General features: G+C 35.8%; 8 protein-coding genes and 1 long non-coding RNA gene across 31 annotated transcripts; 6 read left to right on the forward strand and 3 right to left on the reverse strand.

Annotated features, from left to right (window-relative positions):
• Window positions 1-42,672: 42,672 nt before the first annotated feature.
• On the forward strand, window positions 42,673-52,136 carry LOC110384171 (protein lin-28 homolog). Of its 2 annotated transcripts, none has more exons than XM_021345318.3 (5): window positions 42,673-43,135; window positions 48,660-48,790; window positions 49,502-49,659; window positions 51,083-51,203; window positions 51,415-52,136. In XM_021345318.3, the coding sequence occupies exons 1-5, from the start codon at window positions 43,096-43,098 to the stop codon at window positions 51,493-51,495; spliced, it is 531 nt and encodes a 176-aa protein (XP_021200993.1). In that variant the 5' UTR covers window positions 42,673-43,095; the 3' UTR covers window positions 51,496-52,136. The 2 variants fall into 2 exon arrangements, with proteins under 2 accessions (XP_021200993.1, XP_021200992.1); XM_021345317.3 differs by having other exon boundaries at window positions 42,676-43,135; window positions 49,502-49,674.
• Window positions 52,137-54,893: 2,757 nt separating this feature from the next.
• On the forward strand, window positions 54,894-135,338 carry Sif (still life). 19 transcript variants are annotated; one of them, XM_064034125.1, is made up of 45 exons: window positions 54,894-55,028; window positions 55,494-55,652; window positions 67,524-67,760; window positions 70,208-70,319; window positions 71,676-71,823; window positions 73,465-73,649; window positions 74,946-75,064; window positions 75,336-75,466; window positions 75,657-75,739; window positions 76,195-76,359; window positions 76,690-76,820; window positions 77,001-77,189; window positions 77,343-77,466; window positions 77,796-78,000; window positions 78,238-78,445; window positions 78,809-78,992; window positions 79,728-79,784; window positions 79,985-80,050; window positions 81,590-81,701; window positions 82,993-83,064; window positions 84,944-84,994; window positions 90,366-90,566; window positions 92,060-92,192; window positions 107,859-108,007; window positions 112,096-112,375; window positions 112,467-112,598; window positions 114,074-114,256; window positions 115,013-115,213; window positions 117,071-117,295; window positions 119,083-119,269; window positions 119,673-119,787; window positions 120,925-121,079; window positions 123,648-123,757; window positions 124,385-124,558; window positions 125,905-126,099; window positions 126,177-126,285; window positions 126,368-126,547; window positions 126,637-126,774; window positions 126,854-127,011; window positions 127,091-127,278; window positions 127,637-127,784; window positions 128,042-128,128; window positions 128,375-128,486; window positions 128,820-128,964; window positions 129,166-131,874. In XM_064034125.1, the coding sequence occupies exons 5-45, from the start codon at window positions 71,714-71,716 to the stop codon at window positions 129,947-129,949; spliced, it is 6,681 nt and encodes a 2,226-aa protein (XP_063890195.1). In that variant the 5' UTR covers window positions 54,894-55,028; window positions 55,494-55,652; window positions 67,524-67,760; window positions 70,208-70,319; window positions 71,676-71,713; the 3' UTR covers window positions 129,950-131,874. The 19 variants fall into 19 exon arrangements, with proteins under 19 accessions (XP_063890195.1, XP_063890193.1, XP_063890199.1 ...); XM_064034123.1 differs by having other exon boundaries at window positions 54,895-55,045; XM_064034129.1 differs by lacking the exon at window positions 67,524-67,760 and having other exon boundaries at window positions 54,895-55,045.
• On the forward strand, window positions 110,483-111,162 carry LOC135116701 (uncharacterized). Its single transcript, XR_010276384.1, has 2 exons — window positions 110,483-110,637; window positions 110,754-111,162. It is a non-coding gene; the product is annotated as an uncharacterized LOC135116701 (long non-coding RNA).
• Window positions 135,339-135,486: 148 nt separating the features above from the next.
• Window positions 135,487-147,675, reverse strand: LOC110384157 (uncharacterized). Of its 2 annotated transcripts, none has more exons than XM_021345290.3 (5): window positions 147,004-147,675; window positions 143,643-143,746; window positions 139,679-139,750; window positions 139,367-139,483; window positions 135,487-139,154 (listed from the first exon to the last, which is right to left on the reverse strand). In XM_021345290.3, exons 1-5 carry the CDS (start codon window positions 147,203-147,205, stop codon window positions 138,708-138,710), a joined length of 942 nt encoding a protein of 313 aa, XP_021200965.3. In that variant the 5' UTR covers window positions 147,206-147,675; the 3' UTR covers window positions 135,487-138,707. The 2 variants fall into 2 exon arrangements, with proteins under 2 accessions (XP_021200965.3, XP_021200964.3); XM_021345289.3 differs by having other exon boundaries at window positions 139,367-139,486; window positions 147,004-147,674.
• Window positions 147,676-152,545: 4,870 nt separating this feature from the next.
• On the reverse strand, window positions 152,546-157,586 carry LOC110384113 (protein abrupt). The gene is made up of 6 exons (XM_021345220.3): window positions 157,422-157,586; window positions 157,122-157,324; window positions 156,685-156,861; window positions 156,059-156,403; window positions 155,016-155,169; window positions 152,546-154,823 (listed from the first exon to the last, which is right to left on the reverse strand). Exons 2-6 carry the CDS (start codon window positions 157,299-157,301, stop codon window positions 154,246-154,248), a joined length of 1,434 nt encoding a protein of 477 aa, XP_021200895.3. The 5' UTR covers window positions 157,302-157,324; window positions 157,422-157,586; the 3' UTR covers window positions 152,546-154,245.
• Window positions 157,587-158,306: 720 nt separating this feature from the next.
• LOC110384072 (nuclear migration protein nudC) lies at window positions 158,307-183,628 on the forward strand. Of its 2 annotated transcripts, none has more exons than XM_021345160.3 (8): window positions 158,307-158,540; window positions 159,180-159,257; window positions 159,335-159,554; window positions 160,166-160,317; window positions 180,826-181,014; window positions 182,333-182,405; window positions 182,763-182,892; window positions 183,209-183,628. In XM_021345160.3, exons 1-8 carry the CDS (start codon window positions 158,466-158,468, stop codon window positions 183,258-183,260), a joined length of 969 nt encoding a protein of 322 aa, XP_021200835.1. In that variant the 5' UTR covers window positions 158,307-158,465; the 3' UTR covers window positions 183,261-183,628. The 2 variants fall into 2 exon arrangements, with proteins under 2 accessions (XP_021200835.1, XP_021200834.1); XM_021345159.3 differs by having other exon boundaries at window positions 158,309-158,540; window positions 160,160-160,317.
• LOC110384073 (uncharacterized) lies at window positions 160,751-174,640 on the reverse strand. The gene is made up of 4 exons (XM_021345161.3): window positions 174,378-174,640; window positions 163,405-163,536; window positions 161,605-162,004; window positions 160,751-161,462 (listed from the first exon to the last, which is right to left on the reverse strand). Exons 1-4 carry the CDS (start codon window positions 174,393-174,395, stop codon window positions 161,422-161,424), a joined length of 591 nt encoding a protein of 196 aa, XP_021200836.3. The 5' UTR covers window positions 174,396-174,640; the 3' UTR covers window positions 160,751-161,421.
• Window positions 183,629-185,121: 1,493 nt separating the features above from the next.
• LOC110384161 (protein odr-4 homolog) lies at window positions 185,122-195,572 on the forward strand. 2 transcript variants are annotated; one of them, XR_010276385.1, is made up of 8 exons: window positions 185,122-185,391; window positions 185,590-185,782; window positions 185,877-186,229; window positions 186,693-186,872; window positions 187,078-187,285; window positions 187,589-187,765; window positions 188,054-188,326; window positions 195,436-195,572. XR_010276385.1 is itself a non-coding variant. In XM_021345295.3 (7 exons), the coding sequence occupies exons 1-7, from the start codon at window positions 185,296-185,298 to the stop codon at window positions 188,248-188,250; spliced, it is 1,404 nt and encodes a 467-aa protein (XP_021200970.1). In that variant the 5' UTR covers window positions 185,122-185,295; the 3' UTR covers window positions 188,251-195,382. The 2 variants fall into 2 exon arrangements, 1 of the variants encoding a protein (XP_021200970.1); XM_021345295.3 differs by lacking the exon at window positions 195,436-195,572 and having other exon boundaries at window positions 188,054-195,382.
• A 620-nt stretch (window positions 195,573-196,192) lies between these two features.
• LOC110384119 (uncharacterized) lies at window positions 196,193-212,490 on the forward strand. Its single transcript, XM_021345224.3, has 4 exons — window positions 196,193-196,671; window positions 201,733-202,236; window positions 204,334-204,472; window positions 211,957-212,490. Exons 1-4 carry the CDS (start codon window positions 196,468-196,470, stop codon window positions 212,262-212,264), a joined length of 1,155 nt encoding a protein of 384 aa, XP_021200899.1. The 5' UTR covers window positions 196,193-196,467; the 3' UTR covers window positions 212,265-212,490.
• The last annotated feature ends 28,832 nt before the right edge of the window (window positions 212,491-241,322 follow it).

A 241,322-nucleotide genomic window follows, 5' to 3' on the forward strand; every position in this document is an offset into this window, starting at 1 on the left:
TTATGCACTGAAGAACTTAGACAAGGACTTAAAAGACTTAGAATTTGAGATCACCATGGACTAAACATCCGCCATAGTACATGTGCAGTTCAGTGATGGATGATACTGACTGTCATTTAGTAACGATTGAATAAACTAAATGTATTTAATTCTGTGATATTAAACTCCATGTTTGACTTTCACCTCTCCAAGATATGCTGTATTATATTTGTAGTTTATTGTGCTCATGGCCAAGTCAATATTATTGTAATATGAACAAAACTATTTAATTGATATAGTCACAAAATTTTGATTTATTCTTACAATTAAAGTTGAACAGGACTTGGCTTCTATGCGATCTCAAAACTTTTTACGGTGGAGGAACTGCGTAGAGGATTGGTTTTTTAACCCCCGACGCAAAAACGACGGGGTGTTATAAGTTTGACGTGTCTGTGTGTGTGTGTGTGTGTGTGTGTGTGTGTGTATGTGGCATCGTAGCTCCCGAACGGATGATCCGATTGTAATGCGGTTTTTTTTGTTTAAAAGGTATGTTAGTCGGGAGTGTTCTTAGCTATGTTTGGTGGAAATCGGTTCAGGTCTTCAAGGTCATCAGCTCGTTTGATAGGTGTGATAGGAATGTTACACGCTCAGTTTACTTGCAAGTATATGTGGGATCTGAAATTTGAAACACTAATGTCTTTTGGAACCACTGAGCTGGTCTGCTGTTAGGGCACGAAGGTAGGAGACGTAACCCTGAACTGCCTTTTAGTAAACCCATCGAGTTTGGGCTCGTTGAATTTGTCTTGACGAGTTCTCTTCATGTTTCTGATTGACGAGAAACTGATGCTGGAAATAGGATGTGGCGGATGAAACCCTGGAATGCCGGAATGAAACGGATAAACCGATTTACATTTTGCTGAAAATCTAGAATGTCCAAAGGTTAATCTTTATTGTTTCTCAATCTGTGCAATTCTCCCAGAGCCAGTTTGTCATGAGGATTGTTAAACAGCTTCCTTTGGCCGAGATCGCATATAGCGACCCCATCTTAAGATAAAATAAATTATATGAAAGAAGGAAAAATTAAGGAGCTCCTTTAAAAAGCATGAAATAAAATTAAATTATAAATTTAAAAAAACCCCCGACCCAAAAAAAGTACGCAATAATTATGACAAAAGGTTGAAAACGCTAAACCCTATAAAAAGCAAAAAATAACTTTTAACACTACGTAAACTAAATTTTGACGTGTCGGGGGACCGCTTTTTACCTTCATAAATACTTACATAAATCTAATGATACCTACCTAATTACAACATTCGTTTAAAAAAAAAAACACGTATCTAAAGTAATGAATTAGAGCGGTCCCCCGACACGACAAAATTTAGTTTACGTAGTGTTAAAAGTTATTTTTTGCTTTTTATAGGGTTTAGCGTTTTCAACCTTTTGTCATAATTATTGCGTACTTTTTTTGGGTCGGGGGTTTTTTTAAATTTATAATTTATTTTACATTTAATGTTTTTGATGGGATTTATATATTTCTTGTAGTCTTTGATACTTGATAACGCATTAATTCAGCAATCTGCATATAATAATATCATAAAAACGTATTTTAATGTTAGTTTGTTAGTACTCTAAAGACTTGGGAACTACTGAACGAATTTGAAAAATCTATGCACAAGCTACGCTCTTCCCGAGTAACATAAGTTTCATTTATCCCAATATGGGCAGAAGATTTCCTGGGATGCGAGTCAAACCGCGTGAAAACGGCTAGTGTAAATATAAAAAGGCCACTACTATTACTTGATAGGATTCTATGACTCTTCAAGTGATGCAATTTCGAATAAATTAACCGTCTGAGTAATACCTAGATCTGGGGTTTTAAAACCTGCAGGAAATGGTGAATACCAGCTTAACTTCTAGAAAATGAATCACATGGATTTCAGTAGAAAGAGGCTGCGGACTTTTTACTTTTTCTGTGGTTACTTACTTATATGTCATGATTTCGTCATATTACATGTAATTGGAGTTTAGAGTTGAAAGCAATACCTTGCACAACTTTCAAGGCTCTATTAAGCAAGCCGAGTCATATCGTCCAAACATGACATATAGACGTCCTCCCGCGGTTTCACTCGTCCTGTAGAAACCACTGCCCGTACGGGGATAAAATATAGTTCATGTTACTCGAGAAGAGTAGCTTTAATGTAGCTTTTCAAATTGAAAGAATTTTGAAATCGATCCAGTAGTTTCGGAGCCTTTAGGGTACAAACCAACAAAAACAGGTTTCTTCTTTATTATATGAGTTTATATTTCGTAGCATTACTTATAAATAGGGGTGTTAATATACAAGCTGTTGATTTGCATCCGTGCCATAGTCAAGGAGGTTAAAATTAAATACGTAAATAATCGATTTGAATTACGGTAGGTGGGAAAAAGCTAATATGCGCTGCTTTTTTTGATGTTGTAATTTCATGGTATTTCAGAATTTAGCCCACGGTTAAACACAAATCGTAACAGAATTCCCCCGCGGCCACAGTGTGTGCGTGATGGCAGCTATGTGTGCGTAGACAGAGAAAACTAATGTTTACGTGTGTGCGTGAGTGTCGATGTGTGAGTGTCTTATCTACGACATGACAGCGCGAGCGCGCGAGCGAGCGAGACCGAGTGATACGCGATAGCAATCATTTTACCTAAAGTTTCGAAAATGACCTTCATTATTGTCATTAACTTCGTTTTACTTTACTTACTAATTTTTGAGCATAAATTTAACACAGATATCTTATTAACTACAGTAATAAGCAGTACGCAATACTAGTGCGCGAAAGAAAGTTCACTAACATGTTAACAGCTGATTGATAAAATGTTCGTTTTGCTTTATCTTTCAGCATAAAGTTTTCGCAGTGATTTAGTTTTTATTTTTGAATTAAATTGGTTAATAACTAGAAATTTTGCTTCCTTCTTAACGGTCTTAGGACCTTGGAACACGGAAATCTTATCAATGACGTAATACTAGTGCGCTAAAGGAAAGTTCACTGACCTGTTAACAGCTGATTGATAACATTTTCGGTTTGCTTTAACATTCAGCGTAAAGATTTCGTAGTAATTTTGTTTTTACTTTTCGATTAAATTGGTGAAAGATGTGTTAGTTAAGTGTAGGCACGAGGTGATTCTTTCGGCTCGTAGGTATTATTGGCGTGGTTAAGAAATCAACTTATTTACACTAATAAAATTGATTAAGCTGACTACGTATTTACAAAATGTACAAATAAATAAATTACCTAGTTTAGTTACCCGGAGGTACTGTTCAAAGCTGTCACCTTCACACTCTTGGCACAATCGAGCACGACGAAGTAGCTGGTTGTCCTTCAGCTAACATAACACTATCACATTCGTTTTTAATGTGTCGAAAGCACTAAGTTAACGGTCCTAGCACATAAGTCTGTCACATGACCAGCATGACCCTCCGTGATGAGAGTTCCCGGTCGGTAAACATTTCCCGGAACATAGGTATGTACTTCTGTCATTGCACATCCTTGGCAGTCGTAACGGGTAGTCAGAAGCCAGTAAGTCTGACACCAGTCTAACCAAGGGGTATCGGGTTGCCCGGGTAACTGGGTTGAGGAGGTCAGATAGGCAGTCGCTTCTTGTAAAGCACTGGTACTCAGCTGAATCCGGTTAGACTGGAAGCCGACCCCAACATGATTGGGAAAAGGCTCGGAGGATGGATGGCTGTTAGTACACTGTTGTCACTGATGGCATACAGGCGGACCATCGCCACCAACTCGTGTTCGTGTAGTTTTCCGTCATCTCGCACTTTGTACCTACACGTCGCGGAATTCAAAGCGCACGTACGCAGCAGCGGCGGCGACATCAAACACACTGCTTGCCGACGGCGCTTGTTTGTTCCGGCTTCAAGGGCGCGCGGGGAGCGGCGAGGCGAGTGTGTGGGAGTACTCGCACTGTGATTGGGTGAATTTGGGTAGGCTGGATGATCTACGATTTTTATTGAACGATCGTTGCGTATGCTTTGTGCATGTAGTATCGTTTGCGTTTGTGTGAGTGCGCAGCGCGGTAGTAAGGCTAGTAACACACGCGCCGAATTAAAGTACGGCTGGGTTACACTGACGGATATACGTAAATAAGAAAAAAACATGAAAAAATTACCTACCCATTTTTTCGTTGATTTGGGTCGAGAATCATTAGCATATTTACGTCCTTGACTATGGCACGGATGCAAATCAACAGCTTGTATACCAAACAGAACCTAGCACTATTTAAACATAATACATTCATTGCTAAAGGCCATATGCAACATAATTTTGATGACCATTCATTGTTCGCTTCACTGTTTACTAATACTACCCTAATCAGGGCTTAGGTTTATAACCATAGTATAGCAGGATAAAATAGTGACAAATCACGAGCTGGTAAAAGCCTGGTCGTTTATTTCCCTTTACTGAGCAAAGCTGTTAGCAGCAACCGCCTGGCGTGACTCCAAGCCACGTGTTATAGTTACTGTTGGGTACAGATTAACTGTTAGTTGTACAGACATATAGCTAATCTACTAACACCACAACAGATTTTGTAAAATAGTATTTATTTTGAGGCTAGAAATGACGTTACTTGTGAGATGACGGCAGACAAAAGTGTATGGAAGAAGAAAACATGATGATTATCATGATGAGTATATTCTGAGGCTTTTCAGCCATGATTGTAACCTGTGCCTTTAGTCAACGAAGAATTGATTGTACACTTGGCTTCACTTTGCAGCGTTAGCGGGACAAATAATATGAGAAAAAGTCAGAAAAATTGAAATATGCTGCTTTTATCCGCTTGCATGAAGTAGTTCCTTCAGGGTGCGGAACGGTTACACATTTTTAAGATAACGAAAAATTGATTTTTCACTGGCTTACTATCAAATATGTAGTACAATACTTCATGATTGTTGATAATATTCTTATCTATGTGCTATGCTTATATTCCTTACAACGTCAACGCAGACAATTTATTTTCCAATCAATTTTCGCTTCAGGTCTTGATCTAAGATAACATTGAAATATTTTACACATAATCTTATTCCCAGTGTTAGTAGCAATTTATGCCATATTGGTTCTTGCCTGAGCCATAACATATTGTAGCCATAAACCTACAAACCTTGTTAGCTTTACTTTATACTGGTGAAAATTTTTCTTAGGTTTCTCGCAAGCTTATATTGTGTTCGAAACGTAGATGCAATCAAAGCTTACAACTAACTAACAAAAGATACAGTTACTCATGTTATACGCAATACCAATAAACAGTTGCACATGTCTTCCGCTGCAAACTTATCAGTCACAATCAAAGAAACGACAAAGAGGTAAAAATATTTGTGTAAAATGGGTTTTTACAGTTACGTAAGGTCCATTACAGAAATTCGGAACATCTGAACAATAAAAAAAACTTACATTATATATGCTCAATCGCAGCGTTAATCGCAGGCTTCGATCAAAAGATTTGCTCTACCTGCCGAACCCTTAACTTTTTTTAAGGGTGCCGTTATAATGGCGGAGTAAAAAAATCTAACGGTCCCTTTCCACCCAAACACACATTGCAATGACAAAAACACAATGACATAGAAACTTTTATATTTCCTGCGACAAAAATACTTGCAATTTGAGAAATGTAAAAAATTGTTACAAAAAAACTTCACTGTTTTACTCATTTAAAAAAAAGGAACGGAGATTCTGTTTGTTTCTAGAAATTTTGAAAGTGATTGATTGGTGTCCTTCATTTTGCAATTGCAAAAAAAGCCCATTGTATTGGTAAGTAAAAATATTACCGCTATTACAGTTTGCGGCTCTAAATAAACATTTTCAGTTGAGTTTAAAAGTAGCTTAAAGTTAATAATCTGGGTTTAGATAAGGATCCGCGGCTCTTCATGAGCTAGATTAATTTAAGCTCTATTGAGGAAAGGATTAAACATAGAATTAAGTGTATAAATATTTGTAGTTTCACCCGCATCTTCATTTGTTATTTACGAAAAAAGTTCAAGAAAGAGTTTTATTGCTCAGTAGCCGCTTGTAAAAGAAAGGGGTGCGCTCGCGATCCGCGCCTTTGTTTAGCTACCGGCCACCCTGAGGGCGGAGAATGTAGTTGTAAAATTGTCAGATGACTTTCTCATTGATTTATTACGCCAGTAGCCGTTCTAAACAAAAGTCTTTCCTCTTCTAATGCGTCTAATTGTTACAGTTTTTGTGTTGTTATGTTTAAACTTGTGAAGAGAAGTCATTCACACAATAGATTTTTGTATAAAACTCGAATAAAATTTGCATTTCTATTCTTTGTCTGGACAAGAACTTGATAAACATCTAGGAACGTAATTAAAATTCCGAATCGCGTTTAAGTTTAACGAACACCGAGCTATACTAATCCTGGTGGTTATGTAAAAACCTGACTCAAGTACCTAACATTGTGTATAATAGACGGTATTAGGAAAAAAAGAAGTGAACGCCCAAACTGGCCAGTTGGAGGCTCCCCTCCACCGGGCGGCAGGACGCGATCAGCGATTTGGGAGCAATGTCCTCGACCTTGAAAATAGATGAACTTATGTAACCGCCGCCGCCCGAGGGCACAGAGCCTCCTCCACCGAATATTCCTTAAGTTTTTGCATGTCCCGACAGATTATAACAACCTATGCATAAAAACTCTTCGCTTCTTATTATTTCCTCATTTATAGTTTGCCAGCACGCTAGATAAAGGTTTATAATTTCAAGTTACGATTCTATGATTGGGTTTTTGGGACTGTTCCCTGTTATTAACATATTCATGTTTATTGGACCAGTCGTTTCCGTATGGAATAGTCAAAATTGTAATAGTTTTGTTGGTAAAATTCATGGAAATGAATTCATGTTGGGTGTTTATGTTGTAGCAGGAGCCACGTGGTTCTGCCGCGTGAGCTTGTAGGAAGCTGGAATCAGGCGGAGAATATTTTAATTAGACTTTAATATTAATGCTAGAATAGATGCAAGAATAAGAGTTTGTAAACTTGTGATATTATTCTTACCCTGAATAATTTGTATTACTTTTTTACTTCTTAAGCATTGACCATCCCGACCGATTGTGTAATTCTTGAATAGGCACAATACTGATCGATTGTGAAGAAAACTAAAGTTCCTATGTTGTAATACCAAACACAAGTATAGAGTTAAAATTATCTTCTCACCATCAGCATAAAAATTTTGGTTGCTATGGAGCATGACGTAATCTTTCCTCGCCTCGGTGTAAAGTTTCTTTTTAATGGTTGTAGATGAAATCAGTGAAGCCAAGTACTATTTGGCCCATCGCTAGCTACGAACATGCGACGAACAATTTGATGTAATAGAAATACTGTGAAGGTTTAAAATGAATCCATACCTATTATGCTAGTTATCTGTCCACTTGCTTAATAGAGTGAAAATGTGAAAATTCTATCTCTACTAACGAAATTCATAAATAAGCGAATAGTTGAAATTCGCTGTTAATACAATTATTTCCAAGCCACGTTATAGATAGTGTTACCTCTCCTATAATAATCTTGATACTTAGTCACCTTAAACAAATACAAAAGCATTTTTTAAACCAACTATTTAGAGCGGTACTGCAACCATTTCAAACGAGTCCCTATTCTTATTTCGTCTTTGGTTTCGACATTCGTTTTTTGAAATTGTGTAACCATAACCAAGGATAAATAAAGAACAATGAGTAATAACATAATGAACGTTTTACAGCCAGTCTTAACTGTTATTATTTTATGTCTATGTCATTAGACTATAGGTAGAGAAGATTAATTTTGTTCCTAGATTTTTGGATATTAAGAGTATTAACAATATTTTATTATATGTAACTTTTTTTTAAAGGCTTTTAATTAGACTTTTGTCTTAATTGCTCTTTTATTGGGTAAAAATAAGTTAAGCAGTATCACGTGTTGAAAATGCTCTCCTTTAATAATGACATATGTAAAAAAATATGCAAGCTTTATCAATGCATATTATTAATTCGACTTAATAAAATACTTGTACTTATGTATTTCAAGTTTGTAAATATTAGTCACTACACCATACTGTGTAAGTTCTTCAAACTATAAAGAGAATCAATTACATTATATTATGTTGAAGGCTGTACAAACAGTCTTATTACTACATATAGCACATCATCATAGCTTATACCTAAAGTAGCATCAAGTTGTTGGCCGGGTGATGTCATAACCAAAAGCAAGAATGCACAAAAAAGCCATTGTGTAAAGAGTCGTGAGACTAGCTAGCTCAAGTCCACGAGCGTTGAACTCTTTTGAGTGCCGAACAGAGTCAATGCCTGCTATTAGCCAATTTATATGACGAACTAACTACGTTTGAATAGCTCCAACAAACTCCACATAACATCCTACAGTATGAACTTACGCGGGTATTTGACAACTCACTCGTTCTCAAAAACGAAGGACTTGTAGGAACACAAAGACTTTGAGTTATTTTCCACAGTTGAAGCCAATCTGTTATGTATTGTTTGAAGATAACGTGCATGTAACCCGCATAAGTAGAGGTTTTTGACACTCGCGACAAAGACCGTGAAAAATAATGGCATGTTTAAATACAAATAAATGTGTAAACGATGTGGAAATTAGTATTGATTTTTCAGTGAGCACAGTTGCTACATTATGTACATACATATGTCATTGTCTTTTTGGAAAGACATTCATTTTATTTTAACAGCTTTTTCAGTCACAGTGCTATTTTATTGAAAATCAATAAATCGATTAAATAATTAAATAATTGAATGACGCATTCGTTTGTAGCTTTATATAAATTCAATATTTTCCTTGTAACGTGTTGCTATGATATAATAAGAATATACGGTCGATATAATTCTTCTTCTGCTGACTTCTTATAGTGCTTCACTATAAGAAGTCAGCAGAAGAACAGTCAGGCATTTGAAACCTATTGATATAGGTCCGTCAATTAGTACTTATATTAATAGGTTATTATCTAACCGATACATATTAAATCTGAGGAATGCTTAGATTGCAAATTTCGTTATACATTTTACTTGTTTGTGACTACTGTTACTATTTACACTGACTAAGTGGCAAAACTATTTATTAGTACTCAAACCGTCATGTTGAAACCTAGCAGAACATACAATCATTTTTCTCAGTCAATATCGAACCATAAAGACAAGTTGCAGTGATAGAAGTTGTGTGTCATAGATAGGTTTGAGGTTGGATTGCGATTTAATTGGCAATTTAAATTGATTGTTTGGTCTTACGTTACTACTAATACCATACACCTGTTTTTTTTGTAATATGATTTTAGAACATTTTCCGTTATCCCTAAGTTATATAGTTCTAAGCTACAGAATATTGTATCTTATAAACTTTTAGAGCATTATCTTAAATTTATTAGTTTTAAATTAACTTTGATACTCATTACTCATTCACCTTAAAGCGTACACAACTTATTAACATGAACTGAATCCTCACTAGTCTTGTCCATATTTCCATACAACAGTTCCGAATTTTCTAGAAAACGCTCCTTCGAAAGATATTTTGTATGACTGTCTAAATGACTTAGCACTACGAATGCTTGTTTGACCTACAAATAGATATGTAAATAGAATAGTTTACAAAACTGTAGCAGATTGTAGATTACGGTTTGAAGAACGGGCGCGGCTTCAATGTTAACCGAGATAAGGACACTTGCGAAACCGGGATAAGTGATATTACGTAGGATATTAAGTTTTTTGTACCTTAATAATATTATATTGGATACTAGCCGCCTGTAGTGTATCAGTATAACGAAGATAAAGCTCATTGAAATAACTTCTACAGTTTAATGATTATGACACTTATTAATTTTTATAAGGCGAAGAAAATACAAATATTTACCGCCCATAATATTGTGTATTTGTCTAATGAATCATCTATGTAAAAGTAAAAAAGCAATAATGAAAGCCTATTAAGAATCAACTCAATCATCGTTTTTTTTGTGCAAAATCTGTTATTAGCTTGTTTCTTGCAATATAAAATATTACCCGCAATTATACTAAATTGCCTGAACTATTAGGCAAGGTCGTTGACCTGCGTTTAAACACAGATCAAGGTAAATAAGTGTGCGCAATAGGAGATACTTACCAATGGTTTACTTATTTGTTCTATAATATATAAATAGTCTTGTTCATTTACATATTGTATGAACATGGTAGTCAAAAAAGAAGAAAGTATGTGTTATGTGACTGGTGGCTATTGCGACCGCACGTCGAGGCTCGAGGTCAACGCTTTTCGACTCAAGATTAATGTTTTGATAAGAACCGAGTGGATCAAACAGCGCTACGTAATTGTCTTATTATGTTGCAATTGCGAAATGAGACTGAAGATGTTTGCGTTAGAAGTTTAAACCTCTTTATTTTGTTACAGATTTGATCTCAAGGCAAACTGCGCCATAACATGAGTGCTTCATATGTCCGAGGATGCAGTTCTGAGGTAACTTGCTTTTGTTTTTATTCGCTTTAGATATAACAAAGAATTACATCTCGTCACGTCTTTTCGTCTCACGTCAATTATGTGTCGCTTTTGGTGTAGCGACTTTTTGTTTGGCTGTGTATCTGGTGATCTTAAGTGTGCTAATACTTATGCTGGTAGTCTTTTATGAGGAGAAGAATAATCCGAATAAAACGTCTGCCGTGTTTCCTTTTATGTGATCCAGAAATGGTTTTATAGAGCAAGTACTAAGTAAATATGAGAAGAGAATATTAAATGTTGTTCAAAGTAAATCTGATGTCATAGAGTGTTCTCGGTATCTGGTTAAACTAACTGTAGACGGTGCAGTATTGGTCGTACGATTTTCGCATACAATTAAGCTCCGACCCCCTTTGTATATTTTTCAATAAAAAATCTAGAGTGTGTCGAATCATCAAGTGCATGTGACTATTGACGCATAAGATAAAAGTAAGTAATGATGATCAATGAATACTTCTCAAATGGGGATGAAAAGAAAACTAATTTCTGACCCTTGATTTGCTGAATGTAATGTTATTTGGTGATATTGAAAGAAAGACTGTAAAATAGTGCGTCATAGTTTTGATATCGCATTTATTTAAATATTTGATACATCTGAATGACAGCTGCTTTATCAGCGTTACCACGTAAGACAGCTGCAATGATGGTTAACTTAGAATGATAGCAAGAAAATGTCGGGCGAGGTATTGCCTAGTTTTCTATGCGTCGAAGTTGAACGCACGGCTTTGCCGGCGGTGGCGGCGGCAGCGGCGGTGTGCGTCGAGTCAAGGTAAGTGTGCCGACGGCCGGGTATGACCTAGTGCGGCTCCCCCACCCTGCAGCTCAGTTCTGCACTCGCGAAAGTTCAACGAACCTCCAGCAGAATTCTTACAGGCATACGCGGCGGTTACATTACCGGAAAGCAGTTGCAATCACCTACATGCCCGCAGCATCGGCCGCTCTGCACAATAGGGTTTGGCTCGATCTTTGACGGTAAGGAATCGTGGACATTTTCGCTAGGTGTGGTTTTAGTATTCAGAGGCTGGTTAGTTAGCATAATATAAGTAAAATTAACTTATTAAATAATATGATGTTCATGATCTTGAATTCAATTACATTTTCTGCTTTCACTAGTATTTTTTCTCTAATTTGCCCTGTAATCCGAATTACTTTGAAGTTTAGCTTATTTAAAAAATATTGCAATTCCTTGCACCAAAAATTATAAACTCACACAGATACCTACATAATACATAATCCTAAACATATTGTCCTAACTTAACATAAATAGTTGTTACCCGCAAAATGATCAGTCTAGGCAATAAATTTATTATAGCGCGCTGCCTACACAATAAGCGTACAAGATTGACCTTTGCTTAGAGCTTGCACTTGGCAAATAGAACACTGCTAGAACAAGTTTCCTTAAGTCAGATAAAGCAACGATTTGCGCGGTAAACAGTATGAGTAAGAGTGAAGGAAAGGCTTTAGCAGAATTCGCAGCAGAAATATGTTAATTTGGTTTCTTATGTCACCGAGCGGCCAAGTTTCGTGAATCATGCGCTCACGCACGACACGTATTATACATACACCGTTATTACTTTCTACGAAGCTGATGAATTTTCCTAATTTCCTGTTTTGATGCTCGAGTTTTATGATCAATATTTATTCAGGTTTAAAGCATCATCGGGTTTAAAATGTAAAATTTGCTGATGTAATTTCTTCACCTCACAATTTTCTTTACAGCTGACGAGATTTTCCAGAAAATTCATTTCAATTGTAAGCCAAATCAATTTCATATCTGAGCGAAAATCTAAGAGGGAAAAGTCTTATCTATAGTTGCAATAGGCATATACCTATGTGTAGTTATACATTTTTATATGATGTTAGTATGAGGCTTGCAGTGGAGAGTGTCGTGGACGGTCCGGCAGTCGGCGCTGTAACGGCGCGATCGGGGCCGATGAACGCCGCTGGCCTTATTCCGACAAACTATCGCAAGCGAGAAACGCGACGTGTACTTTCATTGTCACCTCGCTGTACGCACACAACCAACACATCAACCAGCCTCTATCAGTCAAGGCTGCACTGATAAAAGGACCATTTACTTGCACAGGATAAAATTCATTAATATACAAATTAAGACGTGATTATTGTAATACCAGTCTAGCAGCGAAACGATTTCGATTAATTGTTAAGTAACTGGTGTTTAACCAGCTCTGGTTCTACCTAGATAGATAGCTTTCTTAATGTCAGTTCGTGCATAATCTGTAGCCACTGTGGCATGAGTCGGTACACGGTAGGTAGGTTTGAATACAATCATGTTATCGGAGCAGAGGATCTGTCTGGAGAGGTCAGCTACGGTATACGATTGTGTTTCGGCGGCGTCGGCGCGAGGTAACAATGGCGCAACAGTCGCGGCTACGTCACTCAGTGTCAAGTGCATCGGCTCAGATAACGCTGTGAGCTTGATCTTGAATATCAGTTCCTGAAAATTATACATATGAGCATATAGATATGTTATTCATGGCTATGTTACTAGTCGATTCTTAGACAATTTGTGCTCATGCATTTTCCTGAATGATTTACATTAATCAAATACCGTATCGTACCTACAGAGTGTTGATGTGCATTTTTAGTCTTTCATTAATTATTATATAATCTTCATATGGCTACTAATAATTTCAGCAATTTGCACGGTGGAGAAGAAGACGTCGGTTAGGGGAGAACCTTCTATGCTGAGAAGAGCACACTTCATTCTCTTGTTTTTAGCTTACTGTAATTTGTAATCTTGTGTAATCAAAATCAAATAAACACTAACAACCTGATTAGCCAAACCCGCAGGCAAAAGCCAGTATTGACGTAAATGGACGAAACATTATGAGTATCTGTAAAGTGGTTCATTCGCTAACGTAGGTATTGGAGTTACGCTGATAATGACCTGCTCTACATTTTGTATCGATTTCAGCGTTGTTGATGTTTACATTTTGGCGACAGCTATCTTGTGCTGTTTTATGTATTCGTATCATCTGATTGACAAGAGTTGGATGTGTCAAGAGCAATCAATATGGCGCAGGTTAGGAGGTTATTTTACAAAAGCCTACATTAATTTATTGCTTTGAATGCCTGATGTAAAAAAAAAATGAGTGTCAGATTTTCTTAAAACAACTGTTTACTTGGAAAATCGTGAAAATTCTCTGTATGTTGCTGATGAAAATGGCCATGTTAGTTTTAAGCGAACACTCATAATGTACTTTTTTTGAAAATATTTTCAAAAGTACTCTACATTTCAAAGGTATATTAGAGGAGAAAAACAGTGCCATATAGCTGTACTATTTGTCAAAGCTGGCTGGCTCGCTTCCAGTTTGTACCATCAGCTAGGCTCAGGTATATCAGCTATCCAATGAGTGAATTCAATTTATGTTCTTCGGCTTTTAGTCGTACTATAGTAGGCAGTGTAGTAAGTGTTTTGGATAGTAATCTTATGTAAAACATTTCATAGGACAAGATTTTTCTACACTACATTATTTCCGCTTTCTACTTTCTTCTTTTTTAAGTTTATGCTTGATCTGCGAATATAAGAAAAATGCAGTGTATGTGGGAAATGGGCTAATGGCGTGATCGTTAGTAGTAGGTTAATTATTTTTGAGAATGTTAAAGTCTCTTATTATTGGCTTTATTTTCAGGAGAGATTGATGATTCAGGAGACAATGAAAACCACTACACAAAAGTATTTTTTATAATTTTGTAAAACCAGTTATACTATTTGCATTTATAAATAATATTAATTGCCGAAAAATATATATTTTTCGTAATTAAATGGTATGACTATATATTTTTTTTTGAGTAAGTATAGTTATTTAAGTCAAATCAGTAAGCTTTGCATAGTAACTGCATGGTTTAGTGCCTACAAGTTATCATTATAATCGTATAATCTGCTTAAAGCGTGGCCTTGTTTCTCTCAAGCCTATATAAAATTAACACGTTTTTCCATTTCTCTTTAAGTTCGTGTTGGTGAGTGAAAACCGCATGGCCGCGCGGACGTCATTCCACTTTTCCGAGGCGTCGTCGGTGATTTATAAGGCAACCGGTGTTATTTGAGCTCCGTCATTGAAGCGAGTTTTCCTTTTGTTATGTGACTGTGAGGGAGCGTGGGGGACCGCGGCGGGTCTAATGACGCTGGTTAGTCTAGACGTATCCGCAGAAGCGACGACGCGCCGCCGATGCATTTCGCCGCTGCAGTGTGCAGTAGGTAAGTGTGTCAATGCACTCTAATCCCCCCCATCCTTCTCTCTGCAATCACTCATGACAAGTTCAACTCGTCTAGTCTCCCCGAGCCCTATGTGGAACAAACTTACTTCGCAAAAACGCCGGGTACTTAGTAGTGATAATGCACTAATGATTGATAATAGGCATTTATCTCCACATGCAGTAGTTAAGACTTAAGAGCTCGACCGGTACTTAATGTCTAGGAAAATGTTTTAAGTTGCCGTCATAAGTAAGGCATAGAAAAGCGATTTTTATTTTGCAAAAGGTAGTCGTTATCATACTTTTCAATGTTTTTCATCTCTCATTACTGTAATACATTTTCAACATTTAAGATTTCGTACTATTTCGTTTATAAGAATATCATTAAAAAGTGAGAAAGAAAATAGGCAGTCTGCAGTTTACCACAAGTCTTGAACCGCAAAAAGTGTTTCATGGAAAGTCGGAAAACTGACCGAAACACGTTTACGGTCTCGTGCTTATAGATATAAAATTGATTGTTGGCCATATAACTAAAAGAGAAAATCTGTTGGTAATACGTTGATGAGCTGATAGGTGCTAGACATTGGGAGATGCAACAAACGGGTTCGTTAGCCTGTCTCGTTTTCATTAGCGTGCGCCGAGGCGGCTCTGGTTACGACTGAAAAACTTTCATGTTACATCGCACACGTCTTTATCAGCCATCCGAAGAATGTATTCTTGGGATGCGAACAATGTTTTAGAAATTATGGGGATTGTGTTTCAAATGTGCACTATAATTTCAGTACCTACGCATTTGCGAATTTTGGTAAGTAACAAATATTGTCATGCACAAGTTTGTAGATCAAGCTTGTGGCTTGAAATTGACTATCCTTGTAAAATCTAGTATTCATTGATAGCTGGATTTCATTGATAGACTTTTGTTGAATGCTCAATATTTTATTAAAACAGCATGAAAGTGGTACATGTCTATCTATCTAATTATATGACGCTAAGGTATTTCTTTTGTTTCCACATAATGTTGTAAATCATGGTGTTGAGGGTTACACGGACAGGTGGGTGCGCGAGCGCAGTGCGCCGAGTTTCCTATCCGTATCTAGGCGAGTGACAGTAGCGGCTTGCGAAAGTGCACATAATTGGATCGGCGCTTTAGAAAGGGGGTTATGAGTTTGTAAGTGCAACGAACTCGCGTGCATTTCATCGGGAAGAGGCAGTTCAGTCAGCGTGCGTGGAAAGCGCGCGCTTCCAGGAATCAGCGACACATCGACACGGCGGCGAGCGACGCTCTCGGCGCTCGCGCACCGCTCTATAAGGCGAAAAGTGAAAATAATTATACTAAACACCAACACCTCATCACACACGTTAATCGTACTCTCTTTGCATTCTCCACTTCTTATGTTGTAATTCCATTTATCTACCGAAACTGAAATAAAAAAATATGTAGGTAAGCGTTATCTGAGTCTACGCCAAATAAGTAGAACACATTGCGGACCTTTTGGAAAAAACATATCACCTGGCGCATATTGTTATTCGTCGTCGGTTACTGTTAAAAACGTCAGCTATTATGATCATTATGCAACTGTTAAACAAACGCGATATAACGGGGCCAAAGGGTTACGGGACCATATGGCCCGAGACCCCGGTGCCGGATATGGGTTAAGTAATCACAGGAGTTTTTTGCATCCTCTCTATTAAACCCCTTTCTTTTGTTAATGCCATAACAGTACAGTTTACATAAAAAGTCGCCGCTTGCACGTATGGGCGGTATGTTAATTGAATCGGTTAGAATCGATGCCATCCTAGTTTGGTCCGCCTTGCTAATGTCATTTTTTGCTCATCTCTAGATCAACAGATGTTTTTTTCGTTAATTATATTTTCTCTCCTGAGCAACGGTTACTTATGTATTTGCATCTGCTGCGTTTCCTTTTCGTGTACCCCGGTGATTGAAAATATTAAAAATTCTAATGAAAGATTTTATTAGCACACGGTGGGTTCATTAGTTTTGTAGCTGGGTTTATGGGACCTAGTTATGAAAGTTATGTTTTGGTGAAGGGAAAGAAAACTTAGATTTTGCATTTCCCTTTAAAAATATTTTTTAAAGATAATGTTGGTAACCTCAATCAATCAGAGCTTTGTAGTGCTTAATAAATAATTCTCATGTTAGGCCACGTTATCAAAAAACCAAGATATTACAATTAATGTTATTTTTTTTAATATAATCTATATAGTATAAAGTAATATGTTTTCCAGTTTTAAGTATCAAAGTTAGTAAATTCATAGTCAATACATCCACATTAGATTTCGGATTCAAAAATACTCCGAAAAACCTTTTTACTTAGATGCCGAATTATAGAGGTTGCATACAGTTGTTCTGTCGATGGTGACGACCTATAGCTTCTGTCTATATCTAGAATCACTACAAACATTTCCGATATGTACAACATCCATTGGATTTCATTAAAAAGTAGAGGTAATTAGTATAACAAATGTAGGTAATAAAAGTTAAAATTCAAAAGTAACAGTTCCTTGGCAAAACCACCATATTCTATTATTAAAAATTATAAACAATATTTTATATCTCGTTAACCACAACTACCTGAGTGTCAAACATAAACAAAAAGTGGACGTGCTCCGAAGATAATATGGTATTTAAACCTCAAATTGGTCACAGACCGGAGAAAAATGACCAGTCATATATCTTTCTAATCTTTTGTACTTAAGGGTCCGTTCGTTCTGAGAAACAGCTATTACTATAGATCCCGGTTTACAAGAGGAACTGTTACAAAGTAACAGTCGCTGCATGACGGCAAAAGTGCATTTTTGTTGAAAATCCTGGGTGTGACGTCACAGAGAGTACGTCACACGCGGACGACAGGCTCCCGTTACTCGCACAAAGGGCGTCGTAAACAAAGGACCTCTAGTTTGACCACAAAGTAGCTGCTCACTGCACATTGTTTTGAACGTAAAGCTATAAATCAATCGGTAACGGGAAATATTGTTTGTTTGTTAACAGCCATATGTAACAGACTGGTTTTGTAATTTGTATTGGCGTTAAATAATTGTGTACATTTTTTGTACGTTATATCATAAAACAAAGGTTTAGTATAGATACCAACTACATTAAATACATTCCAATATAACAATAATTTACGCAATGTATTAACTGTAACTGTTTAGTGAATAGGTGTTTTGACACATATATTTCAAGACTGAATTCACCTACATATAAAAGCATCAATCCTTATACTAATTACAAAAACAATTGAAAGTACAACCAAATCACGCTCGTAGAAAAAAATGAAAATTCATAATTAGAATGAACCGAAAAAATGTCAGAGAGGCGTCATTAAAAGTGAACGCATGCCGCTGGCCCGAGATTGAAAAAAGTAAAAAGAAGGTAGGAGTCCCGTTAGGGGCCGGTATCCCGCGGCATGCGGCAGTGAATGCACATGCATCGATAGATAGGTCGGAGCCCGATGCGCTTTAAGTTATTACCTGATCGGTTACCTCCCATTACGTAATGAAAGATACGGTAATATGATGACGTGGGTCCGTATTTAGATTTTGTTGTTCATTTATTTAATTATGTGTGTATCGTTCAGTTTATATTCAGCATTTTCACAAAATATTCCAAGAACTGCTCTGGAACATGTAACATGATACAAACAGGATAATGAACTCCTCGAAAAGAAAACACTAAAGTGTGTATTATAGGAATTTCTTTAAGCTGTGTATGAAAATTGACATCCACAAACCAAGAGTTATGACAGATTCTGGTCACCAATCATTTTGTTGCTAATCGAGCCTAAAATCAGGCTTACTTAAAAAACATGATGTACAGTTTCTGCCATTTAATCTGATCTAAAAAGTTAACTGATTTATTCGCTATATTTTAAAGATTTTATCATAGTCCTAAAATCTCATGTGACGTAAATATATTGCCCATTCGTTATCTAACTGTTTACATTACACTATGACTTATTTAATCTTAACTTTACCACATACGTATATATAATTGATTGGAAATGTATAATGTTTTTTTTATATTTACGAATCAGAAAATGCTTATCCTTCAGAGTAATAAGTAGTAAAAAACAGTGCAATTTCAAGATTTGATCAGACATTTCAACCAACGTTTGAAGCCTGTGAATGAGTATTAAAAGCCTTACAACCTTCATTGCTTATAAAGTGCAGCCTAAATGGAGTTTTGAAGTATATAAGGTTCATTAAATTCCAATTTGAGTAGAGGGACTAAGTGGTTGGGTGGCAACGAACCGTTGATGTGGGATACCAATGACGCGTTTCCTGGACAACATTCGATTATACTCAAGAAGGCTTCGTCAACCACCATAAAGGTATAAAGGATTAACATATTCTGATTTTGAGTATAATGTATAATTTCAATTCAATTTCAGGGGACTGTTAATGACTAATGTGATTAGGAATTCGGATAAAACTATTCATTTTTGTCTTGCAATAGAGTGATTAGGATGAAATTAAAATGTATTCTTAACCTGCTTCTAAAAGAAAAATAAAGGAAAGGAAACACAAATAAGTAATTCAAGAAAATGAAAACTTCCAGAAAGTTCAATAAGTTGTGCATCATTCGGGAAGTTAAGCTATACAACAAAACAATTATGATTGCTATTTTCATAATAGTTATTAAAACCACTTGAAAATCAATGATATATGTAAAGTAGCCCCAATCTGTGACGCGGCATTGAGCTTGAAGTTGACGTATTTCTTCCAAATAGAATAGTCTGGTTTTTACGCAGCGTGAGGTAACAGTTTCTAGGTTACCGGCTTATAGTCTGAATTCTTATAGGTCTAATAAGTTTCGTTGCCACTGGCCTGACCAAACAACACAAGAAATGGATCAGCTCAATGCTTTCACCTGACAGATATTTTCAGTCATCAGCAATTAATAGTGTGCGATGCAATGTAAAGAAAAGTCATAGACGTAGTATAAATTAATTATTTTTCTAGAAAAGTGGCGCACAATAATTCTCGTGGGCGGCGTGCGCGACGCGCGGCGCTGGCGTCGCTGCGCGAGCGCATTGCTAGTAGGAAAGTTGTTTATGACGTCGGAAAGTGTCACGTTGAACCATGGTGAACCGCGACCGGTGTCTTCCGCGGTACCTGGCCTACTCACCAAATTGTCATTCTATCAATCCGTCACCATGACTTTATCTTCGCCATCTGAAGGGTACCTACATTTGCACAGCTCCAAGACGTGTCGCGCTCTTGCCGGAGTTCGACATGAACCATCACATTCACCGTAACACTCTTCTTTGTTCCAATGAGATTTGGCAAACGTACTGGCACTCTTTGGTGACTGTGTTTTAAGTCGTGCTGCTTAATCTTATGCCACTGATTACAACATCTAGATAATACTGCAATAAAATTTAGCAGCTTAATGTCAGTGTCAATCAGACTTTTAACTGTAACTTTTCTATCTAAACGCGTTTATTCATTCAGATTAATAAAAAGCTAACTTTTTATTTGTCTGAAATATTAAAGTTACTTTCGTGCTTATTTAGACAAACCAGTCGCTTATTAACAACATCCTTAAAAGCTAAATAATATATTCGAGCTCAGTCATAATGCTATAAAGCGATGATGGCCGTGATAGTTTAGTTGTAAGTGTTAGTTTGGTCGCGCTGCCGTAGCAGGCGTGACGCGAATCATCGACCTCTCTCGCCATTTGTAATGTTCGGTGGCGAAATAGAGGTCATTGACAAGGCCTAGCTCGCACCATTATTCCATTTGAATCAACAATGCTTATTCAACGCTCTGTTCCCACTACACAAGTTTTCTTTCTAATGAAGAGTAATGGAAAGATAATACGTGTTAATGAAATCCTTCATCTGAGGTTTTTGCTGCACATCCGGCTTTTGCAAAAATATGATTACACCATCTATTGTCATAATTTTAGGATCATGCTATATTTGAGAAGGGTTTTCGTATCCTGTATTTCTTTATTTGATTAATATTTTGATCGCACGTTGATCTATTAATTGATGTTGTCTAAGAAACACGATTTGAGCTGTCATGTTGTCGAGGCATTGAATTTTTGTATGTGTGTATGAACAATGGCTTGCATAGCTAGTCGTGATCTAAGTTGGCGGAATGGGGGGCTTCGCTCGCCGGGGTTGGGAGGGGGGAGGAGGGGCGGCACGCACACTACGCCAACGAAACGAAAATTTGTGAGGTGAACGAACGCAAGTGGCCGCGCAACCAAACGTCAGGTTGATTCACTTTTCATCTACGCTCACTCTGTTATGGATATTGTTAACTTCTTTATTTTTGATATAATGAAAACTCACTTTTTACATTTTAGACGACGTTCTCATTTGTTTTTTTGACGCAATGCTGCAGTTTAGCACTGACTGAAGTAGTTACAGCTTAACTGCGATACTGAGAATTTACTATGGCTTTGTGAGAATAGTATTAAATATACACATTTTCAAGTTCCGTTTTATTTAATCACTCTATTGTAACATTTGAAGTATTAGGCTAACGATCACTATAAGTTACAACAGGGTCTTGTAGGGGCATATGCAATTGCGATCTATATTTATATTTTACTTTAGAAGGAGGAAAGTTAATTTCTTGTAGACTCGTATGTGATCTCCAATTTTTACGGTAGCAATTTAAGAGTAAAGTCTCTCATTTTGAATCCTCAAAATTGTTGAAACTTTAAACAACCTGAAAAGACAGGAAGACATATGTAAGTAAATTCGAGTCCACAATAATTAATCGTACACATTGCATCCTGCAGCGTCCACTAGCGCTGTACATTTAACATTTTGTAATAACGCGCAAAGTATGAGTTTTTACTTTTATCGAGCATGTGAGTGGCGGTCATCAACCCCGCGGTGTCCGCATTTGGCGGGAATCCACAGTTCGCGAGCGCGCACTTTTCTGATACGCCACGTGACCAAACTTGATGACGACTACAATCAGGACTTTCTGGGTTTTTACTTCTTGTGAGTTTACGTATGTATGTGATTCATTACTTAAAACTATGACGGGGAAATTTCTCTGAAAAATAACCATGACTGTTGCAGAACTTTCATGTAGGCTACACTTATCTCCAATCTCCAGATAATACCCTTTAATTTAATTAAATATTGTATATCTAATTTTTGATTATAATATTTATGTAATGATTAACTTGTTGAACATTATCCAATCAATGATTAAAAAATATAATTTCGTTAAATAATAACTATACAAATCTGAAACAAATATAAAGCTAGATGAACAACACATAGAAAATAAGACACATAGTTAAAAATCATCTAAGCAGGTACCAGTTCTCGACGTAGTGAAGTCAATGACTGCAGAATCACAGAATGAGTAGGGAAGTGGCGTATATTAATACACTTATTAATGATGACTGATCGTACATTTAGCCTGCGCGTTCACTACATACTTTTAGTCGGCTGACTGGCGGCCCGTTTGGTTTGAAATAGGCATGTATATTTTTTTGAATATCGCGAATTCAATCACAGTTTTTAATCGGTCTGATACCGGAAAAGTACCTGAAAGTTGTTAAGTGTGTACTTCCATTCATCTTCAAACTGATTTATGAGCCTAATGCCCATTTTCACCAACAAATACCTAAATTTAGGGATCCCCTAAGAGCATTTAGGGAACACTTAATACGAATTTCGTTTTCAATTCAAATGTCGATTATAACCTTTATTATTGGGTGAGTTCTAGATTCTAAGTGACACTTAGTTACGGTTATACCAACTATCGGCCGACTAAAAGTTTGTAGTGTGCGCGCTTTTACTGTTTACTGTTCACAGTTGAGGCAATCAGGCGCAGTGCGCACGTTGATGTCGTTTGTTCTAGCGTTGCTCCGGCGCCTATTGTGTGCACTAGGCTTTGTTTCCAACCATTTTTCATGTTACTCATAGCTTGTTATAACAGTGAAATGCTGTGATAAGTAGTAGTAAATGGTTTTGACAAATAATTTGCTATGAGAGTAATCATGAAACAGTTTTAGCTTATTAACTATGGAATCTGTTGCGACTTCATAATTGAGTCTTTAAATTAAAATCTTTCTCCTAATGTTTGCTTGCCACTATTGTCCCTGTAGTAATTCAAAGTACTTGAGACAAATGGATTTTTATTTAAATATAAATAAATACGTTAAATCAATCCTTACTAATATTATAAATCGGAAAGTGAGTTTGTTTGTTTGTTTGTTTGTTTGTTTGTTCCGCTTTCACGCCGTAACTACTGAACCGATTGCTTTGAAATTTTGCAGACATAATGTTAGAAGTCCGGATTAAATAATAGGGTACTTTTTATCCCGAAAAAAATAGATATTCCCGAGGGAAAACAAAAATATTGTTTGCTTGATGGATGGATTGTAGATGGCGCTGTGTGTCGTTTAAAACAACCACAAACATGCGAGTGCGATTATTCAATGACATTCAATCGGGTAATTACGCGGAAACATTGTTAAAAATCGGTGATGGGAAAATGACAGCAGATGCAGAGGGAATGATAACTTTAACGGAAGAGTTTTGTAATGTTGTGGGCAGCGAATCGGAGTTGGTAGCAAAAGTTTATACTGACTTACACACTCATATAAATGATGATCAATGGCTCTGCGAACGCGCAATATTAGCACCAAAAAATGAAACGGTCACTAAAATAAATGAAAATATTTTGAACTAGCTTCTGCCCGCGACTTCGTACGCGGATCCTGTCCCTTATGCCAGCGACTACCGGGTCAGCAAAATCAAAGATCTGAATAGTCGCAATAGACGTGACCATAGGGATAAAAGTAGTGATTCTAATTAGTCCGCATTTAAGTTGTGTGAGGCAAAAATATTACACGTATTATTACGTAAAAAAACATTAAATAGATGACAAAGTCGTGGTGACTTAGTAGAGTGTGAGTTAGTAGAGAACCAATCTCTCAAGTATGAGCGTGCGTCTTTGAATTCAGGTCTGGCAAGTGCCTGCCAATGCAACTTTTCTAAGTTCGTATGTATTGTACTTTCTACGTATATTTTGGATACCAATGACCGTTATTTGGAGGGGATGTTAAACTGTAGGTTCCGACTGTCATTGAACATTCTTGGCAGTCGTTATTGGTAGTCAGAAGCCAGTAAGTCTTACCAAGGGGTGTTGGGTTGAGCGGGTAACCGGGTTGTGGAGGTCAGATAAGCAGTCGCTCCTTGTAAAACACTGGTACTCAGTTGCATCGTGACTGGATGTCGACCCTAACATAATTGGGACAAAGGCTCTTGAGATAATAACGACAATAATAATGAGATATAGGCACCGCAGGACATCTGAGGCTGATGACGGGGAGTAGCGAGTTCTCCAGGGATTGTATACTGTCCCCCATCTCCGGCCGGTCGGAGTGAACCATGACGAGGGTAGGTCTCACGCCTCTGGCTTGGCTTGGCCGTCCAGAGTGGAGTCGCTAGAGCAGGATTAGTAGCCCTGCTCGGAGGGTAGGTGCCTCATGGTAAGCACAGGGAGCGCATAATCTGCGTTTAAAGTCCGCCGAGGTATCCTCACCCTTCAGCCGCTCATGTCCCTGTTGCCCTCTTGTTGCTATTCAGTGACTGGTTCCCGGGGGCCCAGTAAGTGAGGTGGCGAGTCTCCACCTGCCATTTTTACATGTACCTAATACATTGTCATCCACTAACATCCCATCACAATAGCCCAAGTAGTTTTCGTCCATAGTTAGCAATAGTTTAGCACAGAACCGGGGATTGTCTTTTTTTTAACGACGTCCACCGGGGATTGTCCTTGGGTTCATTTCTATAGTATATAAAGGGATAATCGTCGGTTTTGTGTCACCATTTCATTAAAGTTGTCTCAAAAGGGCTTCAGCGTGTTGGCTTCGGCCCCACGTTTGCTAAAACGTCATATCTTCATATGCTTCATATAGTCTAGCAGGGCTCCTGGAGTTCCACATCAGGTATTTTACATCTTCAATTTTTATAAGTCAACAGAGAATGCTTATCAGATTGAACAACTTTTGCTAAAACGTCATACCTCTATATGCTATAGTCTAGCTGGGCCCCTGGAGTTCCACATCAGGTGTTTTAGATCTTCAATTTGTATTATTCAATAGAAAGTGCTTATCAAATTGAACAACTTTTGCTAAAACGTCATACCTGTATATGGTACAGAGAAGCTGGGCTCTTGGGGTTCCACACCAGGTGTTCCAGATCTTAAAATTTATTATCTCAGCTGAAAATGCTCATCAAATGAAACAATTTTTGCCAAGGCACCATATTTGTATCTCTTATAGTTTTATTGGTCTGTTGGAGTTCTGCACCAGGTCTTCAAGTTTCGAAGATAAATTAGCCTATATGTTGACCAGGCTTAGTACTGATACAACAAAGAAAAAATCATTGAAATCCGTCCAGTAGTTCCGAAGATTAGCGTGTACAAACAAACAGACATACAGACAAACAGACAGAATTTTTTTTTTGGATTTGTGCTCCATTACTGATTCTAAACCCCACCCAATTATTATTTTTTTAATATATTCAATGTACAGACACAGTTTTTTTACAGATTTATTATATGTATAGATGAAGTTATGGGAGAAAATACTGAATATTTATCTGTAGACACAGTGATAGAAACAAAACATAGTGCCTCATATCCTGTGGAGTTTTTAAATTCTTTGGAATTATCTGGGGTGCCTTCTCATAAATTAAAACTAAAAGTAGGTGTTCCGGTGATGCTCATGCGTAATCTCGATGCCCCTAGACTGCGTAATGGTACCAGGCTGCGTGTCAGCTTGGGCGGAACATTATTACAGCCACTATTGAAAGTGTACTCATTCCTCGGATTCCGATTATTCCAACAGACCTCCCATTTCAATTTAAAAGACTACAATTTCCTATAAGGGTTTCATTTGCAATGACCATTAATAAAGAGCAAGGCCAAACTCTAAGGGTTGCTGGAGTACACTTAGAAAAACATTGTTTTTCGCATGGTCAGCTCTATGTAGCGTGTTCCCGGGTTTCCAGTGCCCAAAATCTGCATGTTTTTGCTCCACAAGGGAAAACGTATAATATAGTGTACCATTCAGTTTTGGTTTAACAACTAATCGTATCCAGCGTTACATCGTGCTTCTTAGATTTTTCCGTGGGAATGAGAAGTTTTCTTATAGTTGTGATTTATACCGCAATATAACCGAATTCCACGCGGGCGAAGCCGCGGGCGGAAAGCTAGTTCTTAATAATCTTCAATTAACATTAACAAATAAGTACTTAAGAACTTTTCTATTCATAAGCAGGTAATCCAATACGGGAAGTCTTAAATATAATCTAACTATGAACTTACTTTACAATCTCTTACATTTTAACAGAAGTGCAAGCACTAAACAACATTTTATAAAACAATAAAACCAGCTGCAATAAAGTAGTATTAAGCATAATGCGATACACGCACTTATAACGTCAGTATCGTGATCAAATCCTCGATAATATGTTAGTAAATATACATTAGCAGTCTTGCAGGTAATGACAGTAAACGCTTATCAGTGGCCAGAGTGGATATAGTACCGTTTATAATTACAATGAAGGGCTCGTCTAAGTCAAAGCAGATCGATCAATCATAAGGTTGAGTTCTTCTGATTTTCGGAAGGCACGATTATTTGGTAGATCCTGGCTTTCGTTTGAACATCTTTAGCAGTCGTTACGGGTAGTCAGAAGCCAGAAAATCTGACAATTAATCCTATCAGGGGGAATCAGGTTGCCCGGATAACTTGATGGAGGAGGTGGGCAGTCGATCTATGTAAAACACTCAGCTGCACCCGTTTATCAGATCATGATAAACTACAGTGCCTCTTAGCGACAGTTCAAACATATTATGTAGTGGGATGAAGCCATAAATAAAATTAATTTACAAGTGACTATGTAAGATTGATACCTTCATCTGTTATGTACTCGACTATAAATTATATTCAGTTTGTTGAATGAGAATGAAAGAACATTGGTAGGCATAAGAACATTGACCTGTGTGGTCCCTCATAATTTTAGTAATATTTATTTTTGAGATTCTAATGTGGCTAGTAACTAACAGGCACTTCTGCAATGAAACTTTTCTCTGATAAAGTTATAAATGCAATATTTATATTAAGTTGCTGCCCAAGAAGTGTTAATTCATATATATGTAAGTAAAAATAGTACGTTACTTCTCATGGTACCAATGTAAATTATACATATTTGAAGTGCAGGAACATAGAATAGAAAAGTTTTACCACAACCACAAGCAAATTAGGTATACAAATTTACAATAGTACCCGATATGATACATTGAGATTTTACAGAAAAACCTTTTTACACAAAAAATAAGTAATACAGTAAGGTTCTTTACAAAACTTTCTTCTTCACAAACAATTGATTAACAAATGCAATATGACGTTATGGGCGTTTTTATTTTAATTGATATCTGCAGTGTTGCGGCGGTGTGCGCCTGGGCAAAAAGCTGAGTTTCCGCATTGCGCGCGCAGATCGGCGCCCGCGCCGCCGCTGCAGCTCGCGGGGAACATTTCCGCGCCCGTTGTCGAGCCGCCTGCAACACGACAAGAGGGAAACCTCAACCATTTTGTTACTAATAAGATTTTTATTTTGACTTTTATTAGAAAAAAGATATGATACTTATAAGATTTGTTTAATCATGCCCCCCAATAGTATCATTTTCATCAATCAATTCCAAGATAAAAATCAAAAACATGGATTGGGAAATCTAACGTGTATTTTTATTTTAATCTTTTTATAGAGCAATAAGAGGCGGTGTGCTGTGAAAAAAATCATTTTTCATTTCGATTTATACTGAGCGTACGTTCTAATCAAATCAGCGTCTAATAATTGTCGACTATTTTTAAACAATGTTTTCGTTTCATTTCATGTTTCTGTAAATGAATTACTGTAGCTTAAGCGTAATTACATGCAACACGAACACATGATAAAGAGTAATGAGCTGAAACGGCGATGAAATAGCGGTACATCACATATTGAAAAGTCAATTTTCAAAACTCGTTTGCAACCACAGGATCGTTTTAGTTCTCGGTAGACCTATAAATAGCGTTCGATTTTACGACATGTGTGGTTGACGGTGAATAACAATAAAGTGCATTGCGTGGTCCCGCAGGTTGACGACGCCTGTCGCCATCGGCGGCTAGCGGTTCGCAAGGTTTAGGTTCACTCGGGTTCATTGCCATAGTTTTGTAACCCTTCTTGTGTAACTCGCTCTCGGCCCTTCTCGCACACCTCTCACTTGGACTCATTATTGCACTTATTTACTTTTCTCGAAATGCCCATTCCATATCTCATGGCGTGGCGCTTCGTCATTGGACGCAGGTACGTCTCTATCTCAGTGTTTAAATAATGTAATTAGCAGCTCGAGTGAGACGTGTGATAGAACAATTCAATCTGTAGGCAGCCGTGACGTGGGTGTTTGATTAATCGCGTAGGTTCGGTCACCATTCCTTTAATTATAGGCCTTCGTTTGTTGTCAGCTATAACTCATATTTTGCAACATTAATTTTATTTATATACAGTTACGACAACATTACGGAATACACAGACAAATTGTCTTTGCATGAAAGTATATCTAATGAAATAACGGGTTACGGCTGTTGGTCATAAATTATCTTCGAGGTTGTTACATATTTATACAATATACATTATAATACAGGGTAATATTGACATTGAACAGTTTATGTAAATAAAACATAATTCCTTGCATTTATTAGCCGGTCTTTGACCTATGTATTGAATTTATTTAAGTGGTTGGAAGTGTAAGAATGTCGATATGGTAAATGTGTGATGTATTATTACATATCATATATCAATAAGAGTGTTCGAATGTGATGATGTTCCATGGTGTGGGTATGGGTATAATGTACATGCGGAATGTTTAATTGAGCAGTCGTGTAGGCTGCGGTTCCGCGTCTAGCGGCCGTCGACCCCGCAGCCTTTCGAGAGTATCGAACCGCATGGATTACGTCACCGCGCAAGCCTCCCCCCCATGCTGGCCTGATCACCGCGCCGCGACGCCTAGTGCCAACTGACGAACGAGCTATGGAATATTCCTATACTTCACTATTGCCCAAAAAAATGTTCGTTAAACTTTTTGCTGAAGGACTCAAGTTCAAAAACGATAGCTCAAATTCAAGGTTGATTTTTTTAACCCATAGAGATTTAAAACTATCATGTATTTTTTGCGTTTAGAAATTAATAAGAATCAATGTAGTTTTTTTTGGAGCAGTTTTTGTTGGCTACCGCAATTAAGCTTTAGCCATGTAATCGTAGCAATGTAATAAACGTGCTACGCCGTAGTCGTTCAAACTCACGCAATAACGTGTAGCGCTCTCAAAAATTTTGGGCACAAAGTTTGGCGCTGGACTTTCGTTGGTTACGCTCACTCAGTCGATAAGGTAAACATCATCCAGTCAGCGGCAGTCATCGACCCGCGCCGCTCGCAAGGCCACTCGCTTACACAACTCGCCACTAAATTTTTATTGACTTACTTCTTTTGGACCCCTTTAATTTGTTTAACTTTACCAATCTAATCGAACTTTATGCGCATTGCGTAAGATAGTTGACTTTACAAGATCGTGTAAACCGACCCATGATAAATAATGCAAATGATGTTGAAAGATATAACTGTATGAGTAACTGAACTTAACATTCTCCTTAGCCATTTTATTTTGAAAAGCTCTTTGTTTTGAGCGAAGTCATACTAAACAACGACGTTGTTCTCAATACGGTGAACTCGAGCGATCGGCTGTGTAAGCGAGCAGTGTGGCGCGAGCAACCAACAAAAGTACTTTCGGCCGAGTAACGGGACCGCGCGGAGAAATGCTCTACGAAATCGAAACACGCGGTCCCGTTACACGGCCCTCGCCCTAAGAGCCTGCCGGGATAATCTTGGTAAATCACAGCCGACGATCCGCCGTTACCTCGTATTAGTGCTCGTAATTTCCGCTGTACTGGTTTACTGCATAGTTTCGCAGTTGCCTGTAATTTTGTTGAGCAGTTAAACTCAGTTTTAGATCTGTTTAATTTGTTTAAGGAACTATACCCACTTTGCGGTACACGAGAGGCTAGCTGCTAGTTACGATGTTGATTACTTCAACGGTTCCTATCAGACCACAAAACATTTATATATACAGTTAAGTTTTATAAGAGACATCGAAGAACCTGAAATGTATTGTCATCCCAAACCATTTCTACATGCGTTTCGTCGACACGCATCTCTTTATAGTAATAAGTTAATAAGTTCTGCCTGACATAATTGGTACAATCAACTTCAATTAAAGCATGTTACAAGGAAGCATTCTAACATCATTGAAAAAAACTTAAGTAACTTTCATCGAGAACTACAAACTTTTCACAACAGAATCGCTGACGTCGCCATCTAGTGACACTTATAAGTATCACTTCGCTTTCCCCCGTATAAAGCTGTGATTATGTGAATAGAAGTAGAACTGCTCTACATTAAAGAGTAGCTCCGCAGTTTATATAAAATTCACGAGAGGGCAGCACCTTCAACTTTCATATTAGAATCCAAAATTGTTATAAGAATATCGTCGTAACTTCATTTCATTTTATAAATTTTTTTGAGACAGAAATGTTAAAAAAAGTCTTTGTTGAAATTACTTTCGTACTATAAGGAAAAAATAATAATTTCCTATATGTAGATAAAATTGAGCTTGTTTTCTTCATTTTTCTTGGAAAACACGAAGTTCACTGTACCCATTACATTATTTGTTTTGAACAATAGTCAGCATAGTTCGTGAATCTTTGGTTTTCAAATTGCAACTGTAAATTATTTGGACAAATATACAGTTGTTAGGTTGCACCATGATTCATAAGTTTTGGGCGATCGATTATATTATTGTGTTATGTTGATAACGCGTCCTACATATTCTTAATCGGCCAGTTCTGTAGATATTAAAACATGCAGTTGTTATGAGTCAGCTGTTACCGGAATTGTTTTTTCCTGTAACTGCATTTGGTTGGTAAAATTTTAATTTTATCTTAGGGAAATTGTTGAAAAGATGGATAAGATGTGTATTGATTTTAATTTTAATACTTAGTGCCAGAATGGGAAAATGAGTAAAATAAGAAGATATGATGTTTTTCTACACTAATATTATAAAAAGGAATACTTTGTTTGTTTGTTTGGTCGTAATGGATAAACTCGTAAACTACTGGACCGATTTTAAATATTCTTTCACCATTAGAAAGCTATATTATCTGCGAGTAACATAGGCTATATTTTATCTCGATGCGGGCAGTAGCTCCCACGGGACGTGGGTGAAACCGCGGGAAAACGGCTAGTCCTAAATATTTTTATTGGATTTCATGGAGTTTTAAGCACTTATTTATGTCCCTGGACGTACTGTCTTCTTATAACGTATTTACGTAATAGTACAGAGATCACTATCCGCATATTTTTTTACAGAGAACCGTTCAAATGTAATAGGACATACTTATTGTGGTTTTTACCCGACTGTGTGAGTAATCTTTTTTATTACCGAGCTTCCCGAGGTTGTTTATGTTTTTTTTTTTTAATTCAATTTGTATGTGGGCCAAAGTTCAGGTCACGTAGTTCAGCTAAAGTGTGATTGAGGGAAAAATATTCAAATACATATTTAAATATCAAAATCACAGATATATGTATCTAGAACTCACTACTTATTCTGTGTAGTTTACCTGCACAAAGAGATGACCCTAGGCTACGTTAAAAAAAAACATTGACGCTAAGTTTATGTTGTTCAATTTTATAAAAAATAATGTACCCATTAATATATTAATAAAAAACGCAAGCCCACAATGTCAAAGGTCACATACATTTCCCGCACGCAACAGACCCGCAACTACCGCTCATACCATCAATCATGTAACATTACATAAGGGTACATACAAGTGGTTCGTAAAACGCGTACGTTTTTTATCATTTTTGTTCTTTATTTAAAAAATAAGCGAATTGATTGGCTGCGCGGGTCTCGGAGCGAGCTCGCGCCGCGCGCAGCGTCCCTCCGCGAACCGACCAATAGGAGCAAGGGTCCCTGTGAGGGTGCTCGCCCTTTAACATTATACACAAAAAACATTTTGTTCTCCAATGCCAAAATTTGGTAACGCAGCAAATTGACAGATAAATCGATATACTGTTTGCAATTTTGCAATATTTTCTTGTTTCACAGGAAAGCAAATATTCAAGTTGTTAGCTTAGAGGTCAATAAATAGAGCGCGAGTCTTTACACGTAGCCGTATTTTACTTAAAAACCTGAAAACTGTTGAAGAATCTATACTATTTTAAAATGGTGAAGAATTATTGAAAAACAAGTACGTATATATACAATAGCAATGAGTAGTATTCTTTACATCAACTCTAGTAAATTATATTACGTTATTTGGATTAGATTTAATCTGTATCATGAGAAATTCAGTAGCTCCGAAATAGTTAAGGTAGGTATCCTTGGATATCATGTGTTAGCAACCTGGGCCGTACATGTAGATACTATAGTAATGCTCGTCTGTACCTCAGAAACGAAGCGCCAGTTCTTTGATTCAATGGTACTTATGTTAAGCTACCTTTATGACCAACTTGAATCTACCCATCCCTTGTTATCCGTTCTTTGTGACTTAAAAGAAAAAAAGCTACTGTTTATATTTGTGTAGTTGAATGTTTTGAGCATTTCCTACAAAACACTTTCCTCACTTACTTTTTTGCGTTCACTACTTTTTATGAAAAATCTATCTTTAAATAAAATTTATTTGTCATCATCATTTGTTGATTAATTTATTCAACAGCCGACTCTAGCCACTTTAACATATCTATTGAAACACCCCAAGTATTATCAAATATTAGTGCTAAACCTACCAATAAACAAACTCACCGTGACTTCAACATGTCACATTTTGATTCCGTCATTGTTCGGAACAGTTTGTTTCGCGAATATGTAGGTAAACTGTGGACGTGACGCGATGATTGAGTGACGGAGCTGTATTGTGTGTGGGCTGGTGAGCTCCTCGATGTGTGGGCACAGAGTTGTTAGGCCGAGGGTGCACTCCCCCGCGGCTTGAGCTTGAAGTGCTCGCGAATGAGCCGCGATGAGATGATGACTTCACAGAAAATGTTATGTAAAAAATATGTGTATGAGCAGAATTATATAGCTGAATGCTTGCTTTAATAAATAGTCAGTTCTTATTTATTTGTTTCCAGCTATTCGTATCCCATTGGATTTCTTATTTATGAAATAAAATAATTATAAATGGTGCTATGTTAAGTGCCTAAAAATTTTAAATGCTCCCAAATATGGTTTTTGCATTATGTTTGTCAAATAAAAACAATATATGTAGATCCCATTCTGAAGTCGTACAATTATTAATATTCTGAACTAGAACCGTGAGGCAATTTCGTAGACAGAAACCATTGCTACGAGTATGATAAATTAATATTGTACCTGATTCTATGACCACAACACATGCAACTTATCTACACATTTACAAGAAGATGGGAGTTGAAGAATGGCATAATATACATACATAGAGATCAGAATTAGTTGATGCTGATCAATTTGTTTTTTCTAGCGATTCCATTTGAGCATAAAATCTTCTAGAGTTATTGTTGTACGCGGTTTCTCTTCAGGGTTTTTTTTTGAAAAAAGTGATAAACATAAATCAGTGGTAGAATCCGACGTGTGCTAATTTTAAAATATATCACTGTTTATTGGCACGAGGGGTGGCACGCGACTCAATCCCGAAGAATAGTCTTTCCTTCAATATGAGGGTTTATTCGGAATCCTCAATTTGGTTTTTTGGGACTATTGTGATTTTTTTTTCTAGCTTTTTTTGTATGGTCAATGAGGGGTCAGTTTTTTAGAAGCACCCCTGCCTCGTTGAGATTGATTGACAGGCAACGGTCACTCGCAAATTGCCATCTGCATTTACGTTAAAAGAAAAAATGTAGTTCGTTTTACCAGATTTGGGACTTTTTCTGTAATGTTGAAAAAGAATAATTAAATATCTATTGTTTAATAAAAAGAGCACTTCTCTTAATTTGCCAAAGGTACAGCAGATAGTAAGTTACTTATACCTTACTTGTACCAATCGTTAAAGTGTAAGGACTTGCGACATAATTTGCGAGTTCACATGCTAGCAAGCATGTTCAGAATTCGGTCTTGATTTGTCTTTAAACTAACTTATTCTAAAGCTTAGTCATTATAAAAGGCTAAAAAGAGCAAACGACTGTTGCCTACTTTTTTCTTGTTTTTTCCAAGGTTTTTTTACTGTATTATTATTTATTTTCCATTTCCAATATTCCGGTCTCATTATCGGACTAAGCGTGCCCATTGTCCGAGTATCGCGCGACCCATCACAGTTTTTGTCACATTCACTTTTTCACAGCTAATATTTCTGCATTAATGGATAAAAAACCTCCCCTATTTACAAATAACAGGGACCTTTAATCCGAACGCTTATTAAATATAAATATTTCATGAAATATTATTGTGACTGATTTTTATGGCTGTTTTAGTGTTTTGTGAATCAATTATCGTATTCGAATAAAAAACTGATTGTGTGACGTATGTTCTATACATATGATATTAAAGGTAAACACAGCGACATGCAAATACACGAAACTTTAAGTGCATTGCTAACTGTATATGTAGTTATAAGATTGCCTGTATTCTAACTTATTTAACGTCACGTAGATAAAAGGAGAATAAAGCGAAGAATATAAAATGGGTTAGATGAGTATTAATAATCTTTTTAAGGTACAGTTTATCAACACCACGATTTATGATAGAAGAAGCGACTATAAGAAAATAAATAGAAGGTATATGACAGAGTATATGACATGGTTTATTAATGAATCAAACATCGAGGTTAGTGTTAGTTATATGAATTGCAGGCTACTTATAATGTAGATAAGTAATAGCTCTTAACAAATTAATATATAATTTGAGTGATGTCTAATTCTGTTTTTCTATTATATTAGCTTTAGAAATCAAACTTTATACCCAATATTGACTAGTTGAAATGTGCAAATGTTCAAAATGTGCATATCAAATCGCATAACATTGATTTTGAGAAAAAAAAAATGGAGCATTAACGTACGCGCGCCTAGCGTCGCATGGGTCAGGTAATTGTACTGCTTCCATGATTTCATAAATTTTGGGACAATCCTGTGTAAGCTTGATTCGGATAAATTCATAAAATGCTTTAGCTTTAATTTTTTTAGCTTACATTTACAATGGAACATTTCTGCTGAAAATGTAAGCTCAACTTTTGGAAATACATAATTTAATATGATGTATTTAACAGTGCAAAGAAAATGCGTTAAGTAATATTAAACCCACTTAAAACAGTATGTTTTTCATACCAACAGTTTCAAGTACAAAAGACTTAAACGCATTGCTTGTAAAACAACCTCGACATTTATCGATTATAATCGATTAATTAATAATAATCGAATAAGGGTCTCGGATATGTTTAAGCATGGTGACCATAGTCGGCATTGTGTCCACGAGCTGACCAGCAGATGTGCGGCCGGCTGTTTGTATTCAGTCGTTGCTCTGCGCATGCGTGCCCTCCACGAACTTTCGCAAATATGGCCGCCGACCAACTCACTTATTTGGCTTTATTTTAATTCTCAAAATTTTATTAGGTTTTTATATCAGATTAATTTTGATTTGTAGCTCTGAAAGAGCGAAAGAAAAATACAAATAGGCACTTGAATTATTGTATTTGCCATGTAGCCACAAATTAAGATATTTAATTTTAGATGTAAATTATTTGAGTGATTAGTTAGGTTTTTTACATAGATTAAAATACTTGAATATCATTGTCGATAGAATAAAATGTTCAAAGTTGAGAGAGACAATATGAAACAAGAGATTAGAATACTTAACGAAACATCACAGAGAACAGGCACGCGCCTAAACTTGGATTATAATATCAAAACAGAAATCAATTATATGATTTTCTTAAATTATGTTGTTGTATATTTTCTTATAGGTATTTTGTCCAGTTAAAAGTTACGGATATTATCTTGAGGTGAGTTAGCTTTCGCAAACTTTGCAAAGGGCGAAACGCATTTGTATCTAACCTTTTCTAGCGTTCATTAATTAACAGCATATTTGTATTATTGTAAAAGGAAGGTATCAAAATGAAGAGAGACACAATGTCACATATTTATAACAATAACTATTTTATTAATGAGGTTATTGTTTACTCACGTTTGTTTTGCGGCTGGCTGGCGATCGAATTCTTTAGGCAGAAAAGCTTTTTAAACTGAAATAACCTATAAGTAGTTCCATATTTAAAAATTCCAATAGCAATTTATTCGTCTCATATCAACAAACTGTTACTATTGTATTTACTTTTAGTAAATGTAGGCAGCATCCCCCGTCCATGCGCGTCACCCCAAATCAAAACGCACTACGCAGTCCTTCGGTAATCGCCACGCGCGACGCACTAGCATGTATACCACTCTCATTTTATACTTACGACACAATAAAAAACCTTATAAATATTCCTTAAAATCAATCAATCAATAGAACCTAAAGAAACCGGCGCGCTTTGTAAACCGATTCGGGTTTCGTCACTAAGTAACGAGTGCGGTGTTATTGTGTATATTTTTTTGTAACACAAATTATGTTGGACGATATAAAAAAGCTATGTATGAATGTTTTTAAGTAGCCGTGCTTATGTGATTCGGTCGTTGGGGTTTCTCTTTGAAGGGGCGGCTCGCGGCGTACATGAAGGGTGAGATGTTTTTATGTACCTACTGCTTGAGAACGATCAATTTGTCGAATGAAGAATCATTGAAATTGAACGTAATATCACTGTGAAATGGACACATACATTCTTATTGGTTTGGTTAAGAAAAAAATCAAATCCGTCTAACTACTTTCTGCGAAATTAAATGTCATGTAAACAAATGCCGTTATAACCTAATTATTATTTAACCCCGAAAAAAAATTACATAAATGCATATGCGATAACCTACAAAGTGCATCACTGTTCTATTAACCTATAAAAAGTTGTCAATTTTGTAGTTTGGCGCAATAACCTACATGCGTTGCATCCGTTGACCCCAAACTCAATAGATAAAAAAATACTAATACTATATAGTTCACTTATCTCTAATGTTAAAACGCATCGTAAATTATAAAATATATTATACAATTTGAAGAAAAAAAATGGAAATTATTTGCAATAATGGTGTCGAAATTGTATTTTTTGGAGTCACTGCTTCGGAATAAAAAATGCATTTCCTAAGCATATAAATACTTATATTATACATATACTTTATATCATACATAGTACTGATTTAATATAATACAGCCTTATTCTACAATGCAATTAAACTCTTTAAAATCTTTATACCCTCGGTTTATCTTACTTTCAAAACAAAGTCCTATACTTTTAACTATGTATGATATTTTTTATATTCTTATTTGTTTCTTGCAAAATAGAAGATATTTATGTTCATGAGTTGGGCAAATTATCAAGTTTGAATATACACATGAATTAAAAGCTTTTTGAATTTTTATTTCTTTTATCTCAATAGTTTCATCAACCTTAAAATTCAAATTGCTTTTATAATATTATGTATTTCTAATAAGTGACTAGGTAGAATCAATTAATACGAAATTCGTAAAAATCTAAGCGCGTCAAATTAGCATGAAACTGAGTCACGTCTATGTTATTCGAGCATAGCGCAAAATAAATGGAATTGAAAGCTTTATTAGGGTAAATAATATCTAGTGATCTCTCAATAATTCATTATAGACTCTATCTAATCATTCGTAGAAATACATGAATGGAAAATTGGTTTTCTATAATAGTTTAATTGTGATGACTACATGTGTAGGTAAATTGACCATAATAAATTCAAAATAATGTAAAACAATTGAATTCTAGTTTTAATCATCCAATTAGATTTTTATAGTATCTCATTTTTGTTCCAATTAGAAGTAATAGCTGTAACTCTTGAAGGATATCCCGTTTTTTGTATAGATAGTCTAGGGCAGGTTACAGACAGTCCATCCTCGTGTAGGTATTTATTGGATATTCTCTTTATCCAAACAAAATGTTTATGTGAATGGTGATAACATAAAAACAAGTATTCAGCTCAGTTCTGTTGATAAACAAACATTTAAATATTCTAACATCTTAACCAGCAAACTTTCATATTTATAAATATAAGAAGGATACGTTGCCGTCTAATTAAAATAAAATATTGTTAAAAACCTTTTTTCATGATCATGGTAAGCCAGCAAGAAGCAGAAACTCAATCAGAAAAGAATAATGCGCAACTTAAATGGACATCAAATACATATCAAAACGAACTATAGGCACAATACACATTTTATATGTTAATATGATTTTAAAAAATATGTGAAGGGTACTCTTTTGACCCATTTAATACCAAGAGTGTTGAGGCAGCTATATCATGACTTTTTCAAAATTTAACTTTGTAATCTTTAATTATATACCTATAATTGGCTTTTTGTTTCTCTATTTATGTCTATAACATTGTTTTGTATAGCCGTTGGTTTTCCAATAAATAAATAAATATTATTAGTTAAATTGTAATTCAGATTTTTTTCTAAAAGGTAAACCCTCATTCCAGAGTGCAGCGTGTGCGCAGCGGCAGCAGCCGCCGCCGCAGCCGCAGCGGCCGCGGCCGCGTCGTGGGCAGCTAACCATGCCGCCGAGATCAGCAAGTCACCGCCGCCCATCGTCGTCGCCAACGGAACTCTCAAACAATTGCAGTATAATGGAAAATGTAAGAAAAATCAAGTTCATTTTAAATTGAAATTAGGCTTATTAAATAAGCACTTGTTCATGTCAAATCATATTGGACAGCACCTCCAAAAGAATTTTTTAACTTTAAATTACACTAGACAGTACCCCCAAAAACCTTTCACCGTTTCTTAGTGTTATGGCTGAGATGAAGAAACAGTAATGAACAAACTTCCCAGCAACACGGTTGTCTATTGTAATTAAATTATTTAATGACATTGATATATTATTATATACATCCAAAAATAGGTTAAAAATAGATTTATTATTATGAACGAGCAATTTTAAATTGACAAAATAATTATATAAATAAGGTTTACGCTGGAAGCTACTTGCGGTTCTTTAAAAATGCCATGGAATAGGGAAGCACTACTTTTTATAATAGCTAATTATATATTTATCATGCTCATATCCTATTGTTACGATGACTTACCTTCTTATAATATGACAAATTTACTTTTTCTGTCCTTATTTAAATGGCTTCCATCAAGAAGATTGGTATTCGTTTCCAATAAGAAAGTATGTTATCTACTTGCCATAAAGAACTTATAAGATTTTCTATAATGGAAACATAATAAACTATTTTTAATATGGTTTATTGTTAGTATGGAACTGTTTTGTTTAAATGTAATACATAAATTACCGGCCAGTGTTAGCAAAATATTACAACAATGTCGTAGCGGTGGCGTAGGCTTGGCGTAGCACAGTCATAAATATTAAAGAAGTCGATGTTTTAAATTCTTAGTTTCGACAGTTTAATTAGCAATCTTAAAAGTGATATTTTGAATCCAATTCATGAATCTTTGAAACATCGCTCATGGTTTATTCAATCAACAATGTCATTGCTTGATCTGATAAGACTCGATTTGTAATAAAATTTTGTCTATTGAATAAAATCATTTTGGAAAGGTTATCATAAATATATTGGAAAATGTCTAAACTAAATAGATTATCTTTTCCTGATTGTAATATTATTGAGAGATTATTTATAAAATATTAATCTCATTCTACATTCTTGGCACCAGCACCGTGGTGTTTTTCGTCTGTTCGTAGGAGCGTGTAAATAGTACTAAATATGGGACATAGCAACTCATTATCGAGTTATATTATATAATTCAAACTTAAATACATTATTACGTGTTTAATCTTAGAATAGTTTGAGATAGTCTTTTGTTTTAATAGACATATCTAGATAATCAAGTAAACGATTCGATATTCAAACCAGTCAAGATGAAAGTGTAGGCGATCGAATTTAACCCAAACTCGAAATGAGAACGAAAGTAAACCAGAACATACCTATTTTATAAATATTTTAGGGTGCCCGTAAGCACCACCCCTCGCTGGGAACGCCTTTTAAAGAGAATTAACATAATGCATTGGGGTCGCTTGTAGGATACTCGGTCCACACTGTACTCTATGGTCCCCGAGCCCAGCGTTTTAAAGTTCCGCTGTAATAATACAGATGGCGGTACGACTTAACTACGTCAATGCCATCTACAGTTAACTTAACAAACTAACAAATTGGAAAGCACACCACGGTTTATAATTGTATAAGCTTTAAACGCTAGAGGACACTTTCAAGCTGGTTTTAACCATCTTTACTTTCCCAACGAATATTTCAGCTTTTGGAAACGAAATTTTCAATTTGTTCAATTTTTTTCCATTATTTGTGCTCAAAGCTACTTTGTTGGTAAATCAAATTGATTTATTATAAGACGATAAGAGAGATATAATAAGACGTTTCGTTCAATATTTCGTACGGAGTCTACTCAAAAAGATAGGTTAGAGGACGTTACTGTCAACGTTTTCCAAATGTCGTTCATATACGACAATTTTCTCACTACATTTTTCTTCGTTTTAAATACAAGTGTGGGAAGTATGCGCCTACATAGTTTTAACTAAAAGTCTACGACTTGTTGGTTCGTACTTCTAGTAACAACATAAATTGCGCATTAGTTGATACCAGTAGGTACTGAATAGGAAAAACTGTCCCTACCAAATGTTAGAACATTTGAATTATTAATATTTCTTCCAAGTTTATACGTTGTATTTGATTGACCTCTATTGTGGACAGAATGCTTAGAAGTAGCTGTTTGGTAATAATCTTTTCAAGGTCAACTAAATAGATGTTTCTTCAAACCCTTATGATTTACGAATTTATTACTAATCGTGTTTGTTAAGTTTCTGTTACAATATGAGTCAGATTTCTAGGAAGGGAAGTAACAATCGATTAATCAGTCCGTTTTAATTTACATAGAGTATTAGAAATTAAAAACTTTAACTAGCTTTTAGCTGGGGTGAAAAGATCAGTGAAAGTGAATACGACAATTGGTAGAGTTTCATTATTTACAAAACTTGTTTTTCTTGTGAGATAGCCATTGTCGCATATTGTTGATGCATAATCATATGTGGATTAGATCAGTGACAATGGGTTCGGGCCAGGTCGTCAGCATGTGACGTGTCCAAAGGGGACTCCTTTAACGGTTGGGGAGGATCCGTCCAAATTTCGCCAAACCTGGGTTACAACCGAAATACAGAAAAGCAAACGTGAAATTGTCACACTAATAACAATGGACATGAGTCTTAGTAATGAATTAAATACAAATTCAGAGGGGATCAGTGATTTAAATAATCAAATGACTCATTCAATGATCTGTTTGTTCAACTTTTTGAGATCATGGGATTCTTAATTTTGAAATGAAAGTTATCTCGACTGGTTTGTATCCGTTTTTGGCATATCACAATCCCTTTATCCATTTTTTTCAGAACATCATAGAATCATTTCACATTTTAGAAAAGAGGAAAATGCCGCCGCCATAATCTTCTATTTACTTATTTTACACGGTTCTCACAGCCATTAGCAAACATGTTTTGGTTCAGAGTTGAATGTTTCTAGTAATATGCGTGGAAAGTCTATGAATGCGGTTATTCGTTTATGAGTATCTGAGTAATTTCTGTTGAAATAAACAAATGAACATACAAATAAAATAAACATATACAAAAATAGTGTTTCGATAGATTGCGTTTTTGAGACAAGATATACTTATTTAAAGATATTTTACAGCAGACGACACTATTTTCTGTGTCGTGCACGTCTGTAACTGATTTATTTACACAGGACTAATAATTGTAAATTTATATCTGCATAGGCAATTGTAAATAAGTTCTTGATGTGCTCTAAAAAAAAAAAAAGAAAAAAAATATTGACCAGTTTGAGAGAGATAGTTCATTCAATAAAACTGATTTCATTGAGTGTGTATCAGTTCGTCGTCGAGGTATCCGGAATAGATGCACACATGCCACGGACTCGGATGCGAACTCTGCATTCCGATCAAAGTTGTCTCCCAGAAGCTATGTTGACACACAAGTTTTGATACACGTTAGTTTTAACTATGCAGCTAGTTTAAAATTGTATGTGAACTTTGGTTTTACATAAACCATCGTATAGTTTAGACTCTGATTGAAATGAGTAAGTCGAATTTTTGGAAGAACACTATGTTTCTTTGGTAAAACTAAAGTACTCGTGTGTATGTACAGTAGACCGCACATCAGTGGTAACTGTCATGCACCTTAACGCAATAGTAATAAGTACGATTTTCCTATAAAACTGTTACCACTGACCTGAAGTTGACTGTACCTATTTGAAAAAATATTTGTTAGTTCTTAAATGGTATATTTCATTCCCATAGGCCACCGTGCATAAGGGTTTAGGAGCAATACGAAAATTTATTGATTCCGTAAAACATAGATGTGAAGTTACATTTTAAAAACTCCATTACGAAATATCTCTTTTCTAATTCTTAAAATTTCCTTCCATTGTAGATTATTTGAGAGAAGTCAGCAAACGATCAACGACTCATGTTTTTTCAGTCAATTAGTTTGCATACAGGAAGTCACAAGTAAAATGTTACGTAACGTTGTTTATTTTGGTTATAATTCTGAAAATACAATAACAAAAGCATTTATCGTTGAAGGATATAAACAAAAAAAAGGCTTGGAAAGTTGGTCATTCCCAAAAGATCCCTTCTGCGGTCGGTTGTTCGCGGCTGCTATTGAGTATATTTTTTGTGAGGCTTGGAGATGTTGGGTGTTGTGAGCATGTGAGGTAGGTAGTAGAAGCCGTTCACCCTGCAGCGCGCTCGCGTCGCAGGAACGCTCCACGCTGCGCTGCCCGCCGCCGCGCCAACAAGTGACACAATTTGGGTTGGGGTAAAGCGGCCGGCGCTTTCGGGCGGTGTACACGTTTCGTTAGCTTCTCTATTTTAAAAACTACTTGCTTGACGATATCCGGGAAGGGACCGACCGCATCACCGCGGCGTCGACTCCACACCACTGTCACTCATTTTCGATGCAGTCGACCTGCGTACGCGTCGTTGGTCGCTTCGCGCGCACGCGCGTCCGCCTTTATGCACTTAACACATTTTTATAGTTAAAAGTTTTAAACGTGCAGAGGTAAATGAACTTATTATAAACAAAGTGCCTTTTTCAACCAGAGGATGTATGTTACGAAGAGGTGATATTTGTGGTGCCAGTTGATAATTTATAGTTACCATGAGCGGGAGGGAAGGCGGAAATGCAGTTCCCTCTTCAAGTAAGTACACACTTAAGATTACTTTTCTTTAAGATTTAAATTATTTATCCTACATTGTGACTGTTTACACAGTTTTAAAATTATAATAGATAAAGGCGGAAAACACAACGAGGAAGCAATAAAGTCAAAAAGCTGTTTCATGTGTTGGAACTTGACATGGCCCTTATCGAACGGATGTATTGTACGCAATGCCCAGGGAGGCAATCACAAACAGTTCATCATTGAAATTATTCAAATTGAGGTTAATAGAGTCTCGTTTTACTGATGTCACACATATGTGTGCCATGTTTACTGGGTATAAAGTTGATCAACAACAAGATATACTAATTATAAATTCGTACTTCCTAATTAGAGAATGTCTTGTATGGTATGACGTCATTTTATACGCGATAATTATATTTTTGGTGAACCTGTATAATAATAATTCAAATTATTTAAAGGACTACAGAGTTAAAGAATTTAACTGTTAAGTTTAATTTGAAATGAATTAAAAACAAAGTGCGTATATTAATGAATGGACGTAGAGAAGTCCTTGTAAAACATGAGTATCAAGTATTGAATTGGAAACATGTGACGTGAACATTTTATCAAACAAGGTCTACGCATCGAGCAGTTAATTGTTTACTATTCCTACGATACCGTTTTAGTTGCTCGTATGCGTGCTGCCTGCGACTTGGCGCCGTTGCGCGCCGTTTTCGACTCTAACAACACTCTTATAAGCTATATACTACCAAAATACTTTCTATTTATATTTATCTGTGTGAGTGATAAAAGCTTGAATGTGTTTAGGTAAGCCGACTGCATTTTAGAAGGACCTTAATCTCGACCCCCACTCCTCTTGCACTACGTGTTTTTGTCGTCGACATACCAGAGTTCTAGTGAAGAACGCACTATCGATATTTTTATGCTGATTAGAAAATTGTTTACCTTATTACGCAACAATATTATACGGACCGAGGTGTTGTAGCACATCCTCAACATGCGCACCTACCGCTGATAGGTACCTTTTGGGCGCAACTTTACGTTGTGCGTCGTAGTTAATAGTAGGTACTAAACAGGAAATTGTTTGTTACTCTACAAAGGTTACATTTTTTTTCTCGATTTAAGAAATTGATTTGTTTGTACACATCGCACCTATACACAAACTCAGAGACAGCATTCTGACAAACAGGAATTATCGTAGAGAGTTATTGAAGTACCATCCGGAATTTTTAGAAAGTCGATGTAAAGTGAGGTGACGTCCCTACGGCAGGGTCCGAGTTCGTAACCAGTCAATTAAATCCGAATGGTGGTACATTCGGCTGTCTCTTTCTCTCCTAGTTCAAGATACCCAAGCACAAGCGCCACTTGACGATGATTCACGTTCAAATTCCATACCTACGATTGATAACAGCAAAAAGTGATGAATGGTACAATGTTTTAGGTCATTTCATTTGCTTGCTCGACATGCGTCCTACTATAATATCGGTATGCGTTTTGTTTACTACACGTGCGACTCATTCCATTCAAATAATGAATGAGCATTCGACATACATATGTATGCTACTTTTTTATATCCTAATGTTTAACCTATATAAACTTCGTTTTACGTTTCTAGAAAACCATAATATGAAATATTTAATATCAATTACAATAAAGTCTCTTATAAACAAAAAAATACTGATGGTCGTTCTAATAAAGCATTGCAACCTGAACTGTCATTAATAAAAAAAATACAACTAACCTAGAGGCGTTTAATTATCTAGAAAAAGATAATTTGTTTAAATTAAGCCATATTAATAAATAAATGAAGTGTCAGCATCGACCCACGCGTGTCAACAGGCATTGCATTTGATCACCGAGTGTCGATCTCAGCGTGTGATACTAATCGGCCCATTGGCCCGCATTGTGGGGCACAACACTATCAAAACATAACATTCACATCCTAATAGAAAACCCTTAAATGCGAGAAACTTTGAGAAACGCTTCAAACTAATCTTTCATTACAATCCAATTGTTAGAGATGCTACTGCATTTAGCACCAATATTTACATTTATCAAAAAGACAACACTGTTATACCTACTAATTTAGAAATACCATTGAGAAATATGACAGATACGTAATACTCATAAACTGAGACAACAGATGTGTAGATCAACACGTGTTCGTTTATTGACTACACTTTATTTTCATTCATAGAACTGTCCTTTACCTCAAGACGCTAAGAGAGGATAAAATAATAAAACATTATTTCTTAAATAGGTAGGTATGTTAAATAAGTTTTCAGATGTAAACAATCATTGGAAAACGTCATCTGGATAATAAGTATTGTTTGCAACAACTCTATGCGCACGTGCTTTAAGACAATAAATAGTTTTATTCATAGCTAGCTATTAAAATAAAAATGATTCCTGCAACGTTTCATAACAAATTCTTTGTATAGTGTACATAGTATTTACATGTTGTAAAGGTTCATAGGTATGTATAAAAGAAACTAGTCCTGAAAAAAAAATATGTATTGCTCTTGCGTAAAATTTTCGAATGCAAGACTTTTTCATTTGTATTACCTAAATATTTGAAAAATAAAAACTTAAAATGTCAGATCTGAGTTTCTCTTTCTATGATGTAGCATTAAATTATTTTTTATATGATATTCTATTTAATTTAATAAGTTTTTATTTATTTAAAAAAAGTATCTGGATGGGACATCTTGAAATTAGATCCTGCGATGTGTCATGTCTCAAGACTTTGACAATGAAAGGACTTTCCAAACCCTCTAGCCGTCAACGTAAATTATTGTAACAAGGCATGGGGTGCGCGCGAGCAGCAAATGTTCCACTTAAAATATGCGTAGAATTTCCCCTTCCTGCTTTTAAAATACCACGAGCTTAAATTTAAATTTCAGTTAAAAATAGTGCACCTAATCGCTTTAGGAACTGACAATAAACCAGTAACGTCACGATTTCTGTCCCGTGTTTTGTTATTAACGTCGAGCAGCTAAACATTTTTCGTTATATTTAGTTGAAAGTGGGACATTTTAATCAGTCCGTTGCACAACAGTCGTGGTAATTTGATACGAAGTAGAAGAGGCAGAGTAATGGTTAAATATTTGAAGAGGCGCGTCGGTGTTGCATTAGACGAAACAGTGTAATGCATCTGTTGCATAGAAATTCCGAGGCACGTTGAGGTGTAGCGTGGAATGTGCGTAGTTGTGGCGGGGCGAGGCGCGGGCGCGCGCACCATGCTGAGTAAACAAAACTACAAAACAGGCACATAGTACGCCAGTCGGATGCGCCCGAGTGCTACCTCACGCGGTACATATACGTATATAAATAACGTGCGGCTACCGTACGCGCACTAATACCATGTATTGTAATGCACACACCACACTGCAATTTAACATGATAACAACTTAATTTCATTGTAACAATCAATAGTAACTTGTTTTACTTTTCAAAATGAAAGCTTTTAAATATCGAAGCTTTCGGGCAAAAGCCATGTTTTGAATTATTGTAACTATTTGAAAACAGTTTTTCGAAACTTGTTAATAACAGCAGTAACGAAACCTAACTTACGAATTTTTGAATATATGAAAAAGCGCACTGGTAAATTACATATCGTTTAAAAGCAATGTGAACATAGCTCTTATTATTCTACTAAAGAAGAATTAATTTATAAAATAAAAGATTTTCATGTTTATTAGGATCTGACCTTTGCCCAGCAATACCAAACTTCAGTAATTCATGAACGAACATACTTACTTCTTTAAGAGTTACCCTGGTTATTAATTTAAAGCCTTTAAGAATTTATGTTTGTCATATAAACATTGACTTCACTTTAATAAATATTTAAATACTTTAAAAACAAGTCTCTACACAGAATAGAAAACATTATTTTGTAACGGCAAACAGTTTGGATACAAGTTGATTTTGGTTTGTATATTAAAAATAAGCCTCCGATTGAATTTTGTTAATATGTAGCATGTTCAAATGGATCCCACGTTATTAAAAAACAAGTCTAAAAGCTTTCTCATTAATGTGGGATAGGGAATAATAAATATTGAGTATGGTAAGCAAGGTGAGGTGGTGCGGCGGCGGCGAGGTGCAGTGTTACGGCAATGAATGAAAAAGGTACCAGAAACTTAACCTAAATACCGAACATTCTTCGAGTCCCCGCCGCCGTCGCCACGTGTGCTGCCACCACGCTTTTACCGCTGCCGCCGCCCGAAATAATATGCTTAGCTTACATACCAACACATGGAAATGTATATCGAATTAGCAAACCCACCAATAAATTCTCATATAACTAACATTTGAGTAAGCCTCCGCGATACTAACGCTCGATTGATGAGAGAGCGTCGTGAGAACTTTTAGCTTGTTTTATTTAAATGTTGGTTTGTTTGCCGGAGATTGGACCCATATTATACATATTTATAAAACTCTGCTACAAGTACATGCTTTAGGTAGGTCACGATTACACTATGTGTAGCTGTAATAAATTAATATTTCAGTATAAACAAAATATATAATCTTGACATTAAAAGAATTGATAGCCCCGTTTTTAATAGGTGATGAATAAAAAATCAACTTCGGTATTTGTACATAAGTCATTCACTACTGGGAATTAGAGAAAAAATAGTAGGTGCTAATCAGTGTGAGTATGAGAATCGTTGTTTGTCATCTGAAGTATTTCCGGATATTTTTAAAGTTATTAGTCACTACATATACTCGTATAGGTAGGTATATGGATTTTTTCATTAGAATCAGTGTAACATTAGGTACATTACTCATTGATGTTTTCTATGGAGACTTCACTTCCACTATTCAAAGATATTCTCCATTTTAATTTGCTTGAAACTTAATATGTTTAAACACACGTGGAATTAATAGGCATAGTGTAAAAGGAGTTGTCTTTTATTTCATTTGGTTCCCACGTTTTTATTTTGTTGTCTCGGTGCCCGATAAGGGGAACGTATACCCTTTCTTCGTCAAGTATACGATTGTAGGCCCTTATTTATTGCTTATAGATTTCCGAACGTTAGAATGTCTATGCATGCATTTTAAATGTAAGGTACAACCCGAACAACGACCCACATAATGCAATTTAATTATCGTCATTGGATTCTCTATGACCTTTTTATTAGAAAAATGTAAATGCTGTTTATTCTAGTATTTTTTATATTTTTGATAAAGCTAATAGATAAAATATTATGCTATCCGGAAATATGGCATCGCACAGTTTGGATAGGTAGATATTCATATTATACATGTTATGTTCGACAAATTTATTTTAAGCCCCCTTGAAATTACTACGTCTCTTACGAAAATTAATGCATAAAGCCTGTAATTTAAATCGAAGTCCTATAGAGCTTTATAAACTGCGTTTAAGACGCAAACTTAACAGTTTTTTTTTGTAAGGGACTTAGTAGGAAGTTGAAGAATTATTTGGTAGTTTTGATAACAGGTAAATGGGGAGCGGTGCGCGGGCGCAGGACAGAGTGGTGGTGGAGCGTTGCTAACAAAGTGAACTGTACATTGGTTGCAGGTGCAGCGGGCGCGAGCGGCAGCGGAGTCACAGGGGTGACGCGCCGCGGACGATGTAAGTGGTTCAACGTCGCGAAGGGCTGGGGGTTCATTACCCCTGACGATGGCGGACAAGATGTTTTTGTACACCAGGTGATTGTTATCATTTTATTCCTCGAAACGTGCACGCAACGCACATAATTTTAAACTTAGATGTGACGCAAATTCGAATCGTAGGTTGTACTGTTAATAAAGCCATTCCATTTACGATACGCTCTACGATAGTTAAAATAGTAAAATAAATCTATTCAGAAAAAATATTGTGGCGTATCTAGCGGTTGACCCGATAGTGCGCTTATTTGTTTGCTCGGCTTATCAAGGCCGGATGTTTTTTCTATACATTTGCGCCACCAAACTTGTACTTCGTTCGGCTGCAGCGACGCTAGCGGTAAAAACTTATATTAGGTCAAGTCTATGTTACTGGATGCCGATAACGTTGATTTTTTTCTCAAAAGCGATAAGTAAATTTATAGCCCATTGAAGGGACCCACAGTCAATAATAATAGTTAGCATAAAGTTGTTATTTTTATACCGAACTAGCGAGCCGCCTCGCAGCACCGCTGTCGCACGCACAAATATTATAACTTTGTGGCTTACACTATATCGACTTTATTTGCTTTTACAATTATCAATAACCTTTCAAAATTGTGCTTAAACATGAAAACAAATTACTACGTATAAGATCTGTTCGATATAATATATGAGCACATACACAAGCTTTTTCTGTGTACTGCTTTAGTTAACAATTTCATTTGTAAAATTCGAGAAACGTATGTGAAAAACTGTGTGTTCATTTATTTTCAGAGCGTGATCCAGATGCCAGGCTTTCGATCACTGGGCGACGAAGAAGAGGTTGAGTTCGAGTGCAAGGAGTCAGACAAGGGGCTGGAGGCGACACGTGTCTCCGGGCCCTCGTCCGTGGACTGCCAGGGATCACATCGACGCCCGCTCTCCAAGAAACGGTTCAGAAAGATACGGTAATCTTTGCTAAGTAGCGTAGAAGGAAGTACCCAACGCCTGTATGTATGAACGATACTTCCTTGCTTGCGGACATTGCTGACCAAATTATGGGCATGATGAATCTAACCACGTTAGTCACTGCAATTGTGGAAGAGGAATGATATAATATCCAATATTCATGCGCCAAGTTGGTAGGAATGAAATATTGCAGATAACTTGAATAAAAACTTTCTGCACTGAATTAGGTAGCAATAATGGCGCCCAAAGCCTATTCTGACTTGAGAAGATCAGCCATCATATAATATCTAAATCCTGAAACATCCGCAAAACCAACACATATGAATATGAAGTCTTGTAACATCTTTCATCTTGCATTTGATCCAGTAGGCTATGTATGTAGTGAGACACAGACTAGGTTTTAATAAGGCCACGTGGTATTTTCAGAAGATGTAATAGGATAGAAGTGGTTGGTCTAAAAGCAAAGTTATGATGTAATTCATAATGAAATAATACATTCAGATTATCCAAATAGGTAAAGGGCTATTTGGCCATTATTAACTGATGTCAAATGAAGGCAAACACTCAGTTATCAAGCCATTAAACTATTTCATGAAGTACCTAATAGTCAAACGATAACCTATTGAAATTAATATCGAACGATTACGAAATAATTTGACTATTTAAATGATGTTTGATATTTTGTTACTTGCTAGTTAACAACAGCCGTTATATAATGACTACCTATAGTGAAACATCCACGCGGAGTGAATCAGCAATAAGTACATTTGTAAGACAATTTATGAAACTCTCAGATTTCTTATAATTTCACAGAATATCTAAATGCTTACTGGTAAAAGTGTCAAATACTAAATCAGAGGGTTATCGTATTCTCACCATGGGAAATTGTCGAAGTTCAGAGCACATTCATATTCTGAGAAACCACATTGCATAGACAGAAACTAGATAAAATTCTATTTTGAGCAATGTGAAATAGATAAGGGTCGATCGTCATATTTTTTTAAGTAATTAAAACGACGTGTTTTTTACTTTTAGTTTTGATTTTTATGAACCTTATAAATTATAAATGTCGGTAGAATGACACATAATGATAGATACATCCCCCATATACCATGACATGTATTCAAATGAAGGTGATCAGATTTATTCCAAGAACTACTAGCGTAAAGATTCAATTTAATAAATATTCGACTGATGTCACCATGGAGTAAATAAAATTTATACCTAATAGGTATATTTTTTTTAAAAGCATGTAGTTTTCTGCAAGGGATAAAGACATCCCTGTATGCTATAAGGGTCATTTTTGGTTTTGCTTTCGTTTTTATAGCTAGCAACGCATGCACCTTTTGATTTTCAAATATAGAAGTTATCAAGCTTCAGTTTTAAAGAAAATGTTCGATATTACAGTTGCTACAACTGTGGCGAGTTCGCTAACCATATAGCTGCTAAGTGCAGCATCGGCCCACAACCAAAGAGATGTCACAACTGCAAGAGTGAGGATCACCTCATTGCCGATTGCCCAGTAAAGGTAACAACATTTTTATACAATGAAATACTTTAATAATCAGAATACATATGTACCTAATAACTAATAAGGTTCACGAAATTATTATTTGAAATAAACACCTTCAGAAGCCATAACTGCCATAAGTGGTTTGGGTACTTTAATGGCCTCTTCATCTGTGTGGTAAAACCGTTTGTTTTACTGTCATAAAATAATAATAATTTTCCAATTCTAGGTGGAAAAGAAGAAGGACGAAGGCAAGAGTAGTTCAAGCAGCTCCCAGGGCGGGCAGCAGGACAGTCCCCCGCACGCGTAACTCCATCACGTACTATATTCCAGCACCCGGCGAAACTTGGACACTTTCTAACGGCATTTCTTCGCTCTTACTTTAACTATGTTATGACGTTTCGACAACTTTAGACAAAGCTTATTTCCGTCTAGATATTCCATTCCAAATTGAAAGGACCTAATGGAATTACCAGGTTTTACTTCAAAATATTTTCAAGCGACCACCATCATCTGATGTTAACATTATAAGGACACATCTACCTCACTATAGTTACAGATAAACTATACAAATAAGTACAAGACTGATTGGTACAAATCCATAATTCTAGTACAAACTATACAATATTTACTTTTTAAATAATAATTTTAATGATAGTAATTTTACAATCTAAGTTTGCAAACGTAACGTAAGTACAAATTTTATGTGTTCGAGTGACCTTAATTCTTTTACGTATATATTGGTGTTTATCCAAAGTTAAGTGTGTGTTTATTTTATTATTACTTTGTTGCTTTATTATATTATGACCAACTTTATGTTAATTCTAGCTCATAATTAAGAAAACGACAAGTTAGAAGTATTACAACTGGCTATGAAATAACATAAAATTGTAAGGGTCTTACATACGCTTAACTCGGTGAAGAAGTAATAACTTGATACCTACTAAAATCCTAACAAATAGTACCATTTAAGTGTAAAATCCTGCATTGTAATCTAGAGTACAAAACCTTTAAGGTAAGAGTAGAGCCCGCATATACATACGCTGCAAAATAGAATTTAATGTAAGCCCTTAAATATTATATTAGATGGTTAGCTTAGGCGAGAAAATAAATATCATTTTGTTTGTATATTTTTTCAGATAAATACAATGTAAACGTTGAAGTTAATGTGCCAAAGTCAAATTAACATTGTTGCAATAATTGTAGAAATATTATAATTAAGTGTAGATTCAGTACGATTTTCTATTACTTGCCCTAAGCATACGAATTACGAATGCTATACTTTATACAACAGATAGTACAAACTACGATAATTATTTTAGATTAACTTTGCCATGTATAACATTTGCGACTTAGTTTGCTCAAGAGCCTAATCATAATTAAGTAGAAAATCGCGAGTATAGTGTGGGTACTTAAACGATCCTGCAATCAGAGTTTACCAAAAAAATCATTATTGGGTAAGAGTATTCAAACGCAGATTTGGATCGAATGATGTACGAGTAGTTTGACTCAAACATGATGAAGGCATTTTCATATGAAGCCAGTAGGGTTATTCATAATTAATGGAGTTATTTTGAAAATAAGAATTTGTCTGTACGGTAAAGCATCAGTAAGTTACTCGGGAAACTAATGCGGTTGATACAGAATGGAAATTGTAAGTTAAAATCTGTTACATTAAGGCATTCCTATCCAAAGAATTAAAGCGTTGTCCTATAACTGAGCTCTGAAGCACAAGCATTGTAATTAGAAACAATTATTTCAGTATCCTGTTCATAATGAATATTTTTGCTATTGCAGAATATCCTACCCATCGATGTTAATTGAAGACTTTGTTTTTTACACACAAAATCTTTTTAGGTAGGTTTAGATTCACAATAATAAGGAGTAATAATCTACCTCAATATTTATGAATATGTCTTAGTTATTGTAGTAAAGATATTTTACTGTATTTGTTTTTAGGTTATAAAACTGACTGTCGTAGCGCCAACGAGTTATTAAGATCACTTAACATAGGCCCACTGAAACTGTCTCTTGCACTTTTCTTATTAAATTCTATACATATGTACGAATACTTCGTCTACGGTAATTTTAAGGAGCAAACCACATACACAGGTAATGTACAATTTGTCTAGTTAAGGAATAATTAATGTGTAATGTCCGCCTGCGTTAGATACCAATGAATTTAAGATTTTGTTTTAAGATTTTACAATTTCGTAGAACAATGTTCGATAAACCATTTTTATCGTTGTTTTATTAATACTTATTAAAATAACATAATACTTGTGTAACACGACAAAAAAGGCTCAGTTTACAGTGGTGCCTCTGCATTTTGATTAACGGCAAAACAATGTTTGTATGTTAAAATACCAATGTTTACTTTTGGATAGAAATACAATTGAAATATTGAATTGTAGAGTCGTAAATAATTTTTAAATTAAAAATGTATGCTACATACTTCATGATTGTATGCACCGGGCACAGAAGTTGGAAAAATACTTAAAAGTTTTCAGATTACAATTTAACAAATTGTACAATAATTTTCTAGTAACTTACATGTTACATACTATATTAACAAATAACATCAAATTGTATGTCATTTATTTTTAAATTGCAGTTGAAAATGATCTGTGTTCGGTGACATGCGCATTAGACAAGAATTACAAAAATGAATTGTTCAACATTCAGTTTAAACACTAACATGCTTCTTAAACTTGACCTACATATTTCAATAACAACTGAAATCTTATCTTGTCTCTAAATAATTAATTAATGAAACACTTAAATAGTTAATGGTATGTAGTAATTGTAGTCGACATGACATCACGGTAGCGGCAGATCGGTTAATAGATATTATTCACTACGGGTCTTTTTGCATTTCATTTTATATAGCAGTAGTTATAATATAGTTTTAATTTATAAGATTTAATGAAAGACTATTTGCAAACATCTACCTCATAATTTAATTACGTTAAATAGAGTTTATTGATAAGTTAATTAACATTTATAAATTCTAGCAATTATTTTTTCCATAATTATATCTTTGCTGAATGCCGAATTTCTTTCTTAGAGTTTAAATTTTGTTTTTTATTATTATTCAAAGAAAAATAAATCTAAAAAAAATGTTGTTGTTTTCTTGAATTTCCAATTTTTATACCTTTTCATTTTAGTAATTGGACAGAATAATAACTCTTACAGCATAAAAAGTTATACTGTACATAATTTTACACAAAGCGCACACATTAGACATGATGGGCATTAATTCAAAATTAAAATCAACAAATGTCAAAGACAAAAAGTTAGTTCATGTCAAAGTTATTTAAAAAAACAAACTTGCACCGAACCGAACGTCGAACATACGTCAGTAATTTTTTACTCAAAAATTGATTTCCAAGTTATTTCACTTAATTGACTGATTTAAAATTGAATACCTTATTATAAGTAAATTAACTACTATAAATGTGACCGTACCCGTAATTGCATCTACGTAATGAGTTTCTACACAAAATGACCACGAGTGAGTGATGGTACGGTCCTTGGAGAGAGATGGAGCGGGGCGCGCGGGGAGCGGTCGGCGCGGAGCAGAGATGTCACGTTTTTCAGCGAAGCCGGGCGAAGATGGGCGCTCGGAGGATGCAGTAGTGCGGGGCTCCCTCCCCCCGGCCCTGCGCCCCGCGCTGACGTAACGCTGCCGTGTCCGCCGCCCGCCCTAGTGTGTGCCGCGCCGCGCTCCGACCGGGCCATCACGCACGCCGCGCCCTGCACGACATCAGTGCTAATCACTTGACGTTTCCCATTTTTGCGCTCTGGTTCTGAGCTTAAAAAGTGAATGAGGTGCATGATAAGGTTGTGCATACGTTTATGTACGTCCACTAGCTTTTACCCTGTTTTGTAATTGCCGTAAACACTCGACACCGCCCTTAAAGGCCGGATGCATCGGTGTCATTCTCAAATGAGTTATCGCGTTGCAAAATCTCGGTTCTTAAATTTTTCTAAGGCGTTGGTAGTTCATGTAATAGAAGATTGGGGGTCAATTTAAATGATAATTAACTAACATTTTGTGTTTCAGTAGAGGATAGGGGTTTTAAACAATTCCTTTTAATAAAGCGTAGTAGGGACCCAAAATGCACAGGAGTATTGATGTTATTTGTTGTATTGAGATCAGTACATGTTAGAGATTTTGAATCATTTGTAGTTATAGCAAAAACGTAGCATTGTTTACAGAAACAAAGTATCAAAATTAAGCAAAAAGATCAATTAAACTCGGACTTTTAGGGGCAAAAGAGATAACTACACGATATTTCCTTTTAGGTCTCATGATATCCGAAGTTGTGTAACATTAAACAACTAAACGGATAGTAAAATCTGATCGATTGTGTGTCAGCAGCGATGTGTATCAAATAGACCAGCAGTCAGCTCTATACACAGTATTGATAGTTGGATTATAGTTCCGATTGATATGATCCTACGGTAAGTTAGATGTGATCGATCCTGACAAGCGTATGTAGTGTAAACATTAAGCTTTTTAGTGATTAGAAGCATCATTTACTGCATTTTATATCTTCGAGCTTCCCAGAACGAGTCATCTGGTGACTGCCTCGTGCATACCATCATCCATCTTCATTGTAGTTTTATTTATTCCAGCATCGATGGCCTTGAATTAAGATGAATGTATTCGTTATTTTTACAAATGTATAAGCAGCTACAACTCAATCACTCGAACTGTTACTTCAAGTGGTATAGCTTGGGTATACAACATTTGTAGTTCAAATGCAGCGGTGAATACTTTGAGAGCATCGAGATAGCTAACATAATATCGATCTGTATATAATTAAAGCTAAATATTTAACTGTTTAGAGGGGAATAGGAACATCGGCTGTGATAATGGTATTGAACATCACGACTTGTTGCACTGGCTACTGTCACGTCAAGCGAATTGGGCTAATCGATAACTGGTTCATCATCTTTTATTCTCAAGTTAATTCACATTTATGTGAGTAACAAACAATCGTTGTTACTGTTGATATATATTTTAAATTGTGAAACCTACTGTTCATATTTATTTTAAACGTAACTATATTTATTTCTTTATAGTTATATCTTTTTATAACTGAATATAACTAATTTCTTTCTATTTTTTGTCGTATTTGCTAACGTATTCTAAATTAAGTTTGTCTATATACCTACCATAGTAGGTACCTTTAATGGCCACATAAGTTTTACATCGAATGACACATTGACGTTAAAACTTTTTGAAGGTAATAGAAAAGTTTTTCAAGTTAAACTTCCATTCCATTTACGAAATTGGTTGGCAAAGGTCTAGCTTTGGCTGCATTTCACTCTTGATAATTAGACTTAGGTGCACTATGCGGTGATGCAAAATTTGAGACCTTGTACCTTACTTGTAGAATATATAATTGTATTTTAAATACTTTCAGTTTTAAGTTTATCTTTACAATTGTATTTTTTTCTATGGATTAAGGTTCTCTGAGTACCCTGTACTCCTACCATGTTGATATATTTTGAATGCGCCATCTGCCCATTAACTGCGAAACTAAGGTAGTACAGTTTTGGTTTTTACGGATGTAGAGGTCGCTACGAGCAACTATTAATGGCTCGGTTGATCTGAATGATGAAAAGATGGTTTGGGTCTTGTTATGATTTGAAACTGATAAGTTTAATGACATCTATGTACATACGAATGAAATACAAATAAATTAATTTTCCCTAAAATTCCCTCAGTATTCTTTTAGGAATACAAATGTTTGAAATAGATCGATTCATAAATAAAAGCCTTAAAAGATTGACTGATTGCATCGAGTGCAATGTAGACAGGCTGAAGTATCCACTATTCTTCCGAGTAACTTATTTAATGCATAGAAATAGAAGTTTTCTTAGTCTTGCTGAGGAATTACTCGGTAACTGGGGTATATACTAGTTCGATGTAAGAATGATGGTCTTCCGTAGCACCTGGCTAGATGTTATTTTCGCGTATTCAGTATTATATTCCATTATATAGGTACTTATGTTTATTCCATATAAGTACATATGCTTGTAAACATTCTCATCCCTTTTGTTCATACCTTTTATGGGCCACTTCTTTGAACCACACAGAATAGTAGGTCTGACTTTGGTTTTATAGATTTTCCCCTTCGATGGGAGGATAATTAATTGACTACTTACCATGCCATTGACTACTTACCATGCCATTGACTACTTACCTGTGCACATTTCATTCAGTATGATACTCCTACAAAATCGATAAAATATTATTTTGTTTTATTATTTTTATAGGTAAAAACGATACGAAAATTATTAGAGTACTGTAGCGCGTAGCGCGCTATTGACCAGGACCTCGGAAATATTAAAAAAAAAATCATCAAGAACTTTAAACTTGGTTTATTTGGCTCGAAGGCAGAAGTGACAACTTTAATATAAACAGGAGTATTAGAAACTGTATGTTACTTATCACATTTAAATTTCTCTTTAAAAAATATAAGCAACTAAAAATATAATAAAGAGATCACAGGGCATCAGTTCCTCTTCATTATTTATAGAATAATGTATACAATAAAATATTGCATTTTTTAAAATTACTTTTTGTTAGGTCTAAAATATTAAAATGTCACATGCTTCTAAGTTCTAAAAATATTTAAAAAAAGAACTTGTGCTTCGATTCGATTCGTGTTAGATTTTGTGCTAAAACATAATTACTTCATCAAACCACATACATAAATATCATCCATTCCATTGAAATTGGTCCAAGGTAGAAGAAAAGCTAAATGTTACTTTCAGAATGATCTCGAAACGTCTCATTTTATTTAGCAAAAAGTTGCCAGTATGTTAATGTTAGTTCTATAAGCTTTAGTATCTGTCAAGTTACATTAAAAGTAATTTGATAGTTTTTGCATGAAAGAGAAACATTGATACATCCATCAACCATACATAAAAAAATTGCGTTTAATATGTTATATCAGTAGGATCCACTGAGGACCTAATATTCTACATAATCATAATAATATCAATACATATTATGTACATTGTACATTTGTACTTTTGATCGCTCTTTTTCGTTTTAGAAGTCGTAATAACTACTAGTGTGAAAGCTCACACTAGCGAATTTTCGCGCATATCAAAACCGAACGTAAACACGCGACCCACTACACGCGGAAAAAATCTCTTGCTCTGTTTTTTTTTTTGGCATGGCATCTCGCAGTTTAGCCTAGGAGGCCGTGTATTGCTTAACCGGACTTTTCCCTGTGGATGCCTAGCATGAAAAGCCTCCAGCCAGGGACTCTTTTGCTCTGTTTTAAACGTCACCTTTTATACCAGTGCTCTTCGATTGTTGGCTGTCAGTGGCAGTGCGAATCGAGCAATGTCGCTCGGAAAAACCGAAGGGAAAATCCGCTGGTGTGAAAAAGCTTTTCTTGTCTTTTGACATGCAAAATTATTAACGTTTTATACTTATTAAATAATATAGGTACTAGTAATTATATCAAGACATATTTATTATTCTATAAAACAATAAGACCGTTTAAACTTTTGGTTACTTAGAAAGATAGAAATTCAAGGAATATATATTTTTTCTTAGATAAAAGTACTTTCATGGCTTTCAATCAGTCGTAATTCACGTGATTAAGTTGCAATAACATATTTATCTTGCGCACGACCATTATTTCCAATCATGTAGTTGTTTACAACTGCATCGTTATTTCCTATACAATTTTGTAAAAGGAAGGTAGTTACAATATTATGTCGATATATTGCGTGCTCTCAAACGTCAATCTTACTTACTTTAAAAAGCCATAATTTTCAATCGTTTTGGATTTATTTACCGCTTTTGCTATTCACCTTTGCCATGAAGACTGAAACTTTAACGTAAAATTTAAAAGGGGTCGATAAGTTATGGTATTATTTGTAGTGAGAAAAAATGAAAACAAATTACAATACCTGACCTAAATTTAATAAACCTGAATAAACGCCTAAATTACATTGCATTATTTTGGAAACAAAAAATAGTGCTAGAGAAAAAACCCTGCAGTGTATATTGATGTTTTAGATGAGCACAGGAGTGAAATGATAGGGCATTTGGGCTTAGCCTTGCGGAAATCGATACTAGTAGCCAGACCTGCAACTCACACATATTTATATCTACTCGTATAAGCGAAGAAATTTGAAAGGCTGCCTCGTAAAATGTATCCACCTCTGTCTACGTAGGTATTCATAATATTCGGTCATATATTGCTGTATTGCCAATAAAATAAAGTAGTCGTATTTCAATAAGCGTTCATGCGACATTATTTGTTATGCCTAGAGATTTTAATTCGACTAAAAATATATTTGCTTCTTCTTAATAGTGCACTCAGTAAAATCTATTTTTACTCGACTGAAAATCATCCCATAAATAATTAACTTGATGAAACAGACGTGGGTGCATCACGATTAGCCAGTTAATTAATATATTCTTGGTAAAGTACTAACGCTCAATGTCAAACGTGATAAACCAAAAGCAGAAGATTTACCCATACATTCAACTCAGGTAAATTTTTACATTTTTCTTTTAATTAGTAACAAAATTAAAAATATTTTCAGCAACTGTTATTATAAAATAGGTTTGTTAAGGCATCTGCAGTCAAATAATTCAGTCTTCAATAGAAACAATAAATTCAATTCATACACCGCGTTAAAAATGTTGCTTTCCTCAACAACTTTTTGTTATGTTTTAAAGCAACGTCAGTTCGGACAAAATGTTATTAAAAATTAAGTACTGAGGACAACGTTGTGTGTTGACAAGGGACATAAGAACAGCTAATCCAATTCATTTGACGGCTTCCCTACACTACCCGGCTGTGCAGATTATGATAAAGTATTTATAAACTCCGTGGGAACACTGTGGTCGATACTTCGGTAGTTCACCTACAGTTAATAGTACAAACCTAGCTAATTATCCATGACAAGTTACAATGTTACGACTGTTGCCAAAACATTTTCAACCGCGTTCGATACTACTGATGTTGCGGGTTCATGGTTGACAAATTGGAATATCAAGTGATATGTTGCCAAGCCATCGCCTAACGACGTATTAATGTAATTATAAACCCTTAACTGTATGTGATTTAAATGATAATCAGCTGCGTTCTTCTTAGCAAACCAAAAAGCCTATGACAGATCATCATTGAGCTTCTTTTTGTTTGGATAAATTATCACTTCACACTATAAAACAAAATGTCTGTCGCTGTCCCAATATCCCTACGTATGCCAAAATTTTTTAAACTACGCAACGGATTTTGATGCGGTTTTTTTTAAATAGATAAATTGATTAAAGAGAAAGGTTTATATTTATAATTACCATTATATAGTGGAAGAATACTGTTATTTTTAATTTTAGCATTGCACACGTGCGGAGCCGGGGCGTATCTATGTATTATTTATTATCTATTTGTATGATTTGGTTTTGATTCAATGGCAATCTTTTGGATTCTTACACCCATATTAATTGCATAATATTGTAATTTTTTAAGGATGATTGATTCATTGCCAGTTGGAGTTCGGTTAACCATCCATTTAGTGTTACTGCTGTCCGATAAAGTTTGGATGAAATGAACTGATTGTTAGATGGTCGAAGCAAACGTTGCATATACGCTACCTTTGGATGCGATGCCTAATGGGAAAGTTTAAATTAAATTTTGCAGGCACAGCACCGTACTACATCAAGTTCAATTAACGCATTAGGTTTAATAACTAAATTATATGTAAACTTTTATCAACTGAATTTTTGATTGAAGAATGCATTTTTAAGAGGTTAGTATGTTTGGTATAACTTATATTCTATTGTTTATGTACCTAAAAATGTTATATTTAAATGGTTAATCTGCATTTCTTTCTGAGGAGATGGCCAAAAGCCACACAGAGTCAACAGAATTATTATTATGTGAGGATTTAAAAAATATTTCATATAATCTAAAAACCATGGGATTCTCTTTTTATAACGTTTTTTTCGATCATGATTTTAGTTAAAAAGAAAAATTACTTTAACTGTTTCATGTTCATTAGAAGTTGAATGCAGACTCGTGATTGGTCCGTTTCACATCGCTAAGTTATTACATAAGACAGTACATAAAAGAGTACATAGGAGAGAACATAAGAGAGTACATAAGAAGAGTACATAACAGGAGTATAAGAGGAGTGCATAAGGGGAGTACATAAGAGGAATACATAAGAGGAGTACATAAAGGGGAGTACATAAGGGGAGTACATAAGGGGAGTTAATAACAGGAGTACATAAAAGAGTACATAAGAGGAGTAAATAAGAAGAGTACATAAGATGAGTACATAAGAAGAGTATATAAGAGGAGTACATCAGAGAGTACATAATAGAGCACTTAAAAGAGTATATAGGAGAGTACATAAAAGAGTATATACTTAGGAGAGAACATAAGAGAGTACATTAGGGGAGTACATAAGAGTGTACATAAAAGAAGAACATAAGATGGCTTGTAGAGGCATAATGTTAGTGTACCTCGTGTTTATGTTCCTTGATGTAAATAATCTTTAAAATCAACATAAATTCAACATAACCTATTTTTGTGATAATATGATATAGCTTCTATACCCCATGGATTTCAGGCCGGTCTTCTTGGCACCATCAAAGGTCTATCATAATGAATCCATTGGGAAACATTTCATTGCTGTCGATTCTGTTTTTTTTTTTGTATGAAACCATCACCTTTATTTTGATCTAGAGGTAAATAGAATGTTAGTCCATTAATGTTTCATCAAACAAAACATAATGCATTGGAAACACTAAAATACAATACAACTATTTAATTCTGTCTTGGTATCTTCATTCAGCAAGATATTTTTAATTGTATCTATACAGTGATATAAACGTGGGAAGTCACTTTGTATTTTTTCTGAGACTGAAAATAATTATAATACATATATAGCTTTCAACAAAAACCTTAGTTTTATACGAGGAGAAAACACGTTAACATTAAAAACGAAATTCACAAATAATTTATTTTACTCTGCGCTTTTCTTCCAAGTATGTAATATGAAAATATTAAGAAAAACTAAATATTATTCTTTAACAGCCAGTTTCTGCATCAAAAGTTAAAGCCAAAGTAAAAGTCAAAGTAATGTCTAAAGTTAAAGTAACGGTCAAATCCAATTTTTCTATTAGTTTTGCTGTCACTTTAGCCTTGAAAAAACGAATTTGACCGTTACTTTTACTTTAGACATTACTTTAACTTTTGATGAAGAAACTGGCCGTTAATGACATGAAGTTTAGTTAGTAATTCAATTTAAAAAAGACATATCTTTAATACACGATTCTAGTCGATACACTATAAGCTTAATCCCATTGATTAAAATCATACACTTACTACTCAAAAAAATAGGTTATATAGTTATTAGTTTCGAAAAATTAAAATTACATAATGCGTTGTTGAATAACAAATTGCAGTCTTAGTCCAAATAGTAAAATCGATCATTGCAAAATTATTCGGATGCTATATACGAAATATAGATACGACATATAGATTTGTAATATTAAAGAGTGGCACGCATTCACGCGCGTACGTCTGCTACGGATAAGCGTGGCGTAGTAAATTGGGTCTACGAATTAGCAAAGTCGTAGCAAACGAGTGATGCGAATGTACTAGTAGTATGCTAATTAATCGTTTGATTATGATAACACGACAGTTCACAGTACAAATCGTTTATAAATGGCAAGAATATTAAAATTAATCTTGCTTTTAAATAAGGCATCCTTATGACGATATGTGCACATTGTAAAGACACACACAGTACAATACAATATTAACATAAAAAAAATATTATTTATTTTAACTAGATTTTTCATTTGTTTGCCCAATTGGTTAGAAAATCAATTAAAACTATGATGATGATGATGATGATGATGTCCTCCTAGCCGATTATCGGCTACGGCGGCTGTTCTCATTTAAGGAGATCAGCCAATTGCGCAGGACATATTATAGTGCACAAGCATTTGCGCAAAAACAGGTGCACTCCCTATTCCTTCACTCTCATAACCCGATGGGACGGCAATCCGACACGACCAGAGAGAGATCAGGCGCAGGACCGACATTTACGTGCTCTCCGATGCACGGGTGTATCAATCACCAATTTCCAGGCTCCGGGCTGCTTTGTGAAAGTCTTCTAAAACCCACAAAGCGATTTCGGCCCGACCCGGGAATCGAACCCGAGACCTCGTGCTCAGCAGCCGCACTTGCGACAGCTAGACCAACGAGGCAGTTAAAAATCAATTAAAACTATAGTAATATTTCGTCCTTACTGATTTTCTAAGAGCAGCATACCTACAACAGAACAATTCCTGTGTGTTCCAAGTAACATTGGCGTAGTGCAGACGTTATAAAACTACTTATCTAAGAGCCTCCTAGTATTCCGTGCAAGCAGTATTCCCAGCGGACTGAGAGAGATGACACACTCTGCCCGAATTTCATTGTCCATGTACTCTGGAACTACAGTGTTCGTATCTATGACCTTCCATTCGATAATGGATTTTCATAGATCTTGCTGTATCAGGAAAGCTTGTATAGTAAAAAAAAACTAATTTTAAACTATCAATAATTATCAATTAAATTATGCTTTCTTTTTGTTTCTACATAAATAATTAAATTTCACATTCAGTACTATCTACATTATGCATATTATTTTGCTGTTTATTACAAGGGTGGGATGAGCGATCTCAAGCTTGAGGCTTTGCTATTTTTGGCCTGTGATGCAGATGAACGACGATTTCATCAAAAGTTTGTTTCTCTATTTCAAAGTACGGTCAGTTTTAAGAGTTCTGTTTAATGAATAGTTATTGTAGGTCAGTCAAATCAAATCAAAATATCTTTATTCTCAGGCTGCGTTGCCTCAAAATCAAAACCTACGTATTTATTTTAAGTGTCCATCAATTGTTACCTTTAGGTATATGTGACATATTAATTTCCAATTTAAATCATTTTTTCTGTAGTGGTGAGGAAATTTTTACATTATAATTTCCAACTGGGCAGCCATATAAAACTTAGCAAAAAAGGAGGATATACATTATCTTGATACTTGAAGAGTCCATACGAACCACGGCCGTCTTGTGAGACAAATGACGTTTATACTGCTCATTTGCTACCCACGAGTTACTTGGCCAAGATAATACAAAGTTGTCTTACTGCTTTCAGTTATCATAGTTAATGTTTGACCTACTCGCGCCGACGTGTATGGGCCGAGTGGTTTGAGTGGTGCCTCACGATATCATGAAAACAATGGGGCATTCTGTTTTGAGTTTGATACAATTATCTCTCTACTAGATGCATAAATCTAGCAGATGATATATAATAGTGTATGTTAGATAATAGTTTTTGAAATTTTCTCAAAAATATTATTTACTTACGAAATACTTTTGCTACAGAGACTAGTTACAAGAGAAGACATAGGTTAAGGTTTCAAATTGATCCCACTTTTGTATTGTTGGTTGCCATTTACACTTTAAATTAAGGGAACCCCTAAAGGTGGTAGATTGTATTTCATTTTTTTAAAATTTCTTTTTTTATTGAATTCGGAGCCTATCGAAGTTGAAGTTGCAGTAATTTCTGACCACCGCAAAAGAGGTCCTGACTGCTTTGTGGAACTCCAGTCCAAACCTTTTATTCTCGAGTTGAATACTCTTGTTTTCACACCTTCTGCAATCAAAAAATAAAAAATCAAAATCCAAGCAAAGTGTTGCATAAAATCGTAGCTTTTTTTCATGCTCGTAGTGGCTAGTTTGGTTTTCGAACCAATTTATTATTTCAAAGTTGTCACAGCTTTCGAATTTCATGTTCCGAATTCGAATCCTGCTGTCAGTTTTTTTGCTAGTTGCATCAAACGACATTTACTTATCGATTTCCATATTTTCTCTTAACACTTTTACTGAATGAATTATGTATTAACCGTGCAGATTACATTCCTGGCACTGAAAACTAAGTAACTTTAACTAGTGTCAATGCAGTCACAAGCTGAGAAAATCTAATTCATTGAAATAACCAATTGTATCAAGAGCTTATGATAGTCTTGAATAAATAAGATATAACTAATTGTTTTTTCTCGGCTCACTACATGCAGTTTATTCTAGGTAAGATTACTGTAAAAAGGTTTACACGCAGTCTTTTCTAGGTTACTGCAAAAAGGTTCGGACTACATTTTTCACTGACTGGCCGATTAAACCATGCAGTGAAAGGACTTCCCACCAATGCCTTTGCCTTTCTGCACAAAAACCACACATCTCCTAAGATCAGGTGTTGGGGGTAATGACACTCATGTCTCGAGAGAGGCACTTAGAGGTTGGCTTGCCTTTATTGGTTAGGGTGAGTAAACCACCATAGCCAAATTTTAAGGAGGTCTTAATGAACCTTCACTTTGTTGCTAATAAGGAGCCAACCTGATTAATGAGTCTGATAACCTAAATATTCAGAAGTAAAAATAAAAATTGGCTAGTTTTGGTAAATAGTGTGTGTCAGCTGCACATTTGAGATGATGTTTTTTCATCATCATTCATCGTGTCGTGTCTCGGTTTATATTCGATCAAACAGGTGCTTATGTTTAATTTTTCACCACTTAGGAAATGTCAAATATTTAGAAGAAGTGGAAAAGTATTCTAGATTTACTTTCAATTTCTTCATAATCGACTGAAATTCGACGGTTTTAATAATTATTTCACCACTTTAGTAATTTACTCCTTGACGATTTATTACTGGTATGTTATTGCAATCCTTACCATTTTGATACTAATGCGTACCGATTTAAATGACAATATAAAATTGCTAATTTCATAGAAACGTGAAATAGAGCAGCCAGGTGAGAATATTTGATATGCCGACCTAAATTTCATGTTTAATTGAGCGTCTTAACAAAATAACCAGCTGTGCACTAGTCTGACCCAATTTTGCAAATTTTTGCTATTCTCGCGAAACCATCCCCAATTTCCGTACTTGTTCCTAACAGCTGACTATCAGAACTGCCATCAAATAGTTTTCTGCATGAAATATTTTATACCTTCAATATTAGCTGTTTTAGATACCCTACTTTTAACGTTAGGTCCTCTTATTTTGTTCTCAGTGTTACTGACTAGTATGAAACAATATGGATTTTTTGTGTGTATATGTGGTATATAAATATGACGTTGTGTTGTTCGTAATTAATGTTGGCTGAACAAGAGATTGCATTAATAATTCTATATCTTTCGCAATAATCGCTCTAAGTAAAAAACCAGCCAAACTGCGCATGATGAGCGTCAATATTTCATTGACCTCCAAACCATTCCTGTGACGGACATTATCTTATAATGACATTCTATAATAAAGCTGATGAACCAGTTTATGTGATTACTGACTTTATAGTACTGATGTTAATGTGACATGTCGTGAGCTTTAATGCATATATTAAGTGATAGGGGAAGATGTTTCATTGTTAATGATAGAAAGTATTATTTAATGTTTGTAATGTAATCCGTTCAAATGATTAAATAGTCGTGTTCTCGGTCGTAGTCTAGAATGAACTATTAAAGCCTTGGTTGGGCCACAGTAAGCATCCAACAGTCATGGACCAAAATCGAATGTTGTCTCGGGGAGAGTGCGCGCGCAACTCCCGCCCCACGCCGCACCGCTCCGAACGTCCATTGATGATCTTCTTAATCTCGATACATGTTATTAATACTATTTGTATGCAAACTCGTATAAAGCGCACATCTCCTCATTTTTTCTCTAAAGATTGATTTTATTGAGGAAGTGAGCTGGGATAAAGTTAAGAACATACGGGGGCGACACATCTCAGTGAGATGGAGGGCGCTGGCCACCGTATCGTTTGCTAGGTTTGGGCGTCGCTGCGTCTCGGCTTTCGGCGGGCGGCTGGTGCGCGGCGGCGGCCGGCGCGGCTGTGCGCACACAGCGCCGCCACGCACGCTTGTATCGCGACCCAGTCTGCTCTGACGTTTAGCCGAGCCGCCGGTGTCGCCCTGCCGCACCGTTCGCAAAAACGTATCACCGTACATTATATTCTGCGCACTTTGAGATATCGGGAGATAATCGAAAGTGTTAGGTGTCGGCGGTGGTAGTGAGGTCGTGCGTAGAGGCTAGGGCTCGGACGGTGCGGGCCGGAGTGCGAGGGTGCGGGCGAGCTGCCGGCCGCAGCGTGCGAGCGCCGCAGCAGCTGGCGGTGTTTACACGCGGCGCCTGCATCCGCCCGAGCGCCCCGAGCGCCTCGAGCGCCTCGGTGGCTGTGCGCCCGTGCGCCCCGTGCGCTGTGAGCTGCAACATACAACACCCCTCATTTACTATTCAGCGCTGTGAATTTTTAACTTTGCGAACGACCGAAGATAGAGGTATTTAAATGCTTATTAAACCTGACTCTCGCAGAGAGACCGGCCGTAGTGCACATTAGTGTCACGAGCTCAGAGCATACGCATCGAAACAGAATTGTCATAGTTCATTCGAGTGATTTCACAACTTCGTAAATATGGGTGCTAAAGAAAGCGTGGAGGCTGCTAAATTTTCTTCGCAAAATTGGAACAATTTCGAGGTTCGTAAATACCTTTAAATTGATTTGCACATGGAGTGTTTGTATTCCCCTACCTCCCTCGTGAATGTCTGTATTATGGGGCGTTTTTGCCATTAAATAATGATAAACTAACGTTATGTGAAATCATAATTAAAATTTCATGCACAGTAACTTTGTATCAAGCAATCAGTATATGCATGTTCACACGTTATGTTTAAAATATATCTAATATTAAAATGCAATAACAAGCTAAGCATATTTAAATTAAGTAAGTATTAATATTATATTGTGTATAAAAGTATATGTATTGAACATTTTCGCTATATAATATGTAGTATATTCCCATTTTACTATAAGTATGTTAGACGATCCTAAATATTTAATTAACGTGTAACACGTAATCCATACGTTGACGGCAGTACAGCGCACTTATATGCCAGCTGGGGTCACGCAGATACATCTGAACATCGCCTGGACAATTGACCTAACGTTTATTACCTGCCATTATGTTATATTATGTGCAGAGAGAGCATAAATTATATCAGTATTGCCCAGGGATGTATGTATATAATTGACACCGTTATATTGGTACCTTGCTGACTAACGCCTTCACGCGATATGATTGTCGCATACTATATCTGTGGCTAGACACTATACATAGCCGAGTAGCTAGCGCAGAGTGTACTATATCATATACACTTAAGTATTCAAACTCAATACTTTGAGTATATTTACTCTGAAACATGAATGATTTTCTATACACTAAGGTGTTTAAGTAGTCAACAATGTAGACTTGACACTATCAGTGAGCAGTTGACGTAATGTTTAATGAATACGAACAAGTTGTGTATGAGTAGGTTGTGTGTAGCCAGTTTTAAATAAGAAGCCAAACTAAGCTGACCCACATACAGTCGGTATAATCTAACATGATTGAAGGCACTGCCGTGGAGATCGAAATGCTGCGTTAGAATTTTAATTACCATTCGATAGCATAGAGTTGGACTGAGACATATCGATGGCCTAGATACCTTCAGATCGAATAAACACTGTCAATATTTTATTTTCACTAGTATCTGGATGATAATTTCTTAATTATACAAAACTAAATTGTTGGATGTTATGTGCCTGTATGAATTGTGAAATGCATACATATTATATGTACTTATACTCTTATGCACAAAAATATATACCTGGCTTAATTCATATTTATATTTTTACACAAAACCAAAATATTTTCATCAATAAGTGCTTTTCTAGTATGAGAAAGTTACTTGTTTCAATGTCAGCACATTACAAGAAAAAGCCGAAGAGTTTTATAAATATTATTTCAGTTTGTAGAAAAAAATAATTTAGAATATCCCCCAGCTAGAATTTTGGTGATCCCCGCAATACCACCTGATCCGTATCTAATGAAAGTCGGTTCATGAAACTTGCATCTTAGTGAAAAGAGAGTGACGATCTATATCAACGTAGAGGGTTAGAAACTTTTACCTTATGAATAAGAACAGCTATGGATACCTATATAAAAATATTGGCTACCGTATCTCAATATTAAATAGTACCTAAAGGTTAAAGGAATATTGCGCTTGAAATTAAAATGGGGCAGGATATTATAAGATGATGGCATACATGTTGATGTTGACTATAGTTAGCGAACTGATAAAGGCGTGTCAGCTGTAGGTGACTTAATAATATGAGTCACGTGTCCATGTATAGTACCTTGACTAAAACTTAGCTCACGGTGTTGATTCAATCGCAATTCGAATACCACGCTTTACAAAAAAACAAGCATCTAACGTCCTTTTCTGATCAGTAGAAAAAGTGAGAGACAAAGTCAAATTAACTATTGACCGGTGAAGCCGAAGAGTAAGTGAATTCACACTTTCGGAATCTCTGTGTACACATATAAAGTGACGACGCTAAATGATCCCACAAATATACCACAGAAATAAATAAAAGCTATGTTGTGACATTTTGTGGCCACATTTCAATATAAATTGTTATATATTTGTAGTTTTATATACCTTTTTGTTTTCATGCATGTTTTTCTACAACATTATTTTTAGCTATAGCTATATTTCAGAATCACTGTTCTTTTATAAATCTTTTCAATACTTTTATCTATTTTTATTCTTCCCTAAGCAGAAACAAAAATAATGTTGTAGCTATATCGCTTCACATCCTTTTCCTATCGATTGCTCTCATTTAAACACATATTTATAAAAACAACATCTATAAAACAAATCCGTTCTATCCTTAAATTCCTTAACTAAAATGGTTAAATAATAAAAATATGTTTTTTATTTCTCGACTTATAAACACACACTACTATGCCAGAGATATACACCAACTCAACATAAGAAGAAGGTTATAAAGAAATTCGAATTTTCGAATCAGCAAACCTGTGCTATGTTTACATTGAGTGGTAAGTTGTGTAAGGATGCAAGACGTTTGTGTTGTGGTTGCAGCATGCCGTTGTGAAACACCAGTACCGACACGGCACGCAGCGGTCGCAGAGCTTGAACCGCGGCCACTCGCTCTCGCGCACCGATGGGACCTGGTGACATCACGGGACCGCGGGTGAGTGCACACTCACTCGTGCAGCACTAGCCACGAGTATTTATTGAAGCGTGCTTCACGACACAACACTAGTTCTCTTCGATATCCAGTAGGGAAGTAACTGCGAATATTTATTAAAACGAACCAATCGCCCCAACACTAGTTCTCTTCGGTAGCCAGTATGGAAGTTACTGCGCATATATGGCACCTCAACTAGTTCTATCTATATGCAGATCATACAGCCTACACTATAAAACCAGATGTTCTATATGCAATGTAGTATTCTGCCAGTATGCGACTATTTGCTCTGCTAATGATCGTAGTCTGATATGACTAAGATCATTGGTGGATTACTCTTAGCTAGGTTAAGTTGTAAAGCAGCTTAGGTAATATAGAATGCTGGTTTGACTAATTAGGTCCATTAAATTAATTTTAATGCAAATTCATCTCATTTGATACTAAACCTTCGTGGGTACACCAAAAGTATAATTTCGATGATATAGTAGTTATTTTTTAGCTGGTTTTTACTACGCAGTCAAGGTGAACCTTTCAATGATGGCAAAACAGCTTCTGATATGTAAATATTGGTAATCTTCGGCTATTTGTATAAATATTTGTGTAGGCATCTGAATTTTCAACACACTGTTTGGGAAAATAGTTGTGTAGATTTAAAAATACCATCGAATTAGAATTGAATTTGAGAAAAATAATAGGGGTTTGAGGTATTAATATAGGGTGGAATATCAGCTTACGAGCTATAATTTGATACAAGTTATTGCTAAGGAAATAATTACATCATATTAAAAAATAATTAGGGAAACCTATGCAAATATTACAGCTTATTAAAATGAAAATATAAAATGCGGGGCAAAGGCTGAAAATTCTGAATAACAAGACGCGCATTAGAGTGTACATTGATATCTAGCTGAAATTAGGTTGCAGAGGTCAGGTGCTAGTCTGAGTGCAACTTTTATAAATATTTATATGCAATGGAAATGGCTAGTCGCAAAAAAATTTCTCGGAAAATTAGCAGCGAAATGCATGCTGCATCTTTGGAATAAAATTTAGACTTTATGTCAGATTGACAAGAAACACGCTTTGTTTATGCTTTACTAACTCAACAAACACAGGTGCACAGATGCGTCTTAACGATTAACTAATTCTCGTAGGTGCTTACGTGCAGTACATATTAAACTAACTAATAGCTTATATACGTTTTGCATTCCTGAGATCTAAACATGATTGAATGGCCATCTTAGGTAGGAATAAGTTACCAAGGTTCAATAGATTTCGTATGGAAAAGGCTCTTAGCATTAGTGATCGCATAATCATTACTAATTCAGTAGGGACATTGTGTTAATGATTATCGGTTTCCAGGCAGCATAGTGCAGTGCGCCGAGTGTGGCACGCGCACGATGGGCAACAAGCTATCGTCGTGCTCCTGCGCGCCCATCCTGCGCAAGGCGTACCGCTATGAAGACAGCCCGTGGCAGAACTCGCGACGAAGAGACGGACATTTGCTAAGGTAACTTACCGTCTATACCCTTAACAGAGAGCATGTAAATGTCGGTCCTGCGGCGGATTTCTCTCCGGTTGTGTCGGATTACTGTCTCATCGGGTTATGAGATTGAAGGAACAGTGAGTGCACTTACATATGTCTGCAAAAATGCTTGTGCAGTTGGCTAATCTCCTTACAGGAGAACAGTCACCGTAGCCGATAATCGGCTAGGAGGACATCATGATGTTTATTCAAACATTGAGTGTGAGAGAATTCTCAAATACTTCCAGCAGTTGGATAAATGTAGCCTATTTCCTCTAGCCTTAGAATATCTATGTATTAACGTTAATTTCAATGGATTCAGTAGTTCTGGTGTGATAGCATGAAAGTCAGAGTTACTTTCGCACTTATAATATCAGCAATAAAAGGACTGATGTCATTAAAGCTGAAGAAAATGAAGACAGGAGGTGTACTTACTTACAAACCTGTAATAAGTAATTCACATAACATATAGGTACATATCAAGCAATGACTTAGGTACCTAGTTTTAGACATGGCTCCGATAAAATCAGTACTAGATAGTCCAGAATTGAACTATCATTCTCTAATCTCTCTATCATCTCAATCAAGCTATATATTTGAAAGTAGGTATAGTTTACCTTGATTATAAAGGTCAACTTATCTTTTCTACCTGCGCAGGCTAAGAATAACTTTTAATGTGGTGAAAATATTACTAGCTAGCTAAATAGTTGTTGATATAAGTAGTTTCGAGGCCTATAAGGTACCTATAAGGTGATACTGTTTGTTCTTTTGGCTACACTAAAAAGACGATCATATACGAATTTTAATTCCTTCAAAAACGCACGGATGTTATAAAAGCGACTGCAATCCTAATTTTATTATAACAATCACTGACAATTAACAGACGCCGTTAATCTAATATCATGGAAAACAATACCAAAGTTTCCAAAGAACGCAGCTTCATTTACTCCATTGTATTTGTACCACAGTCCATCTGGACGTGCCTATAAATATTGTTAAAGTAAGCCAAACTAATGCAATATTTGTATCAACGACCTGACAAGAAGAAAGCAGTGTAAACAGAATACATCACGCTTAGCTACTTTATTTGTTGCATCAAAGCGACTCGGTCTAATTTTACTTACTAACATGTTTCTAAGTAAACTTTATGCATCCAAACGTACCAGTAGAACTTTTAACTACATTTTATGTGAATGCAGTGGCAGTAACATGTTTATTTAAAAGCTGATGTTTTCTGTTCGGTTAGCACCTTGGTACGTGTTCTTAATTTGGTTCATGGAATAAGCACACTTATGTGCATCATGCTATTAAATTATTAACTACTGTTATCATCCACTTAAAGTCAATACTTCACTAGTGTCAAAACAAACAAATATGGATGCAAATTAACACGTTTGCTGTTTTATTGAAAGAATGCCTATGCGGAAAGTATCCTTATTGAGAATTTATATACAGAGAGTTCTGTTAAAAAATAGTTACGGAACATTCTGAATTTAGCGCAATGTTAAAGTAATGTTGAACATAAGTAATTGATAAAATAAAAACCAATTCAAATACGTATTTGAGATCTTATGAGGTTGTATTGTAATTCATATCTAAGAATTCCTAACCTATTAATATTCGCAGACTATGGGCTGAGGTATTCCACGTGTCCGCGAGCGGCGCCGGCACGGTGAAGTGGCAGCAAGTCTCGGAGGACCTGGTACCCGTGAACATCACCTGCATCCAGGACTCGCCCGAGTGCGTGTTCCACATCACCGCCTACAACTCGCAGGTCGACAAGATCCTCGACGTTAGACTACTGCAGCCCGGTACGTTATACTTAAACTAGCGACCTGCTCCTGTTTCGCACGGGATAACAGTATTTCCCCACTATTCAATGGATGTTATTATTACATATATCCCTTCCTCTTTTATCACTCTATCTATCAAAAAAAAAAACGCATAAAAATCGGTTGCGTAGTTTTGATGATTTAAGCGTACAAAGGGACATAGGGATATAGGCACAGAAAAGTTACTTTGTGTCATACTATGTAGTGATATGTGTTGCACTAATAATCGTTTATACGAAATCGAGAGAAAAAGTCATCATCATTAGTTTTATATCGTCCCACTGCTGGGCACAGGCTTCCTCTTACGGAAGAAAGGAAAAGACAAAGTATAGTTTTAAAAAATATTATATTCTTACACTGGCATTGAAGACAACAACTAAAAACAATTCAATCATACAGTGATTGAAGAGAAAACGTTCAGTGATGCAATGTTTATAAAATATTTTCTAAACTGTTGCTGGCTGGTCTTCTTTGGTTATTTACAGGCGTCTAAAAATAGTCGTACTAATGTAATATCGACATAAATCTTTCTTATGTGTTAAATAGGCGGATGTATTACATTGTGGGCTACTAATAATAGCGGCTGATTCGACGTTTATCGGAACATCAGCAGTGAGAGATCAAAATATTAGTCCTACTAAGTTAGGTAGAGTGAATATCTAACTTATTTAGGGGTCTTTATAATGTTTTAGAAATAATATTCAGACTCTAGAAAGAATATACTTAAGTATTGTTGCATTGTTGATCGCAACAAAATTGATCTTGTGTAGATAGTAAAAATTGATCTATAACAATAACGAACTCCAGCATAAACCAATATAGCAGACAAGTATTTCAAAATTACCACACTGCTTCTATACCATAATTATGATTGACTTACAAAACATGCTTCTGGTGCGGACGTAAAATATTGTTCCCGAAATAAACACTTTTATAACAAACGTGGAGATCACTGACAGTGTAACTCCTACATTTTACTAGGGCAATTCGGCAGATACGACGCCAGCGGCTCTAACCTAGTTTTAAATTTACACTGGATAGCAAGACGAGTAATCGACCGAATTCACCAGTACCAGCGTCCGAGCATTATTTCCTTTACAAGCTTGCAGTATTAAAACTGTTGCTGAACTCATTTGGGTTCAGATATGAAAACAATTGAAGCTCGCTCATTGTCTGTCTGAATATCTGCTACCCGATCAAATATCTATATACTATACTTACTCTTGTTGTTGTTATATCAATATGTTCAAATATATGAATGACTAATGTTTTCAGGCACTCGAATCGGTCAAGCGTCTGAATGCTTCGTGTATTGGAAAGATCCCATGACTAACGACACATGGGGACTAAACTTCACTTCTCCCATTGATGCCAAACAATTTAGGGAATGTTGTGTAAGTATCTTAATATTAATTGTATTTCATTTGTAAATCCTTCACATTATACATTAACTAGAACCATTGCTGTATCTTCAAGTTTTTTTCGGAATGCACATAGCATTCTTAAGCCTAATCCTAAACTAAAAATAAGACCTAATAAATGTCAAATAAATCAAGCACTTTATGAATCTTGTTAATAAAACACAACAAATGAATATAAAAAAGCTATAAAACATCAAAGCATTTACGTTCACTTGTAGTGAATTAACAATTTTTATGATTATAGTCACCATCATTCAAATTCTCCCGCAAGGCTTCATCAAGCTACAGCCTGAAACTGGAGCCTCCTGGCAACAAGCAAAAGTTCAAGGCTAAGAGGAAGCCACTGTCTACACCTGCAAGCCCTAATCGATCCAGGTATTCATATTGTTTTCACTCTAAAATTACTGCCATTATATTTTCAATAGATTTGTCGTAGCAACTTTATGGCAACTTATTCCAAAATCAGGCATAAGCTTTCATAGCTTAAGTAATCGAGTTACAAAGTAATCGAGTAAACTTGTCTATAGTCATAAGGTTAGTGACTAATGAACATTTGTGATTGTAGTCTGACCTACGGCCGTGAGCCTCAATGCACATGCATGACGCAAGAACAATACGCACGACTGAGAGCCCAGGATCCACGTTATCGTGAGTATATTTGTTTATATAAGTAACTTGTACCATAAAATAAAATAAGACATCTTTAGCCAGTGCGGCAGAGGCTTCTAGTACTTTTTGTTACGTTCAGAATTTCGATAAATAATTCGAAAATACTTTAATTTTTCTGGAAGCTTTTCCACCATATCTGGAAAACATAATTTTACAAAAAGGTCAGGCTCCTGTTTCGTAAATTAATTACTGTTTCGTAATAAAACATTATTGCACAAGTACTCAAATAGAAATTGCACCTACAAATAAATACCAATTACAGGTACCAAATAATTCACTAGTGGTGCTAAAGAATGATTGTTCCAATGTATTGCAATACATAGGCTCGTCGACTCTGCCCTGCACTACAACCCGTGCGATCGAGACGGAGATAAATACCAAATAATTCCCTCGTGAATTGAAGAATGATTATTCTAATGTAATGAAATGCATAGGCTCGTCGACTCTGCCCCGCACTACAACCCGTGCGATCGAGACGGAGGCGGGCGCTGCGGGCGGGACTGCTGGCCGCTCCGATAAAGTAGCCGCTGCCACTTCATCCACGTCACTGTATGACAATGTGTCCAGCTCGCAGCCAGCACATCAGCCGCCACCTAAACGTCAGTATCGAAACGAGCAACAATCACAAAACAAAAAATACATCCAAATTGAGAACCTTATCCTTTTTGGGAAATTGGTTGATGAAACAAATACTAAATGAAGTAGATATTTTTTTTTACAATTACCCTCTCTTGTTACTCGTCGTGGTTCTGATTAAAAACCATTTAGTAACGACATACAACAAAAGCTAACCAGATAGAAGTTATTTGTAATAAGATACTTTGATCTCTTTTTGAAGAGTTTAGTCAAGTAGCATGATTAGGTAGATTGAACCAGACTTTTAGAACTTTCCCAATAAAACTATAACGATTTCATCTTTTTAATTCCAGCGGCATCTCGGCAGTCAGACACACAGCCTCCGACACGACCTCCGAAGTCACAAGAGACGTCGACTATGACTACGAATACTTCTACAGCTCCTAAGACTGTCACAGCTTCAGTGGGAACGCATGGCACTAACGTAAGACCCTAATTTACCAAATCATACATAAAAAAAGCCCCTCTTTTACATAGAAGCAATAGGTAAGAACATAACCGTAAGCTCGAATATGATACTAAAGATTCAACTTGCAAAATAACAGCATTCATTTTTGATCCGCCATAATGATGATGCCGCTAACCTCACGCTAATATTTATCAGACAAACGAAGAAACTCAAGCGGGCGGCGGTGGTGGTTCCTCTCAGCACACTCAAGACCTGAAGTCAGAAGGTGTGCAGGCTGGCGGCACCCTCACGTCTTCTAAGTCCTCGGCCACCTCGACGCGCTCCGGCAAGGAGCATCTGCAGCACATGCCTAAGAGTGTCGACTACGGAGACGGCAATGAATCAGTACGTGTAATCAATTTACTATAGCTTTAAAAAAATGGGATTAAAAAATCTATCCATCTAAAGCAGAAACAATCATCTCCCGAGCCTTTTCTTTCTTAAAGCAGAAACAATATTGAACACAGTAAAATTCTAACCTTTTTGGAAACTCAACAGGACTGTATGAATTTTCAGTCCCGTGAATCGGATAGACATGCGGCCCATCATCACAACGTGATCAACAATAATACTTCGGGATCGCGGCGCACTAAGTCCAAGAGCACTGAAGATATGAACATGGGTGAGGAATTCGTATTTCTTTCCTATAACACTAACCCCTACACGTTTAGTTACTCAATCAATAGATCAAGCTCATAAAGCAAACAGATTCACATTCTAATCACTCTTCCACTCAGCACTGGTGTGATTTTAAAGAAATGTAGATTATCATCTCAAGAGCCTTTTATAACAGCAAAGCTTTAATACAAAACATCCGTTTACACAGTAGTCTTACACAGTAGATTCTAATCCACCATTTTTCCCTCACTTGTCATTAAAACACTGAACAAAATAAATAACATGCTGCGAAAAAATCATTTCTAGAAGAAATGATTGACGTATTACTTTTAGACTCGAGCACTTTGAAGCGCATGCTGAAGCCGATGCCATCGACAGAGAGTCCGGTGACGTCACCGGAGATGGGACGGCGCCGGTACGGGGGTGCGGCGCCGTGCCCGCCGTCCTGCGGCTCGCACGGCCACAGGCATCCGCAGCACATGCACCACGGACACTACTCACATATCGTCAACAATAACAGTCGCCAGAGTTCGCAGCGGTACGTACAGGATGCACCAGACACATGCTTCCTTTTGCAAACCTTCATAATTGAATACCGCTATGAGAGCAACATATTTTTTAGGTGGCGTTAAAACAGACATGCATCGCAAAAAGACACATAATAAACTGGGAAGCAATCTTTACTATTTGTCTATAAATATTTTCCGAGTCAGCCATATCCTGCACTAATGAGAAATCTCTCCAACCTTTTTAAACTCGCCTCTTCTTTGTACAGTCGCGGCGTGGGAGTCGGTGCAGCACCTAGCGGCTATCCAGGCCGTGGCCTATATCTAGAGTTGGGTGGTGGAGAACGGGACATGTCGCCTCCGTCGGACAATGTGATGTTCGATAACCAGTGCTACGCGACCACGCCATCTTCTTCAAATGGCAACTCAGACCAAGAGCCATGTCAGCGCCGCGATTCGAGACAGCACCATCACGCGGTAAGTACAGCTTTACATGTAATTCTCTCAAGCTTCAAGATTCTGATCACAATTGGAGAAAATTCGTAGCAACAATCTGTTCTTTGGGTAGAGCTTGTTACGGATAGTTACAGATAATTTAAATTGAGGTTAAGCTGTTAATACTAGTTTATATAATAATCCTTGTTTCCAAATTATTTGTGAAAATGAATTTAAAATATTAACTGAAAGAATGCGTCCACCTTTCAGCAAGGTTTGTGACGTTAAGAAGAAACTAAAAGCCTAAAGATTGGGAGCTATTTCAAAACTATACTGTATAACAGTACATCTTATGTATAATATATAGTATAACGAAGCCCTTACATAATACAACTTGTCCCCCAGAAGCCATGTTTGTCCCGTCAAGCATCACAGTCGAGCGCCACTCCAGCCCCCGGGTCGCCCACCTCGCGTCTGCTGCTGGAATATGAGATGCATCTGAGAAATACTCTTGCCAAGGGCATGGATGCTGAGAGCTACAGTCTGCACACTTTCGAAGCTCTGCTAAGTCAAAGCATGGAAGATTTAGGTAAGAAACATTGTAATATTACTAAGTTTTACACTGTAACGAAATGAACTGAAAACGCTATCGATAATAATAGGCGATACTCGATTTCAAATTTTCATAACAAAAGTCAATAGATTAAATCTTCTATGGATAGTTTATGCATATCGATTTCTCCTACTTTAACTAGTAAAATGTACTTAACACTAAACAAACATGTCACATATTATTTAAAACTAGCTTTTGCCCGCAACTTCGTTCGCGTGGAATAGTGACTACCAGCAGATTTTTTAATTTGACCAATAGATGGCGCTATATGTCCGGAATAATTTTTTTTTTATTTTTTTTTTGTAATAAAAACTATCCTATGTCCTTTCTCAAGTTTCAAACTATGTCTGTACCAAATTTCACACAAATCGGTTCAGTAGTTTAGGCGTGAAGAAAAGACAGACAGACAGACAGAAAGACAGACAGACAGACAGACAGAGTTACTTTCGCATTTATAATATTAGTTTGGATTAAGTCTCATAGTTGTCCTCTCTGTACATTTATAAACAGTATCTAGTGTCACTCTTGTGCTATGTGATTTTGCATAGTAGTTGTAAATGTACATTCGTACCGTAAGTACAAGTATAGTTATTTCCCCTTTCAAAATTGAGTGTGATAATGCCCTTAGAGTTGACTACAATTGGTAACTTATGTTTAACGTGGTAGTTGTCAACGTGAAACGTGAAAACTAATAAAATTACATTTGTTTAGAATACAACGACAACGTGTCATCTTCCAATCAACGCAGTCCATATCCACCGAGACGACGTAAGTATCACAATAAGAGCTAAAGTAAAATCTTTGAAAAACTTTAAAGTTTGGCTTTTTGACACTTTTAAAATTTAATTATTAAATAGCATGTAGCCAACTTTGGTAAATCTAACTTTAATAATACATTTTTACAACATAAACTGCACACAATTCAACCTTGTTTAGATTTAATTTCAACCCTTCTTTGTTTTGTTGAGGACCGACCCAAGAATCAATTCTACAGTCTTTGAGACACCTTAAGGAGGCTGCGATAAGGGACCGAGGTGATAACAATTGATTATTTATTGTATGAATGGTATCATTGCATTACTGTGTATATCTATGCAATATATACCTATGTTGGAATGTTAATAATTATTATGTATTCTATTATCCTAACCTGTTATTATGTTATGTTTTCTTTATTTGTTTTCAACCATGAAGACTTTACGTTCTCGTAAGAAAGCATGACTCACATCTCTGTTTCTCACATTGTAATAACATAATATTCTTTGTCACCTATGAAGCAAAACAGACAAAATACACTATGATTATATTATTTACGTTTAGTAAATAGTAAGAACAAATTAACCATCAGGGGTGTTATTTCAAAAAACTTGCCGTTTGACTCGTGTTTAAGAAAATTTTGTAGGTACTACATTTTTTTCTAAACACTGGGCAAACGTCTCTTAAACTTTTTTTACCTAACCTCAAATGTTTTGCTCCATAATCTAAAAAACACACACTGTATCTTGTATCTCCTGTATGACATATTATCGTACTTATGTATTCACGTAGTTGTTGAAGTATTCAAGTTTTGTTTGATTTGTGTTTAAAGTAGGTACCTACATAATAGTAATATCTACAGGTCTATGTTTGTGTCACGAATTCGAAGTTGATATAGATATCTATTTAATGTACAAGTGTGCTACTTAGGTTTATATCATAAGAATTGAGATTATGGCGAAAGTGACGCAACTGAATCGCATAGGCCCTTCAGCATCTAATTTAATACGGCATAGCTTATAAAAAACACAAACCACCAGTATCTAAAACCCCTTTGCACTTTAAAAGTATAAAAAGCTACTAGATCAAATGGGGTATCAATATACGAAATGTGCACATTTATGCGCATAGTAGGATTATTTTTTGTGTACCTTCAGGTAAATGAAATACCTTCAGGAAATATATAATAGAAATCATGATAAATCCTATGTACGAAACCCTCGGTAGGCGTGGGCGTATCCGACTCAATCTTTTTCAGCAGGAAGCTAGGTGTGAGTGACCGCTGGTCCTGCTAGAGGCGAATGAAATGGAATATGTAAATATAATATGTAATTCTAACGCGTAAGTGTATTGAAAACGTCATTGCATAAATGTGATTTTACCAGATTGAAATGACAAACTTACCACACACTTGTATTCCAAGTAAGCAACAGTAAATTACTGTATGCTGTTAGTGCCAAATTGGGCATTTATTTAAAGATATGTTCATATCAATAAGGTTTTAATGGCGAATTTGAAAGGAAAATGTATAAACGTCATAACGTGTGGTCAACTTTGGTTATTAATAATGATATCTTACAGATTTGAAAGTAATTAAATATTAGGAATTTATCGTTAACTGACTTGAAAACTTTGATGCGAAAATGGCGTTATTGCTTCACTGATCGCCCACTCGTTGATTGTTGACTGCATGATTTCTGAAAAGGTTTACAAGCATCTAAAAACAAATAAGGTTCATTGGCCTAAACTGTGAATCCGATAAATTGTATTATAGCTAATAATATTGTACTAAAATATATTGATGTTTTGGTAAGAAGCAGCGTCCCAGTGCTCCGGGGGAGGCAGCCGATCTTCAACCTTGCCGCTGCCACACCGACTTGGCGTCGAAAGACAACATAGCGCAAGATCTGATCGCGATGGATATTACAGGTACATATTTGTATTACATTATTGCTAAGGCCGGTAAATAGGCAATTGAAAGTCGCTTAGGAAATTAAGTTTACGTCCTGGCCTGCACTTCTTTGATAATACACCTGTTTATTACATACTTCAATAAAATTAATATTTAAAGTGGTAAGTACATAACTCATACTGGTGCAATTATCTGCCAATTTGTCTTCTTATCGTAATTCTGGTAATTTTTATTAATGGCATATTTATTAATCCCCATTTAACTCTGTATACCTGCAGAACTCATTTTAATTATTTAATGTTATTTTAGTATAGAACAATATCATAAATAACAAATGAAGAATCGGCTGTGCCGCCAATTTTATATTTCAGTCGAAAGGCCAACACAATTACGGTTACACTGCCAGAGTTATAAAGGCGGTCCCAGAACTACAACAACACTGTGCAAGTTCAATATTACAATAATTATATTGTAAAAATTTAAATTTTGTGCAATATTCAATATTAAGGCTACACGTCAATTTTGAACAATTTCAAAATATTGCACAATTTAATAAAATTGATAGTCTGGGAAGCGCCTTATAATACCCTTATTTCAAGAATGAAAAAAGAGGTCAAATCAAAGAGTATTTAATAACCCGAGCACGCCTTTTTTTCCTAAAACATTGCTGGAGCGGTGTAATGTTCCAAATTCAAAAAATCGAAATGGATTTGATTTTCATTGTCCATAAATTCGATCATTTGTGATTCTCATTTTGAAAGTTGTGACAACAATTCCATGAATGTTTGAGAAAATATACTTAGATCCACTTTGAAAGCTGTTCATGATAGTAAAGCTAGTTTTAGATTGGTATGGTAATTTTAAGACATTGACCGTTGAAAGCGGGTACTAAAAGACAAGACAGTCTTTCGAGCAATAGTTTATATAAAGGCTGGTCCAAAAGGTGACGTTACAAATCTGCAATAAGATTCCTCATAGTTAGGGGCACACGAAGATACCCGGTGTATGTTCTGCGATTATTAGTGATCTCCAAGTTATAAATGTTAAGCTGTAGTTCTATTTTGTCCAAATTTATAGCTTTCTCGGTAACTCAGTCCTACATAGGTACATTATTTCATTAGAAGATTGGTACATGCAATAAAGGCGGTTACAAAACTCTTTGTATATCGAAACGAATACTGGCTGTTTGAAATTTTCACCTTCAAAAAAAGAATATAATTTTCCCGCCTTCCATAGTGCGTGTTTACTTCTGTAGTTTAATTTATTGTTTTGTTTTAGCCAAAATGTTTAACGTAGTTTTATTTTCAGTGATCGCAATGAACTGATGCGAGAACGCGAGAGGGATCGAGAGCGGGGCTATTTGAGTGATCACAACACCAGGTACGTTAATGCTATTAAAACCATAAAATTAAAAGTAATCAATAAGCTGTTTTATGCCTTTGATTATATATATGTCTAGATGTAGCGTCGAGTGCGCGCAAGCGTGGAAAAAAATGTCAATGTACTGTTCATCGACATGAGCTTTCCCGTCAATCAGAACAGATCGTGCCGCTTAACTGTCAAAACGTATTACGCGCGCTAACTAAAATACAAATTACAGAGGTAAAATGACGACATGTGCAATTAAAGTCTGCCGGAATTATAAAGAAAGGCTAAAAAGTGCCCATAACATCACCTATCATCGGCTAAGTGACCCAGAAAATTAATATTTGTTTTTTGTAATTATGTTTACTAAATCACGCCATATTGTATCAGTGTTGCCAGTTTCTGTTTTTCATTTTCCCAACTTCACGTGTTTATGTTATGTATAAAGGATATTTTTTTAAGCATTGTGAAAAAAAATAATAGGTATAATTTCTATTTTTATTGCTCGGATAGACATTTTCTGATTCTCCAAAATATTATCTACTATTATTTGATTAGTAAATTATGGTCATCAACGTTACATCATTTTTTTAGAATTCCAAGTAATCCTATTGTTAGGAGTCAGTGGATAGACCGCATTAAAAAAAGCCGCGGAGATGCGATGTGGACACCAACAAAAAATACCGTAGTGTGTTCCGATCACTTCCGCAGCAAGGACATGAGTACTGTCGACAAGATAGGTCGCAGAAGACTTACAAAAGGAGCAGTGCCAAGCAAGGTTCAATTTTCTATAAAGTTATAGTTAAACCGAATAACACTATGTATACAAACTTATTTAATTAGTCTATTTTTTTTTTCATTATTTATGGGAGAATCGTAGAAGCTGGTATCATTATTTACGTCAACGCGCAGTGTAAAATGACACCTACACGCACACATGCATAACAATTTTGTCTCTGCTTCTATGTTGGAATTGTATGGTGACACTCCATCTAGACATATATATGTATAATCAAAGTTTTATGCATATTGATTTCTGACATTCTGACACTAACTCGAATATAAGACATTTAAATAAAACTACTTTTACGAATTTAATCGCGGTTATATTAATATTATTTAATCCCGACATTTCGGATCCTTTACAGTTTGGAATCTGTCCGTGACTACCATATAACTGCGATAAAATCCGTAAAAGAAGTTTTATTTAAGATTAAATGCATTGTTATAACTATTAATAGCTTAGGGAAAGACGACTTGTAATGGAAAGTTACTGGGCATCACTAATTAAGCACGCGGTATTATTAATTAAATCACGAGCCTTTTGAAAACAAGTCTGAATATAAACATCTGAGATGTTTACAGTAAACAATTTTGAGTCAGCGTGACGAGGTCTTATCCGAAATAAAAAAAGCCACGAGTTTCAGTAAAAGAAAAAAAAACCGTTTTTGAATGTTTACATTTGGCGAGTTTTACTTTCTTTTATTTTTAAAAGTACATAGTCATAGCTACTGCAGTCATTGTTACAAATTCAGACTTTGTGTTGTTTACAGAGGCAAGATGCTATGTAGGTAATATTAAGTTTCCCGGGAATGCTAGAGTGCAAGCCTAAGCCCCGTTTTGTATTCATAGTCATAAGTCGCTTCTTGGCACATTGTAGCACAGGACAACGTTTTAAAAATTATATTTTTCAGTCATTGCGTATTGTTCTTTCTGAAACAGTCCGAAGATCACATCCTTGTTTTTTTTACAGGTTTTTTTGAACAGGTATTAACTGTCATAATACAAAAAAAAAAAACTATACACTATTGTATATTTTTTATCATTGTGCCTACAGCATACAGTTTTTATGGCTATGTGTGAGGTATGAGAACAATATTTTCGTTTGTTGCAGGGACAGAGTTCGAGATCGCGATCAAGGATATTTGAGCGATCATCAATCAAGGTCAGTATCAAAAATGATTGAAACAAAAATTACTTGGGTATCTAAGTAACAAATTATGTCTCAATCGATTCAGGAGGTTACATTAGGTATTTGTAGGTACAATTATAAATAGCACAAGCTTCTGCCCGTGGTTTTATCTGCTTTCCGGATGGTGTCAAGAATATTTATCCTTCTCCTGGGTCTAAGCTACCTCTCCTCTAATTTTCAGCTTAAACAGTTCAGCCATTCTTGAGTTATAAAATGTGTAACTAATAAAAATTTATTTTATGTATACAGATTTACTTTAGATTTTGAGTAGCTCCTTGATTGCTAAAAAAAATTGACATCAGAATCCGGAACCGCGTAATAGCGTACCTGTTCGCGGCTGTCAGTTTTGGACGGATCATCAGTTTTAGAGAGCGTTGAAATTACATTATGTAAAGCATCAAACGTGATCACAAATTGCAAGACGAGTTCTGTAAATAGGAGTTTTTGTATATCTACAATTAAAACCATTAAGAAAAGCCGAAATTGGACTACGTAAATGACGTACTCACGTGCTGCCGGTTCTGTAGGAAGGCTAGCGCCGAAATTAATGTCAAAATTGGGCAACTATTCCTCTAAATTTCTTAAAGTTGTTACCCTGTAATGCTGAAGTAATAAATCTCTTTTTTTCTGACTTCCATTCCTGGCAAACAAATCAGGGTGTGGCCAAAGCCAAACTGCAGGGAAAAGGCCAATAAGCAAATATCCACATAAAGAATTAAGTTAAATACTTACAGTAAATGGGTTTTCACTGTGATCGTTCAAATGAAATCTTAATTTCCTGATTCACCCGTACGAAACTGAAGTAACTGCTCTTAAATATTGTCAGAAGACAGAAATATTCGATGACAAGACATTGAGGAAGTAACAATACGTTTTTCCTCGTCGAAATTTTTTCAACATATATTTTTGCACCCAAGACGCAGCTATTATAACAGCGGCTAAGCTCTCTGTGCTAGCTGGAAATTTTATTATGATTTTAAGCAATTAAGCTGCACAAAATATATCTTATCAAAATGTTCAGTACCCACACTCAAGACACTTCGTGTTTAAATATGCAATTAGTTTGATGTGAATATGTAAATTGAGTCGCGATGCGCTGCATCTCTGCTGGATACTCTGATTTAGATATTGCAACTGCAAAATTATAATAATATGTAATCATACTACATAACATACATACTACATAAATGCTAAATTATAATAATATGCGATTTCACCCCACCATCCGGCTAGGGGAGCCGGATGGTGACAAAAACTATCCTAAAACCTTCTCCCGGGTCTAAGTTACCTCCCCTCTAATTTTCAGCCAAATCGATCAAGCCGTTTTCATGTTATGTCGTGACAACAGAAAGCGGGTTTCATTTTTATATAGATAGATGAAAGCTAGACAGACAGAACATAAAACTGGAATTCCGAAAATTGAGTTATAATAATTAATAATAATTGAACAGACCGTGAGGATAATTATTTTAACATTTTGGTAAAGCCTCGAAATTCGATAGCTCTCTACATTACCTACCGAAATTATCCATGAACTAAAGCTTAATTAAATGATGTTTCATCAACTGATGTTTTGATGACAGTCGCAGTGAATAAAACCGCAGCGTAGTAGTGTAAGTACTGTTTTCAATCGCAAATTGTATTGATTCGGTTCAACTCAATTATACGAATGTGGAACGTTAGTAAAACAATTTTCAACAAATGAAATGCCTACGTTACAAAAACAGTTAATAACCAAATTACAATTAATGATCGTAGATAAATAATTCAATTACATGGTTTGACTCATTGCAGATAAAGTATAATTAATTAGTGTTTAAAATAATTCAGATTATTTAACTCGTGGCTATTAATCTTCTGTTTTAATGCGTTGTGATCTGACTCAGCAACAAACATGCAATACATACACATTACAATTGTACGTAAGCAAATTTCAAAATTATGTAAAAATTGCTGTGGGTAATATTCACTGTCTTTTATTATTTAAATTATTCTTTCTTCTAATTAAAATATTTCCTTTTTGTCTTAATGCTTTGATCTTTATTAATAGGATAATTTTAATAGAAATCGCTATTTCCTGTTTATTAAAACGTTTGAAATTGGTTACCATTGTGATTTACTTATTTGTACTCCATTCAAGTCCTAAGATGAGCTAAGATAATTTACGCAATTTTCATATTAATATACAATCTTCAATCTCTGACTCTATAACACGAAACAGTATTTGGTTCCATGCTCTGGACTCTAAATTAAATGTATACAGCCCAACTAGAGAAGTATACCTAAATGTTTATGGTTACCCACCCCCATTAAAGGTGTGGAGAAGCATAAATTGCGCTATATACTTACGTTCTTTCTTGTGAAACAGCGGAAAGACACGCCTGATTTAGTAATCTAACCACTTTGGAAGATATATTTTCTTCGCGCTAACTATTGTTATTTTTCAAGTAAAGCCCTTCGCTAAGTAGTTGAACGAGGGTGGAATCGGAATTGCTATCTAACGTAACGTGGAGATAAGCAATGTACAATTTCAAGTCCCGGTTATGGGACTTCTTGCTATACATTATTGTTTTCGGAATAATTCTCCTTAATCCGTTAAGATACCACAATATGTATAGGTACAATAATACCTATGATTACTTAATCCCTTCGAATGGCTTTGTGTAGGCGTATAGGTAAGGCAATATCATAACGCCTGTATATTTTCCTAGATATTACGTCTTAAGTTTTACATCTACAACTTTCTACTGATTTCATGTAGGTATGTAGGTATATTTCAAGCTCGGACGGATTTCAGAAACATTTTCATACGTCGGCAATTCTGTTCGTGTGAATGATTAAAACCAATATATTTCTTTAATGACACGGAACGTGTTTGATTCGTACAACTTCACAATCATTCAATTTATTAGGTATCGATTGAATGTCAGATTGGAACCGCAAATATTGTATTGCGAGCGCGAATATAACATGCATAGGTATGTTCTGATTGTACGACCCTTAATTTTACCGATGTCGCTCGTATTTCGACAGTTATATGTGAGTTTTTAACAAGAGAAACGGCAGGTGTCGCGAAATATTATTTAATGTAATGGGTCATTTATTTAAAACAATAAATTCGGATTCTGTAAATTGAATATGGCAATCGGATATTTGTTGAAAAATCGAATTTTCTTTTTTTTCGTGTTCGTTTCCACAGAATTAGTAGGTTATCCATTCGTATAAACATTAAGTGACCTAATTTAATTGGTAGTATAGATACATATGGTTCAATCGAGCTTTACTTAATTACTCGAAATACTTTTCAACGTTTTGTAATTTGCTAATTAATTTAACCAGAGCAATACATGATATACTTAATATTTTTCACTATTCCAACGAATGGAAACTATAACCCGTAGTTATGGTAGATACTAACTATGTAAACCAATTATCTGGTATAAGTACCAACCACTACAAAGTTACATTGAACCGATTTGAAAAATTGTTAGACAGCCCATTGAGGAATACAAAAAAGTACTTTTTATCGGGGGCCTGAAGTAGTTTCCACCGGACGCGGGTAATACCTCTTGCGGAAGCTAGTTTACACATAAAATGCCACATGAAGACTGAATCGACTCTCAATGACGCAGCAGGACCAATCTTGTCTAATTTTAATTATTATGATAAATTGAGCTCTGGGATGTTAGACGTTTTATTTTCACACTAAACTACATGGCAATTATGTTTTCTTATACATGTATTTTATTTTTCAATAATGCTGTTCTTAGAAATTGTAATCCCATGTGATCGTCGAAAAAGTCAACTGTAATACTTTTATCAATTACATTATTGGTAACATATGTTATTTTGGTAAAGGAATGTTGATATTTCGTCCCCACAGGGCCCATTGTCGTGTAAGTAGGGTTAGGTATCGATCGTACGCCTCAGTTATTGTCGTAGTTATCGTTTTTCCTGAGTCACGTATGTTCCCGGGTACTCTTGGGACAGAATTAGCCATTCGCGAACCAAGCAATTTTTGTAATACTAAAGGGCCGACAATAATTTATGATGCTTTTGATATTATTACACAATTTCACAATCTATAATCCTGTTCCTCGAGGTCTATAAGGATATTAAGTCTGGCAGGTCGACTCTTATTAGATGATTGAATGATGGAAATGTTGAAGATACTCTACAGATTATATATGAAATAATTTTGCTTTTTTGTAAGAGATATTTAATACAGTACTGCCAACAGCTCGTTCCGTTCATTTTCTTTGAGTCTCAAGCGCAATGATTGATTATGTAAACAAAAGAATCCCCCGTGTTCACTGTACCTAAGTGAAAAAGGTATATCATTTTTACGTACTTGCTCGTTTCCGTATTTCTTACATAAATACCGAGGCCTTCAGCTTTAATAACTACGATACTTCAAAGAAAGTATTCATGATCCTGTTATTACCAATTTGTTTTCGTCGCAAGTACTCACATATTTTATTTCCTTACATAGGTAGGTTTGTCTTTTATATATTTTAAACGCTACATTGTACCATGACTTAAAATGTGACGATACGATTGATTAATTTAAAACCAAACGATTAAAAAGCTCAACATTTTCCAATGGAAAATAGCGTATCCGAATACGCATAAAATAAGTAAAAAACGAATGTGGTTACAAAAAACAGTCGGTAACTTAAAGTTTACAGATCTACTTTCTTTGTAAATAATTTCGAAAAGCACCGTAAAAGGTACTTAATTAAATAACAAAATGAAAACAAAGTGCCCGATTGCAAACAACCTGTTTACATTTATAATTTCCTTTTAACTGGACCTTAAAACAACTTTGATATTTTTTATCAACACCGTCTATTTAGAATAACATTCCCTCGTTAATCTGACACGGAACAATGGCGTCCAATCCCATTGGTGGGTCCATTCCAGTCTGGATACGTCCATTTTAAATTAGTTTAACTTTGGATAGCTTGTTTATTTTTCATTTATCTGAGGCATCAAAAACGGAACTTTTACTTGCCAGAGCTCCTTTGTTTCAACGTAATAATAATTATGTAAAAATAATAAAATAAGATGCTTTTTCTTAGATGTGAAAATTAAGTTTACAACGAATATTACATTGTTTAACGTTTTGTAAAGCATAAAAATAATTAAATTGTAACCGGAAAGAAAATTAAAGTCAGGCTTAAGGCAATACGTGTAATAACAGAAAGAATTGGAGATAATCATGTAGCCCGAATTATTAAAGGAAGGTGTCCTGATGTTATTTTTAAAATGAATGAAACACCGTGTGCATATTCACGTCTAGTATTAAAGGCAGCATGACAATTATAATGTACGTTATGCACAGTTTCGTGAGCGCATCCCGGTGCGCTTCATGCATCGGTGAGTCAGCCCGCGCGGCGTGGTACCGCCACTCAGACGGGTGGCGTGGTGCCCCTCCTCCCGGCCCCCGCCGCTCCCCCTGGGACTCCCTTCCCAGTCTCCGCCATGAAGGCAGCCTTAACGACTCGGGCTACAGGAGCAACAGGGCTGACAGCTTCGAACAAAGGTATGATCACTGATACAGATGTGGTTATAAAAAGTTTTTATCATAAAACTTTATACATGTACTTTACAACTTAATGCTAAAACTTCAAAACAATTTTACTAGCTCAGTTGTTTTTATGTATTTTCATAAATTTTTCATGGATTAACGCAGACGTTTTAAGAAATGAGGAATGATGTGCCTAGATATAACTGTCTCTTGTACGACGACGAACTATCATTAAAACAACATAAAACAAGATTTATGTATTCAAAATGTGTAGGTATTGAATACAATAAATACGTCGTCATTCGAAGCTCAATGTTCATTTTAACAAATGTCACCGAAGAAGATTGGCAGTGAAATCCGAGTCCAAATTAAGTTCTCATTACTGTCTGTCTATCGAAACTCGACCTGAAATGGAATGAACGGATTTTGATTCCCCTGACAGGTCAATTTTTAATAGGTATTTAATTCATTATGCAAAATGGAGAAACGAAAGTTTTCGATACGACTAAGTTTAATTTGTTCAGTAAGTAATATTAATTGGCCGATTCAGTACCTACTTACGTACCGACGTAATTTACAGAGACTTTTCTAACTTTTTTTCCTCGTCGAAATAAGTTATTGACCTTTACATCATTTTGAATCAGAATGTTACTTGTGAGATGACGGCAGATAGAATGGAAGATGGGTATGGAAGACGAAAGCATGCTGATAAGGCCAGTAGGATAAAGATGATGACGATAATGTTATTTTGTCCTTCACTGACGGCTGTTCTATTCTATCTATTAGTTTATTTGCTTACTAGAGATAGAATTTGGTTATTAGCATTAGCAAGTAATGTCAAATTGCTATCTATAGTGACCAACTCCACAGATGGATAGATAATTGGGAACAGCCGTAAGAGTTTGGTGTAGAAAAAGAAGTGATTTTGTTTTTATATCTCCACTCATTCAAATCTGTTTAAATCTCCAACAACCAAGAAACAAGTAAAATTATTTTGGAGGATTCAACTCAAATCTATAAACAACATTAACTTCATTCCCACAGGGGGTAAATTTTATTTATTTGAGGGTCGAGACCAAACTCAATTGAAAAAGTTTCTGGACACGGAAACATAAATATACTTACTAAATATAAAATATGAACATCTTTATTCTGTTAGAAACATATTTCTGACCTTACCAATATTTTCCTGTAAATATATTTTTAGAAGAGTAAAAAAATACTAAAGAAAAACGAAGGACTCTTGGAGCACTTCCCGTAGATGACATTTTATACGTACGGGTATTATTACTAAGCCGGGTATTATTCTGTTTAATCTATTTTTACTACGTATTTTCTTAATAAACATAGGTAAAGACGAGATATTTATTAAATTAAAATATTTCTATAGAATTGCCAATAAATTAGTTCCTTTATTTTCCATTGTAATTGGAAGCTCCGAGCCCAAGTCAAACACAAAATCGTAAATCAAAAGTTAAGAAAGGGTAAATATTGAGCTTCTGTTTCAGGGGTGTTTTCGACCGGCAAGACAGCGTTCGCTCGGAATATACAAGCGATCGGGAATCAACGCGCTATGGGATTGTTCAACAAGCTTCGATTGATAGCACCGACTCCAGAATCTGCTACTTGACATCGAGTGAGGTAAGTTATCCCTCGTGCTATTGTTTTCCTACTCGTAGCCAAACTTAGTTTCTCTTATTGCGGGAATTCTCAAGTTTGAACAAAATCACGTACCTTATTTACTTTTCTTCATTTCTCAGTTACAACTTTATACGTCTAAAAATGCTTCGTCATCGCCATCGACAGAAAGCATATTCTTTTTAGTTTATTACTCAACATATTACTTTTCTCTTAAGTATTCAAGTCTCTTAGTTTACATGACTTGAACCTTTAGAAATAATGTTTTAGTATTTCCATCTGATTATTTTCGAATCTGAAGTACGATGAGCTCGTGCTGCTCTATGCCTTATAAGTTGGATTTCAATTCTTTATAACAACGAAAAATATCAATATCATTTTAATGGTAATGTCATAATTCGTATTTTCTACCTAAGCTTGGTATATGTATATCATAGTCTCAGTTCTATCAAATAACCTTGCGCGGAACTGAGTATAGCAGCTCCAAATCATGAATACGAGTTAACAAGCGTAGTAAGTTGACCTCGCTCTTTGTCTGCATTCAACAACTCGGTCTTGCAGTAAGACAATAGCTAGCTTAGGCTAATTTCATAATACATACCTTCCTTTACACACCAAAGAATTATAATTGTTTAAACCCAATTAAGTACCAAAGTTAACAAAGTAACTGTTCAAGCATAATTTTTGCCTGACTGGAGTCAAGACTTTGAATCTCCACGGGCTGGTTAATAATACCTTTGTAAATAAATAACAGATAACTTTACCTCAACCACCTACAGTTCAAACATTGTGTAGCTAATTGAGTCGAACTCCACAAATTGTAATTCGTTCCAAACGAATCGAGATCTAATTGTGAATTCTACGAGTCACACTTACATCTGTCTTATGAAATTCACACACGTATTTTGATTTTGACTAACGGTTTGTTTCATGTAGGTGAGTAGTGTTTCGCAAAATACTACCAGACTTAATACAGTATTATGTCTTTGAAATTAGGTGGTCTAGGCACATTAAGTACCTATTTCTTATCCACTTCGCGATATTTGCAAAGACCGGAAAGATCCTATTGCGAAGAACTAAATACAAAACTTGAATCAAAGTTACTCGGCCCGAGTAGAAAAAAATAATAATGAAAATACTGTAAAAATGTAATATAATATTTCTATTCAGCCTTTAAATTCTAGCCTTAGTCCTATAAATCGTAGGATAAAGCACTTCTGAGCTTTATTAATCCCTCACCAGCTGGTAATCTATATGTAAAATACGTAGCCTACTGTTATTTGAATTAATTTTATGCCCTTTGTGCCATTTTATCGTACATAATGAAGCGGCAGGTACTAGCTCATTTACGTACGCCGCCTTGACCTGATTGACGGTCATCATAAATTAAATTAAAAAACAACGGAGAAGAAATTATGCTTCTAAAACACGAAAATAGCACTTGTTTTTTTTTTCGCTTCAACTCTGAAGCTAAATATGTATTAGGTACAAAGAAAGTATACCCAACGAATTTTGATAGAGCATCGTGTGTTAAATGGGTGTGTCAAAATTTCAAATTGTCTATATTATTATCTACGGAGTTGTGTTAAAACTTGCCGAATGTTATTAGTAGCAGGATTTATTAGAGTAGTAGCTATTTATGGCATTGTGAAGCCAAACGAATGAAAAGTAGTGTCGGTCGGCGATGGTCTGAGGGCGAGATCTGGGATGGTTCGCCTGTGTTCGGAAGCGATCGGCGGAGCCTGCGCGGCACGCGCGCTGCGCACTCAGCTCCTCCAATCGTATCCTGAACGTAGTATTAAAAATATTATTTTGAGGTTAACTTCTCTCACTTGTAACAAAATGAATAGAGGCTAATCGTGGGTTCTAAACAAGTAAATTTGTCACAAAATAGGCGTGTCGAATGTCGCGAAAGAGAACGTTGAACCGAAAATTGAGACGTTTCGTGTGTGTAAATACAAAGCTTTTACTATCAAGTGCACGGACAAAGAAGAGTTGCGTCGTCCTTGCTACGCTTAGCAGCGATACTCAGTTGTAATGTTCATGGTTGTCATAGTTGAATCATAAATCGAATGAAACTATTGTGAAAATACTTACGTAGTATTTATAAACATATCCTGCGCGTTGAAGTGAAGTCAATTCAAAGGCCTACGTATGAGTGAATTGTTGACATAAATAAATGTTCCATTTCCATTAACAATAAGAAGATATTTAATATAATTAAATATATTATATGTTACTACTTAAGTAGAGTTCCTGCCTGTATATCGCTTGATCCACCTGTGATAATTCGTCTTCGTAATGAATGTTAACCTGTGTTTAGGCGTTCTAAAGCTGCCAATTTTAAGTAAATAATTGATTAAAACTCATAGAGTCTTCGATGTTATTCTGTTAATATTGTAAAAATGTTCATAGTCTTTATATTAACACAGTTGTAGCAAGTAAATATTTACTATTGTTAGATGTAACCTAAATATAAACAAACAAATAGCAATCAAACTCCAGGACATTCACCAAGTGACATTGAAAATTAATTATGTTTGCATTATAACTTGCATGGGGGCCATCAAATCTAAGAATGCTGTATTCTTAAAGGTATTGTCATTTTAATAAGTAGCATATAAAATTATTATTAATTAATTAAAAGGAGTTTGAACACTTCAAACTCTAACATTCCCCATGGTTTGTATTATGAATTTAATTTCTCTCTGTGAGCATAGACAACTTCGACTATAAGAAGCTAATGAATATTCTTCATGTGTTCTTTCAATTCAGTGATATAAAATTGCAAAGGTTAAGAATTTACAATATTTTATTTATTTAAAACTGGCAATAATCCTCATAGACAATTATTGTTTGTCTTTAAAAAATGTGTCTATCCGGTCTCTAGGTTCCTTATAAATGCACCTGTATCCTTGCTTACAAGTACTTTCCTGTGCTAAAGGCAAGTTTATTTTAGCTTGTTTGTTCAGCGCCACCCTCTCTATTTCACCGTAATGGGATACTGAAGGCCTAATGTTTATTCTTGAACGCGGCCACGAAGGTACGGCCACTGTAAATTGTGTCAAGGTCGAGTTTCTATTGATCCCCTTCTTTCGTAGCGAGAGCCGACCCGTCCCATGTGTTTTCCGGTTTATACATTCTGATGTGTATAATTATTTCAAGACCCAAAGGACAAATTGAATAAAAAGGGTTGGATACTTGGAAGTGATTTTTATTGCATACCTACGATCTTTTATGTCACTTGACGTTTTTTATTCTGTGTAATTTACTTGAGTGTGATTTTGTTTTATCTCAGAACTGAATTTTGTTTTATTTATTTTCGACCAAAAACTAAATATTAATTTGTTATGTTAGAAATACAATACGAAAATGAAAAAATAAAATAAATCACGTAACCGCTTCTAGATACGAACATCATGTTAGGCATTAAAAGTCCATGAAATAATCTAACCTTTAGTTTCGCAGAATGCTAAAAATAGTCTACTTGAGTTACATTCATAATTAATGAATTATTTCAATTTCAATAAGATATCTTTGTAGAAAATACTGAAAAATTAACTTTTGAAAAATTAACACAAGTTAATTTTTTGAAAGGGCTTATGAAATTAAAAATAAATGTTTTTATTCGTTTGAGCCGCCATAAGATCTTCTTAATTCATTTTATCAATTATCTTGTTTGGTCATTCAGCAATTTCCTTCATTATAAATATTCCTTTTGGTCACTGAAATTCATAATGTTATAAATTGTTACCAAAATGGAAATAAATTAACGCTCATTCTGGCACGTACTTACTATTAATTTAGGCCTAAAGAAAAAACAGCAAATTATACTGCTACGCCTTAATTAACAAGTTTTATAATTAAGTGCTTTAAACGCACTAAGTAATGTTTTTAAGGTTAATATTTTCTTTTTATAATTATACAAAACAAATCTGCTCATTTTTTAAATTAATAAATCTATTAACTCTTACCCTACTATTGCATCACTTTCTAATTGTTTATATTTTTCTCAAGTAGCAAAATAGTTTTGTCTATGATATTATATCTAACTAACAAAACAAACGAAAAAATATATACAAGTTCCTTTCCCTTCAGGCTAGAATAAAACATTTTTCTCTAGTGACTAAATAAATGGCTAGGCAAACAACTCAACATGATGTATATCCGCAGGAAACGTGTTATACGCTGAAGACAGGTTATATATCGTAGGTAATGCTAACCCCATTTGTTACGAAAACATTTAGAGGCTATACACGAACAACATTTTCCTTTCAAAACTTATTCCAGTATAATGTTGATAGTAAATATATACTTATTTATGTATTAAATATACTTATTTATGTATTAACAATGTATTTTTTGTTGCAGGTAAGTCACTTTTGATAGCGCTTTTTAGTACTGAAAGTTGAGGGTAAGTACTTAGATTAACACCAATTTTAGATCTCTGGAAAATGACCGTACCAGGTACAATAAGTCAGCACTCATAAGTGAAACTAAGTAAGGTAAGGACATTAAATAAATTGGAAATGAGGAAAAAAGCGGACAAAAATGGTAAAAAAATAATGAGGCATTTACATTTTCTCGAAACCACTGGATGTCGAGTGATATTCATTGTTTTTTTAATTGCATAATTGGCTACCATGAGTTTTATAGGTTTCGTTTAAACAATCAATAGTTAAAACTAAAATCTATTAAATTGCGACCTTCGGCCGTCTAACAAAACGGAAAAGTATTATTTATAAACAAGACTGATTCGCTTTTAATATAATGAACGGAAAAGGAGCTATTCGGAAACTGAAACTTCGCTTAGGATCCGAATCTGTATAACTATAAATCGTAATGACTTTGATTGATTGTCGAGTAATACATAACATTCATTATGATATACCTAGTTAATAACCACGTACTTTCGCATAATCTTATAATTTTTTTAAACTAAAAACGAAAAATCTTAAATCTTAAAAATAGTATTACACCTTGCAAGCTGTTGCTACTCTCTGTCTGGATACTTTATCTGGATAAAAGTATACAAAAGCTTAGCAGTTTCATAGCAAATATTTGGCATTGACACATTAAGAATATTTTACGAAGAATCTGAATGATTTGCGCTCACATGTATGTTCATTTCGTTGAGAAGTAGTAGATGCGTTAGAAGTTACGGCCTGACCCATAGCATGACATTGTATTACGTCAAAGCAGGAATGTCACCCAGTTCAGCTATTAGAAAACAGGTCATCGTACAATTCACTTCTTATTGAAGCGTTTGTAATGGAAAGTCTAAAAAGGTTACTGAACAGACAAGCCCCAAGAATAGAAATTCCTATCTAACGAAGATCCTGAAATAGTACCGAGTAACTACGAAAATTTCCTGAATTACTTTCTCACTGTAATTGCAGTGATAGAAGAAAAAACCTTGCTACCTCTTTTTCCCAAATACGGTCCGTATAAAAATACATTTCAGACCCATTCCGCGAAAGTGGCTCGTCTGATATTGTTGCTATTTATTTTATACCTACCCCACGGCAACAACTGTGAAATACGTCTTCCCCTATTATGTTACAAGGCTAGCGAACAGCCTTGGTTTGAAGTTCTATTTTTAAACCTTCGCTACTTGATAGAACTGTGACGATGAGATCGGTGATAGGTGCGATAAAGATAGCTCAACGACATTTGACATCGTTTTGTACGTTTTCGTTTTTACGGATTTTATTTTCCTACAAAAGCTTTTGTTACTTTAAATTGTTGATTTAAGGTCAATTATCATTTTTCAATGTTGGCCGAATTAATAATTGGTAAATTGAAAATCTTTTACAATAGAACGAGACATCGCATCGATTCAAAAGGGCGTCGTTAATTCGTAAATCCTTCAGAAGCTCGGCCGAAAGTTAAGATTGAAATTAAAATGAGGACATGTCATTCGCTGGCCTTGTCGAGTCTTATTGCAGAGCGATAGCCGTCGGTCGGTCCGGTCGCTCGCATCGATGTCGCATCAAGCTCTGCTTCGCTTGATACGTGCATTGGCGTCAGTGGTGGCGGGCCGGGCGCGGGGCGGGCGCGTGACGTGCGGGGGACTGTAAAGCCTCACGCCTGCGCTCTACCCGCCAGCGCCATTTATCCTCTTGTAACATACTCTTGGTTCGTTTGCTAGGTCAATTATCTTTAACGTATTGAAGCATGGACGATACGTACTATAGTTTCAGGTTGCTTATAATCTTGATTTATCTACCTGCAAATAGTAGATAGCTTCTTGAGATTTGTAAGTTATACAATACTCATTTTATTGTAGCAATGAGCCTAAACGTAATCTGAATGATTATTTTATAATCAACGTTTTTTATTATAGCCCAATCATTTATAATAGCGTGCGATAAAATTTGAAAACGTAGTAGGTTCATTAAATCGATTGCGATGCTCAGCCAGAGAAGCAATCATAATTTATGATTAATTAACTTTGCTTGTTCACTGCGTGATTTTCCAACTTCCACGAGCACTGTTAGGAGATAGAATTGTTAACTACCAATTATTCTAACTGATTTAAACAATGAGTATTCAAGACGTTTCGTAATGGAAAAACAAACAAACACTGTTTAATCCACCAACTTTTTATATAGTATACCGACGCACGACGAGCTTTAATAATGGAAATGTAGTAGTTACGATATACTTGGATGAAATAACATTTTCTCCGGGATACTTGTGAAACACATTCAAAATAATAGGGTGTGAGGCCCGGCAGGCTTCGAACGGATGGCAGCTTGATGACATTTTGCCTGAAGATGATACATCAGCGAACAATTCTACTTGTTTTGTAGTAAACTTAACTTGAATACGAAGTTTGTATCATGTAATTGAATGATAAATCTTTGAAAGGAAAATCAAGAGTAACTTTAGTATGTAGGCACTTTCTCTCCTGTCAAATATACTCATATTTAACTTAATACACCTGTCACACTGCTGGAATGAACAAAGTATTTTATGACAATGCTAAAGTGAATATAGGTATCTCAAAATATAATTGACCGTTTGTTTGGATGAGTTGGCGTGAATATATCCCTACTATCCAATAGAAACGTAATATAATATTACAGGGAGAATAGAATACCTAATCAGTAGGATTATAGTACCCTTTTCAACCCAATACAGGTACAATGACTCTGAATATATGTATTAAAAGGTCGACCGTTTCCATGCCTCCCGTAAATAAAACAAAAAGAAATATTCAATAGGATTTCATGTAGGCTTGAATTTTATTTATTGTGTATGAAGGCTCCTACGCCGAATGTGAATGAAAGTGTGGGCCCGCCAATAGCTTCGTATGAAAAAAAAATCTAAATGTATTAGAAATCACACATAAAAGAGCTACGGAAACATTCAATTCCCAACTATTATAAAGAATGAAGGCTTCGAGTATAGCCGTATGAGTATTAGCTAAACAATGCCGCTGCCGATTGAGTTAGTTTTGAACAAAGCTTGACCTGAATCTCGATATTTTTTACTAGGCAGGAAGATAAAGGCTTAAAACTGTTTATTACACTCCAGCAACAAAACCCGTAAATTTTACAACAATTTGCCACCTTCTCAGCCGGGTTCATGAGCACTAAACTAATAAAAGTGTAGTCATAATCTTTGGAGGTAAGGCGGTTCGGTGATAACACTAAACTACCTTGCCGCAGATTATGACATTAACCATTCCTGCGTCCCCGGGGTCGTTAGTTCTGCCACTCTACGAGCAAGGGTGAACTTCGTACACTCAATGACTGACTCTTTACCGAGAATTATTTATGACAGTTCCGCCGATGTTTTATGGCACGATGGCATTTATGATGTTTTGGTGTCAGCTGGAATTTGAGGCATAAAATTGAAACTCGTGTAAAGAATGTTGTTCTGTTATGTTAGTCGTAGTATGACGGAATGTTCATAATTCAAACATACAAGTGACAAACAAAGATAATGCAAAGATTTTTACACTTGATGGTTACCTTTTATGGAAGTTTACCTACTTTTATTATTGATTGAGAAGGTGAGTGATTTTTCTTTAGAAAGCAATAAAGCACCATATTGAAAATTCTAAAGCGGGGTGGTTACCTCTCGGAAATAGTTATTTCAACGTACAACATACCACATTCTGCTCTACATGATAAGGGCATGTTCAATAAATGTTTCAGTGAAGTTTCTTGTAAGTCATATAAGATGTAAACAGTTTCAAAGAACATGAATAAATACTTAAAGTTGTGAATTAGGAAGGAGGCGCCGAGACACCCCGCGGTTCCCATCCCCAGACATATTATTATTTGCTTCAATACACAATCCGCCATCAAAACGTAAAAATTGCCTCGAGGTAACTTATTTTCGTAGTTTTACGCTCCGCTAACGAATATTAAAAATGATGGACGACTATCTATCACTACCGGTCCGGTCTCCGATGTTGATATTAACGAAATATACAGGCGACATCAAAGCGGGAAAAAATGATATCAATCAATAATATGCCATGGCGTGCCCTACTAATCTCACACAGAGTAAATAACCCCTGGAAGTGCATTCACCTCATGTAGCCGTAGATATAAAAGCGCACATTTTATGTCTTTTTACTTCTTCAGCGTAATACGAAGATGGTAAGAATATTTTCCGCGTGGGAAAACTCGGCAGCGAAGCGTGACAGGCGCGCGATAACGTTCTGCTATGTTGTACTCTAATTAGATTAAGCCGACACTGAGCAAAACTTCGTCTGCATTATACTATTTACTTAGTCTATTCAAATAAGGAAATCTTTATCTACAACGTAACTAATCCTTTACGTTACAAATTGCATTCTGATGCATTTATTAAAATTTAAGATGCTTTTATTTTAAACCTCTTTTCTAGTTTCACGAGGGTTAAAACTCATTACGTACATTCCGACGTAACAAGTTTTAGTTTATAAGATTTGATTTTAACTTACTTTGTTGTGTCTTTGTCTCTGCTGGCATGGCATTTTCAAGTAAATTCTGATCTACTAGTTGTAGTTTTAAAAGACTGATGACATTCGTTAACACCGTCGACACCCCTGATGAAGTTTTCCAAAAGTGACAAGAAAAGTTGACTATTTTTCAATTAAGAAAACGATTACAACACATTTTGCCAATTCTTATATGAAAAGAAGTTAACTAGTTTAAAGTAAGGACTTAAAGTTTCATGAGCCTTATTTACAGCTTATAGCTCTATGATAAAAGCATAAAATTATTTGCTATTTAAATATTTACTTGCATTCTTTTAGTCTTCAACTAATCAATAGACAGACATCCATATCAATGTCAGCATTATTTAGAAATATGCTTTAATTTGATCAGAAATAAATTGAAACAGCGAGTTGTTATAACGCGTGGTAGGCGGGCAGAGCGGGGCACACGGGCGCCGCCCGCCCGCAGGCGCGCTTGCTCCGAGAGCGCCCGAGGACTTACGATCGTTTCATTCCGAATCGTAACGAAGTTCGACGATCGCAACCACCCTCCGTTGACGCGTGCTGGATCCAGTCGCAGCGAGGGCCGCCAGGGCGTTGGAGCGGCTCTGTGTGTGCCTAGTGCTTGGTTATGTAACACAAAAAACTTATTTATTTATTAACTTAAACGAATGAACTCGTGACTTGACTATAGACGTGCCGATAAACAATGGTTAAATAAATAAATATTAATGTTCGTGTTCCCCGTTTACTTACTATGTGCAGAAGTGATGTGTACGCCTATCCTCGAAGCGATTGAAAGCCTGTACAGGTTTATCGTTTGCTTAAAAATATTCGATTGCATCTAGTGCATACACATGATTTACACAAAGATACTTGAAAAAGTGTAAATCATTATTCATATTTTTGAAGTGTGATTATAAAGGCAGTTGTTCTTAATTGTAGTTAAGAATAATATTGTTGTTTGAACAATTATTAAATTGGAACGTTATGTATCTACGGTACTAGAATATTGGATCGACGTAATTTATTGATGTATAACCAAGCAGGTAGCAGAAGTATAGACGGCAGGTCACGCTTGTCGTTGTTGTTCCAATTAAAAGAACAAATAGAATCAAACCAAACTGAATTTGGCGCAATGCAGGGCGCTTGGATGGAAACGTCCACGAGTTGCGGTGACTCATTCCGAATCCATAATTGCTTAGTAGATCTAACATTCAGTGCAATCTCAATCACAAATGCGTGTATTGTTACATTGTATTTATTTTAACTAGAATCACTCACACTTATGATAATACAGATTGATTTGTTTTGTTACATTAAAATGAAAACTTTTAGGATCCTATTGTTGCAAATATTCCCGTCGGACATGAATAAAGTAAAGCTGTAAGCGTTCACATATTTGAACAATATACAAACAAAGCCGCTTGTTACTTGTACATTATGTGTTTGATGTAGAAGAAATAGAAGATGCAATAAAACATGACATTTCCCATTTCCAACATTTCATATCGCGCTCGGGTTGAAAGGTAATGCAAGCGCTGGATACGATTTGCGGTATTGTCAATGCCGAGTTGGTATTTCGACTTCTAGTATTGTGGGCGACGTTTAATATTTATGTACTTTTCTATTTCTCGTGAAACTCTGTCTTTGAGAAACTTGATTTATGTTAATGCAATCTTTGAAGATGTTGGCAGTACGTATTCATTATCTTCCGTGAGAAATATTAGGCAATAATCGCTGTTTGAAACAATATTGTTCCCGGCAAAAGCTTTGTCTATCAATTATTCAAAAAGTTTTTGCCTTAATGGATTCCGCAATAACAAAAATAGCAAACAGAAGGTAACGGCTTAACGAGGGCAATTTATCAGATCCAATTGAAGATTAAATTCCATTACTTTATCGCTTTGCGTTATTTGCAAGCGGTTTGTTTCGATGGCTTTTATTACACAATTTCTACATAGGTACACACATACCTATACTAACCACCATTAAATAATGACTTGGACACCTACTTGTACAGTAATCGATACATATGTTTTGGTTAAATGTGATCATTAATATTACCAGTAGATACACAACACATTATCGCATTTGATAGCTTTATTTTTTTGTCATTCGAATCTCATAAATGGGTATTCTTCAGCAATAAGCAATTTTGATCTTATCTCGGTAACAACATATTTCATTCCGTCATTCAAATAATATCATACAATGCCGCTATATGGGTAGATGTATCATAACATCAGGCTTGTATTGAAATGAAAAAAAATCAATCCATTTCCGGACTGCAAATCAAAAATAACATCATATAGAGAACACCACATCAGATCGAGTGCAAATTAAAAATCAATGTTAACAGAGCACTAAGATCTGAGATATTGAGATATTGTTGCTATGAAAATGTTTACGCAAACAGTTTACTCAAATACTAGCCATTCGACGGTTTCAATTGGAAACAATTTTAATTTTATTGGCATGTTGCATTCGTACGTCATATTTTTATTATTCAATTTATGAACTAGTCCAGCAGCCCATCGCATCGCCCAAACGGGATGTCGCTTTGCTGTGGTGTGTCACGCCCTACTTCACTTGGAAAAGTTCGCGCCAGCTATTAGCGTAATTAAAACGCTACCAAACTACAAAAAGATTCATCACTAGCATGCCGTGAATACGTCCAACTTATATTTTGTTAAAAGAATAACTAACAGAAATGTTGCTTCTGAAAGATTTCATCTTGGTTACTTTGCAAGTTTTGTTTAAGTAGGGTTTAATTATTACACAACTTTGAAATATAGAATATGTAAAATACGTTTTATTGGACTGTTATCCTGAGTCTTATTGATATAAATCACCGCGAGATCGACTAAATAGTATAAAAATATCTGGTTAACAATTATTCTGACAGCTTGTTAACGTCTCTGCCGGGAACAAGCCACTTCAAACGCAGAACGTTTTATCGGATTTCTATTATAAACGCCTTCCTATTTATTTACTTATCATTCTATGCTTCGCTTTCCATATTGTTATAAAGTCTCTCGTACGTAATGATACCTATATTAACATAGTACCAAGATTTACTAAAATCCTGACAAATCATAAATTAGAGTTGCTCCAGCTATTTGTACTAGACTTTCAATGCTTGCAGACTTCAATCCCTCTTTTTGATATCCTGCTAAGACAATTCGCATTATTTATGAAAAGTTTGACACAACTTTATGAAAACTTATTAAATTGGCTCAGCTCTTGTATATACAATATTTTATGTGAAGGTGACAAATACAAAGTAACCGTGTTAGCCATCAAGAATTACTTAAAGTATCTGACATATAGAATAACTGACCTTCATATCACACTTCTTCTCATCAAGTCTTTTTCCAAAAAGTAGTTTGATAAACCAAAAATAACACCGATAATCTTAACATGAAGTGTATGAAAAAACTTTAATCTCTTATTTAAATTGCAATAAAAATTGTGACATAAAACCAGATTAAATAGTTACGTAATTACGCTTAATCTTGAAAATGACTCTAAAAATTATAACAGTGCATTAATGATGTTTCTTCGATAAGAAGTATTGAAATAGTGGAGTAGGCGGGCGTGGGCTATAGAGGGGTGTTGTAGACGCGTGATGAGGTGACGCTCGCGCACCGGCCGCTGACGCCGCTTCTTGCCAATGATGGTGGAGACGCACCGCGCGCCGCCGCCTCGATGTGCGCGCGCGCTCGAGCCTCGCACCAAGCCCGCCTCAGCTTCAGCGCCGCCCTCGCTGTCCGGCAGCGGAACTGTCATGCACCTGCGTCGTCGCCGACACAAGACTGTTCACTTCGGCGAAAATCTCTTGATGCAAGTTTGTGCTGACCGGGCACACTTAGCAGCGCTTGGAGCGAGGGTTCCCGATGTTTCGTTTTGCCATAAAGCACATACAGGACTGCGCAAAGGAGATGCCCGCTTCTGTTGTGTTGCACATCACTGCTGCCTAGCCGCAGGGGCTCTCGTAGCATTAACGTCCAGCGATCGACCAAAGCCGCGCCGAGAGCGTAGTGTTGACTCGCATTCAAGTGGTGGTGAAACTGGGGACAAAGGGGAGAGCAGCGGCGGCAGTTCAGTGGCAAAGGATCCCAAACGTAAATCTAAACATCATCATCATCATCACCATCACCATAAAATTCACAACTGTCCCTATCACGACGTTGCACCTCAGCCTGAAGATGAGCCCGATGAAAAGGCCATTGTTCCAAAAAAAACCGTTTCGCCTTATCTCTATATACCTAGTAAGTTAGAGCCTAATGTGCAACAGTTATTCAGCTTTATTGAGAGCGTACTGAGTGCCTGGGCAGCAGAAGAGGGTCTCACGAGTACCGGTGAATATTCAGAGCCTGATGAACGCATGGTACGTCGGCGTAAGCTAAACAAGTACAAGAAACGCACTGATGTGCTCAACATTCGACGTATTGTGTATGATGTATCGATTCTACGTGGAACTAGACTTCTTGGCAATGTGAGATTTCGTCACTACCATTGGAAGGGAACCGCACAAACCTGCAATGAAGCTTTTCTTAGAAAGGTGAGATATTGGATTCCTACGAAATAAAAATGTAACTTTTAAACAGATCATAAAACTTCAGAACTTAAAATAGACATATTGTTAAAATAACAACGGTGGAAGTAAGACGAAACAATAGAGTTGAGAAGAAAATACGCTGAAGATACCTAACATTTTGACCTTATTTTAGTTTCCTCTTAGTGGAAACTGCAATTTCCTTTTTGCTAATGAGGGCTTTTATTTTCTTTACTCTATTTGAGCCATAAGCAAGGCTTTGTGAGTTTTGTTTTCTTTTACATTAATTAGTGTTTTTTTATTCTTAGTATGCTCATAATTAATCATTTAAATTACGCAACTCACGCTCATACTCCCACATCCCATACTCTTAGATATTGCTCTTGGATATTTTATTTACTTGCCTACCTGTAGGAGGTATCTAAGTACAAAAAGTTTTGCGTGCGTACTAAGCACACACATACTGGCGTCTTAAAATCACGAGAAAACGTTTTCCTTAATTTTTGAGACACGGATTCAAGTACATTGCATTTGAGTAGACGGTAAACGTGCAATTTTTTTCTTGTGGTACTGGTGTATGCTAGATTCACTTGCCTATGTGATAAGAGCGCTTTCGCACTATCGGATGTTGTGATGCGTATAGGTTCGGTTTTTTAAGCGCGATACTTTCTGCACTTTTGTCGCGCACACGCGGTAATGCTCTCACACGATATACGCGTTACAGCGTGAAAGCACTGTAACAAGAAAGGGCGGATGGACGTATTATGAAACTATGTAGGTATTACGTTAAACTGTACCAAAGTTGAAGTTTGTTCCGGAGTTGCCATTCCCAGTAAACTAAGCGAGGTGCAATTAAAGTATTATATCTGTATAGCTACAGCGGCATTGCCAATTTGAAGCTTTGAGTTGCCAAAAAGGAATTCAAATTTAATGCAATTAATTTCATGCGATTTGCAATTCACAGTACCCAAGCTTCCCGTACATTTTCTCGCAGGAAGCATTCTCATATATTTGTATTTAAAATAATTATTTTTAGAACCTGCAACCGATGTCAACGAAAGCATGTATTCTTCAAAGGTGCATGACTCAATTATTGTAAATTTTATAAATATGTCGTGGCATATAGTCTTCTTTTCGTGAAAGGCGGAGGCAAGGGCGCTGTGCGGCGTCAAGAGCCATCGAGCCGAGAGCACGCCACCGCGGTCCGCATGCGCCTCAAAGCAACTCTTTTCTTGTATACTGTGTTGTGATCAAAAGCGCAAGATACAACATCATAACAACTGTTTTCCTTTAATATTATTATTGCAAAAAAATCATAAAATTCATTTAAAAAATCTGTAAAACGGTCAAATACACTGTAAACAAAACCACTTATTTACAAATAGATTTTATTCAAGCACAGACGCCACAAGTCACCAAAGACATATCTATAATATAGGAAGGGTGTAGTGCAGTCCAGGTAATTAAAAAATACAAGTAATTTAGTAAACCTACAACCTAAAAATAGCCTACATACAACTTAAGAACAGAAAATTCGTTTCACATACATATACTACTTGTACTTGCATGTATTCCTTATGACATCCGGTATCCGACCGGCAAATAAACATAGCACAACAATGTGGTGGATCAAAAAGCTTTTAAGAAGTAAATTAATTAATTAAATTCATCTAAAAGGAATCAATCTGACAAAAAGTTGATAGCGGAAAACATCGCTTTGATATTTTAATTACTTACTAGAAAATAAAATTCACCGTAAGGAATAATTTTGTGAAGAGTAATGAAAAAGTCTCGTTTAATACTCGTTCTTGTGCTTTGCACCACTATGCACCTAGCTTCGTACCTGAGAGGCGAAGTAACAATTTCAAAAGTGGAAACGAGGGTGGTCTGGGGGTGAAAACTACGTTATACTGTAAAATGTTCAAAGTGTCCAAGCTTGAACTTATGTTGTTTGAGCGAGATTTAAATGACGTCAGAGCAGATATTTTACATTTTGTTACCAAGTTTATTTTCCAGCGTTTTATACGGTTACTTGTGATCAACTATACTATAATTTTATATTAACTGTAAAGGTTTAGTAGATCAATAATAAAGACGAATTAAATATACCTCTAACGTTATCACCAAATATACTTTCTCGTTCTAACATAGTGCTATTTGTACGCAGATATCAGATGATGATCGCATGTCGCTAACGACGGCGGTTTCTGACGAAGAGGATCCGGGCGAGAGCGCGATGAATTCTCCCTATAAAGGCAAGCAGACTGGCGCCGCAGCCGCATCGTTCAACTGCACAGGAGCCGTCAGGAAAGCTGGGTAAGTCCTTCTCAGAAAATTCTCCACAAATTGTAACAGTACTCCCGCCTAAAGCTTATGCAAAAGAATAATATGTACCTTTACCAAGGAATACAGATATACATATTTAGTACCTCTATGATTCCAGAACATTTCAACCGTTAGCATTTAAGAAGACTTCGTACTGCTCTTTTTTGAAAAAATCTGGGTCTTTAATGTAAACCAACCATTATCAAGAAATATAAAACACTTTTTTCTTCTTTAAGTACTCAATAATTCAAATTCTTAAATGGAAACTTTTTGAGAAAGCATTCAAAATTTAATGACTTTGGTAATTTACCTTAGTTATAAGAATCTTTTATGTCCCATCCGGAATAGTAATTAATATTATAAGTTGCGATCCCACACAAAAATTACGTAACATATTCGATACTTCACTATTCCAAATAGAGTTTTTTTTTTATAAGTACTCAAGTAAATGAATACACACTCTTTATATTCTGTTACAAAATAATATGTTTTGATTAAATCGAACTCTATCAATATAAGAAAAACCGGGATAAGCAAAAATAAAAATGACATATAGGGGTGGACGGAAGAGTGAGAGGTAAAATATTGATCATGATAAATCATTACATTTAAAATATAACTTTGCTCTCCGTTATTCCTCCCTTTTTCCGTAGTTCTCTTTTCTTAAAGAAAATACCATGCTCAATATAACATACCTACATAACTTTGACGTCATATTATATTGATACAGAATTTACGTAAATCTATATAACATATGCGAGTGAAGATGTAGTTTTTGTGAGGCAATATTTCTAATCGGCTTCTGTGTTATTTGGTTAACTTAAACAAATGTGTTAGTTATGGTTTCGGATAACTTATAAACAACAATAATTTTCCATTAATGACATTAGGGTGAAACCGCGGCCCGAAAGCTAGTTCACAATAATAATAAGCGTTATATCTGTCCAACACTGACCTGACTCGCAGTGCTCCGAACCTCCGTCATGTCTCGAGCACAGGCTTTAAGTTTTGTAAGGTTTAGGTCATGGGGGTAGATCGATAAGGTTCTCGAAAGTTCCACTACGTACTCGAATGCATAAGACCTACATTCAATAATTTTATGTTCTGGGACATTTGAAAGTCTGATCTGTTTCTAGAAATTTATATATTACATATCGAGAATATTTTACTATAAACTACTAAGTGTTGGGAGCAACGAAATTCTGTCTTGTTGACATTATAAGGAAGCGTAGAAGAGATCTATTTACGACTTAATTTCTACGGCCGTACCCGTATTCAAAATGTTATGTTGAATTCAAATAATTTCGTAACTTACATTTTTGGTTAAGAAAAGAACTTGGTTAAGATCGTTAATCGAATAATATCGATATCTTTTAGAAAATATTCTTTATAAAGCTAACTTATTAAACATTTTTACAAATACTACCAAGAAAAAGAAATTAATATCAAAGATATCTGTTTGCAAGGGTTTCCCCCTACTCCCACGAGTCTAACAGCCTGATTATAAAGAAAGTATTGTTCTTGATTAGCATGACAACAGCCATAGTGCTATGTAACAATTATTTTTATTCATGTTCATGTTTTAATACATAAAAAATCGAACAGTAACATGATATTAATTAATAAAATCACTCTCACCGTGATATATGTTTCACATGTTTCATTGTTCGTATCGTGCGCTTACACCGACACTTCATTGTGCACTGTAGCGCTCGTAGCAACAAAACAAAGGCTTATGTATTTATTAATACCTGTCCTTTGTGCTGTTTCGAGAAGCCTTAATAAATGTAAGCGAGGAGGGAAGCTAAGGAAAGGAAAATGACGCCGTCCGTGTGTCGGCCGCCTTCTGTCGAGTGTCATAGTCTCTATTAGGAGAGCCTACGGCGTGCTTTATGTTCCTTGAGGCTACAATTCCTCTTCCATGAATTCCAAATGACCGCAGGGAAATCTTAGCCGTGACCTATTCAACATCGTGAACGTGTAAAGTGTAAGCAGAAGAGATGATGGTGTAAGCACTTTCTATCTACTATGCATCCTTACAAATCTAGCCAGGACATTGAGGCAGCTCATTTCTCTATTACCGCTTACACTATTCAATTTGGCTTTCAAAACTAGTTGGAAGTTAATTAAATCCAACTATTATCAAGTAATCATTAGAGGACTGCACAGTAGTTGCAGTGTGCTAGATCTGCATTTATCTACCTTTTAACGGACCGTACCTTGTGTGTTACCTACATGTTAAATCTATTTATATTGTAAACCGTGATGTAAGATATATTAGGTATTTTCTTCGTTATCTATCAAAATACAATGATTTATTTCTGAAACTCTACAATATAGATTAGTTTTTCTCTGGCATTGGTTAAAAGAGATAATAATTATTTCAAGATACCGCTCATTAGACTTATCAACAAACTTTTTTCGGCCATTATAGTAATAAGACTTATATAATTTTTCTTAGCTGCTCATGTATACGGAGGTGCATCTATCTAGATCCTACTTGATTCACCTAACCTCAGTTTTTTTTAAAAGCAATCTGTGGTGAAATTGACGTGATCAAAAATAATTGTCAAGTTTTGGCAACGCTGTGTGAAAATATTACTTACAATTTCATTTAAAATGTAAGTAGATGAAGCAATATAAATATTACATTCACTTAAAATAAAAAATGGGTCTCACCACGATATGGTCTATGTAATCCAGAGATCTAAGATCATGTCTACTGTTTTTTTTAAAGCTTACCATGAAGATAAGGGATTCCACTTCCACATTGTTTTGTGCACGGACAGACTCAAGACGCAAGACCAAGGCGCGAGTGAAAAAGATATGCCCAACACCAGTGAACGTAATTATTTGGGCTATGGAAATTCTCGGAAAGCGCTCAAAGGGTGTACCTTTAGATAAAATACGGACTCTCATCAAAAATCACTTCATTCTGCCATGCAAGAAGAAAGACATTGACAAAAAGATAGACATGACTGTTATGTTTGCTGTCTATTTTGGTATTCTTGAAGAAAATAATAATTTATTCTTCCTCAAGCGTCCAGATCATCTGTTCTAGCAATTTTAAATTACCTTAGTACAACAATATGTAGTAAAATGTGAGTTAATATAAATTACTAAATAAAAATACTGTAAAAAACTAATCCGTTTTATTTGTTCTAAAGCAAACAGTCTGCATCTACGCTACGCAGTGATTTGTATTTCAGTATGATATATTTTTATTACATGATTAACTTACTAATTACATCTGTTTATAACTAATATTAATATGCCTATTTGATGTATTTTGTGATACACCTTATACGAGTGCATTACAGACATCATACGTACACATTTTGCGTGTCCTGTTGGCTGTTTTACTGAAATAATTTTACACTTAATTGCATAAAGTCTGACATAGTATCGTCCACGACTGACAGACAGACGTGTCCTCTGCAGCACGCAGGCTTTTGATGGATTGTCCAGTTACAAAATGAGAATTCACATAATTTGGCAGATAAGACTTGTCAACCTGCTTACTGTGTAATTTGAAACACATTGGTGAATTGTATAGGCTAGTAATTTAGGCTTAAGTGACTTGAAGCCATTACGTCTATATTAATGAAGAACCTACAATAATTCAGATAATACTTTTTGGTAAACTGGTACACGCCAACTCGCCAAAACACAACGGTAATCAAACTTATTTGCAATCAATTTCCTCCCAAACTAGATAACTTCACGTTATTATAATAAGGTTTCATCAGATGCCTTAAAAACACGCCACTTTAACCAGTAAAACAATTTTGTCTACGTCGTTACGTGTAATTGCGTTGTCACCCGTTACTGGTAAACTTAATAACAAACTTACGAGGCGTAAGCCACGACTTAGCTACTGAAACGAAGCCGCGCTACCTGCTACTGATATCGAGATAATTCACGTTCCTCACATAAATTCACGTTTAATTATGTTGCTATCAGCTAATTCATAAATCAATGTGATTAAATAGACTATAAAATATGTCCTCGTGTGTTTTTAGTTCTGCACGTAGTTTGTAGTACAAACTTTTGACTTTTTCACTTTTCGTTTCGTTCAGGTTTTTGAGTGTGAAGAAGTGGCTGCTGCGTAAAAAGCATCAGATTGAATTGGCACGCAAACGTGGTTGGAAGGGGTACTGGGTGTGCTTGAAGGGCACTACACTGCTCTTCTACCCTTGTGATTCTCGCGAAGGCCGCTCCGTAGAAGCCGCTCCAAAACATTTGATCATAGTTGATGGAGCTATCATGCAGCCGATACCGGAGCACCCCAAGCGCGACTACATATTCTGTCTTAGCACTGCTTTTGGTGATGCATACTTATTCCAAGCACCGTGTCAGGTAAGAAAACAACTAACCTATTTATTGTAAAGATTTTAAATCATCATGAAAAATTAGGAATAGGTAAATTAACAAATACATTAACTCGTAGATTGAACTGGAAAACTGGGTGAATAGCATACATAGTGCATGTGCTGCTGCCTTCGCTCGTCACCGTGGAAAGACTGGGACCCTTCATTTACTTCAAGAAGAAATATATCGCCTTGAGAAGGCGATTGAATCTGTAAGTAAAAATAATACACATTAATCATGCTCATTGTCCTGCCATTAAATATTCAGGGTTGATGATATTTCTTCTTATCTTATACCTATATATTAGTTTTAATAATATTATTTCTAAAAATAGGATTTTACCACGATCATCAACCGTGGATTTCCATTTTATATTATGCAATAGTTATATTACAATAGCCATGAGATTCATTTATGAAACAGACACAAACTTGCAGATATCACGCGTGGGCTATTTTGCGTGCGTATTGAAATCCTCACGATATTAAAAACAGCCTTTATGATAAAGTGGAACACTAGGTTAATACCTATTGATCGCGACTAAACAAAATGAAAATGCACTATAGCACAAAGTGAATTCCCGGAGAAGTTATACACTGCTCAACCCAAACAGCGCATCGCATGACCTAAACCAACAGAGCATTGTTTGACTACCATGAATGTATTTTCGTCGAGCGATTTCTACACTCTGCTATGTCTACATAATCACAAAGAGCAATTTCATGGGGCGCCTACCTTCACGTTGTTAATCCTAGTTGAATAACAAATCTTGTGAATGCATCACGTCTACTTGAGCGAAACTGTGTTAAGACAAACTTTATATAACTTGTAAGTAATGCATTTCGATGCAAACGAGGTATCGATATTGTACTACTACATATTTTATACCAATTTAAGTAGTCCACATTAAAGGAAGATGGTACAAATCTACGCACAAACCTCTTCTCCGTTAGGTACTCTCAATGTTATGTATTTAACAGAACACATATGTGAGCTCCGAGCCGAGTCGGCGGCGTGCGGTTCGAAACGTTCCTCGTGTAAATCGCGCCAATTTCTGACCCGCACGGGGTGACCGCAGCACGCATCAAAGCCTTTGTGGCCACCTCACACTACTCCATATTTACCACATACGAATACGCTCTGTCAGACATGTATTTTCGATTAACTGTTACGGAAATGAAGCAAATACCATGCGATTGTCTGGTTGCATTGATGAGAATTGCATTGGCTAAGAGGGAAATAAAGGAGGTCACACAATTTAGATAGAAATGATTTTTTTACTTGAAATTATCTCAATAAACCAATTACCTTAATGATAATAAACCTTTTAAGGAACGGCGCTCAGACACCCTGTTATAATTTGCTATCTTAATTAGAAGCTACAAAACGTATGACTTTATGAATTTCAGATGACTTCTTGTGATGCAAAATATTCAAAATAGGTACCGTAATTAAGGTCGGAAACACATGGTTATAGTTAGAAACAATCTATTTTATCACCGTGATAGTTATCACAGGCAGGTGGAAGCACGCGCTTATTAATATTCATAGCACACGTCATACTCGGGCGCGAGTTAGACGACCGCGCTCGGACTATTCAAAATACGTTACATGCACTCTTAACGTAAGCCCAGTCGTCAGTAAGTAGCGCATTTTTTGCATAAGTAACGCTCTCGACAATTACAGGATCACAAGCTTAAACATATGGCAGATCTGCAACAGTCAGTAGTTTCTGATCCCGAGACTCGGGCACAACTGGCTGTCCAAATGCTGCAGTGGGAAGAAAACCTTGAACGTCTACACTGTGAGCAATTCCGATTGCGTTGTTATATGGCGAGCCTTCAGAGCGGCGAACTCCCCAATCCCAAGGTAAATGGTTAACGAAATCGAGTTTACTGCTCGCAAAAGTGACCTTACCTAATGAAGTAGTAAAATCTCCATAACTTTTTATTTGTCGTCGGCCCACAAAAACTTTGTCTGTGGCCTCAGCTTGGATTTATTCCGGTGATTCTCAACTATGCTACATGAAAAGTTTCGTCAAAATTTTCTTTTTATATTATATACTTTCAACGTTACTCATGTATACTCACCTCGGTCACCACGATGAATCATGTCACTTGAATTTTATTTACGTTGCTCACCAGTCGTTAATAAACCTGTGTACCAAATATTATTACGAAAACAACGCGCTGATCGTAATTTATCACCCGATAATAAGACAAGAGAGGGGTGTTGAAATTGTCAAGTGATTTCATCGAGGTGACAGAGAAAGGAAATTTGTTGGCTTCGCTATCAAATTGACAGTTCCGTTGACCGGGGGAACGGGGTTGGAATCTGTTACGCCGCGACCCATGTCACGGGACGTCATAATGGTCCCCAACATGCGAATAATAAAAGTTGCTTACAATTTTGCACAGAAATGGGTTTGATTAACGGATATATCAATATCCTTTGAGGATAGAAATACCTATGTGAATATTTTATGATCCTGCAAGACACACTGATGTCTGAAGCCAAAAATGTTAATATTTTCTTTACTGAGGATTTTCCTCTTTCGGTTCAGTGATTTTGATAGAAATTGCTGAAATAATAGGTTGATTACTGTAATAGAAATATTTGTAACAGTCGCTGCTAACTCACGTCTCCCGGGGCACAAAGAGCACGCTGAACAAGCTAGGAGTGTTCACGGTGTCATCTTTCCACGCGTTTATCTGCGCGCGGTCGCCGTCGCTGCTGAACAACTTGCTGGCCGGGCGCGGCGCCACCAAGAGGCGCGCGCCGCAACTGTCGCGTTCCAACTCTGGATCTAGCAGGCGTTCCATGCAGGCAAGTGTTTGTTATATTATCCTATAATATATTCTTTTGTGTTAAAATATGGATAACGTTTTACAGATGATTACGGATAAAATTAAGGTTAAAAATAACTTCTGTATTTTCTATATCTCTACGAAATAAGGAATCACCTTTTTCTTTCAAAATGGAAGAAATATTTTTAGCTTTTTGTATTTCAGAATACACATGGAGGCATACTTTTGCTAAGTCAAACTTCAAAGTAATATGTACTTGAAAAAGGACATTTTATTTAAGTGCCCACCTGACATTTTTCATTAAATGTTCCGTAGAATGTGCTACCGCTACGGTTGTGTAGTAGCTCTTCAACTCGCATAAACCCAAATGGCCGTAAATTAATATAAGTATTCTAATTCGTCCGCTACTTTGGATGGGGAATATTTTTTCGGAATCGTGAACTGCAAATCGAGCAACACCTCTCATCCATAGCTTATACACATAGGTTATTTAGGGATTTAAAATACAGGAACATCGAAACAGAATGAGAAGTAAGCCCACAAAACGTATTGTAAAAAAACTTATACCTTAATAAAGTTATAATTGTAAGTTGTTAGAAATAAATCCACCCCTACTTCGTTATAGACCTATAAAAGCAGTTGTATTACTGAATATGGCCGTAAGTAATATACGTGAGCGCTTTTCCCTCAGGTAGCGGAGTCATTTGGAAGTGTACAAACGTGCTTCATACAACCTCGCATATACTGAATGTGCTTTCGTAATCATTTACTCTATTTAATAGCTATAGAAGAGCACGAACAGAATGAAAACGAATGTAAATGTCGACCCGGACGTTTGGGTGTCATTTGGGAAACTGAAAGCTCCCAACAGAAATCAAGTAAAAAATCATACGTACAGCGGAAAATAAGAAGCTTGAAAAAGTACCGAACGTTTTTACATTATCTATGTGGACTAATAAAGTAAGATAAAAGCCACAACAAAGCTTCCGAATTGGAAATGCCGATGTGGCGTGTCCCCTAATCCTTGGCGAGGTCGTAATACAGAACGTCACGAAAAAAGACTATTACTCGAGACAAACCGCTCTCCGCTTACTGCCAGTCATTACTTAATGTTGTTGTTTCAGCAATCCTACCGTAATCACAAAATTATGTGTAAGCAGATTGGACTAAGTTATGAGTTATCTTCCGATCCAACATTTGTGCAAATTGTTACAAAGACAAGGATTATTATTTGCCTTATTCATGGTCTCTATCATATGTGGTGGATTTATTTACTTGTACACTATTATTGTGAGCAATTGAATATTTGCTTAGATTTTGAACTTATTCTGAACTCAAATTAGAAAATATTTTTCATAATTTGATCTTGGTTCGACAAAATTCGTGGTGGAATTATTTATTATAATAATAATATTATCTATTCACATAAGCAATATGTACTTACTTATGTTATAAATAAAACTCTTGTAGGTCCAATCCAAGCTCGTCTTGACACTTCTATTCAAATAGCCCTATTTGAATAGAACTGTCGGCACTAGTGAGCAGAGCTCGAGATTTGCTCTCCATGAGTCGCTATAATTTAATTTGAAATAGGGATTTGCTCTGAAGTGTTGATTTAGTTTAGCTATTTCGTTTGTTCTAAGTTGCGTCTTCGAATTTCATTTCATACCGAAACTATTTTCATCCTTCTAAGAACTTGTGATATTGAGAAGTTATTAATGGCTAAGGGCAGGCTTTAGCGATGAAATGCCGTTGTTAATTTTATCAAGATTCATTATCCTCGAGATTCAAAATATGTTATTATTCATTGTAAACAAGAAAAACGCGTATTCAATACAACACGTAGTACAATCCGATGTTGATATGCTGGAAGCAGATGTCCCGCGAGGACGGGGAGGCGGCCGTGCGCGTCTCGCTGCCGGAGGGCACCACGGCCACGGTGGGCGTGCGCGAGGGCATGTCCGTCGAGGAGTTCCTCGCCGCCGCCTGCGCACGACGCTCGCTCAACGCCCTCGAACACTTCGTCAGGGTCAAGAAGAGGCGGGACATGGAAGATCACAACTATTTCGTGCCACATCGCAGCGATCTCATTGAAACCTACGTAAGTAAAACTTTCTCTAACTCTTCTCCACTTCTTTCAGCATCTTGAAAATTCCAAAGTTTTCATAAGCAAAAAAAAACATTTTTCTAATAAGTTCTTGAAGTTTACGACACAATTTCAATAATAAAAATTTAAGAAGTATCAAACTTATAAAATTTCCAACGCAGGCAGTAACTAGCTTCGAACTAAGTTACCTACTTTTTATGTTAATAGTTTGGTAAAAAACTGAACATAACTTTTTTTTAAATGACGATCTTTTAAACTTACGTATAGAACAAAAAACAAACAGAAAAAACAAAATCGACTCCTCGCTTAGGCAAAAACTCGTTAACATAATTTGAATTCACAAACAAATATGAAAGATAGCCTTTTCATTAATTAGAATCACGATAGTGCTTGACACAAACGTGAGGCTACTGTAAAGTCAGAATAAATATGAGGTACACATTCGTGCAAGTGAAAATAAAAGTATAAAATGTTTTGTGACCGAGGTTGACATGAGTAGGGTCTGACAGAGCCCATTCCGTCACAGGCTTCACGCGACACAGCGTGGAAAGGTTATCAAAAAGTTATATTACTGTTACTTTAGGATCAACGAATGCGAAATGCATATGACGAAGTTAAATCCCATTTTGCTTGTTGTTTGAACGAATTCTATTTGTGAAGAGATCTCGTAATCCTTTGAGTAAACGGTAAAACTGAACACAACAAAATTTTGAGGGACGAAAATGATTTCAAACAAATAAATATTGATGCTTTGGGTTTTTGTATTGTTGTAAAAGCTTTTCGGGTTGTTTCTTCGTTTCTTCTTACGTATTGCATTTCTGCAAGTTCAAACTTAACGTTAACAAAAGATACAGAAAATAATTTCAGGCCTTGCTCAGTTTTAAGAAATTCATGTCACATATAATATTTAATCTTCAGAGTCGGTAGCTTAATCTCCTTAATTGTGTTTTAGAGCAAGGCGTTGTAGTTGTGCGGGGAAGGCTTACACTGATTGAGGTCCGACAGTACAAGGATTATATTCTACCTACCCCTTATCATGATTTTAAACAAAAAGCTATTCAAGTCTGTCACACTCGTAATAAAAAACATATTTAGTCTTTGTTAGGAGCGATAGTATTTAGGTACATTTAGTAGGTTATATTCTATAAAGATGTCTACATAATTATTTAATTACCGGCTCTTTATGAAAAGAACTCGACAATTTAATACTTTCACACGAATAAATTACAATACTTGGGTGGGTACGTGCTCCACAAACAAACAATGCAAAAGTCACAACTTCGGAAAAGTTATTTAAAGCAGGAAAATGTAAATTTTATAAAATGAATTTATACATTTTTCTTTTTGCTGTTCGAAAACAATAGTATTCAAAGTTATACCTTTTTCAGTCATATTCACATATATTGTTCAAGAATATCCTCCGGCTAATTATTTAGTGTGTCCCACAGGGCCGGGTAAGCCCATCATCAATTTTCCGACCGTGTTCCATGTGGACGGGTTGTCACTTTGTCTTCAAAATAAACAGACCTATGTCTCATATTTATAACTTCGGTGGTCGCTGTTTGTTTTGCCCATTTAAGGCACTAGAGAATGAAGCGTGTCGTTTTGCAAATCCTACTTGACACATGTTTTTGACCACGGTCGAGAAACCCGACCTTTTTAACAGTTCTGAATTTGAGCAAAACGGTAAATAATTTGAAATGGAACTGAGCTTTCCTTTACGCCTCGAATTAGCAAAACGCTAAACACACATAGTGATATTACTATTGATTGTTATATAGTTGCACACACATGAAGTTGTTGAAGTGTGCGCCAAGATCCTGTATCAAGTGGAATTACAACGCACGACGCTGGAGCAGATGTGGGGCTTCAGCGTAGAAGCCGAGCTCATTGAGAACGCCGAGCGACAAGACGAGCTCTGCTGCTACGTGAGCCGCGTCGAAGACAAGAGCGTCGCCATGCAAAATGGTAATTTATCGCCGCCTCACGTTATATTTCCATCTTTACCGCCTGCATTTCGCTGAAGTTTATAAGTAAAATACATCATAATATTTCTTGTGATAAAAGTTCTACGAAATCTGTAGCTTGCATAATATATTTTATGCAACGCGCCAGCTAGCCGCATTCTCTTTCATTTTATACTCTCATCGCTGCTTTTACTCTATATAACTGTCTCAAATCCATCTGCATTTTTAAATGACGTCCGGTCGTATTTCAGAGAAATACGAAACATTTGAATTGTATAGAGTAGTAGATATTGAACTTTTAATTTACGTTGCTCTGTAATATACTGTTCAACCCACGTTCAACCCATATTTGAAAAAAATATGAACAATCATTCCAAGTACAGTCTTTTTCATTTTTCTGTCAGGTATAATCAAAGGCGACGAAATAATGGTGATCAACGGAGCGATCGTATCTGACCTAGATATGATGTACCTGGAGAGCGTTTTGCAAGAGGAACTGTCCCTCGTCATGATGATGAGGTATTTATACCTATCGACGTGGTTTACTTTTATGGCCATTAAAAAAAATTTAACAATTTGCATCCTTAAAATATCAAAATTTCCTGAAATTGCATGAAACATCAATGAAACAGTTTGTGTTCATTAATCGAGAAGCACGGCGTCGAGAGGTCGTTAAAATACAATTATTCATAGCAGATACCGACGAGAATATTTCTTAATATAAAAGGTCGAACAGCGTTCCCATTTAGCGAGATTCGAAGTACCACTGACAAACAGGAAAGCGGGCGCCTAGCACCTAATAAAACGGAAGTTAAAGAGCGCGCAGCCGGGGCAGGGTGGAAGGCCTGTTCATCGGCATTTCCCGCCCTCATACACCTGACCTTTCGCGGCCGCGACAAGTTTACTGAAGCGCTCGCTGCGACCTACATAGTGCCCGCCTGCAGCTCTGCGCCGGCCTCCACCTGGCTCCGGCGCCCGCCACCGCGCACCAGCCATTGTGAACGACCGCAATTGAGCCTCTCGACGTTACCGCACCCGCGCCGCCTCAAATAATGCTTCCCAACAAATGTCATCTCGAAACAAGCACTCGCGACACGATATTATTATTGTTGTGAGTTGTTTCATCTTCCCGCTCGTATAAAGCCTTTCCGGCTTGAAGGCGCTCGGTTTTATTGTCTTGTTAAACCTGGTGAAGTTTATGCGTATAATTAAAGCATTACGTAACTTACATTACACACCGATGTAACCCTATATAGGCTCAAAGCTAACTGTGCCATCGTGAAACGTGAAACGGAAAAGGAAAAAGTGAAAGCAAAATAAAGTACACTTTTACTTAACGTATTTTCCAAACGTAATATCACCACATAAAAGTGGTGTTCAATTCCGTTTTCATTTCAAAGTTGCGATGTCGTTGTTGCCTTAATTGTTTTCGTTTTATTTTCATAATCGCAATGCTAGCGCTCGAAGCGAGTTATTGGTGCCCACAGTGTTATTTACTTTTGTGTGTTATATAACTTTCTACACAATAGCAAGGCATTCATATACAATCCAGAAAAAACACATCACGTGTTGTTTCTGTAAATCGAGTAATCCCGTTTTATGGTTGGGAAGAAGATTGTTATTTAGATATCGGTTTGAGCAGCGATTTATACCCAGGTCGTCGCGCACGGAGCCGCCGGAGCTGACGGGCGTGATGCGCGCCGCCACCGACGACATAATCGATTCCCTCGTGTGCCCGCCGCCTCCCAGCGAGCCGCCAGTCATCTCCGACGACATGATATCCGGCCTCATCGTGCCCGCGCCCGCCTGGAGTGAGTACTCGACCACATCCACCTCGCCCTTCACTTCACTACTCTCACCACCTACGCAAACATCTACCTTTTGTTTGACTTTGTCATCAATCGGCTGTCCTTAACTTTTACCTACTTTTGAAACTTTTATGTTGAACTTTGAATAATTAGAATATTGAAATTAATGTTATACCTACTACAGTACATGGTCTATGAACATTCATCATGTTTTCATGTGACCCGCCCACGGCCTCTATTTTTCACTTTAGATGACGACGCATTTTACTTAGCAAAACGTTTTTAGCTTACGTTTTGTATTATATTACCCCCTTTGGCTCGCTATTTGAAAGTAACCGCAACGTCATGGTGATTATTTCAGTAATGCAATATACCTTTTGAAAAACATTTATTTTCGAATACAACATTTCTGCTTCATGAAGCATTCACATTTATACACCTATAAATTATAAATCTTCAGCTTATAAATCGTCTTGTTTGTGTAAGCGATTAGGCACTCCACTACATTCTACACTAAGATAAATCATACGGAGACCGAATAATAATGTAATTAAGTAATAAAAGCAAATGACATAACTGTAATATATGTATTTTGTTATGCCATAATGCTTAGCATGCAACTCTTCAATAATATTTTCTTTTACGTAATAGTTGGCATCGCTACAGAATAGCCCTGAATCTTCATTTTGGAATTGTGGCTGTCAGCCAGTAATGCCTTGTGCATAACAACTACCTATCGCACGATGCGGATTATTTATCGATCATCGTTACCACGCCGGGATTCCGTTCATTGTCGTTATTTATACCTATGCTGGTTCAGCGAAAGCATTGTTTACCGTATACACAATCATCAGATGCTGTGAAAGCCACAATCAGAATGCGATACGATAGCAATGTACCTACTTGGCAAATACTGTTCCACCAGCCTTAGTATACAGAAGATATGCCAGTACGCTTATTGAACGCTGCGCTCGCTCGTCATGATTGTGTGTTATTAACTTTGTAACAATAGGTAGTTTACACAGCGCAACGTCTTCTGATAATATAGCCACACTTAGCTCTCTACTTTGCACTAAGAACCTAAACTAATTACAAGTAGTCATGTTTAGCACTACAGCTCTAAAGCTGACCTATTTAACGGACAAACATTTTTAATCCCCGAAAAAGCAGTTAAAATCTGTTTGGGTCATATTATAAATTTAATTCGTTCTGCGAAAGGCAGCCTGGTTTTCCTTATGAAAGAAGTAAATTGAGAATTATTATTTCCTTGCGAATTTTTTCCACTCCTTTTTCTTTCTTGTTTCTAGCTGGAGGCATTTCTGTTGGCGGGCCATTATTTAAAGTTACCGATCCAAATTGGTGCTCTATCTGAAGGTTTGCAGTAATTTATTTCACGGCTCGTGCTCCAGCCACATAAGAGGCAATTATAACCACGTATTGACTCGACGTGTAGTTGTTGTTTGTTTTATGACAGTTATAGGAGTATCGGAGTGCGGCTTGACGCGACCTGACTTCGAATCGCAGTTGGCCAACAATGGAAAGCTTTCACGCTAGCAAACACACTATTTATTACGACAAACATAGTGAACATATCATTCGTCTAATGGGTTTTCAGGAAAATGTCAGCTACAGTAGTAGAAATACTTATGGATATATGCATTTTAGAATGTTCGTTCATACGATTTTAGGTTTTGTTCCGATTAAGTGGTATTTCTTCATGACTTTCAAACACAATGAGTTAAAAATAGTAACTTTCGCTGCTGTGCTAATTCTGCAACAAAAATACCGGTACTCTAAATAAAGGCCACGACCTCGCCTAGGGCTATTTGCTTGTGCCCGATGTTGACTTACCGCGGCCAAAAACTCATTGTGTGACTTCTTGTCATAAAGCGGCCTTTACATGAAAGTTTCATCACGAACAGTGTAATTTCCTCTCATGTTATTGAAATCTGAGCATCTCTTTTCAAACCAGTTTTATTGAACATTTTGATTTCAGATTTCTTAATCTTTTCGTATTAAAAGAGGATTTGAGGAGAGATCGTTAGTATCATACTGAATGCTGCGTGAGCATGTGTGCCAAAAGACATATTTTTACAGCTTAAATCTATATCGAGTCGGTTCAAATATCAAAGAGATAAAGAATATGATTTGATATAGCAACGTTTTAAGTAAAAGGTAAAGGGAACACACAAAATGAGCCATTCAATTTTGATTTCGGGGAAACTCTTACCCACGTTTAAATTCCGGTTTAGAACATAATAAAACTCCGAGAGGCGTCTCTATATAAAGTCCTTCGTATTTATCATGCCGAGGTAATTTTACCTGTACATTGTGCCTACTGTTATCCATCTACTTGAATGATGGATATTCATAAAACTTTTGCAATTTCTTCGTTTCTTATAAATATAAACTGTGATTTACATACCTACTTGAAACAATATCGGTAATGAGTTTCACGGACCTACCAAGTACATACTTATTCGTAGTTTATATTTTCCACAAACTTAGCAACATCGTATTAGAAAAGTCGATATCTCTTTATCAAAAATTGACTTATAAAATGCAATACAGGTAAGGAGTTGTACAGCCCGGACCAAGACGGGCACGGCGACGCAGTCAGCACTGGTCCACCGAAAGTCAGCTCCCGAACTAACTCGTTCGAGATCGAAAATCTACTTAAGGTATTTTACAAAATAACAAAAAAATACATTACCACGCTCGTCACATGCACGCCTTTGCGACTTAATCCCCGATTCAATTATCTAGCTCTTCGAGAATATTCCCGTTTTATTTCGTTAGCGTACCCGCATGGTAATGTCTCTCTCGAAAATAATAATCGTCTCTGGAGATTCAGTCAGCGTCCCCTATTATATCCCTTCCTCTACCTTTACACATTTATGGATATCTATTGATTTTATCATTGCCGAAAATATCTCTTAGAATAGTGACTGAGATTATGTTGGCGTTATCTATCCCGTCCGTTTACGTAGATTATATTAATTGCTCCGGGGTACCTATTGTTTTAATTGGTGTCTCTTTCTTATTAATCTTCGCTTTTAGGTGTAATAAGTTTGTAATTCGGTATCTAAGAGCTTATATATTTATAGAATGTTAATAAGTTTAGGATACATTAATGTGATTGTTACTACAGAAAGTTACCTGTAGGTACGTACCAGGGACCGGTTTTACGTAGGGTAGGTAACGTGGCCTTACATACACTGAAATTAGGCTCTAACATAAAAATAAAAACCAGTATATTTTTGAGCCATATATTTCGGCGTGATACAATAACGTTTGTGGTGGGACAGAGTGCCGAGCAGGTGACGGGGTGGTGCCGCTCGCCGGCCGAGACGCGACGCGGCAGCCCCACCGGCAGCGTGGCCAGTGCCGCGGCCGGCACGCCCTCGCGACACCTCTCCGATGCCGATAAGCTCAAGAAGGTACTCCTGGAACTCGTCGACACTGAACGAGCTTATGTCAAGGTAAGAAACCACTCACGATTCACGACTTGCCACTATGTTCCTAGCTACATGAACTGTGTTCTTAGTGTGGAGATTACGTGTTTTACTTTTATTTTCAAAGAAGTGTATCGTTTGTCTGTCTCTTCTTACTTGCGAATAACGAATAAAATAAACAATTTCGAATGTACAAAGTATCCAATAAAATACATTTTACTCGTAGATAATGGGCACCATTTTATTTTTCAAAGAAACGATTGGAAGTAGGAAAATGGTAACGCAAATTCCAATTTAGGTACCTGATCAAATATTTTCCGCATTTCAGCTTTATTGTTAACTAGGTAAATAACATTTCAAATAAAAGTTAACTACGCTCACTCGCTAACTACGAGTAGTTATCCGTATAATATCTACAAACTAACAAGTTGGAGACACATTCGCGACTAGTTACTCCGACTTGATTCGGAACTCCTGATCTCCTGCGGGTAGGCTGCTCCCTAACTCAATAAACGGCTGTTATGATTGCTGAATCTGATTTCTACCGCACGATTCAATTTTCTGATTCAAACAGCTTTACTATTTGAAAGATAAAGTCGTTTCTTTCATATAAATATTCATCACGGACCCAAAGTTTTGATGGATTTATAAAACGTATTTTAAACTTTGTAAACCTAGTCGCACCTGCTCAACGATATAACTGCCTGCTCTCGATTAAAAAGTTACTTTTAAAATAAATCCTAAATGGGGTTAATTTAAAATTTAGAGCTACTTTGCGATATTCATAAAAAAAACTTTAACCGCAACCAAGATGTTTAATGGAGGCAAACGAGAAAGTAAAGCTATTAAACAATGTAATTTATTTTTATTTTCTTATAGAAATCTGGCTTACTATCGTCTGATAGCATCTTCCCATAGAGATAGAATAAAATGGTGATCGTTTTGTTATATCACCTCATGTAATGGCGTAGCAGTGTAATAAGGAAACCCTTTAAACAGTATCAAGTACCGGACAAGATCTCATTACACGCGAGAATACATCGAAATGCTGAAACATACATATACAGCTGTACATATACGGCTAACTTTTGTATCACTGGAATGTATTTATACATGGGCCTCTCACTAATTGCTGCACAATACAGGGTTCTACAATATCAAAGCACTCATTAATTGCTCTAGAAATGCTTCATGCAGTATAAGACTTAGAGCTACACAATGACATACCTACAGCTCCTACTTACGTCATATTTATAGATACACACACCCGTACAACAGCAGTGTTGAACACGTTTTAATCGAGTTTGAAACAAAAACTTTAAATGTTAATTCAGACACGCGTAGAATGTAACACGGAGCGTTATTGCTTCCAGCACCTGAACAACTTACTGGAAAACTACCTGGAGCCCCTCAAGAAGGAAACTTTTTTATCAAACGCCGAGATCAACGCTTTGTTCGGCAATATACAGGAGATAGTGACTTTCCAAAGACAATTCCTGCAAAACTTAGAGGAAGCGCTTGAGGCTGAACCTAACTTCCATCACTTTGAATTTTCAAACCAGTTCAAGGTACACAATAACCATTCTTTTGTTGTATTAGTGTGTAATACTTTTTCATTTTCTACAACGTTTATGCTTTCTTTCAGAACGTACTTTTTGCGGTTGGGAACGCTTTTCTGTATTACGTAAACCATTTCAAATTGTACAGTTCTTTCTGTGCTAGTCACAGCAAAGCTCAGAAAGTATTACATCCAAGTAAGTGTACATTTCTTTGGTCTGTTTTATTGCAGGTGTTGTTTGTGTGCGTGATTAGCAATATGTTATCGTTGTGTTGTAGATGAAGGTAATCAAGCTTTACAAGAGTTTCTTGCGGCTCGAAATCCAAAACAGCAACATTCATCAACGTTGGAGTCGTACTTAATAAAACCCATTCAGCGGATATTAAAATATCCGCTTTTACTTCAACAATTGAGAAATTTGACTGATGTAAATTCGGAGGAGCATCTCCATTTAGTGGGTAAGTACCTTGACATTTAGATATTGTTGTGTACTTTGCTTTGTTTGTTGTTCTACTAAAGTTATATCTTGTATTTAAAATAATTTCAGAGGCTCTGAAAGGCATGGAAAAAGTTGCAGAGCACATTAATGAAATGCAACGAATACATGAAGAATATGGTGCTATATTTGATCACTTGTTTAGGCAACATCAAAAGTCTTGCAAGCAACCTATAGATCTAAGTCCTGGTCTGTATTAAAAATGATTCGATATAGTATTAATATTTAATTCAAAGTTTTGTGTACTAATTGTATTTTAATCTTTCAGGCGATTTGTTATACTACGGTGGAGTAGAATGGTTAAATATTTCTGACTTTTTAGGAAAAATTAAAAAGGGATTGGAATTGCACGCAATGTGCTTTGTATTTAAATCGGCTGTTGTCTTCCTCTGCAAAGAAAGACTGAGGCAGAAGAAGAAACTTATGGTATGCAATCTTCACCTATACCTATTCAATGTCGCTTCGTTGCAGTAACATTGAATAATTCTTATTTGAAATATTTTAGGGAGTATCATCCAAAAATAGTTCCAACGAGGTAGAAATTATCAGGTACCAGGTACTGATACCAGTAACCGAGGTGCAAGTTCGGGCCTCCTCAGCCAAAGACATGGACAGCCATTTCCTGTGGGAGCTCATTCATTTGCGGAGCCAACTGCAGCGGCGCTCCGAGAAAGTTTACGTCCTGTCTAACAGGTGCGAGTTTGAAACTATGATTGATTCGATTACCATTCCGGTTGGACTTTAGTTTTCAAACTATTTAAATGATAATGGTGAATTGATGCTTTGTGTTGCTTAATCAATTTCAGTTAAAGTTTGACAGGATCTTTTATCCGTTCGACAGTAATAGAAATGTATTCGTGTTCAGTTCTTCTGTATGATAAATTACTTGTGTTAGAATCGTTTATAATACATATTTGGCCAACTGGAAGATTGACAATTTTACTCATTATGAGTTAGTAAATGGTATACCTATCTTAATTGATTTAAAAATTACACAACACCTACCAAATTATTGATTTCTAGAGAGTATATAAGCATCCTTTTTCTATAGTACGGCGGATTTCCGCAACGCGTTCCTCAAGACGATCCGGCAGATCATCCGCGAGTCCGTGCGGAACATGTCACTGCCGACGTCACGGCCTGCGCCGGCGCCGCCCCGAGCGCCGCACACTCTTGATAGAGACAGGCCCAAGCACCAGGTATTTATTTTATTCAGCCATTTATGTACATAGTAAACACGTGACATATTTTATTATTTATGTATTTACTGTCCGTTAGATGTTGTCTGCTCTTAGTGTAAACTAGTAATATTTTAATTAGTTCTAAACTTTTTCATACACTAAAAGACGATACCGAATTCAAAATAAATAAAACTATTTTCGTTTGGTCTAATCTCGTGTGGAAAAAAGCACTTATCTGGGTGTTTATTTTTTAAGATTTTATTTATTTTGCCTAGGTGCAAGTAATGCAGGGATCACAAACCCTCGGAAAAACAAAGAAGCCTAAAACTACTGGACAACGATTATCGGCAGGAAACATTGAGGTACGTCTATATTTATAACACCCAACTTTCTTACCTCATTATATTAAAATTGACTGATTTGTAAGGCTAATTCTCAGAAACTATTGGGCCGGTTCCATCAAAATCCATCCAAACACTGCATCTAAAGATACCATCATTACATACAAAGACGTGTATGCAAGGGTGGCTTCCTCTTCATATCCTCACAAACTTTCGCATTTATAAAATTAGTAGGATTAAAGGGTGGACTTTTGTATACTCTTGCAGGTAGGCGACTTGTCGCGCGAGAACTCTCAGGATGCTGACGAGCCGCCGCCAGAGCCTCCTCCCGAGGAACCCGCCTTCAGGCATCGCAGCAAGACTCTTGGTGATGCCACTGGTCAGTTCACACTATTACTTTAGCTTATATTAACTTCTCTATTAACATAAAAGGTACTGAAATGTTTTTTTTATTTAACTCTAACGAGTCTCTTTAAATACCTCATTAAATGTAAGCTTCCTTGTCTTGGCATATTATGTCTATTTGCCTTACTAACTCAAAAGTTGTGAAAAAGACAGTTTTTTTAAATGAAATAACTCTTTCTGTAAACTAACTACTAATTTAATTAAATCATTAACTTCATATACCGTTGTATCCTTGAGAATGTTTATTATGAAAACCATGCAGCATCAGCTTTACCCTAACACGTACTAACGCTCAACATTCTAACAGAGACCATAGTGAAACGCGCTCCTCCGCCGCCGCCGCCCGACGCCGATAAGTGCGACCCCGGCTGCAAGTCCGAGGGTGAAGACGAACAGCCTCCACCGCCCGCCAAGCGCGGCCTCGGCAGGACCCCCAACCATCTCACGCTTAGGTACGAGTCTACCCAGCTTCATGTGCTGCGAACGGCATGTTGAATTGGTTATAAGAAAAATATTGGTCATGTCCAAATAAATTATCCATCAATTTTGACAAAAAAATCAAGAGTAAGCTTGAGGTTGACTTTTGTTCAAACCGTCATGGTTTTGTACATCATGATTTATGTAAAAACTACAGTGAAATTTATTATCCACAGCACGACATCGACGCTCAGTGCAGGCAGTACTGGCAGTCAGGCCCGGCTCATCCAGTCGTCACATCAACCCACTCAGTATCAACCCACCATGGTAAAGGAACTAGGTAAGCAAGAATCTCAGTCTCTCAAATCATCTCCTGAAAGAAAGAGCACGACGGCACCGGAGAAAAGGATCAAAGTTATAAGATCCTGCAGTGGCAGTAGCATTAATAGGGATAGGTCCCCCAATCGCTCCGTAGACCACACGTCACCAGACCGAGATCGAGTCACTAAAGTCATTGTTTGCAAATCTCCTAATAAGTCCAGCCTAAAGCAAACCAAAACTTTGCATCGATCACCTAGAGGAAGCTTTGACCAGTCGAAATCACCGCGGGGATCCATCGACAAATCACGATCCCCGCAGCAGAGCTTTGATGGATCTAGATCACCACGGGGAAGTATCATGAAATCACGAGAAAATAGTGTAGATCGAGCACGATCACCAAAACCTGCACCAAAGAAAGGCATTATGCGAACCCCACAAGCCAGTTTTGATAAATCACCTTGCAAATCACCAAATTTAAGCCGAAGATCTTCTAAGTCAGGTGGAGAGAAATTAGCACGACTTGGAACAAATTCCTTAGATAGGATGACTCACTATTCACAACTGGCTAAGGCAGAAGATAAAGCGATAAAAATGGGCATCGTTGTCTCAAAGTCAACAGAATCGATTGCTAAGGCCATTGAACATCCAACTTGTGTTCAATGCTACCTCTCTGGGAAAAAGCAGAGTAAAACCTCCTAGCATAAGGGGAAGGGCAAGTCGCCCAAATCTCGACGAAAGTCAATGACTGCGCAATCGATTCTAACTTCATCGGACCGCAGTAGCGTCGAGACATTGGACGACATGCCCCAGGAGCGGGCTCGGTGCACGCCCACTCGCCATCACGAGAAGAACGAGTTTGATCAAATACATGTCTAAATAGAAATAAACTCTCAATACCCCCGGACCTTGACAACAACGGATTATACCTACCTATATTTATCGAAAGTAATTACCAACAACTCAATATAAAACAACATGTTAGCCTGTGAAATCAGGCATTCGATAATACTTATACAAAAAAACTCTGAGGAGCAGCATCACCAACTTTCTCCGTTCAAACATTTCAAATAATATGTTGAAAAAATATATACCCGTCTAAGACATACTTATTTTACAAGACTGTACCTACTACCGATTTATGACTGACCGATTACCAAAACGTGGAATCAATTAAATCATATAAGGCACACGACAAACCTCGAGCCAAAGACAAGATATAACAATTTAGACGTTCAAATAAATGTATACGTGAAAATTTTAAAATCATCGTAATTCAATGTCACAGAATAGGAAACTGTACTAGACATAGAGTTTAATTCCACGAATCTCGACGTAGATATAAATGTACCTCCCTAAAATATAAGTAGACACAATAATTAAAACCGTAATATTATAGCATATTAAAGTTAATCAAATCCTAATTCTAGATAAATCCAAGTGCTAAGTGTTACATAATAATGGCTGTGGTATCGTACTGATGTTAATCCTTTTATCATCTTCGTCATAGTATTCTTCTTGTTAATTTAATTTGTACTGTTATTATACATCCCGATAGATTTAATGTATTATTGTGTAGATGGCCATGGATTTGTATCGTTAATTAAGTCTTCCAATTCTAAGTATGTATAAGTATTGATATTAATTTATTTTATCTCTCGCATTTCTTCAGTACCTGCTCAATTTAGTATTAAACTTATCAATTCATTAATTATATTCCGTAAACTATTTTACAATCCAAACAATATTATATACATGCCATTGTACACTATACGTAATACATAATTAATTTAATTTATGGCATGACTAATGACTATTTCGTTATTAAATATATGTACTTATTTACACACATGTACCTATTAGGTAGGCAATTTCCAAATATTTGCACTAAATTTAAAAAAAAAATATTGTGGCGAACTTTAAAGCTTTATAGCATTTATAGGCTGGTTGTGTATTGTACTAACGAAACAAAGAATATCGTCAATATTATTACTGGTCATCTTACTCTATTAAAAAAATATTGAACCACTTTTATGGACAAATTACACACCTGCGAGCGGAATATAATAATGTTAGATACTTAAAGCCATTACCAAAAAAGTGTTTCAGTTTTTTATTGTATAATGAATTATTGTAATTCGTTACATTGGAAGTATTCGTCGGACTACATAATATTATATCCATTATTGATATATGTGAAACCATTATGCTAAACAATCTACTAATAAATAGGCTAGCTATATATCCAAAATATAATCTAACAAAATCAATGTAGGCAAATACGCTCTCTTCGTTCACGTAGTGCTTTACCTAACCTCTGTAGCTGTGCACTGGTTCTCTGTCGAGTTAGATGATGCACCCACAAGCAGTAATGAATGTCATCGTATATAAGTACCTATCAATAGTGAGTAAAGTAAATAATATAATCAATACATAAATAATCGATCGGTGCACCGTAGATTCTATCGTCACTGTGTGTATCTAGGCTACCGCTTAAGTTAAGTAAGTAGATGTTCTATCTAAACTAGTGGACGCCGCCCATGCTCAGCAACGCCCTACCGCTTGAATGTTCGATGACGACGCGACCGCGGCGGCGCGCCCCCGCCCCCCCCTCAACACTCATCAAACATTCAACTCTTTGCTCGCGCGCGAACACCCGGCGATCGGTCCCATCCGTCCAAATTCCGTCGGCGCCCTGCGCGCCCGCAGCCGTGAGATAATCTAAGCCTAGATCATGCGACACTTGTTTCGTTGATATTGCATGCGTGGTTGCCACAGTACAGTCTAATTTCTTTTAAATTATTAGTACGATTATAAATTAAAACAGCTTTCTAGTACACACGATACAAAATAAATTACATGGCACAGTGACTAAATCAAATGATACAATATGATTACCGAGTTTCAACAATTTTCCTGCAATCTGGTGGTGCAAAGTCATGACTGTACTGTGGCATTCCCGCATGCAAGCTGTGGAACAAGCGAGGTGTGACGTGGGCTTTATAAAGAGTTCGGTGTTTGGTGTGTTGTAGGATCGCCCGTGTGGAAACCGCGCGACATGTCGAGCAGTGCGGGCGGGGGCGGGGGCGGGGGCGGTGGCGCGGGCGGCGCGGCGCCCACCACGCTGCCGCGCTCCACGCGCGCGGCGCCGCGCCCGCACCACCTGTCGGCCAGCCGCAAGTCGCTGGCGCCCGACCACCGCCACTAGCCGCCACTAGCCGCCACTAGCCGCCACTAGCCGCCACTAGCCGCCGCGCCACGCTCCACCCGCGCCGCGGACGCACACCCCCACTTTTGTTGTCCGCCGACTACCGAACCTACAATACTCAAACCACTTCCGTGCGATGTTAACCTCCACCTTGGTTCTTCCCAGTTCCCCTTACTTTTTAAATATTTCTAATTTGCTCTGAACTTACGTTTTAAAGCTCAAAGATTTATCAACCTGTGTTCAAATCGTTCAAGCATTTGTTTATATTTTCTTTGAATGAGCTCAAAGTATCTTTGTGTTAGGTGCATAATCCACTGCTCGTAACGAATAAGACTGCGTGCGGCTATTTTGTGAGGTATAGTGTACCTATCTAATAATATTTAAAAATAATTTGACAATACCCTCGTTTAAACAACTCATAACATTGGGACATTTTTTTGTGAAATGAACGCATTGTAAAAAATCTAATTATGAATCCATGTCTGAAAATGTAAAAAACCGATAGCTCTACATATTGCACTGATGATTTCTTTATAATTAATAGGAAAAAGTAAATATATCGCGTTGCATTATTTGTTATGAGGTTTGAAAATGAAATGTTGACTCAACAAAACGCGCTACAGTACAGTAACGCATCGTGTTACCTTCCACATGGAACATAATTTGTTGTTTCAGTATATAAATATCTGTTGGATATGAAAATAAACCTCATATTAATAGAAAATAAGTTTTATTTAAAATCGACCTACATGAAGCGTTTATTTAGGTAGGTCTATTTTATAACTACAAATAAATGACAATATCAATAGAAAGTCAGGAAAATTATTGAGTCACATTACATAGTTTAATTTCAGTAATGAATTGTTATTGGACATGTTACTTTGACGTCGAAAAGGATTACAAACTTCGCATAGAACGGTATTCTCGTAATAACGCTCACACCATCGAAAAGTAATTTATTTACACGTCTTATCGTAGTCACAAAGCATGTCACCTCTATACAGAGATATCTATCCTCGTGAAGACTTTCTACTTTAGCTTTATTTAAGGCATTCCTTTACTACTTGTTTAAGCATGCGAATATCCTATAGATTCGTTTGTACGGACTGTTCTGTGCCAAATTAGGTACTCTCTACACCTCCTTGTGCTTGAATACTTATCGTGAAGATATTCCTGAATAAATAAATATATCGTGAGAGTAGTTAGCTGTAATGTATTTGCGTTTCATTTTCGTCACATTGGCAACTCACTACCCTATAGTTCAAATGCACTAACCCAAATGGAAATATACACTAGGTAGTTTTGATAATAATTTCTCTTCGTGATCAAATTCGAAAGTTCTATCATAGGCTAGGTGAATGATATAACATGTATCCACAATTTGAGTTCAACTATTAATTATTGAATGTATTATAATTATTGTGATTGTTTGTTTGCTGTAATATATTGTAAATGTGTTGACTGCAGTCACAGAAAACTTTTAACTGGATCGACGACACACTTCCAAACTGTGATATTTGCAGATACGACATCCGTGGTGTTTAATAATATATTACTGTCGGAACATTCTGTCACTCACAGGGAAAGCTGTTTATAAATTCTTGAAATTAAAATAATGAATGAGTTTACCATTAAGCAACGGAATTACAGAGTGTTTCCGACTTGCAGTAATATATTATGTATCGGATCGTGCCTGTCGATATCTCGACGGAAGTCGGGCAATGTCGAGTCTCGTAGCACTTGGTGGATATTTCTTGTCGAGACATATCATCGGTGGAGCTGCCTCATTCAGCTTACAAGTTTTCTCGTGATCTAGTTACTGTTTATTAATTTTAAATATGTTGCAGTAACCAGGAGTATGTATACACAGTATGCACTATGATGTTTAGATAATACCTGTGTAATATATATATGTATATTATCGTGACCACATTATACTTTGACTTATATTGTTTAAGTGTTTGTTTTGTGACTTATTGAAATAAAACCGTTTATTAATATACATATGTTAAAATATTCGAATTTAATAATTACGAACTTATACAATCAATTTATAGATTATTATTATACTAAGAAAATTATAATTAATAAAATGAATAAACAAATATGAGTGAAAAATTAAATGAAGGATGAGCTCATTAATTGCGATTGTATTTCATACTTCAATGACATTTGAAAGTAAAGTAGGAAAATGAATGAATATTTAGAAAGACTTATTGAAGTAAAATACGAAAGTAACTAATGTTATAATAAGTATTGAACTTTTATAATTTGTTGTTGATATGGTTTGCAGATTCTGTTGTTTTGTCATTACTTTATATCAATGTATTTATCGAGAGTAATCTCACCCGTATACAATGTTAGGTATGTATAACCGTTGGCAAACTGCTTTACACATTTCAGAAATGGTTCTTCGCAAGTCGATAAATTATTTGGTGCACTACTCATTATCTTTTTCTATAATGATTACCGGAACGTATTTCTTAATAATCTTTTATCTTCCAGAAACTGTATTTATAGTTCGTAGTCACCATCTCGTTTATATCTTTAGACTGACTATTTACTTACCCGCAACATCTCTGTGTTATCATTTTGTTGAATCGTCTAAATTTAAAGTGCCTTCACATGTTTTCACAAAAACGTGCCACGTGTGTTATAAGTTTCATAGATGAACCATATGAAAAATATAAAGTAGTAAGTCAACGCCTGCTAAATGGGAAACGGTATTAATTCTAGTATCCTTTAGTGGCTTCCAAAACAACTAGTCTAATTTACAATTTAAATGATGTATTATTGTTTTCATAAGTATTTGATATGTTAAATTTTGTGACACATATGGAAATTACTTTTTATTGCTTATGAATAAACATAAAATATGATATACATATTTCTACTCATTTAATAACCCTTATTTATTATCATCCTAATTTTTTTCAGTCTATTGAATGAGAATAATTGTTGTATATGGCCACGTGAGTGGCTACAAAGGAAAAGGTTTATACGAATAAGGCCAATGAATAAAACAGCGATATAATCGGTACAATGTGTTTATTAAATCGTACATCGACGTTCATAAATCAATCATTTCAGTGTTTCCGGATTCAAAACCTTACAATTTGCTAGTAAAACAGATTTTCTAAATTGATATGAGTGAAACATTCAAAATATAATTAGGTAATTATTTACAAGTTTAATAATAATTATAACTAGATAGTTACATAATATTTTTTCATTATATACTTTTGTTCAGTAATTTTAACTGCCTCAACAAATTTACATAAACTTACGCATCTAAATTTTGTTGGCCTAAAACTTCAACGAATCTTGAAGGAAACTTAAAGAACAATTCACTCATACCCGACCTCAACATTAGGTAAAAACTATGGAGGCCCATTAACTACAATATTTTAAATGATTTAAGTTCATTATACAGTCATGTTTATTATTTAATGTATAAAGAGTTTAGCTATTTGATTGTAAAAGTAAATTAAATATTTTTGAAAAACTACGTGACGAATGCTCTAGAATCTATGTGTGGCAAGAAGGTAAGATTGAAAAATATTATTCTTAGCAACGGTTTAGTTCTGAATCCTATTTAAATCCCATAAATGAGTGCTGTTAAAAATATAGGTATACACTTACGCAGACAAAGACATATAAGACAGATGAATGGGAACTACTAACAACAAATGAAACTATTAATTTGAAAAGCGATACGTCCAAGGGCTGACCAGGGTTAGTTTGCACGAAAACTTTCATGGTAAACAAAATTGTGATACACTCACTCGGGAAGCTCTATTTGTGAACACCTATTATAATGTATATCGTTATAACTTTATTTACGGTGTTTACATCTCTCTACAATAAAAATTATACTCCGTCCTAATACTTAAACAAATAACAATAGGGCTATCTAAGGAGATGTATATAATAATATACATAATATATGTGGCACTGGCTACATTTGTATTTTATTATATTTGTTATAATTGTAACCCGGATAGGCGGCTGTTTCCTCGGTATTGGCTCCTAAGAGTGCGTTCACTCATGTATATTGATTCCGCTTTAAATGCACGCCATGTAGGAATATCGTAAGTTCATCGCACCTTCTAAATAACATTTGAAGTTGGAAGATATGGTGTACACACTTATTACTCAAAGTCATACCTAAATTGATTGTTCTAAAACTAAATAAATACAATCGGATTAAGTATATTAATGTAATCTTAATAATAAACACTAGATTCTAAAATCATACTTCGTTTGATTCTATTAGTTTTAAGTAACAAAATATTTTCAAATGAATAAACTTTGCAATAAAATAATTTAGTGCACACCACAATTATTTAAATATATAGTAGATATTTTTAATATTACATGTAAAGATAATCATTAAATAACTCTTAATAAGTTCATTACAATATCTATCAATTAATGAAATACTCGATTTAAAAGAAGTTTTATTAAGCTATTATATTTTATTATGGTGTTTCATCAAATTATGCTAGAATAAAATTCATCCATCCTAATTTCATATCATATTAAATACGTAAGGCACTCCATTAATTTTGCTGTTTTTTTTTAATCGAAAAAGACCGAAAATACTGTCACACAAGTTTCCTCTATAAAAATGAAGACCACTGGAAGTTACTGTTATCATGCACCGCACATTATAAGTTAAATTTATTTAAATATTAAGCTCGAAACAAAGTAACTAACATCAACTTCAGTTTCTGCTAACAATTAAACAGATCTAATTCTAACAACAAAGTCGACGGGCTCATTACAAACGTATACCCATGTTCTGTTATTGCAATAACAGCTGGATTCGTTGTGGATTACAAACGGGTAAGAAATAATTCGGATGTTGGGTTCGTCTACTCTTACATTATTATCCTCATAGAGGTTCACGAAAGCTCGCCTGATAAATAAAAAAACCTCTTCAGATTGAATATATTGGTAAAAATGACACAATTTAACCAAAAATACCAATTTTAATATGAATGACAAAACTTACATAGCAATCTATTTAAAACATATTCATACACAAACAACTCTATCACAGACACTAATCATTTACAAAACTCAATATAATATTATACTCAGTTTCTAAACAAGAAACGACCGTGGTCGTTTGACACCAAACAACCATTGATAACTAAAGGTAACAACGGATATTGTGTTGAAATATTAATTCAGGTAGGTACTCTGTAATCGATGACCATATGACACACGATGTGATTCTGTCGTGGTTATGATTCTAAATGAGAATTTTCAATCACGACAAACACTTTACATCAACGTTGTTGGACCCTAAATATTTAATTAAAAAGCCATTTTATTCATAAGTAATCTCTTTAAAAATTTTATCAAATTTAACTACCTATTTATACCTACATACATGACTTGTTTCATTACTTCCTGAAAAATTTCGAATGTTTATAATAAGTCCGCGCGGCGTCTAATAGCCCCCTCAAATATTTATTTTATGAACATTATTGCAATAGAAACAGAGGTAAAATCATTTATATTACTAATCAACATCATTTGTCATATTTAATTTCAAAATAAAAAGTAATTTTGATTCAAGAGATTAGTTTATTAGCGTTGAAAGATGGAAAGGTAATTATTTTATTCGATTAATAATCTTACAAATATAAGCTTCTAATTTGTTTGATATTGTTTTCATTTTCATACTTTAAGTTATGGTTGTTATGTTTTTCTTTAAAATCCCAGAACATTCATAAAGTATTTCGTTGAGCTTATTGCGCATCGACTGCACGCCACCGGGTCGTGTATATTTGTCTAAACGTTGGTCCCTATAATTGCTATTGTAATGTTATGTCGTACATAGCAACGCAGAACGGGGCGGACGACACCGCGCGCGTAGCGGCCGGGCTCTCCGAATAAAGGCACATTGAGTCATGATTCATTTGTTATCCTATATGCAGTACCTAACCATCACTTTTACTCGTTATAATATTTCTCATTTTTGAAGATCGGCCTAGAACTAGTTAAAGGGAATAACTAATTAATAATCTACTTTATATATGAATTAAAAGTCACACCACTATTTTATCCGGTCTTTTTTCGTACACTTTAGCAATTTTGACATCCCATCATAATAGTCCTATAACATACAACTCCTCATCTCAATTCTACTCATTTTGGCAACATGGTGGTGGAACTACAATTTGTCTAATTTAACTAAAAGGCAAATTTGCCTAAAATTAGAACTAGGGCAAAGATCACTTAAAAGTTTTCTTCGCATTTGATCTCCCTCGAGGAGAGCTGCGAGGCAGGCTGTGACGACCATTGAGGCTCGACCGGGCCGTCCCATTCTGGAAACGACTCGTACATAAAATTATCAGCGGGGGTGTCGTCAACCGCTATCTCGGTCCGACTAAACGCCTCGGCGAATTTCCCAATCTCCGTCGAGCCGAATGCTTGCTGAAAAGCAGGCAACGGAACTACAGGCGGGGGGCGCTTCACCTCGGGAGGGGAGCGCCGTGCCTCGACGGGGAAACGATCGCGTACCGCGCGACTCGGGTCGTTCTGCGTCACGCCCGGGTTGAATTCTGGCGTATTTCTCTGCCTCGGACCACCGTCTCTGTTGAAAGGCGAATCTTCATAAACAGGATATGGTGTTGATCTTCCATCCTGTTGGCAGGGTTGGTTCTGGCTATGCAGATGAGCACCCTGAAAATTCAAAAGATTTATTACTGTTAGTATTTTTCTGCAGGCGACTGCATGGTGTGCGTACAGTTAATTTTATCATTAATTGACAACATCAAATCCTTTTTTTTTTATCGTGTAATTTGTAAAATGCACTTACATACTTAAAAAGATATGACGTATTTACTATGCAACATTTTTACAAAACAATATTAAAGAGTACATCAATTAATAACCTTCATTGGTCGGCATTCGGGAGGATACCGCATGTGGTCACGCGAACACGCGGAGCGTTGGGCCCACCCGTTAGCTGCGTTCGCGCCACTCCAACCACCGCCACCCATCGCACCCATCTGCTGAAAAACAATAATACAAGCCCATTAATATTAAACAAAAAATAAAAAATCTAATTTAGTAAGAAACAAACATAGTTGGGAAAAGGCTCGAAGGATGATGATGAATATTAAACAAAAACTAACTAACCTAACAAAACCAAAACAAGATAATTAGTATATTAATTAATTAAATAGGACACAAGTCGTAGTTACCTGATAATGTGGCCACATCTGCGGTTCGCAATACGCGGGACCCCGACCGTTCATTCCACATTCTAGCGGTGGCTGGAAATTAAAACAACCATTTTATTTCCTGCTTAATCTATAAGCACCTTTACATTTTTAAAAGGGGAATATTTAATACATTGAAATGACAAATTCAAGAATAATGTTAATGATATCGATAATTTTAATCGTGCTTTTAATATGTTTCGTACAAATATTGTGACTTAGACAGTACTCCAGTGCCTATGTATAAATATGTATCACTGGAGGTTGAACTGCTACTTTTATTTAGCAAAAACAAAAAAGAGTTGAGCGTCATTGATTACGGGGGACCGTCTGTCCCACGCGTACTTATCGATTCAGACAGCTCGCCTGACAGACAGCTCGCCTGACAGACAGCTTACAGCGAATTCCACACTGAAACTGCTTCCGATACTCTTTCACTCATTTTCGCACGCATTTTCAAACTTTAGATACGCAAAAAAGTAAATGCTTGCAGTATAAATATTAAGTGCCGAAAGATGATTGAAAATATATCTTTATTCGTTATCGTTATTGATCTTTACGTATTTATTACATGTCATTTAAAAGAAGTTTGTATGTATCGTATCCTGCCCAAGAATATGCCACGTATATTTCTAGCACTGAGTGTCGTTATTATAATATCCTGATTTTACATTATCCAGACAGTACCTATCCAGTCTCAAACAATTGGTGATAGTAATCATTATCAGCTAATCAATAAACTTTTTTTTACACGAGGCCTATATTCGTAAAATAAAATGTATGAACACCGAAGCTATAAATGTGAAACCCCAAGTGCTGAAATTCTTACCCAAGCTTCCAAAATCGCCGAATGCTAAGCTACCAAAGTACTAAAGGTGGTTTTCTTGAATGAGGGTTTTCCATCGATACTATCTGTAGTATCTAAGATATACTCAAGAACTCACCAGGTTTCGAACCAACGACGTATCTCTTGAAAATCGAGCTATTTACCCGCTTGAGCCCCTGCGACTTCTCATAATACTTAACTAGTTGTTACTTTCTTGCTAATATGACTAAATATAGTAAATGAGTAACATCGAATGTACAAGTTTGTTTATTAATTGAATTTATGTATTTAAAATTAATAAACTAAACTTTCTTCACAAGTTAACAGTGCGACAATAAAACCGTCTATCGCTACGAGTTTTTTGTTTGTCAATATTTACATGGAGCCATGGGGAAATATGTGCACCCAACCTGTACACGAGATAATGTTTAGTGTGGCGCTGGGGTGTGTGGGGGCGGGCGGTCGTGGCGCCGATCGATGTCCGTTACTCCCTGTGCACCGTTGCGTTGCACCAACTGCATTCATCATCACACATCACCTATGCACCTTCATTCACCCCAATCATTTAAAAAAACATCATTTTTTACACTACTTTAACCTAAAATGCGCTATCATATTTAAAAAGTTCTTAAAAATCGCACAATGTTCAAACGACATATTAATCGTGCTACGGTGCTACGCCGCTGCTACGGTGCTACGCGGAATCAACTTCGGAGTTATTTTTGTTCGATTCACTTCGGTATTATTTTGAAGTTTTCTGTTGTAATAGTTTGATTGTGTAGTTGTTTTTGTGTGTTCATATTTGATTTATTTAGTTAGTTTTTAATTGTGTATATTATGCATACCTGCTTAAATAGCCTTGCCACGTACTTAAAAAAAATCTTTATAAAATGTTTAGAGAAAAGGTTTTGAATAAATATTATTTTAATATAAACTCTTTTAACTGAGAAGCCCATTTTATATGAAATATTACTATTTACCATAAAATTATGGCATTGTTTAACAAATCAACAAGTTATAATAATAATACAGCACTTATGCTAGGTAATCCGAACATTTAGGCGTTATATAAACTCATAACTGGCTGAAAACGGTTCATGTGTGGGGGAAGTGGAATAGTGACGGGAGATTTGCAGAGGCTAACTAACTATCGAGCGGCAAGCGGCGAGCGCGCGAACCACGTGACTTATCGATCAGCGCGGCGCCCACGACACTCGGAAAAATCAACCGCTGACAGCTTTCATAGGCCACCTCCACCTCTCGACACCCCCCCGCCTCGCCGCGCCGCCCCTCCCCCCCGCCCTCATTAGCGCCTTTGTGACGCTCACTTGTCTCGTAATATGACGCCGTAATGATACCACTTACCACTCGATTATTCGTTAACTTTCCCACTAGTGGACTGCCGAAATCAGACGCGAATTTTTGAGCAAAATTCTTTTTATATGTACCTAATGTAATTTAAATTTTGTAGTTAACACTTGAAAAGGAAAAGAAACGTCTACTCTATTAAGCATAAATGCTGAATAACAGAATTTCATAGTACCGCAATATGTATTTAAACTCGTCTAAAACCTAATTTGTAACGTCTGAGTAGAAATGACAACAAACTTTTGTTTTCAATGAGCAGTCATTTCAGAATTTGCACAACAAACTTTCCCTGACTGAATTTTATAGTGTGTTGGTTGAATTTAAACTCTATCTGCAATGCTTACGATTGATAATGTATGTATCTACTACAGAGAAGTGAACGTTAGTAGCGAATGAGGATGTCAACTGTCCTCTGACACTGACCTACATAATTTTAACTAGTCTTTTTGTATGCCGATGACCTATTCCACCGTAATTCGATATGCAATGGACTTACGTGACAGTTCAGATTCTTAAATATGAATGCTACAAACTATGTTTATTTAAATAACTACACTGTTTTTATTTTATGCCAGCAATGATAATGTTGGTTTTGCATCATAAAGCCTTCGAACGGTATCGCGTAAGGTACGAGATAAGTACTCATTTATTTCATGTAATATTAACATTCATAATTTCCATAGTTCATTGTGGCATAATATTTACATACTGCTCTAGACTGGCTGGATAATAGATATGTATCAGTTGCGTGGCGTTCTTGAGCATATTGTAAAGATCAGCGGAGGGGAATAGGGCATTTAATTGTATTCGTTGTTTGTAAGTCAACTACCTCAAGCCACTTATGTTCTATTCTATTCAAATTCAATTCTCCTTTTCTATGCATTACTCGAAATAGCCTCGACACAATACAACAAAGCGCCTCGTATTGGTGTTGCTTACTCACGAGGAAGTTAACGTAACTAATATTATTTTGACATTTCTATTGAAAAAAAAAGGAAAGTTATGCACTCTTTACTTGCTCGTAAAATACTTATCAGCAGTTTATAAACTGAGCCTAAATAATTCCTGACAAGCAGATTTCTCAACTATTATTGTAAAAGAGTTAGTTAAGATTTCATTATGTTTTGATTTGAATAATAGTTCTAATTTAGTTGTAGTATCTTATAATATGTCTGTGTATCTTTTAACACAACCGTTACCCGATTCCCCAAATATTTTTCAGACTAAACTTTTTGCGGAGCTTGTGTCTTGACTAGGAATGTGCAAGTTCGAAACCTGGCAAGCAACAAAGCAGCCTGGACCCATTATCAAGAAAAATACTATGAATATTTAAGTTGGCTATAGTGATAAAATATCTCAGAGAATAAAGTAGTAATATCGTACTAAAATTTACAATTAACCCGGACAGATTTATGATCCGTCAAAATGTTGTATACGTAATGTATCCTTATTGTGTTCTTAAAGTATTTAAATAAAAGAGTTCATGTCACCTATTTCTTAAGGCACAAACTTATGTGAACGGGAATGTATCCAATCTCTATGTTATTAATGGGGATGCTACTTTCTTATCTTGGACACCAGTAACCAAGCTGGACTTAAGAATGATCAATCCAGTTTGAGCAAATGTGTAAATAATCAAATGTGCTAACTGACGATCTTAAACTTTCCCTTTGTGAAAAAGGCTTGCTCTCAACTATTATCCCATAAAACGGCTGGTGCTTAGGTAAATAAAATAAAAGGATATATACTGACCGTGGGCGGCAGAGGTAGGTGCTGCGCAGGCGTATGCGCGCGCTGCTCCCGCCGCGCCAGCGAGCGTCGCACGCGCGCCTCCTTCGACGCGTACCCGCCGTAATCTAAACAAGCATTGTTTATCACTCGCGGGAACATCACAATAGCACGCGTCAATATACAACAACGCCGATACTCATTACTGCCAAATTCTGATCTGAACCGCACAAAGGGCAACAGGTTGTAGTGTCACGAATATTTATAAAACCAAAAGAATTGATATATTTATTTTATTTATTTACGTATCTTTCAAAACATGTCGTTGAATTACGGCCAAAGAAACCTATCTAAAATATACTGTACATGAACAATACATCTACAGTTATATTACGTTGACTGACTTTGCTGAAGTAGCACTCGCGGAACCTACGTCATAGTAGGTGCCATTTCATTTAAAAATCGATCATAGGTGTATTATGTAGGTACGAGTATGTAGCGATGCAGCAACGCCAATCGAAACCGTGACCCTGAACGTAGAAGATATTTTGTAACGTAGACAATATTTTACCGCTGATAATTTTGCTGAAGTAAGTAAAATAATGAGTTCACCCTACATAATTTATCCGCATTATATTAAAATTGACAGTTTAAAATATATTTATTTTTATGAAAATGTTTACCTTGCGAAATCGATAATTATGACTTCGTTTTAGGTTGACCGACATAAAAATCAGTAAGCGTTACGTGACTTTAAAAGACAATTAAGTAGTTACACCTTCAAGAATCAGTTTCGGAACGTTCCCAGCAAAGCATGGTAATGGTTACCCATGACAATGCCCTTGTGACCGCCTATTGCATGGTCATTGGGAAATCCAAGTTCAGTAGTAATAGTCTTCGAGCTAATGAGTTACCGATTGTAAAATGTTTGAAGTTTCTACCTGACTGGGACAGTTTCCACGAACAATATTGGTAATAAGAGTGTCATGCGTGAATTTAAAGATAATTGTATTAAGCATGTATGCACACAAAATGGGTCGCTAGAATAAAATGGCCCATCATAGCTACTACTATCAAATATTTCAGGACACAGGAAACTTGGCTTAACTTCTCTAAGATCGATCGTCGAGAAAATGCTGTCATTTTACGCCATAACTTTTCAATGTTTGTATATCGAGCAATATTTGAGGTAATCAATTTGTTATTAAGCTTCGTTGTAAAAATACTTCCAATCTCAAAAACACGTGATTATTTGCAGCATACCATTGATGAATAGTTGTTAAGTTCCTAGTATGTAAACATCAAAATAACACCCAACCTGAGTTATTGATCACAACATTAATCATTTCAATGCCATTTACTCTGCTTGCTACGAGTATCTAGCTAGTAATAATGTCATCTTATAGTGCTCTTATCTGATCTGCTACATTAATATTAATACATATTTATAAAACAGTTACTTCGCACCCCTACAGATTTTATTTACATTATAATATTTTTCCACTCAATTTCCCAAAAATATGTTTACGGTAACAGCATCCTTACTTTTCATATAACTGTTTAAAATAATCGCGTCACAATCATATTAATGATGACCGTAATGCAAAGCTGTCAAATTGGCAAATTAATCGTTCAAAATTAAAATACAAATTGTTTGTTGTCGGGTTAAATTGCGCAAAGAACTCCATCTGCATATTCATTAATCGCTGACCTGGCGATGACGACTTTTTTAATGATGAATGTATAAACTAGAATTGGTAAACAAGACAATTTCTGCTTGCATAGTACATATTTAGTAAGTAGGCTATATTCATGTTATATTCAAGTTGATGATCAGGCGCTAGAGTCTCGTAGTCGCGTAGTAGTGCGAAAGTCGTTTGATGTGTTACGTAGCATTTATAAGGAGTTGAGCGGCGGATAGCGACACGGGTGTTAGTACCCCGGTCAATATGTAGAGTGGCTGTGCTGTGCAGGCGATCAATCGCGTTGCGGCGTGGGGCGGGCGGGGCGCGGCGGCGGGGGCCGGGGGCGAGCGACCACCTGTAGCGCGCCCCCGGCCCCCGCGCCGCCGCCACCTCTGACATCGACACGTGACGTAGACACCGAGAAATCCGCCCAAACGTAAACATTAATTCTTACTTCATTCTTCATTGTTCAGAATGTCGCTTCGCGCCACGCGCGCGGATTCCGATCTCTCTCGTATTGGTAAACAAATTCAGGTCGACGCACACTCCGTGTAGTCAGGCATGTTATTGTGCTAACTAGCTCCACTGTTATGTGGAATATACGTGAAATAGTTCAATACTTGTAATTCAATTACGTTCAAGGAATTAGTTACTGTATATTTTGCTGCAGCACTATAAGGCATGCATTATGAGGATTTTTTAGAGTATTCGATAGTAATTATCACGAATAGCTGACACAAACATACAATAATATTAAAACTAACATAGCCTTGCATTTAATTTTCAATACGAATCAAAGAAATTGACATTCTCTACTGACGTTAAAAAAACATATTGCAATAAGTAGTTAAATAAGTCAAAAGCACCCAGTTCGAGATTTATATCATATTGCTATTTATACAAATACATATTTTTCAGCGCTTAAGTATGGGAATTTTGTGTGCCGTTTCTATATTGCATTATAACCACGAAATAGCGTCCTTTACGGAAAAGTATATAATTATACAGCCCTATAAAGCATACCCTATAATTACTAAGCCAACTGAAGATTTAATTAAAAATATTAATAACTCTAATCTGGTTTCATCGCAAACCGTCTTATAATCACTTATGGGAAATTAGACTTATGCCAAATGAATTGTAGGGATCGCAATAAACTAATTAGTACGGATCGATAACTTGATGTTATTTTTAAATAACGTACCTAACTTTGTTACCTTTGCAAGTAAGAGTACATACACACGATAATGTAAGATTAATATAATTAATATCGGCATGGTTACTGATATTAAGGAACATTGTTTTCCGAAAAAATCACCAAATTATACGCGCTAATTAATTCTTATTTAGAGTTAAAGATTCATCTATTTTTTATCACTTTTTAATAAGCAGTTTAGCAACAATATTTCGGATCGGTATTTTATGGGGCATTAGCAATAACGTGTAATTTTTTGAACTTATTACTTATTGTTTTTATCTTGTTGGATATAATGTCTCTATGGCAATTCTTTTGACGAATCTTGAGCTCTTTTGGAGTCAGAAATTTAGTTTTACCAATAGATTTAAGTTGGTAAAGGTTGTGCCCAAGTATTTTTAATAATTATACGTACATGGGTACATACATTGGCAACCTACATAATACACCTGTAGTTGAACTAGTTGTATCTACGTGTAAATAAGTTCCTGTAAGATATACCAACCCATAGGCATGACATGTTCATGGTGCATGTGGTGACTGGGGTAGTCATAGCGGTAGTAGCGCGCGTAGGGGTCGTGCGCGTGCGGCGCGTAGTAGGCTTGCGCGTAGGGCGCGTAGGGCAGCGGCGCGTACCCGTAGCCGTCCCAGCCGGCCGCGCCGTACTGCCCCGGCCCGCGGTACTCGCCGTAGTTGCAGCAGTCCATGGCGCCCTACGCGCCCGCCAGCGCACGCGCACCCCGCCTCCGACATCCTCGCCCGGCCGCGCACCGCCACATCACCGCACTCTTACGCTCTGACAACCCTACCACTATTCAAAACTCGACAAGTTCATGACTATAAAACCCACTCTCCCAAAAAAATAATTGAACTTTACGTCAAATATAAGACTATTTAATTTTAAACTATCAAACAAAGTTTGTGTATAACAATTTTCCTAAACTCTGAAAAATATTTCAGAGTGCGATGACTACGCGTAGAGATCGAGCGCAGTTTCGCGGCGGGAATCGGACGCGGGTGCGACGTTAGTTAGCGAAAAGAGGTCGTTCGAGTTTGCCGGCGACGACGAGAGATTCGATGGACGAGGGCGGTTGCGGGGCGCGGGCCGCGAGGAGGGGCGACGCCCGCTCGCCGGCGGCTCGGCGCAGCGCGGCGCTCGACGGACGCCGACTGAAGGCGCCGCGGAATCGATACGCCGCCGCCGCCCGCGGCCGCCCGCCGCGTGCCCTCGCCGCCCGCACTACCTGCCTGCGCCCGTATTGCGCGCGAACTTTGTCTTCCCCGACGGAATTTTATATTTAGAACCATGGTGAAACGATTGATCGATACTTTGCACTATTAATTAGTACCTACACACTTTCACTCGATATTCCAGAGGGAAAATACCCGCTCACTTTGTAGCTACTTTCTCATTACTTTATTTAAGTTTTAAGTGTTGTAAGTCTTCCTGCACGATTTTCGCTATAGTTATTGATGTCTGCGAGTGGTGCTTCCGCAGATTCCTGCAGTATCTACCGTCGTTTGGAATCCGCGAGGAAAAAAGTTTATTTTGAAATATTTGGAGGAGTTGCGCTCTGTTTGTACAGTCAGGTGGTGGATACTTGCAAAGTTTTATCGAATTGCGCGTAGGCGGCAGTGACCCACATCGGCGACAATCATGTGGCGCATCACCCGCGCCCTTCGTCCTCCGCCTGGCACTGCCTCTGCCACACACTACTTTCAATAAAACCAGCCGTTATGAACGAACTTACTTCTCTTAACATTGCAATCACGTTTCTCCCCAGTCACATCATACTTATTGCAAGTTGCCAGCTGCGTAATATTCAAAGTTGTAGTTCCTAATACATTCATTATCTGTTTTAACTTTTGAAGTTAGGGCGGTTGGTTTTAAACCGTTCAAAGTTTGCGTTCACTGGTAATTGGGTATTCTTGGAAATAGATATCATTTGCGAAGAATATAATGTTATTATTTTCAAGATTGTTTATAGTTTAGAGAATAAATAATCAAAATGTAACTACGTATAATTTTTAATCCATTTAGGATAGTTATAAGTAGGTTCAGCTATGTAGGTTGCATTTTGTAATGTATCACTCATATATCGGCTACAATAAGGTGAACGAAAACAGTTTTAAATTCCTCCTTATTCTGTTTAGCCGAAGTTTTATACCCAAATATTGGAGATAAATTGCTGATCAATGAAGGAAGTACATTGATAACTCAATGCAAGACGAATCAACCTTTTAGAAGGTAAGTTTTCTGCGCTCATTGATGTAAGGGTTACAAGAAAGGATACATTGTCACTCCTGCTAATGTGCTCTACCAGTTTTAGCAGCAGAGATTTTTATTTCAAAAACATACTTAGAGTATGGAGTATATAGTTACCAGGAAAATGAACTACATTAAGTTTACATATATATATATATGAAAAAACTACCAAAAAATCGTTTGAATCGACATATTTGTGTTCTGCGCAACTCCACATTGAAAAAAGCGTGATAGTACGTAGGCCGGTCGGCGTGTGATAGATCCTTCTAAAGCTATGTATACTATGTATAGGTACATAGTGCTATGTATAATGTTACTTACGGGAGCGAGTTCACTCCATGTACCAACTACGCCGGCGCGAACATTCAAAATTCTGCCCAAGATATTTACAGTGAACAATCAGAGTTTTGAACTTCGTGGAATAAGCCATAAAAAATAAACTTAGGTATATTTAAAAACTAAATTTCCCTTAAAGTACATAGGTATTCAGTGGTAACAATGATTATGTTAAGTGTACTTAAACTTGCTAAATATTAGGTAGGTAAATCAATACCTATTAGTTTTTCTCAGCTTTTTCAATAGGTACCTATCTATATGTTAAATCTAATCCCTATTTAACAGTTCATTAAAGCGAGAAAACTCAATCCTAGGGCATTAAAAATAAAGATAATGTTTCATAAAAACAAGTAAGGTAGATAAATCATTCCACCTAAATAGGTATGTATAAGGGTTGATGTGACCTTACTATAGGTACTTAGGTAGTTCCTAATTTTATTTGTTCTTCTAACTATAGCATTTAACAATCAAATTATTAAATTGACTGTTGTCCCAAAAAAGTTTAGACAAACTGCGCGGAAATTAGGAACCAAAAGTTGTCATAACAGTACAAGTGGTTGATATTGATAACGTATCAGAGCAATGTCGTCTGTAAATGTGTCTCGGTAATTGTGTTCTAATGTATGTTGTGTAGTGACTGTAGAGAAGCCAGGCGCGGGTTATCATGCAGATTGCGGCGAATCAATAGGGGCGCCTCGGCCACTGACGGCGGATGACGATCAATAGCGTCCCAGTGGAGCTGTCTCCGCATTAAGGGGCTTCCTCGAACGCCCTTACACCTACCCACAGTCTACCTACACTTCGTACATAACTTAGTGTTACAATACGACCAATGTGCCGACTGTTTGTGTCGAACGCGTGTGAATGTTATAGATTTGAACGATAATAATTTATATTTTATGATAGAGCATTTGCGCGCTGAAATCTGATGTTAAGTTAACTTTACGTATCTATCGTCTAATACTTAGTTATAATTATGTACATAAATTTAACTTTCCACCTGAAGAATTTATAATATTTATTGTTACATGACTGTAGGTAGAGCATATTAAATTAATAAATAGCAGAATAGCTATCAGACTAACCAGCCCTAAACTATTCACATGGATAATCACTGATAAAGGAAATAAATAAAATACTAAGAAATAATATCTGCACCTACTAACTATCTATTTAATATGCACCATATTTCTATTAAAGCCAAAATCGAACTTTCTTCTTAGTCTTGAAAGTACGATTAGGCCTCACGTGGCAGATCGCTGCGAATAGTTTTACTTAGTTACCATGCCGATCAATGGCAATGGAATGAAAACATAAAGTGTGCTAGTACAATCCAATCTCGCTCGCTGTAACAAACAGCTATGGGAAACGGGTTGTTGCCATGAGCTAGCAATCCGTCAATCACCTTCCACGGTGTTAAAGTATGCGCTCATCACGTGCAACGCATCGGATTATTCAGTTACGGTATTTCATTGCTGTGACGAAGTATCTACATTTTTGCGCGTCGAGTTTTCCCTCCCTGCAAACTATCATGCTACTCGTAACTCTCGCAGAGGGGTAGGCAGATTTCGCGTTCGAGAATAATTTCGCCATATAGGTATCGGAATGATCGAATAAAATCGTGAATAGTATGAATCTGACTCGAACAGATTCTTGTGCCGCAACCGCAATGCGACCCTCTATATTGATAATGCACTCATCTTTTAGATACACAGAATCTGCAGCGGTTACTCACTTAGTGGTAAGAGTTTGGAGCTATTGCTTGCTGAGAGAGGGAGATTTGTCGATTGCCGACGCTATCATATAGGTATCTACCTAGGTACTTATCTGCGCAAATAATCGATAGGTACTTACCTGAGTATAAAAAATAATGTTGCAATTAAATCATTTTGATTTTAGGTTTCTGGCAAAACTGGTAGTGTTACCTAACTTACATAGGTAGGTACCTAAGTAAGTTACCTAAGTAAGTGGAAGTTGATTCATGAATAACATATTTACAGATTGTTTTGATATTGTTTTTTTTTACCTAAATCTTCAAACTTCGTAAACGGTAGTTAAGTTTACCTACAACTCGTATATCTAAGCTTTCGGGCCAACCCAGCCTCATAGGGGTGTAGACAGAGAATCGAGCGGCGCCGAGTTTCCCCATGCTAGCTAAATACAAGTAGGTACCTACCTACCTACCTATATGCATTCAGTTGTCTATCTCTACATCCATAATTCATTTTGTGCAAAACTCCTCGGTTTTCCACCACGTTAATGGGTGGCACGGTCGGAATTTCACAGGAAGAACTTCATCAAATCTCTGAAAGAATGGTCCCATCAAGTAAAGAAATGTTTTGAACATACCTACCTATTTATTAAAATATTGGCTAAGTGCAAATTGGATACGTGCTCCTCCACTGGTTCTTTACCTAGGTAGGTAGGTAGATTTAATTTGTAGATTAATTACCTACTAAATACTGACTCTGACTTAAAAACGAACTATAAAATCTAGCTTGTGTGTGGGGTGCCCCCAAAAATGTTCGTCTTATTTTAGTTTTTATTAGATGCTTATTTATTATTCTTCGGACAAAGAATTAGCATTGCCATACGTGGCAAAACAACCAGTCTTCTAGGCACGTTTTCGGAGGACAGTCATCATCATCCTCCGAGCCTTTTTCCTCACTGACATAGTTTGGGCTTCCAGTCTAACCGGATCAGATTTTATTTATTTTAGAGGACAGTGATGCGGAGGAATAATTTGACGACTAATTAATATTCTTTTATACCTACACGTTTTTATTTTTGTATATAGTACCTACCTATTTCTAATTATAGTGGCAACAGTTGATTACCTGTGAGAATTGCAACTACATGCGGTTGGTCCGGCCGAATTCGTTCGTGTTTCGCAAGGCACGTTGTGAGACCCGGCTGTTACTTCTACATCGCTGGCAGTGGTTGGGTACCGACAGAAGCCAGAAAGTTTTATAATCAGTTTTAAGGTACCTACTTTCTTTTTTTTAAACGACGTCAAAAATCATCAAATGACCCCTCCTGCTGAGGGTTAGCAGCGGTGAGGGAGTGTCAGACTCTTACTGACTAAAAACCGTCGTGTTCCGTCATAGGCCTTTTATGTACCAGGCCCGCGGTATCTCTTTCGAACAACCCGCAGCCCCGGAATGCTGCAACTGCATGAAGTCGGCCGCAGCTGTACTACTGGTTTGTTTGTAGTCGCTCAAAAAAGGTAGGTACTCTGCTGCATCCGGTTAAGCGGTCTCTAAGCTCTAGACTAGACCATCTATTAAATGGCACAATATTATGTTAAAGGTATTATTGCGCAATGATTGAACTTAAGTTTGCAATAAGTTTAATAGGTACCTACACAATCTTCCGGGTACGGTATTTCCTTCTAGAGGCGTATGAAACATTGGGTGGAACAAGTTGGAAATAAAATGTAAACCTGTACGAAGCATATTTTTTATTTATATGTAACATAATTTAAAATCATGTAAATCGTGTAAAATTCTGAATAAAATATCCAACAATATTATACTAACGCAAATATAATATATAATTTAACTTAACTATAAATATACCTATAGCTATCTAGATTCGGTACACCTAAAACTTTAGGTAATGTTCCATACAATAATTAACAATTTTCACTAATGGCATTCGCAGGAGTAATTCAAATCAACAATTATTATTCATTCTATAAAAATATTTGAGATAACAAGTAACTAAGTAGAAGTAACGACTTGTCATACTTAGCTACTTCCAAAATTAATCTAACACTAACATTTTAAACTATCAAATAGTAATTATAATAAAACAAGAGAATTAAAGGTAACTTATTTAAATTCCAAAAACTTTCTACTAATTCAATAACTTACGATAAAATCATTTTGGCACAATTCGCCAAAAATAAATGAAATTTCTAGTTATTACAATATCAATTAGGTATTTTTCCAAAAGATATTGTAATTTAATAAGATATCCACAAAGTATGTGGCTAAATTTATATTGGAAATAATAACTTAATTAAACATTAAAATGTTCTCAACAATAAAAGGATAACTAACAAGTATAAGGGAATATCAATCAAAATATTGAAATGTAATATTTTTTTACACCATTGATTTTTGTTTGGCATTGTGAAAAACACACTGCATATTTTTCTTAGAATGAAATTCTTATCAAGATCGAATCGACTATTAAGCACCTATTTTTTTTACTGCATCAATTGTACAGTTCTCCCCTCTGTTATGCGACTATCTTATAGACCAAAATAATTCTTGAAGAACAACTCGACCCTTATAGTAACAATGAAGATCTTCATAAATATTATAACTTTCTTATGATATAAATATTACTCACATGTGCAATCAAATTATGAAGGACTGAATCCATAAGGGGGAAGATCTCATATTTTTCGCGGAGCTTCAAGTACACACGTAAGTAAAATTATAGATTATTTGTAAACAAAAGGTCACTGACAAATCTATCAGTTGTAAACATTCACATTCTGCTTTAATCTTTAATATTCATAAATCAGCGTCAAAAAATATTTCAGCTCTAACTAATAATTTATTCAATTCTATACTACATCATTCGCGATCTTGTCGCCACTGTTCACCGATATAAGAAAACTGCCATTTATTTTACTTCTAGTATTGGGCTCCACTAAGACAACCTAATGTAACAAAGTAAAAATCTAAACTAAATACATACAGCCAATAATACAGATTTCAATAGAGTCAGCGGACTTTTCAATAACACTGGCTGATGCTAGGGAAGCAACACCAGTTCCTTAAAATGCACACATTAATATCAAACAGGCCATAAACTTTTGCACCCAATATACTCAAATAGGTAGTTATTTCGTGTCTCACACTTGAACTCACTTATTTTGAAAATACTGAACTGGGTGGATTTTAATAGACAAAATAGACCCTATAAAAATTTCTAATAAAAAATTTCCTTCTCAATTACAAGCAAAAGCTTTCAGTCTCTTACACTACATCCTTTGACCTAAACTACACTACTGCAAGGCATTGATTTTCGTTTAACAAGGCACATCAGCTTTCTATGTTGTCTATCCAATGTCATAATGTATCATGACAAACAACCTAAGGCACATATTTGCAGAATAATAAATGAAAATTAATTCCTTTGACCATGACTTGTCCACATATGCTCTTTGAATGTCTCACGCATTGTGAAAGACCTTGGGCACAGATAGCAACATAGTCTATTGGTCAAGTCCGAGTGCATTAATCTGACATGATATTTTAACGCAGACTGATTGGAGTACTTCATGCCACAGTGAGGACAGTCACCGCAGATGGCTGCATGATTTGACTGTTGGTGGGCAAGCCCTTGTGACGTGGAGGCACCTGTACCTAACACTGGTACTGTAGACATCCCTGCCAACATCAGGAGAGCTTGTGATTGATCTTGTGTGTAAGTACTTTCAGTGTCTGTGCCATCTTGATGTTCTGATAATAACACTTCTGGTTCATATTCCACATCAGATTTTGGGGACTGTTTTTCTGGCTTAAAATGAAGTTCTTCTGTTAATATGGTCTTTATAGGACTTTTAGACGGTGCGTTTGTAAAAGTTACTGTATCCGTGTTTATATCTTTAGACCGTGTTGAACAATGCACATCCACCATAACATTTGACACTTTCTTGAGAGTTGTATTATTGGCACTAACTTCACTTTTTGATGGATTGATTCCTGTAATCAATTAAGTTTAGAAATTAGGGCTTTTCTTTTCATTATGTATTTTTTTTTTTAAATATATTTTATTAATGTTTAGTTAAAAATATATCCAACACAATCTCTTATTAAGAATGTAGAATTAAATAAATTAAATAACAATAATTAATAACTAAATAATAAAGAATTTACAAATAAGACAGATCATACCTGAAAGCAGGGATCTGGCAAGCATACTGTTTTCATAATCAGGAAGGCTATCGTCATTTTCAGAGTTGGCATTTATTGATAAAGTAGGCGAGCTGTTGTCATCCGTCCTTTCTGTTTTTATAGTAATCGGAATGTTGTCTCCTTGAGCATTCACCTAAACATGCAAAATTATGATTTAGCATCTATTATACATTGAAAGAAATTATACATTATTTTTAAAGTGTATATTGTGTTATCTTAACTAAATCAAAATAATAATAAATTTAATTCATATACAGTCGACTCTTGTTAATTCAAACCTGCGATATTTCGAACATCTCGTTAATTCAAAGTTATCACGAGTTCCCTACAAAATCTCTTTATATTTCGAACTAAATCAATACATTTTTATGCACTTGGTAATTCGAACGAAAAAAAGCATTGCTACATAACAAAACGACGCGTTAATTCGAATTCTTAGTCGTCCAACACTCGAGAATTCAAAATTGCAGAGAGAAAGAGGCGGAAAGATTGTAAGTCAGAGTTAGAGAGCAGTCTGAGTAGCAGCAATCTGTTTTGAAGCAGTATGACGGAGCTGTTTAGAAAAATTAATTAATTCGCATCATGAATACTTGTATGCACACAAATATGTCTTTAAACTCTGACATTGTTATAAAATAGCAGTTAACAAATAATAATTGATCAACTGAACGCGCCCAAACGCAACGGGACGCAACGGAACGCGTCGAGTACAGCGGGGCGCGGGGGGACCACGGCGGCCATCGCGAGCGACGGACGGCGGCGCCGAGAACATTCGGCCACAGGCAGCGCAGCGGCATGCGCCTTACCGCTCGACATACGCACAGTGCCTTTTATTTATATACAATATTTGTTACAGTATTCAGTTGAGCCTTTCATTTCTCTCAACATCAACACTTGATAATTCGAAGTTTTATTTATTTTCTCACACAAATTTCGAACTATTTAATATTTCAAAAACTCGATAATTCGTAATATTTTAAGAGTCCCTCAAGTTTCGAATTAACGAGAGTCGACTGTAGTACCTGAGATGTTGATGAACTTTTTCCATTTGCTGTTATAGTAGCTGGTTCAACTTTGCCTTCACATTTTTTGTCAATATTATTTTCTGGTAAGAACACTGGGCTGTCAAGTTTATTAGTTTGTGGAAGATTACTTCTAGTGTAAATATCACATGCTTCTAAAACTTTACTCTTTTTGGGGCCCTCCCCTATATTTACATCATTAGGTTTGTCAGAAGTACTACTCCGTCTCTTCTTTAACGCTGGCAGCTTTGTTTCCTTATGAGCAGCACCAAAAAGTGGTTTCGATGATATGGTAAGTTGGGTATATAGTTTATTTGACGTGTTCTGTGATGAAAAGTTTTCTTTCTGTAATTAAATGACAAGAAAACTATGAATATGGAGTTTTCAAAACTATCTCTTAGTGAGATGGTTTGTTTTATAAATATTGTTTTGTTACAATTGCATGTGATTTGAGTGTCTGTATATATAAAATGTCATATGCCTCTTATGTAAAATTATTAAAATATCGTACCATGAATAAAAATATAATTATAATCGAAAATTGGATTGTGAAATAGATAGATCCTAGACAAGAGCTTTTTCACTAGTCAGTAAACCTTATTTACTTTTACTAATTATGTAAATACCTGCTGAGTAACACCAGTTAACCCTTTCACTTGCAGCAGTGCTGCCGTGTGCAGGAACGAAGATAACTTGCTCTCCTCAATGAACACTTCTCCCTGGTACATGTAAGACAGCAGACTGACAATATCATCTGCTGACACATCTTTCAGTATTATAACCGGATGCTGACATGGGTTTTCCTGGAATTTTAGACATTTTTATTTAAAATTTGCTTGATAAGGACATAAACATGTTTCTTAAGTATACTAGATTATTGAGTTCCAAGGATCCACTCAATAAGTGCATTGACACAACACACTTATGTTGACATAACAAACTGATCTTTAATTCCACATCTTGATAATAATAGGGTCAACAGAATAGAAAACTAAGAATATGTGTACATGTTACATGTTCATTGGTATAAATATGAAGGTTATTAATGTCCTAAGTCATTCACCTTGAACACATTCCTGAAGTACGGGCTGCACGCTGACAATATGACTTTATGGGCCTTGATATTTCTGCCTTCACAGGTGAGCGTAACGTCAACCAAATCTTCTGAACACTTCAATGAATCCAAGGCACTCACTATGTTTGACTGGAAGTTGTTCCAACGTAAACAGAATTGATCAGCCATCCCTATGGTTTCTGTCGAATAATCTGCAAAACAAAATTATTTAGGCTGACTTCTAGTTTTGACAAATGACACTGCAACGAAACCGTTCAAGTTTTATGATAAAAGAAAACTTTAACACACCTGTAGTAAAACGCTCATTACAGTTACAGAAAACATTAGTTTTAGTTAATTTTTGTTTTTACAAGATGTAATAACTTTGTAAAATGCAAAAAATGCAAGGCATGACCTCCATACGCTTGACACTGTCTTTTTCTTTCACTTTCTTGCAATGCAAAATGCTAGGTTCTATGGTCTAAAACCATAGACACACAACACTAGAAAACGACACGGTCTGCTTCTCGTTTATCAAAATACCTAGTAACCACTAGTAACCCTGTTTTAAAGTTTAAAAAAATACTTTCACTGAATAGCAACGTAATGAAATATTTTTTCGCTCTCATCCTACTGTTTTCTTTCATAATTTAATACAATTTTCTTAAAAATGTTGGTGGGCTCTAGTTTTTCCGCGACCGCACATTTTTCTTTTTTTAAAAAGAGGAGGTTCTCAACTCGAGGATGTTTTTGTTGTATGTAGGTAATCTCATTACCCAAGGAGGACTGGGGAAGGGATAGAGGTTATTCTTTAACATTACATAGCAACTGTTTGATCTTGCTAAAAACCTTGCACCGGAGCGAAGTGTTTTGGAAAAGTGGGAATAACAGATTTGGGAACTTCTTTTACAAATGTTTTGTTTAAAAACTTGTGTAAAAATTATGAAGTAAGCCAATTACTTCATGAGTTTTGAACAGAAAAATCTGTCCGTCCATCTGGTTTTACATCGCTCTCTGGCGCTCCCTATGACCTCCCAGCCAGTTCTTCACTTCCAACTAACTAACCTATTGCATTCCTATGCTTCCCTGGCCTGGGTCACTTCCAGGCACTTACACAAGAACTTCAAAACATTTTATGTCAGAACTGTGGATGTCATTTTCATTGCTGTCAGTTAGTTCTTTTGTCATGTCAATGCAAATTGTCAAAAAGAAACATCAAAAATTTTTGTTTGTCTCGCGACGCCGTGACTCGTGTGAGTGAAGACAAAAAGACAATAATATCATTGTTATTGCAAGGATCTTTTGTCCATTTTAGATCGTTGTTCAGAACTTGGTACCTAATATTACTTTACAATGGCTAACGATCCTGAAAGATTTGATTCGATGCTGCTAGCAATGGCTCAACAGCACGAAGGTGGCGTAAAGGATGTGAGTATGATAGTTTTTCGGGAAAAAACCTTATTTTGCTTTCTTTGTTCCGTTTTTATTGCGACAATAGTACTTACACTCCCACAGGCTAGCTTAGGTTAAATGTATGGCCAAGTTCTAGATTGTTCTACAAAGTTCTCCGCGATTATTGATCACATGTGACTCAACAGTCTGGTTTGCTAGGTTACCGCAGGACTATTGAATAATACAGACAAAATGCTACTAGGTTTCGAAGAGATGGATTCTATTTTCAATTTTAGATATCTGTGTTGGACAAATGCAGTTAATAGATCTACACAACTATATTGTTTGATAACTTTTTGGTTGTACCTATTATCAACTCAATTCAATATTGATTGAACACAAATTGGAGGTTTCTACTCAATACATTGTATCATTATCACACTAAAGGTAGAGGCAATTAGCTAATGATAATTACTTTTTTGGTGCCTTTTTATTCCTCTTACTTTCTAACAAATAATTCTCCAAAACTGTTTGATAGTTTATTGCTTTTTCAGTGGATTAAAATTTCATCAAATTTTTCAGTTGTTTAAGAGTGAATATGTGATATGAGAGTTACCATCCTATTTATAATATGAAAAACGTTATGTTCTTATGCCAAATCATTCCATTTTTCAGTTGCTGAGCACAATAGTCAGTTTTCTTGCAAGGAAAACAGATTTCTTTACTGGTGGGAAAGGAGGAGAATGGGAGCAAGTAAGTAAATAAAAGGATCTTTTAAAATTTACTCTATTAAATTGTTTATTTTAACTATTCTTTAATGTGTGGTGCAGGTTGTAAAAGATACATTTTATGCTCATGCCAAGAAGGCAAAGGAAGAGGCAGATAAAATAAAAAGAGAGAAAGAAGAAGCAGACAGAAGGTTGAAGGACATTCAGCAAAAGAAAGAACAAGAAAGAATGGCTCAGGACTTTGAACCTGCATCTGTAACTGAAATAACAGACCAGGAGGCTGCTAAAATACAAGAGGATATTGACAAAGAAAAGAAAAACAGTATGTACATACGTCACAATCTGTTATAACGATGTCTAAGGGACTACTCATATTTAGCCATAAATCGATAGTTGTAATAACCAGTGACAGGTATAACATATTGCATTCAGCCAGGACCTTTGAATTTGGTCAAATTTAACCTGTATGTTGTGCTAAACCATGCTGCTATAAATGGTTTTGACTGTAGTTTCCTTATTGAGTATCACTTGAGTGTGTTGCTCTTATTTATTGTTAAGGCACTGGTGTTATTTTAGTAAATGTGTGTTGAAGAATTGCTACATTTTACGGACACTAGGTTAGAGCAAGGTGTGCATTTATTATTTAACAGTTAATATTGGATTTGTTTGTCAATTTTGTTACTTCGAGGTCCAATTCACTCGAAATGACCACCATCAATTGGGGTTCACAATCAGGTGATTCTGTGAAATAATAGAAATAGCATTGGCATGTTTTACTTTAATATTTTAATTAATGATTTTAGTGAGGTATGTTATGTAAAGTCAAATTTTAGATACCTCAATAAGAATAAGAAGTAAATATTTTGAATTTCATTTACGTGTTGTAATGCATGTTTTTCTATGTGAAATTGACTATTATATATTTAGAAACAGAAATTGGCAGTGGAGATGGAACCCCTTCGGAGTCAGAACCAGCAGAGCCAGAGGAGGAGGATGAAAAAGAAAAAGGCAAGCTCAAGCCTAATTCTGGCAATGGCTGTGACCTTGAAAACTACAGATGGACCCAGACTTTGGAAGAAGTTGAGGTAAGTGTCTTATAGTTGACAGTGAAAACAAAGAATGGAAACTTTTTCTCCTCTATTATTGAGTTATCATGTCCCTTCATTATGATTTATTTAGCATGTTCAAAAATGGAACTAGTGGTCCAATTTGATTCAGTCTCACAATCGCCTTGTGACCCTCTGAATCCTCTGATTCCATCAAAGCGGAGAAGTTTTGGAACAAATAGAATTGTAATAATTAAACATCTCATTTCCGCCCAGTAGTATTCCTGAGCAGAGAAATCCTTGGTCTGAGTCTAGAAACCCGAAATTCAATGCCTTAACTTGGTATGAGTTTTATTTTAAAAGTATGAAATTGGCTTTGATTACCAATTCAACAGATTTATGCTTTTGCTTATTTGTGTAAGGGCCGCAGGTTAGGATATACACTGTGGAGTTAGGAAAAATAATTTACATGTAGATGTCGAGTTTTCGTTTATTATCACAGTTTGTCGATAACAATTGTATTAAGTTACTTTTATAAAACCAAATCATTTGCCATGATATATTATGCCACTGCCTGATTACAGAATATTTCTTTTAACTTATGATGTAAAGGCAATAAAGATGCAGATTTTCATATACTTACGAAAAATTGCAACTTTTAAACATCCAAACATGTACTAAAGTTTCTAAGTAATACTTAAGTCATAAATTAATCACATTATAATTTAATCTATTATGGTAGAGATTTTACTTAAAAATTATTAAATAATTTGAATACACAATGAAATTAATTAATATTCTATACAATTTTAAGGAAACCAATTTAGCCTTCAGATTATTTAAAAATAACATGAGCATCACAGCTTAATAGCTTATAAGACTTATCAAAAATAAATAGAGGTTTACTACTATTAATTATTATCCTAAGGTTTATGTACTGGGTAAGTAAGATATTGCACTATTTTATTTATTGTCTAACTATTGGTTTAAATGTAAACAAAGATTTCCTAATAATTTTAAATAACAGTATTTGCTAAATTAGTTACTAGCTAATTTATAAGTAACATTAAAAATAGCTAGTTAGTTGTGATCAATTATTACTTGTACCCATAACATATCTTCTGGTTTTCTAGACTTCATGACTTATGAATATTTATACATCCCGGTCTCCTTACGCATTCGCACTGTAACAAAAAAAAAAAATTGATTAATATCTAAGTAATTCAAGCACGATGCTGTGTATACTTCAGAAATCTGACCTGCAGATTGACTTACATGTATCTCTTAGGAAATGAAAAGGGACATTAATAATGGTTTAGTACTCACTTTCAACGAAGCATATTGCTGCCAGTATACACGCAGAAAACAGTATAGTCATCGATATAACCAGAACTGTTATCTGATGTGAATGATTACAACAACAGGACTTAGGTTCTTTGCCTGTGCGTTGCTTCGTATACCCGTTTACTACGGTAAAGTGTGTGGAACTTGCAATTGATTGCGTGTCTTGCCCAGGCCCCGAATTCCTTTTAACACCATTCCACATTGAATCCAAACCATCATGGGATTCCTCAGGAATGGCGACTACGGCCTCAGAATGTCCAGATTTGCGTCCAAAGCTCCCAAATTTGGTCTGATAGCTCCCGCGCTCATCTTGCTCCGAATTTCTGTCGTGCATGCGCGCTAGATGCGCCGCACTCAGCAGCAATGAGCCCGATGATACACTCTGGAAATAAAATAACGATGTTAATGAATTTCAACATTTTAGACCCATTTTGGGACCTATAAAATACAATGTTATGCTGTAAGCGCGTGCGTAGTAACTTGACTGTGTAATCGATTTGAACTCGTCGGCATTAAGTGGTATAGAGTACTGCGTGGGATGTTGTTACTACGGGCTAGTTATGTCACGATTTTTAACTAGGAACTTTGAACTTCTCATAGCGATGAGATTTAGTGTCTGCATACCTACTCTTAAAATGATTTAAGTGAAAGGGAACTTCGTTTCATAGATAATACTGATGTTGAGAGAATCGCATTCATACTAGGTACTTATATCTCGATTCTAACATAAAGTTAAGTAGCAGTAGGTATGGCCTTCCTAATGCTTCAATAACGTTTTATTCTAAACTGTACAAAACAAACGAACACTTTATTTCGGCAATTTTGTACAATAAGAATTTTCTAAAACATTTTACGCAAATATCGGTATCGTAATAATATGCTTTTGGTTCATAAAATCTGTGGCGAAATAAAAAAAACGCAATTTCAGCTTTCAAAACGATTATGTCGCCAGTATGACTCAAAAGTCTCCGAACTCAAGTACCTAGGTAAGTCACACTCAGAAATTGTGTAAATCAAAAGAATTTAGACCACACATAATCTTAAGCTCTTTTAAAATATATTTTGAATTGATTTGTTACAATGCTTGTTGGCCGTTAAACAAAGTTCAATATTTATGACACTCTTTATGATTCGATAACACCTTGGATTTTAAGCTCAATATGAATCATCCTTTGGACTTTGCATTCATTAAAAATTTGCCAGGAAATAATATGTTTTAAATTAGTGAAACCATCAAAATGTGTTAAGCTTTTTAGCGCACTGGTAAAAAAAATGCCACTATCCTAAAAACAAATCAGAGTAGGTAAGGTATGTGACATTTAATATTTTTTTATTTGCATATTTAACATTACAAGCGTCTAATATTCAACAATACTTGTTATTTAGATTTATTAACGATATTTCGTGTCAGTCTTGCAACAACAGTTGTCAGCTCAAATTAAGCAATCTTTGGAATGCTGTATAAGAACATACAAGTTTAGTGGATCCTGTACCGGACACGGCAATATCAACCAGTTTCTTGACCCCACCAATTATCTAAATCTGTATTCAATTTTGATACAAAAACAACATGAATTAATTCTTGGAAAAAAGGGGGTTACCATAATGACGGATTAATAAAAAAAAATCTTTTTTGTGACATCTATGACGAGTTGAAAAAAATGTAGGTGCATAAAATATTGATTTTGCTTTATCGACACACAACGTGATTCTTGTCTTTATAATTGAAGCGGAAACTTTGTGTGTAATCGTTGTGACGCATGATGTACAAGGTCGCCTTACGTGGGTACTGTGGTTGCTTGATGAGCCTTGGCTGGAGGCGGAGCCGCCACGAGACCGCGCATCGCTCAGGCTCCCGGCTGCGCTGCTGCCTGACAACGATGGCCGTGGTATGTGCCACTCTTGTGATGAGATCTGAAACATTCCAATTAAAACATAAGCTCCGCAATTCTTATATCTTCATTATCATGCAGCATACCTAAATATAACTAGATTGACTAAAACCCATTGTGAATATTGATTAATGAAAGGAAGTTCCGCGTCGTTTTACTTTCATTACCTACTTACATGATAATCTAGAAATTATCTTTTGAGATTCGACCGTCCAAATGCTAAAGCAAAAAGTGGGTCGAGCGGTCACAAGTGTGCCATAAAAAGCATTATTTACAATTTTATTCTAATTTATAGATTGTCTTAGTTTACATATTGCATTTGTCTAGAGCATTGGCGTAGTGTAACAGATCTTGTTTTAGTCATTAGAATGAATTTTAATATCTATTTTCTGTACCAGATCCTTGTATACATATTCATATTACAGTAAAAGGACGACATGTTGGACATTCTCTTTCCTCCTATCGTGGCCTGTACCTTCAATACATATTTTATTAGCAGCAGATCAGATAATATTGACATTGAAAGTTTAATAGGCCGGGTAAATACTTTAGTATCTAATATTTGCACAACCTGCACATACATACCTCCATCAATAAAATTCTTATTCTTAAGAAAGACAAACGTTAACTCTGGTAGATTATAAAAAGACGTTAATGCTTCGTATAACAATTGCATGACCCTGGCTGATACAATAGCTGCTATTCAGAAGTTGCAACTACGCTCGAACCAATGTGTAATTCTGCGTTGTGGTTAAATATCAACGTAATTTACAACTAATGTTAAAACTGATATTTTTAGATAAGCACGCAGGCATCTTGATATAAACAAAATAAAATACAGAAAAAATAAAGCTCTCCTAGTAATTTACTTATTACATAAATCTTAGGCTCTACATAAAAGAGGAAACGTAGACTTCCCATTAATGAATTGCATAATGACCTAAAGCAGTGGTTATAGTATTGTTTAAATTACAGTACTGTACTAGTCAGTCTTTTTAAAGCGGCGATTGTCACGTTTACTGGTATTCGTATTCTAGCTCTTGCAAAATTTGCTTCATGCCTTGTTTCGTAGTCTTAAGAGACTGCTATTGATCATCAAACAAAGACGTCGACATTCGACATAAAAGTAACAGGTATTCAGGTATACATGTCGTTGTGTTGTGCAACTGTGTCTGGGTGTCACTGAATGCGTACGGAAATCATTGCAGCACTCTTCCTTGTCGCGTCTTTGGAGATTAGTTTCATCTTAGGATCGCCTTTCCATCTCAATATGTCATTATGTAACCATGAAGATGGCATAGTCAAATAGAGCCTTTTAAATTGCTGTTGGTTAATATGATTCGAGAATGTTGACTTTATGTAAGCGATATTTAAAAATGCTCTTCCTATATTTGTCTATGGATGGGATCGTATTCAGTTCCATCAATTACAATTTTAGGTCAAGTTTTGTTCGGAGTCCGATTGATTTTGTCAGATACGGTATTCAAGGTCCATGTTCTCTTTATTTGCGGTCTCGTTTCGTCGGCCTCTGATGCAATAAATCTTAGCTTTGCTTTCGGCTTCATGGTCCTCTTTGTTACTCTGATAACATGATGGATAAGCATTTTAGGTAGTCATATCATTAATTCGTTTTACTTTTTATTGTTGTATGGCAAGGCCGCGTCATTATTGTGATATTTTAACAATCTTTTGTTTATCTCGATTGAGACATAATTTTGATATTAATATTTGCGTGGAGTTGGTCTAAGGTTTTATTGTTGATAATTTGTAGAGCTATATTATTCCACAATAGTGAACACAAGAGCTTCGCCTCAGATTTGCGATAGAGGCAGTGGGCGATGTTGCAAAACGTTTCGCCAAATGCAAAGAACCGGTTCCGGGGTTCTACGTCGATGGTGTTACACTGCAATATTCAGCAATGTCTTGACAACGTACAGAATGCATACACTTTCGCTGTTTGTGTGAGAATTCATTCTGCACTACAAAATAAAGTAGATTATGATAAGATGTAGCAACTGGGAACTCGGTCGATTTGTTTAGGTTCTATTGTGTGTGCTCATATTATGAGGAAATAGTGTCTAATTAGAATGTGGCTTGGACTCGCTGCAATAGAAGGCCTACGCAAAACTGTTTTTTAGCAAATTATTTTTGAAGACAAAACAAATGCCATTTAATGTAACAGGTAGTAGATGATTCAAGCAATTTACTTCCCGCAGTACCTACACGTTTTTTATCTCAGTTCATTTGAATATAATGCATTTTGTATAAATTAGCGCTCCATATTGCACTGAGGGCACGTGCGTAGTTACGGGTGCTTACGGATATGCCCACATGAATCAACTTTTAATTGCCATCTACACGTGGTGAGTAGGTACACGTTAAGAACCCCGTGAGAACAAGGTATTGAATAAACGTTTGCGTTTATATTAAAATGTTATTATGCGTACGTCTGTTGGTCCACGTGTGTGGAAGCACGTGCTAGCGGGCATGAAGTGTGCTTTACTTAGTCTTAAGACATAAGTATTATTTGTCATACAGTTTTCTGTAATTAGTTTTACAAATAGTAGTTATGGCAACGTGCACTGATGCTGCAAAGAGGGAGTGGTCTGTGTAGCTTGAAGTATTGCCTGTGTTTTGTTTACTGACCGTTATGGTCATGAGGCATTCATAAATTATATTTGATCTCAATTATGTCCAACTAATAATAACATACTTTTTTGCTGTATGTGTGGCTTTAATATCTTGACCATTCATTTGTTCTGAGGTTAATGAAGACGTCAAGCTTAATAATGGGAAGCTTTGTTTCGGACATGATGCCATGTCCTTATAAGTGATTGTTATGTTCAGTTGAGACATTAATGTCATTAAACCATGAAGGTAAATCTGTCTGTAGGTACACCTCCGTCTTATTTGGGTTCTTCTCGTTATTTTTATCTCTGGCATCTGCTATATTTATTTCATTATTCATAATGCGAGGGTGGTTGTAGCTCTGATTCATTTTTAAGGCATATACCTAATGCCTTCTAAAAAGATGTTTATAGTTGAGTAAAAATTATGTGTCATTGCTTAGAGATCCTAAAGTTCAGCGCAGACAAGAGCATGTTCTTGGCAAAATAGCATTTCAGTAGTTCGGTATTATTGATTTTCGTCCACAAAAGTTTTCACTGATGACTGTCCTTCATAGACGGCGTTTGACATAATTGAAAATAATTAACGGTAACGAACTAGTTAGGGCCATAACAACAGGTGCATAGCCGTAGAACATGTTCGGCGCGTTGCGCGCATCGGTGACGAGCCGCTCTAGTTATGCAACATGTAATCTTTACGAATCAACAGTCAATGCGTGCTCACGCTGCGTGCTCATAACGGTTCATTGTAATCGCGGAAATCATTACACATGATCCAACTTAAGCTCCTAACGCTTTAGATCTCACGACACTTCAAACTTCATACCATCTAGGTAAAGCTAAATATGTTTCGTGACCATACTCTTTTTTGCCTTTATCTTAAAACACTTTTTTACATGTATGTAATTAAAACTCCCCAGATAAGTGGTTTTATTAACAAGTTTTTCAATAACTCAACTTCTTGCTCTTCTAACGTTTTGAAGTCACGAACTCACGATGTCGTTTTCCTTTAAGATGGGCTACGCTTAAAAGCAGAAGTGACGCCTCCTACAACTTTCATAATCTCAAACAATAGTTGCTACACTTACTATGATAATCGGTTAAAGACTTAACTAGACTGTTCCCCTTACAAGAGAAAGCGTACACTCCTGATGCATGGCGCTTCTAAGAATACTTTCGGTACTGCAAATGTCACAATGGATAACGGGTTACGGTCCACGATTTCAATACTTTTAATTTCACGTCTCGCTGTGGTCAGGCTCACTTGATCGTTACTGAATTATGGGCGTTGCAATATTGATTTCTATCAACGCTACCGGCGAAACGGCCAAGTTTCGAACTGTGTAGTTTCTATATAAATGCCTCCAGTGTTTTGGCAGTTATGTTGGTGTAGGTGGTAAAAAAGTGAACAAGCAGCACATTTACATATTATGCTAGAGTTTTACAAAAAAAAAAAATACGAAAGATATACCTACGTTATAATATACATTAAAGAGATAATTTGAAGTTCAGGTATGACATAGGCTGACAAAAGCAAGACGTGATATTGAGCATCCAATTATCATATTTTATACGCGATTGCATGAGGACGCCGCAATAACTCATTGTTCACGCTGGTCACAAACATTGACATGATGCTTATGCTCGTCCTTGAACTCAATTGCTTGTATTTATGAAGCTAACGGGATTTATGTCAATGTAAATAAAGAAGAATTTAATTTAATTAAATATTTCGTAAAAACAGTTACATTCTTTCAGTCCATTAAACCAGAATAAAGAAAAATAATAATCGGTGATACTAATAATTACTGGCCTGTTGTGCTTTGGAGCCGTGGATAGACACCATTAAATAAATAAAAAAAAAATGTTCTAGGTTGATCGAACTTTAGTTTTAAAAATAGATATTCCGGAATCAATTAAAGGCGATTATAAATTATGTTTATAAATTTATAATTACATGGTGAACATGGTATTCCTCCCTATAATTACTTGAACCACGTCATTATTTCGGTTTATTATTACTTCAAAGATTAGTGCGGTATATTGTCTAGGTATGTACTGCGAGTAGGATCCTACAATAGAAAAAGTGACCATGAAATGGGTATCTTAGCCGGATTCTCCTATCATTCAAGTACCTACGTTACGATGACTTCATTTGCTGACGTCTGTAATTTGCTGTTATATCATCTCATCATCTTCCGAGCCTTTTTCCCAAACTATGTTGGAGTCGGCGGTTGCTGTTATAATGCGTGATAATAATACATCTCTTGTAATCAATCATTACTCGTCATTCTTTATCCATTATATATTGTACGTCAGAAGATAGATTTTACAACATTAAGTTTACGTTAGGGTGGTTTTCTTCAACAAAGTGAAGCTCATGGTTAGGTAACAGCAGCTCGGGTCGATAGATCATTAGGTTAAGTAACGCTTAGCGTGGTCGGTTCTCGGATAGGTGACCATATAATGTCGTGACAAGCTCCTCCGTATTTCGGAAGACAGTAAATTGGCGGGAACCAGCTGTGATTTGAACATATTTTTGCAGTTCTTACGGGTCAATTTGGACAATTCCAATGACTAAAGTAATTAACCCTAGGTAAGGGCCAGTCAAGATTATTGATATGGATGAGGTTTAATGCCAAAGCTTTTTACCTTGACAGATTGGGCTCTAAAAAATTGTAGCCAATAAATAGCTTCCTGTCTATCACGTTAACTGTATGACAAATATAACATCGTCCACAGTCACTTGTGTCAATTGAGCGTAAGGTCAGTATTTGTAAATAATTATGAAGCGTAATTTGGTAACAATATTACAAAGTAAACACCACAAAGTGTACATGTGAATTTGACCGGTCTCGGTATTTCCATGTGAAATATTCATGCCCCAAACCAAACATTCTTAGGTAGGTACCTTTTGCAATATGACAGACAGATGGTAACCTTGTTACCTCTTTTGAGACAGCTAATGACCGATATACATACAAAAACAATATTTAAAACATGGAAAATACCAAAACTCAGACAGAGAATGAGGTCTTGTAACGTTACTTATTATAAGTTACAACCACATTTTAGGAGTGCAACCGGTTGACGTTCCTTTACGAGCATTGTAAGGCATATTTTTTAGAAAAGATTTTGCTGCCATCAATCGTGTTTCATACGTTTTAATTGTTTTGCGTGTCCTTATAGAACCATCAAAATATTTCACGTTTCGGAAATCAAGACTAGTAAATCGAACGACCTTAATTATTTGCTGTGTGAAGAACATGCAGCGGCGCGAAAAATTTTGTTTACCAATTATTTCGTAATCCGAAACTTGTTCGGTATGATGTCGTCATTACGGTTTACGTACCACTGCGTTGAGATAAAAATATAAATAAAATACATATCATATGTACTGATACTGCATAGGCATACTCCTTAAAAAAGAGCTTATTAAACACGTGTCATTAGGCTGTAAGTAAACTCAAAGTATTTAATTAATCAAGAAGTCGTACATTTTGGCACCATGAATACCTGTTATCAATTACATCATACAAGACTTTGTTGTTAGATCCGTTTGTAACTGGAAAACCCTAAGCATACCCATTCCGTTTGTGACTAGGATCTTATTTGAATAAAATGTCGTTGACTTTCGCACGATTCACATTTGTTTTGATATACATCTTGATGTAAAAAATACACATATTGAAATGAATCCTTTAATCACGCCGAGGATAAAGGCTAATGTGACTTGTTGCTAACCTGACCTACTCTCACATTAAGCTCATGATATGTGGCCCAATGACGTTGTGAGCAATACGTTGTGTGTGACGTAACAGACGTATCTTACCTTCCAGTGGGGCGTGGAGTACGGGTAAATATTAACAAACGGTCATGATGAGGTTTCTACATTAATTACACAATAAAGTAGCAGAGGACATTTTTAGGAGTCAGTAGAATTGGTCATTCAATTCGACCACCCCTATTTAGCGACTTGTGTTTATGGGCTTTTTAACGTAGTTACAAGATATCGCTTTTAAAAAGTAGATTTAATGCATTAGGTGAAATTGCATCTAAGAATAAATAATGTGATACCAAAGAATCCTGACTATTAAGATGCAAAATAATCGGAACATAATACCCAGAATAACAAAAGATGTTCGTGAAGGCAATAAATATAAGAAATATGTATTTTAATGTTATCGGGTCATTATTCATTAGCTGTTGTGCAAACACTTGACCATGAACTACTATAACACAGTGTAGCCAAGATTTCATTAATTCTCTGTGACACTGCTGTCTCATAAAATTAGCATAACGGAAATTTCCGCCATTCATAATGTAAATATTATTTTTATTCAAAAAACATGAATATTTTTTATATAATTGTCTCCTTGATCTAGGCGGCCAATCGGGAAAAGTAGTAGTAGCCTGTGAGTAGCGTTGGACGTAAGTGGGTATTAAAGCGATTAAATTATGTAAACGTATAAATATGTTAGTAAGTATCAGGAAAGAAAATTACCTAGATTGCAGGTAATATTGTAGTTAGCTCATAGCTTTAATAAGCGGCGGTTCTAGCTCCCACCTGTCACGTTTTGCATGCACTATCAGCAGCACAGATACATTGAAACGTTCTCAGTCCAACTCTCTCAGTAGGTAATAACGTCTGCTTCGTAGTTGTTCAAGTTATGCTAAACAATGAACTTCTCGAAATCCTTCAATTTGTTCAGAGATTTTGTATAAATGAATGCACAGCAACCGTTCGGACCGGCTGGATGTACGCTAAGTCCGGGTGTTGTGAAATGTGAAGGCCGCGCGTCGAGGGCAATTTTAGTTCAGTCCCTGCGGCATTTACCTCGGACTTTTAGAACTAGCCCTGGCTCTCTCAGTTGATTCACATTTTAAAGAAGTTCATGTTAAAAAGTTTATAGTCCTCGATTAGTTTTTGGAATTGAGGTAATTTGGGCTTCTAGAATATTTTAATTCCCAAAATTAAAAGTGCTGGACTGATTTCACGTCTACTTTGTTAGTAGTTTTACCGTCATATATGATTGGTATTGTGATAAGTTCGGAAGTTTCGTTTTCGAAACAAGTTGTTTCTAATGTTGTATGAATAATTTTCCAAAAACTTTCCAATTTTCCTTTTATTTCTTATCTGGAAGTTATACTGTTGAGATCGTCAGTATTCCTTTGCAAACTACTCCTTCGTTAGTTTTGGCGACATTTCAGTTGTTAGTTATTCTAACACACGGAAGGGACGCAAGAAGACTATTCTTCCGGGTTTTTAACCTTCAGTTTCATAATAGGATATACTACATAAGAATGTATTGTTGTCAATGCAATTGAATTGATTCACATAAGTTATTATATCATAGTAATTTACATAATATATCATTATTATTTTATGATATTTGCCAAACCAGTTTTGATGGCCAAGGAGGAAATGCTATTACATTTACTTATAATGTACCAATGCAAAAGATGAACGAGCTTTGATATCGTTAATACGTCATTAACATACGTCGGTTCTATGTATTTCCAAGTGGATTCACTGATTTAGGTAATGAGTACCAACATTGATGTAACACGACATGCAAGTCAATTGATGTTAATGAGAATCCTATAAGGTTTACATTCTTTCCACACACGGAGCAAGATTGATCGTTGAAAGAAAATAGCATACGTTTTCTGTTTAAAACGTTTTGTTTAATTGCGCTGACGGTGACCATCAAATAGTTGATTGCAAACGTAATTACAAACGGTCAGTGACATTCTAAAAACTTGATAGATATAATCATAGGATTACTAGACTGAAATGTACCCTAATTTATTTTATAGTCAGACAAACGACCGGGTACTTGGACAACCGTACTTGTGCTCGATATTTTAGAATTTATCTAATTAGTGATTGCAATAATTGTGTCTAATCATTACGTACATAGATTTATAAAAAATCTAATTCAACTTGATTTAGAGGTTATCCGTTCTGTAATGACTGTCGAAGTAGATCAATGTTCCTTTGTAATGTATAAATTTTTTAATGACTTTGCCCATTCAATGCTATTGCTGATTACTTCTTAAGATTTAGGAAAATTGAGAGGAAGATCTTCATGCAGGTGCTGCGGGTTGTTCGAAAGAGATACCGCGGCCCTGGTACATAAAAGGCCTATGACGGAACACGACGATTTTAGTCAGTAAGAGTCTGACACTCCCTCACCGCTGCTAACCCACAGCGGGAGGGGTCATTTGATGAATTTACGTCGATAAAAAAAAAAAAAGATCTTCATGCAGGTACTTTGTTTACTTTACAATTTTTGTTAGAAAGCCCTTGAAAAAACTTTATCATATAGAGAATTTTACGCTAATGCCTGTAATAACATTTTTGATTACTTATTTGTAACTGCCTACTTGTAGGTTATTTTAATACTGGTTTTAGTACTCATGGTATGAAGTATGAACTAATTGAACAAAAACTAAACAAGATTTGGTATCAAACTAGATTTGTAAGTATTAAAGATTTAAAATTAACGAGTTTTTATAACATTTGTAAATAAATAAAAACATTGAGGAAATCCTTATCTTTAAATGGCAATAGCTATGTGTCAGCGCAATATCAGTCTAGGTATTAAGATTTGAGTTTACCTGAATTTAAATAGTAGGTAAACCTGTATCAAAGGAGTTTCCTTCCTCACAAGCACACGATTTTGGATAAACCTCTATTGAATAATATATTTGATGCTAAGTTTACAATTTATCGATACAAAAGATGTTTTTTTCGACGACGAAGACGACCTTTCGAAGCATATTGAGTTAAATTATCATTTCTCAGTACTCATCCTAACGAAATAAAATAATGGCGGCAAGGGACCTCTTGTTTATAAATAATTTAGAGGTTAAATCAAGGAAAATGATTTCATAATAATATAACTATTGAAAATAACGACGTAGTTCGTGATTGCACAACCTTAATGTTCGAAGATGCTCCTTTCAAAATGTTGGCATTTAATACACAAAAACTGCTTGTAAATCTAACCCTATTGAATTATGTAAATGCATTTGAATTTAGATATAATTTAAGTAGCAACTTTCGGTAATAAAATATTGTTATATCGCAGAGCTGGAAAGCTGCCGATAAGCTTTTTCACGAGGGACTTACAGCTGACGTGAAGGCGTCTGTACATTATCAATCAACTACATTACAAGTGTGTATAAAAAAATGCTGTCAAAACTAAAATTTGCATTATCTAATGAGATTCCAAATATTTGTACCAAAGTTTATGACAATCCACTTTTTTTATTAACTTGATGAGCAGTTCAATTGGTTCCTGGTGGCCTTGTGTTCATACATAACAGCTTCGATAAGTGTTTCTACTCCCACATTTATCAGGAAAATCTCATATAATCACGTTTTTATTTCAACTGATAAGCAATGTCCTGTTTCGTAGAATACTCTTATTTGTGCTCATCTGGGTTTTACTACTTGGTTTTTACACCCATGTGTTGGAATGTCAATAATATATTTACAGTTGAATCGTTGAGTATCAAATCTTGAATTTCGATGACGTAAAAATGTTTGTCCAGACGAGTCATTAAATGACAAGGTATATTTATAGTGTCACTCTATTTGTGTCTAAACACAACAATTCTGAAACTGACGACCACAATAATCCATTTTCCAAGAATGTTACTCATTGAAAGTTATTTCTCGTGCTTGCAACCGCAATTGATGATATGATAAGCATAGGTAATGTTTCTGTGAAATGAACATTACAACCTGTCTTCTAAGTTCTACTTTTACATATTTCAAGTGAAAAAGTTCGGTGATCTATTAAAATGCTTGCAATTTCACATACAGTTCATCGTGCTCTAATTTATTCGTTAATCGGTATGCGGATCTCAGTTGCCCGAATAATATGTTTTTCAATGGAATTTTTTCCGCGAATTAGATATTTTGAGTGGATCCTATATCCTTTTTAGAGAACCAGTTCTTATCAAAACAGCCATACCAATTACTATGCCAGAAATTCCATTTGTTAAAGAAAAATGTGTGTTCAGGAGTTCCAAAGCACGAATCAGCTGATTGCAGACAGCGTCACTGTATCAGATACAGTATCCATGAATTTGGGATAACTTAAAGTACTTCCTTAGTTATATTATTACTTACTATCATTCACAAGAAATCATCCAGTTGTATATGGTAAATAGAGTCCGGCTTGAAAAGTCATTGTTTTAAAAAATTGCATGCCTCACTTACCGAGCTTTTGGTATCCATTGTTTACTAGTGCCACCTCCACTGTATTATTGTTGTTCTCTTAAGAGCTGTTCACTAATGTTACGTCACTGAACACTGCATTCACTCGGTCCACATGTCTGTCAAAATTGCGTTAGGTTGTAGTTGTTTCGAGTTGAACCTCTCTCGCCCTCTCCGTGTGGCCGGCGTCGTGTAACGCGCCTGCTCCAAGCGGCAAAGCGACTAGAGTCGTACTGAGAGTGTTGCAACTATCACCAAGGTTTATATATGAGGTTGCACGCTGCCGTTTTCTGTACAGATTTTTCTCATAAGATTTTGAAAAATATTATATTTATTGCAATTATTTGGAAATCTGAGTACTGTGTAGCAAGCTTTCTAGTTTCCTAATATTATTATATGTTTGCAAATAAATATAAATCTAATACATATTTTTGAACATTTAGTTATGTTCAAATGTATATTTGGTGCCCCGGGACATTTGTGAACGAATATGTATCATGCCAGTTATTTCATGATGTATCAAATATTTGTTTGTGATAATGAGGCCACAGGAAAGTCAAAACGATAAATAATATTTTTCAAATGAATATTTATTTTGGGATTCACGATGGCCAGTTCTTGATGTTCTAAGTCCTTATAAAGTAACAAATTAAGATTTAGGTACACAAGCAAATGAATGCTGTATTTAATTGTATGAACATACAAATAATACAGTATAATACAGTACCTACTCTACCTACCCATAAAAGTAGATATATCCTGGCAACTGCTATAAGTAACACTTCATTATGCAATGATGTAATAAATGGTGTCTGAAATTGTTTTAAATTAAAAAAATAAGAACTATCCTTACCATTAAAGTTATTCCCAAGCCCATTTTTGGGGTTCAATTCTTATCCACGTTCAATCAAACACTTACAAAATAAGAATAAGCGGATTAAAATAAACAAGAAAACAAAACACTAGCGGTCAGGATCAGGACAAATTTCGTTTGACCATGTAGACCGACTGCCGATAGCCTTTAGCCCACAGGAAAATTAGTAAAGAAGCAATACGGTGGCTATGTCACGTTGTGTGCATCGTTTTGTGGCAAGTCAAGTGCGTATGACGTATTCCTTCGCCGATGCCAGGAGTTGCGTAATCGCTCGCCATCGAGGACGAACTCTCCGCTCGAGGAATTTCATTACAGGAATCGGATGACTCCGCTTCTCAAACCCATTTTGGTATCGAAAAAACCAATCACGATCACGACATCAACCGGACATTGCGCCAAACAACTTGTAATTCTTACAAGTTTTTTATTGTAAAACACTGATTACACCGCCTCTAATAGTGATAGAGCTCCCAATTTCATTTCTGTAATATTTAAATAAAATGACCTTCGATTAACTTTGGAAGAAGTCAATTATGGTATCAATCTGTACCTATTATATTGTGTGAGGTTTCTGTATTGGTTCCGTGTAGTTCTATGCTGCTACTTGGTACTTACTGACGTAATGTATTCCATATACCTTCGAAGGCTCGTGTAACTCCTTACGTTACTTTTAATTACCTTTTATATTCAATCATCAAACAAATTAATGAATGAGAAAAAGTCAAAAAGATAGTCCACGAAGTCGATAATTATGATCAGAATAATTATGCGGATATTTATTAAGTTTTCAAAAGAAAGAACCGATTCGATTAAAAATAATGCTAGTGATGTTAATGATTGGAAATGACGGCACTGATGACGTTGCAGGAAACCAGTGCATTTACGCACAGTTTTCTCGATATCGACAAATAAATTAACGATATAAACTAGATTCTACATCATAAAGAAGATAAAACGCCTTATTAGGACTGCACATTATATTAGCATAACTTATGTGGTAAACTATGCATGGTGCGTATTTGCTACAGATGACAAAACAGTGTAACATCACTGTCGAAACAAAGTTCCCCTCGTTAGTCAGTAGGTGTATAATAAATGATTTGGAGAATCCTACTGACTTCAATAGATCCATTTTTATCACTTTGACCAGGACTTGGTCTCATTATAGCTCTTGAGAAGTAGTTCGTATTTGAATCAACAGGAACATTGTGGCAATTCAAAATATGAGTGTTTACTTGACTGAAACAATTGAAAAAAATATCGTCTATTTTCATTAAAAAAAAAATAAACAAACAAGGATCATTTAATTGTTTAGAATAACTAACTGACACACTACTTGTCATCTGCAAAGAGCTTCAATGTTTTTATTATTAACGTTTATTGTAGCTAACAACATTGTTATTTATTAATAACATGGGGAAAGTAGGCAATTAATTATCAGCCTGTGTACTAAAACAACGATTACACAATTTTCAAATAAATCTTATTGTTAGGAACGCCTGGAGCATAGAGATTATAATTCTCTTACTGCTTGAATTTATTAAACTTTTTTTTTGTTAAAAAACGCCGTCCATCGGTTTATCTGGCCGAGCATATTCCTAGAAACATTGTTGATCAGATCATCCTTCTTAAATAATAATTTTCGACATTATAATGTTTGGACCACCTTGAGTTTTCATCAGTTTGGTTCATCAACACTTAACAAACTAATAACACTTACTGGACGTTTTAAATTACATGGCTTCTAATGGGTCTACTCCAGTCAGATCCATGATGAGCTGAGTCACTTACCCACAGGCGGATTTTTTAGCAAAGTTCTAAATCTGAAAAAAGCAAACATACATTACTTATACACACACAGACGTGCCAGTGATTATATTTGTTCAATGTTGGTAGTACACACGCGTACAGAAATGTGTGTGTAGTAGTGATTTTGTAATTGCCGTAGGTGTGAAGTTTACGCTTCTATGTAATGACCTCCCATGACCATGACGTATTTGCAATATATTTGCTCGGGGAATCAAGAGTTCAATGGTATAACACGTCGTACAATGTGTTACCACAGAATTCAGTGCCTTCGAGCGTTTCATTGTCAAATTGTGTGGTATGATCGTTATCATTGTACGAAACTAGCAATTAATATTCCAAGTCATTAGTGTTACTCATGTCTTGTGTATCATAAATGTAATGCTATTAATGCTGGAGGGGTTTGATTGACTGCTGAAGTATATAATAAGTTTTGACCATGTAGTGCTTTGCTTTCCTCTAAAGTTAGGGATGGTTAGAGTCAATGCCTAAGCTGTTTAATCGTTAACTTAAACTGGAGTGGAGATGGAAAGCAATTTGATTCCGCTATTCGATTAAATAATTATCTATAGTATTTTTTTCACCATATAATTATTAAATTTCTTGTTCTACATTTAAAAATAAAATAGATGTTGCTACACCATTTTTTATCCTATTTTTGAGTTAAGTTGTAAGCCTTTGGTCATGTGATATGATATCTACGCTTACACGCCTACACATAATAACCGGCAATTTAAGATTTGTTTTGCTTCAACTATTACGTAAGATCATAAATATTTGAAATATGTATAATATATAGATTGAGACGCCGGGCCAAAATAAAGACACTGGTTGTTTATTAATATTATGTCTGTGATGACCATTTAAATATCAAGTAGTAATATAACGCTGCGTTGATGTCTAATGAACTGAGAATTTCGTGCGACGACAACGAGGCGCCTAATTACGGTTTTGCTTGAATACTACTATCATGTGTTTGGAAGTGAGTCCGACGACTTCGGCTTCCATTAGAACGGGGCGGTAATCGGCGCGTAATCGTGTGAAGGTATTATAACACCACGCTATTCAGCGCAGTTACCACAAGGTTCTTATAAGAAGTTAAAGCAACAAAGGATTGAAGGCTTGCTTAATTTCTCAGTCGCACGCACGACTCCGCGCTTAATTGGAATGCAATTATATCATTAAGTTAGCTGTATCATTGCCCAATTATCGGCCGCTACGAAGTCTGATAGCACCTCTTTCGTGACACATCAAAGGATAAAGGATATTGATTTACAAACATTGTCCAATTAGTTGTCTGTTATCCTATGTTAATATTTTGATGGTAAATATTATTTAAGTTTACTTTAGCAACAAAAGTATTAAACATTCCGAACGGTAGCACATAAAACAAGTTTTGTTTGATTTGCTGCTGTCAGAGTAAATAGACGCTCAAAATAGACACATAGATAATATTTATTACAGGATTGATTTAGAACGAAGTAATTTTATTAAATTCAGTTGACAGAACTACGAGATTGTTCGAGGCATAGTATATTTATTCTGAGGCTGTTTTTTTTTCTTCAAAATTATATGGAATTTTGACGCCTCATAAACTAGATAACTTGTAACATTGAACTGGGTGGTATAAACCAGAGCTTAATCATTTTATTCATCATCTTAGCATATCTGAATAATGATCATGGTCAGCTTAACGTTATGTTGTTTATTTTAGATATTAATAGACCGTATCACTAATTACATATTATTATGTGTCAACGCAGATTCCATTATTCAAAACTATCAAGGCCAAGGCTTATCCATTCCTACGTTGTTTTCAATAAAATAAAAACTTCCAAGTATGGTTGCACTTAGGGCAATGTCCAAATTATAATTGAAGGATTATAAGAACAAGTTGTAGGCAAAACAAGACCAGAAAACCTTACAACGAATTTATTTACGTTTAGCCTTTACAGACAAACTTGTCCGAGACGTTGAAGTAGGAAAATGTAAAATTGCCATCCTCATTAAAACTTGTTTTGCAGCAGCTACTCATCATTTCGGCTTCTTAATACCAATAGTAATGATGGGGTCACGTTAATGATTCACAAAACAACGTAGGCAGGTATACGGTCCGGTCCGGTTCGCAGACGCGGGTATGTTCATGCACATCGTCCTTGCCAGGAATGCGAGGTCATCACGCCTTCGGTCGAAGAGCGCGTTGTCTTGCCGGTCCTCTTGTGAAACATAATTATTGTTGTTTTTAGACTTATTCATTCCGTATTCTATGCATGTCATTATGATGTCAGTTCGCGGCCACCACCTTGTTGCTCACCGAGTTGTCCTGTTCGCTCTAACAGCTTGGCTTCATAATTGAACATAAACGGTTTACTACGTGACTCGTGCCTATATTATATTTATAGTATGGGGATTTTACTTTTATTATATAAAGCTCTATTTATAAAAGTCGTGGTGGCCTAGTGGGCAAAGAAGCAACCTCTCGAGTATGAGGGCGCGGGTTCAGGTTGAGGAGGTCAGATAGGCAGTTGCTTCTTGTAAAGCACTGGTACTCAGCTGAATCCGGTTAGACTGGAAGCCGACCCCAACATAGTTGGGAAAAAGGCTCGGAGGATGGATGATATAAAGCTCTATTTAAACCCGAGGCAAAGACAGGAATAGGTACTAATGCTGTAGTTTTTGAAACAAACAACACCAAAATAACCTACTGGAATGAATAATAGTAGTTATTTGACCGGTTCAATATTCGTTCGAGTTCTAGAACTTATATAAATAGGTGAACGAAGAAATGATATCACGTGATATTTATCTTTAAATATTTATACCTAATGCATTACATGAAAATAAGATGCATGTATTCACTTCAGATACTAATAATGACTACTTAATAATTTGAAATGCAATTAATTCAAATGTGATGCACTGATTGAAGTTCCGACGTGAAACAAGTGCTTTCCATGTTCACAGCAGAGTTTTAATTGTATCTGTAGCAAACAGGAAATAATGTTACGTTTTTATGCAAGGTGAAATACATTCACGAACCAGTGAAAGTGTATTAATTGCGGTAAATGCTCCAAATTTAATGATTTTCTTGATATAAACATTATGAATATCATTAAAGTACTGCATATTCAGTTCAACGTCACATATGTATAATACATTTATAATATTCGTAATTATGACGCAACGCAAATTGTCGTGTCTTTCATTTTCAAGTGTTGAAATGTTAAGGTGCCAATTTGACCTCTTACCTTTACTTTTTACGTAGTGTGAATGAAATTGTACAGTATTAATAATATTGTTTATATCCGTTTACGCAAATACCCAATTATACGACAATTATTCTGAGGTGGTTGGTATGTGGTTTACATTATGTATTAACTTCAATATCCTGCTGCTTTCTGTTGGTTTATTGTTGCGATAAGTAACTTGTTCACTGATTATTTTACTGCAGTGTCTTTCACCGAGAATAACCCTAGAGCCTGTGTTCATATGAATTTATCCGCGCTTAAGAACGGTCTTAGGAATTAATAAAATCATAAGCTACGCAGTATAAAAAATTGAGCTAGATTCTAAACTTGATATCCGAACAAATGTGTACAGGTTTCAGTTTCATAACGCAGAAAAAAGTTTTGAATATTTTTTTCCGAACTGGATAATATTTCTTTTGTAATTAGACGTTACAAATCGTTTCCGACTTCTGTACAGTATTATTTTCCTATGATTAATTTGAGTATTAATAGTTCATTATAAGTATTTTTCATTTATTTGCAGCTCCGAGTACCGCTACGCCAAGTTCTGAGGCCACGTGACTTAACAGTGATTATCAACAAGAAGCATCTCAAAGTCGGCATCAAAGGCCAGCCGCTTATCATCGACGGCGAACTGGATGCCGAAGTCAAGATTGAGGAGTCCACGTGGGTGTTGCAAGATGGCCGCAATTTGCTTATCAACTTAGAGAAGGTACGTGATTCTACTTTATGAGATGAGTAGCTAGTGAATAATATGAGTTCACCAACCTGCATTGAGCAAGCGTGATGATTAAAGCATGGTCTTCATGGTTTACTCAGCAACAAGCAGTATTGCCAGCAACTCGGCAACATGTTAAAGCAACTTTGTATATAAACAAAAGTTTACCATGAAAAACGAGGCTTAACTCTCAACCCTTATCTGAGTGTATGGAGGTCTGTGCTCAGCAATGGGACGATAAAAAGCCTGATGAATATGAGTTCTAATTCCATAGTCTAGTTCTTAGAATTTGAAGCAAAGATTATGTTTATTTTACCGTTCAGAATTTGCTAATTATGAACCTACATTAGAAAATGTTGGCTGTTGCCAAGGACTAGAAAAAGTAAAGGCATTTTTACACAAACATGAGCAAGTTTATATGATTTAACAAGTTAATGAGTAGGTAAATACTTCAGATGTTTAGGAAGAGATAAGGTCCTGAAAAAACATACATTGGCTATTTAGCGTAGTATTTATTATATTAATTACAAATTGTTACTGAATTTTTAAATCTTACACATACACAAACTTATAATTAGACTTTTGATTTTACTCCAATCCAAAGCATAGTGTAAAATGTACATTTTAATTGCACAAAATTATAACATACAAGTTTTGTTATGGTGCTATGCACTTAAATATACTAAAGCTGATCTTGTATATAAATGTAAGGCGTAAGTATATAGTTTAGTGTGGTATTGCCTTTAGTACAGCAGGATGAAGTAAGGCCACAATTTTTAATTTTCAATATTAGAAACTAAACAATTAGGCTGGCGCCGGCTTTGATGTCTGGCAAAACCGCCAATATCATTCATGCTCAAACACTTCTACCAAATATTATATTATACAACAGCTATCAAACAAATCGAAAGTTACGTGAAAATAATTATTCCTTCACAAAAATTACTACATCGTCAGAAGTATTTTTTTGTAATAGGATGTTAACTCTGTTATTATACAAAAGAAATGGTGTACCACCTTAAGTACTTTCCTGCTGTTCGCAGTAAGAATAACTAGTGCCCCTTGCTCTCTTTGGTAAGCACTTAGTTAGTGATCCAAACACTATTAATGCGTTAGTTTTTTCTTCTTCTAAAATGGCATAAACAAACCTTGTAACACTTCTAAAATTGCTTTGTACAATTATTTAAACATTTTAATGAAGTTGTCATTATAAAGCGTAAGGTAAAACGGTGTTTTTTAGAAACCAATTTAAGGTAATGATGAGTTTTTTTACCGAATAATGTTGTTAATAATATATTGTATCTGCTTACAGGTCAATAAAATGAATTGGTGGGGCAGGCTAGTGAGTACCGACCCGGAAATATCCACGAGGAAGATCAACCCAGGTAAGGATTTTGGTGAAGTTAAAGCGTGTATTTATGGTAATTAATTGCTCACGCACAACTTGCTCGGTACTTCGAGGTGCTTTATACGCCAGTTTAACTGTTCAATAGCAAGTAGCCAAAAATAATGGAGTCGGTTTTTATTACACGTTGTTTTTTTTTACATTATTTCCGGAAACAGCATTCAATTTGCCAATTTGGTGGCTATCTTTATATACGAAACTGTAGGTTATGTTATTGTTGAAAAGATTTAATTTACATCAGATTGGTAGCAAGCTCAACATTAATGCAGTAAATTAACAAAAAACGTTTATTTCAAGGCCATATTGTTCCTATAATATCTTATGTTTTGTGTTTCAGAACCATCGAAACTGTCGGACTTAGACGGAGAAACTCGCGGCCTAGTTGAAAAAATGATGTACGATCAAAGACAAAAGGAAATGGGTCTCCCCACTAGCGATGAACAAAAGAAACAAGATGTGCTTAAAAAGTAAGTTTTAAATGTACCTAATAACATTAACAGAATGCAGTACATGAGTACATTGCTCTAGATATTTTTATTTATTTGGGAAATAGGTTGAGATTAACACTTTTACCTGTAAAATTTCTTTGAAGGCGAGATGAAGTCTGTATTTTCTATCTGATTACCTTGAGAAGAAACATCGAAACAAACTGCAGGTGTCATAAAAGTCCAAACTTACATGGATAATACATGGCAACCTTTTGAAGAAAGTGTCATACGAGTTTGAGTAGACCTGTCTAATTATCTGATCTGGCAAACATTGAATAATTTCCTCTGTTTACAGGTTTATGGAACAGCACCCAGAAATGGACTTCTCAAAGTGCAAATTCAACTAAACACGAATAGATAATCTCAATATTCGCGGTCATGATGTCAAGTTTATTTTACAGCAAAATATTTTAATTTTACATATCTCTTCCAATTCTGTTGTGATGTAGATGATGTATTTAAACGTCAACGCAAAACTTGCGGTTGCTGCACGTATGATTTTATATTATTAAGAGTGCGTAAATGGTGCACAGTAAGAGATGCTCTAAGTGACCAGACTGGTGAACCATACATACTCTGCCATGCTACTTTATTGTTGTAATTGGCAACACATTTACAGCGCGGTCCGGCTGCTTAAGGCATTATCTGTTGTATAAGCAAACTGTAACACGATAACCTATTGTTTCTTGTGGAATAAACAACAATTATTTTCGAATACTGTTTTTTTTTAATCCCGGAATTGTGAACAAAGCTTGACCAATCAATGATTCATAATTGTGACGTACTTATAAAAATACCCAAGGCCTAAGGTATCAATTTGCAAAATGGTGATGTTTAAAAGATATTTAAAAGTCATGAGGACTGTTCATGGTAATGTTATCATATTGAAAATACAACACAGTAGCCTAATACTTATTTTGACCATGGACTTTGCCCTACAACGTGTATTAGATTAATATATTAATAGTTTTTTACACTAGAAAAACTAGCTTTTATAAATAGAAGTAAAAATCAATATAAGGGTGCGTCCACATCTGGCGAATGCGCAGCACGCGAGCTGTCCGCGAGCTGCGCGCGTGCAGTCACTGCAATAGTTCGGTGCGCCTCTTTAGCGCAACTCACGCAAGGCTCGTATAGAGCGCGCGAGCGGCGCGCGATCTGCGCGCAATCAGTTCTCGCCCTTACAGTTCCGTATATTGTTCAGTACTATCGAAGATGGCAGACGTCGCGCGCCGCCTGCGCGTCGCTCGCGTGCGGCGCTTAGGTCGCGCGCGAGCTGCGCGCGGGCCAAGCAGAAGCGGCGCACGAACAAAAATGCACGCGCGCAGCTCGCGGACAGCTCGCGATCGGCTCGCGTGCTGCGCATTCGCGGCGCATTCGCCAGATGTGGACGCACCCTTAGACTTCTCTAAAAAGGCAAAACAGCTACGATACGATGTTCCATCATGAAGTCCATTTCGTATCTTCTAACTATCATCAGATCAGTTTGACAGAAGCATAGATATTATAGTAGGTATTGTCATCAGAACTAGGGTAGGTCAGGTTCAGCCACGATCTAGTATTTTAACTAGTAACTCGGTGAGTACCTACCTACTTTCTTATACTTCTTGTGCCTACTATAGTTCTCTCAAAGTAGATAGGTAATCAAAATCGAAGGAAAACAGGAAAAGACGTCTGAATTTGACGACTATGGAACAATATTATATAGGTATTTGTTGGTTTTAGTTCCGAACTGCAATTAAGCCCGGCGAGAACAGCATTCAATGAAAAACGGAAATGCGCTCTTTAGCTTTCAAGTATTTTTATCCAGGCCTCCTGAAAGTAACGCTGGTGGCAAAGAAAATGAGACAATGTTTGTCGTGGTATGAAGTGGTATTGGTACCGGTAGAGGTATACAATAAGGTGTGAGACGATTGCTACAAAGAATGAATGCGAATTACAGTTGTAGATAGACGGTGAAGTAGATCATGGAAAATGTGGTTTTATTGCTAGCAACATAAATAAGAAGAGAGAGGAAGTGGACGTCTGATATAGGGAAATGGAAGCGGAAAAAATGGAATATGTTGCCCCGACCCGAAATAACTTGGAAACCTTGGAAACAGGTACGTATGGATATTGGAGGTAAACTTTAAAAATAAAACAATCTATAGTCTCTGCCGCTTTGATATACCATAAACAATCATCGGGCAGCTGCATTTGACAGTGACATTGACAACTCACGGGGACAGACAAGTCGACGAGAGATCGTAAATCTCAATTTTGTGACACGACAAACAAAGTTGATTAAAATTGAGAATATTAAAAGTTTTGTGAATATTTCAAAGTCAAAGTACAGTAGCTGTTAGCTATATGCAATCTACTGAACAGCATAATAAATAAAAGATGGTCCGGACAGTGTATTCTCCAGAATATTGCTTACAATATTTAGAGCAATATGCTTCTAAAGAAGTATTTGTAATAGGATTGATTCTTGGGCAGGTAAGCTGATCGGCTTTTTAGATGAGAGCACAAATAGCTTGCCAGTATGTCGGTAAATATGCTAAAGAACCCCTTTCATTAACTTAAAGCATGTTTCAATCTACTCTTTCCAAAAGCAGTTTAGTTTTAACTTATCACGTACATTTATAACACTTGATTAAGAGTAAAAACCTCGTTAAAACCTCCTTTTTTTACAAGACTACTGGTGCGCGGGAGAATGTCATCCATTTGGCTCGGACCCCAGATGAGAAAAGTTCCGAAAATCCATCAGAAACCAGTTATGTACTGGACAAACTGGAAACGAAGACGTTATTGAATGTATCTGAGGCATGGGTCGCTGACCATGCTAAACATGTCACTAGAATGCTTCCTGGTGGCATGTTTGTTCAAGGTACGATAACATTTTGAAAGTTGTGTAATAAAAATAAGATTTTTGATTCAAGTTTACAAAATAAATTTTATAATATTTACAAAAATTATTTCAGGTATCTTCATAACAAGCGATGAGGACATTTTCGAGGATCCAAATAGTTTCAGTAAAGTGAAATCTATTGTGAACCACATATACAAAGCAATGAGTGTCAATCAGTACATGTTTGGTAACTGTCCTTACTCAAATGAAAGGCTAATGTTACACATGTGTACAAGTACTAAGGTGCTTACCTGTAAGAGTATAGAGGTGGGAGTACCAAGCAAAAGTACAGTTATCAAGCCCGTCGATTGGAAATTCTTGCCCAAACCCCAGCAATGGCAAAGGTTGGACTGCTACTATGAGTTTGACGATGTCTATCCTGTGATTGTGAAAAAGAGTGGTATATCTGTTAAGCAACAGTTTCAGGTACCTTAAAAGTCATTGAACTTATGTTTTTATTAATGACTAGCCGTTTTCCCGCAGTTTCACCTGCGTCCCGTGGGAGCTACTGCCTGCACTGGGATAAAATATAGCCTATGTTACTCGCAGATAATATAGCTTTCTAATGGTGAAAGAATATTTAAAATCGACCCAGTAGTTTTTGAGTTTATCCATTACAACCATACAAAGTTTTCCTCATTATAATCTATTATATAAAAATAAGTCGGGTTTTCCTCCCTGACGCTATAACCTTAGAATGCACGAACCGATTTCCATGGTTTTGCATTCGTTGGAAAGGTCTTGGGCTCCGTGAGGTTTATAGCAAAAAAAATTCTGGAAACTCGATGTCCGAACTCTACGCGTGCGAAGCCGCGGGCGGAAGCTAGTATTAGTATAGATGAAATTTTTTTGATAATTATTTGTATAATGTGAAATGATTAACTTTCAGCAAATCTTGGAATCAGCTCACAAAACAATTGAATCCAGCATCATGTTCATAGATGGTGAATTGAAAGATAATACAGAAGTTCTAGAACAACTTTTCAAAAAGAAGAAACCCAAAAGTAATTCAAAACAGATGCAACAAGAACTTCCAAAATCAATGAATGTGTCATTATTTGTGCCATTTGTAAGTAGAAGTTTCTTTCTGAACACAAGTTTTCCAGTCCACGTTAATGTGAATGAATAAGCCCACTGTATACATTCAGTCACATCTGTTACATAAAGTTATCTGTTAAGATATCAACATTCTACATGTTTCCCCCTCTACAAGTATTACCATTCTTTTTTATGTTATAATACAAATAACATTTTCTCTCTATTACGAATTTCAGGAAAACTCTCTCCCTGAAACAGTGGAATACTTAGAATGTGATGGCAGCATACATTTCAGTGGAGTGGTGTCCTCAAGCGTGTTCATGTACCCCAAGGCGACAGTCAGTGAAACTATTGCAGCAGTGAAACAAGACATTATCAGATCACTAGCATCACGGTTCACAATGCACTGTGATGCTTTAATTGATGATAATTTACTTCCTGAAGGTAAAACAGCATCTCAAATAAACTTATTGAGTTTTCAATTACACAGCTCTATCCTAGTGATAGTTAAGTTGTTAAGAGCTCACTTAACTTTCGAACTCATACTCTCTGAACTTTCTAACTCATTTGACGTTCAAAACGTGCCAAGTAGGCCTACCTACTATGTACCCTAGTACATGAATCGAGTTTAAATAAATGATTTTGAGTTTAAGTTCCCATAACAGATTCTAAAACTTTCAGCATACATAAATTAATTACCGAATTACCTTGAGACCTTTGATACTGATTCTGATTATTTATTTACAGAAAAGGTGTGTTTCAACGAGCCACCACGCCGAGTCCTAGTTCCCGTTGGGTCTCTATACCTCTGTGATTACCTGTTTCCCGGCGAAGCGCCCGCTGAGGCCCTACTGTCGGTGCGAGAGCTGTTAGACCTACAGATCACGGAGGCCGACGTTGTCTGCGATGTTGAAACGCCTGCTGGTAAATATTTTGTTTGTTTTTACTGGACAATGAATTTGCTATCAGTAGAACTAAAGCTGCATGCATGTAATATTCACCAAATCCTATTAATATGATGAATGTGAAAGTTTATATGTATGGATGCTTGTTCCACATTCACTAAAAAGCTATTCGATCGATTTTGATGAAACTTGGCAGTAATATAGCTTATTGTTTTATATAACTCTTATCAGTATGTGGGACGTAGGTACTTCCCTATGTACTGGAATTTATTTTCTTTGTCAATACTAAACTCATTTTCTTTCTCAGATACATCTGAATTCGATGCCTTAGACAGAGATGCGAGCAGCGAGGAGTTACTGGCTACGCCTCAGGAAGCCAGCCAGTTCATGTACATTACGGGAATTTGTTTCGCGATGTTCGTGCTTATCGTCTCCATCATCATACACTACTATGACGGAATCGTCGAAGTTTTCAGTAAAATATTCTCTAAATCTGTTGTGTGAAATAATATCTTTATTTATTTTAAACTGTTAAAGCTTAAAAGACTTATTATTGTTGTGAATGACTTGTGTAAGGTTCGTTGTGTTAGACTAATATTATCCTGTGTTGTTCTGTATGTTATATTCTCTTTTCATACATTAAGGAACTATACTATATTTACCGAAGTATACTAAATCATTTTAGTTTTATACGGACAACACTACCTCTACTGTGAGGACAACACTAAAAAGAGATTTTGACAGTTAGAGCGCGCGCTTTACATGCGCTTCCTTCGTGGACTGATAAACTATGTTTTCTTACGATTGATATTAAATTGTGTTTTAAAAGTGAATACAAGAAGTTATTGTGATACGAATTGACGTTTTATTTCTGATTAAGGCTAGGAGATCATACCCTAGCTTATATCAGAAGCGGGAAGAACAGAAAACGCCTAATTACCAATGGGGCGCGAATGCTCCGAATACAATAAAATTAATGATCACGCCACACTATGCGAAACACTTAAACGAAGACGAGATGACCACAGCACTGATTGCTCAACCGCAATAATGTATCAAGGACTTATCTACTCAAGGAAAACAAAGCGACATGGTCAACAACTTGTGGAGCCTATAATGACGACGACCAGACAAGATTCTTGTGTGTAGATTACTGCTTGACACACACTACGCCTGATGGCGATTAGACACCTTCTCCGCCGCGATGCAACAGGTACCCGAGACATTGGACAATCAGGTATAAGCATTAATATTTTTTTTTCTCATTCCAATTAATCCATGGAATAGAAAACAATCATTTAATTGCCCAAACATGTGTATACATGCATACACACGCAGGTGCATGCATGTAGGATAATACAATTATTAAAGGTATGTGCTTAAAACATGTTTGCCACTTGTCATGGCATACAAATATAAAACCAGAAACATTTAGCTCTATATACTAAAAACTATTTGAGCTGACATTTCAGAGCTTCGGTACTGAGTTTTCTCTAGGTTATAGATATTTTGTTGTACATAATGGGTGCCATTCAAAATATAATTTAGCACATAAGTGCAGTTTTACATGGATGTGAACAGAGTTTGCTATTGATCTATTTGATGCATACATTTTTAAGGTGAGTAAATGTACAACAATATATTTCATTAGACATCCATAAACCAGCTGGGAACATGACAGATACTCTGAGGTAAACATTTATATCCTGAGTAATTATGTATGGTGTTATTTTTGCTACACATTGAATACATAAAATATTCATGAGAAAAGAGTAAATAAAGCAAGTAAAGCTAATTGCACAGTTCATGGGGATGATGGCCAAACGATTTGGTGTTAATGCATTATTTACATACATTACTGAAATAGACAAAGGAAGTACCTATAAAAATAAGTAAATAGGATATAACAATAGGATATTCATGATATAAAGCAAATATTACAATAATTAAAATTGAAATAGTCATAATCACTTACAAATAGAGGTAGAAAATAAAGTGGTTAATTGACAACCAACAAAAACCGTGCGACACAGCTCTTGACTATTCTATGTACATCCAAAGCGGTGATAACAGGTATTAATAATGGATAATCAAATACTTTAAAGTACTATAAACACTAAACTGGTTTTTATTAATAAAGTAACTATGAAACTAAATGCTTCAAGCCAGTATGTTTCAGACAGTAAGTATGTTTTACCAATATCTTGGTACTGCCAATAGCATACATCATTGTTAAGTAAAACTTCATTCCAAGCAAATATCATTGCTTGTTATTATTTTAAAGAGTATCTAAAGTGAAAATTATAAAAATGGTAATCTTTTAAATGATCTTTTCCATATTATTAACTGTAAATTGCCTCACCTAGAAAAGTTAAACTGCTTATTCTATCTGAATGTTGGATGATATTACAGCTAACAGGTACATTATAGGACTGTAACACATTAAGGATAGTTTAATCACAGTAAAGATGCAGCAATTGTAGTAAATATTATTTACTCAAAGGATTTTACAGACTGAAGCATAATAAATAAATATAAATCAGTAGTGTCAATTAATCAGAAGAAAATATAACTCAGTAGTGTCAGTAATCTGAGTAGCCAGATCAGATATGTTCTTTTTGAAAGATTTCATTTTAATTTGGAATCCACCACTTGATGCTGAGACCAGTTTTCTCAACCATTAAAAATAACCCGAATTGCTTAAAGATATGTATACTAGAATCAAATAAATACAAAATAAAGAAATTTCGGCTTTGAAATCTGAATCGAAAGCAGTCTATATATTATTAACTTAATAAATGAATATTATAAATTGGGTCAATAAGAGATAGGTTTGAGTTGGAACAAAACAACATTAGTTATACATAAAATTGTCTGATACTACACAGGAGCTATACCATCAGAATACATTATACCATACTGAAAAGAAGTATGTGAGACAGTTAAAGAATAAAAGACTAGGCAATTAATAAGTAATTTGTCCTAGCCCATTAAAAAGTTGAATGCATACCAGGGCACTCAGTAAAACATATAGATTATTATAAATAAACTGAACCTGAACTTTTATGGATGGTAACGATACGAGTTAACATTTCTCTCTATACTCTCTTTATGACAGGAAATCTTGTAATTTCCTGGGAGGTAAGACATTTTATTCTGAGACTAAATTTCAGCACATATTGTATGTTAGACCTTCTCTCACAGAAAATTACATGTACAGTTTATGATGATTTTCTTGATTGATGTTGTGAGTCTATTCTGACCACTTATAAAATAGAAACCAAGATTGTGGAGGATCAGAGGAGTGAATTCAGTGGGGTGTCAACAACATCTTTAACAAGTCAGTAAGTACAACCACAAGTGTTTTACAGTCAACAACTAAGAAAGAGCATTGCTTAGTATTTATTAGTTTTGAACCATTAATTGAAAAAAAAAAACTGACTGATAAAGAACAATCTATATGGTGATTGGAACTTATATTTAAAGATGATGACATCTGGTTATGTTTATATTCATATATATTTATTTGCATTCCATAATGTTACAATAGATGTTGAAGAGGCTTAAAACTAAGTAGGTACCATTATAGGCCCTGTTAGGGCACAGCTAAAGAAGGCAATACTTTAAGGCACCATAAATAAAGAACCATGAGTTAAACTAGGCTCAGGGGTACTTTGTTGTCACTTTGTTTGTATTAAAATTGTTTCTACGCCACCACCTTCAATTCTGCTTTCGTATCCCTCATCAGGGATATAGTTCCGAAGGAGCAGAAAGCTTTTCCACTCACGCTTTACAACTTGTAGAGTTATATTTGATTAAATGGTATTAACTAAAAAGAAAAGCTTAAATTGAGAAGTGTAGTGATTTTAATGAATTGTTAATTAATAAAACAATACCAGACGAAGAAAATTGAATGAATAAATTAAAGATTTGTACAATTTTTACCTTGATTATCTGTTATTAATTCTTACGAGCCTCTGTATTGAGATGTGAAATGAATTGAAAGATTCATACTAATTCAGTTTGGTTGTATTGTTGAATTATTGAAATAAGACTACATAAATAAACTTTTGATAAGTTCATAGGTTGGAAGGTATGCACTATGTACTGTTTTAGCTGGTTCTATTGTTTGTTGCTGAAAACAAACGACTCGAGGAAGAAAATGGAAATTATGTATTTATATATTTTAACCACTACAATAAGGGATTAACAGAAACAATTGTAATGTTGTAACAATTGTAACTTGTAGTGGTCTGATTGAGTTTGATTGTGTTGTTAAATAATAATAATAGAAGACATGTATTGATTTAGTTCAACCATAGGCATTGCTCTAATACAAATAAGAGATGGACAGAGAAAAATGTAATTACTTGTACATTTCTCATTTTATTATGTTGTTAATTATTAAAAACTAGCGACTGGAATGCTAATAAAGAATTGAGTATTGAATAGACAAGATATATTGTACTAGTTGTGAGATAACGAATATAAATAAGAGATGGGCAGAGAAACTGACTAAAGAATTTGTATTAGCTACTTTGATCATATTGATGATTAATGGATACTAAACGAGATAAAATATGTATACATATATATTGTAGTCAGAGATAGAAGATGTAATAAATTGAGAGATTTGTATATTGTCCAGTTTGAGGATATTGACAATTACGAGTCATTTATGATTCTGAATTTAATACACGGAAGGAATTGTGTAAGGACGGTTTTGTGTAAGGAGCCGCTTGTGATAATATTATTAATCAATATTTATAGAGATCTTCATTGACACATACCTACTTAAAAAGCTGTGTATATTTTTCATAGCTCTCAATTCTTCGAAACTAAGTCCTTAAAAAATAAATTGTATATATTGTGCCAATAAAGTGTAATTGTGAAGTATATAAAATAAGACAGGATATTAAGCAATTGTATATTGTATTGAAGATCAATACAAGTGTAGTGACGCAGTTTATGAATCTAAGGCTGGATATTAAGAAATTGTATATTGTATTGTTAATGTACAGTAGTCCAGGTACTGGATAGAAAGAAGTTGTTTACTGTAATGAGAATTATATAAGCAGAAGCAATGTGTAAATACTGATTTGCACTTTGAATTATGATACTTAGTGATAAATTTTAATGTGTTAATAAGGAACATAAGTTCAGAGACTTTGTATAATAGAAGTTTTCTATTGAAATAAGAAATGATATAAGTATTTTGATGCCAATATGGTGATGTTGACTTGTACTGCTTGAATTTGAATGAGGTACACAAATCCAGAGACTGGATACATAGGATTCTTTATTTAATGATATTTGTTTGTGACTTTAGTTTATTTAGTGATATACATAAGTATGTTGTCGTCGATATGTTCATATTGACTTGTAATATTGAAATTTGAATGTATTGATAAAGTATGTGTAAGATAAGAACCGAGACTGGATATAAGGAATTGTTTACTTGATGGGGAACTATATAAATGAATTCATGTCAATATGTTGATTTTGACTTGTATTGCTTGAATTTGAATGTATTGGTAAGGTACCTACACAAGTCCGGAGACTGGATATAGAGAATTGTTTATTTAATGGGGAATGATAATAGTATATTGATGTCAAAATGTTGATGTTGACTTGTAATCGTTGAATTTGAATGTATTTATAAAGAAATAAATCCAGAGACTGGATATAAAACATGTCGATTATTGAAATAGGAAATGACATAAGTATATAGATGCCAATATGTTGATGTTGACTTGAAATGGTTGAATTTGAATGTATTTATAAAGAATATAGATCCAGAGACTGGATATAAATAAAGTTGATTATTGAAATAGGATATGATATAAGTATATAGATGCCAATATGTTGATGTTTACTTGTAATGGTTGAATTTGAATGTATTTATAAAGAAATAAATCCAAAGACTGGATATAAAACAAGTCGATTATTGAAATAGGAAATTATATAAGTATATAGATATCAATATGTTGATGTTGGCTTGAAATGGTTGAATTGGAATGTATTTATAAAGAATATAAATCCAGAGACTGGATATAAAACAAGTCGATTATTTAAATAGGAAAATATATAAGTATATAGATGCCAATATGTTGATGTTGACTTGTCATGGTTAAATTTGAATGTATTGATAAGGTACATAAGTCGAGAGACTTGATAGAAGGATCTTGATGTCAATTTGTTAACATGACTAGAAGACGTAGATAGCTCCAAATAGGAGTGAATTCCTCGTTGCAGTCACAGTGATAGTAAGATTAACTTACTCTGTTAAACTTGAATGTTTTGATAAAGTATACAAGTCCAAATACTAGACGTGAAGTTGTTTACCGTAGTAAGAATTTGTACAAGTATATGGTTGCCAATTTGTTAAAATGGCAATGTACACAAGTCACAGTTTGGATTCAAAATGAAATGAAATGAAAATATTCGCAGAAATTGTTTATCGTAGTGAGAGTTTATGCAATTATATTGTTGACGATTTGTTAGCATGGCTGGAAGGCGTGGATGGCTCCAGTTGGAGTGAAGGCCACGATGCAGTCATAGTTAGAGATGGCTGGAAGGCGTGGATGGCTCCAGTTGGAGTGAAGGCCACGATGCAGTCCGTCCTAGTTAAAGATACGACTCTGGAAGGTTGGCACGATCGTGAAGCCTTGTTGGTGGACATCCTCTTGGCTTTGCGGTGAGGGGTCAAATGCAGATGTCGTGAGTTGAGATTGGCTGGAAGGCGTGGATGGCTCCAGTTGGAGTGAAGGCCACGATGCAGTCCGTCCTAGTTAAAGATACGACTCTGGAAGGTTGGCACGATCGTGAAGCCTTGTTGGTGGACATCCTCTTGGCTTTGCGGTGAGGGGTCAAATGCAGATGTCGTGAGTTTAGATTGGCTGGAAGGCGTGGATGGCTCCAGTAAGAGTGAAGGCCTCGAGGCAGTCCTAGGAACGCAGCTCTGTAAAGGTGGCACAGTCATGAATTCTTGCTGGCGAATAACCCCTTGACTTTGACCTTTAACTTTGTACCAAAATATAAACCAATTTGTAAATGTGAACACCATGTAGCATTTTAATTGTCACTTTACTCTCATTTGTCTTTGCGATTCTACATGATCTTCGCATGCTTTTACTGTATGTATCAATACATACAAATTGTAATACTATATTATTTTTAAAAAGAGTAACCATGGAGTTTCTTGCCCGTTCTTCTCCATAGGAAGCTACTTTTGGAATGGGCAACTAGAATCAAACTTAGTTATGGTTTTGACGTCCATAAGTGCTTGTAAAGGCCTAAATGAAATAAATGATTTGACTTTGACTTTGAGAAGTTTGAGGACAAACTTAGTGGTCAGAATGGCCGAATGTTAGACTAATATTATCCTGTGTTGTTCTGTATGTTATATTCTCTTTTCATACATTAAGGAACTATACTATATTTACCGAAGTATACTAAATCATTTTAGTTTTATACGGACAACACTACCTCTACTGTGAGGACAACACTAAAAAGAGATTTTGACAGTTAGAGCGCGCGCTTTACATGCGCTTCCTTCGTGGACTGATAAACTATGTTTTCTTACGATTGATATTAAATTGTGTTTTAAAAGTGAATACAAGAAGTTATTGTGATACGAATTGACGTTTTATTTCTGATTAAGGCTAGGAGATCATACCCTAGCTTATAGTTGTTTTAATTTCATTTGATTATAATTTTATGATTGATGACAAATACTGATTTCACATTTATTTTTATGTACAGCAATACTTATCGTGTAATTTGAACTGTCTTTCGCATTTTATTAAATAACGTTTTTTACTCTATTATGAGTTTCATTTATCTCCTATAACTTGCTTGATGATATGATAACAATCCCTATTCGTAAATGTTTGGTTCCATGGAATATAGGAACTTTAATTGTAGTGTTATTATTGTGAGCGGCGTTAATATATAAATATGTATAAGAACCCGACCCTACGTGATTGGAGTATAAAAACTACGACTACGGTACTTGCAGGAAAACCCGAGGTTCTAGTAGTATTTTTTATAATATATTTAATTATTATTTCTTTTATTGTCTAAAAATAATTATATCGTCATGCTACCAAACTTCAACTTAATAGTCATTAAAATATAATGTTCGTGCAAAATAAAATAAGCATGAACCGCGTTTATTAAAATTCTTCAGATGTTCGTGCTCAGTCAATGTTTATCGATTTAGTTACGCCATCTGTTGTAACGAAGTAATAAAATTACGTTGTTCCACAGATGGCATAACGTGACAGATGCGAGACGTATGCAAGTCTGTGTTTTGTGGCGCTAGTGAGACGTCAAAACACGAATGAAAGAAAGAGAGATCCGATAGTTTCTAAGACAAATGAATGCCTCATTCATACATTTACAATTTGATAGTACAACCAACAAGTGACACTATCTACTGAATGCGCTCATCGTAATCCAGTCAGTCAGTCATACATATGTGCAGCTGTATGGGTATTCATTGAGCGAGTTTTATTATTCTGTCGTGCAATGGTGTCCTAAACTATTGGTGTTGTGTTGTGATAACTGCAAAAACTTCATAAGTGACAGCAAGTAATTGTGATCGTAAAACGATGAGGTTGTATGATATCGATTGTATTGCGTGATTAATTATTCAGTAAAACCGGTTTAATGCGAGTGTGATACGCGATAGTTAGCAGAGAGAAGACTTTGTTTACAATGGCATTTTCACTCAATAAATTGAAGAATATTTTGAATACTAACCGGGACAGCCAGCTGGCGGGCAGTGGCAGCTTGGAACCCGAGATAGGATTCAAGTTGGCCTTGCATCCAATCAGTAAAAATTTATACGTGACCGTTATCGGCGCCCGGCACCTTCCGTCCTTGTTTGGATTGAGTCGCGCCCATGGATACCTTGTTAAAGTAAGTTCCTACTATTGTTAACAATTTTTATTATTGTTTTATAATGTAAACTAAAAATAACATCCAAATACCTACAACGTAAGTAAGTAATTGATAGGACTTACATTCCTGGGTAAAAAGTTCAGATAAAGAATTTCATATTTAGGTACCTACTTTTTCGAATATTTCTATAGTTGATTCATTATGCTTAGGTATGCTTAGTTCTCCACTTGGAGGTAAAGTCTGTGTCCTTACTTACCTACAACTTGTTTTTCCTCTATGAAGATCTGCAGTAAATTAGCAATAAGTACAAAATGGTTAACAATTCTGGTCGTAAACCGAGGTAGGATACCTGCCTATGCAGTTACCTAATTACGGCAGCAGCACAGCAGTCTACGGGTGACAAATCAATCTAATAAGCATGAGACCTCACTGGAACTCAGAGAGACCTGCCTCTAGAAAACCTGCATAATTTAATACTGGCTGAGTAGGTTAACAGCTTTATTCCATATGAGAAACGAGGTTCTAATTACCTATTTTCAGATACGTAACTACTACCTACAGGTATTATTTATGTGCCAGAGATGCAGTTTGATAACAAAAACTTAGTAGAGACGTCTTCATGGCAACGCAAATTAAATTCATTAGGTATATTAAGTGCATGTACCTCTACGATACGATTCAGAACCGGATTAAGTGGACCAAATGCATTTTTTTCTTTTAGTCGTGTAAAAACGTAAGTTGCGAATAAGCGTCTCACTCAAATAATGACGTCAATAACTTAGGTAGGAGTTAGGATATATAAAAAACCAAATACCTATTTTCCCACTTATTCAATTATTCAAGTTAGATGCTACGTGCTTATCTCGTAGGTACTTGAGTCACTCGTTGTATATTTAGTACGAATTAAAATCCTAATTAACAAAGAATGAGATTGGGGCACTGACATTTACTAACTAAGTAGAAACATTCCTGGTTAATCTTGCAATTAACAGCATTATCTTCATCAATGCGTCATGCAGGCACGCTATAGTAGCTGACACGGCGTCTACCTACATCTACTTACTATTTGACATCCGTTTAATTGTTTTCCTAATTGAGGCCAACGCGGTGTTACGCGCCAAACTCGTTTGTTTATCTTCACTGAATTTATATTGAGGCGAAAACTGCAGCGGAGCACCTGTTCTATCTGCACGAGTTCATTTACTTCTATTGTGGTTAGATAATTATTTAATTAGATACTACGTTAGAATTTTAATACCTAATAGAAAAAACTCAAAATACAAATGTTCAGTCTCATACCTAATGCTTAGGAAACATCTCTATTTTACCCGACTACTAAGTATGTGGCTAATATGTTTTTCAGCCCATGTGTGTATTTACGTGGGTTTGTAACTTTTTAATACTATTTAGATCAAACTCGTGTGCCAGTTTCGATATACCTATGACACATCGTTTGATTTGTCTTCAGTAAAATTATAATTTAAACATAAAAAATGATGTTCAAATCTAAATAACAATGTTACGACTCTATTCGAACATTGTTTTGGTAAGACCAACCTGTTCAGTTTCATTAAAAAATATTGATAGGCACGTAGGGTAAATATGCCAAATGTCGGCCTCCCCCCAAACTTCGGCCGTCTGTACATTTTCAGCTTGCATTCATTCAAAAGGTAATTAAGTGTCAGTTTTGCTCCTCGAATTGCAACCTTGATTTATACTCTATACGTACAAATCGTTACTATCTGATTCTGCCACTTACTCTTCTCACACTGAGCGTCAGTAGCGATTGCGCCGTTCGAACATCAAATTCACATGTAAAGTAGCTTACTCGAAGTGAAAACTCACATTTTGGGGATTGATATTAGAACGATAAAACATTTATTTATTTTTGTTTTAAGCTTGATTATCATTAATGGGTTATTTTTACTATATTTTAAGATAGTTTTTTCAGCGTTTTGCGTAATTTTTTCAAGGAAAAATAGGAGGCCGCCATTAGGACAACAGTTTTGACTTAAAACCGGATTCTCGGCCGTGGCCGACTTAAAGTAAATGCAGTCTATTTAATAAATTCCTATTGTACTAATTCCGTTGGCTTAACAAGAGAATTTGCAAAGCTTATAGGCAAATCGATCTATTTTACGTTTAATAGCCTAATAACGGCCGGGGTAATATTAGTCGAATCTCGAGAAATAAGGTACAAGAAATAGGGGCCGACATTAGAAATATTAAAGATCGTAATGTCGACCAGCCTCGAACTCGAGCGCCACTATACAGGCTGATGAAAAAATACTTTTATATTTTTTTCATTTTCTCAAAATGAAATTATTTATTTATTATAATTTATTATATTGTAAAGAAGTTAAGTTTAAATGTATTGTAGGCATGTTTATGGTAGCTTTATGGTTTGGGACTTGCTGTCTATTAAACCGATCTTATTAGCTTAAAAATATAAATGGTTGGTCGTGAATACGACTTTTTTTGTTTAGGGGAAACCATAAACTACTATTAAACAATTACAAATGTATAATTAGTATTATTTTAGAATTCTGCAAAAATAAATCATGTTAATAATATTTGTCACTGCCTTAATTTGAAACACCCTATACCCGGCCGACATTTGGAAAAATCGCGACCGACCTTGGGCACTGAATGGCCGACTTTAGGGTTTTTCTGTTCTCGACGCATCTAAGCCTTATTACTTTTTTCTTTTCGTAGAAATATCAATCTTATGCCTTTAAACATGAAATAGATTAATCAAACTATCCAAAACCGCATCAGAAACTATCTTTCGTTGGAAACTGACGGTGCTATAGCGAACCGCAGTCAGAAAATCGCTAAAGGGGCCGACATTTGCCTACGCCGATATTTTTGGCACGCAACAAAGTTTAATCACAGTTTAAATACAAACGTTTGCTTTTAAGTGATTTATGGTTCACGATAAAAGTTTTATACACGAGCTCAGCAGAAACATTGTAAAAGAGAGAGATGATTAACAACGAATGAGTGAACGGGTGCTTTGTGTTGGGTTGGTTTAGTGAGAATGGTGGTCATTCATTTACTTAGTGATTTCCGAAACTATCTTCAATCAAACTAATGGCGGTTAACGTTGGAACAATCCAAGCTGTGTCACATCTGGCTCTACTCTAAAGAACTTCATGGGACACTATGCTGTCATAGATTGTTCTAATGCAAGAAAATTGAAATGGACTGTCTAGAAATTGAGTGCGGCCTTTATAGTCAATTGGAGCTTTTAATTTTCAAGTTGTAGGGTCATATTCCACGGAGACAGCTGGCCACGTGAATTGCCTGGTCAATGGTGTCTTTGAAAAGGGAGTGGGAGTGGAGTAGCTACCCGCTTTACGGCCTATAAGTACCTACTGCGGTTTCAATTATTGTAAAAATACTTTATTTACAAGCTTGATAAGTGCAGCGGTCTATTGTTATCAGTGCATTGAATATTTCAGGAAACTTATACCACTTATTAGGCTATCGACGATAAGAAGTGTGACGAGTATTTTGATTGTTTTATCTGTATTTTTATCAATGAAAGTCAAAAGTCACTAGTTCTTGTTACGGTGCGGTTATCGTCGCTGTTATCTTTCTGCTACTGCTTATCACTTTCAATAACCATGTATTTCTTTTCAAATTAGGCTTAGGTTGGTTATTTTGTCCACAAGTTCTTTAGAAAAATAGGTCTCAGTTCACGTCAACGATAATAAGCTTCTAATTTTTTCCCTAGGCGTAACAACGAAATTCACAACAAAAAATGTTCATCCATCCATCACCATACGATAACGCACTTTGATATGTTCCTTCTGGAGCCCTTTGTGTACCAGAGCCGCGGTAACTCTTTCAAATAATCCCGCAGCCCCGGCAGGCTTCCACCCTAAGGGCTAGTCATGTTTCCCCATCACAATATCATTATAATGGTAAACAGTAAAAACAATTAACGAAATTGATTGGGTACGTAAATCCCCGAATTCCTTGACTGATTTTAATTATTGTATTGTACAAAATTACAGGATTCCGAAAATCCTTTTCAAATAGAGTCGTCTCCCGATTCAATACCAATTGTCGATACAACTATAGAACGTAGATCTCGACATTAATTTAAATTCAATCTGCTGGTAAAATGAGCGGGGTCAAATGTACTGACTCCGAATTGTTGAATAGCTTGTGTGTCAATGGCAATCAAAGGTTTATATGTATAGCTACAGTTTGACGGCGTCGACGACATATATCGAGATCGTATGTTCAGTAAAGGTTGAACCCCAATCTGGCATTAGATTGATGGTTCTTTACCCCTGACAGTTACGGCTACCAAGACCATTCTATGTAAAAGCAGTAATATCATTAATTGGAATTAATATTCAGAATGGGAACCTAAATACGGAATCTTTCCGAATAACATTGACAAAGTTTTTGATAGGAGTGATGAACCCTATAATGTTACCATTCGAACTGATAAAATTACCCATTGGGTTACATAATTTGAATTCTTATCTTAATAGCTAGTAGGTAGGTACATGAAATGCTGTTATTCATATAAGTAGCTGAAAACAACACAAACACAGCATTCAAGTACCTAACTTTTGCCTTGTCGTTCGTATGTAAACGAGTTTTTTATGCCGAGGTAAATTGATGTGTTTTTCACAGAACTGTCTGAAGCATGTATGTAGGTTTTGTTCAGCAAAATTCAGGGTGGTATAACCTATGATTTTCACCTCCACGTAGGCAAAATTATGTCAAGTTTTTTTACCTTGGTATACGCAGACAGATTTATTAGTTTTACTACACAACTAACTATAGTTATTAAAAGAACATTAAGTTTTTTTTTTTACTTAGGACCGTATATGAAGATCATTTGTAAGTTACAAATTGTCTTCTTAATTATATTTAGATTTGTAATGTGTTGGTAACTCATTAAACTTAACGAAAATTACAACATTCCTGCCACCAAAATTACAACATTCAACCCCCCAACAGTCTTTACCATCTTAACAACTCACAAACTCATTTCTGACGTGCGTCATCCTTTATGAGTATCAAGTTAAAATAACGACTTTCTTATCTTTTCAGGTCAAAGTTTTTCCCGGCGACAGTAGATTTGAAACATCATTACAGGAGAGTTCGTGGCCCGTGTGGAACGAAGATTTTAAATTTCAACTAAAACAAAAAGACGCAAAGAAGGCCTCAGAAAAACCTGACCTTCAAAGTTTGCTCGCCGGCCACTTTTTGTCGCTTACCATTTATGCTATATTAGAACCTCCAAAACAAGATTCAGATAAACGAAAAAATAGTAAAACATTAGACTCGAAAAAAACAGCCAAGGTGGCAGAACAGGAAGAGCCAAAAGCTAAGAGTGGATTTTTCGAGAAGACATTCAGCAGTTTCAAATCTACGAAAGCCGAGGCAATAGCACAAAAGTCTATTTTAGAGAAACGAAGAACAGTCGGAGCAGCTACGTGGAACTTTGACTCCAAATTATTTCAAAATGATCTCAAGAATGGTTTGATTGGGACTCCTGACATTTGGCGGCCAATCAACGCCATCACGAGTGGTATCACTGCGGCGGATTCACGGGTATGTATTCAAGTGTAAGGTAATTAACAACAACATTATAAGTCACTGTCAAGAACGATGCTAATCAGTAAAAGATAAAAATAGAGTCGTAAAGGCCCGAGGAAAATATAGACTCGCTTTATGGTGAACCTATTTATAATGAACTTGATCTTGATAAATGTCGATTGCCGACAAAGGAATTATTATGGCTCTAACGTCATCATTCGCAAAGCAATTTTTCTGACTATAAATGAGTTCATTACTTTGGTCTGATGGTTTAATATTTCCTTGGAAAATATTCACACTTCAAACTTATTTACTAACTTTCGAAGTTGTCTTAGTAAATAATAATAAGACAACTTCGAAAGTAAATAAGTTTGTTGATAACTAGAGAGTTCGTCTTTATTATCGGTTTTCTATATAAATACTTTTCTATTAGGTACCTGAGTTGTAAAACTAGTTGTTATTTATAGAATACCGCGAACTAAATGTACAAATAAATAGCAAAAGGTAGGTATGCTAATGGCACCTGTTTTTAAACAAAAACCTTGTAATCACTATGTGATTTGATGTCTGAAAAACATCAAGCTTCCTTATGAAATTCGGGTGTCAACAGCTACGAAGGATATTTTTACTTACATGAAAAGGTTTTGAAGTGACACATCTATGAGTGATGATTTATCGATGACCATCATTGTAAACATACCGTAAAAAGTATGAAGTCTCTCGATTGACAGCAATATAAATTTCTATGTTGAAGATAACGATATCAATTAATGCATGTGTCATGTATGATTAACATGCGAAGAGCGTGTTCGTGTGAATAAAATCTTAGTTGTTCAGTACAATAGAATAGTTTTGACCTCGGCCGATCCCCATCTGAGCTTCTACCTACGTTTATTGCGATGATGTAAGGTTATAAATATGCTAGATCTTCGTGCACAGAAATTGGGTATAATTACGCGTATATCGATGTTAATAAACCTAATAACATCGTTGATTTCTCTCGCTAATTGTCGAAGTTCATTCTACACCGAGATTATTATTGTACAATGATGAGGCACTTTGAATTTGAAGCGGATGACTTATTTTTAATTAGTCTTTATTTTACCAAGATAATGGTGGCCCGAGACACGATTTTTATTATTAGAATTTTTCGAATTGATAATAAATGTGGTCTCATTTTAATCAAAAATTGAAATATGATGAGTTGAATTGGAATCCCGGTTTTAAGAACTGGTATTTACTGACTTTTAATTGTCCTTGGGTATCTTTCGAAATGTAACTTAGTCGTCCTAATTGTGTATTAAATTATTAAATTCGTGTGAACTGGCCAACCGACAGCAATGTTATAGAGGGTTCATTTAATCGTCGCTTGGCGGACCCGAGTGATGAGTTGATACGACCCTCTTGTAATAACGTAACAATAAATTACGTGACGTACACATGTTACATAACTAGGTAATCGGAACGGTTTCCAGTGAAAATGCAATAAAAGTTCAGTGTCACGCCGCGGCTTATCTATCATTCTGTTATCTATTGCAAGCAAAAAACTCAAGAAAATCGATGCTTAAGATAAACGATCGCTCACATGCGGCTTTGTGTCTAGAAAAATTGGAAAATTGCATAGAAGTGGTTATATGGCTATAAATATGCAATGATTGGGTTAGATTTGTGTTGTTAAGTTTTTAACTATTAATTACGATAAATTTTCATTAGGATGTAAACACTAGCCTAAAAACTTTAATAAAAATCTAGTCAATCATATTAAGGACGTCTCATTCTTTAAGCAAATTAATACATTTAGCAAATTGAATTTTTACCTAACGTACATTTTGTAGTTAGAGTGTAAACATAAGTGCGGTCGTGCAGAAGCTACAATCTATGACAAACAACGACTTGCAGAAACACAACGCCTCCATTTCATTCACTCATACTGCTTGTATTGTTTGGACCTCTGCCCAGTTTCCTTCCTCGTCGATCCGGTAAAACATATCTTATATCTCCGGTAATGTACATTTCAAGGCGGCCGAGATATGGTTGATTGTGTGTAAACTACCCGTACGGGCCTCTAATCTGTGGCAATTAGCATGAAATCCGTGTAATTTGTGTCCGCAGAGGGAAAACAAGAAGGGCCAGTTGGAGGTGACGTTGTTGTACACAGCGAGTGAAGATGGGCTAAACGATATAGTTCAGCTCACGGTCAACAGGCTACGATGCAGCGTGCAGACGATGCAACAGCAAGAACAGTTTAAAGGTAAATATTATTAATTATATCTTATACAGTCAATAGACAGTTCAGTTCGGTTAAGTCTCGAATAGAAATAATAATCAAATACCTACCATTGCGTAATCTCTCTTAATTGAAGTAAGAAAAAACCATGTTAATTAACAGCATTAACATACCAGAGCGTGCCATTAGTCATGTATAATTAATGAGTAAAACAGTTTTTTAGGAGTGTTCGCCGTAAGAGGCTTATTGAAATCAGGAAAAATCCGAAAATTCTGACATCATTTCTCTATTGTGTTTTAACAGCTTTGTGAAAATTACGGGAACACTTAGAAGTCAAAATCGCGTGCTAAGTAACGTTTATTTTTCTTACCTGAATTACTAATTCAGAGAAAGTCATTTATCAGAATTACTTGTTTGTATTTTCATTATAAATAGCACCTTGATTCACAGAAAAAGCTACACAAAGTTCTTAATTACATCGGCTGTTTAGACTACGCTTATCATATAACAGAAAATATCCGGAGGATAGACGCCTATCACAATATGATCTCCGTAATAACCGTTACACATTACATCGATACATTGGCCGATAACACATCACTAATTAGCAACATATTCGGTTAGTTTCCCGATACGAGCGTTCCATATGAGCCGGTGTTATGGCCGCTTATCGTGTTAAATGTAACTACAGGAAAAAATGGGCGAAATAACTCCACTTAGACTCAATCAATTTCGAATAGGCACGCTGTGTAGTGCCTTAATATGCCGCGTATCTTGTACCTACCCTCGCTTAATGATATCGTAGGAGGGATCTATCGATAGGTCGGTAGGTATATTTAAGTTGATGTACATCCCTCGCACAACTGTTTGAAGAAGGTAATGGTACTCGAATAAATGTGCGGCTTCGAAACCTGACAAGTACTAATGTGAGTTTTCAGCTCCTGCTCAATAGTAGGGAAGGAATATTACGTGACCTAGATTTAAAAATATATTAGAAGGCTGAAAGTGTGAGAAAACTTGCAGACAAAAAAAAAACGGAAAAGTAAATAGGTCGACGAGGCTTATTTTCCTCAATATGACAGATTTACACTACGAATATCTAAAACACAATCTTTAAGTTAGTGCGCACTTGGATGGTTATACCATTTTCATAAAAAGGTAATTCCCCCAAAATAATATAAGTAAGTGGTCCCATAAAATAAGATTGTTGGCACGATAAGAACGGTTCAGTCATGGTTATTCTTTGTAGGAGTTAAGTATAGTGCAAGAATAATGGATAAGAACATTTCCTGACCAAAAATAACTTAGATAAATATGTTGAGATCTGCTTGATGTAACCCACGTGCGGAACCGTCTCACACAATGTTTAGATAAGAATGGTGTAACTATTACATTCCTACTTTGTTAGTAAAGTTGTAAAAGCGAAAGTAAATCTGTCGGTCGCCTGTTTCAAACCTTTTCGCGGCAAAACCACTAACCAGATTTCTACGAAGGTGGAGCTAGATTGACACCAGAGGACAACAGTATAAAATATACCTTATACCTACCAGCCTATGGAAATAAGCAAGCTTAATAAATTATAGAAGTTTGTAATGCCTAGTTATTTTTGTACGAGTCTAGTACCTATATTTAGTTTCACGTAAATTCGACCCAATAACAAAACTGAAACAAGTTTTATTGTGTGAGTTACTAGGCTCACTTGTTTCATGCGGTCTGAAGTCTAGACGTGCCTGTAATTTATAGAACTGACCTATGAGTTAACTTTAGACATAGGTCCCATTCTAGATTTTTCTGCGTATTTGAAACAGTAATTTAGTAGCTGGGTACCGTGCAGTTAGCAGGTCCATTCCCAAATGGAATAAATCTCATTTAATAATTAATGTTGTGTTTAAATTTCATCCAACACTAAATTAGTGAAAGGATTATCCTTTCAGAAAGAAAACCATCCCAATTTGCGGAGTGTGAAACCCAAAATTGCCCTTTTAACACTCGTCTAACCCACCTCAATAATTAGCAACATTATTAATTATTCGAGCATTTGAACCTCGACCTGTTTAGAGATTCATCAGGCGGGCACTAGTCGCGTCCGTAACTAAACTTCATTCATATTATTTATCTGTGGAGACAGGCACTCGGGGCGACGCGGCGCGGCCCACGCAATGCTGTTTGCTTATTAAAGAGGAGAGAGTTACTCAAGACGAATGTGCGTTGAATCACAACTCAAATAGCTAAGGCGACGTTTACGTTTTTAGTTGCGAAAGGTTCTAAAATGTATTGTCTACACGAGTACAAATAAGGGTTGTGTTAGCGCGTGCTATGTGTGTTTGTATGTACCTTTACAGTACCTACCCACTCTGACGTCCTTATACAGAACGTTCAATAAACCTTGAATTATCTGGAATTATGGTTATCAACTGCCTTAGCATAATAGGGTAATATCATAGTGGAAATAGTCACCGAAATTAGTGTTATTACGAAGTTATCGATAATGCGCAAAAATATCTTTAATTTTTTTCTATCTAGGTAATTTTGTTCTAAGTAAGTATCTAAAACTTTATACATTTACTTAACCATATAAACAGTGTTGAAAAATCGAATTCAGATTTTCTTAGTTTCAGTCGAGTATTTTAACTATTTTGTTCCGCAACTAATATACTTATGTCACACATGCTACGACTGCTACCGTCTGATTTTGCGGTCGACCGGAGCCGAACCTTATTGGCTTTTGTCCCGATCCCAGTAGGTGCCATCCTATACCGGTACCCGGTATATAAACTGACCCATCCGTGCTTCCGCGTGCGTCCACACCGCGTTCACACATGTTTTCATATAGCGAAAGTTATATTTAGACACGTGCGCAGACCTTCCATTCACGTCCTTATGTTTACAATTAACCAGAAGACAGTTGACGTGCAAATATCTAAACAGTATAATATAAACCTCTTTATGAGCAGGCGTTTGCACAGATTTGCTACGTAACAACACGTGACCAATTATCCCAGATTGGACGATGTGAATGATAATCCTATTCAATTAGCTGTATTTACCACTGATTACCTATTAGAAGTTTAATGATCTGCCTCATTGTATGAAGGTACTTAGTACCTATGGTCCTTACCATCAGAAATAGTTACAGTCCAATTTAAAAATAGACTAGCTATCAGTATCCAATTTTAGTACGAATATTGTGAAAATGGTATACAAATTATTACATAATATTACATAATAATTGTTCTATAGTAGATAGGTATAGAAATAATGAATGTATGTAATAAAAACGAAAAGCCGTCATTCTCTTATCAAAAACAATCACAGCCTAAAGAACGGTTCAATTATTTGCCAAGAATACAAAGGTATGTGTAGTATCTTTTATAAATAAGTACATGTCCTTTTATAATGAGAATAGTACTGTATAATTATATCCTCGGTCCATAGTTAGAAACTAATTAGTAATAAGTTTAGATCTGTTTGTTGTACTAAGTGGGATCTTCGCCTTTAGCAAAATGGAGCTCAATGTAGCGTGTATCGAGCCCTTTGTAAATAGTACACGACCAGTCAAATAGAACGTCAATGGGATTAAACTGATAAGGCCTAATGTGCCTGTTAATCCTGTCTAAACAGCACTCGTAGATAAATATAGCAGTCAAATAAAAATGGATTAAGTAATCGAATATAAATAAATGTTGGTTTCAGTACGATTGGAAACCGTTTATCCGTATCTATTGGGACTTTGAGATTCAATTTCCTTATTAGAAATTAGGATAGGAACGCTCGTTGCGGAGACGTTTGAGGCCTTTGTCTGGCAGTGAACGTCTTTATAGTTTGATGATGATAAGAAATTAGACATTTTACTATTCTACGTTTGATGGCAATGGAATCGTTATGCTAAATTCTTGGTAATGAGCGCTAAAATTTTATAAATATTTTGAAGCATAAGTACTGAACATTTTGAATGATATTTCCCAGAACAAATTAAAACGAAATAATACTTGTTTATTATTGTAAAATGCTGGCTTGATCCATAGCGTTCTGCTTCGTATGCCTGTGGCACTCAGGGATAATGTAGCTTTTTATTGGTGGATGAATTCTTAGACTTAGAATCACTCGAGTACTTCCAGAGATTATCTATATCTATATTATATTACATATAATAAATCTGTAGAAAGTGATTGTTTGTTCGGGATTCACGTAAAATCTACGAATTTAATGCAGACAATGCTTATATACAAAAGTTTTACGTAACTTGGGGTATTACTTAGGCTTTGTTTCATCGAAATCGGTTCACTCTATCAAAAGATATGATTAATTTTGTGAATTCAAGATGTAAAATATTACGACACGCAATCTGTTTGACAAAACAGTACAGGTTAAAGTAGCTCCATCTGTGGTAAATAAAATACATCAAGAAGCGAGGTGGTAAATAACAATGAATTACCATTTACATTCTTTATATACTATTATTTCAATAGATGGAGTTGTGTATTTTCCGTAATTCACCATATTTTAACACGTAGTGTAATTTTTCGATAGACATTTCAATAGTGTTTGTCAGTTTGCCGTGCCACATCAAAATCCAACTATAATTATTACCTTGATGAAAGGAAAATTAATAGATCTCAGCCAAATTTAAAACGGTGCCATCTAAATTATTTTTTGAACATTATGTCAAAAATGATGACTTTAGTGGAACAATTCATTATAATTTAAAGTTACAGATGGAGTTCATATCAGTTTAGCTTATCTTCCACTAATGTGGTGGCCTTAAACAAATTACTTTGAGTGAGTAGTATTATTTTTTCTGATGCAAAATATGAAAACTTAATCCTAGAAGAAATCAGGATCTATCTCTCGCAAGCGCTGCTAAGCGTGAGATAATGTAGGCTTCTGTAGCTTTAAAAACCAGCCCAGATACAAAGTGCAGATAAGAAATGGGAGCTGCCTTATCGCGTCTGAAAACGTACAAAATACGCGTCGCATACCAGAGACATGCTTACTTTCAACTTCCGATCGCAATTAATACACTGTTCACGATTACGAACAGTCTCAGTTAGACCCGAGCCAAGTCTAAAAAACACCTTTAATATAAAACTACGTTTGATATCATTCAATTACAAAGACAGAATTGTTCTCTGTTGCAAATCCTATCCACCTATATCCTATCCTAATCCAGAATGCATTGCAGGTGTGCATTGCACAAAAACCAATGGTATCCTATTCGAGAAGTCAAAAGAGTTGACCTGCCAACGTCAGCTTCTGCGCTAAGCAAGTGCTCTTAATAGTACCATCAGAATTACATTCATCGTTGAATGAGGTGAATAAATTTTCAGAAACCACAATAACAGTAGGAGCCAAAGCGTATTATCGCTTCATAGAGCTCTGATTGGCCCCAGGTGACCAAGTCAGGTCTGATTTGTTCGTTCATCAGATCTTTGAAAGTGTTTCGGTGGATACTTACTGTCGTCCTGTTTACGTGTGACACAAAATATGGTATATAAACGTCCTCCGCAAGAGCGAAATTTTCCCAGTGTGCGGTAGTGACGCACAGTATACAACACTTATGTTTCTTTTGATTTGCTGGCTCCACCAAGAAATGACAAATTGCGAGCGTACATTTTGAAAATCTTGACAAAACTGCAGGTTTCAAGTACGAACACATGAAGTGGACTCTCTCAGTCAAACATTTCGGTGGAGTCCCGGCTTAGGCCACCACATTAGGCGTGCGCGATCCTCGGGCGTGTGAGTAGCGCGGGCGCCGCGCGTGCGTCGCGAGCGCGTTGCGTGAGCGTCGCGTTTTGCTGCCCTGCGGCATTTGTAGCGCGCTCGCGGCGCGTACGCGCCGCTCTCCTTGACGTTTAACTGCTAAGGCGTTTAGCGGGCGGCGGGGATAGCGGGCGAAGGGGTAAGAACGCAAGTCGAGCGCCGCGTGCTCGCCTCGAGCGCGTCGCTTGCACTCTTCACACATGCCGCAGGGCAGCAAAACGCGATGTTCACGCAGCGCGCTCGCGACGCCCGCGCTACTCACACGCCCGAGGATCGCGCACGCCTAATGTGGGGTCAGCCTTACCATAGTGAGTAAGTGAAACTATCCTACCCTATGCGCCTGCTGATGATGATGACTCATTTCATCATCCATCCAGCTATTCCCCAACTATGTTGGTGTTGGCTTCCAGTCGCCGAATCTGTTCGAGTACCAATATTTTGCTTGGAGTGACTACCTATCTGATCTCTTCAATCCAGTCACATTACAAGACATTATCCATGGTAAGACTGACAGACTTTCTGGCTTCTGATTAGTCACAGCAGCTGCAGAAAATGTACAAAGGACAGCTTTGTCAGACTCAAAGCATATAGACATAGATTATAGCTGTTTCCTGTGAAAATTACTTACGCACTATACGTAATAATTTTCCAAATTGGCTGACTAGATCCAGAGATATTCACAACGTCACAAACTTTACTTCTTTTGTTTAGATAAATGGTCACATCCACAACACAACCTTGATCATTGAATCTATGCGACTGCTAAGTGCTAATCCTAATTATACTGTCACGTGAAAGAATGCACCTACGGGATAAGTAGTATTTTGACGATTCTATATTGCCCACGCAGACGAAGTTGCGGGCAACAGCTAGTCCATTATAAAACTCTACAAAGTATCGAGGGAAAGTTTTACTTGTTACCTATTATTACAGTAATTTTCAAACACAGATAAAAAAAATACTTACAAGTCGAAAATATGTTATTTATGGTTAAGAATTTTGTGTAACCAAAATCTCTTTATTTTCAATTAGTGGTGTCTATCCTGAGTCCATTTACCTACATATCCTTTGCACCTATTTTTTTTTCTTTCTAGGCGATGGTAGGTTCAAACAAGGTTTAGTTGTGTTTCTTTTACAAAAGTCCAACAGGAACAGTATGAAATATGTAGCTAAATACTTCTGGCATGGTTCTGGTTTGGGTTAACATTCTGTAGGCTCTATTCACCAACCAATCTTGACACTTGTATACTTAAAACATGAACTCATAGGTATACAAAAAAATTAAGATGAAAATGTGATAAGATCTTAAAGTTTCTGATTGGAATGTTTTCTCAAAACTCAGATACTGAGAAACAATGGTAGGGACTTACTTAAACAAGACCGAGAAAAACGTTGTTTTACGTTCCTTTTTACATAAAATAATATATTTTCCGACTCGGTAAACGATAAAGTAAATTAATAAAAAGCAGCTTACATCGGTATTTACCCCATGTCTATAGGCAACAGTTTTGTGTTTTATTATATTAAATTTCTGTACAAATACATCATTTCTGTTTTACTTTGAGTGTTTTAAAACATTGCGCAAAGCGTACTTATTTTAACTAGAATGGCGTGTTAATGTCCTTGTTTTGAGGATTTGTCTTATTAAAATCACACCCTCTAATAAAAGCTTTGTTTCCATTACCTAAATATCAATGTTGGTTATCGTTAGCCGCATCATTTAACGTTTCTGAATGCTCTGTTTTCAGCACCGCTGTACCTGAAAGCAACGATATTAGAGGCGAACAAAGCTGAGTGCTATTGGAAAAGCGATAGATTTGTTCCCGCAATATCTGCCAGATGGGACCCGAAATCTGCTACAGTGAAACTGACAGTTTTCAAGGCTAGTTTGAATAAAGTCAGTATTTATATTAGCCTCGGATGTAAGACAAAGATGGCGAAGAAAGAAATATTGGGAAAAGCGACGATCGACGAAAAATCCGCCTACGCAGACAGTTGGAGCGAGTGCCTGCGCCAACCGGGAATACCAAAAACTTTTTGGGTCAATTTCGAATAATGGTCTCAAAAATTTTCAAGAGCAACTATGACGAACTTAGATTAAGTCGTGACAGAACAAAGTTCATTGTGAATATTTTTCGTATCGTTTAAAGCACGTTGTGAATTTTTGTTATGCTAAGATATATTTTATGACGACAATTTTAACTTAAAAATAATTATTAACGTATTATTTTATATCACAAAGCTTAATGGATAATATACTGTACTGATATTGTTTTTTACTATGACTTGTTTTATTGACTAGTATTCAGTTATTTTAAATACCATGTGTGTAAGTTCTCATAATTATCTTAAATCTTTAAATATATCTTCTGTTCATAGCTAGGTCGCTTGAAGAAACACTTGCATTTTCGCACACAGTAAAATGACTCATATTTAGTGACATTGGAAAATGCCCTTGGGCCTTTCCAACTTCGTCACGTAGGTAGGTACAATTTTCAAAATCGATATCTACTACCGACTTGTAGGACTATAGATAATGTTGAAGTACCTTGTTTAGAATTAATGTATTTTATGCGAAGTAACACCATACCTATAAGATCTTAACAGTTGAGCCTCGAAACTTTCAAACCCAGTTGAGAGCTACATTTATTATTTACAACTGTCAGGAACCTTTTGGAACTCACAAACTTTAAGGTGTTAAACAAATTTCTTATCAAAGACCGAGCGTGACGAGTTGATTAAATAAACAATTGGACTGGTACGCGTGGTTGTTTGAAATCATTGTGCGAGTATTTCAAGCACATGTTTGAGTGTTACAGGAAGTCATGGATGGTATTGATTATGAAATTTTAAATAGGTTTATTTTGTTGCTTACGTGTATCTGTAAACTATGCAGGCAATTATTCGGAAGTTGTTAGTGGAAATAATCAGTTGTTAGGATACGCCCACAGGAATTTGTAAGCCCTATTATGGAAATGTGCTGTGTGCCCGTCCTTGCTCCATTAATACATAATCCAATTAGGTTGAAGCCTAGGACGCAAATCGCAATAGTAGGTAGGTATTATATACAATGCAAAATGAGATTGATGCTTGAATGACAGAGTTCCTCATAAGCCAACAGACGTTTGATTGATCGATCACTATACTTTTATGAGCACGGATCATGTGACTATAAATATTAATGTGAAAAAATACTGCGGAATAAATCTCGTACGACGCAAAATCTTGTCACTTACATATGGGACAGATCCAGTAGTTTACTTTTATAGTGGTTTGAGTATGTATATTATGCGTCAATGTTTTACAATAGGTCGTAAACATCGCTAGAATGGTGTTCTGCCAAGGGCGTAACGCGACCTTTATGTAGAGTACCACAATATAGTTTTCTGGATTAAATATACTCAGCTCGGAATATGGAATGAATTGTTTGCAATGTGTAACTTTGAAATGAATATTTAATAGGTTAAACATACTTTGTTGGGAGGCTTAGCGATAAACTCGAAAACTCTAAACTGATACACTTGCCTCAATGGCTTTTACATTTTCGCAGCTATGGAGTCTTGAAGTTCCTAATATTTGATCAGCTATTGAAGTCTGAGACCAAAACGACCGTGACTAACGCATGGAACGAAGACACCAACCTACAGTGTGAAACCATAAGAACATACCCACCTAGTTTAGTATGGGTCTCAAAGGACCCTAAAATCAGTATCGGAAAATGGAATAGGGATAAAAGGCAAACGTTGATGTAAAAAGGTTTGTTATGGAATCAAAGGGATGCGACCGTAACGAACCAGGGGCCATCAATCACAAACACAATATTGTCAGAACCCCGATGTCTGTTGCAATACGGCCAAATACGGATCATCCCTATTTTGTTTCAGAATTTCCATTTTTAACAGAGAGAGATATACCTACATTGTTTTCAATATGTACCAATCGAGTAAAAAATGCCACAGTTAATGACTGTGTTGAGTAAGGCATGCACAAAATTCAACATATTTGAAGGATTTTTTACTGTAGTGTTTTACCTACATTTATTGTTTATTGTTCTTCAAAAATAGCAATACACATACGGACAAACATGTGCTAATACAATTTAGGTTGCGCAATAAAGCGCAGATTTGTATCAATGGACCTAAATAGAAAATTAGGCGCTTATATATTAAAATATTCCTGCGAGATACGACAAACGACATGCCTATTATATTAAGGAACGTGGCGTAACCATGGCACCTACACTCCTATACATACGCCAGAGGTCTACATTACGTTCACAATGTGAACACGCCTTAATGTGGTTATAGATGCTATCACTTGTGAAAATAAATGAATAAATAAATCATTTTAGTTTTCACGATACGGTTTCTTTTAGGCCAGTGTCACATCGATACTGCACACGATACATCAAACTGATGGACAAAATAAATTGAGGTTCCCTCAATCTTACAACGCCCAAATAAATCCTTCTACATCACTATGCTAGGTGGAGCAGTAAATATCTTTCTACTTTATCTCTATTTTTCGAAGACAACGGTTATCGAGACTCGTAGACAGCTCAACAAATGAGTATGTTTAGGTACTGTAGGTATCTGTTACGAAAATAATGTATTATTTATCTACTGCCTGCGAAGCAATTGAGTAGGTACCTACATAGAAAATGGATAATCTTAGTAGGATGGGATACAGCAGCGATCCCGTATGAATGAAATGCGAGCAGGTGGAGGTGGGAATGAGATTGAAACGTCAAAGTGTCAAAAGGTTTTCACACTCAAATCACATTTTTATATTTATGAAGAAACACGTTGTTTTTCCTAGCGCAAAAGCCTGGTCTTGTGCAAATATTTTGAACCCCTGCGTTTTACAAATCCGTTTATTGTATTAGGGGTAAAGGCTGCACAGGACTGGCATCGAAAAGAAGAAGATTCTGATGAATAAGGTCTTCAAGAACGTTAAAAGTTACTATTAAATCGGCACCCAAAAACCAACGCATCACACTTTTGTTTCAATATAGTTTTTAGAATTTTGATTTTGCGGCAATAACATGCGGCTGATACCTACCTAGCCACGAACTCATATACAATGTTAAACAAAAAAAAAAATGACAGCTTGATCCCTCACAAACAGTAAATCTACAGTCAACGTAACATTTTGTGCATAATGTCGCGGCTAATGGAAATGGTCTTGCCGTCTATTATATGAAATGTAAACATAACTGGGCGTAATCAGTTGACACATGAATCGCATGAATGTAATGGCGGCCAAATTATACGCCGAGGATTTCCACGATATGGTCAATTTTACGATCGGATAAATACCATGTAGGTACTCCTGCTTACTGTTTCGGGGAATGTAGGTATACGAGGGATTTTATGATGGGTATGTAAACAATGCAATATTTTAGTTTCCACGGAAAACGAGATTATTATTTGTTGTTGTTTTTCGTGGAAACTAAAATGAATGCTAAACAAACCTGCATAGTTGCACCGTGGTTGTCTATGTACGATGTAATACGTAGCCACTACAATTAAACGATTCGCTGCTCTCGATCGAACACGCTTCACCGGTAAGCCTATTTCTGCATTAAATTAACGAACGGCTGAAAATAACGAAGAATAATGGTCATCATATCTCACTCCAATATGTGGCAAATACCTACTCGTAACAAAGGAATACACTTTCATATTCCAGCTGATACTTATTATGAAGATTTATTTAATGAACTACAATGTCTTTATCAAATGTGTGCTGTAGCATACTGATGATGAGCAAATATTAATTCCGAAAATCTTGTAAACAATTACTTTTCACTGAGAAAAGTTATTCCAATAAAATTTTAAGAAATACCAATATATCATCGACCCTCTGTAAATTCTTAAGAAAAACAATATGAGTTATCGCTTTTGTAATTTGAATTTATTATATTTGGGAATGTTCATTATTTAAAAAAACCGGCCAAGTGCGAGTCGGACTCGTGCACGAAGGGTTCCGTAAATTACAGTTAAATCAACCTATCTCAAAAACTATAAGAGATACTTTGATCAAACCAAAAATCGTTGAAAGAGTTAATTAGCATGCATCACCTCTATTTTTTTTAGAATTTTATACCCCGTAGTTATAAAAATAGAGGGGGGGGGACATACTTTTTACGACTTTGAGAGCTGATATCTCAAAAACCGTTCACTTTAAGAAAAATGTTTTTTAGAAAACTTTATATCATTTTAAAAGACCTTTCCATTGATACCCCACACGGGTATGTACATCGAAAAAAAAAATTTCATCCCTCAGTTACATGTATGGGGGGCCCCACCCCCAATTCTTTTTTTTACTATTTAGTGTCATATTTTTGTAGCGGTTCATACAACACATATTCCCATCAAATTTCATCACTGTAGTACTTATAGTTTCCGAGTAAATCGGCTGTGACAGACGGACAGACGGACAGACGGACAGACGGACATGACGAAACTATAAGGGTTCCGTTTTTGCCATTTTGGTTACGGAACCCTAAAAAGTGGGAAATGAGGGTTGGGTTTCTGAGAGGTTTATTGTGGACTGAGTAAATAGCAAGTTATTTATTAGACGCCGTTTAATATATCCCTTATCTAAAGAACGGGGTACCGCGATGTTTGATGACAAGGAACGTGCAACACGTTATTTTCTTACACATTAAGTGTACTGATGATATGAGGGCCGAAGCTATCTGGTTATCAAGGATGATGAATGATACAAAGTGAAGGTTATTAATATCGACCAGGAAAATGGCCCCTTTTTTTGGTTGTGTAAATCCTCTTGAATCCTTCATCTGGGGAATTACGATGCACATGTGGGTCTCACAACGAATATTAGCACATGTTGACCATTTTAATTAATAAAACCAGAAACTCAGCGTGGTTTTTGTGCTAAAAATAAGGAGAAAACAACACCCCGAGAGCCGGGATTAATAACGGCCAACAAATGATAAAACGCGATATCAGATTAGACTTTAAAATATTCTCCAAAGAATTTTCTATTTTCCTCAATTTGAACAATCTGTCTTTTCCCTTGGCTCAAAATGTTCGGATACGGACAATCTTCTGAGTAACGTATACGTTCACAAACATAATCCCACATGCGTTTTCACTCAACGAAACTCAACAAACGCACTTTTAAATATTAGTTCCTTGCAGGAATTGATCCCTTGCAATACCTATTTGAGAGCCATTGGGAACAAGTACGACTATGTACGTGCACCTAAAGGCTTTTGTTATTGCAATTGTAAGTCATTTAAGCTTCTAAAGATACTAAAGGACACGGCCTGTGCATTATTCAAGTACGTAGTTTAATAAGACGCGAATGGACTTCAGAGCGAGTGTATTTTGCTCCAACGCCAGTAGGGACCGCTCGGGCAATATTACATTGTTGACAATCTCGACGTTCACGTTTTGGGATTGTATCATTTCTCCCATTTCAGAGAATATGTCCATAAATTGCAGCTGTTATTATTTACCCAACTTGTTCTGTATAATTACGAACTATGGAGTGATAAAGCTTGACTTAGTGCGTTGCTGAGTAGTTAGTTTGATGACAATTGTTCTGTAACATTAATCATGTTATAATGGTGGTCCGTACCAAATTGCTTAGGTATGTTGGTTAATGTTTCTCAAGTTTTCACATGGCTGTAAAAGTCAGTGTCTGAGGATGTTTATTAAAGGAGTTTTTATTAAAGGAGAATTTATTTCAGACCAGTTTTCGATATTATTATTCCCGTATCCACGAAGTGGTCATAGTTTTGTTCAGTGAAAATTAATCAGTTCATTCTAATTCAATAAGTACCTACCTACGTCACTGGAACCGTTACAATTTAGTTACGCAGATTGAGTATACGTCATTGCGTGAAATTATTATTAAATACTGAAGTATTAATTGAGGTCGCTTTTGTGTGAAAACTTACTATGTATTATATTCCCTGTTTACTCAAACAAAGTAGGGTATACGCTTCATAGTATGTCAATAGAACCAGAAACCTTTGTTCGAAAGCTTTCACAACTAAAGTAACATATTGTGAGTGTTAGTTATTTGATTTAATTAAATTAGTAGGTAAATATGTGTTTTATATTCATCACGCATAGCCACAAAGTTGACGTACTTAGAATAGATTTAATTTTATTGGGTCATGAACCTAATTTGTCTGGTAAATACCATTGTTACAGATAAAAACTACTCACGCTGGAATGTACCTATGCTTATCATCAGACTCATTACAAAAACTACAACGACTCCTTATTTTGTTTTAAATAAATTACGTTACATAACATGATAATGTACAGTATATTCCACTTGGCAAATGAGCCCATTCTTAACTACATGAATTAACCCTTCTGCCCGAAGGCTTTATTCTGTTACTTTAACCCTTTAGCTTTGACTTATTAGGTTACTTTAAACAAACATCATGTCATTCAACCAGATACCTAAGGTTCGAGGAAACTGTAGCTACTCGATCAATACGAGCTACCAAATAACCTTTTAAACAAACAAATCGAATTTAAATTAAGAATCTCCCCTTTATTATGTCGGAAAATCCCTTGCATACGATTTTCGATAAAACCCACGAACAACTGGTCCCATTAGATACAAGTTTCGAATGTAGATATTCTATCTATGTGGCATTGCTATCTGCCTTTGAACGGGTTGTAATTGCGAAACTGTACCTACGTCTAGAGTTACTGGCCGGTGTCCTGCCAAACAAGAATTCAAATATATCTTCAAGAGCCCCGACGACAAACTAAATACGACTATCATAATACTTACTTAGTGCGGATCCTGTGAAAACATTACTTTGTGTTTCACTAAGTATTTAAAGGACAGTCGGTTAGTTGCAAAGACATAGAGAATACTGGATGTATAGGTACATTAATTACAGTTACCCTTAATTGTTATATAATCTCCTTGTAACATATCCTTTAGAACATAGACAATAACGAGTTACACGTCATTATCTATGGCGCTGATTCGAATAGGTAATTGAGCCCACAATGCATTGATTTTAACATAAAGTTGGGGATTAACGAAGTTGGGGATTAAGAACTTACCTACATGAATACCAAGAAATACTCACCTGCCCAGACTTTAAAGCCAATTTATTCGAAGCTATCGGCATTAATTAATACAACACTCGCCCCTCATTCATCCAAAAATGGCTCGTGTGTCGTTATCAATATAGGGAGTTATTTTTATCAACTCCCGAACAGATTGGTCGATGAAATTATTATTGTGATGGAACTCCCTATAATCTGACATTGATAAATGTGTGACTTTATCATTACTTAGCGATGTTACTCGTGGGGCAACCCTAGCGTCTCGGTCAGTGGGGTAATTAGTCAAACAGATTTATGTGATATACGGAAATGGCATTAACTTATGCCATTTTGTAGTATTTTTTCAAATGTACTCTTTCTTGCAGTTTGTTGAAAAACAGGTGACAATCAGAATAAAAACTTTATATAACGTAACTGAAGAGGACGAATTGGAATTTTTGGCGCCAAGGATCTCAATTTTTCTCAGTAAATACAAAACGGATCAAAATACAACTTGGTTACCTGAAAGTTCATGATATAAACCTTATTTTGTTAGAAGTGAAAACATGATTAAGTAACTTTTATAACAGAGAAAAATATATCAAACATACCTCTTTTTAAAAAGAGATTCACATATTATGGGCAAACGGGACCGATTTAAGCCTCTTAACTTTTTTAGTAGTTGAGTATATACATACTCTTTAAATTGTAGAAGGAATTTTTAATAAATGATCATTTCTAAATATTAAAATTACAAAACCATTTTGCCGCTTACGACTTTTAGTTATAAGCTAGCGCGCGTATTGTTATCCTCGCCCCGCTCAGACGCTCCGACCCCTTTTGGCGCCTTAGGGTCAATTCCCACTGAAAGAGCAGCGGCCGGCAGCGGCCGTAATTGCAAGGGATTGAGCGCGAGCGCGGCGGGCCGCGCGGCGCCGCACCGCGCCGCGCTCTTACATTTTCCGTGCTCTTACGGCCGCTGCCGGCCGCTGCTCTTTCAGTGGGAATTGACCCTTAGATGCGCGTGCCGGTTATGGAATTATTGTTGACCAATTCCTCGCCTGAATCGTACAAAATAGGTAGGCAGTGTTTATTTTTATAGCTAATGGATTGAAACAAAATTGAAGCTAAGTACTACTTTAAATGGATGATCAATTACAATATAGTATTTTTAATTTTTGTTATTTCAAATCCGATAATAGATTCTCTACCTGAAATATGTATAATGATTCCCGGATGTCCGATTTTTTCCTTTAGCTCTCTATCGGATTTGAAGCTTCAAACTTGGCCTAATCAAACCTGTGTGACAAAGTCTCAGCCTTTTGATTAAACAGCGACTCGTGTTCTTTTTGGGAAAATTGCCTGTTAGGACTCTCATACAAGTTTCCGGTTCACTTCTATGCACAGAAACAGACTAAAATATTTCCCGTTCAAAAAATTGCCTAATTACTTCCGAAGTGTTTTTGTTTTTGTTCACTTTTGACTTAAAGCAGATTTTTCGGTCGATTTATCTCTATAATAAGTTCATCAATAACACAGTCTTTGATCTAAATTGTTTACATGACGATGCTGTTTAGGACGGAGATTTTTTTTTATTGAATGTTTTAAAACATCTGACCTTTTTTCTAAGAAAGGGTATAGGTACACCTCAGATGTAGAGGTATGTATTATATTCGACGATGTGTTGGAACTTAGGAAATTACTATTACCTTGTCATTAGGTAATACGAGTAGGTGTAACCATTTATTATTCACGCTGTGTGACTCTCGCTCGCCAATATCAATTGTGGAATGTAATTGTCCTGGTCACAACATACCTGTGGTTCTGATTGCTAAGATCTGATATACGAGATGACAAAGCGTCGCAACCGCGCATAATTGACTATATTGGAGTACCTGTTATGTAATCAGTTAATCATTACCTATCATCATCATTGACATCTACATCGACATTAACGGTAGAATGAAGTACATAATATAATTAAAGATGATGACATTATGTATTTCTATACTAATTTAACTGTTGTTTATGCTTTAGGCTATTTGAATTTTAATTTGACAAAAAAACGAAATGCAAATGGCGAAACGATTTAAGTTTAGAATTAATCGCAACCCTTGCGCTGTGGTTCACAAAGTTGGGGAACCCACAACTCGAATGTTTTCACTTTGAGGTTCATCAAACTAAGTTTTACGACTGCTAACGTGGTTTCGACGTCGGTACAGTACTGATATATGTTCGAATGAGTGACTCTGTTCCCATTTAATAATACGTCTGTGTTGGCAGGGTTCCAGTTTCACTGTATGTATTAGCTACTGGGACTTCTGTTGTTCAGTAAGTGGCCAAGTTTGGCTCCGCTAGGCCAAAGTTGATATATGGAGCGCGGCATAAAGCGTTAAATGGAGCGATCGCGGCAAAGGCTGCCGAGCTCATAAAGCGATAAAAGCAGCCAGCCTGAAGTTGAACTAGAAAGGCTGATGAAGAATATTGACTCTAACGTCGACTGCAAACTATGTGACCACATCGCTGGGAGGTCTTATGGTAGGGGCTATAAGTCATGGCTACTGTCTGATATCTTACAGGTTCTATTGGTAAGTAAAATAGTATATACTCGTTTTGTCAAAAATATAGACCTAAAACAGAATCCAGGTCTTTAACTCTAAAAAATATGTACGCATATGTACTAATTTCCAATGTGCTCCTATTTTTATTCGTACTTTTTATTCCACGAAGTGTGTGTTTTACAAAGTCACAAAAATAACTCGCGGATACTGATACATTTTATCGATGACATGTTAACACATCATTAGTGTTGCGAACAAGTCATAACAAGGCCTAGATCCAGCTTGTTATAAAGTTATTGTAAATAATATTCTTCGTTCAAGGGACCCAGTGAGCCTCTTTGCTGCTGCGTTCGAAAAAAAAGTATGTCAAGCTTTCTGTTCGGTTCATTCGTTACTTTATTTTGCTGGGAACAATGAATAAATTATTTAAGAACTAATACCATGAACACTTTGAGAGTTGCGGTCGCGATTCTGTGTAAAAAAAATCCGCATTCAGTTTTTTTACAACATTAAGTAAAAAATTGAAACGTTTAAAATGTATTTCATTTCACAGTGATTGTGACAGATATGAATCCTTTATCGGGATACGAATTCCCGTAATCCTATAAGCCATTGTTCAAAACGGCATTCATATGAGTATTAATTATTTTTGTTTAGCGACGAAAATACAAACATCGATGCCTTTTATAATTGTAAATAAATATTGTTTTTGTGTTAGACAGCAGTTATTATGTACTTCAAAAGCAAATATCAAGGTATTTAACTCATTATGGGTTAATATAAATTATTTTTGTTTTTAATTGCCAAAGGTTACGTTTAGTACCTAGCTAGAAGATGAAATGTACACCATTTGTTTCAAAGATTGTTTCCACTCAAATTAATATTTCTGAGAAGAAATCAATGTATAGTTACTGGTGGTGTACAATATATAATCTATAGATAAATGTTTAGAATAAAATAACACAGAAGCTTAGCCATATCTTAATTCTTTTTTTTTTCAGAAAGCTAAATATAGGTAATTAGTGTACAGTTCTAGCAGAAATTTTCAGGAGCGTAAACCTGACATGACTGTACACTTCATAAAAACTGAAAAGGTTTACAAAGGTTCGTGCCAAAATTCTGGGATACAAGATTTCAAGGATAATAAAGTAGATAAGGAAAACACATATTATCAAGAGATTGGGTACTTAAGCCCCCAAGTTTTATGAAACACCGAGAACAAAGTAAATGTGACTACGTTTTTGTAAGTAGGTGATATAAACTTGTGTCATAAATACGATAGTAATTTTCACGATGCTTCAAGCACTTTGAGAATCTACAGTGTACACTTTGTATAATATTATTTGACTTGGAAAAATCTTTATGAATCTTTATTATTATAAACTTGAGACGTAAAACTGGATCGACTGAAATTTTCATAAAGATAGTTTGTGTCTGGGGTTGCATTATAAAACAAAAATATTTTTGCTGATGAAATACTAGACTAAAAAAGTTTAAAAGTTTTATGACGTACGTACTAAAAACTTATGCTTTGTTATTCCAACGAAGTATAGCTTCTTTCGGGGCAAAAATGTCTAGTTGTCTATCGAGTCACTAGCAAATGGGATTAGGTAGGTTCGAACGAATGTACTAAGATAAAATGGCAAACTGCTGAAAGTTAAAAAAAACGTTGTTGGTATTTAGACGTTCACTAAAGGTCTAACTGTTCTAGTAATGGAAGAAACTTAATCTAGAGTACTTACCAACAGATTTGTAGATCGCCTAGATTAAGTAGTAGCTTCAGGCAATCCACGGATGTGTGGCCTATTTTTTACATAAGGCAACACAGTTTGTCCTACAAAGAGCGAATGAAACTGACGGGCCTCTGCTTTGTTTCAAACTTGTGATTCTTGACACAATTATGCCATTTTCATTGGACTTCCCAAAAAGGAAGAGGTTTTCAATTCGCGCTCGATGCTTGGTTTGTATCCTTACTCTCTTCGGAAAGTTCTTTGACATTGGTCACTATGACTAGAGAGAACTTGACTGTGTATTGAATTTAAGGACATTACGGTCGTCTGCTCAAAACAAAAGAAAGTCAAAGATACTCGTCCTTCTATTCATACACATTGATAGTAATGTCTAAACTTGAGTAAACTTCCGTAAAGATTGCCCAAAGTTAGTCGGGTCACTACACAAACCTTTTAAGGATGATTTTAACTATTCCTTAGTTTTCAAAGAGCAATGAAAGAAGTTTTAGTTATGCCTCTTCGGTGTATTGGGAGGCCGCTTCTTTTGTGCATGAGTTCGGTTTTGAAGACAGGCAAAAAAAAAACGTTTTTTGTGATGTATGAGAATAAAAAGTTGTGTTCACGTAATTAATGGAAATAAAATTAATAGTAATTTTGTTCTTTTATTTATTTTTTAATATATCTTATGTTAAACTAGAACTTATGTAATTACTCAGAACATAACAAACAGTAACGAAGCTACAAGTTCAACGAAAATGAAATTAATTTCTCAAAACTAAAGTCATTAGCAGAATATTATGGCCATAATTAATAATATCGATTGCAATATAAATGTACTAGAAATCACTAATGCACATATCCTTTTAATTAATATTCGTAGAAGCAGTTACTTAGCAACAGGTTGCATCTTAGTGAACTACAACAAATCTATTATCGGACAGACGACTAATAAATTACTTGTGTAACTTTTGGTTACACTGAAACGAGCTTTGATTTGGAAAACCGATAATATCTGCCGCACAAATCTGCAACCTAAGTATTTGAATGATGAATACGGATGTTTTTTTTTTGTGAAATCCTTTTGATCCTTAGTTCATGGCCGAGCTTTTATGATTGGTTCGAAGCCTTTCACGTAGGAAGTGTACTCGAAGTGGTACCAGCAGGTTCTGCTTTTTTTATATGACTCGTAAAATATAGCTTTTTGAAATTATATCTTTGGGAAAAGGATAACCGTTAAAGAGTCCGCCTAAAGTAAGATCGTAAGTGATACTGACAAACAAACTCAAACAATAATCACACAATGTTCTAATGTTTCGAAGAAGAAAAAAAAAGACGCTTGTATTTCGTATGTGACCGCCAACCACTTCACATCTCATATCAACTTCTCGACAGCCGAAAGCCAATAAGCTGAGGATACCAATTTGCCGACAATTTGACAACTGTATGCCAGCAAAAAAGATTTTTTGTCAATGAAATGGAAATTGGATCTAATGCGGATTATGGCTTCCAATCGTTTTCCCATACAACGGAATCTACGAATATTGATGGCATAAGAATATGGTCTAATTTTTTGTCACTTAGGTATGTTGGCTTTTGTAAATAAAAATGCATTTGAAGGCAGTTTTCAATCATAGTCTTATATACTTTCCTTTTCAGTTTAATGCTTGCCATTTACAATGCCAGTATAACTTCGGTGACGTTCCTAGCAAATGTTTGAGGTAGTCATTTCAATTCGGTAAATACTCTTGATCCTCCCGCTAGCTACCATTTCCAGTTAAGTGCAGTTCTACGAAACAAACTGGACGAGAACCTTGTTAAACCTTGTTCCATATCTATATCTAGATTCGTGCTGTCGTCAACTTGTTCTGAAGTTGGCCAATTGAGGTCCCACTCGTAAGTACCTATCTAGATACCCTCTTTTAACAATAACCTCTGGTTGGATTCACGCAGGAAAAAAAATATTTTTGAAAAACGAATTGCGAATACGTCCAATCCATTACTTCCTAACATTCGCCGGCATTGTAAATACCTAGCAAGGTGCACTCATGCGTTTCATAGCTGTAATCAAAACCCGAGCGCTGCGCTGACTACAATATCAGATAGGTATTCCAGGCTGTGAATTGAAGTCTCGTGAGGCTTTCAAATTATTAAAAATGCATCTCAACTGCAACACGCGAGGTGCCTTAGCTGTTGTATGCATATATGGTGTTTCGGTTGTTAATAACGAGCGTGCCTACTGCCTTTGACATAGCAAAATGTTGCATCATAACAACAAAATGTTAAAACGAAAAATATACAATGGATTGCAGATACCTGCAAATTGATTTGCATCTCACGTTCGTGCAATGTTGCTTTAAACTTTTTGATTACGCAACAGCGGATAGAAGACACCTTGCAGCACGAATTGGTTTCGAAGCAATTTACATCGCAATTTTCAGCGGCTGCGAATCCGCAAAGTGTCGACTCACAGATTATGTTTTATCCTGACATCATTTCACAATTTTAGGTAAGTCCCCGAAATGTGTAGGTGTATAGTAAAGCTGTGGTATTTGTGGCGCTCCAGTGGACCGATCCCTTGGTGATTTGTGTGTGTTGACTCAGACACATCCCACGCTACGCGTCGTCTCACATGACCAGTGAAATGGCAGCCCAGGTTAGATAAATCGGACCTCAACAAAGATAGTCATTTAGGTAACGTTATGAACCATTTGGTATATATTTTTGGTACACCTGCCTGTTGTAGACCAATTATATTATATTCATATAATTATTATTAATTGGCTAGCTAGAAGGTACTCATTTTACAATAGTATTGTTAGGAATATATGAGATTAGGAACTATACCTTATTGTAAAGGATCTCCTTAGATCGAATAAAGGGCTTGATTGAAAGCGCTACTCAATCACAAGGTTCAATCTCTGAAGCATTCCCCAACGTTAGCTAGTTATAAATTAGAACACGGTGGAGTACGTGCCTAATTAATGCTGCCAGTCTATATTAACAATTTCAAGTCAGTCACTAATATCCATATGAAATTATTTAGAAGATGCGATTATAGACCTAAAAGATTAATTAGTTATCAACAGCAGTCGGCCAATGACTAAAAGACAGTAAAACAAGACTAAAGTTCAAAGAAAAAGAATGGCTACTACAGTCGGTTCTAAGTACTCCATTTTTCACTTTGTTCAAGCCTATACGACAGGCTTGTTTCACATTGCTGGAAAAACTAATACCATGTCTGCTAAATATGTGGGAGTATATTTCGGACACTAGTGGTCACCGATGTGTGTAACGGTCTTTAGATATTTATGTTTCAATCTATCCAGACTCACTTCACAGTTCTACAGAAAGCGACCGTTTTACGTAAATACGATTACGACGAAGATTTATCGAACGTGATTTTCGGAAGAAGCGTGCGAGCCGAAACTATAGGCTGGGTATTAAGCTAGGCTTTGAGAGTGTTTGTAAACTTCAGTTCGGTCTTAGCGATCAATTGAACACGCGATCCAAAGCTCCTTTCAACGAATTAATTTAAGCAAGTTTAGATATTTTCGTAAAATTCGTGTTTCTTATCGTTCATTTGCCATGTTTAATCATAACAATATCTTGGTTTCCGTCGTCAATTAATAGCAAACAAGTAGCTACTGTAATCGAGTTTTTATCGAAAACTTACCATATCAGGCAATTCGAGGACAGACTAACAGCCTATAATTTTAGTTTTATCTCTAGACGTTGCACAGTTTTCATATTAAATTAACTTTAACGGCACGGTCTGTCTCTAAATGGTGTGGGTTAGAGCGTGGCACCCACGTGACGCCCGTAATAGTTCCACTAACGAGGTATAATAGATGTTACAGACGTTAGCCGAGATAACTCTCACCAGGTTAATGGGTCAGGAGTATTGTTAGAGCCTTTTAGTCATCGGTTTTTAATCGCCGACTAAGCAGATAAAAGTAGTGCTTTAATTGGATTAGCTGCTTTCCAATGAGCCAAGACTTCATTCGAAAATAAATTTTCGACATTTCCATCTTATTATGTATAACATAATCAGATCCCCAATACACGTTTCTAACAATATGTTCTAGGAATTCACAATGTGATCGAATAACAAATACTAGGAAACAGAACAACAAAGGGATGGTACAGGGAAGACTGAATATTTGTCAAACTTAATTATTGGGTGGGGATCTAAGATTTAGGGTGTTAAAGACAAATGAAGTGCCTGTGTATTTTTATTGCCTGACTAAAACAAGCTTGATAGGCACTAGATAAGAATTACGTTCATAATGGTCAAAGTATATTGACAGGAGGGTTGGTGACCGTTGAGTTCATTGCCACGCATCGTTGGTTTTTCTTTAATATTCACAAATTATTATTTCGTAGTTAAGATTTTCATATGCTTTAGTTAGGGTGTAAATACAGTGAACGTGTTTCTATATTAGTAGCAAGCGTATCATAAATATAAACATTTTAAACTCTATGACTTAAGTACCTACTTACTTATAATTCCCTAAGGATAATTGGTTCAACCCCACGTCGTTTTCGGCTATATCCCACTCTGTATTCCTAAGCAGAAAAACGTCACGGTAAGGCCCGGGTTATTTGCATTTGTATCGATAAATTGACAGTCGATAAAATGGGTATCCTCTAACGAGTTTCCGTGTTTTTGTCCCGAAGTTTCGACACTTTTATGGATACAAACGTTTCCCTGATTTTATAAACAAAAGTGCGGATACATCGGGTAGGTACATTATTGTGTTTGAAGTCCACAAAATTGGCTTCCTATATCAACTTTTATGTATATAGGCCCTTATCTTGTTAAGTTGAACTTTATTCATAGCTCGTTGGCATTGTTAGTTTCTGAAAACGACCTGTGATTATACTGTATTAAGATGTACACTTTAATTGTATGTTGTTGAGTAAAACAATGTTATAAAAAGTTTTTAATGGCTATAACTAACCAGTTACAACCTACGTTAACACTTATGTCCATTACTTATTACATAAGTGAACAGTTGTATGAACTGCGAAGAATACTATTCATGTTCGTCCAACATACGGAGTTTGAACTTGATGAACATAACTGCTGTCGATTTGAGCGTAGAATGATGGATGTCTAGTAATTTATGATTTAGTTTCGGTTCAGTGATCCTGCGATATATCAAAACTACGAAGGCTACGTGTCATTCAAGCTAACTTATTCACTATTACTATTAATGCGGACATCAATTGACTAGGTACGACAATTTGGTGAGCTTAGAATTTAATCCAAGAGCTGTTGAATCACTGTTAGTGACTCAGCTGTTATTAATAATGGACTTATTTGCTTTCAGTTAAAGCTTTGAAGGCGTGTCGAGTCAACCATTCACAATCAGATTAAGCTTTTAATGTAGCATTATGAAAATGAACTGTGGAATAAGTCAACAATGTATTAGTGATACTACATAAATAGACTTACACTATGTATTAATTCGTATAAAAGGACATAAATCACATTCACTGTTCATTAATAATAACTTTGTAGTTTGATTTAAAATTAATTAATTAGAAAACACTTTAGTAACATGTTTGTTATTAGCAAAGGTTGCGCTGATTCGGAGAAGCGTATAGTTAGAACTCTGCCGGATACTTTGTTGTATAATAAATAATAGACCCCTTACAGAGCCATCGCATACAAAGGATAATGAAATAAATAAATACTAAAAAAAGGAAAATTTTCGACGGCGTTCATATATGGCTTGCTATGGTATAATAGTTTTGTATCATTTTATAAACAATTTTATATTATTTTCTATACTAATGTTTTTAACATTTTGTATGGAACCGGTTCTTCAAACCGTAGTTTGATCTTTATGATAACATTTATTTCAAGTTAATTTCTGCATACATTTTCTTCGGTTTTATAGCCATAGTACTTGAACATCATCATCGCTTAAGGTACGTGACTAAAGTGGATAGTTCGCGCCGCAACGCCCTCGACGATCCTCCATCTAGAGCTTAGAAAATATCAAAGTAAGGTTTACATAAACTTTCATGTTTTCAAATATTCATACTTAAGTGTCGATTGAACCAAGATTTATTGGCTTCGGTCCATAAATAACGCGTGTTTTTCTTTTCTCAGATAAGTTTTTTTAAAAGGTTTTCTTTTTAAGTTTTTTATTCTTTTATTAAAGTTTAAATATAGAGTGCCTTACTCATTTTGGAGTTTTAATTTATACTACTTAATTAAAATGAATTGTTATTTTGAGAAGGTAAATAATGGTCGATAGTATCCTTTAAAATGAACATTTCAGCGGGTTCTTGAGTGGATGTTTTGAACTAAGGTAAACGTACCAATAGTCGTCGGATTTCGGAAATCACTGACTTTGAAGCGCTACTGTGTGTTAAATATTCAATAGAAAATGAAAATTTTTGCATGACGTGATAGAGTATTTATTCATTATTCTAATTAACTAATGTTTTTGTAATCATTTTGATGGGTTTATATACTTATTAAGGCAAAAGTAAAAAAAGGGCGATTTGTACCAATAGTCGTCTGATTTGTACGGATATATAGTTATAGTTACAGCCTATTTATCGTCCCACTGCTGGGCACAGGCCTCCTCTCACACGGAGAAGGATTGAGCATTAATCACCACGCTTGCTCAATGCGGGTTGGTGATTTCAGACTATATAGTCCAGGTTTCCTCAAGATGTTTTCCTTCACCTTTTTATCAGCCATTGGTGTCTAAGATATACTTAGAAACTCGTATCGTATTTGTACGGATACTCGTCAAATTATCCCAGTACTCGTCAACTTTTAATGCTAATGTAAACTCTCTGCTCTTGAACATAAGGTTCAAGTTATGTACATTTTTTTTTTGTGCTTGAATTTGTTAAGTATACTTATGCTTTTGAAACATTAGGTAGGTAGATAGATAAAAAACCAAATTCCTATTTAGAATAGCAGGTCATAATCTGTTAGAAGAGCAGGTATTTAATAAAACAGATACATGGTTGCATTTTAATTTATATTCCTATCTATCAAACGCTTGGAATCACAAAACCAGTCTATAAAATATCTATACTAATATTATAAAGCTGAAGAGTTTGTTTGTTTATTTGTTTGAACGCGCTAATCTCAGGAACTACTGGTCCGATTTGAAAATTTCTTTCAGTGTTAGATAGCCCATTTTTTATCCCGGTACGGGAAGTAGTTCCCACGGGATGCGGGTGAAACCGCTCTGGCAGAAGCTAGTATGTTATATTTTTTAATCATAATAACGATGCAGTTATGTGCATATGTAGCACGAGTAAAATAATTACTTTTAAAATATTTAAATTGTAAAATAAAATAATTAGTATTCACAAAAAATAAAAGCCACATTCATTTATATAGCTTTCCGCGAAATAATTACTAACATTCATAGATATGTAGGTAAGGTTGTCATTCATCAAAACTTCTGAACTGCTTAGCACATGCTAAGTACCATTTGCAAAAATCTCTATAGACAGTTTAAACTGTCTGCTGTCTTAAAGGTATCAATCAAAAAATAAAATATGATTAGGTACAACTAACCGTTCAAACTCAATAATAATAATATCTAATAAGCCCCACAGGGCATCTGAGGTGGATGACGGGGAGTAGCGGAGAGTCCCCCATCTCCGGCCTGCCGGAGTGAAGGTCTCCCGCCTCTTGGCTTGCCTTCATCGGCCGACCAGAGTGGAGTCGCTAGAGCATGGTTAGCAGCCCTGCTCGGAGGGTAGGTGCCTCGTGGTAAGTGGCGAGTGGGCCGGTGATGCTGGACCCACAGGGAGCGCGTGATCTGCGTTTAAAGTCCGCCGAGGTATCCTCACCCTTCAGCCGCTCATGTACCTGTTGCCCTCTTGTTGCGATTTAGCAACTGATTCCCGGGGGCCCAGTAAGTGAGGTGGCGAGTCTCCACCTGCCATTTTAACATGTATTTTATACATTGTCATCGGCAGGTGCCATAGTTCCTCATCATCATCATCCTCTGACCCTTTTTTCCCAACTATCTTGGGGTCGGCTTCCAGCCTAACCGGATTCAGCCGAGTACCAGTACTTTACAAGAAGTGACTGCCTATCTGACCTCCTCAACCCAGTAACCCAGGCAACCCAATACCCCTTGGTTAGACTGGTGTGAGACTTACTGGCTTTTGACTACCCGTAATGACTGCCAAGGATGTTCAAGGATAGCCGGGACCTACAGTTTAACGTGCCATCCGAAACACAGTCATTGGTGTCATTGCAGGATATACTTAGAAAGTACATACAAACGTAGAAAAGTTGCGTTGGTACTTGCCTGACCTGGAATCGAACCCGCGCCCTCATACTTGAGAGGTTGATTCTTGGCCCACCAGGCCACCACGACTTTTTTTCCAGGTGCCATAGTTCCTTTAGTTTCCTATATCCTAATCCACTAACATCCCTCGCAACGCAATAGCCCAAGTAGTTTTCCTCCATAGTTAGCAATACTTTAGCACAGAACCGGAGATTGTCCTTGGGTTCATTTCTATAGTATATCGGGTGTGTCGTTCATAATCACATTAAATGAAATGCGTTAATATACTGGTTAATATATGTCGATTAACACAAACAAAAAAGAAAAATACGTTAAAATAAAAATGATTATTTCAAACAAAGTAATTAGAATAAAAATGTACGAAAATTAGAACACCATATAAAAGTCAGTCATCACAAACAACTGAAATTCTCCCTTGAAAACTGACAGCTGCTAACTGAACAAATCATTCGATAGTCCTAACTTTATCTCTGCTTTACACGTGATGTTGTAAATTATAAAAACTAAAAATGACTCCTGTGGTTAAACCACTGAATGGATTCGGTTTTTTTTTTCAATTCGCCATAGAGTATCATAAAGTATATGCGATTGGATTTAATGTGATTGTGAACGACACACCCTGTATATACAGGGATAATCGTCGGTTTTGTGTCACCATTTCATTAAAGTTGTCTTAAAAGGGCGTTTTAATTTTTTTTGCTACATCTGATGTTGTGTGTGGGCCCTTGATTTACAGCTTTTATGACTTTTAAAAGGCCCTCTTGCTTGTAGTTTCTTTCAGTCATGATCTGCTATTAAAATTACGATCATGCAATCACTAAATACAGGCAATTTTAAATAAAAAAATCTTACTTAAGATTACTCTTTACCCATCAATATCGAATACGACAAGCAAAGAAGTGACAGCGATGGAAGCTATGTCATCTTAGTTTTAAAACTGATTTTAATATTTTTGCGTAAAAACTAGTTGAATGACATAATTTTTATACAGGTGCTATTAAGGCACGTTAGGAAGACGCGGTACAATACGCGTGACGAAATGCAGTTATTTCGAACAAAAAGCATAGTGTAAGAACAGTCAATGTTTGTTTGCCACAAATTGTAATCCAAGCGTAGTAGAAACAAAGGCTAGTGCTAGACCTACTAGTACCCAAAGCGGTAGATCTTAATCAAATGGCGGAGGCCTACAGCGGCCAATATATACCTGAAAAAAACACTCGTAGAAAGTGCATACTTATAGAAAACGGGATTTAACCATTAAGAAACATATTAATTGAATCGAATAACATGACTGTGTACGTGCATCTAGAACCAGCAGAGTAAAATTTACCCCTAAGAAAAAGCTTAAAAGAAACGCAGTTTTATGAACAAATGTAGTCTTAACCTTAAATATGTTTGTTCTAGACAGTTATCAATTTTGTAAAAATCTCGATATTAGCAATTTATTCGCATTTTGGACTGAAAAACACAAAATATCCTCATTATGACGAGTTTAGGTGCAACTTTTGAGCATGTCCCAGTAGTCGTCATAATAATTGTAAAATTGACGGGTTTTGGGTCAAATGGGAGTTTTGAAGTACCAATAGATGTCACATTAAAAAAATATATCTTCTATGTTAAAAGTATTCCAAATTGCATATTACATCGCTAGCAAATAAACTTAACTATCTAATTAAACAAAGAAACATACCACAGACCCCACTGGAGTTATGTAAATCAAAACTCAAAACCACGTGCTGACTTTCACTTTTGACAGCTGAACTTCACGAAAAAACGATTTTGTTAGGACACACACGTTTGAAATAACATATCTTAGAAGCCGTAACTGTTAAAACCCCGTATTGTTATTTCAATTGTGCAATATATTATCAAGAATATGTTGATATATAAACCGGCCCATTTTAAGTTCAGTAGAAAATAATAATAAAAGTTTTAAGATTAATTGACGACTACTGGGGCATGACGACTTCACCCGCGTTTACCTTAAACTATGAAAAGAAAGTGAATATGAAAAAAAAACATATGTAAAGGTTACCAGCTAAATATGAATGAAAAACCTGGAAACAAGTTTTAATTCGGATTCGTGGATAGTTCTCTCAGTACGCGACAGAAACAGCTAGTTTAATATTAAAATTGCAAGAAACAAAAGTACGAAAAGGGCGCTTTAAATAAAGAAGAACTTTGCTAGAGGTCAGCTGTTTATACGTTACTTTGTTATTCATTCTACGGAGAACGTTTGAACGGATTGAAATTCAAATTCAGTTCGATACAGTTCCTAACCTACATTGATTCTAAAAAATCTTTTCGAACACATTTGATTTAAATATGCTTTACATTATTTAAAGTTCAAATGGTCTGTTTTAGAAAATAGTTTAGTAAATACTTCGTTTACCTGCTATTTCAAATTTATGAAAGTTTACACTCAGGCGTGTCTCTTTGACTATATATTTTATGGAATGGGTTACAAAATATTTGGAATTTGTTCAAATAAGTTATATTATTAGTAATGTTTAACTAACTCGTGAGTTACTCCATTACACTTTTTCTGACATAATGGATTTTAAATCATTTTATTTAAAGATCACTTTGAATAGACGCGTAATTCTGCCTTCCACCAATATTAAGATTATACTTAGGTGATATTGTATTAAGACATATATAAAGCTTTACTTGTTAATAACACAATGGCAGAGATTTATCACACATACTCAAACAAAACAGATAACTTAATAAACAAGCTTACCCAAAATTCAATCTAATAATCTAAGATTGAATACTAGGCGACACATCTTCAGTAGCCGTGTAATACCCGGTTACGTAATATCTAGGCATTAGGTAATCAGTTCGTAAGTTCGTAAGTTCGGCGACACGGTTCATTAAGACCAAGACATTAAACAGTCAATGTAGAATATCTCCTACTACGTGATTCAGTTGGCGACGGTAACAAGACAACTTGCCTATTATGTCACAAATTAATTAATTGTTTCAAACTCAAATGTCACAGAACTAACAAGAATTTTGAAGCCCAACCTTCAAAATACTCGCAGAAAGCTGATTTTGATACTGTTACTACGTGTTTGAGAAATATGTTAGCTTTTAAGTTATGACACTTTGACTTTGGGCATAGTTTGTTAGAAGCCCTAAGATGTTCTGCAAAATTTTGTTGTTCAAAGTAATGTATATTATACCTTGGTTACTTGATAGAGTGCTTAGAACAATGGATGCACTGTTTCTGCTTCTAGGACCCAGACTCGTTATTTATTCGCGTAATTAAGAACGGTCTAAAGAGAATATCCATGCCATTATTAAACCTTTAAATAAGAATAATTTGGTGCTTAAAGCAACAACGGGCTAAATAGATTTGGTCAAGAGAACTAAGCAATGAAACAAGTATTTAGCGAAATGAACATTCATTTCATGTACTCGGGAGCTAAATGAATAAAGAGAAAGAAGAATTTAATTAGCTCTAAAAAGTATCACGGGGTCTTGTTCATAAGAAGTTAAATATATTTTTTCATAGTTTAGTGGCACGTAAATGGCTATAAACTGCAGTAGTGCAAAAGTTTTTACACATTTTTTAAGGACTCCTGTGTACCTAATCGTGATTTAATTTCATAGGCTTAGGTTACCGGGAAGCCATTTAGGTTTTGATTCCCTTGAGAGTGTTAACGTACTGAATGTATGTTTTTTAATGTAAAGTAAAAAATCTTAATCTGTGCCATAGATCTTAGCATATGGTTCGGACAACTCGATATATCCACGTATTCGCAAAATATACGGTCATGATAGACAGATAGAGTGATCTTATTTTTATCTTATGGAGATTGGGTTTCGTTATTCCCTTTTGAGGTACGGGACCCTAAAAATCTATGAATCGTGTACAAAATGTTAACGGAGTATTTACCCACAACACTATGAATGTGCAAGAACTACACAATTCTTTTCTATTGTTAGGAATATTTTACTGTCGGGATAAATTTCGGCGTTGAGTTGTAGTTAATTGCAATATTGGTGACGTATTTGGCACATGGATTATTCGCCACCCCGCGGCACTTGATAGTCCATTTAGTCGCAATTGTTCAGTAATTCACGCCCGACATTATTAATAGCTTGTTCGATCAGCACTTCATAGGCCTAACATTTGTACTAGACCGTGTTCGAATTAAATTAGAGATTCAATTATAAGGGACTTTATTATAGACTAGATTAATTGTTGTACAAGCTTATCGATGAAGGCTACGTTAACGTGGTCGGCAGTAGGTTGACCATCTATTCTTGTTGAGAACCGGCCTTTCTTGTAAATACATTCAGCTTGTAGGTTGAAGTTATCATTTCTAAATAGAGACCAGGCATTACAAGAAGACAAGCTAGAAATACATACAACCTGCGAACCAAGAGGTATCGTGTTCCCATTGTTACTGTTGTGGAGTTCAGACGGGGATTGACTCCATGTGCTAACTACAGCTACAAGACTGAAAGCCGATACTTGATAATTTTAGATTCAGTTAGGAATAAGCTAGGTATATGTAGAAGCGGCTTTCGCTGAAAATCAGTGCTTCGATTAAGTCTTGCATGTAAACTTGTCTATATTGTCACTAGGTAATATTCGGCTTATGAGAAAAGCTTTTCAAGGCGTATTTTTTAAACCTTTGACGTTCCATTTCTACAAGGACAGATTCATAAATAAACTAAGACCCATTCACCGACAGTAAAAACGTCGGATTTTTCTAAATTGAAAAAAGTCTCATCGTTGGGCCTTAGACGCTTTTTCAAATAAATAAGAAACTGAAGCTTCTAACATTTCCTAGAGTCATAATTATCTTGCAAAGGAGTTCCGTTACGGGTTGTAAATCTCGCATGAAATTCTAGCCAGTACTAAGTTCCTTACTGGTCAACTCCTAGTTAAATGGTGAATGTAGTCCAGTGCATGCTAATCGAAGGTTTGATTTAAAAGCACTTTATGCTATCTCGGCTTATCAACATTGATATAAATGGTTATTCATTAAGGTAAACCTTATTGATGAAAATAAATATTACGAAAAATTTTATCGTAAGTTGGTTGCTGCGTTATTTTTGTATAGGTACCTACATGTATATTATAAAGACCCATGTTTTTCTAGAAACTTGCCGCCAATGCGAATACTTGGAAGAAGTCGTTTCTCCGTGAAATAATATTGAGGAACTGCACTAGAAAACAGAAAAAGCAGATCGAATCTCTTGGTTAAAGTCGTAGTTAAAAAGTTAAGAGGAAAGAGGTAAAGTTTACCTAATACTTTAACAGAACCGCGAGGAAGTATGTAACTTTTTAGTTTAGCACACAGTTACGACCCTGAGATTTTAAATTTTATAGCTGAAGTAAATCCAAACTTTCACCAAAATATCGTAATAAAACTCTGGAAACTAAATCCATTACGCTTTAGCTTACCGCAAGCTTTTCGTACACACCAAAGTTGTGAGCACACATTCGGAAAAAGGATGAATTCATTCCATGGACTTAATCCATTGGTGGCAAAATCGTCATATTTTATGGAACTTTTTTAGCAAACATTTTTTTGTTGACACATATGTGAATTTGAAGTGATTGGTGGCTCGCGTGCCGGAAAAGAATTATTTTTTCTGTTATAGTAATATTATTTTGGTCAGACTTTCATTAAGTTGTGATATAATAGGTACGCATGCATACTAATAAAGCCAGTTGATAAGAACAAAAGTACAATCACGTAATTGTATCTTAACAGTTGCAAAAATTACCCAGTAATAGGGGGAGGGTCAGGCTAGAAGACGTGACCGAACTAGCAAACTAAATGGTTACGTTTTGCGTTTATTTTGAAATAAAGAAAGAACAAAATACATAAATACTACGTAAGATTTGCTTAACTAACTTTTCTGCTAATCAAAGGAGATCATTCAAGTCTCGAACATTTTGTACCCAAAAATGAAAGTGCCGGCCAGAAGAAAAAAGTAATAGATTCTTGTAGAGAATAATGTCCTGAAGATTTTTTACTATTACAAGAATTGTCTACAATTAACCCCTAGGCTGCTATTTGACTTTGAAAATCCCAAAATGTTTTGAGCATTACATTACGGCCCCAAACTGGAGAAGCCAGCCGCTGCCTTCATACGACTCCTGCCCGACCTGGGAAGTCATCAAATGACCCCCCTCTCGCTGTGGGAAAGTCAGACTCTTACTGACTAAAACCCATCATTGGGAAACCAGGGCCGTGGTAATTCTTTCGAACAATCCCGCAGCCTCGATATGCCTTGTCCCCGCAAAAATATCGCATGATTCTTGTCGAGGATGCCTTGAAGATTTTTTACTATTTTAAGGAACGTCTTCGGTTAACCCTCAGACTGCTATTTGAGTTTATCGTGAATAAAAATCTATACTTGGATGTTACAGCAAATAACGTCCAGAGTATTTTTTTAACTTGATGACTTCCCAGGTCGAATAGGAGTCGTTTGAAGGCAACGGCTGGCTTCTCCAGTTTTTGGCTGTATTGTGGGATTTTTTGGTATTTTCAAAGTCAAATAGCAGCCTGGGGGTTAATTGTAGACAATTCTTGTACTAGTAAAAAATCTTCGGGACATTATTCTCTACAAGAATCTACTATTTTTTTCTTCTGGCCGGCACTTTCAGTTTTGGGTACGAAATGAATGTTCTCCTTTTAGATAGGAGTCGTAATTTTATCATGAATTTATTAATTTAATGCGTTGTATTAAAGGCAGTCTTCAACAATCATTCATTTTCTTTCGTTAATTTTTATTTCTTTCATGTTATTGCTATTGGCCAATCAGGATGCTTTGAAAACTTATTTTTATTGTCTTTTCCCCTAAACACTGGATTGTGCCTCTTGGCTATGCGATATTTTTGTCCGTTGGGCTCGTAATTTAGAAGGTATTTTAAAACAATATCGAATTCCGAATCATTATTGACATTAGGATTCTAAAAGTGATCGAGGGAGATTTTATTATTTTTTTTACCATACAATTTGTTATTGAGTCCGTTCTTACAAAAACGAAAGCAGTGGCCTATTTTTATACCATCTATTTTTGGAATAATTTACGCCGTTTTCAAAAATAAAATATAACTTAAATAACTTATCATGATCTATTTTGAATTTTTCGACGAAGTCGCACCGGCGAAGTTTAATTATGGAATCTTAACGTCTTTCCTTATTTATTTTTTGTAACATAACGCCTTGAGTGTTAATTTACATTATCAAAATTATTTTCTATAAAAAACAATTAATTTATGCTGAATACATAAACAGATTTTCTTCGTTCTTTTATCTATTTTTAAAGCGAATCCAACGTTTGCAAAACTAAATTTTCCGAGATTTGTGCAAAGAGAAAAAGTTATCAAAATACGTATGTTATTCCAGAAAATATTTTTACTGATGGGTAAAAATTCCGCTAAGTAAATCCGTTAAGCCCTTTAGGTGTAATAATTTTACAAACTTGTGAACTTTATTTTTGCAGTATACTTACTTAAATTAATATCCCATTTCATAAGTTGGTTTTAAACGGAGTTATCGTTGAGTTAGAATTGACCTTAATTAATATAATTTAAGCTGATAATAGTGTAAAGAAAATATGCAGGTTCGTATTAGGTACCTATAGATAGTTCAACTCAGATTTGCGCGCGGCCCTATGTGTGCGTCGGCTTGTAAATATACAACTTTCATTCGTGTGACAGTGACGTCGTCCGAGGATGACGTGTTCTTATTGCTTTTTGTTATGGGTACAGTCGTTTACGAAAATGTCTAGTTCTTCACGGAGAAAATGTTTAAGGAGGTAGCGTTTCAAAAAATGAAACAACATTCGGAGCTTTTTATTATTATATGTGCTCTCGCTGTGGCGGAATATTGGGCTGACATAGTGTAGTCTCATATGACATGTCATCGACTCGAAAGAAGAAGAAGAAGAAGAAGATTATTACATTTTACAGTTTTTCATTATTTTCTCATATGTTTTTTTCAAATTGACATTGACTAGTAGTAGTATCTAAGAAATAAATGAGATGAAATTTCTAAGATGGATTAAATACTCCTTACATATTTTCTAGGTCGGGGTACGCAATAAATAAAGTGTGGACTAAGAATGTAAAAAGACGCATAATCTAGTATAACAATGTAAACAAAATGTGTAGGGAATTTAAAAATTTTAGAATTTAAAAATTATATTGCTTCGCATAATGTCAACCAAAATAAGATGGAAATAATGAAACTCATTAATGTTAACGTTTGAGTCAAATTGATGAAGGGATGTTGGGTAATATCATCATTTGATTTTTCAAGTAGCGATTTAGAATCATTATAAATAAATAAACATTAAATTACGTAAAAACTGTTTTTCTTTAAACAGCCGTATACAACCCCTAAATAACTGTATTTGTACCCGACTGTACCTCTTGTCACGCACACAAAGTCACTGTATATGTACAAGGGTTACCCACACATAAGGCCGCGCGCAAGACTGAGTTGAACTTACTATAAATATTTTAATGTATTTTAGTACTCCATGTCACAACATGAATTATAATGATCTAAGTTCAGAGGGCCGTAAAATATTTAATCATGGACAATACCTACTTAAATAATGTATGTATATCGTGCATGTATCTGTTGACTTATTCAGAAGTTCAGTTCAGTTCAGCAAAAGAGAGGAACTAGAAGTTTTTAGGGCTCATACTTACGAAAAATAATGAATTCGTCATTATTTTTTTAAAAGTATTTTTAGCTAATTGTCTCATACTTTTAGTAATGATAATAATAATTATTTGTGCATTAATATCGACGTTGGAGTAGTGAAATAAACCTCAAAATGTATGTAGTACCGCCCAAAATGGTGATCAGTATCATAATTAACGAGCCTGTGGTCACGGGTTATTATTTGATTCCGAACAAACCGCCATTGCTCAGAATTTCCGCATAAGTTACGGTGATTGGACATTGTATTCGTAAAGAGATGGCTAATAGAATAAAATGTACAATAATCTTAATTATAAATCTGAAATATTTCGAGATCTTACTTGGTTATTTTACCCTACCTAGATAACTAACAGCGCCAGGTTAAATCAGTTACCCAATTTGAAAATTAAATTGAAAGGTTATTTCGTAATAAGCTAGAATAAGTGCCTATTGAGAGACATAGTTCAGCCTACAGGAACGCCTACACTCCACTTCTTAGGTCCGTATTTCGAACCGCTGTTCATTTGTGAAAGCCGTTTAAAATTAGACTAATAGATTTGTTACTCAAAACAATTTTAGAAATGTTAAAGGTTATTTTGATTTGATCGTCAACTGTATAGAACCTGTTGAATTTATATAATTATTACGTTTATTAAATACGGGAATCAGACTAACGGTATACTTACTTTATACTGGTTACTTTTCTGCTGACCTGAAGGTAGAGTCAGTCCACGGGGACTTGATCGAGTCAACAAAAAGGACCTTCTTGCGTGT

This window comes from Helicoverpa armigera, chromosome 4 (assembly GCF_030705265.1).
Source record: "Helicoverpa armigera isolate CAAS_96S chromosome 4, ASM3070526v1, whole genome shotgun sequence".
Taxonomy (NCBI): domain Eukaryota; kingdom Metazoa; phylum Arthropoda; class Insecta; order Lepidoptera; family Noctuidae; genus Helicoverpa; species Helicoverpa armigera.

Bases quoted from the DNA above. Each gene is read 5' to 3' on its own strand.
- LOC110384171 (XM_021345317.3), top strand. From the start codon at position 43,096: ATGAGCGGGAGGGAAGGCGGAAATGCAGTTCCCTCTTCAA. The intron at 48,791-49,501 runs GTGATTGTTATC...ATTTATTTTCAG, and splicing joins AAGATGTTTTTGTACACCAG to AGCGTGATCCAGATGCCAGG. The intron at 49,675-51,082 runs GTAATCTTTGCT...TCGATATTACAG, and splicing joins AAACGGTTCAGAAAGATACG to TTGCTACAACTGTGGCGAGT.
- Sif (XM_064034125.1), top strand. From the start codon at position 71,714: ATGGGCAACAAGCTATCGTCGTGCTCCTGCGCGCCCATCCTGCGCAAG. The intron at 115,214-117,070 runs GCAAGTGTTTGT...TGCTGGAAGCAG, and splicing joins CTAGCAGGCGTTCCATGCAG to ATGTCCCGCGAGGACGGGGA. The intron at 121,080-123,647 runs GTGAGTACTCGA...AATGCAATACAG, and splicing joins CGTGCCCGCGCCCGCCTGGA to GTAAGGAGTTGTACAGCCCG.
- LOC110384157 (XM_021345289.3), bottom strand. From the start codon at position 147,205: ATGGACTGCTGCAACTACGGCGAGTACCGCGGGCCGGGGCAGTACGGC. The intron at 143,747-147,003 runs GTTGGTATATCT...ATGCTTGTTTAG, and splicing joins TGAACATGTCATGCCTATGG to ATTACGGCGGGTACGCGTCG. The intron at 139,751-143,642 runs GTCAGTATATAT...TTTAATTTCCAG, and splicing joins ACCTACCTCTGCCGCCCACG to CCACCGCTAGAATGTGGAAT.
- LOC110384113 (XM_021345220.3), bottom strand. From the start codon at position 157,301: ATGGCTGATCAATTCTGTTTACGTTGGAACAACTTCCAGTCAAACATA. The intron at 156,404-156,684 runs GTATTTACATAA...ATTTAATTACAG, and splicing joins TAACTGGTGTTACTCAGCAG to AAAGAAAACTTTTCATCACA. The intron at 155,170-156,058 runs GTACTACAGTCG...TTGCATGTTTAG, and splicing joins AAAGTTCATCAACATCTCAG to GTGAATGCTCAAGGAGACAA.
- LOC110384072 (XM_021345159.3), top strand. From the start codon at position 158,466: ATGGCTAACGATCCTGAAAGATTTGATTCGATGCTGCTAGCAATGGCT. The intron at 158,541-159,179 runs GTGAGTATGATA...TCCATTTTTCAG, and splicing joins ACGAAGGTGGCGTAAAGGAT to TTGCTGAGCACAATAGTCAG. The intron at 159,555-160,159 runs GTATGTACATAC...TTATATATTTAG, and splicing joins TGACAAAGAAAAGAAAAACA to AAACAGAAATTGGCAGTGGA.
- LOC110384073 (XM_021345161.3), bottom strand. The intron at 162,005-163,404 runs GTAAGGCGACCT...TTTTATTTCCAG, and splicing joins CAAGCAACCACAGTACCCAC to AGTGTATCATCGGGCTCATT. The intron at 161,463-161,604 runs GTGAGTACTAAA...TTTTTGTTACAG, and splicing joins AGCAATATGCTTCGTTGAAA to TGCGAATGCGTAAGGAGACC.
- LOC110384161 (XM_021345295.3), top strand. From the start codon at position 185,296: ATGGTCCGGACAGTGTATTCTCCAGAATATTGCTTACAATATTTAGAG. The intron at 186,230-186,692 runs GTACCTTAAAAG...ATTAACTTTCAG, and splicing joins CTGTTAAGCAACAGTTTCAG to CAAATCTTGGAATCAGCTCA. The intron at 187,766-188,053 runs GTAAATATTTTG...TTTCTTTCTCAG, and splicing joins CGATGTTGAAACGCCTGCTG to ATACATCTGAATTCGATGCC.
- LOC110384119 (XM_021345224.3), top strand. From the start codon at position 196,468: ATGGCATTTTCACTCAATAAATTGAAGAATATTTTGAATACTAACCGG. The intron at 196,672-201,732 runs GTAAGTTCCTAC...TTATCTTTTCAG, and splicing joins CCCATGGATACCTTGTTAAA to GTCAAAGTTTTTCCCGGCGA. The intron at 204,473-211,956 runs GTAAATATTATT...CTCTGTTTTCAG, and splicing joins ACAGCAAGAACAGTTTAAAG to CACCGCTGTACCTGAAAGCA.